The sequence below is a fragment of the Anas platyrhynchos genome, chromosome 4 (genome assembly GCF_047663525.1).
Source record: "Anas platyrhynchos isolate ZD024472 breed Pekin duck chromosome 4, IASCAAS_PekinDuck_T2T, whole genome shotgun sequence".
Taxonomy (NCBI): domain Eukaryota; kingdom Metazoa; phylum Chordata; class Aves; order Anseriformes; family Anatidae; genus Anas; species Anas platyrhynchos.
This window is the reverse complement of record NC_092590.1, coordinates 10895469-11183826: the sequence shown is the minus strand read 5'-3', so window position 1 is coordinate 11183826 and position 288358 is coordinate 10895469. Positions and strand designations below refer to the sequence as shown.

Below are 288358 nucleotides of genomic sequence, written 5' to 3'. Positions count from 1 at the left end.
AGATCTTAATTTGGAACAGACAGGAGAGGTCTTTTTTACCTTCTAGTCTAGCAGTCTGCTCAGGCAACTAACTGAACCTCACCTAAGTGAAGTGGTGCACACACAATATGTAACCAAGACATTTTGTCACTATTCATCTTCTCTTCAGTTTATTAATTCAGCTTTTTTTTAATACATTTGAGCATGCATGTGACTTCATTGATTTGAGAAATGGCTATGCCTTTTGATGTTTGTACATCAAATGACCTAACTGAGGCTTCTAGGTGCAAATATAATATAAAAATAAATAAATGAAAGTAAGAGCAGCCTACAAAATCAGTCAAAATCTTTACAAGCAAACAATTGATAAACAGAAGCCTTCCAGCTTAGGCATTCTTGCATACTTCATCATGTTATGCAATATCAGAAGGCTTGCAAAGATACTAGGTAAATTTGCAACTACAAAAGATAATTGGACTACATCAATTTACCCCCACTAAGGATGAGATTCAGTTCATCTAAAATACATAATTGATTAAATTACTGTATGAAACTGCCTGCAACACATATAGTAACTGAGTTCTTGGATACACCCTTCTGAATTAACCAAAAAAACCTGTTATACAAGACTTTTCTTGACATTCAGTTGTCTGTTCCTTCTTTTGTTTTCATCAGGTATTACTGCCACATTTTCTTGCCAGTAAATGTTAAGATCATTTACTAGGGTAATTGCTACTTTCTTACATATTGAAATGACTTCACGCTCAGCCCACAAAATTAACATTCCTATAAATTAGAAACTGGACCTCAGGAAATGAAGTTTGCCACAAAACAATGTTCTCAAACTTACTAATAGGGTAAGTGGAAATCTCCTGTATGGCAAGATTCACATTGTGAGTGTGTGTGTATGCATATGACAACTTTTGCACTTAATTAAGAGCTATATCAAGAGAGTTCCTCATGGAATTTGCCTTGTGGGTTTTCCACATCTTCTATTTTGTTATATATTGGCCAAACATATATTGACTACTGTTCGAAGCATGACACTGAGCTAAACAGGCTTGCCCAGATGTTATTATGTTCACACAGAGACTCAGGAGGAAGGCATTAGGTTTTCTATGATACGAATATAGGCAGAAAGTACATTTAATTCAAGTCAAAGGTAGGCCAAGAAAAAATAAAAAGTTTAATCATCAGTCATAACATCATGGGCTTTTATATACTAGTGTTGAAAAGATCTCAATGAGGTAGAATTCATTGGTATTTATCTTGGATGCTTTGAATCAGGATCATTACCACCAGTAACAATACATGGATTTAGAACTTTCAAGTTAATTAATATTTTGCTGAAGTTTTGCAATCAAAGCTTATTTTTTTTAACATCTATTTAGATGTTAAAAATAAAATATGAAGGTATTGTTGTTGTGGTTGAAGGGTATCACAGAATAATAGAATGGCTTTTGTTGGAAGGGACCTTAAAGATCACCTAGTTTCAATCCCCCTGCCATGGGCAGGGATGCCACCCACCAGATCAGGCTGCCCAAAGCCCCATCCAACCTGGCCTTGAACACCTCCAGGGATGGGTTTTTTCTGGACAGCCTGTTCCACTGCCTCATCACTCTCAGAGTAAAGAATTTCTTCCCAATATCTCATCTAAGCCTACCCTGGAGCATTTCTCCAAAAAAAAGTTTTGTTCAATCACCATAAAAATAATCTGAAAAAATGTCACTTACTCCAAGTGATAAAACCGTTGTATACTATCTGTTGATAACAATGCATGAAGTTCTTCCTGATCTTATCACTCTATTTATCTGCTGTTGAAGAGCAATAAATGTCAATGAATAGATGTCAGCTTAATTGCAGACTCCTGGTGCTGGAATTTCACTCCTTTAACCAAATTAATATTACTGAGTTCACCTGAAGTTGCATTTTTCACTATCGTTAGTCAAAGGATATGGAACCAAACTCTCTCAGACTGACTCCTTTGCAAAGGCCTTACACTTACACTGCAACACTTTTAGCTCTACTTCTCATCACTGCTTGTTAACTGTCTGTACTGGATCACTACTTTCTGTCCAGACGGTATTGTAAGAATAATCAAATGGTTTCCCAAGTAAATCACTTGCTCAGTGAATCACAAACATGTTTACTTTTTGGGCATAAAATAACACAGTTATTCATGTTTCTAGCTTTCTATTTATTATATAAAATAGCGACACCCTGTCTATTTAAAATCTAAACACAGGAAGAAACAATTAACTGCAGTTTATGCAGTTTTTACTTCAATCCAGTATCTGGGTGCTTTTTCTTGGAACTCTGAAGCAAATTTCATTTGCCTCAGTTATAGCGTAGTTTTGGATGAACCAAAGAAAGTGGTCTTTCTTTATGTTCTGAACACTATATAAATTTGATAATTAAGTTTCAATATATGTATGTATTAGTGTATGCATATACATGATTATACAAAATTATAGAGAGACAAAATTGTCAAGATAAAATGAGCTTTATCTCTTGTTTTCCATTTGTTGTGTTTTCTCAATTTCTTTCTTCATGGTAATAAAACATACAAATTATCCACAAACTAAGTCCAGAGTAAGTGTTGACTAGAGATGTACATGACTATGTCTCTCTGACATCTCCAAACTTAAGATTATGCAGGTTGGAGCTGCATGGGCCTTCTTCTGTGAATGATGCTAGCGCATGAAAGTAAGCATTCTAAATCTACAGAACCCATCGTTTTTTTATCAGTTAATGTTATCTAAGGATAAACATAAACCAAAACACATTAAACACCATATCTTAGTTAAACTACCTGATTTTCTTGTAACTTATTGTTCAATATGCTGCAATAAATATATGCACTATAATGCAAATCAAGAAATATCTTCCTGGTTAGCTTTAAAAGCCACAATAATAAGCCTGTGTTGATGGAAAACCTTTACAGAATTGTAAGATGCCTACCTGAGAAGGAATGCAAATTCTTATTGCCACATACAGAGTTCAAGCCTTTTTCCCCATTAAAAGTATCTTTAACATTTTATGAATCAGAGCTATCATGAGCTTTGCATTTAAATGTGTGTAAATGGCAATTAATAGCAGGCAACTGCTGAGTTTAAATTGATTACTGTGTCTCATTTTGTGATAGTCTCAAATTTATCTGTATAAGAACATAAGTTCTGTAAAAAATAAATTGACTTTCTAAACAGCAAGATGTGAGGAACTTAAGCAGCTGGATGCTATAGGCAAATGCCAAATTCTCAACGCTATAAATGTAGCAGCAGATTTTGATATTTTTCCCCCCATAAAGACTAGCATGTGTTTTAGAATAGGAACAGATTATTATTTTTCACTTCCTTTTCATGCACTGATGTTCAGAACAAAAGGTCCTTTAAAGATATAGAAAGCAAACTCATATCTTAGAGAAAGTATTATACAGAAACAAAAACATCACACCTAAGCATGAATATTTTCTAGTGGAATGTTTCTCTGCCCATGGCAGGGGGGTTGGATCTTTATGATCTTTAAGGTCCATTCCAACCCAAACCATTCTGTGATTCTATGAAGCATTTTGAAAAACATCAGAGGAGACCAGGGAACAAAAGTTGATCATTATTTTCCCTCATCATAGTTCTTCTGAAAAAGACACATTCCCCAGTTTCTACACCTACCAGTTTTAGAGTCACATAGGTGTTTCTCCTCAGTCTATTTATTTTAATGGAGTTTTTAGCTGCTCTTTCTTACTATCATCACTAACGAAATAAATAAAATACCTTTCATTGCTGCTTTCATTTGATTCTCTCCCAACTGAAACATACCATGATTAGTACTTGCCAGAAAAATGGTCTGCAATTAAGAAACACAGAAAAGGGTTCATAAAGAAGAAATTTTGCTTCTTGTTCCATGAAAATAGTCCAGATGTCTTGTAACTACTTGGGAGTTAGGAATATGAATCTTTCACTGCGTGGATCAAGATATAGTATGTAAGAGCAGTAACCAGCAGTTCCCAGTCAGCCCATGCCACCAGGACTTGTCTACTCTGCTTGGTATTAAAAAAAAAAGAAGACGTTTCAGCCCTAACAGTTGACACATCCATGCTCACTGACATGAGCATAAAACAAGATATATTAGGCTTGACATCAGGAGGGGGTTCTTCACAGAGAAAGTGGTTGCACACTGGAACAGGCTCCCCAGGGAAGTGGTCACTGCACCGAGCCTGACTGAATTTAAGAAGAGATTGGACTGTGCACTTAGTCACATGGTCTGAACTTTTGGGTAGACCTGTGCGGTGTCAAGAGTTGGACTTGATGATCCTTAAGGGTCCCTTCCAACTCAGGATATTCTATGATTCTATATTTTTTTAATGATGTCATTGCAAGTGATTTTTTTATCTATTTTTTTCATATACGCGGTTAGATTCTAGTTGTCTACATGTAAATTTAAGTTCTGCCTATTGTGATCCCTTCCCTTTGAACCCTCAATCTGGATTAAACATTTCATTTTACTTCCCTGATTTTAGATGCATGTAGCTCACATGAAGTCCTTCTTAGGTAGTTATACCGCATTCTAGAACAAGGTGTCACTTACCAAATCCAAAACTGCTACTATCACTGATTATTAATTATAACTTTATTGCTAACAATAAGATCCAATAACAAAGGAGAAACGCTAGCTGAAGAGTGGTTTCTTTATAATGAATAATAGGTGGCTGGAAAATATTCTAGTGAAATTTTATTTTCAAATACAATTCAATTCACCTTTAAAAATCCAGGAACGGTCCATCTTCTCACATTAAAAACTCAGAATACTTCAAGAATATTTAAACCAAAGTAAATAATCTCCACGGTCAAAAAATACATAAAGAAGGAATATTATAATGTCCAAGAACTACAAGATGCAGTAACAATAAAGGTACTAAAAGAACCCACCTTAATCATAAAACCAAACTTTCAAATATCAATCAATAAACACAAAATCTTTGATGACACACATACATCAGGAAGTAGAAAATCAGACTGTTTTCCTTCAACACCTTCAAAACTATCAAAACTGAGAAAGAACTCATACACACAAACAAAAGCTAAGGCTTATTTCTAGAACAGACGCCACCTCACTGAGCATGATATTCCTCTGCATTCATGAACTGATATCACAGTTTTCACACAAATTAAAAATTAAAGCAGGTATTTAAAAGAAAAAAAAATGCAAATATTATTAGAATGGCTACAAGTTGCAGCTGACCAAAACAAGCATTGGGAATTATTAAACTATCTCACATAGTTCTCAGCAAAAACCTGCAAAGGCAAGTATGTGGCACCACCATGAGAAAGTATTGCATTACATTATTACATTAATTTAAAAGAAAGACTTGCCCTTCCCTCACCAGCGGGGGCCAATGGTAATAGTTACAGAAGTTGACTAAGCTATCTTAAATGACTGTTTACACATTGCTCTTCTGTGGTGCAACTTCATGTGGTGAAGAAAACATAACTGAAGATCTATCTATCTATCTATCTATCTATCTATCTATCTATCTATCTATCTATCTATCTATCATTGTTAGTGTATTACACACAAGCGGTTTTGACAACCTGCTGGTACAAAATACTGTAACAGACTTGCTTAAAGTTTTATTGCAGTTTATTACTTATCTAGGAAACTTGTATTCGTTCGTCATTTTCTCACTTTGCTCAGGGGTGCAGTAATTCAGACATGCCTCAAAACCTGTTTATTCACCATTTCCCAAGATTGTATTGAAGTCGTAATTGGGCCAGCTTCCATACTTGCAGAAGGTACAACAGTATTTAATCCATCTGTAGTTTAAAAGCTTTCCAGTTCTTTATTTCTGTACTTCTGAAAATGTGTTCATTAATGGCATTCTACTTTTATCAGGAATAATCCATCCTTTTTTTTATACATACAAGAATGACTAGCCAGTAGAACGCCTTTGTATCATGTTATTTCTTAGGAATTTGTTGTCAAGCAACAAGAAGGTATGAAACTTATGACTTCAGTGCAGTGCCTATCAGCTGATATCCTTCAATTAATCATCATGACAGAGAATGTTTTATGTCACTAAACTTAACCTTTGAACAGCAGGTATGTATGAGAAGCACAAAACTGGCATTCATAGCTGGCCATCTACACAGCAGGTTAACTTTTTGTGGTCTGGACTATAAAGACAGCAAGGGGCTTTTGGGACACTGTTGATGCAATGTGTCAGTTACAACAGAGCATGAAGTATGCATGTTACTAAAAGGATATAGGAGCTAAAAAAAAAAAAAAAAAAAAAAGTTTAAATAATATTTTTATCCTTTGGTGTATAAAATCCAACTCTGATACAGAAAAAATAACATCTTCATCTCAGAAAGTTAACTTTTTAAAACCTATCTTAAATATCTTAAATGCAAATTAAAAATTAAAAAGGACCTTTGTTATTAATATTTCATAGAGATACTCAAATCCAGAGTTAGGTTGGTTTTTAAACCTCAATGCATGTAATTGCATTTTTGCAGTAGACCATCTCCAAAGATGCTACTGTAAGGAGGAATAAGAAATAAAGACAACTACACAACATAGAAAGTTGCTTTTTATCAAAACCAAACATAAATATAACACAAGCTGCTTACAGCACTGACCAAGAAAGGATATTCTTTGTGCAAGAAGCACCAAGTGCCTGTGAAAATATACGTGTTTTCTCTTAACAGGGTTAACACACACGATTTCCTGAAAGCAAACTGAGCATGATTTTTTCTAAAAATTAAGTTTGGAAAGAAGTAGTATCCAACTATAGTCATTGTAGCCACAACACATACACACAAAAAGATCTTCCTTTCCAGAAATATAATTTACTACAAAATGAAAAAAAAAAAAAAATGCAAAGCATTTAGAGGCTCACAGATCTCCATTGCCATATGGTATCACAGCATTAGATGAGCATAAAATAATAGCTACCTATTGTAAAGTTAATGGAGTAATTTATCTTTTAAAATGAATTTTTAAATCCCACGTGAAAACATGTAAAAATTTCGAGGAGCTAAATACCTTAGTAAGCAGAAAGCCTCAGTTGCATTTGGCTTTACTATTGTTCTAGTGGTTATACACCATGTGTTTTCAAAGCACTGTGGTCTTAACAAATTACCGGTATCATAAATGCCAGACAATGAAAATTTTTTATTATCTCTACCTAACAAAATTTTAAATCTTGAACAGCCAATTTAAATGGCATTGTAATTGGACTGCTTTGTTTGAAGCAGGCAGGAGGATAGCTATAATACAAAACAACAGTGGTAGAGTAGATAATGAAGTTGAACTGCAAAGCAATATACCAGGGACACTCTCCAAGGGATAAACATACCTGCCTTATGGAGTGCTTGCCCTCCTGAGTGGAAAGTGACTGTTAAGAATATAGGGGCACAGGGAAGGTTAGCCTACATAATTAATTCAACCTGAAGTGTGTGTGTCTTTTTGCTACAATACATATCTTTTTTCCCACAGAATCACAGGCGTGGGAAGCATAAACTACCTGCCTACGAATAATTATTCTTAGCTATTCTGCCCACTTTCATCTTGACAATCACCTTTCAAACATCAATATTTACCACTAAATTGGCTGGAGTTAAACAGTGAAAGTTACTACCTGTCACTTAGTAGGTGTACACAGAGTAAATAAAAGATATAAATAAAATATAAAGATAATTATAAAATAATTATTAGCAAAAAAAAAAAAGATAATTATAAGTAATACAATTAGCAGATACTTAGCAAAAACTTAATTCCATATATTTATTTTGAAATATGTGCATTATTATTGCTGTTTTTCAGTCCCATGCTCTTTTATAATCATAAACTTATTCTTATTTTCTAATCTATTATGTCAAAGTATTTTCTTCAAATTAAAAAAAAAATGTTGTGCAAATACACGAAACAGTCTAAGCAGTCAATTTAACACTAAGAAAACCCTTAAAGAGAAGCAAAATATGGAAAATCTGCCAATACAAAATGCAACCCTTTTTTTTTTTTTCACAGTGTAAGTGGCTTTTATGCAACCTAATCTGAAGGCAGAGCAGTCATGCAAAAGAGAGGAGAGGAGCTGAAGGTTTACAGTAGGTTTATGATCTGTAAGTTTAAAATTTTGGCCATCATCCTGCAATTACACAACAAAGTCATCCTGTAAGCCTTAGTTCTTCAACTAACTGGGATACGTGGTGTGCACTGCATATAGTATGGCCCCAAAGCGGTTGTACAATTCAGTATGAATGAGGCAATTCTGCCAATATACTGAAAATTATTTGGCCTTGAGATAGAAGACACCTAACTGCTTGTACAAGATATACTTGCAGAAAGAACAGAGCTAGAAGTAATCCAGTTACTAAATCACGCAAAAAGCTATAGATTTTCTATATTTCTTATCTTTAGTATTTTAGCTTTTCACATGCATTCACTTCTTGAAAACAGAATGAAGTTACACAGTTATTTATAACAATTTAAAAAAAAAAAAAACTCTCAGAGATTTTGCTAACATGAAAAAAGACTAATAACATTAAAAAGCCTCAGCCATTTTCAGAATTATATTTATTCCTATCTCCCACGGGCACATTCCGCACTTGGAATGGTTAAAATCTTACCATATTAGAACAGGAGAAACTTTCTGAGAAACACTGTTCAGACTCTATTTTGCCACAAGTAAGAAAGATGAGTTTCCAAAAGACAAAAAAAAAAAAAAAAATCAACAATATTTTACATTCTACCCACATTCTCCATCATTACTAGCACCACTCTTGCACTTCAATTCTTTCAGATTTAAATATGACCTAAAGACTTCTACTAAAACCATATAACTTCTTGTGTAATTTGTTTTTCATTCTTTACTTTCTTCCTGTCTTTCACAAAATCAAGTCCAAAATAATTCCTTACCTTCCTTTTGCTTCTATTTTCCAATTACATTTCATCCCTATCATCCTATCATTGTTGTTTTTGTTTTTTTTTTACTCCATTCTTCTACGGCTGATTCTTTTATTAAGTTATTCTATATGTCTAAAGTATTACCCACACCACAGACACTTCTTTTTTTCCTTTAAAACCCACTTGCCTCTTTGTCAGTCTTTGTATCGTTTCTTTTATCTCCTGAAACTCTTTCCATTTATCGCTTATCTATTCACAAAAGAAAGTTTAGTATGCTGCTTGCTTTACTTAAGCACTCTAAAATCAGATTTCTTCAAATTAAGTTCTGCATTTCCACGGACTTTAACTCTGCTAGTAATTCAGAGAGTATCCTCTGGAGCACTCCTGTTCCAGCTGCTGCTCAGTCCAAATCAGACTGTTAGCCCCATAAACTGACACCTAGAATGCTATTTTTTCCAGTAAATAAAAAATGTGTTGACAATATTTTCAAATATTGATTTGTTTTGTTATGTAACACACTGTCATAACTGAAATCATTTTGCTAGCTTTTCTAACTAAAGTAGCTCTAAGATAAAGTCAAACAAAACAATGAAAAGTAATAAGCTAAACAGCTTAATAAGCTAAACGACTCTTAACAGAGGATGCTCAGAAAGAGATTAAAAAGCTTCCGTATGTTTCTGAGCAGTTGGGATCCCTTTTTAATTATCCAGACTTCTAGATAGCTCTCCCTAGAAAGTTCTTAGTACTAAAGAAGTTTTACTAGGACTATGTACATGTTTGACAGAGATCGGTCTTACCATACCCCTCACAGTTATCTACCTCAGATGTTTATTTCACAATTTCCTGAAGACAGACTTCCAGCAGTGAGAGATGCAACACTTGAACACATGAAGATCAAGTTTTCAGTGCTAATGAATATATAAAATCATCAAAACAAGAACAGTTACATACCAATAACAGCATGCAAGAAAATTAATTTTAAGGCACAACACAAAGCAATTTTTGTTGTTCAGTTTATAGGGCCTTCTAAAAGTAAAGAGATAAGAAAACAGTTTTAAATGAGGTGTATCACCTTATAAATCACCTTTTAACTTCTACTATCTAAAACATATATGGAAATTCAGTACTGATTTCTGTTAATTTGTTTTTTCTTTCCTGTAAGTTTTAAAACATAAGGAAAGTAAAGAAGCGGGTATTTTTCATTTGTTTGTTTGTTTCCTGTTCTGTTTTACAGAAAAGGAATCACAGAGGATACTGTAAAAGATATGAGTGGCCTATTCCTTACCTCCCATAAAAGTAGTATCCATTACAGCATATGTATATAAATATATACATACACGTATATGTATGAAGTATATATATACATGTATATTTAAAAGGTATATGTAAAAAACAGAAGAATTAAATGCTTATCTTCAGTCTACTAATACATGTTCACATGTAGACTTGAACTACATTTTGATGGCATGTAAACAATAATATGTGTCCACTGAAACAAAAACAAACTAACTAACTAACAAAAATGCACTTTATGGATTAAAATGTTTCAACATTTCCTAAAAAATTCAGTTTATTATTCTATTTTCTTTAATCCAAGCAATTTTGATTAATCAATCTCGGTATACTTCAGGGTCATGAAAATTGAAAGATCAGGTAAAGGCCAGAATCAGCAGGGGGTCTCTTCTTCTCCAAAAGTAATATACCAGTGTACTTGCGGCCATAAAAGACTATATTTAATTAAGTCCTCTTCAGGAGTACTGCTCACTGCTAATAGCTTAATGGCAGTCTACCAGCAGTTTACATGATTACAGCTTAATAGCGGATTAAACCTGCCAACTTCAGCCTATTTTACAGTTCAGAAACTTTCTTCTTATCCATGGTAGATTTTAATAACTGGATTAATTTTTAGTTCACTGAAAGCATTGTGAAGAGACCTTTGTGACCTGCTCCAAAATAGGCACAGAGATAAAAGCATGCATGTTTCAACAGACATACATGTGATATATTAAAGGCATTCACCCGTTTATTCTTTCTGCAACTTACATCAGTTAAAAAATTGACTATAATTATTTAACTTGCCTTGTATGCTAGCAGATGCAAGTATGCCCATGACATATCAAGGAAAGATGTAATTCAGTTTCAGAAAAAAACACCAAAAAATTTTTTTTTGCAACTGATGAAACTGAGAAGTGGAGTATTGGCAAAGAATAACAAGCAGATTCTCAAAGCTTGTCATGCCCTTCAATGTGCTTCAACTTACAAGCAATCCTATTCATTTCAACAGTCTGTACACTCTATGAACTTAGTATTCTGTGTTGACGCAACAAAATTCATATGAAGAGTTAATCGTTTACTGGAGTACTTTCTTTAAACCAGAGAAATGAGCTCATTCTCACATTAAAAAAAAAAAAAAAAAAAAAAGTAAAAATAAAGAATTTTTAAAAAGCCATTCTTAATGTGACCTTCCTGGGAAAATATTTATTTAAACATTATCTAAAGAAGGGTTCAAGTTCACAAAAGCTTTTGTTCCACATCTCACATCTTTTCTCACACATACGTACACTATGTGGTCTAACAAAAGTAATTGGTCTAACAAAAATAATTTTCCCCTTCCTACAAATATGGCCTCTTATAGAAGCATAACTACTATAATGCAGATACTATTTGCTGAGTAGCCCTGCAGCATAAATCCCCACAGCTAGTAAAAGACTCATCCACATTTACGTTATGTGGCTGAAAAAGAGAAACACTCTTGTGTCATACTCAAAGGCTGTCAGCATAAAAAAGTTAAATATTATCTATTCATTATATTTGAAAGTATGTAATCACTTGATTTTTTTCTTCTTTTGAACAATACCATGAAGATCAATTTTGAAATAGTTATTATGCTAAATAAAAAGAATATTTAAAGAATATTTGAATATAACATAAAGCAATTTTGAATTATATTATTTTAATTAACTTTGGTATTATTTGCTCTACTGACCCTTCATAAGAACAGAAATAATTACAAATCTTTCATTAATTTTTTTGTATATGCATACTAACAATGACAGGGCAAAACAATGTTCTGAAATATTATTGCACCTTCTTTATCACAGAATAATGTAATAAAGATTAATTTATCAAGGAAGAGTACTGAAATGAATACTTAGTCTAAACAGTATCCATTAAATTGTTTTACTTATTTATACATGTATTTATTTTTTAAAGGTGATTTTATTCGAAAGTATGATTAGCTGCATCACTGAACTTAGTTATATTCATCTGATATACTGTGAGATGTCAGTAATACCAAAACAGTTATTCCACTACGTATGACCAGACATTTAATTTTTAAGTATCTGTTCAAATAAAATTATAAATACAAATAAGCTGTCTGTTAAAGGTTTGGGATACAAAAAAAAAAAAAAAAAGTACTAAAATTTGTCACCACTAGAAAACTCGATATTAATATTAATTAAAAGACAACACATAAAAAAGCTGTTTCTCATGGAGTAATGTTATAAATTTTCTCATTAATGAGGAAGTATACGGAAATTGTCATATTCAAAATCAGTCAAAAGAAAGTCAGTCTTTCAGTTGGTTGGCTGGCAAACAGGTATGACAGCTAGAAGTGAGAAAAAAATGCATGTCTATTGGTTTATTCAAAATATACATATTTTTTTAATGCCAAGGTGATCTTCATAGTTTCGAAATTATTTTGTTTCTCACTTCCACAGTAACTATCAAAATTTCAAATAAGGAAACTGTTCTATTACTGGAAAATTTTCACATAAAAAAATACACATTTTTCATGATTAGTGCTAAGTATTGACATTTTAAGAAAAAAATAATAATGATGCTACAGCTAACTACACTTGATATTGACTTGTGTTATCACAGCTATCTTTATTTTCTGACCAAATATTCCAGTACTGATATTTATTAGAATACTTGAAAAATAATAACCTGACAATAGCTGTCCAAGGTAGAGGTCGTTTCAGACAAATGGTAGCAAAGAGATTCAAAAACTTCCATTTCTCCAGGATGTCATACTCTGTCCTCCTACTTGTCTTTCTATTCCTTTTTGGAGAATACTAGTAGGCTCCAAGGGACCAGGACCAACGGCTCTGCTCATAAAGCCTTCCCTAGAGTCTTGAGAGTTTCCCATGACACCTACACATTCACAACTCATCCAAGTCTACTATGTTATTTCATTCAGATATATCAATGGCTTCTAATCATCCCTCTCAATGCACCCACTATGGCATTTTCATAATTGCTATCCATGACTACTTCCTCAAGAATGTTTACATTAAGCAGTTCCTGGTGAAATAAGTTAGTCAATGTTTTTAAAAGTATTACACCAACTAACTTGGTCCTAGTAATTTTGTAATATATATATTATTTTAACAATTTTGTAAAGTAGTGCACAATGCTTTGCAGTTGAATGACTGCACCAATTCTTTCTATCACTCAATCAGAATAAAATTATTTATGCATGCAATTAAGATACCCTGAGCAACTTCCTTTCAGAGCCTTTATTAGACAGAAGACTGTTTTATGCATCCTATTTCTAAAGCAAGACAGTGACACCATTGATGATCTACTAAAGTAAGATTTGTTGGTTTTCTAGGCAGCCCAGTAACACAGATACACTATCTTCCCCATTTGCCTATTATTTTAGACCATTATGATGTTATCAGGACTAGTACCAGGACTGGAGTGAAACCCCCTATTCACATAAAAACATTCCATTAAAAATAAATAAATAAATAAAAGTAATGAAATCTACGAGAACATTAAAACACCCAAAACAATTGTAATAATTTCATTCACAGAATATGCACAAGTGTCTGATACAGACACAACATTTGTTCCATGGGCTGTAATTCAATTCATTGAACATTGAACATCTGTAACATACAACTTGGATCTACCTTAGACCAAATTAGCCGTAAAAATACATTCTTTCTCCACTAATTATAAAGGTGTCTAGACTACTAACTTGTGCTTACACAACTGTGGTTACAAATTACAGTCACCTCTTCCTTCCATGTCATTTTCAAGAAAATCTGAAAACAAAAAGCTAGTAGTTGTCTGTTAGAAACTACAGCAAGTTTCCTTAACATCTTTGACAAGATAAGCAAGACTTTTTTCGGTATTTCTCTTTATCCTAGCTCTTCAGTGGACTAAGTTTTAAAAAAGTAGAACTGACAAAGATGCCTAATTTACTTAGAAATAAAAGTAGTAGTCTTTACTGGCACTTATTTTTTTCTATTGAGTTACAGGAAAGACAAAAAATTTTGATACCCTCTTGACAGTTCCAGGTAGCTCTTCGTTAATCAAAGGCAATGCTGTAAAAACCTCTGAGCCTTTCTCTTGCTAAAACTCTTAGTCTCAATACACAACTTCTTGAGATTTCAAAGATATAACAAAGTTGTCAGTCATTGCCCATAGGTAGGGAGAATGCAACTGTAATTTTCTAGTGATGGTAATGGTTCTTTAGATGAAAGAATCAAGCCCTTCATTCTTTTTAGTACTGTTTTGCTTCTATCATCCCGTATTAATTCCTAGGTAAATACAGAAAATGATTTTTTCTGGGATCATCTGGCCAGTGATATCCTCAAGGACATCTCTTTTTCATGTGTTCTGCAACATGTTATTCTCCCAAATATTGCATAGGCAACACAGAAAATCAACGCTGGATTTTCTTCGAGAGAAATTGTTTAGTTCTGCTGAGCCCCACAAACCTTTTTTCATTCAATAATTTGAAAACAATAGAGGAATTACTAGAATCTGGGAAGTTTTCTTACCAGAGCAGCTGTTGGGCTTTTTTCTGTTGTTGACAAGACAGATAATGGTTTCTGTTTTTGTAGTTTTTCGGTATTTTCTTTGACTTGAAAATTATAGAGCATACACAAATGTTCCGACATATAGAATAGCCTTTTACAAATAACTCATTTACAATTGCCTTTTATATTATAAATTCATGTGAACCCTGTTAACATTAGAACTAATAATCTAATCAATTTCAGTATATACTGCTAGTTTTACTGTTTCTATATATCAGACAAGTTTTACATTTTATTATAAAATGAAGAACACAGATTATACTAACAAAACGTTAAATACTAAAACTCTTGTAAAATTAAACAGCTATGGTTATTACAGAAACACCAAAAGCCATATTTCCCAACTTGCATATTTTATAGAGAACATTTTATGTAATAGTTGCAAAAAGTAAACGCCTATTACAAGAATCAGAAAAAGTCAAAAACAATGGACCACCTGTGTAAAACATACAAACTCCACATTTCCTTTTAACATTGGAGCTTCAGTCTTAAAATTAGATAATGTTAGATTAAACATACCATAATAACATCTTTGAATTTTTGTGAAAGAATACAGAAAACTTTGATTGTAGGCTATAAAATATGTCTATCACTTCTTTGCAGTTATATAAGATAAAAAAAATTTAAAACATGCATCCAGTCACTGCCACTTAATCTAAGATCAAAAACATACTTGATTTCAGACATCTAACTCAACGAAACATGTTAAGAATGTGTTTAAATCCCAACGACTTAAAATCCATTTTAGTTATTATAATGTGAGGAAAACAGTTGAACGTGCATGCACTGAGGTGTCAGTGTATCACCATTTTTCAGGAAAAGATGCAGGGAGGCACCTGGGCTGTATGCGCATTTAAATATCCGCAACTTTAGCTCCTATTCACATCTGACGCTGAAATGAACTTGGATGATTTCCTGAATCAGGTTGTTAATGCAACCTTAGCTGTCTGCCTTTAGATCCACATAACAGTAATATTGCAGGGCTTCCAGTGTCCAGTGTTGCACATATAGAATTTGTCCTAAGAACTGGTATGTAACTGTGGTGGTTTTACACAGGTGGGCAGCTGAGCTCCACCACAACTGCTCTCTCACTTCCCCACCTCAAAGGGAAAGGGGGAGAAAATACAGTGCAAAGGGCTCAGGGGTTGAGATAAGGATAGGAAGATCACTCAATCATTATCATCACAGGCAAAACAGACTCAGCACTGGGAGATTAGCGAAAACTGTTACCTATTACTAACAAGCTAGAGAAGAGAGAAACAAAGGAAAGAAACTAAAAACACCTTCCACCGTATCCACCATCTTCAACCTACTCACCCTGAACAGCAGTGGGGAATGGTGGAAAGATGGCTGCGGTCAGGCCATGATGCTTCACCTCTGCCTCTCCTTCACGGTCCCTCTCTGCCCCTGCTCCATGTGGGGTCCCTCCCACGGAATGCCATCCTTTCCGAACTGATCCTGTGTGGGCTGCCCACAGGCAGCAGCTCTTCAAGCACTGCTCCCACACGGCTCCGTCCCATGGGGTCCATCCCCCAGGAGCAAACTGCCCCAGCATGGGTCCCCCACAGGTGGGTGGCAGCTCCCCCCAGACCCCCTGCTCCTGCGTGGGCTCCTCTCCACAGGCTGCAGCTCCGGCCCGGGGCCTGCTCCTGCGGGGGCTCTCCATGGGCCGCAGCCTCCTCCAGGCCACATCCACCTGCTCCACCGGGGGCTCCTCCACCCATGGGGGGGCTGCAGCGTGGAGATCTGCTCCATGTGGGACCCATGGGCTGCAGGGGGACAGCCTGCTCCACCAGGGGCCTCTCCACAGGCCGCAGGGGAACTGCTGCTGCGTGCCCAGAGCACCTCCTGCCCTGACCTGGGGGGCTGCAGGGCTGCTTCTCACGCCTCACTCTCCCAACTGCTGTTGGCCAGATTTTTTTTCCCCCTTTCCTAAATCTGCTCTCCCAGAGGTGCAAACAACATTGCTTATTGGCTTGACTCTGGGCAGCAGCGGGTCCCTTTGGTGCCAGCTGAAACTGGCCCTTATCTAAAATGGGGCAGCTTCCGGATTCTTCTCGCAGAAGCCACCCCTGCAGACCCCGCTACCAAAACCTTGCCACGTAAACCCACTACAGTAACGTAGGAATTTGCTCCTAACCACCAAAAGAAATAGAGCACAGAAAGGACCCTAAGACCATGAGAGAGAAGTCTAAGCAATTGGGTAGATCCATTAAGACCACAAAATCAGAAGCTGTTTCTAAAACAACTGTGTTCTGTGATGGCAGCAGAGAAAGGAGAAGGTACTTGTCTGGATGCTTACTGAGCCACAGATATACAACTGTTGTGGGAAGAGGTGGAGTTTGTTTAGAATCATGTCTCTTTCCCAATTTACATCCTTCTGCTACTCACAACTTTCTTGCAACTTTGTTATCTTTTCTTACAAAAATACACATATAAAGATCTTAATCTTTATGAAGAATGAAATAAATAGTAACACTGAACTTGTCTCATGATAAATGCAATGAACAATGAGCTATTTTTTATAATACTGAATAAAGTTTCCAAGTATTGAACTTTTAAACGTTAACTACAGATATTTTTGTCTTTCCAAATGAAAACAGGCATCATCAATCTTTGCTAGAAATTGGTTTTAGTATATAGGCCGGGGAACATGAAGTATCTTTAGTTCCAACACTGATTATACAGGTGCCATATCTAAATATATCTACAATTAATTGCCAGGACAATATAAGTGAGCTGTTGAGTTTGGCTGATTAACACCTAAGGGAACTCTCTTATTTCTGTTTCTGCAATGCAGAAAAATCTATCCTAGCATTTAATCTAACTATCAAAACACATGCCTTTGCCTTTTATGAGGACTCTCAGATTGTCATGTATCAGGGAATAAATGGCAGAACACCATAACCATCTCACAATTGAGATAAGGCAGTAATTTTGTATTTTGATCCTTTTAAGTTCTTAGCTATATTTTATGTATGCATTTAAATAAAAATCAAGAAATGTATCTTTCCTTCTATAAAAAAATGCAAAGAAAAATGTACAAAAGAGGGAGAGGTCTATGGATGATTCTACAATTCTAAGTACATTTAAAAACTGATTGCATTGTGTGTGCTATCTAGCTGAATGAATAATTGCTCGTTTATATAATAACATAAACACAAAACTAAAGCAAAGACTTCGTAAACCCAAAAGTCTGGCATAAAATTACCAACCTTTTCATCAGACAATATGATTTACATTTTGCCATTGTACAGTTGAAAACACTGTAATTAATTATTTTCTACAAATGCAAGTGAGTATCACCTAGTGAAGTTCCTCTTTGAGTAGTTGTGGGGAAGTGTATGCCTATAAAATTGAAGGGAGTCTCCAGATGCATATTCTGGCTGCAAAATTACCTTTTATTGACCAAGAAAATCAGCAGTGATAACACTAGCAACTAGCCTTTTCTGCAAGACCAGTAAACCTTGCCTTTCTTCACCTTTCTCACTTAAACCTACTCTGTGAGAAAAACTGAATCGTGTTCACTATCTGTAGACACACTTCAAAAACCGCGGAAAGATTTTTCTTTGCCAAAATCTAAATGCATGATTTACTGTGGAGAGTCTGTAACAAAGACAGACAGAACAGGAGGTCATGGGATTTAATATCTATTTATTTATTATCTGTTATTTTTATGTTTATTTTTATTTGTTATTTTTGCTTTTATTTGTTATTTTTGTTTTTATTTATTTAATATCTATCTATTCTAAAGAGAACCAAAATGCAAATCATGAAACTATACTGTAAAGAGAAATAAACTTTGCTGCGGCTCTTTAACCAACTACAGAAGCAGAAGAAATTTAAAAAAAAACAAAACAAAAAAAAAAAAAAAAACAAAAAAAAACAAGTGGACTCTTTTAGCTGAAGTGAAAGGATTTCAGTTGTTCCATCTAGGGATACTGTTTTACACACACAAAAGTATGAAAGCCAGGAAAAAGTTGTGCTACAGCATCACTGAATTACACATCCAAGGGAAGAACTCATTCGAGTAACATCTTCATCTTGGGCTACATGTGTTTCCGTGCCTTGGGGTCAAAGCACATTCCTCACCCATACATTGATTCTTTATCCTGGTGAGACTGGGCACAAACCAACATCTCAGTCTGTGTGGATGGGAAAACGCAGTGTGAAAGTGAGCAATAATCAAGTTTTTAATGATCAGAGAATGAGAAGCCCTCAGACACAATGCAGCACAGCAGCACATGCTGCTCCCAGCAGCAGAGCATTTACTTATTAAGTGTAGCAAAAGAGAAGGGACAAAACATACTCCAACCTCCAGGTTTATTTTTTTAAAACAGTTACATCTTTGTAAAAAATAGGTCTTTATATTGGATGCTGAGATTAAAAATTGTGCTCCTTTTAAGGCTCTTATTGCTAAATAGCATTAACGTGTGTTTTGTAAATACATATGATTGCCTAAATTTTCAGAATTTATTAATTATCTGATTACTGTGATCTTTCTTTTTACCCTTCAAATTTGTGCACCTTCTATTCACCATTCCAAGATTTGGTTAGCATGTTAAATTTTACTTTTGTGTTCTATACTCAAATCAAATTAGATTTCAGTGTTCAAACTAGAATGATGAATGATTCCCTTAGAAGTTAGGGCAGAAGGACAAGCAACGTAACTTTATATATTTTAAAAATAATAGACTATTCATTAGTGAATGTGAGTATATGATAATCTATTTAGCCATGAGTTGGATTCAACATAAACATGGAGTCATGGTGATGGAGCTTTACAATTAGAATTAATTATGCTCTTAAATACTTCCTTTGATGATGACTTAGACAGAACCAGGTCCCAACATGTTTTAAGACTATATAAGACTTAGAGAAAGTAGTGAAACATATTTTAAAAGGATTATTATTTGGAAGTAGAGATAGGGAAGATGTGAATAAAAGCAAAAAGACTATACAATAAAAATTTGAGAAGGAAAGCTGAAGAGCCTCAGAACTTGTTATTCCAAAAACAGCTGGTAAACTCTCTAATTCACCACCTTTTTTTTTCCACTTCTTCTCTAGTATTTACATAATTTTCCCAAATCATAAAGTGTTCTTTTAATTTTAAATACAGACAAAAATAAATGTGGAACCATTGTGACAAAAATATTGTCTGCTTTTGACAAAAAAAAAAAAAAAAAAGTCAAAACTGATTGGTTTTGCCGTTAAGCTCATTTCAAAATAATAATAATAATTATTATTACTATTTTTCAAAAATATAATATTCATTTGGAAGAGTTACTACAATGTTCACAGTACTGAGGCTTTTAAAAAAAAAAAGGTAAACTTTGAGGAGCTGAAGATCCAAATGCTAAACGATGGGTGAGAATCTGCCAAGATTTGAACTGTATTATGTTAATTACTGTATAATACTGTATGTCACCACTGCTTTGATTGCTTTATGTCCTATTGATGGTACCCGAGTAGCAGTCACACAGATAATAACAAATGAATTTTGATAGAACTGGACAAGCACAGCGATGTGATGGAATCGGAACAGGCTTCAGCGTGTGACAATCCAACCCCACAGACCATCTCGTCTGCCCTGAAAGACCATTGTGACAGATGGAACCCAAAGTCAGTCACAGACTAAACAAACTCAGTGGAAATTTCATATACACATATGAAAAGTGGTGATTCATTGGAGAGTGTGGGACCAGAGCATGACATAAATGGTGTCATATTAATCTGAGGATGACATTGCAGTGTCATTCAGAAGGTATCTGTGCATATTCTCTGTTTCCAGCACAGGGCATTAATGAGTGGCAGATAAGATAGTAGGAGGATACATGTCATTTATCTAGGTGGCTTTGGCAACTGGCCCACGAGAACATTACTTCTACGTATGTCAAGAATTGTGAAAAGCAAGCTTCAATGAAACCAGTTGCAGATGACTGGCATGACACGAGGACAAAATAAAGAGAAGCAAATAAAAAAAAAAAAAAAAAAAAAAAAAAAAAAAAGCTACAGAGGGCATTAAGAAGTCTGTCCAAAGTGGTTGGTCACAACTGATGACCAAAAAGAATTGATGTGCCATCAAGTACCTTTGACTTTACATGATCATGTGCCAACCAATGCATTCTACCACTCACCCTTTCATTCACATACCACTAATAAACTGGTGTGAGACACAAACTTTCCAGTAAACTGAAAATACAACTTATTACTCATGTATTGACCTAAGTAAAATCATGGAAAGAACGCACCTTTAGTATTTTATGTTTATAGATAACTATAGTGGCTGTATTTTTGAGAAAGAGCTTTATTTAATACTACCCCTAAATACCAAAACAAGAAGAAACGCACCAACCATAGATTCCATTTATATTGCTTCTTCATTAGTCAGGAACACTATAAATGAAGTAAACCAAACATATTATTATAAATTAGTTTGCATAGATAAACATATGTTCAGATTTCCTAGAAACCTAAAATAATGTTGATGAGAACTGTATTTTCATCCCCTTGGCCAGAATCCAATATATATTTTCTCTAATTCTTATTTTCCTTTCAAATTAATTTCATGTTTACTGTATTTTCAATTACAAGATTAATTACTGGCGTCCTAGAATATCAGTCTTCCTTATATTAGGTTATTTGTCCTGAATGCCAGTATTTGGATTAATTGCAAACCTAGTGTATATACTAGCCTGCAGTCTTGAGCAAATCGAAGAGCAGTTTGACGAAATGGGATCTTTTTCATTCCTGATGTTTTGTTCAAGGACTTGAGAGCTGTGTGTGGTTCATTATATGTGCCAGGAGTTGGTGTGATTGATTTCACATGTACAAAACTCTAGTGAAGCACGAGGGGAAAAAAATATTCCAATGATAGCCTACAGCACATTCAGGAACTACAAAAGCAGAAAGTGCTTACATCAGTACAGTACTCTTTTTTTCTTTATGAATGTAATTTAGAAACTTGGCAGCTACCAGCTTGAATCTTTCTGGTCACATAGAAGTGATTTTCAACTGCGTATTAACGGCAAGCGTTGACACCACTTGTTTATACAGAATATTTTGTATGGATGCCCACAAACAGATTAGCCATACGACTAGCTGACGATATGCAAAATATTTATTCCATCAGCCCATGCATTAGTGATATAGCTACAGATATATTTTCAAAGCCTTGGCTACCTTTGAAATATTATGCCTTCTGTTTGCAGTTTTCATCATTGCTATTTCTATACATAGCGCATATTGTATACAATTGGCATAAATTGCAAATTTTTTTTTTATACTTTGGTACTTAAATACCACAAACCAACTAGTAGACATAAAATAAGGGGCGAAAGAATTGTAAATTAATTGTAAATACATTTTAGGGGAAAAGAATTTAGCTCGTGTGTGAGTGTGAGTTGTGCCATGCTAGTTGGCCTTGGCACATGAGAATAATCCTTTGTTATGCAACACAGTCCCCAGGCAGCTGAAATTATTGTGTTTACATAAATCCCACTAAAGGCCACTATACGACTACATGACTTTTTAAATCTTATTCAAAACACTTGAACTAATATTCCTCCATGGAATCACTCTCCAGTCACCAATGCAAACATCAAATTTAGCATTCAGCCCACCATCACTGAAAAAATAAATTAAAAAAAAAAAAAAAAAAAAAAAACAGATGTGCATCCTTGTTTTTAGGCTGTTTCATTTTATTCAGTCCTGCTTTTTTTTTTTCCCCCATGAATATTATTTTCAGAAAATTAATGTTTCTGAAGTATAAAGTAGAGGGGATGAAACCTTTAAAGCTGCTGAAGCTTAGAAGCTACAAGCTATTCAAAGCCTGTTTTCCACACAACTATCACACGGTTCTATAGAACATAAATAGAACATGGATTATTTTGGAATTTTAAAAGAAAAGAAAAAAAAAGTAAAAAGCATACAGTAAATTTTAGCTGACTATAAAGTGTGAAAAAGAAAAAAACTGCCTTGATAAACCCAACCAGTAACTTTCTGAACAGAAACTTTCTAAAAGTGTTTAAGAAAAGCCAGACATGCTTATTCAGCTATAATTTCAGAATACATTACATTATTAGTGAGTAAGAAGAAAAAAACAGAAAGATAATCTAATTGATAGAAACAAAATCAGGTTTTGTCCCAAAAACTGGGGCAGCTATCTTATGCTAATGAAGATGAATACAGATGGGAGAAAAATAGGCCTTTGGAGAAATAACAGGGAAAGAGAAATGAGAAGCAAAGATTTGTTCAAAACTATACTACATTATATGCGTATTGCCAGCTTGCATTTGCTGGGTATTTCATGATAATTTTAATAAATCATTTTTTACGTTTGGTCACAGAGTCATGAAAATGTCAGCTTGAATCACTAACAGCTGAAAGATGTAAATTAGCTTTTATATATATATATGTATGTATGTATGTATGTATGTATGTATGTAAACTACTTTTAAATATCGTATGTGTTTCAGAAAGGTAGTAAATACCTCAGTCACAATGAAGTCCAGCACCTGACCTATGTATGGTTCAGTGCAAACCTCCTTCTAATATAAGACAATACCCATTGTAAGTGTATACACTGTATATTTTAGTGTGGTTTACATGCTCAAAAAGGATTGCACTTATTTCTGTCACCATGCTTTTGGAGTACAAACCTATGTACTATCGTTATCTGAATTACGTCTATAACCACTGAAAGGCTTGTGAAATTCTCCATGCATCGCATGTGAAATAAAGCAAAATTCAAACTGGTTATTTATGTGAGAACTTTCAAGTATATACATAAACACAGACATTTGGATCCATAAGTACTTTTATGTCTGATGGACTTTCATACAGATCTCAACATCAACAGCTAGACTAAACAATGAAAAAACATACAGAGAAATTAAAAACAGTTATAGAACAGTACAATTATTATTTCTTCACAGTTATCTTACTGTTTTACTAGTCAGGTTATTATAATACTTCTGAATGAGGAAAGAAAAACACATATGGCTTTCTTGATATTTTGAAAGAAATGGAGCACATAAAAATTAATTTCTCTTCTGTATTATGTTTTCCTTCTTCCAAAACTGACTTTTCATATTATCCATATCCTTGAAAACCCTGAAAAAAATATACATAACTCATGTCGTGTAACTATCTACGTATTTATGGAAAGCAACAATTGCTTGATGTATGTATCAAGTTGAAGTTAAATTAAAATTGAATGCTTATGTCTTTTTCATTTTAAGATATAGATAAAATGAACTACTAACCAGTCACTGTGAGGGTTGGGATGGGGCAGTATATGGAGTATTGACCAAGTAAAATGCTCTGTTTTGTGATTTGACTCCCTTATTCAAACACTTTGCAGCAAACGTAAGATTTGATGAAAAGTCCTTTAGCTTCTTCACATTTTCTCCATAGTTCAAAGTACTCAGATAAGGTATCATGCTTCATAGTACAAACAAATATACTACCTGATCTTATGTGAACTGAGACAATATATTGGAAATTTTTGCTTATGCAAGATCTGTTTACATTAAAGACTTTCATGGATCTCTTTCATAGCTTTCATGGATCTGTTTTGTTTGGAGAAAACAAGGTCAGATCATGGTAATCCTCCAGAAGAGCACCACTTGTTTTGTTGGCATATAAATATAATAAGATAAATTAAAAATAACTCTCTATACTTGAACATAAGATAATTTTTCTAAACACCTCCACACAACTGAATAATATAAAATAACAAAGTGTTTCGTGAGGTTTCATGAAAGAAAAAAAAAAATGTGCAGTGCAGTTCAAATAATTTAATCCAAAATTATTCCACATTTAACAAGTACTGTCTGTCTTGCATGCTGACCAGTTACGGGCACATGCAGAGCTTGGTGTTGGTAGTATCCTAACTAGTTGAGTCTACAGAAGTGCTAGCATAACCATAGTGCTTCCTCTCATACAAAAAGCACAATAAATCATATTTAAGCAAACTTTAAAGAAAATGCTGCTTGTTTAAAACTTTAGGTATGGAACTTATTTCAAAATCAGCATTTTACTGAATTGCTAAGGCATTATATGCTCAATACCAGGAAGGACTGTATTAGAACATGACATTAGTGGCTTTGGTGAACTGTAATTAACAGTTGATTGTCTAATTCATACTGCATGCTTTCCATCTTACAGAGCTGAAAAGATTTTGCATTTGCAAAACTTCTTTATGCTACTGCAACATAAATTTACATTAGCCTGAGTTAACATATATTCTGCGTTTCAAAAAAAATATCTGTCCTACATACTCAAATCCAAGAATTTATTAAAATCAAACAGCTTTAGATCAAGCAAGCCTTGTACAGAGATCACGTGGCTAAAGAGAATAGAAAATCAACTTCTGAGTTGATCTGCAATAATAAAATGAAAAATATTGTCCTTAAAATGCTGTACCTGATACAATTTAAAAAAAAAATCATCCAAATCAGAAGTATTCAATAAATTCTATACAAACTGCAACTGTACACGTCATCATTTTTTATGTAAAAAATATTTAACCAAATATCTGTGCAGAGCTATTTTTTCTTTAGTGTGACTGTATCTCAACTGTTCTGAATTTGAATAGCAGCAAAAGAATGACATGAGATGTACATGTGCATTCCTGCCAGCCTAGCTCAATTTCCACTTACATCTGTTAAAAATTCACAGAGTTTACAACTGGCATTCAGAGTGATTTACAGCAATTCAAAAGAAAATATATTTTGAAGATATCTGAATCATATTGCAACTGAGAGCACTTCCTTTATAGTCATAATGCACCTGTTACTTAAAATACTTAACATAGGTGGGAGCTGGAACATTTTAACTCTTTAAGTTACACAGAGTCAGGTTAATAATGCACATGCAGCTTTTCTACTCCATCTGCAAACCTTGAGATCCATTAGGTTCTCATATTTATGAGACAGTATTTCATAAATTGTATTATTTACTTTACAATCGTTTACCTTTCCTTTAATTTGAAGGAAAACCAATTACTACTGTTTGAACATTACTACTATGGCAATGAAGAGAGACCAATACTTTACTTGTCAACTAAAGCTACGCAGTCCCAGGATGTGAAATGTTGTCCAGTCTCTGAGGTAAGAGAATTAACTTAGAAGGTGCAAGTGAAAAAACAAAACAAAACGTTTTTCTTCTTTGGAATTTCACAAGTTTACTAATTTTACAGACAGCATAGTCTGAATAACTGTGTCTAATATATCAATGTGTTTTACGACATGACCTCAGCCTGTTCAGGGAAAAAAAAAAAAAAAATCTATCAATTACTATTTCAGTAGATGATGAAACTCGGTGTTATAAATAAGAAGATATTGAGTGTAATAAAACCCTTATATATCAACTATATTTCTCTGTAACTTAAAAAGAACAGTGTGTTATCCTTCAGGACTCTGCATTTTTTACTAAGATTTTACTTTGTCTAGTAAGCTCTGCTTATATTAGTTTTTTTTTAAAGTACAGAAGACTGATTTATGCAGTTTATTCACTGCAATAGGCAGGAATGTTTTGTTCTGACGATCTCTGCCATGAAAAGATATGCTTACAATTAATGTTTGACAGCTTTTAAACACCATTATCCTATTTTCACCCTTTAATTAAACTGATATAATCACAATATGTCTTATTGAACCATTGAGATGAAACATAATACTTAGATTGTTTTATATTGTTAGCATCAAAATTTTCTAGACTAGAATGGGTGGCAAAATGTATCAGACAAAAAATTAGTTTGCTATCAGTTACAGATTTAGTGAGAGTTCAGAAACTGTTTTTGTTCTCTAAGACAGCAAAACATGACAGAACTGCAAGCATTTCTTACAAGATTTTAATGATTCAAATTAAAACTAAAAATAGAATCATAATCAACAGTGGAAAAACAAATTAGGCAAAAATAATAATGCTATCACTTGGAAGTCTTCTTTCTTCCAGAAAATGTTACTGTGCGTGTTGGATATATGAGAACACTGAACCAGTCCAACCATTAGTTATAATACAATATTTTTATTTTTGTATAGCAGAAGAATGCTTTATATATTTACAGTCTTTAATCTAAAAAACTTGAATGTCTCTATATGGATTATTGAAGTAAATTCTTAACAACTTGGCATATATTAGAAAGCAATTTCATCCATATTTTAATAAAGAAACAGGAACCCTGAACAGAACTGTTCACAAACTGATTTACAGGTAATCCAGAATACCTTTAATTCCTCCCCAAGAACAAAAGAAATACCTCAACAAAACACTGAGCTGAAGTGTTCCACAAATATATAAATGCTTGCTTCCTTTCAGTATAAATAACCCCAAGGACACATAGAAAGGTATTTAACAGCAGTGTTGTTATTTTACCACAGAAAAGGACATCCATTACAAGGAAATATGCATATGCAAAACCTTTATTTTGGCTTAAGTATGAGAAATATCATAAGATATTATAAGACCTAGCTTAAAGCTGAGATACCTGTTCCTTCCTTGGTGGATCTCTTCAAATATAGGAAAGCTCTAGATACTAGAATCACTTAATATTAACACAAAAGAAATTTGTTTATTTCTAATTTTCATAAGGGATTTGGTCAAAATGTGATCAGCAATGAAAAAGAAAAAAATAGGATCAGTAGCAACGGGATTTCAAAAGTAACAGAAGAGAATCGTAATTCCATGGGCACCTAGTTCCTTTAAGCAACCTTGAAAATATCAGCCTAATATTGTATCTCAGAGACCTACTAACTGGATTTCTTTAATAGCTACCAGTTGTGTTACAGGATTATAAAATCTCAAGGAGAAACTGATTTCACGAAGCAGCTTATTCCCTCCAATTTAACGGGGAATTTCTAAGTTTTCTTAATTATCCATGAGATCACCCATTAATGTCCACATAACACGTGGTTACCATTACAACATTCATACAGTACTGCTACCACAATTAAAATGAGACAGGGAAAGTTTTAGCCTGATCTTTTCCAGTGCAGATTTATCACAAAATTATTTTAGTTGGAACTTATACCTGCACTTTCATGCCTGTAACAAAGTGGTAACATTATTGATTTAAATCTTGTTTTCTACATGAATGTTGTACATTAAATTTTGCTAATAGCCAAACTCCCACCCACCCGCTCACTCATTTTCCCCACCCTTGAGTGGGACAACAGGGAGAAATTAGGATGGCACAAGATAAAGACAGTGTGATCACTAATCAATTACTATACTGGGCAAAACAGACTCAATATGGGGAAAAATTAATTTTTTGCCAATTAGAAAAAAAAAAAGTCAAAAAGTCATATCCTGAAAATACTCTTGTCATTGACAACACAAGCATTTGCTTGACTAAAAGCATGTTTAAATCCCATTGTGGGACCCCGGAAGTTGTCTGTCTGCAGCCACTGTATTTTAATATTTGAAACTCCATGTCTCATTAACTCCACCTGTTCCTGGCATTTCACCTATTTTGTAAGAAAAAAAAAAAAAAAAATGTACATCACAGTTACAGCATGGCTTCATTAATGTTACCTTGAAAGATTTACAAGCAGAAAAGTAAAAAGTCATCTTACTTTGAAGTATGTTAATTACATTAGATGTGTCCTGCCTTGTTTAGTCGTTGTGCTTTTGCTTTAGGATCTCCTAAACTGGTAAATTTTTTAATTGTTAAATATACATTGCTGAATACTCCACATGAGAATAAAAAAATTGGCCAGGTAACATTAATGAAAAAGAAAGAGGTTTTCCCATATGTGTTACTAATTTGTACTCCATTTTGATGGAGTACCTGATATTCAAGAAACACTCCAAATTTACCCAGCCAAAGCAGTCAGCAGGCTTTATGTCCGCAAGCCTCTGCAAGACAACCATTCCTTCTGAAAATATGTCCTGTGCTTCTTCCCCTCCCTCCTCCCTCATCTTCAGATTGTAGGAACACACCTTACACACACTTGTCATCAGTGATGCACAACTCAGTAGAGCAGAGGTATAATCTGGGAGCCTACAAACATTTATAACTTTTTTTTTTTTTTTTTTTAATGAAACTAATTACTTCAATTAAGCCTTCTACATTTGCCAAAGTTTAGAAACTTGCTGACCAAAGAACTGACTTCTGACTGCCTGTCTCGGACTTTTCAGTGCTTAAAAAGCCAGCCCTTGGACCAAGAAGGATACTTATAGGTGCCTCAGATGTGAAAATTTACCAATGAATAGGAGTTAAACATGCAGTGCTCCTACAAACAAATTGGAGAGCCTCGAGAGCTCCCCTAAGAAAAATTAAGACACAGGATTACGTCTGATTTATTATCACCCATGCTCACAAATTGCTCATTCATTTTCCTTTAGATAACCATTGATTAAAAAACAGCAACAGTTAGAATCCCAGAATACAGTTAATCAGGCAATTAGTAGAGTTAAGTCTAACCAAAATGCTTCGAAGAGCTAACATTCATCTATTCCTGAAGTTATCCAAAAAAGATCAAAAAAATCATTCTTTTAAAATGGTAATCCTATTTACTTCATTCTTACACAACTTAAAAACCAGGTGATAGTCTTTTGTCATTTCTTAAAAACAATATTTGATTTGTGGGCAGAAACTAAAAATGGAAAATTTCATCCAATCAACAAGTTACTGTAAAAGTCTTTAAAAAAAAAATTACATAAAACTCTTCATACAATTTTCAAGTTGTTGGTTTTTGTATTTTTTTTTTAGTCAGAATATATATGTTTTAAAAACCTAAGTAAAAAAAAATGTATATATATATTGAAATTGACACAATAAAATTTATTGTTTCAAGGTCTGACAGACAACTGAAAATTTTCACGATAATAATGCACTTATCAGTATAGAGTTCCCAAAATGCATCATTTTGAAAAAAAACTCTGAAGACGTACTGGACATTATTATAAATTTCACAGTGCTTTGTGAAAATTACTTTTCCCTAATATGTAAATAGTGCCTACAATGAAAATCATGGTCTACACTATGATGACATTCATTTAGCCATGTTGCTTCTGTTTGCTTGTACATCTCTACCATTTTGTTGCCCTTTAAAGCATTTTCTCTCCAACAAAGTGCATTACAGTGACAGAACTAGAAATTGAAATTATGCATGTTTCTGCTCTAAGAACTGCCAGATGTTAGTTTTGGTATTAATGACATTTACAATACTGTCAAACCTTTAATATTTTCTATACTAAGAAATGGAAATCAGCTCAAGACAGTGTCAGTGCCAGGCACAGCTGAGCTGTTGCTGAGAAGTGTATAAATGCAAATGAAGACAAAAGCAAACTACATTAAGCTTACTTCAAAAATCCTGTTGGAGCTTTGCTGATTACAAAAGCATTTTTAAAGGTCTAAAGTACTATCAAATCAGTTGTCCTTAAGTATTAACAAATATACTAAAGTAAAATCCTGATCCCCAAAATCACTTACACCCTGTGAATGACTATTTATACACGGCATCTATTTGTACTGGCTAAAATAAGATTCACTATTCACAGGATTAAGTTAAACTGCACAGCTGTAAGCATTTTTCCCCACATGCTCAAGCATACCTATAGAGGTTTGTACTCTGAAAGAGCAGAGGTTCAAAAAACCTTCAAACACAGTCACTTCTCAGCAACCTTTCGACACATTAAGTAATGGAACTTTTCCTACTGATTCAGTAAAGATCTGATAAAGAATTCAGACACCTGCATGAAGCCCAAGTTCCAGTGATTACTAAGCCACCGTATCTAACAATTTTTCAGGACCTTAAAAAGAGTAATTTAAATGTCAAACTTTACTCTCTTGATAGTAAGAATTTGTCATGCTTCTTCCATATTAATGCAAGTACAGCCAGTGCTAAATTAAAATACTTTTGGCTTCTAGAGCAGGAAGAGTCACAGTAGGAGACACCTAATTTCAGTCCAGCTAAATGCACTCTCTGATCACTAGATGGTATAATTTAGCTAGCTCTACTTAGATGGGGAGAAAGCAAGCTGCACTTAGTATAACAGAAAAGTGGCAAAAGCAGATAAATACCAATTTCCTATGTCACCTGTCCTGAAAAAACAAAAGTTCTGCCTATAATCCTCAGAGGGTCACTCTAGCAGTTGGTTAGTACCAACCCACATAATTTAAAGAAATGTTGGTCAAAATCTCTTTTCCTTCCAAGGGAGAGTAAAGATTTGGAAGTGACCAAAAAAAAAATCTACATTAGCATTAGCTCTCACAGATTTTTCTTGGCTTCCAATATTCAATTTTTTGAAATGCTCTGACAAATTATGATATAGCTGCAGGTATCAAGAGCTACTCCCATTTGGATTTCTTTACACAATAAACAGGCTCTCCTTGAGAAACAAGTATTACATCACTATTACTTGTTATCAATACAGCCCCATCAAATGAATTTAATCTCTAAAATGCTCAGCTAACTTGCATATTCTAATTAATATCATGCTGAAAATAGTTAATGACACTAAATTATAGCAATCTTTCTAAAAGGGTCAAATTTGTCGATCTGCATTTAAGCTATAAACACCAGGCATGAAAATGAATCGGTTTTGAAATAACACTAATTTTGAAAGGTCCTACTTAAGAAAATTATTTCCTTGCCTCTTTTTTTTTTTTTTTTTTAATGTTTAAAGTTTAATCAAACCATCCAGTAAAGGATTATAACAACTGATAGCACATTGAAGTGTTGTCTCTCTTCCTATCACTCTCAGCAGAACTGCTCATTTTTCTTCCCTCAAGAGTTTTGAGGGAGAAGACATTTCATCAGACAGTGTCCACAAGGATCTATACAGGTACATAACAGAGTATGGCTTTAAAACTATGTTAATATAAGAATGCTTCCTCACTTTTAAGAGATATTTTTATTAATCTGTAATTTTTATGCCATTCCATAAGTTATATGATACAGTGCTTCCCACAACATTATGTATTGTAATTCTTGAAACTTTATAATTTCACATTTTTTAAAGGTATAAAGCTAACCAAATTCAACAATATGCTTGTGAAGAAAACACTTTGTTATTTGTGTTTGGCTAAAATTTGGTCACGAACTGGATGGATTAGCCACTGTGTTTGCTGTCAGACAGAATACACTGCAGAGACAAATAAGGTCATAGGAGCTCCACAAAAAATGCCAAAGCTTTTTTATTCTGCACATACGTTTCTTTAAGATCCTACAGTCAAAATGTTGCACTTCAACACAGTGGGTTTGATGAAGAGGTGAGAAAAGAATTAATAAACTGCCAGGCCAATTCTGTGCTCAAAAAGATATAAAATAAAACAAACTTCAATATACTCGTATGAAGTTAATTTCCCTTGAAAGTCTAGCACATGGGTTTCTCAATCCAAAAGGAGATCTATGAAAATTCAAGTCACAGAAGATCATTTAGAAGCTTGCTTGAGAATAATTTGATTTTCTGAGTCTAACATACTGAATGAAAAAACAGTTTGAACCAAGAAAATATTATAAGCCAGAACATGAATTCCACATGATGATCTCATTAGGACAGTACAAACCATAGGTAACCTTGAGCACAGGAGATTGGACAGTGGGAGGAGATGGCCAAACAAGACCAGTCAGTATAATCACTGTTTGGAGCTATGATCCAGTCTACCAAACATCTTAAGAATACTTAATCTCAAACCTAAAGCATAAGGAAGGCAAACTGAAACAGATTGTCATTGTGCAGTTTCAGGTCACGTTCTGTCAGAAGGAATTAAACAGAAAAAAAGTTTTATGCAGATGTAAGAAAATTTTCAAGAAGCTGATAAAGCATTTTTCTTCATTTATAGAAAAGAAAGTCTGAATAAGATTGAATTTCAGCATGCTGCTGAAATCAGTGGTACAAACACTTGAAAAAATACCAACATCTGGAGAAAGCTTTTTCAAACACAACAAAAAAAGTATTAAAAATGGTATAAACAAGTAGTCTGTAGATAGGAGATACTGATACACAACAAATCAAACCTATAAACGTGACAGTAGCAGTTAATTTGAACATGCAAGTGCCATTATCACATTATGTCCTCCTATGAAAATCTCTGAATTTCTTTCATCATCATTTCATCAGGTTAAACTGCAGCAAACAGTATCTATATAACAACACCTTTTCCAGGAATTTTCAGGAACATACCTGCATAAGGTGACAAATACAAGCGTATGAGGTAAATAAAATTCATTAGACAACATGCTTTCAAACAACCACATCAGAAAATGACCAGTATCTACAATTGGAGAGGCAAAACGAAGTTAATCAATACATTATTCTTGGAATTTGTAATAATATTCATTACAGTTTTACTATTAAAACCAATGAGCTTCAGATCCTCTCCAGGGTCAATACCTTTATTTTGCTTTCAAATTCCCATATATAATTTTCAAATAATCGCTGCATATAGAGGTGAAATGTAACTTTAAAAAAAAATAAAATTAAATTAAAAAAGAGTCCTGTTGCTAATTCTACAGTGCACAGAAATGTTTCACAGATATAAACAACAATTAATAGAACTGTATCAAACAGTCTTTAAGAGTCCGCATTAGCAGTTGCCAAATACAAATATTGTGACAGAATATCGTGACAGAATATGTGATTTTTTTTTTATTTTATTTAACACTGAAAAGTAACTGTATTTGAACATGCCATTATGATGCCCCTAAAAATATTAATCATTCTATTATTTAAGTATGAATTATCATACTCCATTTTCAGGTGCTAAATTTAAAATCGCTCACGTTGTCAACACAATAGCAAAACACTGCCATTCTTTCTCTCAACACATCACAGAATAGAGTTGGTGGTTTTAATTAAATAGAGACATTTCAATAGCGTGTATCCATTTTCACATATTCATAGTTTATCAGCAGAATGATTACATGAAAGTGATTCATGTAATTTTGGTACACATCAAGAAAGCCTGGTATTGTTAAAAAAAAAAAAAAAAAAGATTTCTTTTTAATGAGGAGACCAAGGTTGAAAGAGGCACAAAGGATGGGTGCAAGAATAAAAAAGCGCAAGGCAGAGAACAGTACAGAGAACAGTGGAACAGAGAACAGTAGCAGTGAGAATGAACATGACTAGATTTCAAAGAAAGGTGGTATGTTTTATGTTGTGGAGAGGTTAAAAAAAGCTACAAGCAGCAGGATGATGCTAGAAAGGAACTGAATCACCTTCATTTCAGAACACCATAAAGAGGGTGTGTAAGAGATAATATGGAGCTCACACAGGATGAGGAACATTAAAAAAAAAAAAAAGAAAGAAAAAGAAAAAACTCTTCACTGAGTGAACGTTGCCTACTCGTCTATTCTGTATATCCTAAGGCAAGATCCTGAAGAAAACACAGTGTCATCATGTAATTAAAGATTGTGTCACAAACCATAGATACAACAAGGCCATATTAAGGTTACCTGGGCAATTTTAAATTGAAGCTTCCCAGATTATTCTAATGGCTTCTGTAAACAGCATAAATGCATGCACATATTCTGGATGGGTGCTGAATATGATCTTTAGTGCTGGATAATCTGAGATCATAAATACATAGAACGTGTTAGCATAGTATGCTATTTCTCAAAAACAGAGAGGATGAGTAAATTTTAGTATTTTCCTTAAGTCACAGCAGCAAGCCCCTTTTTTTCAAGAACAGCAGCAAAATATATCTCAATCAACAACAACAACAAGAGGAAAAAAACATAGCAGCAGCAAGATACTGCACTTTTCAGGAGACAAACTATTAATGCTCCCTTCCATGTGCCAAGCAGAATTAGCTGTCATAAATCATCTCTACTGCAAGTACAAAGCATGTATTTTGTTTGCTGTCCAATTCATCTGTTGTACACGCAACTTGAAAAGTTACAGTTTTATCACGCATGAGTGTATTACTTCTGACAACTTCACTAATAGCATTCTTCACTAAATACATAAGAACTTTTCTGATAACAAAATTGTTCCAGCTGTTACCAAAGCAGATGGCCACTATTTTTAATATAAACCGAATAGACTATTCTTACTTGAAATACAACCTTTCCAGCAGACAAGGTCATACCTTCCTAGCGAGAATGGTTTCTGTTCGTTACTGAAACAGGCACAAGCAAACAGTGATATTACAGAACTTTGAGCTCCAAAATACATTTGCCTTTACATTCTACTTCAAATGTCCCACCACATCAAACAAAATGTGTATCCACACAATCACACGGAATGAACATTCTCTTATAGAAATGAACGTTCACAAAAGTTTAGTATAAGAAATAGTTTATCCAGAAAAATGTAAAACATTTTCTCAGCACTAAAAAAAATAATAATTAAAAAAAAAAATCAAAAATCAATATCTGTTCCAGATTATGAAAAGAGAAACGATACACTTAAGATTTAAATTTTTCAAAGAACTAAGTGGATAACAGCTTACTTATTAGGAAAAGAAAAAAATATATATAATAATTACATTTAAATGAAGTGTATGCTTTTTCCAGTAATACAAATTCCATCCAAAAAAATACTGTTCCTGAAATTGATACAGTAATATCTCATCAGAAGATATTCATAATGAACTTTTCGGTTTTCAGTCAACTCTTTTGGGGATACAAAATAAGTTTACAGAAATGATTGTCCTAATTACCTGTGATATTAATATTATTACTTCTTGTAAGTGAAAATCCATTTATACTGGTATTTTTTTCCAAGGTATTGCTTTACTATTCCATGTTATCCACTGATATTTCAAACACCATTGAAAATAATGTTTGCAAAATTATTTTGAGTGTAATTTTAAAAAGAAAAGTCATGCCTAGCATGTAAGCTAATCAAGGCTCTACATGGCACTGAGTTAAATCCTCATCAGTGCTGCTAGTCTAAACTGTTCAGCCCTCATTCTAAAATGGCCCAGCAGAACTGGAAAGCTTTTCTTATAAAAATATCTCTTTTTGTGTGAGTGTTTAAATTCAACAATATAATTTTTATTTCGTATTCAGACAGATATAAAAATGTAAAAACCTTTATAATGAAAAGAATTACAGACTTAGGCAACAAGAAAAGCCAGGGAGAATAACATCCAGGCAATGGGAAATGTTGGTCTCTTAGTTTTGCTTTAAATAATAAAAGCTGGTACTTATATGACCCTCGCTGTCAGTAAAAAAAAAAATAAATATAGGATGGCAAAAGCAAGCAGGAATAACGCCTTGGGGTTTTTAAGGAATTCACCAACACCTTAAAGTGGAAAGGGGAGTCTTTCTTCACTGGTGAATGTAGTCCTTCCATTCTGGAGAATGTGGCAGGGGAGAAGCTGGTGCTTTTAGAATCAGGCTTTCTATCAGAAATTAGTTTGCTTCACATTTAAGTGTGCTGTACATTGAAATCAGTCATTAAATTAAATTTTTCCAAAAAAATAAAAATAAAAATAACTGAAGTGAAATATTGAAATATCAGTTATAACACTAATAACACAGAAAATACATGCTTAACTATATCAAAGTTTTGAAGGAAAGCAATCTGTTGTGATCATTGATCCATGGTGTTATATCGAAAACTGTTTTCAACCATGGTGGTAGAAGATTTGACTCCTGTTTAAATAGCAGTGCTGATGGCAATAAGGGAAGAAGTCTTTCACTTTCTTCTCCTGGCAACAGAATTATGAATGCATTTTATCTTCAGCCTTACTTCATAAAATTCTAAATTAAAAAAAAAAAAATGAGGATGGACACCTAGAGTTTGGATGCAAACACTGATTAACAGTTCAGTACTGCAATACGTTATACTTTGATATTTTTTAAGAAGTGGTCATAAATAATTCAAGTCTCTGTTTTAGCCGAGCTGGTATCAGACAGAATAAATAAAATACAACTGCTAAGTATAAATTAACTAATCCAAGGAAAGAGCCTAATGTTATTAGACTTGCTATAAATATTTTGGTCCATTTCTGTGAAGGAACTATGCATCCGTGTCCTGCACAGAACAACGACTTTGACCGTCCTCCAGGTACGCCCGGAGGGCAATGTAGGCTATAATGACCCATCTGTTCACTGCTGGCAAATAGTAAACTTCTAATGAAGACAGATGTGGGTCACCCTGTACAAGAAGGCTGCAGGGTGTTAATGAATCCACCTAATGGTCACTACCTGCCACTGTTGACTGATTGATGAGCAAAAGGGTTAAGCTTCAAAAGCAAAGACAAGTATTTCAGGTAACCATTAGTCTTACTCGTGTATCTCTGTCACACACACTGCCTAATACATAAATACATATATGCGCACACACATACACATGCCTTAATGTTGTCATGTTGTCTTCCCCAATTTAAAAAAAAGAAAAAAAAAAAAAAGAAAAAAAAAAAAAAAAGCTTTTCTTATTTTTCCTTTGAACAGCCTGAAAAATATGAAAAAAAGACCTTGTGAGAAATTTATTATCTTTATTGCCCAAAGAAATAGAAGTACCCAATATTCACAGCGATTTTAGACACAACCTCTGACACTAACAGGAAAACTAAAAATCTTAAAGGAAATAATTACCAGTTGCAAAACTCTACAAGTAATCACATTTCATAAAAAGTATCATCTGATAGCATAGGAAGGAACTTTTACAGTGAACTCCATTCACACAAGGATACAGGGTAATAGATTTTTGTTATAGTGATCACCACAGGAGTTAGAGAGGATTCAACTATTTCTGACAATTCCATATGAAGGCAATGGCACCACAAAAAAACAGCTATTTATGAACAAAGTATGGACATAAATCCAACCATTCATCAATTCAGATAGTAAGCAAGTGTCAAGAGATATTGCAATGTGAACACTAGAGAAGGAAGTCTCCCTAGACGAAAAGAATTAGATAGAGATATAGATATATGCCCTCTAGTGAAAAGTATTATGACTGAGTTACTGTGAGGTGAAACTTGCACAGAATGTTACCAGCTGCCAGGATTCACCAGGATTTTGTTAATAAACAGCTAAAATAATGTAAACTCACAGCGCTATGCATGTATGTTAAAAAGTAAAATATAAAGTTAATAGTAGAAAGAAGTATTTTTTATGTAACGACTTCTGAGAGGTGGAATTTTTTTACTTTTTTACTTTTATTTTCTGAATATGACAAAGAGAACCAACCAATTCAATTTTTGGTAACTCTACTGATAGAGATAGGCAACCCCAAAATACTAAGTGCTACAAATCACCCACAGGGAATTATTCTTTACCAGCCATACCAGGTGATGGTATATTAAAAACCAATCCTGTAGTAATAGCGTAGTGAATAGCACATTGCTTTAGTAGCAGGTTTCCTAAAAATGTGTGAAGACACCCTTACTAGAAGACAAATTTGTATCCCTTGCCGTGTTCATCTCTTGAATAACCCTGATTCAGCCCCATAATCTCATTCTCTACATTCCTAACTATAAAGCAAACACCAGGATCCCAGCACATTCAGTCTGCAAGCCTCAAAATATTCATACAGGGAGGTGGGGGACCATGGGGTGTGGATTTCAAGACAAAATGTATTTGAGGAGTAAACAGTATTATTACATCCTTTTTTTAAGGTTAATACACGGTGATTTTTGTCTTGACAGAAGTCAGGTTTTTTATCCAAATCACAACATAGCAAAAAGTCTCAACAAGTAAAAGATAACACTGAACTACTTGTAATTCTCAGTATTATCAGACAAACAACAGCCTTTTCAAGTTTTCAGTTGTAACACTATTTTTGAACACAATGGGATATAGTTGTTTTTAATCTTGTCTATGCATTAAGCCCACTTTTTCCATTCATATTGTAAAAATCCATACAAAACAAGTGAGTCAGCAGCACTCAAAAACTTTCCATTTGTATAGTTGGAGATTTCCTGTAAATATAAGGAAATTTATGCCTACTCGGTGAGAGTAAAAACTGCAGCTTTGCCTAATGTATGCCAAGAAAGTCTCTAGTGTAAGCTACCTTTTCAAACACATTTAAATTCACAGGTGATTTACTGTTGTTCCCAGAATTGAAATGATTAAGAAGCTTCAGTATTTTGCCTGAGGCAACAGAAGTTCTCTCTTCAAGATCCAGTAACTCCTATCTATATGATTCTTTTTGCCAGCAGCTATTAACATTACATCCAAGATGAAAGTTAATATATATGGTCTATTGATATATAACAGAGGGTTTTCACTGATTTATCCTGTGAGAACAAGCTAACAGCAAGGTTAAAAAAATGGGTGCAATGTGTACTAAACATAAGTGAAGTGCAGAAAATAGTAATTCTGTCATCACGGTTACATAATTAATACATAGATTAATCCATAATACATGGGTTATTCGCAATGTCACTGGCAAATAAAAGCTATCGGGATATAAAAACCCTCCTAGCCTATAAAGAGAAACTCAAGTGTTAATGTCATCAGTAATAGTGTATATACAGAACATTCTGAAAGGGACTGTGTTGTTTTTCAGTTAGCTCACTTGCCTGTTGAAGAATTGTAATATATTAATGAGAACGTGATTATCAGTGTATTCAATTTTTATCCGTAATATCAACTTTCCTTCAGGGGTGTCATCACAACTAAGAAAGGATCGTGTAGCTTTAAAACTTACAGTGCATGCAGAGAAATGTCATTTGGGCAGAATGTCATTTCCCTATATACGTATGCTTTGCTCATGCTTCATTCTGCTTACAGTTAAAACAGCTTCCTGAAAAGAAGAAGCAGTTGCATGCTTAAATAGCATAGCATAGACATTAAACAAGCACTTAAGGTCAGGACATCTTCAGAAAATTTGCTAGTAGTATTTACAGGTTTGGATTAACTTGTAAACTGATTTAAACATAAATGTGAGGTAAAAGTTGCAGATATTTTTTTGAGAAGAAGACTGGTTAAAAGGTACTATGTACAACGTCCAATATGTGCTACCCTCAAGTCATGTAGAAAAAGTTGTTGCACATTTCTTTTCCCAGAGATGTCCTTCTTCAGAGCCATAGGAATATATCAAACTACTCACTTGGGGCACAAATAGTAACATAGTACTACGTTTTTCGACCATCTTTTTTTGAGACAACAAATCAGTCATTTACCAGACTGGCAAAGGGTGCATCCCTAACACAGGGACAATAGTATTGTCTTACTTAGTATGGCAAGTGAATGTATTTTTAACTTCACAATGTCCTCAAACTCATAGGACTATGTATATGTTGCCAGTTCAATACATATAGATGCTTAAACACAATAAATAAATGGGAACTGAACTGACTACTTCACGTTTTTAATCACTTCCTATTAAGGCATTGGAGCTTAACAAATACACTCAGAATTTCCATTTATTTTCATTATTGGCAAAGTATATCCCTCCTCACGTGTAATGCTTTGTTCTAAAAATAACTAAATAAAATTTGTTCTACAGATATCTTCCAGAAATCTGAGTCAGGAAAAAAAAATAAAAAAAATCTTAAAAACCAGCAGTTTCTTTCCATTTCAAGGAATCGAACCTTTGATAACAACCCTCCATAAAGAAGCGCATTTACACAAATCTGCATTAGGCCAGAACTTTTCTCTTTTTCCTCATCTTGATTATAAATGGATTTAGAAATGGTACATTTCTTGTCTCTCTTCAGCAACCTTTTACACAGTTGAAGTTGATTACAGTAGTCTCCTTTTGTTCTTAAACTAATACAGCTCAATCACTCCTTCCATCTAGAAACAATCTCACATTAGTCTCGTTATTTTCCTCTAAACTATCTCTGATTGACTTGAAATGCGCTAACTGCGACACAGCACTCCAGATGAAGCCTGCTTTGTGTAGCACTGCCAGTAAGTACATACCTTGAGTTTCACATGTCTTTCAGGCAATACTTCTATGTGCACATACTAACAGCATGTGGCATTTATCTTTCTCACAACATTGCAAAATTCTTGACACAAATTCAGTACAGAGATGGTTGCTCTTTGGCATTCTTCTGGGTATTCAGACCAAAGCTACCTAAATGTCATGCGTATCAGTGCACAAAAAGTTGACAGCATTTATCCAAGTTGTGTTCATTTTTGTGGTCTGATTTTTAGGTGGTCCTGTGCAGACCTAGGAGTTGGACTCCATCCTTTCCAACCCAGGATATTGTATGGTTCTGTTCTATGATTCTTTACTAGCAGTTTTACCACATGAAATTTGCGTCTCTAGTTGCTTTTCCAAAATGATAAGAAAATGTCATTTTGCACTTGCTCATTTATTATAAGATGCATCTTTAAAAGTTTAACTTCCTTAGGATAAAGTGTCTTAGTTATACTATTATAGTTGGAAAAAAAATAGTTTTATGGACTTCTCACCACAAAATACTAATGCAGTAAATTTTAAGTATCCAGATCAATGCTTTGCATTTTTAGATGAACTACTTATCTTTTCTGATGTGATATCAGTCTGTTGCTTCCTTCCTAATTCCCAGTTTAAAAACAGCCTACAGATGTTTTTGAATTTATGAACTACTTAATTTATGAATTCCAAGGTCATAGTACTTCATTTTTAAGTACATATTTAATAATACAAAAAAATGACTATAAATATATTAGGTTCAGCAAACTATTTACATATTGATTTAAGTTCCTACAATAAATTTTTACAATAAAAATGTACATATCTTCTTTATTGCATATAGATTACTTTCTTGTAATGCAAAGAAATCAATCACAACTCATAAAAAGCCCAACTTAGTTATCTAATGAAATTTTATTTATGTTCTACTTATGTATTAGTACTTATTTTGATTTTGTATTACACTGCAATGAAACCTATCTTTGGGTATTAAAAGAAGCCAAACGGCATGGTGGTCAGCCTCTTCTCACAGGTAACCAGTGATAGGACTAGAGGGAATGGCCTCAAGTTGTGCCGGGGGAGGATTGGGTTGGAAATGAGGAGACATTTCTGCTCAGAAGGAGCAGTCAGGCGTTGGGACGGGTTGCCCAGGGAGGTGGTGGAGTCACCGTCCCTGGGGGCGTTTAAGGAAATGTTGGACATGGTGCTTAGGGACATGGATTAGTGGGTGACGTTGGTAGTAGGGTGATGGTTGGACCAGATGATCTTGGAAGTTTTTTAACAACCTTTATAATGCAATGATTATAAACCAGTTGTTTTTTTTTGTTTTTGTTTTTTCCCAGGACATGAGTCCAAGCAGGGAGAGATAAAACAAAGCAATAAAGTGAGTGGAAAGATGACTGTGTCAAGTTTCCTATAGTTTTTCTTTGGTTGGTTATTTTTATTAATGTTTCACTTTAAATACAAACAAAATTAAATTCATAAGTCCCTCCACTTTTTCAGAGATATTGGCTGCACTTTCAGCAAGATTTTACCTCTTGATAACTTCTTTTCTCCCCATTAGTTCAGTAGGACTTTGCATCTGCTTTGGCTAAAAGATCTAGCTCCTTAAAAAAAAAACTTTTTTTTTTTTCCCCATTAAAAAGCTGGGGCAGAGGAACTGTTCATGATGAGACAAGATTATCATAAAAACTTACAGTTGTTAGTAATCACCCTCTAAAATCAGGGACCAATCCTGCAAACCTCACTGACTCCATTTGTTTCTCATTCATGAAACTATTTATACAAATATATATAGTATATATATACGCTAACAAAACAAAACAAAAACAACAACAAAAAAAAGAGATGACAATATAAAAAAAAAATCCAGTAAAATGCATCATACAGACATTTTAACAAACTAAACATCCTAACCTCTGGAAATTCTGATTAAATTACAACTTTAAAGAAGTCCAAATATCTTCAGACATGAAAACTCTCAATAAGGTCATTTAGAAAATGTTTCTCTCTCCCAAAAGAGCCCCTGTGATAAACATGCAGTCACAGATGAACATTTTAATGTTTTTGATCCTAAATTAGAATGAACTGATGATTAAAAACAATGCAATTTGCAGCCCGGTGTTTAGAACAAAGAATAGACATGGTAACATTTGTAGGCATGTAATTCATCCTTCTGCTATAATTTTGAACCTATTAGTCAATTGTAACCAAATTTGACTGAGAGCTTGCAGATACGAAATTCTTACCAGCTTTGTGAAAAATATTACTTTGAATATCTTTTTTTCTTCTGATTTATAGGATGCACTGTAAGCTTAAGTCTTATCAGAAACCTGTGGATCCACAGGAAAATGTCATGAATGCCTTTGCAATAGAAAAAGCATAAATTAGCATCTAATCTTTCCTGGGCAGCTGCAAATCCAGTCCCAAAGCTCAGGGTTAAGTCTGGTTGTAAGAGTAAGGTTTCCAGTTACTGCATTCAATCCCAAAGCTCAGAGCAGAGTTCAGCTGACTGTTCACATGACTATTGCCCACCTACATCCTTTAACTGTAGTATTGTAGCTATAGACAGAAGATGTTTTTTGTTTGTTTGTTTGGTTGGTTTGGTTTGTTTTTTTACCTGGCCAGTTGTGCTTTTCACACTTGGAAATATCGATTTTTTTTTACAGTAATTACAACACATTGTTCATCAACTTAAATTACTGGAATGTATTTAATGCTTTAATTCTCATTTAGCTTTTATTTGAAAATACGAAGCAATATTCATTCAAATTTTTATTGAACCAGCTTGGAGGAAAAAAAAAAAAAAACTATGCCTCTACCTACATGCATAAACCAACTTATTTTTCCCTTCTCTTTCTGCCTAAAAAGACCAGTTTTCCCCTCCTTTCTGAATCCAAATTTTTCTTCATTACTTACGACATAGTAAGTGGCCCAAAGGGTTATGGTGAATGGGGCTGCGTCAGGCTGGCGGGCGGTCACCAGTGGGGTCCCTCAAGGCTCCATTTTAGGGCCGGTACTTTTCAATATTTTTATAAACGATCTGGATGTAGGAATAGAAGGCATTTTGAGCAAGTTTGCTGATGACACCAAACTTGGAGGAGTTGTGGACTCGAATGAGGGTGGAAAGGCCTTGCAGAGGGATCTGGATAGGTTGGAGAGCTGGGCGATCGCCAACCGCATGAAGTTCAATAAGAGCAAGTGCCGGGTCCTGCACCTGGGACGGGGAAACCCTGGCTGCACGTACAGACTGGGCGATGAGACGCTGGAGAGCAGCCTAGAAGAGAGGGATCTGGGGGTCGTGGTAGACAACAAGTTGAATATGAGCCGGCAGTGTGCCCTGGCAGCCAGGAGGGCCAACCGTGTCCTGGGGTGCATCAAGCACGGCATCGCTAGTAGGTCAAGGGAGGTGATTGTCCCGCTCTACTCTGCGCTGGTGCGGCCTCACCTCGAGTACTGTGTGCAGTTCTGGGCACCACAGTATAAAAAGGACATGAAACTGTTGGAGAGTGTCCAGAGGAGGGCTACGAAGATGGTGAAAGGCCTGGAGGGGAAGACGTACGAGGAACGGCTGAGGGCACTGGGCCTGTTCAGCCTGGAGAAGAGGAGGCTGAGGGGAGACCTCATCGCAGCCTACAACTTCCTCGTAAGGGGGTGTCGAGAGGCAGGAGACCTTTTCTCCATTAACACCAGCGACAGGACCCGCGGGAATGGAGTTAAGCTGAGGCAGGGGAAGTTTAGGCTGGACATCAGGAAGGGGTTCTTCACAGAGAGAGTGGTTGCACACTGGAACAGGCTCCCCAGGGAAGTGGTCACTGCACCGAGCCTGACTGAATTTAAGAAGAGATTGGACCGTGCACTTAGTTACATGGTCTGAACTTGGGTAGACCTGTGCGCTGTCAAGAGTTGGACTTGATGATCCTTAAGGGTCCCTTCCAACTCAGGATATTCTATGATTCTATGATTCTATAGTTTTCTTCATTGCTTACTACTAGGTCATCTCAACTCTTTTTACACCCTCCTGCATATGCCTTTATGTGATTGTTTCTGCCTTCCTCTTCTGTCAAAGGCAGCTTTACCTACCCAGGGAAGGCTGAAGTAGTTCATTAGGGCTAAAGGAATTAAAGAGCCAAGAAAGCATAATCCTATGTTATGACCCCTTAGCATGGCACACATATGATCATACACTATACGTAATAGCTATACGTAAGGTTTGAGTTCTTTGAACTTTAATAAAGCTTTTTACCTTGACAAAATGATTTATTTCCCTCTTTCTTTCAAGACTCTAGACATTTCTGTCTTTTGTCCTGGTAATGGCTGTCCATTGTTTATTAAAATTCCAGCAAGTTACCTCTAGTACTCACAACTTTGACAAAATTATGCTTGATGTTCTTATATTAATTCATATCTCAACTTGTTAGTATCTATCCCCTTTTACCATACCCTTTAATCTATCCTACTTACCATACTTTACAGAAACACTCAGGTAAAGTAGAAAAAATAAGAACACAAAATGACAAGAGTGTTTCTTCATATACAGTCTTCACCCACAAATACATGTTGCAAGAGACATGGAAAAGTCAGTCAAAAGAGAAAAGTGCAGCTGGATCTCATCGAGCATTTTTTTTTCTTTTAAAACAATCTCTAAAAATATAAGTACATAAGCAAACAAAAATAATATATATATATATTTAACTAAGGAAAAAGTATAGAAGCAATTACTTTAAATTTTATTGCTTAAGCTTTCTCTCTTCATGAATACCTAAAGGTTCCAAAATTCTGCCATGCAATATAAAACATCTGAAATATTCCAGTTATTCAGTTTGAAACATATTAAAACTGACCATTTTTACCAATGGTAAATTATTCTGAGTGTATTTTTATATATACTTACTGGATATTGATGAATTCTGAGAAAAATTGTGACTATGAATCATTCAGTTTTAACTCTGACATATGATTCCAAGTGTGTGAAAATACACTTCACAATCTTTACAAACAAAATATAAAAATCTTATGCTATGAGATCATTTTTAGGGGTTTTACAGTGAAATATGGTAGCAAAAAAAAAAAAAAAGGCACATGATTTCTGATTCTTAAATGTTTGGAGTTTTTAGTTTTGTTTTGTTTTGTTTGATTTTCAATATAAATGTAATGTTTTTTTCATCCTGCACAGAAAATCTTTACACCTGAAATGCAGATATAGATTAGTCTTTAAGTAGTATGAAAAAGCTGAAGTGGCATTACCTTCTTTTCTTCCTGTAATTCTATTACTTCATGATACCATGGGATGAGGAGGTCATATTTTTTTCTTGCCTTCTTTTTGATGTTGACGTTTTCATAATGCAGCACAGTCTCCCTTTAGAAAGTTAAAGGAAAGATTTATGAGCCTTCATTTTTAAATGCTTATCTAAACACACTTAGAGAAAGCCTATTCTCCTGTTACAAACAGCTGCTGTTTGCAATAACTAATGAAAGCCTAGATTACTTACTAATGGGAGGGGTCCCACAATATTGTACAATTAAGCTGTAAACCCAAAGAAGCAACACAAATCATGTTTCAATAATGGCAAAATCATGTAGTTGTTATCACAGGAGGACCCTAACAACCACTCAATGGAGAAAAAAATAAAAACCACACAGGAAATATGACACACCATTTTTGAGATATGTTACTGTACCATGTGTAAAACAAAGCCTCAAGTGAGTTATGAGACTCTAACTCTAATTATGAGAATTACCAATGAAATCAACTAGAATAGACCTATCTATATCACATACACTGAAAAAACATTGAAAGCTCTCTTGGTAGCAGCAACACTCTAAAGAGCTGTTTTATGATTTAGTTTTAGGAAAAAAGAAAAAAAAAGAAAAAAGAAAGAAAAAATACTTTAAGGAGATCACTTTAAATACACGAATAATTTTTATGAACATTTCAAATGGTCATAAAAAATGGTAAGTCTGGCCAAGACACTGGAAAGGATTTCAACTATGTCTACTGGGTCTGGCTGGGATGGAGTTAACTTTCCACTCTGTAGGCCATATAATGTTGTGGTAGAGTGCAGTTATAGCTAGAACAACATTGATATCACACCAGTGTTTATTGCCAAGCAGTGCTGGCCCAACACCAAGACTCTTCAAATTTCCTCAAAACCAGGAGGATGGGGACAGGCAAAAGACAGGGAGGGGACACTGCCAGGGCAGCTAATCTAAACTGATCACAGGGATATTCCATACCTTGCAGTGTTACACTCAACAATAAATGTGGGAAAGGAGAAGGAGAGAGGAAGACTCTCATTATGAAGACGTCTGGCCTCTCAGACAACTGCTATGCATATTTAGGCCCTGCTTCCCAGGATGTGGCCGAACATTGTTCGATGATGGGAAAAAGTGAGTAATTGTTTCCTCTCTATATTTACTGATGAGAGGTCTTTGCTTGTTTTTTCTTCTTTCTTTGCCCTTTAATTAATTATCTTTATCTTAACTCATGAACATTTTTCTTCCCCACCACACTTTCTTCTTCCTCTCTCCCTTTGAGGATAGGGAGTGAGAGAGTGGTTGTGATGTTGTTCAGCCATCCATCAGGGTGAAACCAACACAGCCCTTTTTGGTGCCCAATGTGGGGCTTGAAGGGTTGAGATAACAACAGATTAGACCAGAGTGCTTTAGAGGGAACTTACAATCATCATATTTATTTAACAGTTTCTGGTCACAATGTTGAATGGTTTGCTCTGAATATTGTTCTTTGTGATCCTGTTACATGTGATCCATGCCATGTTCTCTCTTTTGCTGTATATCACATCTGAGAGCTTGTTAATGGCTGCGTTTTTTTTTTGTTTGTTTGTGGATTTTTGTTTGTTTGTTTGTTTGTTTGTTTTTTCAGATTACTGTGCTGTAAAGCACTGGCCTTTAGCCTAATCTGATATTTGGGCCCTGCACTGCTATCATCTCCGTACTTCGGGAACCACCTCATGAAGAATATTAACAACTACGTTCCCTCTTTTTCTCCTCTGGAAGTCAATTGGTGGAGGATATCAGGAATGGTACCTATTCCTCCTTCCCCTAAGGACTGATTACGATAGCTTCTGAGTATTTTGAATGTCCTTGTGTAACAAACATACTCCTATTGATAGTCTCCAGAAGGTGTTTCTTGGTTTTCCTAAGGGCAGTGGATTTACGTGGCAAGGTTTTGGTACTGGGGGATGTGGTTGTGGCCTCCATAAGAAGAACCCAGAGGCTGCCCCATGTCAGACAAGGTCCACTTTCAACCAGCTCCAAAGGGACCTGCTGCTGGCCAGAGTCAAGCCAATAAGCAACGCTCTCTGGGAGAACATATTTAAGAAAGGGGGGAAAGATCTGCTTCCCCTGCACCACTAAGGGGAGGAGATGGGATAGGGTGGATAGGGGGAAGATGTTCTTGTTTTCTTTCCTTGTTTCTTACTTCTCTAGTTTGTTAGTAATAGGCAAAATCTTTTACTGATCTCCTTAGTCTGAGTCTGTTTTGCCCGTCACGATAATTGATAAGCGATCTCCTTGCCCTTATCTCAACCTTTCAGCCCTTTTGATCGTGTTTTCTCCCCCTTTACCTTTGAGGAAGGAAGTGACAGCGGTTGTGGTGGAGCTCAGCTGCCCACCTGAGTAAAACCACCACAGATACCACCCAGGAATGGGCCCCAAGGCAGCGTGGTGGTGGGTAGCAAGATGAGTGGGAGGTACCGGGCACTGTCTCCTGCAATGGTTTAGACTTCACCCCTGAACAAGTGCAGAATCCTAAAAACCTGACAGAATGTTTGAAAGACGTATATCCTGACCCTGGCAATGCCAGAGAGTGCTCGCTGCGCTGTGCTGGGGCCTGGCCTGCACCTACCAAATGGCAGTTAACATCATTCAGCACCCTCAGGGGGAGAAGAAGCTCTCTGAATCTTAAAACCAAATAACAGACACAGTAGTTAGACCAGAGGGCCAACTGTCAATGGCATTATCTGCTCCCATAGTCAAGAAAAAGCAATGGAAGCAGAAGTCAGCTCATTTAGTAAGGGAATAAGCTCCTCCTAAGAGCTCTGGAAGGGAAAACTGCAAGGGGCAGGCTGCTGTAAGGCAGGGCCATGACACAAACTGTGGCTTGCAGGCCACAGTTGGCTTTCACTTGGAGGACTATCCAGTACACCTGGAATCGACTGCCTTCATAGCTCCAATGAATTTATCCTTTTCCATTAGTAACACGGCTGTCAGAGTGCCCCTCCTAGAATCACAGAATCACAGAATTTCTAGGTTGGAAGAGACCTCAAGATCATCGAGTCCAACCTCTGACCTAACGCTAACAGTCCCCTCTAAACCATATCCCTAAGCTCTACATCTAAACGTCTTTTAAAGACCTCCAGGGATGGTGACTCCACCACTTCCCTGGGCAGCCTGTTCCAATGCCTCACAACCCTTTCAGTAAAGAAGTTCTTCCTAACATCCAACCTAAAACTCCCCTGGCGCAACTACTTGACTGTTCCCATGGGGCATGGCTTTGAAAAGCCAAGGGGCTCAGGAGAGCTGAGCTGGTTGATATTCAACAACACTCTCCTCAAAGTACATTCTAATGTGTGAAAAGGCTGCTATCAAGTGTGGCAAGAGACCAGCCTGGATGAACAGTCAAAAGCACAAGCACGTTACCCAAAGTCGATTATATTTTTTACAAGCCATCAAGTATAAAGTAAATTGACTTTCAGTAAAATAAACCTGTAAAAATGTGTTCATTGCTCTGAAACCACAGCAAAATTAATAACGGCAAGGATTAAGTTTCCAGTGAAACAAGCAAAAATGTCTGCATATGTGAAAGGAAATGTTAGTGAAGTATATGAGCCCAGGAGCAGCAAAGAATCCTAACTGCTGCAAAGAGAAAGGTTAAAATCATACATACAAATACATATATAAAAGCATAATTCATATAAATCTGAATGCCATAACAAACTAATTCTAGAGAACAAACAATGATTTGGAAATCAACAGCTAGAAAACAAAATAAAATATCCTGGCATATTTTTACTTAATGAGTCATATCATATTGCCCAGATGGGCATGAGGTTTAAAATCAGTGTTTTCCCATTATTCTTCTAAAATGTAATCCTTTATATCTCATGGCAAATTAAGTAACACTCTCATGTAAATGGGAACAACAACAAAAAAAAAAACAGTTGCGGTATTTTCCAATTTCTTGGCTACATTTTTGGCATATTTACAAAGCACAGTGAAAATATATAATAGCTACCAGAAAAAAAAAAAAAAAAAAAAAAAAAAAAAAAGTATAAACATTACTTACATGCTGTGGTGAATCTTATGTACGTGTATTTTGTTTGCTAGATATTCCATAATTATACTACAAACCACAGAGTAGTTTTATTTTATTACATTGCAAAGGCCTCCAAGCAGGTTTTCACCTCATTTCCTCAGTTGTATGATCTCCATCCCACTCAGTTTCACTGTTCTCTACAGATACCAATTCTGAAACTAACGATTCCCTACTAACATCAGTTTGTTTCACTAATGATATTGTGATGGGTAATGCCGAAGTTAGAAAACAACAGCCTCAGTTATCTGCTAGCAGAACTTTGAGGATTTACAACTCCACTGCAGTCCAGCAGGTAGGCAGCTTGTGATTCCAGAGAAGGTATTTCACTCTAGAAATCTTTTAAAATGCTTTTTCATTTATTCAAGTTAAATTTTTCATTTTAGTGTCAAAGCTGCTTCTTAAGACACAGGACACATCAAACAGAGAACAGGCCTGACTCCAAGAGATGCACTGAAAACTGCCATAAGAAAGTACTGATTAACAACTTAACTTCAAACTAATAATATGGAACAGAATGCATAAAAACGGCAAATATAACAAAATGTAGGTTATCATAGTCCACAACAAGCAGCTACAGTCCTCAAGACTATGACCCTGCTCAATGGGCCACTTATCTGTCCAATTACACTTCCTGCACACATCCACATGTTCATTTTCATGGTTGTCAAATGCACATAGTGTTATGTCCTATTCCAGATCTTATGATGGAAGTTAGACCAGAACCGACAGTTCTATTTAATATGATGTGTGTCAAAAATTTTGAAATTTTATGTTCTTATGTGTCATTTTCTTCTATTACATACATATGTCACACCCCTTTCTGGTTGTTTGTTTCCTTCTTGGTTTTAACCAAAGCTGGGGCCTAAATTGCTGGTTTCCACCATCAGTGCATTAATACAGCAGTCATGAGTTGTAAATGACTGAAACAAAGTTACTAAGCTGGATATAACACAGCTTTTTTGACTCTCAACGGGTTGTATACATGTTTAGTTTCACTTCATTACCACCTTTTCAGTTTCATACTCAACTCTATGTGAAATTCAATCTAGGCTAAAAGTCATTCTGCACTAGTTTTACACAAGTAAAAACACTAACTATAAACTATTGGAGTTTGTAGCAGATCTTACAGCATTTAGCACCAAATTCAATAGGTGGAGCACTTAAATCCACAAAGTTAAATCCAGTGTGAACCTTCACACAAAACATAAAAATACTTTTTTGATAAAAAGAAATAGCGAAACATCAGAGACTGCTGTTAAAGAATTACCTGGGGTATGCACGTTTCTTTGTAGAATCTGATTTTACTAGGATAGTACAATGGAAGATCCACAAAACATTTCACAGACGTAGAATTCTACTTCTTGACCAGTTGTATATGATCTCATCTATGCAAACTAACTCTCCCAGTTCAGTTATTACTTGCTCACAGAATCAAAACTGTGCTAAATAAACACCACACAAGAATGGAAGTAACGTGGCCTGTAGACTGAAGGTATTTAGAGATTCAAAAAGCAGAAAAGCAACTGGATCAGCAAATATGTTAGATATCTAAGATTTCAATCACTAATTGAAATCACCCAATCAACACAATTCACAGCAGTTTTTACATGATCTCTAAAAAAAATCTGTTCTCTCTGTGATCAATACATCATTACTCTCAGAATCACAAGCTAGGAATAACCTGTTCTTCCATTCAGCTTCTGCTTAGAGTGCACTATCTTTACAGTATTTTGAAAACGAGGCTCTGCCACCATTAAAATAATACAAATCCAGGTTAATCCTGCATATTTTTACAATTAATTCAATAATTTTAGCATCAACATCAGTCCTATCTCAGGGAAAATATATATATATATATGTATTTTTCCTTCATTTTGATTTTGCACAGGTAACCTCAGAATCATGAAAAAATTCAGTTAGTGTCTTCCTTATATTTTATTCCTTCTTCATAAATGTGTATCAGCTATACCTATATTAGCCTTTACTGGAAAGAAAAAAAGAAAGACAGAAAATAGAAGGTAGAAAGAAAGTTGGAAAGTAGCAAAAAGTAGAAAGGAAAACGAAAATATTTTCCTTGCTTGTACATTTCTGCCTCTAACATTTAAAGCACCTTCATATACCATTATTACAAAGGAAAGATGAGAGCTAAACTGAAATTTCTGAGTAAAAGGGTGACAGCACCATCAAGTGGCTTCGGTATGGCATTATTTACTACTGTTCTAGTGCATGATAGAACAAGCATTATTGTCCAGACATGTACAGAATTAAATTCTTAAAGTTGTTTTAAATAGTAATATATTGGATCCTATAGAAATCTGATTTATTTTGAAGTCTATAATAAGGATAAGCAGACTGAAATTGTATACAATTATTTTTGCAGAATTATCTGCATTTTATTATACTAAGAAAGGAATAGTATGATATATTAATGGAACAGACCCTTCTCACGGCAGGAAAAGTCTTGTATGTTCAAACCACACCAGTGGAGGTCTGTGTGAGTTGGATGGCCCTGATCGCCAGCATATCCTCTATGGTCCAGGAAAATGTTAAGCAGATAGCAGCCTCACATCAGTCAGACTTATTCTCTTTGGCAGCTAAAATTGTAAAGTGAACTCCAAATTGAATCCCATCCAGAGGGATGACAGCTGGGGAAAAAAAAAAAAAAAAAAAAAAAAAAAAAAAAAAAAAAAAAGTCAGTTTGTGGGTCTAAAGGAATGAGGTTAAATTACTAACAGCAAACTGTAGAAACTGTAGAAATATAAAGACCTGTTATGGAGAATAAAGTGTGCAGATTGTCATTTTACCATGAGATGATGTACACTTTTCCTTCTCTTTTCTGAGGGCAATACTTGACAAGTAAATGAACTCGTCAGAGAGCAAGAATACTATATTCAGAAACATATATTAAACATTTTATACCCCATGGCATCATACACTTTATCACAGAAACAAACTAATAGTATGCTATTAGAAGGGATCCATGCTTTGCAAATCCAAATGAAAAACAATTAAAAAGAAAATGACAAACATTATATCCTATTTACACAGGTGAAGTTTTCTTTGAGAGGTACCATTCTTACAGAACAGTGAGCCTGAATGAAACAAATTGCAAAATTATGAGCAACTTCAAATACCACTGCTGAGTGAACTCAAGATCAGGGATTTTCTGATTAAAAACTGAAATCGTGAACAAAGTGCTAGATGTGGTCTCTGCTTTTCAAATAAAAATATTTAATTCTAATCACTTGCTAGTACAAATGAACATGTATTTCCAAATCAATTTAATATGAGAGAAAACTTTACCACAGAACTACATTATCCAATCGTGTGATTGGCATTTCTAGCCACATTCGCACACTTATGGAAGAATGCTCAGCACAACTTTACCGTAAACCTGAAAACCAATTAAAAAAAATACATATATATTTTGTATAAAGAGATGAAAATATTTATATACCTAGATTTGAACACGTGATTAAGTACCTTCTTGAACTGAAATCTTTTAGTGCTACTTACTATTGCTAATGTCTATGTGTGGTGCACTACAGTGGTCTACTATTGAGTAATTTTGCCCACTACTATTCACCATAATCAAAAGTATCCAAGGCACCTCAATCTCAAGGTGCCTAGAGAGAAACTGCACAGCCCAGAACCTGTTTAATAATTTATTAGACACGATACGGAGACTGAGAACAGAGATTTAGGATTAAGAAAAATAGATTACAGTAATTAAATCATATGGTTTCTCAGTTATGGTGTATGCACGTCATGATGACTCCATTAAAGTCAATTTTTATGGCATATTAACTCAATTCTTGAAGGCAAAACAAAGGGAGTAGATTCTTGAAGATCTGATTGAGGAAAGATGGAGGTTTGATTTTTTTTATTTATTTTTTTTGTAATGGCCTGTAGTTGGCAGTACTATCAGCATATGGAACAATAACCAGAACAAGTGAACTATGAATGTATAAATCAGAACATTAAGCTTAAAATATTTTTAAGTAGTGATATTTACTTATTTCTAAAATGACTAAGGTTCTTTTTTATCCTTGAAGTCAGGTACAACTTCATATAAAAATGTGAGGAACAGGAACTAATGGCAGCTCCCAGCAGATAATGTGCACAAATTTAAAGTGTGATTATGTATGCCTCTTGATTAAAAAGACATGCAACATCAACTTTCAATAGGAGAAATGTTATAAAAACTAACAGAGAAATACAGAAACATTTTTAATGACATAAAAGAGTTCATTCCTGCAGGCATTTGTCCCAGATATTATTCTGGTTGCCTAAAATGTTCAAACTAGCCCACTGTAAATTACATCTAAATGCAAAGGTGTTTTGCATTATTATTGAACTATGACTTCTATATGTTCTAGAATATTCTAAATATTTTTAAGCTGTCTAAATGTAATTTTATTATTCATCCTTGTCTTAAAGAAGCATTCATGAAAAATCAACATCTTACTCTGTTCAATTATACTAGCATTTTTTTTACACATATGGTGAAATAAACTAGACAATGATAGAGTATAACTTGAGATACTGAAATTCAATGTCTAAATATTTATAAATGTATTTATATAAGTAGCTTACACCCAAGAGAAATGTGACAGTAATAAATTGCATTTGTAGTGATTAAAGCAACTCAATTTTAAAAGACGACCCAATTTAGTACACTTTTTCAAACTCAGAAATAATAAAAATGCCGTCATACATACACCCATATTTAAAATCTGCAGTAAAGATAATATAAATTGACTGTTACTTAACTTACTAACCTGTACATTATTCAGGTAAAGTATCCTATCTTTAATGGAATTAAAAAGCTTTTCAAAAACACTGACAAAGAGTGAAGAATAAATTGATGCACTCTTAATAACTCTAAATCACCTAGCTCTTTATACCAAGAAGTGTTGACAATACCAACTTCAAGGTCATTGTCAACTTGGTAAGTCATTAGCAAATAAAATATGGCTTAATTGGAGCAAACTCAGCAAGGAGCTGCATTATTTTAAGTGAACACTGCAATATAACTTGAAGAAGAATTACTAATTGCCACTCCCGTTGACAATGAAATGGATGAAGAAGGTGCTTTGTAACTTTTTTCTATGACTTTCCCGTAATTAAATATGGAAATAGATTCCGTGAAGAATTAAAAGTCCCTGAGAGCATTAATTCAGGCACTAATGGACTGCCTTCCAGTGTTACAGCACACAGGTAGTTCCCAGCGTGTTACCAACATTAGCTAATAGATCAGTGTCAGACACCAGCAGTCCTCTTGGTTTGAATACGCAATGCTGGAAAGCAGATTTAGGCTGATTACACACGCTGCTGTAAAAGGACATATTTCTCACATTCTGAAATACTACCTCAAACTTTATGCGCATTGATGAAAAAGCTTGGTTTAGCCCTGAGATCCAGTCGCCTGAAGATGTATCATGTACCCACAGCGCATATGAAGCCTTGCAGCCACCTCACTAATGTGTCGCGTAATTATCAATGGCTTGATCTTTAAACAATTCTTTAAATACAACACTCTTCAAAAAATAACCTCATTTTAATATTTTTTCATTTCTCCTAGCAAAAAAATGTCACAAACTCCATAACACAATTACACCACCGGGGGTTATAGCATTTAAACAAAGGGAGCTCCTCTCAGCATGGACCTCTTCCTACCACTGCTCTGTTCAAACACTCTTTCCTCTCTTTATGCCACCTCCTCCAGCTCTCCCTCCAAACCATACTTTACAGGCAAGCCAGCCTAAATCTGCAGGGCTCCCTAGGCCCCAGCCTGAAACACCAGCCACATATTTCATATTTACATATTTCTAAAGCAACTGCTAATCTATCAGAGAAACTGAAAATTAAAAGATTTTTCTTTTAACTAACTGTGTGATATTTAGAGTGCATATATTTAAATAGCTAAAATACTTGCATTATAAAATACATGGCGTTTTTTTGATCGAAGATGTTGCAGACCTGTATGTGTATCAGAGGGTCTGCTTCAGTACCATAATGCAGATCTGTTGCTCTGCCTTTGGCACTACATGTAGGCACCCATCTGCTAAAATACTTCAGTATCTAGTTAGTTTAAAATTTGCAAGCAGTCCTACTGCAGACAAACGTAACAGTTACACATTAATAGTTAAATACAATCTTAACTGCTCTGCTGGACTGAGACCTACATTTGTTTGACAGTCAAACTGTGCTTTGGGAATTCAAATTATCCAAAGTATGTGCCTAAAATAAGAAAAAAGCAACAACTTGAAGGACCTCAGACAAATGGATCAGGTTTGAAGGATCAGTGAAGGAGCTCTGACCTAGATGTAGTAATTATGTAAATATAAATAAAGATTCAGTTCAAACAATTGCTACATATACTCTCTCATTTCTCTAGGGAAAAGATGATGCTGTAGGAGCTGCTGCAATTGCTAAAAGACCACTCAAAATAGAGCATTATCTGCTAAAGAACTTAATTATTGTATTTGTTTTCCATGTTTCATGTCGTGCCATTATTTTTTAACTGTGAAAACTCATTAAATTATTAAAGTTTATGTACTGTATTATAAGTAATTTTATATTAAACAAACAAAAATGTGTTTCTAATGAGAAGGCGCTATCCAAAAAAAAAAAAAAAAAAAAAAAAGAGAGAGAGAGAGAGAGAGATGAAGAGATGACAGAATTGCTTTCACTGTATTTGAAGGCCCTTTCTCTCCTGAGGATCATAATGCTTTAGCTTTATACTGTTGGTGTGTAACCCTCATAGTTGGGAGCTGTTATTGCTGACATACCCACACACAAAGTATTAACAGATGCTATTGATCCTGTAATAATTATTAAGAGAAATGTACATCTGCAGCAGGTTTTCTCCTGTGAAGTTACCATGCAAACAAGTCCTTGGGACAAGTAAAAAAATGTCCCATTCTTAGGGATATAGAAGGGCGACAATACTCAGGCATAGTATCACAAGGGAATCAGAAAGTATTGCTTTGTTTGATATGTTTAGTAGAAAGAACTGATTCGTTGAACAAAAAGTTCAATATGGAAAAAGAATCATATATATATATCACATACAGTGATTCTTCTATATCTATTATATAATCACTATAATATTTTCCCCTGCAACCCTTAGTTATGATCACTTGGAAAGTGTGATCTGAAACTAGGACCAGTGTTTCTATGCTGCATCTATGTCTAAAATCTGACCAAAGCAGGGCAATGAACCTTGAGAAGCCAAAACAAATAAAAATAAGAAATCCTATAAGCAGAAACCAAGAAGAGCTACACAGGAAAAGGCACACACACAAACCAAAACCAAACAGGGCAATATGACGACAATTTAATAATCTATTAATAGTGGTTAGAGATATGGTAACAACTGGCACGATGATCTAAGGACTTAGAAATGTACTGAGCCAAACAAACATTTTGATCTTTAAACAGAAACTAATAATTTTGAAAGATGCCTCTTTCTCCATGAAAGTGTTCATTGTCTCCCTTAACAGATAGAAAAAAAGTTCCTTTTTGTCCTCAAAAAGTCACATTTTTCCAACAAATTCAAGATATAAATATAGTAGGCAAAGCCCTTAGAGAGCTTTATGATTTTGTGGCCCAACCATTTATGTAGAATAACTAACTCAGAAGTAGCCAGCCTTTCTAAAATACCATCAGTCAAACAAACAAAGTGAAAGCTGTCATGGTGAAAGACCTATCTCAGCCACCAGAACACCAGAGCTGACAAAAGGTGCCTGCTCTTCTTACACAGTTTCTTTAAGCTCCTTTGTATCAATATCTGGCAATATTTATGCCATAACAGTACTAGCTGGTATTTACAAAGGAATTTGCATCCATGCAGAACTCGCAATGCAAGCGCTCTGAAGTTCTTGTGCATTCATTCATACACACCAGAGCATGGAATATTATATTGCAGTTGTTGGAGTTTAACACAGTCAGCATTCTTTAAAACGCAACCATTCAAACACATCTTGATAAGCTGTCTTTTTACACCACCCAGTTAATATAGAATTCAGTGTTTCTGAATAAGTTACAGAAGAGCAATACAAATTTTGAATAAAACCTTCAGTTGCACAACCTACCATGTTTTTCTTGACATTTTGTCTCTCCCTTCCTAAGATAAAACTAAAATACTACCTAAAACATTCCAAATCTAGAAACTGAAAACTGACTTCAGATTGAAATTCAGACATTCCCAAGCAAACACCTTGTCGGTATACCATTTAATCTCCATTTGTATAACTACAATAATTACAGGTAACTTCACAGATTCATACACGATTACTTAAGAACTGCTCATTTTGCTTATTCAGTGTTTAGAAAACAGGATCCCTTAGATTGGTGCAACAGCATTCACAAAAATGAGATTCCTAACAAAAATACTGAATACTGAAGTGCTCGCATTAGGAACGGTTGCAAACTGGATCAACTACACGACTCTGCTGCCCCCTGATGTATGTCTTGGAAAAATATACAGGGCAAGAGTAACCAAAAAGAAGTGATTAATTATTCTCTTTTGTTTTGGTTAATTGTGAACTATAATTCACTCTATGCAATTAGAATTGCTGAAGCATCCCCTTTGTCATCAATGCTATATATAGCTGAAGTTGCTACTTCAGAATCATCTGTAATAAGGAACAATGAACATTAGCTATTTCAAGGAGGACAATATTCAAATAAAAGACGCCTTTAATTTACAGTTTGTTTGAGAAGATATAACAGAAACATTAAAGAACATTGTAATAAACATCGTTTATTACAATAATATAAAAAGTTACATCACATTGCAGAACAGAAGAGCTATAACCCATGATTTACAAAATTCGAATCCATCACATTTCAGACTGGTTTTAAAGTAGAACTGCTAATCCATATACATGTATATCATCTCAAAATAAAAAACTAAATATTTTTTTTTTTAAATAGCTTTGTAATGTTGATTTGATACCAGATTTATGGTCTTTCAGCTCTAAAAGTGATTTAACTGTCTGAAAATTTTTAAAAGCTTAGTTATTTGAATAAAGCAAGAAGCTGAGCTAGAATTAAAACTGCAAACAATTCAAAGACTTCAGTGTTAAAATGAAGTGGCAATCTACACACTTTGAAACAAGCATTTTTTGCCACAGACTGTGCTCTACATCTGCCAACTACACCAGAAGCAGGAGTCACTCAGTTAAATCCCAATTACCTTTTTGAAAAGAATAAAAACCAAGAATACACCACTATCCTGACCTACAATGATACTCTCTTAAAGACAAAAAAAAAAATATAAAAAAAATCAAGATTGTTGAGGACATAAACTTTATAATCAGGAAATTGAATGTTGCAGCCAAAAAACTATCGGCAATAACTACTCAATATGTAGACTGCTTTAGTGATGCTTTGGATTTGGAACTCAAAATAGGAGTTGCCAGACTTTACTGTAATGTCTGACACTTTGGAGAATTACAAATAAAACCACAACCTACTAAGATTCAAAAACACAGTAGAGCTAGCAAAACTAATTATTTTTTGAGTCCTTACTTTTCTAAAATAACAAAACTATGAGAAAATCAATTCAAAGAATTCAGGTATGTCTGTCATTCAACAGGTCTCACATATGGAAATTTTTAGATAAAATACTAGAACTTACGTGTTTTCTGCAAAAGTTCACCTGTGACATTAAAATAGAATTTCTGTTTTATATGTATAATACAGATACATACATACATATAGTTATGTGCTATTGGCCATGAACATCTCCAGGGATGGGGCATCTACAGCTTCTCTGGGCAACCTGTTCCAGTGCCTCACCACCCTCAGAGTAAAGAATTTCTTCCTAATATCTCATCTAAGCCTACCCTCTTTCAGTTTAAAACCATTCCCCCTTGCCCTATCGCTCCACTCCCTGACAAAGAGTCCCCCCATAGCTTTCCTGGAAGCCCCCTTTAGGTACTGGAAGACCTCTGTAAGGTCTCCCCGCAGGCATGGTCCCCCAAATACCTGGAATCTTGTGTTTTAGCCTTAATGTTTTCCTTTTATATTTAATCTCGTGAAAAAGTGAAGAGGGAAAGCAGCAATTTTGTGGTTTAATTACTTCTCACTTCTAATGTTCTAATAAAATGGATGGCTACCTCAAAAGCTTCAACTGCTATATGCAATTCACATGATCATGGAGGTCCATTCCCCCAGACTCAATTAACAGAGAAATGAATTTGCAATTCTTAGCTCTATTTGCAAATAAATTTAGCATGTACATTCTATCTCAATGGAATGCTTTATCAAAAAGGTGACTGTCTAATTAAGGGCTGCAAAAGCAACATACATTTACAGGGGAATAAGTCTGTTGTACAGACAGCTCCGTTGCTGTGATTTCCGATTTCAGTGTTTTACTCTCATTCATAAAGATAATTTTAATGTGGGAAGGATTTATTTTTGATGCATATTCCTAAATTATTTGGAAGGCAAACTGAAATCCCTGGAATTCTTTCCCATGGAATGATACAGGTTCTATATGAAACTGAAATTTCTCCAGAAATACCCTATATACAGCCAGCAACAGAGTGGGAACAGGTTGCTTTTTTGTTTTGTTTTTTAATTCTAAGAGAACGTATAGCAGGACAATCGTAATACAAAAGCCTCTATACTTCAGTATCTCAAACTAGAACCAATAGACTGTGTTTTTATAAATGACTAAGAACCTACAGCATTATTTATATATATATATTCTGGAGAATATTATTTATATATATATATTCTGGAGAATTTATACTGTTTTATAAAGCAGCTCCATGGTAATTCTTAAAACAAAGGGAGTAACTATTGTACGTCAGAAATATGTCATCATCTGCCAAGAAAATTAAGTAGGAAACAAGACTGAAGTATTTAACTTCCTCTTGTAAATGGGACCTAAGATATGAATCAAGAGGAAAGCCATAGAGAAATTCCAAACAATTTCGTCATTAGCGCTGCTACTGTGACTGTCAACCTTTCAAGATACTTGTTTTAAAAACATGCAGAAAATACATCTTTAATTGGTTTAAAGTTTCAGATACAGCTTATCAACATTATTTCACATCATAAAATATTATTTATGCAGTATTATGGCAGGTGTGATTGAAAATCGTGTAGCACAAAAGTAGATAGAAGTACATAGCATGCATCTCAGCTGAAACATGACAAAAGTCATTCTACAAAGCCAGTCATATGCCAATTTTTGTAGCATATTCTTCTCACCCCTACCCTTTCATAAAACACAGGTGATCCACAATGATCCACAATAATCAAATAGAAGTGCCAAAGTTAAAAGGATTATACATTTATATCACTAACTTCAGAATATCGGGTCTAACAGCAGAGCAAAGGTTCTCGTATGTAATTCCACTAATTGATGAGTTATTTAATCTCTTTCTATTGTAATTCAAGCTGGAGGAAGATTCAGGAAAAAGATGATAAATGAGGAAGAGCAGTGAAGAAACCTTATGATACTCTGCCCTATGACTGTCATATCATCATTCTAGTACAACACTGAATGCAACAGCATTATCACCTTTTCCCACCTGGGGAGGTATACAGCAGTCAGCCTGTCTTAAATGATTGTGCAGTAAGAAAAAAAAATAAAAGCCCTAAAAATAGGTGCACTTCATTATGTATTATGCAACTGTAATAAGAATTTTTGTCATTATCAGTTAGCCCCATGCTTTAGACAGTTCTAATTGTTTCTGTAGTCCCACCGATTTATATATTTCATAACTGTTGGCACTGATACCACTTCAGAGACATGCTATTCTCTTGTTCTGTAAAGTTTACCTGACATATTAAAGTCTAAAAAGCTGAATTTACATTTTTTCTTCTTGGCATATGAACTTAATCATACATCTAAATATGGATTCCATTTCACATTACAAGCATCACTCTTTTCTGGAGTAATAAGCACTGCCTCAGGCAAACAGCATCCCTGCTCAGCTTCCCGTAGTGAGAGACACTGTTTCCACACATTTAATTATCTTTGCTAACAGGAGAAGAGCCAGAAATTTTCCATGATGCCCAGAAGTACCCAAGAAAGCATTAGGAAGATCAGCCTTCTGCATTCCCCAGAGCACAGGGCTGCAACTGCAGCATTTCGCAATGCGAGGACAAAGGAATGGGGAAAACTTGAAGTACATCTCTTTCCACAGATATCACAAGATACGTGTCCAATTCTGATTTTTTTCCCCCACCTGATCCCTGCTTTGTGCTTCCTAGCTAACTACCAGCAGCCCCTGTGGCAGCAGGTTAACAGCACTGCCTCCCTCCAGCTGCGAGACCTCACGCAACTGCAGCCATGGCTGCTGCAGTTGTATAGGAAGGCACGCAAACACTTCTCTGCAGTCACTGCCACGTTTTGTTCCTGTGACATAAAAACCTACAAATGGCAACACTGGATGAAACCAAAAGTCCACGTTGCCACATATTACCATCTCCCTGGCTGATCTGCTGTTGGTCACTGCAGAAGCAGCATGTGGCAATATTTTTCCTAACACTGACTGCTGTATTTTATCAGCCGGCAGCTAAAGGAACTCCTACTGAACCACATTTAAGAGCTCTTTGGGATTCCTGCTTCCACCAGTTAGCCCAATTGTTGATCACATATCTATGTACCCTCTTGTTATGAACATCCCATTGGATACCCCAGTTTGTGCACTGGGAGGACTGGGGGAAGGAACTGATCAGCAGTCACTTCTTGTTCATCTTTCTTGTGAAGCTCAGCGCTACACAGACATAACTTTTCCAGGCTGAAGAATCCCAATAGCTTTAATGACTCCTTAAGACAATGTCTTTTCATATCTATGATCATCCTTGTTGACCTTCTTGGCATGTATTTTAGTTTTATAACACACTTTCAGAAGCTGGATAACCCAAACTTCAGGTAACAATCAAGCTGCAGGCAAACTGTGTCATTTCTGCAAAAGCACAATAAGGTTTTATGGTTTGTTCTCTATTCCTTTTCTAATAATTCCTAATAGTCTAGTTGCTTTTATTTTCTTCTGTCTGCTCATGTGCTTAGAGCAGGCATTTGTGTACAATGAAATCTTGTAATTTGAAGATCTCTCTCCTGCATGACTCAGTGCCTTTGGTTTTAATATGGAAAATTAAGATTGTTTTTTCCCAAGTACACTTACCTGCACTGAATCTCATCTGCCATTTTACCACTCTATCACACAGCATCATGAAATTTTTCTAGAGCTATAACTATTTCATTTTTACTACCTTGAATAAATTAGTAAAATGAGCAAACTTTAGCACCTTGCTCACTCTTCTCTTCAAGATCACTTATGGAGATATTAGATAGTACAGACCCTATCGCAAATTCCCATGAGATTCCTTTACTAAAACCTTGAAAAGTTGAAGTTCAATTTAAAAGAAAAAATACTCACTTGGTGAGTGACACTGGTTAAAGTCTTCCTGTACACTCCTGTCAAATATGTCAATCCAATCAAAATATTGCTTGTTTACTGGCCCTTTCAAATGCCTCTTTTAGGGCTGTAAGACATCCTTTGCAATTTTTACACTCTTTCCCATTTTATCATTCTTATCCACATGCCTACAGCTCTATCCTTTATTACATACCAAATTCATACCGAAGCCAGACATATTACACCTAGAGATCCCAGTGTTTCTGTTAAACCTCCTCAAAAGCAGAAGGTGTCATGTTTGCCACCAGCTGTTCTTTGAGTGCTAATGAAATTGTAAGCAATAGTTTGCACACCATAGTTAGTGATTTTATACATGAGCTTGATTAAAACTCCATCGTGAACACCATATTGCTTGGGAGACACGTGGTTACTCATCTTCTCTATTTCTTCTTCCAGTATTGCAATTTGAAATAAGATTCTCCGAAACTCATTCAGAGAGACTGTACCATGGGAACCTCCTCATGCCCCTCTCCAACCAACAAGGACAAGATTCAGTTTTCAGCTTTTCTTCTGTTTTCTTTGGATAATCCTTTCACACCTGTAAACAGATGTGTTTGCCCTGTAAATTCTCTGACAGACTTCCTACCTGTGATGGATTTGTACAGGAATTATTAGTTATTGTTTCTTTGAAAATTCATTCATTATATTAATTTTCACCTGGTCTGTTTTGTTTTTATATTAAATTTGTGAGCGAGAGGGTTTCATCTTACTCTCAGTAAATTGCTTTATCCGTTTTTGTTGTTTATTTTTATGTACATTGCTTTGTTTTAATTATTCTAGAATTCAGCTGGTAAGTGACAGGCATTTGCCCTATAACTCCAGCATAAATTTTGTTGAAAAGCTCAATGCTACTTGTACCATTTTCCCCATTTGGCTAAGCCTTTCTATTCCTTTTTCAAAAAGATTTATCACTCTATATAATTCCCCTTTTTGAAATTAAGTACAATAACCATTAACTTCTTGTTCCTTCTGTTCTTTCAGTGCTAGATTTAAATTTTTCATGGACACTCTCAGAATAGCTAGGCAGTAGTAATTTTCTGAAGCATGCTGCTCAGGTCAGAATGAGCTCTCTTTTGCAGTCCATAAATCTGTTGTTTACTTTATGTAGAGTGATGTGCCACTCAGCACACTGCCAGGCCTGGTGAGATCTCAGCCTAGAATACAGAAGATTAACCAAAACTTTCCCCATGATTCTGTTTTTTTCATCACAGCCTTTCTGATCTTCCTTCACATGTCTTCACCACCTTCATCAGTCTAGCACCATATATTTGCTCCTGAGGCATGTAATTTCAGGGCAGCTTATAAGAGCTATTGTTAAAATTAACTTAATTGCCTGATTTAGACCTGTGCAGTGTCAAGAGTTGGACTTGATGATCCTTAAGGGTCCCTTCCAACTCAGGATATTCTATGATTCTATGATTTGACTTTAATGGGACTCAGGGAGGGGGAGTTTGTTTGGGAATTTGATTTGTTTTACAAACTGCAATTAACACCAAATGTCCTGTTGTTCTAGAGAATTTGTATACTGACCGTGTCGAGCTGATTGGTTAATTTCCACTAATTTCTGATAATGTTTTCTCTCTTTGAAACCAAACCTTTCCCAACTTTCACATTTCTGACATCTATAAAAAAAAGAGCACAACTACTTAGTCCAGCTGCCCATTTGTTTCCTAAATGAGTTGTATTAACATCCATCCTATCTTTATTTGAGACTTTATAACAACCAAGAGGATATATCATGCCAAATTTTGTAGTCTTTCACATGGGTCAGCTGTGCCTCCAGGCTTAGCTTAAACAACAACAGTTGACAAAAACATCTACTAAACACACAGAAAAATGTCACTAAACTAGATTACAAGCTCTATGTTGTGTTATTATTTAAGAATAAATATATGTGTAAAATATAGTAGTAAAATCTGCAAATCTTGGGAAGGTCTCTACTTTTGTTCTCAACACACAAATCCACTTTTCTCTTTCAGAGACATCTATGTGGCAAAACAAATATATAGTTCTTATTTCTTCAGGAATGGTTCTCTTGTCAGTTCATTAAGCTAGGAAGATATTTTTTACCTACAGCAGAATCTAACTTGAAATAAGCAACAGAAGTGAAATGTTTAGGACAACTATTCTAAAAAGACTAAGGCAAAACTGAGCTTTCTAAACATCAGACAGCTCGCAGCTTCAGGGGCCACATTATTGCTACAGAAAAAAAAAATAGGTAAATCACTGATAAGACAAGTAAGATTAAATAACAGTCAATAGTCAAAAATCTTCTTTAATTTGCACAGTAAATGTTAAATCTCAGCTTGGTAACGAAAGAAATGGAGCATACCCAGGGGTGGAAATCAGAAAGAAACACACACACAGGTAAACAAACAAAAAACACCATTTTGAAACTTTGAAAAGCTAATTCGGGCATCATACTACTCCTTAGTAATGGAAACATTTGGTCATATAACACACACAAAAAGATGCTTACAAGCGTAACCAAAACAAAGTTTGAATGTAGGATGCTGTGACTGGCAGCTCTTCAACAACTATTCACAAACCTAGAGCTATATAAAGCTATCTGATATAAAACTATCTGATATAAAACCTTCAGGTCACTGGTAGCAGAGAATTAATTGAGTTTAAATGTAAATGATGCCATGATTATATCTATTCTGATTTCTTCTGTGGACACGGGAGAAGTCAACCATAAGAATCACTTGTTACAGTTGGAGGGGTGTTGTCTTTTTGTTTCTGCTGTTTGGATGTTGTTTGTTTTTTGTTGTTTGTTTGTTTGTTTGTTTGTTTTTGTCACTTTTGAAATTTTTTTGCTTGTGGTGTTTTAGTTTGTTTGGGGATTTTTGTTTGTTTCTAAACACAAAGCTTTCTGCTACAGGGAGCACTACAGGAACACCTACAGATGTAAAATTTCCTCACTGCAATATATATACTCTTATATTGACTACCAATACTCTTCAGTAGTTCAATTTTCATTTTCCAGTACATGTTTTTAGAGAAAGACCAATACAACACTTGGAACTTCATTTCCTTTTTCAGTCAGACCACTTAGTGAAGGAACCAATTTTCCCACAGTCTGGTTGTCTGGAATTTCCCTGTTTCTTCATTTAATTTACCATCTAGTCTATTCACATTTAAATTCAAGCACATCTTTCACCTAGTCTTCAACTCTCCTTCCCTATTGCTTACCTCTCAAATTGTTACGGAACTTAAATGCCATCTTAAACCAAAATTGTTATGCTCACATTGCCTAATAAATACAGTAAGTAGAAAGGGATGAACACATAAAAGCAAACAACAACAACAAAATTAATGTTGAATCTGTTTCACTGTGAAAGAAGCAATGCCTAACTGTAGATTTATTTTCAGCTGAGACCGTGTTGTGCTCAAATGTGTTGCTCTCCTCAGGGTCACTGGAGTAGTTTTCTATCTAGTCATCACTTTATTTCTAAGCTGTAGCAATGCTGAAGTCAAAAGAAAATAAGAATATCACATTGTTTTTCATGCTTCTGGTGATTTCTGATGTTTTCTTTAGTCAAACCAAAGTAAAAAGATAAACACTTTTTGAGTTGGTTTAAAGCAGAAAATTTTTCACCTAACCATAAATATGACTCTTCTGGGCTTAAATGCTTCTATTCCAATAAACTGTATTTTTAATGCTACCATTACAAAACAAAAACAAAGACAGAATTCTACAGTCCTGGAACAGCTTTTTAAGAAAACGGAGCTGAAAGGGTTTAGAAGAATACCTCAAGGCATCATATGCCCTAGTAGCTGCAGATGCAAGGACAGGGAAAAGACTGATTTTTACATAATATTTTATAAATATATATATATATAGCTCAAGGGCTAACAGAAATGAAACTTGACAAGGCCAAAAAGACAAATGTATGTGCTACCAATAGAAATACCAAGTCATTGAAAAGTTCAAGTCATCTTAAAGTTTAGTGAAGATAGAAAAATTGAACTGCCTTCATACTGTCACATCATTGACATGATGCTATGTGGCCTTAGTCCTCATAGCCACAGAAATAAAGAACTTACATGGAGAAATACAAGAATTAAAACATTACTGTGCGCTAACTTCGTTCTGGAATCCACGTTACTTGGCTACTGGCTGTGCTAGCGGTTCTGAAGTGATTTGTAGTCTTGGAAGAGGTGGGCAGGGGGGAAGACATGCACATTTTAGGTACAGTGCAGTGGTCTCTAAGCTAATGAACACCAGAAACAATCTTGTTGAAGAGTGAAGCACAGGTAAGCCCACACTGTGGAGAAACTGCCTAGCGCAGAGCTATGAACTGAGAGGGCACCTCTCAAAGCACCAGCTGAACGCTGTCTTCACAACAGCCCCCAATGGCCCCAAAGGCCCCGCTCATGCTGCCTGAGAAGAGCCGAGTAGGATCAGCCCGAAGCAGGTTGCCTGGCCCTTTACCTGGCCCTTTCCTGTGCCAGGGAGGCACAGTAAACCCGACCCAAACAGCACCCTGGCACTTTTGGGCTGTGTCGTTTGGTGTGTTTTAACAGGCCTTACCTGGCTCAGAGCCCCCTTTTGGGAGTCCAGAGTGGAAACTTTTGGGAGGCAGGTGGCAAGCCACAAAGCTTTCCTCCAGCAACCCTCAGAAGAGTCTGAACTAGCTGCCTGAATAATTATTGCTCATCATGGTAACTATTATTACCTCCTGAGCTGCTTCCATCTTTGTTTCCCAAATGTTGCTTGCATGGCTTCGTGCTCCCACAAGGTGGCTGAGCTCCATGGATCATCTCTAGCACCGCATCCATGCAGCACTAATTCTTGAACTGCTGGCAGCGAGGGGCTCGGCTGCCTGCTCTCTGAGCACAGCACCATGTTCAGACGTGCCTAATTTCTGTGTGGGCTCCAGCAGCAGTAGCTAGCTGGCTTGTTTCTTTGCACTAAGGTCCTCAGGAGAGAGTACAGGGGATTTCCCGAATAGGGATACCTCATCTTGGCATATCCACTAAAAGCATGAAGAAGTGTGGAAAGAACAAAGGAGCCCATTTTCTCCCTTGACAGGCATTCAGGTAAGAGGTATTTCAGGTGAGATATTGGCACACCCTCACTGGTGTAAACAGTGAACAGACAGAACAGTGACAGAACTCGTTATATGGTTTTCAACAATAGCCTTGTGGAAAAGATGTTAAAAAAGCAAATAACGATACAACCACACGAATATAAGTACTACAGCGGTAACTGTAGATGGCGTATTCCCCCAATTTTCTCAGGCTATATGCAGTACAATTGAACTCTGCCCATTTCACCATTGCGAACATGATGCAGCAGAAAGCTTTCCCCATTTTCAGTACTTTCACCAAGAAAAAATACTTACAAATGCTACCATCAGACTACTACAGCTCTGAAATTAAACATATGTATACAGTACTACCTGCTCACACAAAGAAATCATGTTTCTTCAACACACATTCCAGAATTACGTGCAAGAAAAATCATTTTAAAAGCTGCTGCAAGTAAAAATCAATAATGAAACTCTTTTGTCATAAATCATACTCTTTCTCTTTTGAGAAAGTATTCACCGTTTTAATTCAGGTTACGTCTGGAAAATGCTACTAGAGCTATCACCTAAGCAAAATCTTAAATTTGCATGACAAAGATCAGCATTCACTTGAATATGGGCCTCTGCTCAGGCCTGACAGTGATCCCAGTGGGCTGTGCCAATAACTGCACTCAATATACAGAGATCTCTGCTCCTCTAATCATTTCTGGAACAAACGTCAGAAAACAAGACCTGCAAGCTTTTGCTCCTCTCTTTTTTTGTTAGCGTCCCTGTGGACATAGTCAGAGATTCTTGACTGATGTTGGAAAGAAGCTGCTGTAGTGTAAAATCCTGCAAGGAAACAAGTAAAAATAGATGTGCTTTGCATCTCCAAAGAAAATTTAGAAGATCCACACAGGCCTCCCCACAAAAATACTAACACAACATGAAATTTGCAGAGAAGGTCTATAAAAATACTCCAATAGGAGAAATGATACATTTTGGGGTAGTTCACAACAGAAATCCCAAATTTAAAATGCAGAGGGAGGGGAAGAGAGAGATTAAGCACGAATGAAAGCTTCATAGTACTGCTTCATGAAGCTTCTAGGAATAAAAGAATAGTGTTAATTGATGTTTTAAAATAAAAATCCAAATATTCAAACATTGAATATTAAAATTAACAAAACATTGAATATATTTAAAAGGTAAAGATGCAGCCAAGGCATCAGGTGCTCTGATAAGGCTATGGTACTATTTCTGACTTCTGACACATACAAAATACTTTAGGCTCTGAAATTCATCTACGCTATGAATTACACTATACAGGAATGCTTGCTAGGGGCAACATAGCTCTGAGAAGACTATATTTTAATAAAATCATGGGAAGAGGACAAGGAAAATAGGCTTATTACAAAAGAAACAATGAAGTGGGAAGCTGAGAAAATGTTTTTAAATTACTCAGATGAAATAGTCCAGATTTCTAATCCTAGACCAGATGTCTTTTTGTTGGGAATATTCCCAAGTGATGATTCTCCTTACACAGTGTTTCCTTCTACATCCTGCTGCAAATTTTGCATGTTTCATTTTTCAAGCCTGTCGTGTGAAAATATGTAACCACAGTTTTCCACCAGTGTTGTTTCTGTGGCTGAGACATCACTCTGTTTCCATTATCATCTTCCAATCTGATGTGAGATTTGTGGTTTCATTTCCTTCTCCCGTTTCCAAATAGCTAGCCAGTCAGCAAGTTGTGATGCTGAAACTGCTGCTACCAATTGACATGGACATAGGTACATATAGAGTTTGTATGAAGAGGAGATGCCGGCCTGACCAAGGACACTTCTGATAAAAAGCCACATATTTATTCTTCCAGTTGTTTTCCCTAGTTTCAATACCATTCTCTAAATCTTCATGCATAATTTCTATTTATCACGATTTACATCTATTTCTGTAGCATCTAATAATCCAAATCCAGGATTAAATCCTCAGCGCAGTAAGTGCAGCATGCACACACAAATACAAAGACTTACACAGATAGAGAAATGCCTACACCATCAGCAGAATAATTTTTCCCATTAAAAATAAGCAAGTAGCATTGATAAATATTTTCCTAAATTGGCACTTCATACCGCCACAAAATGTTAGAAACAAGAAACAATTGCACAACATCCAAGACATACTGTCAGTTCAGAAAGGTAGCATGTTGCATTACTTAGTAAAGTTAAACATTAGATTTCTAAACAGTGGAGAACAGCCAAAGAAGTGGTCTTTTTTTTTCTTTCTTTTTTTTTTTTTCCCCTTTAAATAGAGAAGAAGATATAAATAAAAGTATTTTATCACATCAGTGATTCAGAAGAAGTTCCAAGCTTGCACTCCATGTAATATAAACACATTATGTATTACAGCTCTTCTCTCCAAAGGGTGATTATCACACAGAAATGCTTTGGAACTCTGAAGTTCTCTTTACTCTAATTTTTTAGTAGTTTCTGGCAACTACTCTCTCGATTTGCTATCACCCCAAATGTCTCTTGACAGGAGACAATTAAAATGAAGAATAACTGTCTCCTGCTACAAGACGTTTTCTAGTGGGGGGTTTGCTCCTTTGGAAGCAAATCCCATCAGCTATTGCAAGGAGCAGGACAGTGACCTCAATGAGCCCAATGGGCCATGGATATATTTTTCATAATTTGTAGGTTTAGGCTCTAGTTATATCTTCTGTGTTCAACCATGCCTGTGAAAAAGAATTGCAGGGCATTTTGCTGTTCTCTCATCACATCACCATTCTTTGAAAATAACAGTCTGAGACTCCTTTATAACACGTGGAATCTCAGATAAAAAGTATAGGATCTGGAGTTGTATTTAGTAGAAAAAATGTATTTAACTGTGTCTAAGACAATGGCAAATGGACATTTCTCAAAATAAAACTACTTAAACAGTATAATCTACATAGCTAGCTGAATTTAGTATGTTCTATCTTGTTTTCATTAGGAACTGGATAAATGAACACATACTCTTGATATAAATACGGCACCAGAGTAATCTCTCTGTAACATATTTTTCTTTGTTAATAAACTGGTGACATTTTTTCCACTTGGCAGCTGAGAAACTTCTTTTTTCAAGTTGAATTCTATAGTCTTACAACTCAGATAAAATTAATTTAAAAGGGTGTTTCTCAAATATCACCTAAAAATCATTCTAAAATATTCGAATTTATTTTTTTTCGGTATCTTAAAAACATAGCAATTCAAAAGTAAGATAAAACTATTAGAAAACACAACAATTCCCGTGTTCCATTGGGCACAATGAGGTTGAATAAAACCCATTGATTTATAGCACAAAGATTGCACAAATATAGTAATATTTAGTGGGGGGAAAAGGGTCAGTCTTGTCTCAGCTATAATACAAGTAGGTGAAAATGAGTGTGATGAAATCAAAGCGTAATTCCAAATTCATTGCTACAAATGAGGCCAGGATCTAGCATAAGCAGTTGCAAAGGACTGGTAACTGGATGCAAAGTAGTTTGTGATTCAAGTGCAGTCCAGGGAAGTAGTGAGAAGTGGTTTCCTTTTGCCACCTGTTCGGCAGCTTATGGGAACTGAGAGAGCAGTGTTCATACTCCAGCTGCCAGCAAACAGCTGTCCATCTCACAAAAAAAAAAAAAAAAAAAAAAAAAAAAAAAAAGTAGTATCACAAACTGACAGTGAGACAAATCGGCGGTTTTGCCCATTTTCTCCACGGGTCAAAGCCATGTGGCTACAGTTGGAGCATCACACCAGCCCAGAACTAATAAGCCTGGGGACCACAGTGGTACAGTCACATAACTTTTGTTGGCTTAAAGAGCAAGTTGACCCATGTCTGCCTATAAAATACTGTGTACATGTACCCAGAAAAATGACTGCTTTCTCTGTATTGTGCATAGGCCTTTCTTGCCCTTCAAAGCCCTTCACTACCTTCCATCAAGAAATCAGTAAAATATAGAGAGCGTTATGTTTAGTAACTCTTCTGCTAAACATTCACAAAATCCTGGATAACAAAATCTGTCTTCAGCTAAATCTTGAAGTTACAAATTCAGTGTTTTTTTTAAGTCCAGCAAAATGGGCCTTTTCCTAGTAAATTCTTACCATGACAGAAGTCTGAGAGAAAGACAGGAGGAAAAAGAAAAAGAAGAAAAAGAAGAACTCAAGCTTCCAGCTGTTCAGTGTTCTGTGTATGCAGTTGTATTGCTTCAATGCCACCCAAAATCCCACCCACATGCAGAGGCAAATTGGATTGCCAAGGCTGAGCTTGGATGCCAGATGAGCTTCTGATGCACTCACTGGCTACAGTTTGCTAGGCTGCAGCTTCCAGTCAGCCTCTGTATTCATCAACTCCCGATTTATGTAATCATTTACACCTTCTCTATAGATTGGTATCAGAGCAGAACTCGTGTTCGACATTCACATTGCCCGGGTGTAAACAATAACCTAGACCCTACAGCTGCAGAAAAACTAGCATCACCTCTATTGAAAGAAAAATGTGGATTTTGTCTCAGAACTGAAGCGAGCTGAATTCAATTCTGCTTACCAAGCCAGAGTCCCCTAACAAAAGGAAGCATCCTACCACCTGTTCCAACTGTTGCATCTCTAAGGTGCTTTGCACAAGAGCTTTGCCATCTTCCTTACCTGCTTGCTTGGTAACAGGTCAATTTGAAGGCACGGTGACCCACAAAGGCACTGTGAAAAGAATAGTGGGGCTGGAGAAATGTGCATTTTCTCAAATAACGTGTTATCTGAATGTACAGCACCACTCAAATTCGCACTTTGCTGGGTGTACATCCTGGGCAATTAGAGGGAGATTTGTTCTCATCCCTACATTTATTATTCTATTTTGGGAGCTGAAAGACTCATCCCTTCCTCCTTGCCTCCTCGGTGGCTTTGCGCAGCCTGTGGCCAGTTTCTATGGTAACTCTAAGGACAGGTGGAAATGAACCGGTGCCACGTGGAGCTGCACTTCCAGCAGGCAACAAGGGGTCAAGGTGAGAGGACTTCACGGACATATCCTCCTCAACGCTTTTAGAAGTTAGGTCAGGGATGAAGGGAAAAGAGATGGCCAAAAGTTAAATGCAAAGTGATTAAGAGAAGAAAAAGGAGAGAGAAATTTGAAAATTTGGAGCACAAAACTGAAAAACTAATCTCAGTAGTAAGGTGAAAGCTGTGAACTATCTCTGTGAATAGTGTGTGCCTCGGCAAAAATTGCTATTTGCTCGCCGCTCTACAAAGACGCATACATACTGAAATAGGAGAAGAAAGACTTGCACAGTTGGGTTTTTGTTAAGTTCTTGCCCTCTGCTTAGTGCTGGACGAGTTTTTGTTTAAAAACAGCACTGGTTATTAAACACAGAGGCTTTTACTAAAATCCCACTGCTAATACCCTTTGGGATATTTGATAGCATGCCAGCTGTATTATGAGCTCAGAGGCAAGCAATGCAGGCATTTTAAACACCAGGCACTATAGGCTCCAGAGCAGCATTCCCTAAGTTTATATATATATATATATATATATATATGTATATAAATATGCAAACTGCACTTTAAGAGACCTCTTTTGCTGTGGATGGGTCCCCTTCTCACCTCATTTATGCATGCTGGGCTCCTCTTTCCTATTTGAGAATGTGTGACATTTTTTAGTAATTAAAACCCTTAAGTAGAGGCAAAAGTTATATTAAAAACTGTTCTGTGTATTTTTAGGGAAAAGCAACGGGAAAGAAACAGCAAGCCAGCATAACACAACGTGGTACACAACTGCTCACTGTGGATTTGGGCCTGACAGACTCTTAACAGCTTTCACTTTGTTCCAGCTTACAGCCACACGCACATCTAAGGACAAAAGGATCTCTACTAGAGCTGGCAGGAAAGTGCACATAACACTGGGGTGAATCCAGTAGACAGGCGAAAAAAGGATCAATGACGTTGTTCCTCAGAGTTACAAGGTGTTGCACTTCCATCTCTTCTCTCCCCTGGCAAGTAAAATCTAAAGCCTCCTTTTGTTTATCAGCTTAGTTCAGCTCTTTCACAACCAAGCCACACTTCAGCATCAACAAATAGAGAAATAAAATTGTAACACAGTGGGTCTGACAGAATGCTTGCCAAGTACTACACTTTGCTATTTCACTCATATGAATTATAAACACACACAAATAGTAATACATGACCAACAGAAATAATAATAATAAATGAAACACACAATATATAGGTATTTAACTACGTTATACCCTCCTGTCCATCTCTGGAAATGTAAAGTCTTCAGGGAATGGATGATAATGTTACATTTGTGCAGTATCTGCAGCACTATGAAGCCTTGATCTTAGCCAAAGTCTATGTATGCTGCTAAAATACCTGCTTTGTAAACAGAAATAAAGACAGCAGTGACGCAGAATTTAGGATCTCTAACCTACATGCCTGGAGGCTGCTGATGAAAAGGGAAAAGAATTTCTCCTTTGTCTTAAACACTGATACACAGACAGCTAAAACATGAAGTCAGAGGAATGACTGATGACTCTGATCAGCACTTTCCAGAAGTAAATTTGTTCCCCAAATGCTAAGCAATATTGCACGTTTCTATTGTTACGCTTGGAAAATATATTACATAAATATTTCCTCTGACATGAAAATGAATTTTTATGAAGATTTTCAGAATTATTAGTTCTTTCTACAAAATACATGTTTTGCAGGGTGGCTGATTTAATGTTGTAAAAGCTTTTCAGGATTCTTCTGCTTTTTATTTAAATTTTAAATCATACCTATAGCTATTGGATTACTTTCATGCATTTAGTTTCCAGTAAAGTGTATGTATCCCTACAAATATTTTCACAAACCTATGCAAAGTAGTTCTCTTCATTATTTGGAGAAAAAATCAGTAATATACATAGATTTTAAAACATACATTCATGCTATGACTTTACTTCTTGCTTGTTTTCTCTGATTTCTGTTTGCCTTCTGTGTCTAGCATACCATACACAGCTGCAGCTGCCACTGGCCTGTTTCTGACTCCAATCTCTTCTTCTTGAATTAAGTTCCCCAGCCTCCCACGCATGCATTCATGGCACAGGACGCTGGGCAGACTTCTGAGTTTTTACACTACCTTACAATAAAGAAATTTGTCTGTCTCTTCCCTTTAGCCTTTAGGAAGGATGATTAGTACATGCATTATCTTGAACAAAGTCTGCTGTTGCTACCTCGCACTTGCTCCTGCATAATGTAGTTTCCTCCCCCGCCTAGCAATTCTAGTCCATAACTACTGAATCGGTCAAGTAATTAACGCTCTGCTTCGTTTGACCTTTTTCAAATCCTCTGGAAAGGGAAAAGCTAGTGTGTAAACTATGCATATCGTAACACAATTCATTAAATGTTACTGCTTGCTTTAAAACTGTAAAAGCCACCTGACAGGTATCCTTTGGGCTGTGTAAAATATTCATGTTAATGGTTTTATACAGAACTTGCACAGACAGTTCTGTTGCATGATCTCAAGTGCCCAAAGGCCATTTCAGCTTCAGCCTCGTACATGGTGAATCAGAGAACCCTCAAAACTTGCAGCACCTTCCAGTGCCCTCACATACGAAATCTCAAATCAGATGCAGTGCAGTGCACTGAGCATAGACCCAGCACTGCAACCAGGCTAATAAGCTCTTTTTAAACTCGGATTAATAGCACAGTCTGATGGTCACACACCTGATTTGCCCAGAAAGAGACAACAGGAGACCTGGCAAGGCTTAAAGCTGCAGCTGTTTGCCAAACTTTGCCAACTCTGCAGCACTCTTAGGTCTGTCTCAATGTTCCTACCTTCCATACCTGAATTAACCAAGTGTTTTTATTAGTGTTTTCTCCACTGCTCTCAGAAATGGACTGTAGGCTGCATAAAGATTACATTGTGGCATGCCATCGGCTGTAGAGCATACCATCAAAACAAACAGTGGTTAGCTGATTATCATCCTTTTATTTCCTCTGCTGGCTGGAGGAAAGTGCTAGAACGGCGACTTTTTGACTGCTTGGAATTAAACATTTGCAATTCAGAACCCCAGGAACAATGGAGAATTTAGCCAACAGAGCCTTAGATGCTGTTACAACATTTTGGATTCCTGGCAGCTAAATTTCCAACTATTTTGTAAGTTCCTCTACCAGTCCATGTGTTAAAGAATACGAACTGCCAGACTCTCCCAAGCAAAGCTCTCACATCGGTATTCACACAGGCAAAGCAGCCTCCTTTAGTATTCCTCCTTTGCAGTCAGTTTGTCTTCTGCTGGGGCTTTTCATCTTTAGCCTTAAATTCCAATGAACAAGGAATTGGCATGCTACCAGTCTACTCTAGAATGCCTCAAGGGCTTTTGCCTATGTAAGGAACAAATATCATCTCACACCTTTAACAGTTCAGATTAGATTTACTTTTTCTCTCTCTTTCTAGTGTTCAAGTGTCTCCTGGCCAGCTGAGATGGATGGCTAGTTCTAAGGTGCATATTACAGATTCGTTTAAGGTTTGGATGATGAGATTTCTTTCCTTATGGATAAATTCTGCAGCACACTCAGAGGTGGGTCACTTAAACTGCTGACTGAAATCCCTCTTTTTGTCCATTACAGTCAAATAATCATCACAAAGAGCTTTTTCCTCAAAGATAATATCATTTAAACTGAGACAATCCAATTTCTTCTCTCTGCCTTCTGCAGATTATGAATAGAGGGTAAAATAGGAGTAGGACGGAAGACTATCTTCTCTTACCTAAGTCCTTTGGATGTTCCAAAAATGCACCCAGAAAGCTGGCTCGTTTCTGAAATCTTTTTCTTTCTTTGTGAGCTACTTACTTAGCTCCTTCACTACCTACAGCATCTTATCTCAGCATTTTCCATGTTGGCCAGTAGTTTCCATGTCTCCTTTATTTCCTGGAAAACTTTCTGGGTCGTGATAGTCAGGTCACTGAGCACCTCATCAATCTATCTTGCTCTTACAGACCAAAAGCTCTGCACTTTGGCTTCTACATTTGCTCAGACACTTTTAACTGCATGGCAAACAGAGGTTTTATCTCCTTTGACAAGTCATCTCCCGATCCCTTCTGAGATATGTATAGCCCTCAAAGCAGAACATGGTTAGCAAGGTCCACTATCATTTAACTGTTAAATGCCTGTCTTCTGCCAGACATTAACATAGCACCAAAGCTGCAGGCTAACTGTGACGGCCCTTAGCAGGCCAAGATGGTAGCTCAAAATTACATCCACACCTTCTTTACCTGCCAATCGCCTCTCTTCTGGAAGAAGAGAAGTGTAGGAGCCATTTCGTGAGCTCTGCATTGTGCCTGCACTGTGATGCTGCTGTTACTATTAAGGCAGCTCTAGGGCTGTTTTGTACCTCTGGTCTGCCCCAAAGCAGTTATTCTCAATTGCAGAGCAGCATTTTTGTGTCAAATAAAGCTTGAAAGAAAAATAAATAAAATAAACCCTAACCTGACAGCATGCCTGAGATAGGAATGCAGATTGCACTAGTCCAAGGGCTAGTTCTTGTTCAGATCAGTTTGGATCAGTCCCACCAAATATTACACTGGAAGAGTCCCATCGAATTCTAGCTGCTCATGAGTCTTACAATACTACATTTTCTGTATTTTGTACAATTTCTACACCATTCAAAAACGGAGGACCTCACCTCACCAGTAATAATGTGTTGCTTCTACAATTGGCATGGACCATAGTTCCAAATCAACGTGTTTGTTAACAGGCATCTATACCCAACAAAGCAGATCAAGGACTATTTAGACATTACCAAACCAGCAAATGAAGCTTTAAACTAATATGTCTGTTTACAAACATATTAGAAACTGAAGAAAGCAATGAACTTTCACCTTTGTAAAGTAGTTAGTGCTTCGTACAAGCACATCCATCTCCATCTTAAAACAGTAACGTACCTCAACTCTTCAGAAGGCTGTTCCAGAAGCCTGTTTTTCTTTTAATTAAATGGGAAGGACAGAAGAAGCTAAATTAATGAACAGTCTATGTCCATGTGCAATCCCTGTTTTAATTCTGTTCCTCTTCCTCCTTGATTTTTTACCTCAATTCAGTATACTTATAGAGAACAAATGTGGTCTTTCAGCCTGCATTTCCAGGCTCCACAACAGGCCACAGTAGCGTTTTAAATTATGCTCTCCATCTTCCTGTACAGCAAATTTCTATGAGTTATTCTTAAACAAGGATAATCATACTATGTATAGATTACAAGTAAGATCTAACCAGTAAGATGTAAGATGCCTTACAACTTGAAATGTTATGTTGGGAACAGATCAGGAGAGCTGTGAGATGCTAATGAGGGTGCAGTATTAGGGATGTGAATGTTGACCACTTACTAGGGTATGAGGCTATGGATTAATGCACATGCCCTTCTTAGTTGAAATCTCTTAAACCCCACATTAAATTACTGCAAATTAAAAAAATAAATAAAATAAAATAAAATAAAATAAAATAAAATAAAATAAAATAAAATAAAATAAAATAAAATAAAATAAAATAAAATACTGATTACAGGCTAGGTTGCAAGAAGCACAACAGCCTGACCATATGTACTTTGTTCTTTTACTAACACAGCAAGAGTAAAAAGACTAGAAGTATTATTCTTTGCTACTTTCTGCCTTGTTTAGCCCTTTGAAGCTAATGGATCAGGTTAATGCAAGTCAACTAAGACAGAATTTCATGATGCATTTTGAAATCAAAATCATTTTTCCTTTTTTGTGCTTTTATTTGAAGTTGTTTTTTGATTTCTGGGTTGTTCACAGAGATTGTGCCACTTGCACCAAGGACCAACGGTGGCAAAAAATGCAGGTAGAATCCTCTTGTGTATGTGTTATGTTATGTTATGTTATATTATGCCAGGCCAATATCCAGTTCAAATGTTCTTAATGAAAATTAGTATTAGCATAAAATTTATATTAAACTAGTAAACAATAAACTGTACTTAACATTGACACAACTGAACTGTTAACAGATCCTCATCTTGCAACCGATGTTCATACCAAGAGAAATACTTGATTTCAGCAATTATCTTCCAAGTATTCTGGAAACAGGCTTCATTATCATTAGCACCAGAGTGCTTGGTAGCTTTTAGATCATTTTCCTTCTCATTTCTAGTTGTACTATTAAAAGCATTTCCTCAGTACTGAGGGCTGCAATTATACTCTGCCTGTGCCTTAAACCTCATACCCAGTCCATTTAGTTTCTCTGACAATCTCCCATGAGGCATAAGTCTATTTCCCTCACCAAGCTCATTAGTATCTACTCCCACTCCAGCAGGTAGATCTCAGACTTCGAAGGTCTTTTACTTGAAAGCCTATTTTAATGGCAACTGTATACAGAGAAAAGGATTGTTATGAAGAGAAGATTAAAGGAAATCAGTGGGTATCAACTTTTAAATAAGAGTAACAACATCTTTGCCAACAAAACCTTGCAGTGTAGATCTGACTTGAATGACCACTTGAACCAAAAATCCAGAAAGAAAAGTGGGTTTACATAACAAGATGCTAATGATATGGTTAAACAATATGCATTTTACTGACACACTGATATCTGCAAAAAGGTAGATCCTAATGGCAGGTATGCATGCTTGAAGTGTATCTTTCCCATAAAACTGCTTCCACACTAGAGTTTTTGTCATTGTGCCAATTTTATATTTTAAAAATATCTTTATCTACTAAAACAGAGTAACTATTCATAGCACTGTACGTTAGGATCTGCTATCCCTAACCCTAACCCTAAACCTAACCCTAACCCTAACCCTAAGGTATGGGAAAGATATGACTTAAATTAAGCCCCTGACCCTCTTTCCCTCATCAACTGAGTTTTTTTTTTTTTTCCTCCAAGAGTCGATCATGCTGTTATAGTTATTGTGTCTGTGCTCCAAAAAAGATAGTATTTCTTCTGAGAGATATATTTGCATCTCACTATATGCCCTTGATAACACTTAAGACCTTCATGAGTTTTCAAGAACAGGATAAAATTCTGTGTACATCTCAAAAGCGTGACATACCTTGCATTTTAAAAGCATTCATTAGGAGGTATAATACATACAGCTCTGTCTCTGAATGGTAAAGCATAAAAAAAATCTGACAGGGGAAGGGAAAATGTAGATGCGGATTATGGGAATGCTACCAATTCGTATAGGAAGAGAAATGACTCATCTTTTATGAAAAGTTATCTGAATGCACTTAGCCAATGCTAGTGCTTCATATCCGTCAGGCTTAGAGTATTTCTGGGAACCTAAAGAGCCTGACATTCCTGTCAGCTCCAACAATGTGTACTCTTAATTTAGATATGCATACATACATTTATGAAACATTGCTCCTGTCAAGTGATCTGGGGGCTCATCTGCAGAGGGAATCTATTCTGGAACACGCCAGGGCGTGAATGTAACCTGTCCACACAGGGAGTTGCACAGAACTGGTACTGTGTAGCTGTTTTATCCTGATTCCCCTTTACTCAAGGATGAAAAAAGAAAATAATCACTATTTTGCTGGCTTTTGTGAACTTGCAGTCTCGTTAATTACATGTCTCGTTAATGCCCAACTCTCAATTTTAAGACAATACTTTACAGGGTACATCAGGAAGGAATACAGCACTTACATAACAGCAAAGACAAAATTACTCTGATTAACTAAGCACTTGATAGATTTAAAACACTAAACAGAAGAAGTAAGAACTCTTAAATAGATATGTTAAATTGCTTTAAAAAGAAAAACACATGCTTACCTGTGGTATTAACTTAAAAAGGCACTTGCAGAAGTATGGAAATCAGCAAAACAGTTGTTGAAATCAAAGATTGTGGAGTTCTAGTAGGGATCACAGGCAAAAACTTTGCTGAAGATCTAAGAGAGTCACAAGCTGTGAGTATTTGAAAGGAGGTCATCCTTCAGACTGCTTGCAGACTAGCCTCCTAGACAGCTTCTGCAATCGTTTATTTTCAATATTCTGGGACATAAACGCAAGATTTTGCTTTTGCAATGTATGTATTTCTGGAACTATTTTGTTTTCACTAAGTTCTGAGATATAGAACGCGAAAAATAATAATTTGATAACCAGAACCTGAAGATCTGGACTTTCCTCCTCAGAAGGAAATTAAATAGAAATAGTGTATTGTGTACATCCCTCCTGATCTGGATACTTCTACCTGTGGTGCACAGTTACTCTAAAATAGAAGCAGACAGCATAAAATGCCCGGAATGCAGTCTGCCTGGTCTTTTTTCTTTGTGATTATTTTCTTGCACTGTCTGTGACGTGATGTAAATGACAGTCTCAGTTTCAATCTGGAATTTGACTGTGGAAAGCCCAAGCATGTCAAGTTAATTCTATTATACAGAACGTCTGCTCTACAGTTTGCAGAACTACGCTGACCGCTCTAGAATAACATCTTTGATGTGTGCCTTAGCATGGCAAATAACAACAGACACCCTTTGCAAGGGAATTGCATTCCCAAGACCACCAACAGCAGTAAGACTGACCAAATACATACAATAGAAACCACTTTGATGAGTTATAGAAGGCGAAATTGAGAACGATTAATACTGATCACCCTTGACATCTTAATAATTTAACTCTACACGATGCAGTCAAATAGCATAACTTCTCTAAAGATTGCAGTGGTTAAGAGTAATTTCTTTTCCTCAGACTTGCTCATGGCAATATTTTCTCGTATAGCCAACAAACTTAAGAGAAATTTAAATTTTTATGATGAAAAATGATCACACTTCTTACCGAGCAGTTTACAAAAATGAAACTACCATAACTCAACGACTGTGCCAAAGACTAGGAAGTAAAATTAATTATGCTTTTCAATAAAAACACAGAAGTTCAAAGGCATAGCAATCATATAACAAGAGAGCAGTTGTCCCATAATGCACATACCCACATACCTCATTACAAGGGCCCTGTCATTTAGGAATTACAAATCTCAGTTTAAAGCACTACTCATTACCGAGTTTAAGGGCTTCGCAACTGTGAGTAGAGTAAAATGTTACAGGAGAGACTGCAGTGGAGCAGCACAAGAAAAAGATGGCTGGAGACATGGAGGTGTTGACAAGGTTGATGGGAGAAATTTAATTTTGAATTGTATTTAATTGTATTTGGCCACTTATATTGACCTTAAAGCATACACTTTAAGTTTCCTCTTCCAACATTCAAAAAAAGATCAAGACACTATTGTAAAGCATCATAAATACTAATAAATGTGTTTTAGTAACATATTACTGTTTTGAAGATCAGCCACACAACTGTTGTACACTTCAGGCTGTATTTTCACATCCAGGCTTTTTAAGGGATTTATAATTTCATTTTCCTCTTACCCAAGTTTCCCTCCACCACCAAAACAAAAAGATGTAGCTTCTGTTTAACTAAAAGGTAATCTCACCAAGTTTATAATATAAAACATGATGAAAGCAAACAAAGAAGCAAACTCAACTCTGTTCTTGTCACAGCCTATCTGCTTGGATTATCTCCTTTGGTTTAATGGGAATTGTATCCTTTTGTACTGACATAATGGTGAAGAGCATGGCTAATTATCTTCTGGGTTTTCAGGACATCACCATAAAAATACTGCAAAATCAAGAATCAGTAACCACAAACCTGCAAGAGATTAGATTTGTTCATTCTCCTTCTAGACAAAGTAGAAATGAGTCAGTGTGTGCATTCCTGAGTCAACAGAAATACATGGAAAGTTACAATAGGATACAAGGACTCCACGAAGGGGTTACTTGAGCTCATTTCCAATATAGAAAAGGATCATTTTTCACATCACTAGCCAATTAAATGAGTTCAAGCAAACCTCTTATATCCTGGGGCAATGCAAATTCACAAGGAATAAAAAAAATAGCACTCAGTCTTAGAAATCCAAAGTAAGAGATCAAAGGAAAACACACAACAATACTGCAATGCAAATGAGGTTTTGCCTGGAAAATAAAAAGCTCTGAAAAAATGTCCACAACAGCAGAATTCCTAGAGCTCTGCGTTTTATAAACCCAGTTAGCAGGGCTTGACTCATCATCTTTTCAATACAGAAGCATGACCCTTAGAAAGAGATCTGTGCTATTGGAAAGGCAGTCTCAGCTCCCCAAAGTTTGATGCTTCAGAAATATTTAACTTCTGTTAAATGTTGTATTGATTTTTTTTTTGTTCATTTTGAAGTGATTATATCCTATCTACCCTGCAAACTTCCCATTAAAATAGGAAGCTTCGGGAACGGGAGAATTTTTCAGTCTGAGAATAAAGAACTGAACCCAAAAGCCTACAAGTGCAGAATCGCTTTACTTTAGACCCTCTGACAAGTATCATCTGTCTTAATAATGCTTCTAATTTGGTAGAGGAAGATATCATGGGAAAGTGGACCAAATATTGCAGTGAAACTCTGAGGCAGAAATTACAGTTGCTGAAGACTCCAGTTACTTCTGGTTTTTCCCTCTTGTAAAATTACCCACAAACTTTTTATTTTCAAGGTTTACAATCTATCAGGGTAATACGCTGTCAAGCACTGATCATTAACTTTTCCCTTCTGAACAGCCCATTCACTAGCCAGCGTTTGCTCTTACTTCCAGATATTTTATGTAGATAAGCCATTTGTAATGCTGCATTTCGATAGCATCAGATCCCACAGGCATCTGTGCATGAGCCCATATGGGGTCTGAGAGGCTCAGCTTAGACTTTGCTGTGCATTGATGCTGTCAGAACGTGCAGCTGCTCCGATTAAGGCGCTTCTCTCTGTTGTGCATGTAGTCCGGTGGGAGACACAGAGGTTTGCCTGCAGTTAGATAAGCACAAAAAGAAAAGGAAGAGGCTTCCCTGCAAAATACAAAGCCCTACAGAATCTCTCTGAAGATGATGAGACAGGAAAAACACAACAGGTACAGAAAAAAAGATGAATTTGTCCCTGTGTGTAATGATGCAGGCATAGATCTCTGATTAGACATCAACTTCAAGCAAGCCCTTTGCATGAGAGGAGTTACCAAATTTCAGACCTACATCTCTGTGACATTTGCAGGTATTCCACATATAGATTCACACACACTTCATAATGCATGTGAATTAAACTTCCAAGTCCAATGTTTTCATAAAATTAGCATGAATACACAGGTGTACCCATAGGCCCAGCTCCAGCTAATCCCCAAACTATTCTTGGCACATCACCAAGCAGCAGCAGCTATAATGAATGGCAACAGCAAAGCAAAGATAGCCTTATCTTTCTGGCAAGAGCTCTGAAAACTCCACAAGAAACTCATTATCACTAATGCAAACCCAATAAAGGAGGGAAATGTGCATTTGCTAAGCGGCACTCTCACGGGGGCATCTGTTCAGAGTAACATCCATAGGAGCTTATAAAACTTCCTATAATAAAAAACAAGCAGTAAAGATTCTTGCAGTACAAAGCAAGTGGGGAAGCAAACAGTCATTTTAAACCATCCTGGATCATGACTTTTTCTATATTGTTTTCTCCTGCTTATTTCCCCTTGAGGTCTGTTCATTTATTTATTAATTTGGTTTGTGAAGATAAAACCTTTTGGGGAACTATTAGTTGAGAATACCAGAGACTTTTTAACAAGTTTCAAATTATGTTTGTAAATTTAAAGCTTGGGTAGTTAGTAATTTCATGGACAAAAAGAAAAGTACTATGTTGTGCCTGACCTCAGAAAAATAAAAATTAATAATAATCAGCAATACAAAGCAATAATGAGGCTCCTTGAAACCTGTTCTTAAGTACCCCTGCAGTCCATGCCATCAGCACGTGCAAGAAGCGCAGCTGTGGTAGGCCCTGCAGTGAGGAGGTCAGGACTTCAAAGCCAAGCTTTTCAAAGGCCTCTCAGTTCCTTGCAGCCCTGCAGAAGACAGCAGTGCTTCTGTTCCAATTCCAGGGGTCCTTATAACTAAAAATACGAACATATGCATACCTACAGGGTGTCTCTGAATGCAGACTAACATTAAATGAGAGGTTTTTTTTTTAATGCAAAAAGTACCAACGGGCAAGCCATGGTATCCAGTGGGCAGAAGGCGGGTGTCAGGGCCGTGTCAGAGCCAGGAAAGGTGCAGTACGCTGCTCTGGAATACTGCCATTGAAATCAGAAATGTCTTTAAGGCTACAGAAAATGTACCTCTTAGAAAACTTCCATTTTAAAACTCCTTTATATGAGCTCTCTCTCCCAGCTTCAGTTTTTGCGCCCTGTGTCAATGGGCTGGATTTCCTCTTGCAGGCTGCAAGTCCTAATGCTGTGGCAGCCTTCCTCGCCACGCCAAAAACATTCAGATTGCACTCAGTCAGCACTGCAGGCCCTGAGTCCTGCCTTCCTGACTCTCCCCCAGGGGAAATTACTCCTAAGAGCAACTTCCATTGCCTGAAGATCAAGAAATGCAGCAATTATGTTCATCGTGATTGCCACCCCCCCTTGCACCACTATGGGTAAGATTTTCAGGCATGACAAATACCAACGAGGTCTTGCAGTTTGTCACAGTGCCTGACATGCTACATTCTTTTTAATTCATGTTTTATTTTCTTTGTGCTTTTGGTCACTAGCCCAGTAGACAGTGAAAATACAGAGATATTAATATATTTCTGCATTCCTAATCACGTCTGGTCTTCAATTCTTTGAATATGATCTCATCTTCTCCTGCTTTCTGATCTGATCTTCTCAGGCTTTAGCCTGCACACCCCCTGGTCTTCTAGCTTGGCAGCTTTTGCTACGTGTCAGAACACTGCTGCTGACCACAGATCCCTTCTCTTGCATGTGTTGAAAACATTAGATACTCTATTGCCTTGTTTTTTCTTGAAGCATCATATATAAGCTTTCTCTTGCTATCTAGAGCATAATAATCTTACTTATTTCTTTTTCTCAAATGTAATTTCCCAACACAAGTGTAATCTCTTCACAGTCCTACTGTCTTTCTTACTGCTTAGTCCCTTCCCAGTCCAGCTGCTGCTGGATCTTGTATCAAGCTGCTGTCTTACACCTGGACTCTTCATCCATCATATCTATACCATCTTCACAGCCCTTTCAAGTATTGTCTTAAATATTCTAGACTAAGCAACACATCTTCTCTTCCGTGATCAACAAGAATCCCAATGTCCTGTATTATTCTTCTGCCTGTTGTATTGAAATTGTAATCTTTCTCAGTGAAGATACAGGTCTCATATCCATGCCAAGGAGCTTAGCATCAATTGAACTTGCCCCCAAATGCAAGGTTTTTTTTTAATTTATTTTTTTGTAAAGACACTATTTTCATATTTCCAGTCCTACTGGGGAAAGCAGATATATATGGGTGGGCCTGAAGTATCCTTGTATATAAAGTCTGTTCCATGTAAAACCATCAATCAATCAAACAAACAAACAAACACAAAACAGGAGCAAACAGTAAGTAGTGTGGTACTTGTGTCAATGAGGTACAAAGTTGTTTTAATAGCATTTTATGCGAGGAAGGTAAAATTGAGCCACTTCTCAGATTTTGAACTCCTCTACTGCAGTTATTAGAGTGATTTACTTTTTTTGGGGGAAAGGGAACAACATTAAGGAAGGAGAAACTGCCACAAACATTTTGAGACATCCAGCCTTCTCTGAATGCAAAGCTCAAGAAATCTCACGAACCAAACATCTTGATGTAACTTATCAAATACACATAAATTTTACAGTTACACATATGCTGTTAATCACCTTCATAGCATAAGCTGCTATTCTACCCCAGCCTCCCGAGTGATATGGTAGAAGGAAATACATGGAAAAGAAGCTGGCAGAAGAGATCATACCAGGGCGCTACACCTATCTGAAAACTCAATTTTCTTATCAGATGCTTCAGATGCCTCAGACCTGCCCAACTGCAGCTTTCAGCTGTCAAAACCACAGCTGCTATTACAGGCTACAGTTCTTGCAGTGTCTCAAATACTGTATGAGTTTTGAGGACTTGCCTGGGAAACGTGACAACTCAAAAGATGATTTCCAGTCACCAGGATATACCTGCAGCTGCCTGCTTGCAAAGTAGGTTCTACCTCGGCCAGCCAGGATAACAGGGTGAGACTAACAACTTCTGTTGTGGAATACACTCAGAGAAATATGGGTTGCAACAGCTTGAGAGGAAAATAAGAGTGAATATATGTATACACACACACATACACACACATATATAGGTACATAGCTGCAGCAAAATGGTCCATTCAGCAGGAAAAGGAGGACTTCAATATACTTGAGAAAATGCCAAATTCTATAATACTGAAAACTAAAGTCTAAGATTCTGTCTCTGATATTTAGAGTCATTATTTCAGACCTGCAAATACAGAAAGACTCGTCCCATTCCATTCTTAATTTGTATTTTTAGGATACTCCAGAAATATATATGCATGTAGGCACGTATGTTTAAATATATTTAATATGTGTATGTCTCTCTCTATATATACACATACACAAATAAGTGAAGATATAGATTTGTTTTAATTTAGTGGAACTTCTATTTCTGAAATCCAGTGAAGCCCATAGCCAATTTTAAAGTTAAGGAATTATGAATGCATACATTAAAGAATTTCTGCTACCTTAAGATACAGCCTGAGTTCCTGCACTGAAGAACCTAAAATTAAATAAACCACAGAATTCAAATTTCATCTGCTTGAAATGAAGACAGGCTTTAAAAGGACACATTCCAGGCAGCTCCCTTCCCCATCTTAGTGTAATACTAGCATGTTGTGGACAACAATGTGGCAAGACACTGCCCTAGAAGCTGCAGATTCCTCTGAAGACCAGCACCTGCATAATATATTACTCAGTTACTTTCAGTCAGAATGAGTTCAGTTACCTGAGTATGGCAAAATTATGTCCTAACAATGATGAAGCAAATGGAGTCAAAGAGTTAAAGAGTACTCAGAGAGACCAAGCTTGCTGGATTGCAAGTCTGAAAGGATACAGAAAGATAGAAGGGAAAAAAAAAAAAAAAAAAAGGAAAAAAGGAAAGAAAAAGGCTGCTCTACACAGTTCTCTAATACCTATTTGAATTCTGAGAGTTTACTGACACTTGAAGCTAAGTAGAATTGAACCTAGCACTGAGAAATATACTCTGTGCTACAGCAAAGTGTTTTTTATTTTTTTTTCTCTGTTATTTTGCGTGAATATGTATAATGAACAATAGACCAATTCTTACCCATCAGTTGCTGGAACGCTGTCCTCATGCAAAGACAATCAGACAATTGCAGCACAAAGACATTTGCCTACAACATCAAGGAAATATAAAAGGTAGAATTTTAAATCAGGTAATTTTTGTTAGAATTCCCTAAAAAATCATTTTCATTGTATTGCAGTGTATTGTTCTATGCACCCCTCTAACAACTGATCACAGTGGCTTTACTTAGTTACAGCTCGACTCTCATAATTATTATTGCTTAGGTAGAATTCAAACAATCTCTGTTAGTATTATCCAGTCAGAATCTGTTGTTACAAATTAGAAGTTGCTTATGTGTCTTATTTTTATTTGAATCAAAGTAGATAGATTGATAAAAGCACAGAAATTAATAGAAGGTAATTGTCCCACTGGAGGAGTAACATTTGCGTAGTGACAAATTATAACATGTACCTATAAAATGCTTCATAACAATCAAATAAAAAACCCTGTAGCAAATTCTGCTATGGATGTGTGCACTTCACTGGGGTAAGTCAAAAACCATACGATTTACATAATAGAAGATACACTGAAGATAGACAATTAAAAATAAAGAGCAATGTCTAATTTATATGCTTATATATATAATATGCTTACAGAACAGATAGAGATCTCCATGGACAGAATCTCTGTGGTGAATATTTTAATGTCTTTCATTTTATGGCATTTAAATTGGCTGAAGAGGATTGAGCTTCTGCTCTCTACAGTTTAAGGGATATCAGGCAGAAAGCTGGTCCATCCTTTTATAGTTTCTTCTGCCATCACTCTCAACATAACACCAGAAGAGGCCACAAGATCACCTGTGTGTCACAGGCCACTAAATTTACCCTAGATTCTCCACAGATCAGTCTGACTTTACTCTCCTGAATGCTGAAGGGATTTAGTCAAATTCAGCTGTGTAACACCTCCAAGGAATGGGAACCACCAAGTTACCATGCCAGGGGGTTTCACACAGGTAGCTAAACTCCACCACACAGCTTCTCCTCAGGACAGTGGGAGAAAGTACTATGAAAAAAAAGCTCATGGGTTGAGATAAGGACAGGAAGATCAGTCACCAATTACCACCATGGGCAAAACAAACTCAGTATAGGGAGATTAATGTAATGCATTGCCTGTTGTTAACAGATTAGGGCAATGAGAAACTAAAAGCAGACTAAAACCACCTTCTCCCTATCCACCCTCTTCCACCTCCTCACCCTGAGCAGTGCAGAGGAACGGGGAATGGAAGCTGCAGTCAGTCCATGATGCTTCATCTCCACCGGTCCCTCACGGTCCCTCTCTGCCCCTGCTCCATGTGGGGACCCTCCCACGGGATGCCGTCCTTCCTGAACTGATCCTGTGTGGGCTTTCCACAGGCAGCAGCTCTTCAAGCACTGCTCCCACACAGCTCCGTCCCACGGGGTCCATCTGTCCATCCCCCAGGAGCAAACTGCTCCAGCACGGGTCCCCCACAGGTGGGCGGCAGCTCCCCCCAGACCCCCTGCTCCTGCGGGGGCTCCTCTCCACAGGCTGCAGCTCCGGCCCGGGGCCTGCTCCTGCGGGGGCTCTCCATGGGCCGCAGCCTCCTCCAGGCCACATCCACCTGCTCCACCGGGGGCTCCTCCACCCACGGGGGGGCTGCAGCGTGGAGATCTGCTCCATGGGGGACCCATGGGCTGCAGGGGGACAGCCTGCTCCACCAGGGGCCTCTCCCTGCACAGCCCGCAGGGGAACTGCTGCTGCCTGCCTGGAGCACCTCCTGCCCTGACCTTGGGGGCTGCAGGGCTGGTTCTCTCTGCATTTTCTCACTCCTCTCTCCCAGCTGCTGTTGCACAGGAGATTTTCCCTTTTTTGAATCTGCTCTCACAAAGGCCCAACCAGCATTGCTCACATGCTCAGCTCTGACCAGTGGTGGGTCCCTTTGGAGCCAGTGCTGGAACGGGCCCTCATCTGACACGGGGCTCTTCTCACAGAGATCACCCCTGCAGCCCCCCAGCTACCAAGCCCTTGCCACACAAACCCAATATACATACTCAGCTTGGCTGCATGGCTGGACACTGTTTGGGTGAGATTTACAGAAAGAATCCCATCTAGCCAAGGGAAAGATGAATATATCCAAGGCCCTTACCAATCTAACCTGGAAGCAAAGTATTTCCCAAGCTCAGATCTTGTGACTAGGTCATTCAAGATGACTTTAGACACACAAAACTATCCTGGGCAAGTTTTCCCTCCAGTTGATTTCCTGTCTCTTGTTGAGGGCTTCAAGAGAGTCATAAAATATAAAAAGTAGAAGTTAACAAAAATAACACAACAGCCTGGTTATATGTGATGGGAAGAATGAAGAGACTCTTTCCTGTGTAGGAAATCTGCAGTTTTGAAATGTAGGGTGATTCTATAGCTACGGTCTTTATGTGTTATGAACATACCAACCACTAACTGGCCTTTTTACTCTCCCAGAACCCAGGAAGAAAGAGGGAGACGTGAGCCATTCAGAAAGTCCCAGATTTCCTGGGACTTTCTTTTCAGGAAGAATTTCTGCAATATCTGAGCTTGTTGAACAATGTACTTGTATTCACGCTCATGGACAACACACACAGAATGAAGCTAAAGCCTTGCTTTTTGAATGATAGCTAAGCTGGGGTGCAACAAACAAACAAACAAAAAAATTACATTACACTTTCCCAGGTCAGTCATTCTGGTATTTAAATTTCACTCACAGCTAGAAAATTGCACCTTATGCCAAGGTTGGAGTTTTCTAATTTCAACTTCCAGCACTTAACAGAAAGACTTTATCATGCATACTTGTACACCGGACCTGGGAACATAAATGAGTTATCATAGGACAAGGTCAGGTGTTAGCTTCTGTATTAATAACTGTTCTTATCCCATGGAAAATGTGAGGCAGCTTGCTCTCAGGGACAGCAAATGTCTAGCAAACATCAAGCCACCCCTGGGAACACTCTTTCCCTGATCACATTTAGTTATTTTGTAATTTATCCTATTCGCGTATTTCAGGAAGACCTCAAGAAGTAGCTTGTCCTGGTTTTTTGCATGCATGTTCACAGACAGCCCTGCAACATCTCCACCTCTAGTTTTACAAGAACTTGAATTTCTCACAGTGCCAGGACTCACAGGGTTGGTTGCCTGTGCCCTAATAGCAAGCAGGGGCAAAGCACTACCCACACTTCTGCTTTCTTTGCCCTTCTTTTCTTAGGGAACAGTTTATGAAAGTCTATTCCTGTCAGATGATCCCAATTCCACTAAATTACAGTAATACCAACCATATCATATTTTCCTGTGTATTTGAGCATCCCTACATCCTCGTGTTGATCATGTAGGTTTCTAACATTAGTACAGAGTCAATTAAAATATATTTCTTACATGCACCTTTGTGCCAAATTAAATTAGATAATGTATGCGAGAATATTTTCAAGGAGTTGCTGTGTCAGGGGTGAGGAGATGTGCTGAGAATTTGAAACTGATGCAAGATATGGAGAAGAAAATTCGTGAAGTAGTAAGCATCAGAAAGTCACTTTGACCCAATTTTCCATTTTCTTGCAGAATGTCAGATTTAGTCAGTATCTAGGAGTGCACAGACATAGTTAGGTAACAACTTCATAATTTCTGCAGTCTACAACTCAGTTTTCACAGCTGCATTACAACTGCAGAAACAAGCGGTGTTCTCATCAGCTGTTCCAAAGGATGTTCTTTTTCCTTTCATTCTCTTGGCTGAAATTAAACATCCCCTGAAATCCACAGAACATGCTTGTATAGCTTTCTTCCTCATTTCTATTGCAAACCTCACTGGCAACTTAATACATTGCTTCTATTTCCCAGTTTTCCTCAAAAACTTGTTTTTTAATTAATTTTTTTCCTTGATGAATACACGAAGGATATCATCATCTCATTGTTTTTAATGAGACATTCTCACAGGCATCACTGCATCATACTTTACAATTGCTAATTCCTTTTTAGAAATACAGTGCACTGATTTTGTATATTGTCTTTTATAGCTATGGCACCTTAAAAGCCTGATGGCCTAAAGCTTTCCTGTGTATGCTCTTGGAGATGGAAATTCCTTTCCTAAAGACTCTTCTCCCTTCTGCAACATACCACAACTACATTCTCCTTTGTGTATGTACATGCATACAGAACTTGCACTCAACTGCAAGGCATGTTTTGATATGGATATTTTTTACAGTCCCTTCCTCATGTTATAAGCTTGTAGCTAACTGAGAGATTGACAAAAAGCAAGTCCTCAATTCCTTCAGAGTTTCCTTTCTCCACTAGAACTAAAACTCAGTCCAGAGTCCAAAAAGTCTCCCTAGCTTAGTGCATTTTGGGGGGGGGGAATCTGCTAAAACAGTTGTAAACAAATAAGTTTTGCAGTGCCAGGCCTCTTTATAGCAATTTTTTTCAAAAGTAGAACCCTTTGAAAGTCACTATACTCCACGCCCTCTCTTGGAGTAGGTAATACTCTTACCTATCTTGGTCTTGCAAGGATATTTTAATTAAGATTTGCAAGTACATTTGTGAAACTCATGAATTTTACAGAATGCGCTGATGTATCCCAGGTATCCAAGTAGGGGATAACATGGAATAATACGTGGAAAACTCTCCTCTATGATCCCTCATAGATGGATCAATAATTTCGATGCTTTTTTCTCATGACAAGCAAAAGAAACATTTAGGACACAGTTATAACGCCAAAGGAAAAGTTTTTGCAAACAGAAAGAAGTAATTAGGTAAAAATATAGGAGAAAGATAAATTTCAGGCTAGGTTTGAAAACAGATGAAGGCAGAAAAATGCAGGACTTAGACTCGTCTAGGAATTCCTATCTTTTGTTAGAGATTGAATTATGCAAACCCTACAAATAAAAATATATGCATTCTGTTTTGAATGAATTTTCTGCAATCTCAAGGCAATGAAAACTGTTTTATTTATGTAAGAATTGTAAAAACATACTCATTTTCAACATCAGCTGATAATAAAATTACAGATTTTCAGGGTCAAGATCTACATAGTGGGACTGTGGTTAACCCCACTGAAGTCAGCAGCAAAATTCCGCTGGAGTCCAAAGCAAAGATGTGGTGAATCACAAGGCTACACCAAAGTAAATGGACAAACCTCAACATGTTTTGTCTGTGCTCCCCAGTAGGACTGATGAATTACTCTGCCTGTCAAGTCACACTGCCCTTTTTTAGGCATAAAAACTGCTTGGACCTCTTCCAGAGAGGAAACCCCTGGAAGCTGCTGACTGCTGGTGTCACTTGTGAAGCCACTGCAGGGCTTGACTCATTTGCAACTTCTTTTTGCCTCGCTCATCTTTCTTGTGTCTGCTCTCCGTTTCCACACAACAAGCAAGACCTCCTGTCACTGTCTTTGCTCCCATGCTGTTCAACTGGACTTTAGTATTTACGCTGGTAAAGCTGTGAGTACATAAATATGGAAAGATCTGCAGAAAGTGAAAACGTTACAAGGCCTATTCGGTTAATTTTACCATTAACAAAAAGGTTCCCGGTGGAAGCGATATAACGAGAGGACTGTAAACGCAAATCGTCCCCACTTGCTCCCGTTACAAAGATTGAGTCTCCCAGGGCAGAAAGGAAGGGGGAAGGCAGTGATTCATTTGCTCTGTAGAAAAAAAAACCCTTCCACACACAAACAAACCACCTTGGGCAGAAGCCTTATAGCTGCGGCTGCAAAACTCCTAACGTGATTTCAAGAACTGGAACCTGCCCGCTGCTTTCCCTCCTCCAGAGGGACAGAGCCCACCTCAGAGATGCTCTGCCAGCCATCTCAGCCCTCCCTTGTGCCCAGGGTCTCCTCTAGGGCTCCAGCAGAGGGGCACACACCACAACACAGCACCACACAGCACCACACACACACCACAACACACCACGGCCCCGCTTCCTCCCGCAACCCCCTCAGCGGGGAGGGCCCGGGGCGGCCCCTACAGCCAGGGAGGCAGCCGCAGCCCCCTCACAGCTTGTCGACAGCCCCCGATCCTCCATGCCGCTAACAAAGGAGCCGAGGGGCGGCCACAACCGCAGCCCCCCCCTCCCTCCTCCCCATGCCCACCCACCCCCGGCGCCGCCCTCAGCTCCCTCCCTCCCCAGAGCGCGGCTGCCGGGGGCGCTGCCGCTGGCCCCACAGCGCCTCCTCCGCGCCTCCCCTTCCCTTCCTTTCCCTTCCCTTCCCCTCCCCTCCCCGGTGTCGGTGTCGGCGGCAGGGTGCCTCCGGGTAGGGCTGAGCGGGCGGGGTGTCTCCCTCCCTAGGCGGCCTTGCCCGGATGTGCTGCCCTGACTCATAGCAGCGCCGCACGCAGGCTCCGCGCACACACGGCTGCCCCAGCACCCGGAGCAGGGCGAGGAGGAGGAGGAGGAAAAAGAGGAGGAGGTGGAGGAGGAGGAGGAGGAGGAGGAAGGCTGCCGCCGCCATGGGTAAGCCCCCGCTGCCGCCCCTCCGCCCCCAGCGGCCGCTCGGGGCGACTTTGCTGCAACTTCCCCGCCGGGCTCCGGCCCCTGCGGTGCAAAGTTTTCCCCGGCTGCCGCCGCCCCCGAGCCCCCCAGCCCCACCGGGGGGAGGCTCGGGGTTATGTAAGGCAGCCCCGGGGCTGGGGGGGCAGGTGGGATAACGCGGGCAGGAGGTGATGATATCAGCCCCATGCGGGGTCTGCGGGAGGCATCGGGGTCTCTGTGTCCCCCCCCCCCTCTCCCCTGCTTGGGGAAGAGCACTGCTCATGCCTCCCGGTGCAGCCATGTTCCCTCTGCCTCTTTCTCTTTAATATTGGACTTTCACGCCGCTTCCCTGAAGCCCGTGTTGCGCCTGGGCAGCGTCTGGTTGCCTCCACAAGGAGCTCGCTGAATTTCTCCTCCCTTGCCCACCTGGCTCCCCTTCCACGCACCACGGCTCCTCCACCAGCAGCGAGACTCACCAGGAGCCTGGCCGCAGCGTAGGAGCCACGGGGGGCTAAGGAGAGACCCCCTTGGTGTCCCCCCAAGGGCCCGGCCACCTTGCTGAGTGGGCTCCGGGTCGCAGATCCTGCTTGTGGTGGTCCTGAGGGCACCACTTCACTAGCAGGGCGAGGGGGTGGCAGCCCCCAAATTGGGCTCGGGGGGTTGACAGCGGCACTTCCTGTGGCCCTTTGGTATCAGGGTTGGTTTCTTTTTGCTGCTCGCACGCGCCTGTCCCTCGTAGCTAGAAGTTTCCATGGAAGGAAGCAGTGGCAGGGCCTCGGTGGTTGCTGGTGGTGAAGTGGGGGTAAATAGTCGCTTGCCTCCCGTGCAGGAGCGGAGAACTTGTGGAGAACTGCTCAAAATGGAAGCTGTCAGGGTCAGGCGTAGGGAACAGCTACTGGGTTTCCTCAGAATAAGGTACAACAACATAGCAAAGTTGTCTTTATTTTCATGCAGGTTGAAAAGGCAAGGCACCAGGATTCAGTCTGAATATATATCCTGTCTGTGTTCACAAAGTACTGCTACTAAGCCCATCGTTCTGGGCAAAGTATAGATGTAACTAATCCTGTTTCGGCTTCCAAAAATAAAAACTTCAGGACATCAGCTAAAACCTGTTCAGAAAAGCTGATGCAGAACTAGTGCAGCTTGCCTTTTTAGATGAGACTACATTTCAGTTGCAAGCAAGTTTGTAAACGGCTTGAGGATCTGCTGCAGCTTGTGTATAAGTAAGAGTAATTGTAATGTTTTTCAGGAAGACTGAAATAATTTTCCTGGAGAATCTGTCATCACCTGTCCATAACTGACCAGAGAGATTACTTGTGAAAATATCGAGGAACCTTTTTTTTTTTCCCCCTACTTCTTCACATATCAGGGCCTGACAACATTGTCCTTAAAATCAAGGCAAACTCCGACAGCCTCTGCAGCAGCTCTTGTTGCTCCAAGGAGTGCATGGCAAAGGCTGAAATTGGTTTCACCTTGACTAGCAACTAATAATGACTTCCCCTGTTGAAGGTCTATGTTTAAGCTCACAATCAATGCAGTAGCTTCCCTTTTTCCTTGTACAGTATTTGTTTCATTGCATAGCAGCTGAAGATTTCTAGAATTAAATCAAGGCAGAGTATTTGCGGTGTTCAATTTGTTCTTCCTATAGCTCGTACATCATTCCATAAATCATGCTCAACAAACAAGCATTTGCAGCAGAGGGTGCAGTAGTGTTTTACAGTTAAACATGTTTTATTCTGTGCTTAGAAAGGCAGGTATGGTATTAGCTGATTTGTACACTAATGATATAAAGTAAGTATAGACTGAGTAAGTATATTTCAATTCCAGTCAAAAGATTTCTGCCATTAAAAATATTTATTGTGTATACATGGATCTGCATTACCTTTATTGTATAGAAATCTTTCTGCTGCCACTTTAGCTCCATGTGTCGATTCCTCTGGAGTTTCTTGTGGTAGCTCTTTCCTCCAAGAGGACAGTGGCTTCCTTTCATTAATATCAGTTCTTCCCCAAATTGTTACTTTTGTTGCTTGTATTTATGTTGTTGTTTTTTTTTTTTTAAAGTCATGTATAAGTACAGTTTAAACAATATTCATCTTTTGGCTTTGTGCATCAAGTTGCTTGAAGTACTCCTGGCAGTACAGCACTTTGAGTACTTGAGATGATGTGCGCCACCAGTAATTTACTTCTATTTTTATAAGGACAATTATAGGTTGTTACTTTTCAGTTACTGATGTAATGCTACAGTTTCCCAATGAATAGCCCCTTTCCTAGTCAATTTTCTTGTTTTGTTTTGTTTTCAGTCTTGAAAAACACAACTTTGTATACTCTTTTGCAAACATACTGTAGCAAGGGTAATGTTTACTGTAGCAAGGGTAAAGCACTGTTTTAGGGCAGTGGCTCATGGAGGTTATTGTAAGCAGGCTGCAGTTACTCCACAAACACAAATCAGTAAGATAAAATCAGGAATATGATTACGTGCTGACAATTCAACAGTAATCCATCGGCCCCAAAAGATGGAGAAACACCATGAGAGTTTGTATACAGAATACGAATCACAAGATCACTTTTAGAGCGTGTATCAGTTTGCCTGAAATGTAGATGTTATGGTCTGCAGTAGTGAAAGCTCATGAACAATATTCTTGCATTTTCAAAGCACTGTTTTTGTTAGCAGGAAATGGAAGGCAGCCTCTGTTCTGATGAGGCTTGATACCTACTTGGGTGCTCAGTTGGGCAACAAACTGTGAAAGCAACCTGCCAGTTACACAGAGACCGAGGAGATTCTTAGACTCTCTTTACAATACCTAGCAGTAATACCATCATGGCAAGATACAGGGGATACACAGGCTATAATGTAGATGGACTTGTTTAAGTACTGCCTATTTAGCTATGCTGTTGTCAGAACAAAGGTTTATATTACCCTTCTCCTCCCAAAATACTCAATTTTCTCTCCCAGTTTCCATACAGGTTTACCACATGCGGCTCTGTATTAAGCTTTGGGGTCAGCCTGGTGGCCATGAACTCCAAAGTGAACTGCTGATAAGGATATAACAGGCCATCCTGTCTTCAGGACATTGATTCATTAAGTAAAGGAGGCAGAAAGGCGTGAAGATTCAGGCATAGTTGTATGCAGGAAGATGGGCATAAGCCAACATGCTTTCTGTTTTAAAAAAAAAAAAAAAAAAGTCATCAGTAGCTTCAGACGTGAAAGGAATGAAAATCTTCCATCTTGAGAGCTCTTTTGGTACTTCTTTTCAAGAGGTGCAAATCAGCTTAACAGATTGCTTGGAAAAGTAATGTATTAATTGCACAAAAAGATCATTTTAAAGTTGTCGAAAGTTTTTGCTAAAACAATGAGATTTCTTGCAACACCAGCATATTAGTTCTACGCAGCAAGAATACACCAATTTAAGCCAATATAAAATGTATTACCATTTCCCAAAAGCAAGACTGATTTTAGCAAAAGACTTGACTTGAAAACACAAAGACAAGAGGGAACTGATTTTAGACTCTCTTCTGTTTCAGTAATGTTCCTCGATGCCAGAGAGGTTAGGTTAGTTCTGACTACCCTTCCTTAATGAATACTGTTCCTGTTTCTTGGCCAATATTTGTGGTCTTTCATTATTATATAAGACAGAAACCAACCAATTTTGTCTTCAGCTTTAGGTTAAGGGCTTCATTCAAAAGTATGTTTCCTAAGAACAGAATATCAGAGGTTGCTTCAGAAGTCTGTAAGGAACATCTGGCTTTCTGTAGAGTCAAAATAAAAGTGGGAAGAGAAAGGGCAAAAAAAAAAAAAAAAAGAGAACAGATGAAACCTGAAGGAAACAAAGCAGTGATAATGGAAATGAGAGAGCTACCAAGACAAGAGACAAGAATAGAAAAGAACAAAAGTCCCTTAAGGGAAAAGTGTGGAGGGTGAGAAATACTAGAAGCAGAGGAAAGACAAGGATAAGGAATGAATGAATGGAACAATAGAGAACGAAATAGCAAAAAGAAATTGGGAACTCTACTTCCCATCTTTGTGTCCTCCCCACCACCATCAATCTCCCAAGCTGAGAAAATAGCTAGGGTGTAAGTGATGTAAATAAAATCAGAGAATTCTTACCCTCTTTTCTTTTGTAATTCATTCTGGCTGCAGCTGACAGTCCTTGAGAAGACTCATTATAATTCTCAGCCTTCCTCAAGTAAAGCTGATCTATTTCTGGAAATTCTGAGGACTTCATTATTTATGAATATGTAAAAAAATAAATATGAGATTAACATAAGCTAACAGTTGTTCAATAAAGGGGAAAATAATGTCACCATTTGACAGGAGAGAAAGCTAAGTTCCATCTGTGGCATCTGTCAGTGAGGCTGGGAATGATCTCTTCCTAAGTCTGTTGCAGGATGCAGTTCATGTGTTGGGAACATTAAGGGTGACCCCGCTACTGAGATAAGAGAGAACCCACTTTCCACTCTTGGTTAGGCCACCTGGGTCTGCATGTTGAGGAAAAGAAGTATCCCCTCTGTCTTTATACTGTTGGAGGTGTTACATTTAAGATTGTAACTTGTTTCCAGATTAAAATTGCTTAGGAGCTACATATAAACTTCTGAAAGTTGAGTCTTAACAATGTTTAGGTGTATTCTTCAGCTACTGGAGAAATATTTTAATGACAGTTTGGATATTAATTAGATAAGGAGCTTTTCCTAGTAAGGCATTTTGTCCTCGCAGTGGAAGCTGCTACTTACAGTCTCCCAGGACCTCTTCTTGTTAAATATGGTCTAGAAACTTGTTTCTGTTTACAAATTTTAATATAATAGCAACCAGATGGAATCGGTTTTGGTAGGATAAAATGATGGTTAAAAACCACAGACTTCTGAGCATGAAACTTGCATTTAGTCCAAAAAAAATAGCTGATGTGTTTTAGAATTTCCATGTGCTCCAGATATGCCTAATCGAGTTTGTAAACTCTCTGAAACAAATGGCTTTGGTTCGAGGAGCTTCAAAGCCGTGCACCCAGCCTGGCGACGTGTGTTCAGCCCGAGTCACGCAGCTCTAGTTTAGGGAGCTTTGAAGTTGTGCAGAGACCCTGGTGATCTCATACGCTCTTAAGCCGTGGCTCAAGAAGATTACGAACTCGGCAGATATCCAGAAGAATTCGTCAAGTCTATAAACCAGATAACTGCTATTCACTTCTCTCCAGATAGAGGACGGAGTTAAGTGCAGGGTGCTTTGATACCTGCACATAAATACAGCATACCTGAAGTACTCACGTAAGGACGGCTCTTAGAAATGTCCCAGGCTCCAAGCAGTTTCCAATACATCTTTGCAAATTCTGATAAGAAGTGGCAGGGAATAAATGTATGTGTGTGTGTCTGTAGTAACTGGAATTCAAAACATGTATAAATTGAGAAAACGTGGATGTCTATATAAAGTTGTGTTAAAATTTGCAGCCTAAAATGAAAGCATTTCATGCTTTCTATCTCCATGTTAAACAAAAACCTCTTATAAAAATTACATTTACATATTTAAAAATCAGGGAAAATTTAAAAAATAAAAAATAAAAAAAAAATCCTGCTTTGCAAAGGAAATATTTCACATTATCCATTTCAATACTTAGTCCCAGTTTTCTCACACTTCACATCTCTTAACAAGCTTATGGCTTCCTAATCATGTATTACAGGAACATCCGAGGGAGAGGTCAGTTCTGAGCTTTTGTTAAATCACTGAACTCTTCTTTGTGTTAGCGATGGCTTGGTGAGATTCGTGGAAGATAAACCACAATTGTTGACATTCATCAGTTGGTTTCTGCTACTGATATTTGCCAGCCTGACAGGCACAATTATTTTGAAGAAATATGCAAAAAAAAAAAAAGGTAATTTTTATTTTATTTTTTTTATTGACATTTCCTACCAGTTGACTCAGATTTGGCAAGCCATGTTGGCCTCTGATTAAATCCAGCTAAGCAGGTGCTTAGATTCACTTGGTGAATAAGCAGCCTTTCTTTCAGGCTTAGCACCTCTGCTCTTGCAAATCTACTTGGGAGTAAGGCTGGACAGAGAGGAACATGGAAGTGATCGAAGAGAGGGATGGAGACTGGAGAAGACTGAGATTGAGGGAGGAGAGCAGCTAAACAGAATAGGATGTATGATGTGATGAGGATTGACCAGAATTTGGGAAGACTTGCCACTAATCCTGTGGGAATCAGGCCTTTGGGAGGCCTGGGGAGGTGACAGCTTGGTATCTCCTGGTAGCCTGGAACCTGCTTGTCTGCTGTCAGCCACCTCTGCATTTTTAATGGCCTTTCTGATACGCTAACATGGGAGCATCAGGACACACAACCAGTTAAAAAGCCCTCTCCTTATTGAATTCTTCACTTTTCAGTGATGTCTTTACCTCTAGAATACACCGGTCCAAACAGAACCCCACATATAACACCTAGCACTTTCTATCCTCTTTTTTTCCTTAATTGTATCCAGACTGGAAACTAAAATGGCATTGCACCGTCCAGGTTAATTCTGTGATAGCATTTCGTGGATGGAAGCTGAAAACTGGTGGCTTAACAATTCAACTTAAATGTAAAAAGACAAAATCCAAGCACCTGCAAGGCTTTGTGGTTTGCAGGTTAAGTGAAGCGTTTGGCTGGGGAGATGCACGTGGTGCTGAGCACGGCCTGCTGTCTGGCAGCTAGGAACTCCTCTCGAGAGCATGTTTAGAAACATTTCCTGTCTTTGATGCTGTACCAGTCTCATGACATGATAATCCCGTGACATTATTGGGACTATTTTAGCATTTCTAGCCTTAAAAGAGCCCTTACGAGTACATGTGACTTGCACTGTAGCACTCGCGTTCCCTTCTCTACCCTTGCTAGGTTCATTCCCATATCCCTTCTCTGCTGAGAAACCCAAGATGCTCTCAATTTGCAGCGCCCAGTGCCCTGCAGGCATAACTGAGTTCAGTACTGCCAAATAGCTGCTTGTGCTACATGAAGGCTTTGGAACGATTTCCGTAAATCAAAATGCTGTTTTATCTTGACAGCAGGAATAAAGCATGGGAAGAGAAAAGGGCTTTAAAACCAAAGCAGGATTGTACACATCTTTCTTATCCAAATCTTCCCTGTCCACAGAATGTTTAACTTACCCCTCCTGGGCCTCTGGAGGAGCTGACTGAAGTCAGGCTTTGAGCCGGGTGTGTATGGTAATAGCATGCACCACCTCTGACTCTTTTCCCTTCTGAACTTCACCGAGCAATTGAAGAGGAAACACAGGGAGTGAATACGACCATCGAGAAGAGTGGCAGCAGCAATGAAGTTTCGAGGCATTTCACGCTTGCTGCTGCCTCCCCCTGAAGTAACTAGTAGCCATCATTTTTCCTCCTTCCCCTCCTGTGCCTTCCATGCTTATGCACTGACCTGGTTTTAGGATCAGGATGTAGTTCTACCGAAAAAAAGAAAAAAGACAAACCACAGCAGAACATTGGCCTGTGAACACATTCCTTGTAAAAATGTCTGGTGTGATTAAATTCATTCAGAAGTACATTTAATAGGTTTTATACAAACACATTTGCTCTCATCGTGCCAAGCCTGTTGAGCAGTCCCCTTTGGTTGTGGATGTCTTCAGAGTTCAGGGGGTGTTATACAGACCTGCTGCTCCTGCCATATAGAATTAGGGGAAATGATGGAGATTGAGGGAAAGGTACAGAACATACATATAAGAGATGGCTGACAGGAACCAAGCAGGTTCAGTTTTGTTGTGTTTTTATTCATTTTTTTAAACCTCCACAATAAAAATTTTATCACCCGTGTATAGTAAGGTAGTGCTTCAGTTGAATCAGACACACTGATCAATAAATTTACGTGCAGCAGTGCCCAAAATACACTGTGTACTTCCCAGGCAAAAAACATACTTCTCTATCCAATGCTACAGTGTCCTTATTTTCTTCATGTCTTTTCTATTTTCCCTAAGAATCCTTCCCACTCTCTTCCACAGCCATCCTATTCCTTCAGAGTTCTTTGCCCAGCTCCCTATTTCATTGCCCAGTTTTCTGTAACATCTTCCTCCTCTCTACCTCCTCCAGCTGTCTGTTCTTTTCCATCTTTCCTCCCGTCTCCCACTCTCTCTCCTCTTCTGGTTCTGTCTTTATTAATTATCTGTCAGCTTCTTCCATCCTCTGCCCTTTCTGCTGTCTTTGTTAGAGAAGGAATTGAAAAACTGGTATTCCACTTTCTAAGTTTCAAAAGCGTTTTCCTTTAATTAGCTATCAGCTAGTTAAAACCAGTTTAAAATCATGTTTTAGTTGTGCCTGATGTACAGTAAGCAAGTCTATGTGAAAGAATGTATCTCGCAGGAAAGAAACCATCCATAATTGGGCCTTACTCATGTAAACTCTATTTATACAGCATTCTTGTACCCACACAAAGCCCACACCGAGTACCACTGAAATCACTGGGATCCTGCTTTTCTGACTCAGCAATAGTAGGGTTCAAGCTGCATAGTTTGGGTGAAACTGCAAAATGGCATGGGTCACCCCATCCTTTCGACACTTAGAAACACTGGCTTTCCAGTCTATGCAGTTGAGGGAATGGAAATGCTAGAGACTGGGCTGATTTTGACTATCGGAAGCACTGTTATAATGTCTTTTATTGATAGATGGTGATATTGATAGACTGTACCAGCATATAGCATGTGAAGGAACTTGTCAAACGAAGAAAGACGTATTCCAGGTTGATGAAAATGATCTGTTGAACTCAATTTTTTCTTAAAAATTGATGGAATGCTATGGTTTATAGTAATATGTTATTTCAAAGAAGAAACCAATTTAACATGGAGATCATATTATTAGAACATCATCCTGTAAAAGCAATAGTAAGCACAGTGTCATAAGCTATTAATATCCATACAGTTCTGTCTTGTAGCAGCATGGGGAAAAAGAAAAAATATGGTTTCTGAAGTCTGTTTCAGAAATTCATTTTGCAGCCATCAGATAATGCCTTTTGATGCTTTCTGATATTCCCAGAAAATGTTAGGAATCCCTCTCTGCAAGGCTGCTACACGTTATGCTTCTGATGACACATATTAGTGTGTGGACACTTACTGCTCCAAGGGCAAGAATGGTGGAGGGAAACAGGAACCAATTCAATGCACTTCTTCAGAATGCATCATCATCCCAGAAATGATCCAAAGTGCTTGTTTATCTTTATGAAGGCTGTAACTTCTCCTTTTATGAGGAGGGTGAAGGCATCACAGTTTCTTTTTTTGGCTGTGGAGAACAAGGTAGAATTTAAGTCTTCTCATACAGTCTCTGGAAGAGTTCTCTTGTGAACATAAAATTCAAGTTCTGTACATGTACCTAGTTCAAAACAGATGGCTGGAGGGAAAAATGCCCTAGATAATACAGCACTTTATGTTAGCAAGGGGTGGACTGTTTTACTTTTTTTTCTTTTTTCTTTCTTTTTTTTTTTTTTTTTTAATAAATTGATATTGTGTAGGTTTTCGGATAAAAAGCACCAGATGTGGGCTGCTGGATTACTTTTAGCATGCTTAGCCCTTCAAATTCTGAACAGTTCACAGTACTCGGGGCTCACAACAAACAAGGTGTCAGTCAGAAGCCAGCATACTTCAGCAACTATTTAAACTGCTTGCTTTTCTAAAATCAGAAATAAATGGTCATCAACAAAACAGAATTTTTGGCTGTACATAAAGAACTTGCTGACTTTTTCTGAAAGCTGATTAATAGGCACATTTTACAAAATGACAATACTTGGCAGGTTGCTTGAAAAACTGGCTCTTCTTTTTGACCCTTTTTATGCCTTTAAAATAAATAGATCAGTCTATTAATATTTTTTCCATTACTGGAAATATGTTTCTTACAGTCAGAAATATGCTGAGAAGCCTGATGCACATTAAGTTTAGACTATATTTGAGGGTGCGGAGATGTAGCTTTTCGATATCAAAGAGTAGATATCAGAATTGAAAGTTCAGGAATTGTTGCAAACTCCTGGTATTTCCCTTCTTACCTTCTCCCCAGACTCACGTTCTTCTTGCAAAAGCAGCCATGCTGTCATGTTTTGGTCAACAATTCGGAGTGAAAATATAGCAGCAATTTTCATTTTAACACTCAAGTCAAGTTAGACTTGCAGAGAACATTCAGGATAGGTTTTTGCTGGCTGCTGTGGTTGTTTTATTTCTATAGCAGTAAAGCATTCTGTACTTAGGCTTTGATCACAGAGCATGTGTTGGACTTCAGTGTTCATTTCTAACACCTTAAGGGTGCAAGTGCAAATTTAGAAGCCAAATTCTGCTTGTTTACATGAGCACAGTATTATTCCACTCTGCGCTTGTGGAACTAATTTGTCCCCAGAAGTCAGCATATCATCTGAATCTTTTCATTAGAGACGTTTCTGCTGCTTCATCTAATACAATCCAAGGGTAATGTAAAACCATCAGACAAGAAAGTCTGCTTGCTCTGACGTGAAAGGTCTGCAGGCTCAACACGGAGTTTATAAAAAGGCATTAATTCAATGGAAGAAAAGTTGTTGTTTTTTTTTCAGTGCTGAGACATGACATCTTTAACTGTGATACAGCAAACTCTATCAAATGACAGCTTGAAGTGCGTGTTGATTTAAATGATGCTGGATTGCAGTGCTTCAGCTGACCTGGTTGCAGAGCATTTAGAAAAGGTAATCTGTTGAAACCAGCTTTGCTGCTGAAGCCCCTGTGTAGTCAGATTATGGCCTGAGTTCCCCATTGCCCTGCATTGTGCATAAAGTGACTGCAAATTTGATTGAAGATGGTAATTGGGCCCAAATTGTAGCTTTTATGTTCTGCCCGGGCATAAATGACCATAGGATAATGAGCAATAAAATGATAGGTAATAAAATGATGCCCATGGTGCCTTCATATCTGAGATGACTTGAAGAAGTCTTGTTTTTAAACACTCATCCTGCTTTAGTAGAGTTACTGGTTTTAAGATCTGCATACGGTTTTGAGGGCTGCAGTGACTCACAACTGTAGAAGCCAAAAAAAGCTGCAGATGTTCGGTGTGCTGGAGAATTTGCGGCACCAGGGAATTAGTGGTTGTATTCTCCAAAGACTACAGCCACTCCGGTGTATCGTGGTGTCAGACTCTGGTCTGAGGAAATCTGACTTTTCATGCATTAGAGAGAAAAGGTAGATGTGCTAGTCACAGGTGACCAACGGTGACTGAAAAGATAACAGTATTGAGCTCTATCACTGAAAAAGTCCTCTTCAGAGGGATTTATAAACATTAATTCATCAAAATAGCCTTTTAAATGAGAGATTAAAGACAATACTGCGTTCAATTAAAGGAAAAGTGAAACATGGAAGTAAAACCAAATTCAAATTTAGCACCTTCCACCTAATCCATTTCTTTAAAAAAGTGAAAGCAAGCAAAAGAGTAGATTGTAAAAAAGGATTTCTTCCTCTCTACTGCTATTCGGATGCAGATTTACAAGTGAATGGACGGCGGAAGGCTGCTATTGACTCAGACAAGGAAAGAGGAAATAAGTGAAACCTGGGTAATTGTTTTCTACCTTAAACTCTGAAATGTGAAAGTAAACAAGCAGCCTAGCAAATGAAAGGCGGGGTGTGCAAAAGAGATATTGATTCACTATTTCTGAAGACATTTGCTCCTAAAACATGGTTTTCTAATGTGGTGGTGCACCATTATGAGATGTATCAAGGTACAAAAGTTGTCAGAAAGACAAGTAGAATAAAAGCAGCATTTTCAGGCTTGAAGGCCTGTGTGCAGTCTGCAGCTCCTTAATTACCTCAAAACATAAGGTTTCTGGTCATTTTGATATTTATTTCATTATCTACATATCACCTCCTAACAATTAATAGGCTGCAAAGTTCCTATCAGCTTGTTTTAATAGAGTTAATGTATTTTTGTAGTTCGACTAGAAAATAATTTACAAAATTCCAACTGTGGTAATCATGTTCCATTTGTGTCATGCATGCTGTCATCTCACAAATTTTGTCATTTTTAAAAAAATCAGAAATCACATTTTCATTTTTTTTTCTCTTAAGATCTAGAAATCATAATCTTTGCCAAGTATTTAAATCTTGCTACGATAAGCAAGCCTAATTCCAGCTCTTTTTGTTTGCTTTCACAACTGAAGACTACAGTGAAAAGGAGTCCACTTTCTCTGTTCATCAATGGTACGCTCAGATCCTTCTGGAATAAAATGAAGGATTTACCAAATCAAGATCATTTTGCCTCCTAGTTAATAAGTTTCTTTGTCTGAGTAGTAAGACCTAACTTCCATGGTATTTTGCAGTCCTACCGTCTGTCTTATTTGCAGGAACTCTGTTCACAGTTAAAAAAAAAAAAATACACATACTGCTGAGTAAAGCAAGACAAGAATCTCAGAATAAAATCAACAATATGTTAGTAAGAGAAATGAAACAATTTTATACATACACAGGAGTCCTCTCTTATCCACGATGGAGGATTTTCCATCTCGAGCCCAGAATTGTAGAGCTAAAAGTTGTATATCTGTTTGGAAAGGAGGGGAAAAAAAAGATCTGTTACCTAAGAGTTCAGGCAGCAGGAATAGTCAGATCAGGATTTTTCCAATCTGTGCTCTGCTGATTTTTAACGAGACCAAGCAGTACATTTCTGTCACACAGCAAGACAGACTTAACCTATAATAAGGATGTCCTACTTGGAAGCACTGTTACAGTATACTTGGAAGCCTGTAGTAGAAACAGTGAAGGTGTTTGAGCTGCAATTTGAATAGATTCACGAACTCATAGGAGGAAACAAGAGCTGTCATCTGGAAGGATTTTGAAGCAGTACAGTTGCCAGCACTAGAAACAGGTCATCTGCATCTTTGTCTAGGTGCATCTTGAGGCCTCCGTGGTCTTTGTAACTTCTCTTTAGGCAGCTGCACTATTCAGTAGCCCCTTAACCTCCTCTTTGCCACACCGAGGAAGTCCAGGTCATGTCCTCTGGGCACAGGCTCTTCTTGGGAGCACTGTCCTAGACTTTCTCTGGTTTCTCAGTATCACTGTTGACCTGGGACACCCAGATCTGGAGAAAGCTCTGGGACATGGAGATCTTCACCAGGCATCAAGTAGAACCTTGGTCTGCTGGCCACACTCCTAAAATAGCCTAAAATAAATATATATATATTTACTTATTTTATTTTTGCATTAACAGTGTGCTAGTGACTGACTCATGTTTTTCTTGGCTTTCACTGTAACCCCCTGGGTCTTTTCAGCTGGGCTGTTCCTCAGCCCGTCAGATCCCCGCCTGTACTGATGCTTGGGGTTGTTCTGCCTTAGCTGCAGAACTCGGTGCTTATGAACTTCAGGAGACTTCTCCTTATCCAATCCCCAAGTTTCTGAAGGGGGCTGTGGAGTGCTACATGATGTGCCAGCTGATCAGCCAAATTTAGCATCGTCTGCAAAATGTTACAGCTGTTCAAATGCGTATCTACCTTCACACTATACTGGTTTCAAACAAAAAACCCACATGCAAAATCTGCAGTTTGACCAATCCATATAGAGCTGTGCAAACGCGCATTTGATTTCTTGATACTAAGTAAAGCAATGATAAACGCTTCATATCTGTGGCTCTAGGATAACTAAAAAATGATTGCGTACTTGAACAAATGTCTGGGAGTTTGTTAGGCCAGCATCTGCAGTTGCACGCGAACTTGTATTATTGGTAATCATTTAATTCAAGCGAGTAGAGGATGGCAAACCTTAATTTGTAGACACCCAATAGACTTAATTCTGCAGAGTTACGCTGATGATGAAATATGGATTCTCAGCTGTAGTCTAAATGAAATTCCAGGAGGAATTTCTGAGGAGAAGTGTAGAGAAGACTGACTCGCAGGAGCAATTCTTGGGAAACCGTTGGGTCTGTTAGCATCTACCACTGCTTTTATCCCTCTACAGCACTGATAGTGTAGACCTGAACATAGGACAATCAGAGCTTCTGCTCAGCTGTTTGAGAGAATAATTCCTTTTGGCAGTGGCATCTAATCCATCTGTAATGGGACGTAACTGCACTGTTTCAGGGGATTATCGTGGTGCATTCTACTCATGGGCAAGACAAGCTTCAGTATAAAAGGGTGGCAGTGCACAGATGTGCTTTCCCTAGGACAGTGTGGATTTTGTGGTGCTGGTAGAGTTTGTTAGTCCGCTCTTTCTGGGCCTTCATGTAATCTTCTGCTTGGAGCAGTCAAGCTGAGATTACAGCTGGAAAGTGCTGACAGAGAATAGGGGAGTGCTTGGTCTGAGAAGGCCAAATGAGACATAGAAGGAGCTGTGCATGCCATGTTGTCTGCAACATTTAGAGGGGATTTAAAATTACCAGCAACTACCAAACTACTGCTCATTGTGCCTGAGTGCATATTTAAGTGTGAAAGGAGGAAAGAGAAAGAAGAGTCACTTTATCTTGTGCTTATAGCTGAAAGATTAGCAATTTTCCTGATAAATATTGCTGTAAGGATCAACTGCTGGCTGTATTAATTAATATTACCTCAATAACTTTCTATATGAGGCTTTTGAGTGTTAATAAAATGGAGAGAAAGGATATTAAAACTGATAATACTTAATTTTTTTATTATTATATGCAGCTTCTGGAAGTAAATGGAATACAGCGAGCAACAAAGCTGCGCTGATTTATGCCTGCCGATACAGACGCATCCTGGCCTTTTCCTCTCATTTCATTAAGACCTCAGCATGTGAACGGTAGTTAAAATGACAGCAGCAGCTTTTGGCATGTGTATAATCCACACATTTACTCCATGAACTGGGTCTAAGCTTTCCTCCCATAATGTGACGACTTCTGAACTACTCTTTTTCTCTCCACTTTCCTTTTTTTTTTTTTCCTACTTTCAAAGGAACAATAATAATTAACCAAAAGAAAAATCAGAGAAACATAACTGGAAATCTTAATAGGAGAATAGGAGAGATACTTCCCTCAGCTGTGGTCTCTCTGTTCCAGCAGTGGCTGGCATCTGTGGGGGTTATATGTGCTGACCAAGAGGAATTTCCTCAGCACAAGCACTGTAAGCATATGCTGGAGAGAAGTCTGTGCTGCTCCTTAATCTTGCTGCAAGATGCCTACGGGAGGAGGGGCTAGGGCACATTGTTGGAGGTTTTCAGACAATTGACTGACTTGCAAAGGTTCTTAAGTGTCTCTTGACTGTGGAGCAGTCCATAAATAACTCCTCAGTGCACTGAGTTATGCTAAAGACTGCACCAATCCCAGTGGCACGCAGGGGCTGGTCAGGAAATCACCTCTGCCTCTCAGTCTTGCTGGGTTTTGACTTCTGTTCTCTGCATCTCTGCCTTCTGAAGTAGCACAGCATCTCTCAGCCCTAGTGGCAGAAGGGTTGGCAGTCGATCAGTAGCTCGGTCGGTGTTGGGTGGTTAAGGCCAATCCAACAGCACAGCTGCATCTAGCAGGGGTGCAGCGCTCTGAGGCAGTCTTTGAAAGTGGCATAAAATAAATAAGAGGGATATTTGGAAACACTGCAGTAGTTTTTCTGTAGGCTTGTGGTTAGGGATGGACTGCACTACGCATATCCTCTGGATTTTAGGTGTTGGTTCCCTTTGTGGCATTCAGAGATCTGAGGCAGGTGCTTTGCCTCTCTAAGCAGTGCCTGCGGAGTTCAGAGCAGGATCAACTACCAAGCTCAGCGGGAAGCCACCCATAATTAACATGCATGCTATTTTCTGTTCAGCACAATTTCCTCCTTAAGCCAAGGGCACGGAATTATTTCTGATAGGTAGGTGCCTGCACCCTTTCTATGAAAACCTGAGCCTTTGTTACTCCTCCTTTTCAAATGTGAAGGGAGGATTCACCTTCCTTGGGATCTTGGGATGGGCTGCCAACCTCGGGAGTCTTTTGGTTTACACATTTACACAGGGAAGAGTAGTTCAGTCCTTTTCTTTTGAGCTTGAAGCTCAACCATGAAAGAAACAGAGCCTTGGTATGCTTCTGGGAAATTGTGTTTAAATCACTTCAGGCATGAGGGATTGAACACAGTTTATTTTGGTGTTTTGGTCAATGTGTAAAAGGTGCTTCTATTTTTTGGCCATCAGCTTTCTGTTGACCACTAGTGCTTTTCCCGTGGCTTCCTGTGCTGCCCGTGTGCCCAGGCACTTTCTAGGAAAGGCCGAGAGGACTCAGTCCCTCGGAGATCCCCATCAGGGGATTCGGTTACTGAGCTGCCTGAGGGCTGTGGGTTTGGGCTGAAGCCAACCACACGTGCAACTCCAAAGGGAACAAAGGTTAAATTTCTCCAGAATTTGGTGACAGATGAATGGGACCATCGGAGGTTCGCTTCCTAGAGCCATCTCTGCATAAAACTGATTTTTGTTTTTTCCCTGTCAGGACTGTGGTTTAAGGGTCAGTCAAGATCTGCTTGGTCATCAAAAGAATAAATATCTTTGGAGGTATACTGGATGTTCTTGATTTGGAGGTGCTAACGTCGATAGCTTTGCAAAAAGAGCTTTGCATCCCTTGTGAAACGTATCCCAAGGACTTGTCTGTCCTTTCCATCTCCTTCAGGCTCAGCCCTTCCTTCCCAAGGCCTGCAGATCGCACGCTCCCTTCAGGTGCTGTCAGTGTGACTCTTCGCATGGTCTGAGGGATGGTTATCAAGCACTGAGAGCAAAGCACTCCTCCACTTCTCTGCAATACACTCAGGTCTTGCTTGTGGGGGAAACAAATGACTTGCAATTTAACAAAGTGGCATTTTGCAGTGGCATCTTTTGTCTTTTAAGAATATATTTATCTGGGGAAAAACTCAGTGGCCTTTTCTTATTCAGCCTCCTATAAATACATGTGTTTTTGGAGCGTTTCACTTATTTTTGGGCTGTTGTCTGACCACAGCTGATTGCAGACTGGGAAATGAATAGCCTAATTGAGAGTCATGAGATTTAAGACATAAAATAGCGATTTCTTTCAGATATTTTTGTCCTGATTTGCACTGTCAGATTGTCTTGCTCTGAAACCGTATTTTCAGTGGATACATATTGCATCTTCTTACTCATTCAAATATTCATCAGAATGGTTTGAAGTAATACTTGAGGCCAATAACATTTGGATGATGATTTACCCAGCTGTGCATACGTGCTGTAATGTGCTGCCTCCGATACAATAGTGTCATGTTTACTGCTCTGTCACTGTTGTATAATTTTTACTAAGTAAAGCTCCTAAATGTCGTGCAAAGGTTAATGATCACTTACAACTACAGTAATCATGCAGAATACTAGTGGGTTTTGTGGAAATATTTCTTTTAAATGGGGCTATGTTAAGCATTTTGTGCACCATTTAAATTTTGCCTTCTCATTAGACTGCAGGTTTGTGTCAGCAGCAACATGAAAACCCAGTTGAATCCTTTTCCTCTGGAGAGCATCTGAGCTGATCCTATCAGTGCAGTGTTTTTACTGATGCTGTCATTCCTATCCATTCCTAAGTGAGAACAAATAACGTTATTAATAGATAAATATTTATCACTAGAGGGATTAACCACAGATGTCTACAGATCTCAGTAGCACCAGGTTTAAGGCAATACATGATACCTTTAAAAACAAACTCTGGAGTACGTTTTGCCCCTAAAAGCTTCCAGATGAATGATATCAAAACCTAAGAATTGTAAACATTAGATAAACTGCTAATTTGAAGGACTTGCAGCAGCAGACAATCTCACCAGCCAAGACCCAGTGCTTTTCAGGACTTGCTTTCCTTTGTATCCTTCACTGACATTAGAAAATATTTAAATCCTTTTTCTCCCAGGCATGAGGAAGCTGTCACAATTTATCAACCCTTCTGTGGCTAAAGGAAATTTTTGAATCACAGGGTTTAACAATGGTGGTTTCACAAGGAAAGGTTATTCTTGTGTCCCTTTCTTTCTTGGGACAAAAATGTTTTACCAAGAGTAACGTGGTAGGAAAATACATGCAGATAAGCGGTTACCACCACATGAAACAGAAGTTGTAAATAAAGGCTTTTAGAGTCACCTATTAGTCACCTATCTCTTTCTAACAAACCTTCCCAGAAAGCAGAACAATAGAACAGATTGAAGGTCATTTCTATTATGATTTTGTTTGCCCGTATTCATCAAATGCAGTGTATTTTCAGTGCTGAAAGCTTTCATACATAGTTTGTAATTATCATGTAACTTGTTATTAAAAATAGTGATTTTTTGGTAAATTTGGGGAAAAAATAAGTAGAAACAAATGAAAAGCAAATGAAGAACATTCTCTGGAGAGCAGTATAAGCCACAATTAGGACTTAAATCTAAGGAATATGTGCCTTTTTTGACATCTTTGTAAAGTCCCTTAATCTGACAAGATGCAGAGGCTGCAACTCAGCCTTCTACTGAGATAGAAAACCGGGAGAACTCTGCATGTTTCAGTAAGAAGTAAAAAAAAAAACAAAATAGCACAGGGACAACTGCAGTAGATCAGTTGGTTTTCGGAAAGTGAAATTTGCAGGAGTGTGGCTGCATAAGGAAATTATCATCTTACTGTCGTTTTAGTTTGGAACATTTAAACTAATTTCATTTATGACATTCTTTATTTGTTTTAGGCTTTATTTTACCAGTGATATATATCTATCTATTATATTTATGTGCCTGTATAAAATGTAAAAGAATAGAATATAATGAGGCCTTTATAATTTTGTCAGGGTAAATACTTACTCTCTTCATTGAGGTTTTGTTGAAGTGCAAGCCCAGGGTCTTTCAATGTCTAGTGTTAGGTTCTGCTTCAGGCATCAGAGAGGTTTCTCACAGAGCTAACATGCAAAGGGAATTGTATCAGCACAGGATACCACAATAGCAACTGCCAGGGAGAAACTCAGATCAATAACTGGAGCAGGGAGAAATGCTTGGCTGGAATGCTCTGATCTGCCTTGAATTTAAAGCCAGCTGCTTGAAAATCCATCAGGCAAAACAAAGCTTGGAAAATGGCTAGGAAATACAACTCTGTGTTTTAAGAGTTTTTAAAGGACTTAACCATTTAGGGCAGCGCTCAGGATCCAGGCTTCCTTCTAGAATGCTGTGCATTTGCAGGCAAGTACAACAATTTATGTCCCATAATCACATGCAAAAAGACAGTAACAAAACAAAGAAAAGTCATTAATGGATAAAAATCAAAGATTTTAGACCAGGAATACCAAAGCAGGTTACATTAATTGTTCATTTTCAGTGACAACTTCATCTTAAGTTGCCAAGGTATCTTTAAAAATGTAGCACCAAGTGAGTAATTATGGAATATGTAGAACCATCATTATGTCCTGTCAGGAGGTATTTTATAGCCTTTTCTTAAAGCCTCAGAGCTTTTCCTAGATCAGTCACTCTTTTTGCACTTCTTGGGCCTGTTTTATTTTCTTTAGCTCTATGGATCCTAACCATATATCTTACAGCTCTGTAGAAGACTAATTAAGAGTCTAATTAGAAGACTAATAAAGTCTAATATGGCCAAGAGTTGAAAAGAACGTCAAGGTGAAGATCTTCTCCAAATCCTTTCCAAAACTATGTTTTTTTAATTGGTCACAAATTAATGAAAACGACAATAAAAATAGTTGATACTTTTACAGTCTTATTCCCTTTCATATCATGTTGCACTTTAGGATCTCCAACTGTTTATGCATTTGTGGAGGACAACAAAAATACTCTAGGAAGAAGGAAGTTCCTTACCTGTAAGTAGTGACAGAATCAGGCCCTTATCCGTTGCCTTATCCTACAGAGATTGAAGATATAAATTAATCCCATTGATTTAAAGAGTTTATGCTTGATTCAGTTAAAAGGTGTTAAAGGCTAGGAGTGAGGAAGGAAAGTTACTCAATCACGACTTACACCTGAAATAGCTTTTTTGTCTCACTTCGTACTTCTCACATCCCAGACCAGTGATCTTCTAGCTGAGGGTCTGATGGAGCACTGCATGTTGTTTTACCTGTCTTTTGACTCAATATAACGCAGAAGTGGATTGCCTAAATTACATCTGCCACTCCTGCAACGTGTTGAATCCTTGAAAATTTAGCTATTACTGTGATTATTTTACAGTGCTGTGTATTTGTGATGTACACAACCTCATCAGATAGACTCGGAGCATTGCATGAAAAAGCAGATTGTTAGGGACCTTGTAGGCTAAGCCAGGCTAACTTTGATGCTAGATCATGTGGCTTCTGTTTATTTGCCCTTTTTTCTTTTGGCAAGCCAATTTTGTTTTTCCAAGGTAAATTTTAATGCAGGTTACAATGCAGAATATCTTTTCACTATTAAATATACATATTTTAGCACAACGATTAAGTAATAAATCTATAACTGGTTTTGGCACTGAAAGATACGTACTTAATACATGAGTGTAGGACCCGTCTGTTGCTGAAATCTCTCTCTCACCATTCAGAGTGGTTCTTGAGATGTTTCCCCCATGAAGATATTTGTCACAGGACATTTCTTTAATTTGCTGCGTACTGGAATATGATTTCACGCTACGTACTCCCATGCTCCTGGCCTTGAGGAGGCTGAGCAGAGTCTTGCTATGGTTGCATTTTTAGAACAACCGTGCACCAGGTCTTCACTTCTGATTTGCCTAAGAAGGAAATCAGAGCAGCAGTAGACTGAACAATCCTAAATGTTAGAAAAAAATTACATAAAACCAAGCAACAACCCAAAGCAGGAACTCCGCAGTTTACTTTCAAGGGTAGTTTCAAGTTTACATGCAAGTAAACTTGTTACAACCTAGCCATCTGTACACTATTAGGTGCGTATCTGACAAAAAAAAAAAAAAAGGAGGGAATAAATAAAAAAGCTGTCAAATGACTCTTGAACGTTTGAACGGCTCAAAGGCTCTTTGTGTGGTAATGTTGGCACAGCTCCTAAGTGACCAGATGGAATTTTGTTAACACTCAACAGGACAAGGGCTGAGATTTTCTTTCTTAGCTTACTATATTTGAAAAGCTTGCATAAAATGTGTCAGAAAGCTTAATATTTTTTCCTAGTATGCAGAAATACACATATACTTTCCCTTAATGCAGATATGTTGGTTGACAGCTTCAGAGGCTATCTGTAAGGTGGGTAAGAAAAGAGATGCGAGAGGCTTTTGTAATTTCTAAAGCTGATGCCAATTAAAAGGTAGGAAACTTAAAAAGAAAATGCATAAATTGTTCCTGTTATAATTTTGGCAGTGTTTGATAATTTAAATATTACAACTTGTTAGTGAACTTTGAAAAGGTGTTTTTATTTACACAGTGATTGTGTTAAAACCAGAATTTAGAAACAAGATTTTTTAATAAACAGGCAAAGTTTATATTTTTGTAAGAGATAACAAAAATATATAAATATTAAAAAAAAAAACATTGGTTTCTCACATCAGGTACGATATCAGGTAGTGATGTCATATTTCTATTTAAAGACTCTGCTGAATATAGAAAACCACGTGAATGTCTGTGAATCCCCCTATTCTCCCATCATCATGGCTTCATTGTCAGAAAGAAATTCCAGCAAACTGAAAGTCTCCATGGTCTCTGGTAAATCACAGGATGACTTTCAAACCAGACAGCTTAAGAAGCAAGAAACAAAATCTCTAATGCGTGGTGGACTCATCATTTGCCTTTTAAGTGCTTCGTTTCCATTTTCAATGCTTTCAGGGAATCCATGATAGCCAGAAACGTGCTGTGTTACAGATTACTGTTTCATAACATCTGACTTTTTACAGTATCTGAGGCTTCAGGAGGAACACTAATGCGACATACAATTAGAGTTAGCCATACTAATTTTGAGCCTGAGTATCTTATTCAGGCAGAATTCTCTCTGTGACCAGGGAAAGATGAGCCTGGGGGCTTTGCAGAGACTCAGATCCTGTATTTGTTCAATAACTCAAACTGATAACATAAATACAGTTATGACAGATATGGTACTGTGTGCTTATATTGTCTGATTTATGTATACCCACTTGCACAGTGTAGGCCAAAGACTAGATCTAGGGCTCGTTGAGGTCCAAAAGAGTTTTTAGCTTCTTCAGTACTGGAACTTTGTATCCTCCACCTTGTACTGCTTGAGTTTCATTTACTTATTTATGTATATATTTTTATTGAAGCCTAAGTTCTGTGTATAACTTAAATGTCGGAGAAGCCCAGTATCATTTAGTAAGCAGTATTTTGTACAAAACTTGGAAAACGTATAGAGAATTGGGAGCCCCATTAAATTATTATTTTTTTTTTAAAAAAAAAGGACAGTTTGTTCTAGTATGTCAGGGAAATAATTTAAAGGAAAATTCAAAAACATTTTTTGGAAAGTGTTTTCCTCTATTTTTGATGTGATTAGTAGCATTTGCCATCTCTAGTCAGTTAACTGGAGTCATATTAGGATCAAAACTTTTAGAGTAGGTGCAAGCAGAAAAGGTTATGTGCAGTCGCATAGGTGCAATAGCACCCGAAAGGAAAGATCAAGCTGAGTAATGAATAAGATTTAAATACTCAGTTTCTAGACAGTACTATTTTTGTAGATGACTTTTATTCTATCACCTGTTCTCTCTTCTTGCTATCTTGACTTGACAAAGTCTCTCTTGGTTGCTAGATTAAAAACGCTTCAAGCAGAAAGCGTCTTGTGCAGCAGGAGAGGAGACAAACAAAATAAACCAACAATTATGTAAACATGAGTGGAAAGAAGAACCAGTAAAGAGAAGCTGGCCTTTCTGCGTGTGTGCATGTGCATGCATGTACATGTCAGCTTTCCTTTTCTGTGTGACTGTTTATTTCTATGTAATGTATCATAGGGAATGATGACGTTGATTATTATTTGGGTTACACTTTATTTGCAGGATTGTTTCAGTCATTTGCAATATGGCTGAACTTGACTCTTCAGGAAGAGCTTTTTAAATTTTCTCTGTTTCAGTTTGCTCATCACTCAAGTGGTATATTGATTCCATCTTCCCTTATAAATACTCTCTGAAAACAAGAACATTAATATCTTTGAAGCACTGTGACATAATGTAATGATGCTAACTTTGTAATTGCTAATGAGGAAGGAAGTAATCTTTTAGAGAAGGATTTTTGAGTAGTGTTTGGCTAGATTCACATGAGGGAGGATACACCAAGACATTAAATTGTTGTTCTTTGACAGAACATTTATCCTAAAAGAGATACTGCAAAAAACAATATTCATCATGTGTACATCTTGGTATGGAAAAGAAATATGGCAAAAAATATTCATGCATACATCTTGGTATGATATTGTATTGTATGTCATATGGCAAATATTTTCCAGGGTCAAATGTTCATGGGGTGATTGTATTTTGGAACTTTTTTTGTTTTTAATATTTCTTTGCAACCTAATAATTTTTTTGTTTGCAGTAGTGTATATATACACTATATAAGGCTTTGTGTATACACATCTATAAGATGAAGGAATTATGGAAATCTTATGGACTGTATGAATTTTTTGCACGGCTATCTGTTTTATTTATTTTGGGGATTGCACTAGTAATGGTAGCATTTGTTTAAATCTAACCGACGCTTAAGGATATTGTGACAAGTATGATTATAACTGTGCCCACATAACAGAACCTGAAAATGGCAAATTATGAGCAAAACTGGGGGGAAAAAAAAATGAGATTGGTGTAAAAAGTCATTTTTGGGTTACTTAATACCCAATATATATATATGTTATTTATTTGTTTGTTTATTTTCTTTCAAACCTGAGTGGTGAAAAATGTATTTTGAGATGCTGAAGTTGATATTCTCAGGTATATGAGACTGAGAGCAATGCCTTTGGAGAAATACCAGCTGACACGTGATAATATTGTGACAATTGACAACGTGGGAATTGCATCATTTCAGCTGTTCTTGGGAGCTGGTGTGGGAGGCCACAAACACAGCAATTCATTGCCATAGTTGGGCTAAAAAGTCAGAATCGAGCTGCTAACAGAAACAGGCCTTTTGTGAACTAAGTGGGCAGACAAGAACTAAATAAACTCCTAAGATGCTACAAGTTATTCTTTTGACTGTCTAGCATCTCTTAAAAAAAAAAAAAATGTTATTGCTGACAGTAGCTGAAGTGTTCAAGGACATTTCTATTATGGAAGGACACAGGGCAGGTGCCCTGCCCTGCTTTTGCCTGGTTCTCCAAATGGGAAAAGTACTGCAATGAATTTTGATTTTCCTCTGGATTCAAAATTCTGATGCTGCTTTCCAGAAACACAAGTGCGCTGAGGAGAGAAATCACTTAAAGATTGTCTTTAAAAAAGCTTTTTAAAAAGGGAGAAAGAGCTCCAATTCAAGGGTGTCTGAAGAAATGAACTGTGATACACATGAATTTATGAAACTAACATATTTATAAAAAGAGTCATATGAAAGTATGAGAATTAAGCCTGAGGACGTAGAGGAAAACCAGATATTAAATTTTATGTGTAATTTTGACTGATCTAGATAAAGCACATCACTTAGGATAAAGCAAGCATCTTACCTGTTTTATTACCACTTTTATAACAGAGCATTGAATCAATTCACTAAAGGGATTCAGTTTTGCTTGTAGATGATGATGTGTGTTTCTTGCTTACTAAGGATCCAGTGAGAATTTAAAAGGCTTTTGTCTAGCAAAGGTCCTAATTAGTATTTTACGTTCTTGCCCTGCATGTCTCCTGGGTTTTGGTTGTGTGGCTCAGTGAATATCAGGCACCTGGAAACAACAAACTATATGAAAATAAAATGTGCAGTTATTTGTCAATTAAACTTATTTTTTTTTAAAGATCAGTAGCCATACTGTATATTGTTTTATGTTCTAGTAATAAAGTACCAGAAAAGATCTTTCCATAAACTGGGAACCATGTCTTTGCTAGTTGAAATAATTTTTTCTAACATCAGCTGACTTTTAAATGAAATTTTAGTACAGATTCTCTGTATCAAGCAATGTATTTCTTTTTTATTCATGAAAAGATTTATTTCATCCTTCTTTTAGACAATGTTTTAAACATGACCTTTAAGGGTTTTCATGTTTTATACCCCCTGCAAACCAGTAAAAATTGTTATGTAGATTTCATGGAATTTTGATCAGTTTCTTTGGACCTTAAGATAACTCCAAATCTTTAGTATTTCATTTTGAAGTATAGAAATACCCAAATCTGTATCACATTTTCCTTCGGAAGGGACAATAATCTTCCAAGATCCTGCAAAATCTTCTGAAATGTCATTCTTGTTGTCTTGCCTTTGCAACTCAGGACTAAGTAATAAGGAAAGGATTGCTAACATGTAGAAACCAATTACAGCAGCTACAGATCAATGTACCTTGCAGTAGTGTAAATATGTTTAAAAGATATGAGATTGTATTAATTACAAGGGTTAATGCTTTTAATTCTACTTAGGTGCAAAGGCGTATGTTTCTTGCATCTTTTCAGGCATTTTACTGAGGGAGTTCAGGGGTGAATAACAAAACAAAATGCCCTTTTTGAATAAAACTGCAGCAAAGTGAATAATCTGCATTGGTAAGAAACTTGAAGTGAACTGGTTACTAGATGGTGCTGGTTTTGAATACAAACTAAGTAGTTGTTAGTGTGTATAGGCTGACCTCATAATTACCAAAAATAATTAGGTAGATTACTGCTCAGGTGGCAATGAGCCATAGTGTGTCAGTATTTTCAGGTAATAAAAATGAGGCTCTTTGAGAGATTGAGGTGTCAGAAGAACAGATGCTGAAGCAAATGGATAAATGAAAGAGTAACAAGTCTCTAAGACCAGATGGTATATATCTAAGATTCAGAAAGTGTTTAAGAATGAAGCAGTTGAACTGTTGTCAAAAATAGGCAATCTCATTAAAATTAGCTACTATGCTGGAAAAGTAGAGCAAGTATACCTAAGTTAAAAACAGGTTGCAGCAGGAGCCCTGAAATTAATGATCTATCAGTATTTCCTTAGAAGTAGTAAAATTGGTTGAAAGAAACCTTAACCCACCTCTGTGAACAGGGTAAGGCAGAGGCAAACAAGGAGGATTTCTGTTTTAAACAAACAAAAGTTTCTCCTGGATTAGGAGGTGGATTCATGGATTTAACTGCTAACCTGCTTTAGGGACAGGGTCAGCCTCAGGACCCGTTCAGCACCACAGATAACAGAGGAATTACCTTACTGGCTACGGTAAAAGAAGTCTTTTCCAGGATGCTGGGTCCAAACAAACAGCCCAATAACATCCAAGCACATCTGGGAGATCTGTTTGGCCATCTTCTTTTCTTGGTGAACTAGAGCACCGAGGTACAATGTGACCACGTGAATGCCATGTACCCCCCCTGTAGCCCTATGGGTCATACTGAAAGCTGGGGCACCCAATTTGTCCTATTTCTGACAGTGAGTGCCCAGGGGCATACGTCTGGGAAAACACTGGGCAGGGCAGAGACAGGATGGGGCAAGTGCAGAGTGGTATTCTCCCAGTTTATCGTAATCTGCAGGTTAGGAACTTCCTACTCTAGAAGTCTAGTGCATATTTTAGTATTAATAGCCATGGGTGGGTTTTAGTTTCCTCATAAAATTTTTCTCATTGAATAAATTAAGTGAATCTGTTTACAGTTCCAGTTTGACAGTTTAAATACAACTGGGGTGAAAATATACTTTCTTTTCTAAGTTTGTTACTTGATGATTTCATTTTGATATTGTAGTTGTTGCGTTAGGAGAAGTAGTAAATAGTAGCTTTCTTCTCATTGATTTAGGGCTATTCTTTATTCCATATATCTCAATCATTTTTACCCTCAGTTATTGTTTTTTCAAGGCTAAGAGTTCTCGCCTGTTTAATTTCTTGAGGCATTTCTTACCTTTGTTCAGCCATGTCTGTGCCTTTTCTAGTTCTTCAGGGTGTCATTTTCAACATGGGGTGCCTAGAGCTGCATCCAGTATTCAAGGTGTGGGACCAAAGAGGAACCCTGTGCTAGGTTGTCACTTGGAAAGGTTACACACCAAGAGCACCAGTGCAGCCAAAAGCATCTTGCTAAAAAGATGCTAAGTGAAAAGAGATGCCTGCAGATATAACCAGCATGGCTACAGCATCTATGTCTCAACTTTCCAAGACATGTTTCGCTGTGCCTGGATATCCATCTCTGATTTTGCAGGCTGAACAATGTCTGCAGAATGTATGTCTGTAGTTCCTGATCGTTCTGGTTCAGTACATCCTATTTATTTTGAATTCCTTGTCTGTCAAGTTGCATGTATAATCCAATAGTACCTGTGCTCACAACAGAATACTGACTGTCAATCAAAAGATAGAGGAAATGTTAATGATATGTTCAAGGAGGATTTTTTCTTTTCTTTTTAAATCTCTATACTGGGTAAGATCACAAAATCCAGAAAAATAGACTGTGCAGACAAAAGCTATCCATCTAAATACTCTTCGGAAACATTTTAAATATTTTTTCTTTAATGTCAGTCTTAAGATTATTTTTTTTGTGTGTACCTTGACTTTCTCTGTGGTTTGGATGAAGATGCTGTGAACTCAATGTAAGATTAGCAAGTTGGCTCTTGTACACAAAAGCTGCATCCCCGGACATACTACTGGCTACCCTGTAAAACTGTTTGTAGCATATCCAGCATTCCTGTGGCCCTGACCCAAAGCAAGGCTGATCAACTACCAGATTTTTATGAGATGAAGGAACAGTACTTTTGTATAAAACAAATTAGTGATTGAAAATGAGTCACTGAAAAGCTCTCGGAAACAGAATGGAATATTAAAGCATTTACTTACATTAGTCATCTTCTATTTTTCTCTGTAAAAAAGCCTGTGCAAAAGGTAGTAGTAATAATGTGTTGCCACCAAAAGTAACGCGTTACTACAGGATTTAATCCACCCCATTTTTGTGAGTGAGTGTGCAGGAGTAATTTTCAGGGGAAGTCAAAATGCAACAGGAGATGGAATGGGCCAGACAGTTGGGTCTGACAGCCCTTGCCAGACTCCACATCCTGACTTACCAGTTTGTATTGTTAGGATATCAAGTGTAAAGGCTGTGGGGTTCAGGATTTTCTGCCCTAATTATTCTGAAAGCAGTCCTTTAAGCCAGGTGTAACTATGAGTGACTCCCTGTGCTTGGGATAGACAAAATGGTTCATCCTACTGTTAAAATGCTGATTTGATGCCTCACAAACTCACGACATGATACCAGGTTGCTGAGCAACTGTGTCATATGTATCACTATTAGCCTTATTTTTGCCTTTACCATCCTGTCCTGGTCCCCTTAAATCTTCCCAGCTAATGTAAGCTTTCACGTGACCTCACGTATTGACAAAATCTACTTATTCACATTGCCTTGTCACGCAGCCAAAAAGATTCCTTACATTGGTTTTATCCCACGGGTTTTTATCTCTGAGAATATGATCAGCCTGTGCAGTAACAAGCCTACTGGAAACAGATTCTACAGAAACAGAGGAAGAGATGGAAAAGTAAGCAAGAGATGATCACAAGAAAACAACGGGGGTTTTGTACGTGGAAGAAAAGCATCTGCAGCTTCCGCCCTAAATGACAGGTTCAGTGCAACTGTGAAACTGCAGAAATCGGGAAGCCTTGTGTAATTATATGGTAGGAACCCACTGGACCACTGCAGTCTTTTCACTCTGAATATCCCTGTCATTGTCATCTCAAACTGTAAGGTTTGTTCTTTTCAGAACAGCAAAAGAAGGAAAAAAAGGAACAAAACCTATGAATTTGTTTAAGATATATTTGCATATATCTGATACTTCCTGATTTCAAAGATAAATATGTCTCTTGAGGTTTTAACCCTGTTTAGAATGGAGAAAGCCCTGGCTTTGACAGAAAGAGACAAAATGAGCACGTAATATGTTTCCTAAAGGTGCTTTTTCCCTCTGTCCCTGTGGCCTTCTGACTTTGTGGCTAGAGGTCTAGTGTTCCTGCGGTACTCCTGCACGTGTTTTCTTTTACACAGGCTGAGGGATGGGATATGTGTCAAGATGCAATAAGTCTGGAATTATAGGCTTGAGAGAAAATCAAATATTATCATAATTTGTTTTAAGAACACATTTTATGCATATAGTTTCTAATTTAATTTCCGTGTATTGTATTTTTAAATTACTTACAGTATTTAATCATATCTGATGAATGGCAATTTCCCATTTTAAAGGTAACGTGGCATACCACTGCCACAAGCACTGGCTAACTTTTGATGTCTCAAGCTAAAAGTCTGTGTATGTCAGTGAGATGTGTACATGCTCAGTACCATGAAAAGTTGAAGGGTTGAAATATTTAGTCAGTCACGTTTGAAGATTTTGCCCAAAATACATCATGGTGCGCATCATAGGTGACTGTGGAGTATTAAAATGGTAGACTTCCCCCAGAAAAAGTAAGCAGAAGGCAGCCAGGAGGGAGTAGGAATAAAAGATGGGGGAGACCTTCCCAGTGCCTCCTGCAGGTTCTGATGTGGCAAGGAGTGGAAGAAATTACAAACATTTGAGATAGAGCACTCATCTCTTTGTCCAGTCACATACAATTAAAGTGGGAGTTTGTTATTTATCAGGCGTATATGTAAGGTAGAAGAGAAACAAGGCCTGGGTGAGGTCTCTGATAACAGAAGCCTTTCTCCATAGTCTACAAAATCTGGTGTGAAGGTGAATTTCTTACCTACGCTTTTTCTTCCACAGACACTGGGAACCCTTGCCTTTTTGATACCTATCTCTCTCATAGTCCTCTTGCTATAAACAGCTGCTGCAGTTTCAAAGCTACATGTGTTAGCATGCAGGGAGATGAGATGAGGTACCTGTGTGATGGAAGAGAGGTAGTGCCACAGTAGACGAAAACTGAAGAGAGAGAGAGATGAGAGGGGGTGGTGGGTGAAGAAAAAGGAAGAGGAGGTGAAGCACGGTGTTAGTTTTGCAGTGGTTGGTCATTGAGTACCCTGCAGCGGTGTAACCTGACAAATTCCACTCACATTTAGGGGTGATGGGGCTCCTGCCTGTAGCCTAGCTAAGGCCGCATGTGTATTAGTCAGTAAAGAAACCAACTGCCTGATAAACAATTTAATACCTAAAGACTGAGAACTTAAAAAAATGAAGCACCGTACTTTTATCTGCATGGGAACTTGGGCTACAAAAGGATAGGTGAATCAAAAATGGAAATGGGATGAAAGCCCCAGCTTTGGCTGAGAAGCGAAGCAGCTCCAGGAGTGCGATTCTGCTGCCTCCATGGCACACCTCCTGCGCCTCAAAGGCAAAGAAAGGCAGCATAAGGGAAGCTCTTTCCTCCTTCCCTTTGCACCATCCCGTATGTGGGCAAGTGAGGAGGAGGCAAAGTGCAGCAGCCGCCAGCTTGCTTCTGAAGGGGGCTTCCTACGTCGGTGCGAAGCTCTGAGGCGGCGCTGGCTGCCTTTCAGGCCCAGAAGATGCCAGCGCTGTGTGGCGGAGGGACCGTACCTACGGTTCGGTAGGGCTGGGGTGAAGGCTTTCTGATTAGTCACCGGGGAATGGTAGGCGGCTAGACACTATTTAACATTATTTGTTTTGAGTAACAATTCCTGCTCACTGACAGAGTTGGCATGGAAACCGAATCAGCACTCGTTTTTAAAAGGGTAGTCCATTCAGAGGGAGGTTAGTCATCAGCGGGCAGGCCGAAGAGACCTGGGCTGCAGCTGCTAACACACTTATATTTTGTCCTCGAATAAGCAGAGTACTCAAAATGGTAGCAGGGATACTGCCCTAACGTGTATGAGGATAAATGGGAGTCTGTTGAGAATTGTATTACATGGTTTGAATTGATTTGTTTATTTTTTTATTTTTTCCTAAAGAGGGAAGAGTTATTGAATTACCCTGAAATTCAGAAGGCTCTGATTTCTAGAAGACGCCTTGTTTTCCCAGATCAGCTGAATTTAAACAGTTAACACAGTTCATATAAACCGTGGTGCTTGTAACAATGTGGTGGAAAATGGCATAGTCCTTAAAAGGCTCTAAGCTTAGCACTAGGGCTTTGTGAATGCCTCGTTGAGATGGAATCCTATATAGCACACACAAAATGGCATTTTCAATTACTTTCCCATTGTTGATGAAAAAAATCAAGATGTGCTTATTTCCATCATATTTTTGCCACGCACAAGGATAGAAGCAAAGATCCTGCTGCTGGTTTTCTGAACCAGCTAGACTGAGGCAATATTGATGGCTAAATTGCCATTCAGCAGCATTTCATAAAGTGCCTGCTGGCATCCTGTTCTCAGATGCAGAATGATAAATGTATGTATAAATTTGAAAAGTTTAATTTCATGCATAACCTTTGACTCCTGGCTTTTTATATACTCAGAAATATAAACTATAGACCATTCATTCCTTCTTCATTGACACAGGATTTTGTTTACTTTACAGTAACTATTTACATTCAGTGCTGTTACCAAATTGCAAAGGACACTGATTTCTCTTCTCTTTGTGTTTACCAAGCAGATAATCTAAGTGATGCCCTGAAAAAGCTGAAGATAACAACCACTGACAGCACGGCAGATAGCTTGGAGGGATGCTTGGACTGTCTGCTTCAAGCTCTGGCACAAAACAGTAAGTTCTATGGACCTATCAAATTTTAAATCATATCATGAGATCAGTGAATAAAAAGGGAGATAATAAATTATGTCTGAAAGACTCACTCAAGCAATGGGCTGCTAGATTGATTGCTCTGGATTTTGTTGTGTTTTTTTTTTTTTTAACCCACGTATGTGTGACATTCAGGTGGCAATGAAGACAGTAGTAGGTAAATTCCTGATGTTTGTAACAGCTGTAGTCCAGTCCTTTTTCCAATATTATGACATGGCACAAGAACTTTGAAAATTGAAGATTTCTTCACACAAAAAACAAAGATGGACAAATGAGCCTGATGGGACAGGGAGAGGGATATGGGAGCTGCTTGCTAATTCTGGTTAAAAGAGCATGGTTTCCTATCCATAATGTATTTTTCCTCATATTTCCAATTTACATTTCTTAGAAAAGTAGTTTTAATTAGCAGAAGTGGGCCTGCTATCCCAAGATAGTCCAAATTTAACAACTAGTATGATAGCAAGAATAACTTAAGAATGGAACAAGAAGAGTTTTGTTTGTTTGTTGTTTTTTGTTTGTTTACTGAAAACTGTGGAATGTGTGTCCCTACTCTTAGCAGGCAGAAAGGTATGGTAAATGAAGATGATGAGACTTTTCCAGGTTTAACTTTCTTAGCACTTCACATGGTGGCAGAAGAAAAATCTGTGTACAATTTCAGGTCAAAAAACTTGTCAGAATAGATATAAGTCATAATTACACTTCCTTTTTTAAAAAATAAAATGATGGTCCTTTGTAAATATCTGTACTCTCAAAAGTATATGCTATCAATAAGTCTTGTTTCTTCCCCATGATGTTATTCTACAAATCACATCATTTTGGTTTCTTTGGTGTAAAATGAGGTTTTTCACAATAGGATATAAGTTCCATCCATATCACATCAAAGATGTCATGTGGATAGTAACAGTCTTTGCATTGAATGGTAGTGGTGTGGGGTTTTTTGTTTCATTTTAATTATTTTGCAAGGAGATGTCAGCCAGGAAATAATAAACTCTGTTTTTTAGATCAACTCATTTTTTGACGATGAATCATTTTTATAACAGGTTTATTTATTAGGTGTATCCAATTCTTTAATCCAATTTTCAGTTGGCTTTGGTATTTCCAATATTTTAAAGTCTAATGCTTAAACTTAAGCAATAAAAAGAAGACAGTATGAATAATGACGATGCACTTAGTGCTTAGTATAAATAGCAGAGTTTATCATTTTGCCTGTGAAGGTTGCATAGCTATGTCACAGCACAAGTTTGGCAGATGCGAAGTAATTTTGACTAATGCACAGCAAGCATACCAGTGCTTCCTTGCAACCAGATGACTCTCTTCCGTTGCAGTCTGGGGCTTTACTCTTCTTTCCAAAATCCTTTTGTCTTCTGATCTTGTGGCTGCCAAATCAGATAAACAGATTAGGATTTTGACCTATCTTTTCTTGGGTAGTTTTACAGAATTTAGCTCTAATCCCTGCCTGGTTTACCATGTTTTTTACATGTAAGTCAGTAATATGAATATAACCCTGATGAACTGCCATGCGATACGGATCTGTACGTTTTTTCAGTTGCCTAAGATAGACGTAGATTTGGATCACTTCACTTAAAGAATACTGAGCTAGATTCACAAGAAGCAATAAGGGTTCTTAAATACAAATACCTTAAAGCATACTTTGCTTCCCCTAGTACACTTTGTCTTTTCTTCTTTCCATTAGCCAGTGAAGATGGTGACTCTTTTTTTGCTATTGCTTGGTATCTGTTTTCTCGCATGATATTTTCTGTGCCTTGTCATCTTCCTTTCATCACATTTTTCTCTGCCTAGAAGATAATCATTTTATCCACCACCTATTCATTCTCCTCACAATGATTTTATACACATAGTGACATTGCTTACCAATTCCCAGGTTAGCCAAGTATCAACTCTAAGTGGAGGTAAGGACAATTAATTTCCAGTGGATATAGAGATCTTCCTCCACTAAAATTCTTAAGTGGGCTGCCCTCATTGAAGGTGCAGTTTCAAGTTTTTTTTCAAGGTTGACCAAAAAAACAGAAAAATTTTTAATAATGATCACTCATTGATGACTGGCGTGAACTTTTCATCAAAAAGTTTAAGTAGAAAAGCACTATTGTCCTTTTTTAAATTGCTCAGGCCACCTTGAATATATATATCTGAAAGACAATTTAGATGACATCCTTCAAAACTGCATCCTTAGAGAACACGGCAATCTTTTTCTTTTGGCAGAATAGAAAAGGAAGAATTAAGTGCCCCACCTAGAACTTTGGTAAATTGCTGTAGGATATTTCCAAGCTTACTGGAAAGAACAAACCAAGCAGGAAGTTGTCCTCCAAAACGGAGAATAAGGTTCCAGCTTTGGGTAATTAAACTGACCTTTCCATTTCTAGGTAATTAATTTTCCGGTTTGACAGTATCCCAAAGGAGAGGATGTATTTTGTGATAAAGATTACTACCCTACAGCTACAAAGTAGAGGAGATTAGGTGCCAACATGCTTATACCTCTGCCTGTGTTCTGTGGAAAAGAGAGTCAGCTTTCTTAGTGATCAACTATGCATCCAAAATTTGCTTCTGATACCTTTGAACTAGGGAAGAAATTCTTTGCTAGTCCAAAAAGCGGGTATGAAAAGGCTTGTTTTACAGAAACTATCAAAGTAAAGACTTTAAAGAAAGTATGTTTGATGATAATCCAATTTAGGGGGAGGGAAGAGCCAAAATGGCAAAAGCATTTTGTCTAAAATAACTCACTAAAAATTAGATGAGTTAGATAGGACAGTTTTTTCAACATCTTGTTAGTAAATTAGGAGCCTATAAATCAGTTTCTTTTCAAGTAAATTAGACAGTTTGATACCAAAGTTTTACTGAATTTCCAGAAAAAAAAAAAAAAGGCTTTAGTTCCCAAGATAGTCTGATGATTTTGAAAAAAAAAATTCAGAAAGAACACAGGCTTCTCTTTTGGCATAAATTTGTAAGAACAGCAGCGCATTCAGAAGACTTCAGAGATTATTAGGTAAATTGCATGTAATGGATTGGTTCAAGAAGTAGTTATATTATATAATTGTCTTTCTAAACACTGCAGTCTGTGGGATATAATTGAGCTACCGATACAGTGTGATAGTCGTTCTTCCCTTGACCAAGCAGCCAGTGTATGTCCTTTCTCGTAGTTCTTATCCATCTAGTTAACTTCTTAATATGGATTTATTTATTTATTTATTTGGTACGGTGGGTACTGTATGTACAGATTACATATATGATAATATCATATAGATGTGTTACAAACTATACCTCTGTGTATTAACACATCTCTCTCTTCTCTCTCAATATATGTATATCAAGCAAACAACATTTGGGGCTAAATGATCACAAATGTTTTACCATTAACAAGAAGTCAATCATTTCACAGAAATGACATAATTTATATTGGTAGATAGGAGCAGTAACACGTAACCCGTAAACAAAGCAAGACAACATGACAGAATGGTTTAAGAGATGATTCCATACCCTTCAGAGAACATAGTTTAAACTGTTTAGAGTCAAAGAGACGTTTTGTCAAATGTGATTTTTTTTCATGAAATATTTTTTTAATACTTTAAATCAGTTTATTTTTTTTTTAATAACTTGATTTGCTCGAAATGAGTTGAAACAGGAGAACCAGTGAGCTACAGTGCAAAGGCATACTGTTAGCAAATTTCTGCCAGATAAGTCATGTTTGGGTACCTTAAGAATAACCTATTATTAAAGCTAGTAGTCTAACCTTTCGTGACTAAATATATATATCTATATACACATACATCTATATGTAAGATAAGGGAATTTACCAGGACTGCTCTGAAGACTGTTCATACTGTACAGGCTGTCCCCAGAGTGCATGGAGTGATGCCACAATGATTGATTCATAGCTAGTCTCTTCTTTTGCAGGTAGAATTAAATAATGTCTAGGTAGATAATGTGGAATATGTTTTACATGGGAAAGTTTTATTAGTTATGTTTTCATATAACATTAAAACAGCAATGTTTCCACTGGAGATCCTTCAAAGAAAGGTAAAAGCTGAGTAATAATAATTAGTAGTCAGATTGTTTATACTAAATTATAGGCTAATTGTAACAGAAATAGTTTTAATAAAATTTCTCAAATAATGATTCTACTTTCCCTTAATATATTCCCATGTGTATGATAATATTAATGAAATTTGCATTCTGATTATAGTTCAGTAAGTCATCATATTAGAGTAAGAACAGAAAAATAATCCATGCAAGGAGTTTATTTTAATAAAATTTTATAGGTCTGTGATTTCATTGGGAGTTCACAGTGGTATCTTAAGTCAGATAACTTATAGTTACATTCACTGAGACTTAGAAATGTAAATATTATTTTAACTTACATAAAATTTACGGTATTTTTAATACACTAATGGAACCCACTCCCATGTACCATCAGCCAAAAACCACAGTTAAACCCTGTGTTAGTACAACATTGTGTTTTTAACAAAGGAAATAAAAATGTATCGTTCCCACAAGTTCAGTGTAGACATGCTGCATCTACACGGGAATTTTTCTACACAAAGAACTATTACACTGCTTTTAATTGCTAGCTGCATGCATGCAGCATATGTTGTGGTTGTTGCAGAAACATAAGGTAATTTCCTTAGTCTCCAACAGTACAGTGACAGGTTTGGTTCCGTTTACTTTGCATGCAATCTTTTAACTTTTTCTTATGTTAAAATGTTACAAATTACTTTCTTCCAATATTATATGACATGCCATATAGAAAGGGATGGTGAAATTGAGATGAATGTTGTAGCTCTAATTGCTTTTTATGTCATCTGTTGTTTGTCCTTTTTCTTTTTTTTTTTTTTTTTTTTAACAATCCTTTTGCCAACCCATCACTTGTTTGATAATTGTAGTGCCCTGGAACATGATACCCCTTGTCTAGCCTTATGAGCTATTCTGCCATTTGTCACACCAACCAAATTAAGGCATATGCATACACACGTACTATACTACACAAGGGTGAGTCGGATAATAATTTCTGATAACTGCCCGTAAATATTTAGCAGTCAAATTGAAATCTTTTTAGCTACCATTTGTCTAGGGAGACAGCAGTAAAGCCTTCCACATCTGAGACCTGGGCCTGAAAATTCTGCACAGATGGTTTCTTCAGGAGACATTGTTTGGAGAGACATTTATTCCTATTTATGCAGATATTTTAGTTCTTATGTGTCACCAGCGCTTGTGGCTGGGGCCAGTCATATATGGACTATCTAGAGGCACTGGATAAAACGGAGGGCTATAGGCTCAGAGAGGTAGCAATGACAGGGGAATAAGAGATAAGCACATGTTAGAAATGCTTTACAATAGGAAAACACACCTTATTTCGTGAAATTCCTTCAGCATTCCCAATGAAGTCAACTGGCATAGCCAGGGATTTTGCACCCATTCTGCCCACCGTATTTCTGAAAGCAAAACACAAGTGCTTGATCTCCTTCCACCCAGCAGCGTTCGTAATTTCTAAACAGCTGAACTTTCTGTATTTTAGATCTCTGAAGGCAGGCTGTGGTGCATGATACATAAGCAGTGTCAGCAGCAGAGAAATAGAGTCAGTCAGACATGCACTGAATGAATTACTGGCTTCTACCAAATCAGGAGGTGAAATTCATATATCCCATGTGTTATCTTTTAAAAACTATACATTAAACAAGTGGCTCCATTGTCTGTCCTGTACAATTTAGATGTATAGACATGGTTTGGTGTGTTACTGTCAGGAAAGAATTTTGCTGACCTGTAAGCAGATAGTTTACAGTAATATGAAGTGCAGAATTATCATAATAATTGGAAAAGACCAAAAAAAATAAAAAGAGGAATTAGTTTGTCAGAGCATTTGATTCTGGGGTTCTGCAGCTTTTTGTTTCAATTCAGTTTAAAAACAATGCTAAGATTAACAGTGCATTGCAAAATGTAATTTCATTTTGTGTGTAATATGTTAAAATTCCTTCCATTATAATTTGAAAACGTTTAACAAACAGGGGTTGTTTTCTTCCCCCTTCCCACCCCCACCCCAAATAGGCTAGAGTAATAAACAGTTTGCCTTCTAGCTGCTTTATAATAAAGTCTGTAAAGAAAAAAATGAATTAAAGTCTGTAAAGAAAAAAATGAATTAAAGTCTGCAGAAAAAATCCACAGGAGGAAATGAAAGCAAAGAGAGCTCTGGTAGGTGAGTCTGAATGCGTTTCTCTCAGAGAAACATTGTCGTGTCATCTCCCTGTGTTCACTGTGAAGCGGGGAGCAAGTTCCCTTCCCCGGGGCTTCAGACTGCCCTCTGACACCACAGAAATATCACATACTTGTCTGAAGCCCAGAGCCATCTGCCTACGCGTCTTGGCCATAATATTAAAAGCTTCATATTTGGTGTGATATTTTTGCTAAATTGCTGTCGTATTTAGCAACTTTGGAATCAAAGGGTATTTTGCATGTTTGTTATTTTGTTTTAATTGCAATTACAGAAGGACATTCTCTGAAAAGTCATTCTTCCCCTACATACAAGTGGAACTGAAGATGCAAGGGAGGCATATTTGCTTGCCTGACTGACAGAAACTCTCAGTGCAGATACTGTAGAAAAATGACATCTAATGACACCATCTCTAGTGGCATCATTAGACTTGGTGTATTACTGAATATTATTACTTTTTGAATAACAAAAAGCAGCTGAATATTACTACATGCTCACGTTATTTTCTATTTTGGAACCAAGAACTGTGTTATGAAAAAGAAAACAGTTATTTGGTTTCAAGAGTTTTGTTTTAAGAGCACAATGTTACGTGTTTTATTGTTGTCGTAATTCAGAGGATGTAGTAATTGGAACTTAAATTGTTTTATGCAGAAGAATATCTGTCAGACAGTGGATACATCTTCATCCATTTATGATTTTATTGGGTCAAATATTTTTAATTTAGGCCTTAATCAATGACAGCCTAAACTAACAAAAAAACGTGATAGCTGAATTGCAGCTAGGAATCTAGTTTTTTATACATAAAACCTAGGAAAGGTAAAGGTAAACCTAGGAAACATTACATGCTGGACAAGAGTATTTTGACAGATTATAAACTTAGATTTCTGAGAAGTAGCAGATGCTCTTTTCTCATATCCAAAAAGATATATGACTATATACTACCAGATTTTGGGAATGGTAGGTTAATCGGATAGGGAAGTACAATAGAAAACAATATTGGCCATCACTGTATACATGTGTTATTATATAGTGATTTATACCTATGAAGTGCTGTCTCATAAATGTTACGTCTATCAAAAAATAGTTATCCTAAGATCCTCAAATAGAGGTCCACAAGAAAGGACTGCCTGGAAAAAGAAAACTGGGAGGAAATATTGGTTTTCTTTTAAACCACAGGCCTTCTGGGACAATTATTGCAGTAACAACAGAAAAATGAAAATGTTATTGCTAGTCCAGACATGCTGCATTTCAGATACAAGAGGTTATAGCAGACATAAATAACCCAGATTTGACAGATGAGGAATCTGAAAATCGGCTGAGAACATTATTTTTGGCTCTGATATTCTTTCTCAGCGTAAGAGGCTGAAAATGCCCACTAATCCCAGCCTTCAGCACCTGGCTCTGAAAAATGCCTGGCGTGTGACTGAAGTGCAAAGGGAAGCACATGCATTTCCAGCCATTTTTTACACATGCTGCTTGAGAGGCTGCTTCTGAGTTTGCACATTGGTGTGTAAAAAAAATGCTGAAGCAACATTATGCCAATAAAGATGTGTTTAAGTGAGAGGGCAGAGCCCCATTTTTGAAAAAGGGGTTAGAAATTTTGGAAAGCAGTTACAGTTTAATGAAGAAGGTTTAAAATAACACATTTTACCTTAAAGATGTGACTGGCTAAGATGCACAATTTTCTTTTTATTGAGTTATGCTGATCACTGATAAGGAACTATCAAATGACACAGGAAAATTTTAGCTTCATGTCTGAAACTGCAAATTTCAGCGTTATTCTAAGGCTTCTTTGGTATGTCATTTTTTTCTGCCTTTTTTTTCCCCTCCAACATATTTTAGCTATATACTGTAAGCCTTATTTTCATTTGTATATACTCGCTGTGTCGCATCAGAGAAAATAACATGATGTTACAAACTTCCTGAGCAAATGCTAGCAGGTCTTTTCCATCACTTCCTGCTGTTTCAGCTTTCTGGTGCTGAGATCGTGAGCTCAGCCTTCCTACCTAAAGCTTCTGTTCAGGTTTTCTCTTGAAAGTCACCAGTGGGTTTTCTGAAACCCCTTGGATCCCATTTGATGGCATCACAGAGGAGGATGCGTTGGCATCTGCTAAAGAAAATGGTGGATTTCAGCAGAAAGAACTGATTTCTCACTTCCTTCATCAGAGATGAAACTCACCATCCTATGCCCTGAATCTTCTGTAGACACTTGCTTTCAAAGGCATCTAGTTTCCTGTCTTTAATGTTTTGGTGGATTTCCAGTTCTCACAACCATATGTTAACACAGAGGTTATATCTGAGTTGGAAATTCTTGATTTTGTTCTGTTCTTTATAACTGTGACTTCCATATGCTGTCGAATTTAGCTTGTACTCATACTCTTCCTATAATTGACGTTACTTTTTCTGATCCTTACTGGCCATAGAACAATTCAGAACAATTCTTGTACTGGAGGAAAAAAATCACAGACGATTCAGAGACAATTTTTTTTGGTAATTGCTAAATTCAGTAAATTTCAGAGAATTCAGTAAATTCTCACCTAAGAAATATCAGCTTAACTGAATTTTTTCAAATGCATTGCCACTGCTGATGCCTTTGATTTATGGAAAAAAAAAAAAATCTGTTTACCTACCTTTTTTTCTATTATCTTTTTATACATTTATGGCAGCTCAACATCCATGCACTTAATTGCAGAGTCAAGTAAGTGTCTCTATGCTTAACTTTTAGCACATCAGAATGCCATGCTATTTCAGAGAAATGTTGTGCAGTACATACAGTATTAAGCAGTGGTCATTTCATGTTTTGTTTCTGTGATTGTCTCACACATTACTATGAAAGTGAAAGACTGGTTACCCCCCCAACCCAAACATAGAAAAAAATAATCTGTAGAACCCTTTGTCCTAGCAGTGTTATTCTAAGACACAAAAATTACCTGAAATTACATTCATTCGTTCCCATTGATAGGTATTTTAAGCTGACCTTTTCTGAAGTATAGAGAAAAATCTCTGCATTTCAGATGTTGCTCAGTCAAACTTTACCATAAACAACACCAAACTAACCTTTTGCAGTTTTGAAGTCAAATTTAAGCAGAATAAGAGTAAAATGAGATGTCTCACTTCAGGTACACAGTGACCGAGTAACAATGCTTTCATAATTGTGAACTTTTCCCCAGCATTTTAGCCTAAAACAAAATAATAACCATCTGCAGGCCCTATTCTGACACTCACGTGTAGGATTAGCTTTTGGCTACTGTCGCTTCACATAAATAAAAAAGAGCACTCAGCACCCCCACAGATTTAATGCTCATTACTGATGAGTGAGCTGCAACAACACAAGCCTGTGGACAAGCACAGCAAGACAGCGTAGTGCAAGCAATGCTACCAATTAATCAGTGGCCTATTAATAAGTAGTGGAGTCAAGTTGAACGTTAAATTTCCTTGCTCTCTAACTTCTCTTTGGTCTTTATCATTGCCCTTTCTTCTTAGCAGCAGTCTCCTTTCCAGGTGGATTTCTGAGCCTTCTGAGGTCTGCCCTCCGTATTCCTAGCATCTGTCAACCATGAGTGATCTTGGAGCCACCCACGGGTGCCTGTTGTGTCTGAGCACAGCAGCCCTGCCTGCCTGTTAGTCCTGGTGTCTGACACTGTCCTAGCCTGAACACTCAAACGGGCAGTGGTAACTTACGAAAAGGAAATATGCAGATGAAAGCTAGAATGCCCTCCTCCAAAAAGGCAAGAACAAACCCATATTATTGCTAATTGTCTGCTGCAATCCCTAGTTGTCTGCTGAGATGATGGTATTCTTCAGGAAGATGATGCCCTTGGCCCGTGACAAAGATTTTACTACTTCGTTGTTCCTGCTTTGTCTTGGAAACTGCTAAAATACTAAGAGTAGCACTGAGCTACCTGTAGCACCTTCAGCAACTCCTGTTCTGTACGTATTGGAGACACAAAGTGGTGCCTATTTAGCAGCTGCTAAGTCTTGATCCAGCATCTTTGGATTCAGTGGTGCAGGGATAATTCATTTAATCTGTCTACTCAAACTAAGAGAGAGAGAGGGAATAGAAACGGAAAAGTTGAGACTAAGAGGATGAGTAACAAGGAATAAAGTAGTATGCATTTTTTAAATGAAGGAAAGAAATGGGAGAAGGGTAGGACAGATTTAAAGATATTAATTTTGAAAGAAAACCAACAAACTAAATGTACCTAGGTACCTAGGCAGTGATGGATGCCATATCTTCTTAATTCCCATCACCTTCTGCAACAGCTGCTCACACTCAAAATCTCTTATTGTTTTACCTCAGTTACTGAAGCATGAATATCTAGAGTAAAATTAGTAAAAGGAATATAAAGAAAGGTCCTGATTCTGCCAATATTTCCGTATATCCATACCTTGAAGGACATAAATTCACACCTGTTCTTAGTCCCACTGAGTTCAAGAACTATACTTGTATAAGGTTATGTAGATGTTCAGATCTAAAACGTGTGTAGCCTCTTCTTGCAATTCCTTTGTTATGTGTCACCATCAATGTTGATTTCTGCGTGACAGTTGGTGTCAAGGAAAGCATTCTTTCTTCAAAGGTGTATTTCCAGTTTATTTCTTCAGCACACCATCTTTGCTATCCTATAAACCTGGTCTTCTTGATGGGGATTATAATGTAATGAAATGTAAAGCAAAAGGCATAACACAAGCATTTAGCATTTACAGTTGAATTATATTTTACATCTAGATTAGCAGAAGTTAATGTAACTTTTAACATAATTTGGAGTATCTGGCATGACAGAAGTAATTTTGATTGGCTTGTAAGTATAAAATCCAAGTCTTAACGCTCACATAGGTGGTGATAGTGGATTTCAGAGGAAGAAATTTTTGACAGGAACATTTTCATAAATGGAATGAGTTTTGAAGAGAAAATGAAAGTAGTACTTAAAACCCCGAGGAAGGTGTTACATTCTGCTGCCAGGGAAGGCTTAGGGAGGATGGAAACCATCTTAGTACAGATGCTGTTTCTACTGGCTAAAACATTCCTTTGCTATACCTTACACTGTGCTATTCCTTTATAAAAACTTACACCACATCCCTCAGAAAGTGACATTACCAAGAAAATGCACGTTAACTATTTTTCTTTCGCCAGTACAGTTACATCAGCAATAGGGTTTTGTTGGCAAGAAACTGTTAAACTGAAAAGACCACATCTTAGCCCAGCGTGCTCACACAAGCAAGAATTTCTGCTCTGCCTCGGATGCAGATAATCTCTTGTAGCAGAGGTACGAATCTAATTGGGCCAGCTCAGCCAATTAAGCTCATTACAGTCCATTAGGTTTACTTGAGAAGGCTGGTAGTCAAATGCCTTTCTGGAAGTTGGGGATTCTGATGGATATTCTGTAAGAAGGAGTTTTGTCTCATATACTGTGTTATAAAGCATTCCTTCCTTTTGCTACAGATGCTTGCTGCATCTTAGCTCATGAAACTGCTGCATTTTTGTGGCACTGTATACACATGATGCAGAAATGTTTCATCATAAGTGCTGTATATTATATATTATTACAGTATACCTATTTAATTGGAACATACTAAATCAAGGTGACTGCTTTTTATTGGACTATCTCCCAGTAAACTGGCCTAGCCTAATGATACTGGGTAGTAATCACTGCTGCCTAGTGGGGTTATATTTTACATAAATTCTTCTTAATAGTGATATATTTAGTTAGTGCCAAATACTTAAATGATGTTTATCCAAGTGTTAAATTCCAAGGACTATTTGTTGAATATACAATGTGCCAAATAAAGATTAAGTATGATATGTTCCTTCTTCTCAGGAGGCCTCTGTGAACAGTAGTTCCAGATAACAGAATATAAAAATTTCTTTTTAGATTTTATGTTTGAAATGCAATACAGAAGCAGAAGAAAAGGCCTGTTCTTAAAAAAAATAAATAAATAAACAAACAAAATACACAAAATAAACAACAGTATAGAGAGCTTGTAATTCTCAATTTTAGGTCTGAAATTTCATAGCTCTGGCCTAATCCCTTATGACTTACAAACATAATCTTTTTTAGATTAGGTTTTCCCTTAAAATGCTTTGGCAGCAAATCATTTTAGAAATATCAATTGCTAAGAAAATATATTTTGTATGTAGACACAGTCTCTCAGATAGCACTGGGCAGAATTTTACAATAGGCATTTGAGCTTGCTTGAGAGCACTCTTAAGAGATGGCTTACAAGGAATATGAAACATTTCCTGAATATAGAATATGCAACTTTCAAATCTGATTGTATTTTTAAATTAAAACATGTAACACAGATTGAAAAACTAAAACGTGAGGATACTTAAGGTTGTACCTAAGGTCCTGTAATAAATCCAGTTGGTACAAGCAATGGCGGAGGCAAATTAAAACACAAGCTGAGTATAAAACATGAAGGTGCTCGTGGATGACATTTGTACTTAGAGGCCAGACAACGAACTAGGCAGCTCAGGCACTAATTATCAAACTCTTTAAGCAACCGAGCTACCAAAGTGGTTGCCTCCTGCAGAGGGTCAGTCAGAAAGGTGGACGGGGGGACGAGCAGCTCATATAAATCCACCAAACTAAGTGTCAGGGCACTAACTAGGTCCAGCTCAGGAAAACAGACTCCTAGCCGCCTACCCTTAATATTCTGCTTTGTGCTGCAAAGCACCCATGGAAGTATCCATGTGTATGTTTCTTTCCAGAACACAAAGCTGGCATGTGTGTTTATTAAATTTCTTCACTGGTACCTGCAACAGGCTATTCAAGTCCTGAGTCCCATCCTGCAATTCACTTTTATTCTTTGGATACAGCTTTTGGAGAATTTAATCAGTGGGAATCATGCAGCTAGCTGGTTGGTGAATCTGTCTCTCCATCTGTCCTTCCTTCCTTGTTAGAGCTGAGATTTTAATTACAAACATCTGTGCACTATCTCTGCTTCTTCATTAAAAAATAGGAGCTGAAGTTGCCCTGTTGCTGCTGGCAGTGACAGAACAGAGCAAATATCATGCTGAAAACCTTCACACAGCTAAGGGAGAATCTTCCCTCCCTCCTAGGGGTCTAGTTTGAAGGATACGTGAGCAAGCAGATTATATTTGTGGGGAATCCCCTATGTGGGGAGGAGTGTGCCAACAGAAGATGTATTTATACATTTCATTCTCTCTCTTTTCTTTTTCTGTAAAAACAAATCTTGGTAATGGGAACGATCTTTTTGGCTAAGGTATGTTAAACAAAAGCCTCCTTTCTCTGTGGTGTATGTCTTGTTGCATGAGATCACATTATTTGTTTTACTGAGGTTCTTTACAACCCACTATTTGTGTTCTTTCAGTCAGACTAAAATCTCCATTTTGTGGTTTGGAAAAAAAACAGCAGTAGGATGCAGAGAGACAGACAGTGCTTCTTGCGAGAGGCAGTGTAGGGTATGCGATGCGAGCATCAGTACTTACTCGGTACATGAACTTTTTTTTTGCTGTGGTAGATAAGAGAATGCGCCAGTTAGAAAGATATCCCTTGCTCCCTTCGTTCTCTTCCCTTCTGTCTTTTGAGGGAACAGATGGAAGGTTCCTTTCATGATATACGTGGTTCATCATTATTTATTCATGTGTTCATCCTCCTCTTTCTGATGAGTACATGTGGGAGGGACGTTGTAAAGCCAAGGTAATTTTCTGCAGTGGTTTCTGGAGGTTTATAAAACATCTTTGCAGCTAGAAATACATACATTTTTCAAAAGACTAACATGGTTGGCTTAATAAAGAGGGCGCTCGTGGAGCTGCTTATTTACAATTCTGTGGTGTGCCTCATTTCTCATGTAAAGCTCCACAACAAGGGAATTATTGCAGTGCTAGCCTTTGCTAATATTGGATTATTTTAAACTCTTTTTTCTTCTGGAATAAGAAATTGCTTGCACCAACAAAATATCTAATAGTGTAACTTAAGCTCCTTGCTCAAAGAGAGCAGGAACTGTGCACCAGTATTTTTCTTCTGCTAGCAAGTAGTGGCAATTCTGACAGCTATGCCTTTCCCTTCCCTTTCCACTCCCTGCCTTCTCTTTCACTTGAAGATGGAGGAAATGATGCAGAGATGAGAAAAGAGTGAGATAGAGAGGAGTAAAATCTAACAGGAAATAGAGCTGAGAGGGGAGAGACAATTTAATTTGAGACACTCATTGGATTTTTTCCTGTAATGATTTCTGCCACTTAATTAAGCAGTCTGATAGCCCCGGTGCTGAGCTCTCCAGCTCTGATCTATGGCATTAAAGAATTGCCTGCCCACACCCGTTATTATTCTGACTTCAGGCACAGCAAAAACCATGAAAAAGCGAGGATATTGACATTTTAATCACCCTGCTATGACATTAATAAGATTTTGGAACTATGTGATCTAACATATTCTTCATCTTGATATCTGGTGATATAAAGAGACATCTAAAGCTGCAGGTTTGACCTTAGGGCTTTCCCCTCCCTCATTTGTGCTGCCGTGGCACAGCACCGTATTGTATTGTGTGCAAAGGGGCTGTTTCTGAAGCAGCGTTATCACAGTCCTGCAGTTTCTTTCCTTCATGATAAGGGCAGTCGGTTCTCTATGGGGGGGTTAGCGCGCGCAGGCTCAAAATCGGGCTTTAAAAGAAAGCATCTGAAATCTGGGCATGCACTTAGAGCAAAATGGTTTTGGGGTGTGGCACCCTGATATCTGGCTGCCTTGATTGCCAGGTTTCCTTAAGGCACAGATTGAACGGATGTGAAATTTAATGTGGTTATGCTAAAGGGATTAAAATGGTGAGCATAAGGCAACTTGCTAACACATGATTAACGTTGACTATAATTCCTGTTTTCTCCGTTATAGAAAGCATGAGGAGATTACATGGTGGAAGTTTTGTCCAGATCTTTCTTGCTCCTATAGGCACATTTGGTTTGCATGCCTCAACTGCAATTGACAATACATCGAAACAATCAAAAGATGACAGTTGAATTAAAATAAAAGTAATAAAAGAATAAAAGTAGTATGCAGCAGGTACACATCCTTAGCAAAGACTCCCTCTTTCTTGCATACACACACGAACAGGACTTCTCCAGCCTATGAAGAGAACAAGCGAAGGGAATAATTGAGGGTTGCCTGTGCTGAAACCATTTCTAATGTTCTGCAGAGGAAGTGCAGGGTTTAGGGAGACCTGGAGTAGACAAGCTGGAGCACCCCCTGGCATTTAACTCACTCGGGGTAGAGCAGAGGTAAGGGTGTCCCTTGCCAATGATGGGAGATGTATGCTCGCTGCTGGCAAATTCATCAGTTTTCCCTCTTTCGTAACTACCAAAATTTTGTTGGTGGTGCTCAGCCTGGGTAACAAGAACCAGTGGGATGCTGTTTTTTTTGAAGGCGAAAATATATGCTGGTGTGGCTCCTGTGGTGCTTAAGATTAAAAAAGTCAATGTTCCGTTTTCATCCGTGTGATATCAGCTAGCTGAGATCCCAGTTTCCAACAGGTGTATTAAGCACAGTGTTTCTATTGATACTCACTTGCTTATCACAGTAAAATAAATCAGAGCATATCTGCTACATAAAACTGGCCTGGAGAAGCGTTTAATTTTATTTTCCCACTGCTTGCAGGATATATTTTGTCCTGTTTATGTGATTTATTCTTTGCACAGTAATAAGTCCATCAAACTACAGATCATAAAAATAAGACTGGATACTGTATATCTTAGCAGCATGGCAGGAAAAAATGCATTCATGTCTCCTGCCTACTAATTCTGGTTAACATCCTACAGGTTCACAAATACCTGCATGTCCAGTGTTGAATTCTGTGCTCTTGTTTTTGAACTTAAGAGAGGAGAATCTCTTCTTTAGTAGACACCTAAGAAAAGTCTGGACCAGTCTCTGGTCCTGTCATGATTTTTTCTGGATTCAAACTTCTCTTTCATCCTTACATACGTACAAAGTATGTGCTGTAAGTCAGAACTTGCAAAAGCTTGTGAATAAGTAGAAAGCTCCTTTACGTTGCATCTTCAGAGAGAAGTTCTGAAGGAATGTAAAAAATCACAATTAATTGGGCTGCAAACAGCTTAATAATAATTAGCATGTTCATTATGCTTATATCGAAATTAATCTTCATTTCATACCTAATCTGTTTGTAATCAGATGTCATCACTGTATTGCAGATGAGTAGTCGCAGCCAAAGACTGGCCTCCTAAGATAACACGAGAAATACAGAAACACACGACTGCAATCCAGACTAGTTGTTTTCTCCCTCGAATCCCTGTTTTGTCACCTAGACCTCACTGGCTCCCGGCCAGTGAAGCGTGTACACACCATATGTGAGCCACAAAGCCAACGGGAGTGACCTCTACCAGGCTTGTGGGGCTGCTGCTCAGGGTCAGCTCGGGCAGCTGTCCCCAGCGCTTGGGGCACGGGTCGGCTTGGAGCTGCCACGAGTCCAAAAGGCAACTGCAGCCCCGAGAGTAGGCAAGGGGAGGAGAGGAGGAGGGTGAGGAAAGAGGAGGCAGTGTGCCCAGTGAGATGTTGTTAGCTATTCACAGGTGAAGCTCAGCTAAAAAATGGTTGCAAATTGCTACTCTAGAAGATTACCTGGTTGTGGTGCACAAAACAAAACAAAAGAAAAAAGGATTTACTTGTCTAGGGGGAAAGCACAGAATGTTTTATTGGAAAAAAAAAAAAAAGACCAAAAAAACAAACAACAAACAAACTATTGGATTAGTTTAAGGCCCCTGCTTTGCTGTTTAAGAGCATCCGTCCCTCACTTTACTCCCTGATTTGAAAGGTTCTGTATAAAAGCAGACCCATTGATTACTGCTGTTGCTGCCCAGTCTGACTGTCTTGTTAGCTCCTGAGAGCACCACAGTAAGGGTGCTTTTGAGAAGCTGCAGAAAGCAGTGCTGTGAGGTCAGCCTTCTCAACGCTGAAATGCCTGACAGCCAGCTACAGGAAGAGTCTGCATCGGTTTCTTGCTGTTACTGGCAAGCTCTAGCATTGTTTTTTTTAATTTTATTTTAACTTGCACTTACCTTAAAGCTTTTATTTTAAGTGGTGTGAGGGGTTTTGTGCATGTTTTATGCATATCACACTTGTATTCAGCTCAAACATGCTGTTATTGGAAAGCATTAGCGAAATACATTTAGCATCTAGTACCTTTGTTTAATTGCAGTTCATGCTCACGTTCAGTGTTCATTTTCGGGTTGTACAGAGCATTAGGCCAGCAGTGCTGGGTGGGGCCTTATTACGGAGCAGCTGCACAATTCCTGCAGTGTAACAGGCAGAAAGAGGAAAAGCTCTGTCCTGAAATCTTCGATCTCTATTACAAGGACTCTTATTTTTCCCTTTCTTTCTACTGGGGCTATACTGGAGCTACTGTAGGTTAGCAGAGTAACATAGAAGATAAGCAAGCTGAGCATAAGAGGAGTCTAGACTAGAATCTCTTTAGCTCTCCCCCTTCTCCAGTTTCTGACTCCTGTGCTGCATTATACTCTGCCCTCAGGTGTTAGGATTTCCCCATCATTCTTTGAATGTTTGCCACAACTAGTCACTTCAGAGCACCGTTCCTGGATTTTTTACACAGTACTTTAGGCTGCTGCGTATCACTCCATAGCCTTTAGTCTTTCTGCCAGTCTCTACAGTAGTTGCTCTATGTATGCACGAGTATGTGTGCATATTTATTTATTTAACACACAGCCACCCTGTAAAGATTGATTGATTCTGAATGGCAAATTGTAAAGATGTATGAGCACATCATGTGAAACAAACACGAAGTAGCTGTCTGCTTCTTATATGGGAAAACAATCACTTTGAGTATTACCTTTGAGAAGATTTACCTTTCCTTTCTTTCTTCTTTCCTTCCCCCATACAAGCTGATGCACAAGTCATTTTTGTGTGATGTGTTTTTCAGATACGGAGACGAGCGAAAAAATCCAGAAAAGCGGAGTGCTTCAGGTGTTCGCGAGTCTGTTGACGCCACAATCTTCCTGCACAGCAAAAGTAGCTAACATCATAGCAGAAGTAGCCAGAAATGGTGAGGTTTTCTACAAGAACTTTTCTGCTGGAACATCTTCAGTTTTTCACCTCACTTGTCAGTATGTTTTACTTCATTTATGTTTTCATTTTGTAGATTAGACATCTTTTTCATATCTCTCCTTTTCACTCTTTTTGTTTTTGTTGTGTCAAATTTTATTTCTCTACTTTTCAGTACAATTAAAACAGCATTTGGCTGCTGGAATGTTTTCAGTCCTGACTTTGATGCTATTTAGTTGTCAAGACAATCACTAGTGTATATTATCGGACAGAAGTAGCATGCCATTAGCTTTAAGAAATGCATATGGAAAAAAAAAGGTGTGCATCATTACATTACTATGTCACACATAGTTATAACAGATGTATGTACAAATGTGGTTAAGGGGTAGCAGATAGTTGCTTTGGTCTGAGATTGGTGATAATATTATTATAATTATGTGGCCATTGACACCACACCAAAAACAGTAATTCCCACCTGAAGAGCACTGGAAGTGTTAGAATAAGAGCACAAGATCCCAAATGAGAATCAGTGGTCCATTTTCATATGTATTATAAGCATGCAGTCATATAATGTGGAAGATAATCTAAAACTGCTTATTTTTTCTTTAGAAATAATTATCTTAGAGCTCACCCAGTACCCTGCATACCTTAAGCACACAAGAATGGCCTAATTTTTGCAGGCAGGAGATATGGGCAAACCCTGCAAGGAGGGCAGAGGAGGTTTGTGGCTGACTTTCCTCACTCCTTGACTTGCTGCTCTACCAGCCAAAGAAGCACTGATAGCGTTTCGTACTTTCCTTCCCTGGGGGCCAGGCAGAGAAAAGAAGGATGCCCCTTACCTGCTGTGCACAAGCAGTACTGGCAGCTGAATCTGTCTCCCTGTGTAAATTCTCATGCTGGTGTCTCTTCAGAGAAGGGCCTACATTACTGCTGATTGTTTCCACATTCCTTTCCCACCTTTTCCACGGAATCACAATACTACAGCTTCCTACTGATAGCCTCTCTGTAACCTCTTCCACCATTTCTCTGATTTTGAGTCAATGATATATATATATACATACACGAATGTTCAGAAGCATTACCAAGATAAGAAGATACGCTTTGTTAGTTTATAAGGTTTTAGATAAATAACCTGTAAAAATGTAAACACGGAAATTTAAACTTAGGAATGTTTCAGAATGATGGAGATTCGTGCAGCCCTGTCACATGTTCTTCCATACTTAATAAATGCATAAGTATATTTAGACTATTCCAGTTGACTGTGCATCCTCAAGTTCTTTTAATCCTCTCTTCTAAAGTAGGAGCTAGGAATAAAAGCAATGTTCACAGTAGTTTCACTGATTACGATGCATTGTTTCCTGAAAGATTCTCTATAGAGCATTTTAGCCAGTATCTTTCACTCTGAATTAATAAATGAAACCTCTGAATAGTTTTTAATTTTTCCCTTCTCCCTGCCAGGTTTTAAATTGCTGTTATGAGCACGCTCTTCAGAACAGCTGGCATTTTACCTGGTTCATCATGCAAAATAGCTTTTGTCTTTTTCTTGGAGTTAATTAGTAGGCACAACTAGAACCTCTGGCAGCTAAGGTTAATGTGAAAGTATTCAGAAGTGTTTCAAGGTGCCTACCACTTTCAGGACTGAGATGAGCTGGGTGTTCCTCTTTGGGTTCTATCTCTGTTGAAATAGTTGCTTAAGCAGCATAGTAGGGAACACCTCGTTTGAATTCTATGATTTTCTTTATCCTCTTACATAAGAATGCAACTGTTTCATGTTTATATTGCATCTTTTTTCAACAAGCTTCAGGGCACTTTTTAGAAATTTGCATTATTGACATCATACAGATAGTAGGCATTAAACACAGGCAACTGAAATTATTTCCCTGTGGTCTTGCCATGCAGCTCTGGCAGAGCTGGGAGTAATGCCTCTGGCTCTGAATCCGGACTTTACCAGATATTTCATTTCTTTATCATATTTCATTTCTTCCTTTTCATCACTTTGTGCCCTTACTCAATTTCACCTCTCCAGCTCACATGACTCTTCCTTCTCCTAATACTATATGTTAGTCTCTTGTATCTTAAAAATCCAAACAGACAAAAAACACTTGAGTCACTCTAGTCTCACCAGCTACAGCCATTTCTCTTCCAGCTATGGGCCTACTGAAGGCTCAGATGCATTTGCTACCTGGAGTTTCTCTCCTCACCTTTTAAATCCTCTTCTGAGGTCTTCAGTCTCTTCTTCTTTGCTAGATTTAGGAATGAGAAAAACATCTTTGCAGTCTATAATACCACAACACAATTAAATGTCTCTGTTGAAATCTTGTCCTCCAGTCGTTTATGGTACTCTGTCCTTCAGTGCTTCTCCTAACTTTTTAAGTGATTCTTCAGTGTTTTCTTCAAAGGATCTGCTTCATTTCCCCTCCAGGTTAGTGGAAACCTTCTGAATGTCTCTGTTATTGGTTACTTTCCTTTTCTGCTATTTCTTCTGTGCAAATATAGTTACAGTTACCACATTTTTGTTGCTGTCTAACACATCAGTTTTGCTATGTATGGCACCACTTCTTTTACTTCTTATCCTTACATGACCTTGATAAATACAGGCTTGCTCAGCATATTGCCTAATTTTTTTAATTTTTTTTTTTTTGCTGAATGGGAGGCTGAAAGCTTCTGTTCGCTCCACATAAGAGGGTGTGTGGAAAAAAGGTTTCTTACCCTTTCTCACCACATGAGCAAGACCCCAAACATACAACAGCACAGACTGAGACCTCTACCTCTAGAACAAGTTACCATTTCCTCTCACAGACCAAGAGTTAAAAACAAAAACAAAAACAAAAACAAAATCTGATCTCTGATGGTGCCCCGTAGTAAACTATCAAGTTCATACTACTGGTGTCTCGGTGGATGCCCCTGTAAACTTCCTTTGTGAGATGAACAGCGCAGTGCCTAACTACAGATCCTCCTGGAGAACAGTGCTTCATCTCTCTGGCACCAGGATAATTCTCTCCCTATGACTTGCAGAGATGTAAGAGAAATACTTTGGTTCCCTATCACCAAGGGACATAGCAGGAAAAAAGGACAGAAAGGTAGAGAGTTTCCCAGTGGATGGGACCTCTAACTTTCCTCCCATGGTGGGGATCAGTTAGACTGTGGAAAGGCACAGGGCTCACATAATCCCTCTCGTACTTCTTGTTCCTTACCTTCCAAATAAAGACCCCGTTACTTGGCTTTGTTTACTTCTATTTTATTTTTTTTCTAAAGCAAAAGCTTTTTAGGAGTTCTAATTATGGAAAGAGAAGGTTAAAAAGTGCTGCTTATTTGGGGAGTATGAGTACCAGTTTTAAGTCATCTCTTGTGTAATTCAGTAGTTTAATTTATGTTTGTTCAAGTGGAGAAAAAGATTGTGAATTCGCTTGTTCTTTTCAGCATTTTTTACGATTCTGAAAACATGCTCAGTCTGATCTCTGTTAAATTAGTTTCCACGGAAGTCAATTAAATACTCTTAATTCCTTCTAAATTAACAAGTAATGGGAAGAACATAAGCCCAAATCCTGACCTTGGGCTTGTTCTCTAAAAACCTGCATGCAAACTTACATTGTTTGTCCATGCATACGTTTATTCTTACAAAAGGCCCAGTTGCAATGCCAGTGTAACTAGAATGGAGGAAACTGAAAATAGCAGGCTTTCTTTAACAGGCTTTTCCTTTTTTTGCAGAATTTATGCGGAACCCATGTGTGGATGCTGGGTTGATCCCTCCTTTGGTGCAGCTGTTAAACTGCAAAGACCAGGAAGTATTGCTTCAAACAGGACGTGCCCTGGGCAATATATGCTACGATAGCCGTAAGTGTTGAAATATGCCATCTTTTGTAGACACACTTGTAGGAGGGAAGGGAATGTTTTGGTATTTGTACATTGTGTACTGGGAGTTATTTTCCACTTTTCTTGACTTTTATTTGCCACACGCAGCTATTCTGATTGCATGGACACTTGTGCATCACACTTGCATTATGCTTTTGTGACAGAAAGAACAAAAAAACCTGTTAAAATATCGTAGTACAATTGGACATAATATTAGAAGAGATTTGTGGGCTTCAGTGGTTTGTTTTGTCTTTTTTTAAACATAATGAACTATTTTTTTTTAAAGACAAGGTGCTACATATACAGTGTCCTGAATGGCTAATTATTCTCTAATAGAGTCAAAGGGGAGTAATTAGAAGGGAGTATTTATATCTTAACCAGACTCAAAGATGTGCAGAGATACATATGTGGGTGAGAGGGATGCCTAAACTATGTTGCTGATTCTAAAAATTCTGAAGTGGCCAATCAATTGCACCAAGATTACATACTGATATTTTTGATAGTCCAGATTTCGGGTTGGTTACTTTTTAGGGTTTTTTTTGGCCACAATAAATATTGCAGTGTCAGGCATTAGCAAATTTAAATGCACCTGTGACTCCATGTCTTTATATTCATATGAAGCAATTAGAAGCCTATGGATGTCTGCAGATGGGAAATGAACTGAAATTGCATAAGGACTTTAGTATCTTCAGACTTAGTGTCTTATTTCATATGGCATGAGATTTTCTTTGGGGTATATTTTGCCTTTACTAAAAGTTTTTACTATTGTGAATTACTGTCTGTTTTAAAAAATAAATTTTTAGTAGGCTGTTCCTTAATACATTTTTCAAGCTAGTTTGGAAATTTGCATTTTATGTTGTTTTAAATTACTTTGTCTTTGACCTCAGGGATGTTAATCAGATTTTTTATGCTGGCATTTCCATTTACAGACAGCTACTGCTTGAGGATGATAATGTTTAATTCTTTCATTTAGGGTTTTATTTAAGGTGACCAATCAACTGAACACCTGCTTCCCTATGGAAACTTCAAGACGAAGCTGTTGAGCTTTCCCTAACAATTTACTTACTAAATTTTATTTCAGGGTCATATATGATGTAAACCTCAGTCCCAGGTGGCACTGGTTTATTTCATATTAGTAAAACCTACATAACTCTTCATACCATTCCTGTTCAACCCACATGTTTCATGAAATACAATAAAGCCACGTGAATACTGGTTTCGAAGAAACAGGTATTGGGGACTGCTGATGCTGGCTTTTACAGTGCAGGATTTACACAGTAGGGGAAAGCTGTACCTGTGATGCTCTTTGCTGTACTTGTGAAAGCCTCGTTATGCTCTTCCATGGAACAAAACAGATGCTGTTAAAATCTACAGTGCACAGTGATGTGTTCTGTATGCCATGTGTTGCTGTGCTCCTGCAGGAGGACAGTTGCTACCTTCCCTGTGTATTTAAATGAGAACAATGATTAAAGTGTAATAAGACATCACAAAAATCAAGACTAGCATCCTAGATTTAAGTGGAAGAGGCTATTTGCAGTGCTTATTTATTACATCCACCCCATTTTGCTTTGTTTTGTTTGTTATCTTAAAGAGTAATGATTCTGTAGTTAACCTATCCTGGGATCTGATAGAAGATGAATACTTTCAATGTGTTTATTATTATAAAATTGAGTTTATTCTCATTTATGACTTATTTACTTATATTGAAATGATTTTTCCATAACAAAGAGCTTTAAAGGATAACAAAGACGAGGTGTAGAGGACAGTATTTCTAATCACAGACATTGTTATGTACAGATAGGCTTTTTCTTCTCAACTGAGTCAAAAGCATGTGTTACCCCTCTGATAAATAGGGCTCTCATAGAAACGTGGAATACTTCAGGAACTCTATTCTACAATATACACGACTGATTTTTCATGTCTACCGCCCTACAACTTCTACAATGCGTGCAGTAATGAAGAAGGCCCTTAGGTCCTAAATCAGTGTTAGGCTGAAATTCTGAAATCAAGCCCACATAGAATAGCTCATAGGAGCATTCCTGTGTATTGAAGGCCCCAGTTATCTTGTATTTCATCCAAGCAAGCATGTCATTTTGTTCAGTGACACTTTTTGTGAAAAGGAGCTAATCAGGTCTTTATTTTAGAGGAAAGTGTGCACAGAGCAGGATGGAAGCTGTGGGCTATTTTTCCTATGGGGACCCAAAAAAGTGCCCTTCCAGAGAAGGACAATTCCCTGATACTTTTCTCTTGATAAAATGGAAATGGCACTGGTTTCTCAGAGTTCACAGATGCCTGAGTTTCTTCATGAAGGCAAGGCCACTTCCACATAACCACATAAGGGACAACTCCTGCAATGTTCCTGCTGCAGAAAAGGTAATTCACTGCTAAATCCTAGTGCTAGAAGAGGTTTAGTATGCTTCCACAAAGAAAAAGGGGAATTAGGCACATGCTGACCAGAGACCTTACTGAATAGATGCACCTCCTCACAGAAAATGTGAAATGGAAACCTGTTGACTTATTGACAGATTCTCTTCTCCGTTAAATCTGAGGTATGTGTGGACAGTGTTAGCCCCCTAAAATTATACTGAATAAACTGTTTGAGCAGGGAAGAAAACACAGGTAATTAAATGCATTTTGTAAACAGTTAAAGAGGGAAAATAGGTCACATTTATTCCAAGCAGTCTTGAGAGCGCACTTTTTAAGCCATTAATGTTGTGAAGAGATCTGCTTTATGTGAGCCTCTGAACACCAAGAATACGGGAAAACATAATTACAAAGCAGAGTAGAAGGAAGCTTTGTTAGTACTGGTGAGGCGTCTAGTCTCCCAGCCTTTCTCCTATATGCAGAGATAAAAGAAACAATTGAGGCAGCCAGAAAGATTTTAAGTCAGGAACAATCACAGTATGCAAACTGTTCAGTGCTGTCCTACGATTTAAGAACAGATACATCACTGTGTGTTCCTGTACAGCCTGTAAGTGCTCTGCCTGCTTTATCTAATAATGCCACATACACCTCGTCCCCCAAATTTCAGTCATAACAGAAAGTTCCAAGCAAAGAAACAGAGATGTGATCTCTCTGTTCTCCATCCTGCTTTCTCTCACACTTTATCTACATGATGTACCGAACGCAGGCACTTGTACTTCTGTATCCCCAGACAGCGGATTCCATAGTGTTGCTCAGGAACAGAATTATGCCTGAACTACATTACTAGGTGCAAAGAGCCTAGCCCACTCATTCCTTCTAACCACCAGTTACTTTTTTTTGCATACAAGCAAAGCTGAATTCTTAGATAATGTCCAGTCAGCCCATAAGACCCAGCTTTCTAGTCAGTTTGCCACTCTTTCCCCATGAAATAAATCATAGCTACCTTTCTACTTTTCTCCTTTCCAAAACCCCACGCCATTTTCACTAGTGCTGCTTCTTCAATAAGTTTGTTCATTTGGGGCTGTTACAGGTGTACAGGTGTTACAGATTCATAGGGCATACCTCCAAAAGTCTTCTGAGTTCCCCCTGCATCTCGGTTCCACATGCAGCGTTCAGACCTCATCCTTATTGTTTGGGAAAGGTTGTTTAACATAGCATGGTTCTTGCTACAAAAAGCAGCGTCGTAACTCAGAGCATAATGGTTAATTCAGCTGCAGATAAAGCCTAAAAGTGATTTGCTACCATCAGCTCTGGCGGTTAGGATATTAAGATAAAGAACAGCATTTCCCAATTGCAGCTTGTGATCACTTTGTGAGCAGCCTGATGGCTAAAACACGCATCAGCTCTGCTGGCTTCTTTCCCACAAATCTAGGAAAACTCTGTTGACTTGACTTGTGTGGCAGGTTGAGTGCTTGGGGAAAGGGAGACAGCCCACAGTTTGGGAATTAGGATTGCCTTCTTGCAATATCCACAGGAGAAACAAAAGCCTGGCTCTGTAGCCTACTTTTATATACCACACACCAGTGCGGTTTTTGTAGATGATAAATCAGGCCAACCAGATGCATTCTAGTCAAGAATGTTCATGCTACATTAAAACAGCATTATTTCCTTTGCAGATGATAACCCCACAATATTTTATTATTAAGTTTGTGATACGCGTGCTATCTCAATCTCAGTGATCTTTCCACAGATAGTTACTACACGCTTCAGTTCTGAATTTACTGGTGGACGAACCATTTTCCTGTGTTCTTATTCAACGTTAAGCACACTGTAGAAGCTACTGTAATCATACTATAAAAGCAATAATTATAAGAGGAGGTAAAAAGCTGAGATATTTAGAGCCTGATTCATGCAGACCAAAGGGAGACATTCAGACTGACTTCAGCTGACACTGGATTAAGCTCTTACCCACTATGCAATAACTCCTCCTTGCTGTTCAAAGCATTCAAATATTCTGAAAGCTTTCAAAGTGAAATAAGCTCTCCATATACCTTAAAAGGGAAATGGAAAATTTCCCATTCTGCCCTTCCAAAAAATTCATATTAATGGTAGAGCTTAGAGACCTCTTCAGGGAATCTCAGAGCAATTACTGTTTGTGCCCATTCAGACCTTTGTTTCTCCATGAAACCTCCAGCATGAGTTCATGTTCTCACCAATCATACTTCATGATATAAACAGCTATGGAATTGGAAAGAAACTAAAAATGCCAACTTGTTCTGTAAAGCTGACAGCTGCTTATCTTCCTTTTCTGCAGGAAATTTACTGGATCCTTTTCTCATTTCCCAAGCCATACATTTCTTTGTTATCTACCCGGTCTTACTGTATTGATGGCAAGACTCCTTGATGTATTTCACCTGTATGGCCTTTCACATAGATCCATATCTGTCTTGGTCTCACCGTTAACACCAAACCATGAACATTATACCACCTGAGTTAAAAAGAACTTATATGTACAATAAATTCTGTATACTCAGCTGCCCATCTTATAAGGATGTACAGAGCTCTTTCAGAAGGAAGACTATGTGCAAAAAATAAGAAACTACTTAATTATAGGGTTACATATATCTTTCAGGAGACAAAAATAATTTCAGGATCCAAAGCAGCTGAAAACCAGTCACTTAACAATTAAACATACTGGAAACAAATCAAATTCATTTTTCTTCAGAAAATGGCATAACCTTTCTCCGTACCATATGGAAAAACAGCAGAATCCTAGAACACAACTGGTGTTGATAGTGGCACAGTACTGGCTAATCATTTTATGAAGGTCACCCTGATTCATGCAGCCAGGCAGCATCATAGCACAAATCTTTCACTTTTCTTTGTACTAGATCCTACCAAATGCAAATACCAGCTACTTTGCTGGTCATGAAATTAAGACCAGAGGCTTTAACTCGTTGCTTGAAAACTGATTGTTTAGAGCAGCTTACAGAGATTTAAAACTCTGCTTTTCATTGCACAGCAATACTGTGTTGCCTCTAGATCTGTCCTCTGTAAGGCATGTCTGAGTCTTGGAAAACTACACCATTTTTAAGTTCAGAGTACACAATAATGCAATATTTTTTCCAAGCCTCAGCAGTACAAGCGTTGCATCAGCTAAAAACTAAGTATACCATATGCATGCCAACACCTATTTTCACAGTAATATTTGGTACTTATCAGTGATTAATCATGAATGTTCTTAGGAAGCCATTAAACAATATCATTCTGATTTACATATCTTATGGCTGGCCAAAATGGAATCAGAATGAGAGAATCTTCCTAGACCATTGGAAAGAGCTGTTTGAGAGGTGATAAGAAAAACATGAATTCTCATTCTCAGACTATTACTCTTTCCAAATTTATGTTCTATATTTATTCAGTATTTGACCCTACTAAAACAAGTAACAAAATTCTCACGAGTTAAGCCAAAATACAACAACAGTCCACATGGGAAAAAAAAAATACAGTAGATTTTTTCCAATTCCTTACCTTTACCTCCCTCCAGCAGTTTATTCACCAACTGTGAAGTTTGTCTATTACTCATACTCCAACAAGCTCAGAGGCACCAAAAAAAAAAGGATAGAAGGTGTTTCCATAGCAAGTACTGCAGAAAACAGTTTATTAGTTGAGTGTCTAGATATGGCCAAAGAGTCTAGTTTATTCTATGTTAGAAAAGTAGGCATTATTTGACCAGAAATATCAACTGTCACTAAATTAGCAATAGTAGAAAACATCAGCTGAATTACCATGGGAAACAGAAGAAAGGATGTATTAGCATCTTTGCTAAGTGTTGTGTATTTGTAATTGGGAAGTAAGAGTTTGTTTGCTTGTTTTTGCTAAGCTTACAAACGTCATTCTTCTCCTTTTAACATCGTGTTTTAATTCAGTAAGTAGAAAGAAAGAAAGTAGAAAGACCAATAGAAAGTTGGTCTTTGAGCCCCCTTGGTACTGAGACTGCTGACCATCTGCATAGCTGTCCAGCCAGCCGAATGGCCTGAGGAATCAGGGTGGGTGCCTTAATTGGCCTGTCTACAGCAGCATTCACGTCTCTGAAAAAGATTCAGTTCCCTGAGACAGTGTCCGGCTGATTTGTCAAAGACACCTTGACACCTGGCCTCTTAGTGCGGGCTGTTCCGCGGTCGTAGCGCGTTGCTGCTTGCCCTCAAGTCAAATCAGGGGGCTGCCTTCTGCTAAGGAGGTAAATGATTTCCTAAACCAAAACTGTAATGGCCTTTCCCAAGTCTCATCCCTTGAGACACAAGCATCTCCCGCTGGTAAGCTCCTCGTGCAGGCAGTCCTCAGACAGTCACCAGCCCACACGCTGCTTCTTGAAGCTGCTTCAGAAGGCCAGAAGCTGCTCCCTGGGGCTTCGTGCTGTGGGGCAAGGATCACACTGGCCTCACACCCAAGACTCCCTCCCAGCCTTTCCCAGTTTCCACTTGTTACTTCTCTGAGTAATTCTCTTACTTCCCAGGGCTTAGTAGGATCTGCAAATACGCTTTGTGGTGTGGGATTTTTTTGTTTGGTTTCGCTTTTTGCCTCTTGGGCTTCTCCCAACCTATTCCAAATCCCCGTGGGCCACACGCTTTCTGAGCCTGCTTCTCTAGCTGCTTTGTGGGAGAACCAGAGCTCCTTCAAGCTTCAGCTCTCAGTACTGCTCCTTGCACAATGCCAGACCAAGCACCTTGCCAAGCTCCTTTCAGCAGCACCCAGCAGAAGGCCTCTGCCTTGCACCAGCCTGCGACCAAGAACACCCTTGTTCTTGGGCAAATGAAGCTGAGAGACATCATTGCATCCAAGGCCCTGGAGTAAAAAATCTAAATTAATTGATGCATGCAGATTTATTCTGTTAATATCATGAGATGCTATAAATCCCTACCTACCGGTGTAGAAAAACTGCCTGATGCGTTATTGTATAATTGGATTCCATGATTTATTTCATGCTGTATGAAACAAAAAGCATAGGTTGGCTTCAGTTCTGACTTATGTTCTCATAATCCTAGAAAAAATTGTTTGGCTGCAATGAAATGACTCTGAAGTTGCACAGAGTTATAAAATCAGCTGAGGAATCTGCTGTAAGCTGTACATGTGGAAAGGAAGGCAGAGGGAAGTGCTGCATTCAGCACTCAGGGCTTTTGTCTGTCTTTTGCATATCTACTAGAACTTTTTCATACTGTTTGGTTTCTTTCTGTCTTTTTTTTTAATAGAATTTACTCGTAGAAATTACTACACCTCAAAATCTCATTGGGACTCAGGACAAATTGCTTGCCAATACTGTGACTAGTAGTATTTTATGTCTTGTTGCTGAAAAAAAATTGTTTCTTCTGTTACATCAAAATCTCAGGCTCACTAGCAGAATTTGACTGGAAGAGAAGTATTGAAAAGTCTTGAACAATAAATTCATCACCATTCTTTTGTCTGAAATCAGAAACACATGATTTTTCTTGTATCTATCTGACAGAAGAGGAATATGAAAATCAAGCTTTTTTTTTTTTTTTTTTTTTTTTTTAATTAAATCAAGGATTTGAACTGGCTTGCATTTGGTCGTTGCACCAGTGGAACATTAGGGACATTGTGTTATTGGCACATTTACCTGTCCCTTCAAACGCTCAGCCACACTCCTGACCCTGTAGACAAAAGAAATCCTGTGATATTCCACAGGAAAGCTGAAGGCTTGTTAGTATTGATATCCTATGGTCCATTCATTTAACGTATTATAAGGAGTCTTCTAAAAGTACTGCTAGATCTCCATATGGATACAAAATTTTAAAAACTTATTTGCTGGAATAAACTAGTTGAGTAAGTGCTATTGAGCACCTGGCAGTTCATTTTTAGTAGATTTTTCATCCATCATCTGTCAGTGCATTGCCCAAACTGAACCAGGTTTTCAAAGCTGTGTGTCAGGTAGCAGCCTCCAGGCCTGTATACTGCTGCTTCAGTTTTCATTACCCAGCAAATATGCTGGAAACAGTTATACCCAGAAAGACCAATGCTATTTTCAGTCCTTGAAGACACGATATTAAAAGACAGCTTTCTGTTTGCATTTCTAGTTTACTCTTAAGCTATTTTAGCAATCAATTCTGAGACAATACCCTCAGTGAAGCTGGAGTTAGGGCCTTTGTTAACTATCCTAGTTAACACAAGTGATAATGTTTTTTTCCTAACATCTACGTAGAAAATGGGGTTTGCATTAGGTAAGGCTTTGCCCCTAAAATTTAACAGTTTTGTTCTGATAATTTCTTCTATTTTCTTATTGAAAAGGAAAAAAGAGCAAGAGCATGGAAGCAGGACCTCTCTTCCTTTGGAGTTCTACTCCTGCTGCTTTTTCCCCATATGTAGTCACAATATTCTGAGTGTCACATCATAACTTCCTCTGCAGCTGCTAGTTTGATGTCACAGAAGATTATGACTTCAGGTGAAAGACTAAGCACCAGGAACAGATGTACAGTAAGAAAAGACACACAAATAGGCCCTAATTAAAAAATAAAATAATAAAAAAAAAAAAAGTAGAAGAAGAAATTAAAAAATAGAGCATGTAGAACTCTTTTTTTCCCCTTCCTTGGGCTACTGCAAATTAATTTATCTTAAAAAAAAAAAAAATATATGTATATATATATATATATAAAATATATATTCTCCATAAAATACTGGTCCAGTCTAAGCAATATTTTGGTCACAAAGATTGGAACCAAATGCAATAAAGGTGAAGCACTTCAGTGCAAATAGCAGTATAAAATTTAAATAATTTGATCATTACACCCAATTGCAGAGGAAAATAATTTTAAAATTAATGCTTAAAATAAAAGTAATATTTTCCGTGTCACCCCAAAGCTACTCTCCAGGGAGCTTGGTTTATGCAGATCAGGGACCTTTATCTAACACATGGTGCTTTCCCTCACCAAGTTGCACCGCTTAACCCAGTGCAACTATTTATGCCAATAAACTTTTGGAGCACATGAACTGGAGAAGAGAGGATTCAGGTTTCCAGTTGCAAGACGAAACCAAAACATTTCAGAAAACAAATCCTAAAATTTAAAGCCCAAAAGATGATTTTTAAGAAATGCTGTCAAATAGTTTTCTAGCTGATTATCTGAGATATAGGTGTATTTTTGAAGCCTACATTTACAGTGAATATTATAATAGCTTGCTAATTTGTGATTTTTGGTACTTTTAAAAAGTTAAATCTATTTTCTGTGTTTCGAGTCTGCAAAACAATATAAGAGAAATGCCATTATATTTGAAATACTATTGTGAATCATAAATTTTGGATTTCAGAATGGAGATATGGTAACAAAGATTGGGAAATAACTGTTTGGAAAGTAATGGCACTGTGGCCATTCATGATGTAAAGGTGTAAGAGGCAAAGGTAATATGGAGTACTCATATCTTACCTTATTTTGTGAGGAAAAAAATGAACAAGCTTTCACACAACCTTTCAGTACATAACGACACCAAACATAATTTTCTGTGCTTTTACTTAATTTAATAAATTTAATATTAAAATAGGCCAATACAAAAGCAGCAAGCTATTTAGGGTTTAGATAAAAGAGCATTTAGATGAGCTATTTGCAAAAATATTTTCTGATGTCTGTCTGTATTATGGCAGAGGCCTTTGCCTGATGTCACTGTATTTACAGAAATAATTGCCTCAGAGTAGTGACAAACATCAAAGTACCGGTGTGTGTATTTTAGAAATAACTAATTAGCTGTATATAGCTCATGGTTTACATGTTTTCATGTTTTAAGCTGTAGGTTTGTTTATGGTGTGTTTTTTGTTTTTTTTTTTCCTGTTATCTTTTAGTATCCAGTAGTTAGTTTTAAGGTTTAGTAAACCAGGGAAGAAAGCTCAAGGGAAAATGATGCAAACACATCTTGGGAAAAGCAAATTGAAGCTATTCAAAATTCATGACATTATAGTTCTGGGAGTACAAGTTCAGACTCTCAAACTGCATCTGAATTGCTGCAGCTCTGTCAGATACCTGAAAGCATGGTAATGCATAGGAAAACAATTTCTAACATAACGTTTTATTTTAGTTACGCATATTGATCATACCGTATCTGTATGGCAACATCTCTTCATATTTTTCTTAAGGGTCTTTCATTCTTGGAGCAAAAACATATACTTGAATGAAGAACAGACAAATCGCATGAGCAGAGGGTGGGCACAGAAGATAAACATACTTTGCAGTGTGCAAACAAAGACATGAGCAGATTGAAGAAATGGCTGCACCAGCTCCTCTCACCTTGGAAAAGTTTGTAGTATTTTTTTTTGCAGTAAATGAAGGGAGAACTCCTAAAGGCCCTAATTTATATCAGGTACCCCACTGACAAACAGTCCCAGCCTGGAGGAGAGCCAAGCATGGGTCCTGAAGAAACCAAACACCAGTGAGGAAAGGTTGAGATTCTTTAGAAAAATAGGCTTTAGGCTGCCACATCTTCCTGGGTGATATTCAAGAGGAACAGGTGGGCAAGACTCTTTCTCCTGCCCCTATGGCTGAGTTTTAAAGATTCCCCTAGTGACACATTAAAAATAATTTGCTCTTTGGCTGGGGCATCCCTTAGATCACTTGTAACTGGGCTGTGGCAAAATTTGACAAGAGTGTGCATGTGAGCAATCACAGTCATTTGATAATCCGTACTAAAACCCATTTTTGCATAAAACTGAGCAACTAAGGATGAGAAAAAAAAAGACTATTAATTCTTAGAGATAGGGTTGGACTAAATAACACTGGGGAAATAATAACTTATTCAATAATAAATCTCACTATACATTTCTTTGTAGGAAAAAACATCCCTCTGGTCGCCTGGCTTGTTGTCATTCTGGCATCTTTAAATGGCATCATGCGTACTTAAAAAAAATAATACAACAGCATTGCCCTTTGTGAGCTGTAGAGAAACATTTTTAAGCAGAAATGTGAATGCTTATTAACTGTTCAAACGTTGATCTCATAGGAATAGCAAATGTTTATTTTAAAAGGTCACAGGAAAAAAAAAAAACAACTTCAACACAGCTTCTGGGAGGCTGGAAGCACTTTAAGTGTGGTTGTTCATAGAGCTGCTGAACTGCAAGGTAATAGTTGGACTGAGAACAAGACACAGCAACATGCTGTGGTCTTGTTTTGACTGTAAATGATTTGGAACTCGGTGAGTATTCTTGTGTGCAAAATCTGTTTCTTAGCGACAGAGCAGGGAGAAGCGAGTCCGTAATAAGTGCGTGTAGCACTCTGAATCAGAAATACACTTTTTGCTTGGGGATGCAATGGGGTGTCGTAGCCTGAGCGTGGAGTGGGTGGTCAGGACCTTCAGAACCTTCCTCCTACACCTGGTGCAGGATTCTTTGGGGCCCTGCACTAACGAGCTGAGTTAATCCTCTTGGGCACATGAAGGCAGCACCAGGAGGTCCTAATTATAGTGCCAGCCCAGGTCTGCTCTTCACCCAGCTGCCTTGGGCAAAAAAGCAACTACACAGGGTGAGCTCTAACATGGGAAAGAGGTACAGCAACAAACTCAAAAAAGGTCTCTCTCCTACTTTAATCTATCAGCTTATGCAGTCCTGTCAAAGACTGGCACTTACATCCTGCCACCTACCTGGGAGGAATCCTGAAGTTCATTTTATCCTAATTTTTGAGTACTCTATACAAACAGACTGTTTCTTGGAGTGAGATTTGTTGCTGAATCTTTCCTCCCTAGTTTTGCTGTTGGTACAGTAGAAGCTGATTATCTACCTAATAAAAATATTTTGTGGGTAAAAGTGTCATACGCCAGAAGTGAGAGAGTACCATGTACTTAAAACATAGCAGTTCTTGATCTACACCTTCTTTGACAAACCAGAGAGAGAATGGAAGTAGAAGGATGTGTGAGTTCAGATCTTCAGTTGTTCTAAGGTATTACCACACAATTATTTTCAGTGGAGTTGTGCCAATTTCCACCCAGGTAAGGAACTTGGCTTGTAACTGTTCTTTTTTTGTGTGTTTTTATTTATTTATTTATTTATAACCTTTGTTTCCAAACCCTTTGCATTATTTGTTGTTTACATATTTTATATGCAGTTCCATACCAAGACATGGAAACTAGCTCAACACCTGATTCTTATCTCAAGCTTAATTTTATCATGGTTTTAGTTTGTTGACTTTAATTCCATTATAATAATAAGAGTCTATTTAATCCAGAATCGGTGATTCTCTTTTGTTTTGACTCACAAAAGAAGTGAGTCAAATATAAAATTGTGTAATTGTAGAACTCTCGTAATGAAAAAAAAAGGTCTACATAAAGAAACATAAAACAGTACGCTGGAGTATTAAAGGAAAGTTTATTTTTTCTCTACTGATCTGATAAACATAAGTGCTTAATCTGAACAATTGTATTGTCTTACTATATTATGCTGTAGAGTTTTATTTCATTTTAGCATTATGCCTAAGTTTATCACTGCATCAAGGATGAGAGAGGTTTATTTTTTTCATGTTTCTCCCTTTTCCACACTCCATCCTTGACACAGAAGTTCTTACCTTGAATTTAATAGAATCATAGAATAGCTTGGGTTGGAAGGGACCTTAAAGATCGAAGTTCCAATTTGTTTGGCCATAAATAGATTCCAGTGTCTAATTTCTCAAACTGAAATATACATACCTGGAGTGAATCACATTCCTCTAATGTCCTGAGCAGGTCAGAGGTGGAGACAGTCATGGCAATGACATTTTGCCTCTTCTGCTTGTCTAATTTCACGGTTGTTCAGCAAAATGCTTGTGACTGTGGTAATATAATAGTTAAGATCCACCAAGAATTTCCCTTCCAGCTCCACTCAGCAAATTATCTGAAGTCCCTGCATATACCCCTTTATACACACTATAGTTATCTCTCTCTCCCTAACTCAAGGGGTGTAAGAGGTATATGTATTGACGAGAATTGGAAGATTTAGAAACTTATTTTTACAGAGCTCTGGAACGCTTCTTAGTGGAAGATTGTATCATAAATGAGGGTAACCTTGGTTTTCATACTGAATGTGTTGTAGAATTAGGAAACCTCAGTATCTCAACCCCCAAGCATGATGGGGAGAGAAGAGCATGATAAGAGTGCTGAATACCAAAGGAAAGAGGAGATCTGTTGTTGGGCCGTTAAGAAATGGAGGGGAGGGTGTTGGTTTTTGTTGTTTGTTTGTTTGTTTTTTCCCCTCTAACTTTGCCTTTAGTGATATTTTTTTTTTCCACTTAAGATCTTGTTTTCATCCAGATTTTTGAGTTGGTTCCAATTGTAACTCACTTGGAAAGCTCTCCTTTTGGAAGCCGTGCAATTAAGGTTATTGACTGTTGTCTATTGCTGACTGCCTGCTGGGAAAGGAAGCGGTATTGTTGATTACTGTAATAAAGGCCAATTTTTCCTTTATTCATACACTGATAAATCAAATTGGATTTGTTGTACAGAGTTCCATACAGAGATTATGGTGTGTTATTTATGAAACCTCAGAACACTGTAGTCTGTTGCTGATGCAAAGTGAATTTTTCTTTTAACCGTACAAAAAGGATCTGATCATGGTATTAAATTCCAGGTATAGAAGTACGAAGAACATTCTGTGTGGCAGACTGAGTGCATGAACACAGTTTGTCACTGAGAACTAGTACCTCTGGTCTGCTTTGTCCGTTTTTTTCCCCATTTCCCATTGCTCATGGTGTACGCCCAAATATTCTCTATATTTTGATTTCTCAATCTGCATAACAGTAAGAGCAATTTACCTGACCCATAAAGCCATAAGGATGTATGGACTAGGCATTGCAAAATGCTCAGCGCCTTCCTCTGCGTAATCCAATGTGAATCAGAATATTATTTATCAGCTTCAGGGGCTCTGCCTCAGACTAAACTTCTTTACAAAGGTATTAGTGCCAAGTGGTTAATCCATTTTGTTGTAGATGTTTTCACTTTCCTAGCTCTGTTGCACTAAAAGCTGGCCCTTGAGCATCTCTACAGATGAATTCGACAGCACTGGAGAAATTATTTCACTGTTTAAAGAACTTGCTTTGTATAATTACTGTCATGTTTGGGACTCTATGGTGGGTTTTGGTTTCATTTTTTTTTAATGTAACTCTTTGTTTTACAGATGAGGGCAGGAACGCAGTTGACCATGCAGGTGGTGCACATATTGTAGTAGACCATATAAGGTCACTGTGCAATAAGACAGATCCAGCCAGTGAGAAGCTCTTGACTGTCTTTTGTGGCATGCTGATGAACTATAGCAATGAGAATGGTAAACAACACCAAAAACTTGCTTTATGTCTACCAGGAGAACAACCCCATCAAAAGAGGGGGAAAAAAAAGATAAACGTTAAACTGTAGGTTTATGTTGTGGAAACTAACACTAAGTTATTTAAAAAGATCAAGTAACTCCATTCACATATACAATTTTCCATTTCAGTAAAGTCATGTTCCAAAAATACTGTCTTCCTGAGGCAAATCCATATAGCAAATCACATAAAGATTTAAAGTCAACATTTAGAATTTACTTGTGTCTGAAAGCAATACAGATTTGTAGAAGTAAACTAGATGGTTACATTAAGTCCTCTTTTTCATTTAGTATCAAGTGACCCTATAATACTGATTTGTCCCAGGCATTCTTTTGTTGAAATTTGGAGTAAATACGCTAAACAGTTCATTTTTCTCCGTGAGAAATGTATACAAAACTATGTTACTTTCATCTAATATAAATGGGGAATAATTTATGTTTATGTCCAACAGTGTTCTGTGCCTACAAACTGTAAGTGGATGTTCTTTATCACATTAAGTGGAGGTGTTTAGGGCCTGGGACAAAAATGCAAGACGGTAGCTTAAGTGAGAAATCCTTGACCACTGAGGCTAAGAAAACACTGTTCTACAGTACTTGTACAAATGTACTGCTATTTTAGTACCTAGCTTGCTTCTGCACGCAAGTGTGGTAATATGCCAAGGCACATTTTATAGCATTCACATAGTTCCAGGTTTTTCTAAATTGGAATTTCTGAGAAAATGGGGAGAAATGTAGAAAGCTGAATAGAGGCTGTTCTCCCAACTTGAAATGGCACAGATTGCAAATGTAGTTAGCTAATCACATTGTTTCTTCGATCATGCCCATTTCCTAATTTGTAGTCTTTTATCTTAGGAAGAAATAGCTTCTGTATTAGCTACTTACCATTGTAACTTATCAGTTCCTGTGATAAATCCTGTGATCACTTTCCAAACCTGTGTCTTCCAAACTCTTCTGCTTTTGAGGAAGGTCCTTAGGTTTAATTTTTTTTTTTTTGACCTTTATAAATTTTTTAATCTACTTTGCCATCTCTTCTGGTATAGCTTGTGTGTTTTCTGCGCCATCTCTCCAGAGCTCTCAGCTCCTAGTGTTACTTTTCTGCCTCCAAATATCACTGCTGTATATGTCTCATTTCTTTCTCTTGTTCTTGCATTCTTTTTCTCTCCTCTTTTCCTAGTACTATCCAGGAATACTTGTTTACAGTACTTCTGCCTTCTTCACCAAATAACAACTTTCTAGCTCCTTTATTTCATATGGTTTTCAGGAACTTTTTTGCTTGATGTCTGTGTGTCACATTTTTTCTGAATTTTATAGAATTAACTCCATATTTTCTGTATTTGTTAAATTTTTTGGAGCAAATAGATTTTCCCACCTATAAGCTGCCACAATCCTCTGCATTAAGACTAATAAGCATCCAGTATATTTGGTAGCACAAGACAGACCAGTCCCAAAGAGCTGTATAGAGATGCTGCATCAATTTTGCTTCAGTGGCCAAGCTCCTAGCAAATCTTCCCTAGATAAACTAAAGATAAATCTCCAAGATAACAGTTGAACTGTTAAAAACATTGAGTAAATGAATTATCCCATCTAGTAAGATAGCTTATTCTGATGCAATCAATAAAGCAGTTCTATAGATCAGTGTCAACTAGGAGGATTCACTAGCTGCTCTCTACTCTGCTAAATGCCATCTTCTCACCTCACACGAACTAACAAACTGATGCAATGCTCGCAGGATCTACTGAAGTGGTGTCAGAAGTGAGAAACAATCCCAGCTCCTGATTCTGGCTGCAGACCACTGCTCTGTCCCACCACCACGTCAGGGAGGAGTGCTGGGGATTTTCCAAATCCTCACCTTCGGTCCATGTACCTGGTGGTCTCTGTAAAGGACCTTTCTGTAGGCACCCAGTACCCATGGCTATGTGGTCCTGTAGTTCTGCTGTGGCCAGTGAGTCTGCCCACCAGCTGTGGCAACCACTGAATTAAAGTCTGAATTAAACAAACAAACAAGCAAAAAGATAGAGTTTTAAGAAGAAAACTCAGGAGCACGTGCGTGGTGAGACAGGTAGTTGGCCTGCCTGGCCAGATTTGTTTTAAGAGCCATAGGTACAGCTGTAGCACGGTTGTGAACTGCTCTGAAAATACTACCTGCAAACCATATTATGTGTTCAGTACGACAGTCTGTGTCAAATGTAAGCCCGAGAAAAGCGCTTACTTCCACGTATCGCAGCATCAGGTGGATCATATGCTGAGTAAATGCAGTTCTCTACTGACCTGTTAAAGAAGCAAACTCAGGTTGCCCTGACAGTGAATTGTATGCACAGATTATCAAATACTGTTTTCAGGATTTACGTGCAAAAACTCAATTCCATGTTACTTACAAAGAAGATAAACACTGTATTGGTTTTATTGAGAGATGAGAAGTATGAGATTGCATCCTAGAGCCCCAGATTGCTTTGCCTGTAGTTATGGAAACAAATTGGGCAAAAATAAAAAAGAATACTGGAAGCATGAGAAGGAAGTGTTTCAGTCTTTGAAACAGCACTTCTACCTTCTGTTTTATTGTTTCTCTAATCTTTCCCTGCTTAGCATGCTATGAAACAAAGTTGCAGGTGGGGACTTTGAAGATTCCTTTACTGCTTTTAATGACTCACACTCTTTCAAGTTGCACTAGCTATCCCCATAAGGATGATTACAGTGTATTTGGTTTAGTTGTGTTTAATTATCTGTGAACACCCTAATATTTTCTAATTCTTAGCATTTTATGAGCAAAGGGCATATAAATTGTTTATTTGATTCTAAACAGCTCACTATTCTCAGTCTACTAATTGCCCTCTTTTTCAAGTAGTGACTACTTTATTTTTAATAGCTATAAACTACTTTTTTTTTTTTTTTTTAACATTAGAGACTCATTCTAGAGTGCTTCGTGTTTTTGAATTAGCACAGGGCATTTACCACACGTGAATTTTACAAAAATGGCAACTAAAGCACAGCTACAGGTAGTATTTTCTTTTCCTAACCAGAGCAAATTAGCATTCCTGTATCTTGTGCTAGTTCTGGACGCTCAGCTTGCAATTGTAACTCCATTCATAACGTTGTTGTCTAAGCTTTAAAACTGAGATTTCCTTTGTAAGGTTCTTGTGCCATCTGCTCATGTTCTGGAATTATTTTTGCCTGCTGTCTCTCAATCCTTTTGCTTCCCTGATATCTTATCATTTCATTAGGTGCTACAATGTTAACAGAACAAACTTGGCTTTAGCATCTCTTCCTGTTCTTTTAAGCTTTTAAAAAAAAAAAAAAAAAGTGTTGATTTTTAATTGCATTGCTAGAAATCAGAGGGATATTTTATGGGATGCATCCCTTTGTCTTCAGTCTAGGATTATCTTGACCCTGTCTGTCTTAATCGTATTTTAATGCCTGTTTTCAGTCAGACTCAAATAGCTCATCCCTGCTTTCCATTATTAGTTCATAAAATGCCAAGTTGCAGGTATGGCTAGGAATGAGACAAGCGTGTTTGCGAACGTCTTTGCTTGTGGCATAATTTCTGTAAAGAAGCAAGTCTTGACAAAAGCCTGTAGCAACTATTTCTTTGTCAAGCCATGCAAACTTTCTTTAGGGAACAGAGCAACTGTGCTTTAAAACAGCTGTTTTGGCACCCTTTGATGTGATCAGTGTGTTGTTATACTTCTCCCATTCTGAAGACATATTGGTACGTACAGTCTCTATGTAGCTACGAATCTGCTGAAGAGCAAGAGACAAAGCAGGCTTGGATAAAGAGTGAAAAACTAATAACTAATAAAACTAATAATCACATGCAAATAGTCACGTAAAAGAGCTAGTGACATGAGTAGTTATTCTGCAGATCTCATAATCCTGTGACCTAAGACTATTTGCAAGTTAATGGGATCAGTCTGTAAGGTAGCTAATTGTCTCTCTTGAGACTTACAAAACAAATCACAAAAGCATTTTTAAATGGATGGAAGAACTAGGTCAATTGGATTCTTAGGTAGTCAAGTTGTAGATCAGAAGTCAACTGGACACAGTATGCATGTATATGTATTTACGTATGAATATATAAAGAAAAAGTCTGTTTATAGATTACTTTCTCATCTCATTTCATATTAAACTTTAGTCTGTCAAAGTTGTCTTTTTTCATTCAGTGCCTTTGTAAAATGTAAAATTACGATGTTAAATCATACAACTGCCAAGCTTTTCTTATCCTCACAAAACTCTTAGTGACTGGAATGAGTGTTGGGGACTGTCTTGTATTGTTTACCATCTGCAGAAGCTACACAAGGACTGAAAGGGAGATTTATGGTACCATGATCATGGTCTAATAGCAGTATTTCAACGTTTCCTTCTAAGACTTACCTTTGCTAATTTTCATGCTTGCCGTGGTTTTTGTTTCATTTACATCACAGCTAAAAATGTTTAGCATGCTTTCAAGTCCTAAATATACTTAAATGCAAAGTAACATAAAGCATGTAAAAGCAGATAAAAAGTATGTTTGTTTTTTCTTAATGATAGTGAGGTATGTTATATGATGATTTAACATAGATGTGGGGGTCACAAGCAGTTGTGTTTTTTGTTTTTTTTTTTAGGGTATGAATTTATGTCACCAATTTGTAGAAAACATTAGTGATATAATCACTGTTACTGATAAAACACAAAATGACTAGCTGTTTTCTAAAATTCTGTCCAAAATCAAACAGCCTAAATCAGCATTTTGAATTCAAATGCCCCCAGTAAAGTTCTCAATTTGGGATATTCTCCTCAGATCTTACTCTTTGGAGTTTCCATGTGTGTCACCGAAGGACATGGAGCCATTGAAATTCAAGTTTTAGGTAGGTAATTATTTGTGCTGGCGCATGTATTGATTGCCTTTTATCTACCTGTATATGCATCTGTGCAGCATCACTATCAGTGCTTTTCAGCCCCGAGAGAACACGGAGGCGTCTAACTAGTGCAACATTTGATAGCAGCATAAAATTTGAGAGTTTCTTTTCTAGTTTTAAGTCAGAAATTCAGCAGAGGCATTCGGTTTTTCATGCTTCCCATTCAGTATGCACCAAGTTCTGCTTAGGAAGCTGGTAGGAATGTTGTTTCATCCTGAGACGTGATGTTGCTGGGCCTCGTGGTTTCATTTAGCCCTGCATCAGGCAACTTCTTGTAGGATGGATTCATATTTCCCCCGAGACTGTCTCCTGCTCTAATAGGACCCCAGCACTTCATGCAGTGAAGGGTTGACATTACGCAGTTATTCCAGGTTACCCAGGCCGTGCTCTTTCACAGGAGAGCCTGAGAGCTGCTGCTGGTCCCTGTTCTGCAGGCTGAACCATTCCAATGTTTTTCATTTCTCCAAACTAAAAAGTGCTGCAGGTCTCTGTACCGGTGAGAAGCCTATTGCTTTTCTCCCCAAACTTCATGCTGAACTCATTTACCTCAGGGCATCACATAGGGGCAAAATTCAGATGAGAGAATCTTTTTGTTAAAGATGTCTACAATTTCCCCCTAGCATCACTTTCCTTTTTTTTTTTTTTTTTTTTCTTTAAGCAATATGAAAGAAAATATTTCATCAGGAAAATGCAGTTTTGCAAGTTTACCCTTTAATAGAATTTGCTCTTGCATTTAATAGAGAAAGAGCCTCCTATTGGTGATAATGACAGATATAAAAAACAAATTCAGAATTTGTACGGGAAGCCCAGGCTTAATTATGGCAAATAGCTGCTGGCGGCCTTACATTTTTGAAGGTTTTGCCTCCTGTGCAGCTTTGTGACTCACAGGGTTGTCCTATCTTTGTCAGAGGAGAAAATACGTCCTGCTTACTGCAGCTAAGGCATCGATACAGTGCCTGGATTTTCCCTTGCTGATGATTCTTTATATCCCATTCCTGCACTAGGCCGTTCCTGTGCTCAGGTACACTCCTACACCAGGGAAATAACTCTGGTATGGAGTCAGATGCAACATCTGACTTTTAAACCAGTGCAATTACTCTTTTTTGGTATATTTTCTTCTTCCTTTTTTCCTGTTAGGGATTTCTAGAGTCCCTTAAAGCAATGCACTCTTGAACAATATATCCTTCCATTTAGCTCTTAAGATTCCTTTTTTTCTTTCAGGGTTGGATATAGTTTCCCTTTTTCCACTCATCTTTTCCTCCAGACTTTTTGTATCTATTGTGTTAAGAGAAAGACAGCAGAAAAAAGCACTGCTCGAAGTACAGAGTTTGTGTTTCTGGTGTCAGATTGCTTTGCCAAGTGGAGCCCATAGAGATTACTCAAAGAGATTCTCTCTTTGTCCATTAGAGTTGGATGAAGTGATTTTAGAGTGACTAAAGGCATAGTCTAGTAACAAAACAACTTCTTTCCACATAATTTTCTATGGCATTTGTGGTTTGTGTCTTTGTTCTCCTACTCTCCATGACTACCAATTTTCCTTCAGCATTTTTAAGTGTCTGCAGGGGACAATCACAAATCAAGGAGAAAAACAGATTATTTACCAGTAACTTGAGTTCTCCTACACAATCATTTTCTCCAAAGAACCATTCCAGCTCCCCACCCTCGCCCCCCCCCCAAGTTTCTCTATTAAGACGTAGATGTTTCAGTTTGGGACGAAGTAGGAGGGCATTGTAGTGACTCACACGTCTGCTGGAGGTAAAATGGCATTCAATGCATGCGCTAGTGCAATTTGTACTTACCTGAAATTTGACAACTTCAACAGCTCTTTGATGTCTGAGATGGTGTTCTCATAAATCTCTCTAAAGACCATGAATCTGTGGAAGAGGTAATACCCCCAGCCCACCCTCCCACCCCCCCAAAAAAAGGAAAATTCAGTTACTGGTAAGTAATACAGTTTTATTAAAGACATCAAGCCATAAGGATTCCTGTTCATTCCCAATAACCTGTAATAACTGCAACATTTACTCATTTAGTGCATCAAATTGATGATTATTCAAAAAGCATTTTTACTAAATATAAATGAACTAAACGTTCCAAAATCTTTTCATAATTTTAATTACATGAAAATTTGAAATGCATTCGCCAGAATCTTGAAGGCAAAGAGGTTTCTGAGAGCATGAGATGATACTAAATCCTCTAGACTTCAGTTGTAAGATATTTTTATCTCCCTATAAAAATTGCAATTTCTATGGCTCTGATTCCACAGATGTTAAAAACTTCAACTGATTTCAGCTGCTCAGAATGAATTCCTTAAATAATAATAATAATAATAATAATAATTCCCCCTGTAGGGCTTGATCCAAAGCTAAATGAAGTAATAGAATTCTTTTGAATTCACTGGGCTTTGGATCCTTATCTTTTGAGTCTATAACATTTAAACGTAGCTAAAGTGCTTAGAAATAAAGGAAGAAAGATGCTTAGGAAAATTACTTAACATCTGGTGTGTTCATGTCTGCTTCATTCTATTCAACTGTGAAACAATGTTTTTCTTCTTTGCTATGTTATAGGTAAAATGTGTAAGAGAAAATATGGTTATAAATACTCCTTTAAAACAATCATGTTTCTGCCTAACTATCAAAGCACCTTTCTATTTGCAGACATCTAGGAGCAATAACTTTCTTACTTGTAAATACTATAAACTTTCATCCTATGCAAGAAATTATCAGAATGGCTTCTAAGGACTTTTCTTAAACCTTCCATTTTTTTTGTCTTTATTAAACTTTCTTTTTTCTCAAGCTCCTCATAATCTACATTGTGACTTCCTGTGTTTATAAAACTTTTCATGTTTATTTCAGTACCAGTTTATATTCATTCTACTTTTAATTTTCCAGTTTTGATCTTTAAGAGATAACAGTATATAGAACCACGCTCTCAGATAAATAAGTTTTTCACTGATGTAGTTTTGTTTGATTTCAGTCAGCTAGTCTCAGTCAGCTAAGAACCAAACCCAACATATATTAGGAACCACAAAAGGACCCGTAGCTGCATAATTCACAAAACCTAACCACCAGAGCAGGAGGGAATATTTCTGGGAAGGTGTCCCATTGCCTGGGGAAGGGGGAATTCTGAGTCCATATCCCATGTCTGGACCAGATCCTAGTGTAGAGGAGACAGCCATTTTAATGCTGCTTAGGCTAGAAGTTGCTTTGTGTGAAAAATGCTTTTTTGATTTAAAGAATACTACTACAAACAGAAATACTAACTCATTGTTATACTTTCTTTTTATGTAGATACCCTGCAGTCGCAGCTAATCAATATGGGTGTTATTCCTACGTTAGTGAAATTGTTGGGTATTCATTGCCAAAATGCAGCTCTGACAGAGATGTGCCTTGTTGCTTTTGGCAATTTAGCAGAACTTGGTAAGTCCGCAATATTAATCTCAAATTTCCATCCAATTTTCTTAAAGTTAAATATTAAGAATAACAAAAGTCTTGCACTGGTGCTTCTTCCATTCCTTCTGATACATTCAAAATTTAAAGCGAGCAATTTCTGCTTATCTCTAAAACCCATAGTTGTCTCTTTCCTTCAATAACTTAAATTTATTTGGGTACTTAGTACACCTTATGTTTTATGTTAATGTTCTTCAATGCAACTGGGCACATTTTAAATCACCAACAGTATTTCCTGAGCAGTATTTCCTACTTACAGTGAATTATTTATTAATAATATAAATAATATATCCTGGTGCAGCTCCGCAACATTGTATCAGGATTAAATTGGGCTCATGGAAATCACTGAATGAAACTGAGACAGGCACAATTTGTAAATCTGCCTGTACAATATTCTTTTAGGTGTTGCCTTTTAACATGTAGTAGACTAAATACTTGCATATATAAATCATGAACAGTGCCAAGCTAGAGATGATATTTTTAAAAAGTTTACTTACAACTTCATTTAAATTGAAGTTTGTGATCATGCTTTGATCCAGAGCCTTTGCAATTGTATTGATTTACATTGGTAAATGAAAACTAAGTGTTTCTAACTAACCAGCAGGTTATTAGGTCCTGCGTTTTATCAGCTGTGTTTTAAATCAGTGTTGTTCTTTTGCTAACCTATTTTGTAGAATTCTAGTCCTCTTATTTTTTATTTATTTACTTATTTACTCTGGAGCGTAATAATATAGCAGTGATCATCATCATCCTGAATTTCAAAGGACATTCAGCAATTCAAAATGTGAAAAATGTATCTTTGAGTTAGTACTATTTGGAGGCCTGGAATTATTTAAAGCGACGTATGTTCATAGTTTTCAAGGCCAGAGGGAATATTATGTCCTCATCTACGCTAGTCTGATCACACACATAATACCTTTATTCACAGGAGGCAAGTTTGCATAATAAACAACAACAGAAAGACTCATCATAATAGCACTAAAGAAATGAGTAGATCAGAGATCTTCAGGATAGACACTGTGTCTGTCTGTCTGCACAGGAGAAAGTGTAATACAACTCATTTACTGGAAGTCCATACGGATATTAAATACAATAAATGGTATCTTTGCTGAGAATGCCATTTCCTTTCCCTGTTTGGGAAGAGCCAGCACTGCCCAGCTGAGCAAAAAGAGCCATGAAGCTCAACGGCAGCCACTTCCCTTCCTGCTCCTGGGTGGTGAAAAATAATACTTGTTCTATGAGATTGGCACAAAATTAATTCAGCTTGTAATACTTTAATCTCCCTTAAGCAAAAGCTTAGTCGATCACATTGTAACTGTAATATTTTATTTTTGCCTTATAACTTCAGGGAGTTTTATTGTTAGGTTGTCATCTTTCATCACTTAGAAAAGACAACTGCAATGCACAGATCCCTTGAGAAACATTAAATGAAAGTTATTCTGTGTCAAAGCAGGGCAAAAACCCAACAGAGAGTAGTAGCTGTGCTTTTATAAATACTGGAAAGGTCAAAAATCCACTTAGAATATGCTACACGACCTTACATATAGAGAGAGAAAACAACAATGGGATGTATGGAAAAGGGGCTGGGTCAGTCTGCAGTTCCTGCTTGTTCCCAGTCCTTGGTCAATTCTACATTAAAATAATCCCTAACGATCCATTAGAGCAGTAGCAAAGGTGCTGGAAGGTTTTTTAACTACAGATGGTCCTCAGGAGGTGGCAACTGGAGAACGCAGAACACCAGCCCTACCATCTGCATCCCCTGTAAAACTGCCAGGGAAGAAGAATAAGATGCAGGTGATGGAGGAGGAGATGCTTTTGTTGAATCCACGATGTGTGAAGAACCATTATCTGCTGGCTAACCTCCTCCTAGCAAGCTAGCCTGTCTGCAAAGCTGCCCTGTGTGATCTGCGCAGTATGAAACAGCCATGCACAGATCTCAAAGGAAAAGTCACCATTGCAAAACCGTGTAAAAATTAAAGCTTTCAGTATGACTCTTCATCTCTCCCATGAAAAATGCGGTACATAGTCTGTGATTCTTCCTGTTAAGCTGAGGGTAATCAAAGACTTAATATCTATTTTCATAACGTTACTGTTTCTATAGCTACCTTTACATTCTCTGGGGCAGAAACAGCCCCAACAGCCTTGATCATAAATATAGATATTTTTTTAACAGTCTTAATCATAATTAAGTCAGTACATTTGTTTAGAAGCATTAGACATTTTTCTTTTCATTTAGTGACAAGCGCGAGTCTATTGTTCTTGTCTGTGAAGAGCACTATTAATCATCTTACTGAATAAACATGGTAACAGAGAGAAAATAGTTCTACTTTTTGATTTGTTTACTTGATACGGTTTTGGTTTTTTTTCTTCACAGAGTCAAGTAAAGAGCAGTTTGCCTACACAAACATTGCTGAAGAGCTTGTGAAACTGTTCAAGAAACAAATAGAGCATGATAAAAAAGAGATGATCTTTGAAGTTCTGGCTCCCCTGGCAGAAAACGGTGAGAATTTTAATTTTAATCTTACAGTATTTATTCTGCTATAAAGGAAAGGATAGTTTTGTTTGTTTTCAGGACTAAAGGCAGAGTAACTGGCTGCTTTGTTCAGAAGTTTGCATGGTTGATCCTTGTGATGACAGTTTCAGATGAAGCGAATGTCAATTGTCTGAGCACATGACGGGGGCCTACAAGTTGTTGATGCTGATTCCACCTCTGATTCACTTTCTGTATGATTATGTTATGTTTGATTTCCCCGTAACAGCAGTGGGAATATTAAAAGCAGCTTTTTTAGAGGATTTCACAGTATTTTCTAGACAAATGTGAATATCAAAGATGCCCATAAGAGCTTTGATATAATTTTCTAATGATAGATGCTAGAAAATGCATAGTAACTATCACACCTCTGCTTCATATTAATGTACAATAATAAGGAAGCACTATCTTGTAGAACTGTTAAGTGTTATGCTCGCCTTCAGCACCATATTCTTCTCCTATGTTTTGAGTACAGTCCATTTGATTGAAAAGTTACATTTTAGACTCAATGGAGCTTATTATTGGTAGTTACTTCTCTAAAGTAGCCAGCAGATTTATCTGTGAAATGAGGAGAACTCCATTTTCCCCTCAAAGCTCACAAGAGGCTGTTGTAGTTCTGTAATCCCTGAGGAACAGGAAGAGCACCACGATCGGCTGGAGTGTTCATAGCCCATTACAGCACCAATAAGTCAGCCACTACATCAGTTCCTGGGATCTCAGAACCACCAACAGTTTCATGTCCTATGGAAGGATTTTTACAAGGGGCAAGCTAATTGCAGAGCTAAGACCAGGACACTCTCTGCTTACTATTCATTGAGAGATCATTTAAATTTAATTTGGGGGTTTGGTGGAATATATTACTATTAGCCCCAGGAGACCTAGGTCCATTGTCTGGTTTGAGCAGTGAATGACAGGGATGTGTGCAGGATCATCCCTGCAGGATGTTCCTCCAGAAGGACTTCTGTGTGGTTTGTATAATCTACCATCTGCCCTTAAGGGAAACTAAAAAATGAGTTAACCTGTGGAGCTAGTTCTGGCCTGAAGTGGGAAGCAGCTCAGTATGAAGACAGCACAGTATTTGATGGCTCTATACTTTGTTTTCATCACCTCAACGTTAAAATTTGTTTAAATGGAATAAATCTTGGAATGGTAGATTCTGAAGATTTAAGTCTCATCCTACTCTTTTCAACATCTATCTGTTTTACATAGTATAAATCAAGATAAATCTTGACTTCAATTTAAAGAAGTGGTAATGTCTATTCTCAGCAGTTATTTTGTCTTTTATTGTAAATGATATGTGAAACAGGATTCCTCTCTTCAGTTCTAAAAATGTGCATTTTGCCAAAATCTCTTCATTTATTATATAATAACTAGCATGCAGCTCTAAAATTGTTCCATCCTTGGAGACTGATGCAGAATCGGGTCCAACATTGTGTGAGTTTCACATATCTCGGTTCAAATGCTTAATTTTTCTCTGCGTTTTACAGTCACAGTAAACTTTGATGGGTTTACTGCTGCTGAACATAACTCAGCCACTGGCACGTTACAAGGTAGTCAGCTGAACTCTGTCACCGTGCATTCAAGGCATGTTTAAAGGGAGTGAGTTCACTGTGCTGGTACCGTTTAGGTGCTTTTCACTGTAGATCATTGGCAATAGGCCAGCAGGCAAAAACATCTAAATGAACAATTTGCAGAATGGATTTGGGGGGAGTTGCCTTGTTTGTTTGGTGGGGGAGGTATTTTAGTTCGTTTTGTTCTGTTTTTAAGGACCCTGGTGCAGCAATTTATCTTTCAAATCACAGCGACCTGATGTTCCGCAACTTTTTAAGGGCCTCAGTGCAAAAGTATCTATTTAATAAAAATCCCAATTGAATATTTTGTGTTCCCTAACAAAGTTCATGAGAAGGCCAGCTGCTTTGAGAGGAACCATTTCGGTCAGGCAAAAAGCCTGGCAACAGCAGTAAATGGAGAGAATCAGACACATCCTTCACTGGAGGTGCGACACCTCCTCACCCAATTGTCGCTTGTTGAAAAAAAAAAAAAAATGCATCCACGGCTTTGGCCTTAAAATGTTTTTAAACTTGGGCTAAACTCCTTGCTGTTAAAAACTATCTCATGCAAAAAAAAACCTATGCACTATCCATTTGTTTGGACATTTCTGCAGAGCTTCTTTTGTCTAAAGTCGATATGAAAAAACTACCAGAATCGCTTTCATGCAACAAAAAGAGGTGACACAGCATCAGGCAACCTGCCATCCCCTCTTAACAGAAAAGGAAATTAGGCATGTAAAAGAGGAGATGCCCAGCTCTGGTCGCAGGGGGAAAAAAGGTGTTAAAAATTGTGTTGCAGAGACAGAAAATGTTGCTTTCGAATCCTATTTCAGCACCTGAATAACACGTTCATCACCTTCTCTGTTGAGCCTTATTGCTAATAACTAAGCAATGAGTTTGCTGTATCAGTGTTCAGGTTTTCTCCAATCACAACAAATTCCTCTCCCAGCCCAGCCTGCTGGATTTGGCCTTACTGTACTCCTCCTGCAGCCTTTTCAACAAAGGCCGAAACCTTGGCTCAGCTGAAAGAAATAGGTGATTAATTGCTCTGAAATTTCATCAAAAAGTTTTGTATTTGATATTTGCGTGTCTGTGGGAAGTCAGGAGTTCTTCTGTGGATGAAATAGGAGGTGAGACGTTAGGTTTGTTCTGCAGCACACTCCAAAGTCTTCGGAGATCCCAAACGCAGCACAGCCCTTATGAGCATGCTGTGTAAGGACTGAGATGCCAGATGTTTTCTGCAGATAAATTTGCTCATTTTTGAGAACAGAAGAGCAGCCCCCACTGCTTCACAGTGTGTAGACGTGGTCTAAAGGCAGTCCAGAGCTGGGGGAGCACCTGGTAGATGAGCAGTGATGGAAGTTGACCCTGAGAACCTACAATAATTAAGTTGCACTGACGAGCTGTCAGTGAAACACTTGGCATTGTTACGTGTTTGCTGTCCTGCATGCAGGTACAATAGATGTGTTTAAACTCGTAATGTTGACTCCTCCTCTCCATGCTGTTCTTTAGATGTCATTAAGCTGCAACTGGTTGAAGCAGGCTTGGTGGAGTGCTTGCTTGAGATTGTCCAGAAGACTGTGGATAGTGACAAAGAGGATGATGTTGCAGAGCTTAAAACAGCTTCAGATCTTATGGTTTTATTATTGCTTGGAGGTAAGTACCGTGTAAGTACAGTTTACCTTTTGCAAAGCGACAGCAGACACCTGTATGCCATTTGGCTGCTGAAGTTTACTATTATTAAACTATTTTTTAAATAACCTAAAGGACCTGCCATTTGACATGGAGTAGGTCAGATTTTGTCTCCCATCTGATTGCAGGACTGAATAAATTGTAGTGAAGCCAGCAGAACTTGACACATAAAAATAGAAGAATTTTCCCTAACATTTTTTTGGCTTGCTGACAAAGCTTTGGCTTTTTATTCCAGATGAATCCATGCAAAAGTTATTTGAAGGAGGAAAAGGCAGCGTGTTCCAAAGAGTGCTTTCATGGATTCCTTCCAATAGCCATCAGCTACAGCTTGCAGGAGCATTGGCTATTGCAAATTTTGCCAGAAATGGTAAGACTATGCTATAGTATCTTACATGTATTTATTTGTGCCTTTCTGTCATGCTACATCTGTACAGAAAAAGTGTGTGCAGTGTTAAAGCTGGTATGAAGCTATACAGCACCATTGGTAGTTTTATACTTTAAAATCCTGGAAAGTGTTAAGGCTGCTTTAAAAATAATAATAATAAAATAAACCTTTTATGTTTGTGATAGGTGTATAGATTTCTGTCTTCTTCAGTTTCTCATATCACTGTTCTAAATTTGTCATGAGCACTGTAGCCCCCCATTGACGACGGTGGTCAAATTCTCCAGCAATAAAATGTAGAAAGGAGCAGGGAAGTGACACTTCTGTTCTTAAAAAAATCAAATAAAAATCTTAGTAATACTCTTTCACTCACAAGTGACATTGTCTCATCTTGCACAGACGGAAACTGCATCCATATGGTGGATAATGGCATAGTTCAGAAGCTGATGGATCTGCTAGACAGACATGTCGAGGACGGAAACGTAACTGTGCAGCACGCAGCCCTGAGTGCGCTCAGAAACCTGGCGATTCCTGGTAAGCCTCCCTTTGCATTGCTAATTGCACCAATGTGAAATTCTGCTCTCTCCATGCAAGCCCCAGGGGCTGAGGGTGAGAGCACTGACTGACATTTCTGGAGGAGGTCAGCCTGCTGCTTTCCATTCAGGCCCATAACTGCTTTTGTAGTTTTTGCACAGCAGCTGCAGCCAGCAGTTTTAAATAAATCAACGACCCACAAGCCATCCTTTGGCCACTCTGAACCCACGGTATCACCCCTGACCATGGAAAGGGCAGCTTTGTGGCAGGCAGGGAGCTGAGACCTCAGATAGGATTTCTCAAACCTGTCCATGCAGAGCTCTGCATTTTTTTCATTTGGGGTTCTCTTCCACAGCTGAGGGTCCCCAGCAGACAGCAGTGCCCAAATTGCTGAAGCACTGCATCTCCCTGTAACTCCTAGAACTTTGACGGTTCAGAAGTTAGAGCTGGAGCTGAGCTGTTGGAATAGCCAACCTGTTCCAGTTGGTTACTGTTTGTAGGCAATGAACTGAATGCTAATTGTGTCATTTTAATAACTCCACTTGTGTAAGTTTTGATTACCCAAATGTAAAAGACAGAGTACCTGCACATAAAAACAAAACAAGCCTATAATAATTATATATGCTTTCTAGTACAAGGCCACAAAATAAGCCTTTTATCCATTTAACCTCATTTTACTATTTTCAGTCTTCACAAAGAGTAATTTTCTAAAAATGATTGTGCGTACATACTAAAACCATGCAGCTTTAGTGGCATGCCACTTGCTTATATTTCTTGGGCAGTTCTGTTAACTTCCATTGTTTGGAAAGCTTCCCTGTAGCCTATGCTCAGGGATGTCAGCCAGAGACCTAAACAAGATTTAATGGATATTGTTACAGAAAAATGAGCAAGGAATAATTGGCCCCGTGATGAACTGTTTGTTAAACACTACTTTGAATATGAAATAAGTATTTTTTTCTAAGTACAGTATTGTACCCATGGAAGTGGAGAACTTAAGACTAGTGGAAGGGATGAAGGACAGTTTGGGGAGGCCTTGCCAGGACTCCAGACATGTCAGGCCACAGTGTTTTTTGTGTAAAGTATTGGAACTGGGTATGAGGTTGCTCTGCTAATTGGATGCTTTGGTTTCTTTCTCTATGAGAAACACAAGAGTGTTGTTGGGAATCAGAGATGTTTCCCCATATTTTGGGGCACAGGTAAGCTCTAGCCTGGGCTTCTGCTTGGTGCATTTTGTGGAGGACTCCTTTCCTAGCCAAGGTGGAGAAGTCTAGCCTTCAGTTCATGGTCAGGGTGAACACTGGAGATTAGGCGTGCATGCTGGGACAAAGCACTGCACTTCATACCTGCATCTTAGCAACCCCAACATTTTTCTAAAACACAGCATTGTCAGCACACGCTGTCTGTGTTCACAAGCTATTTTTCAAATGGTGTCTTAAAAATTGCATCAAGACTGTCTTGGAAATAAATTGCACCTTCCAGAAATGTTCTTGAGATCCTTCCTGTTCTTTATTCATGCAGTTGTAAATAAGGCTAAGATGCTATCAGCTGGCGTTGCAGAAGCAGTATTGAAATTTCTCAGATCGGAGATGCCCCCTGTTCAATTCAAGCTGCTGGGAACATTAAGAATGTTAATAGATGCACAAGGTAAAAATAAGCTGTTCTCTATGTTAAGTAATTCTCTTTGGTTCAGTCTATGATATAATGCTAAGAGAGAAGGGAAGCAGAGGGGGGGTTTTATTGTTTGTTTTTTTTTGTTGCTGTTGTTCTTTTTAATTTTAAGCCTGAAACCTTAGAATAAACCTAATACATATGCAAAGGGAGAGAAAAATGTGGGTTGACTTTTTTTTCAGCACTCCTAAATTGACTACTCGGGACCCTCAGAATAGGTGTCAAATGCTTGTTTACTTTTGTACTTCAGAACTCTCCTACACTGTCACATTATGAGTATGCGTTGAGGCGTGGGAGTTTGAAGCTACCACTCCAGCTTTGCTGTTCACTTGCTGCATTTTCTAGCTGTACCTAGCTTCTTGGAGCACGCTAATGCGCTTGCTAATTGATAAGCTGCAATTTCAAAAGGAGCAAGAAGCTTTCAGTTCTGCGTCTTGTTCTGTACCTAAGATCTGTATTTATGAAATTAGACAGCTAAAAAAAAAAAGTTATTAATGAGATAATTAGCCAAGTATTTATTTTTGACCTAGTAGAGCAGATTTTTTTCAAAAGCTCCCTTGTAGTTCTAGCATAGCTATTAGATGTGAAGTAGAAATTCATTGAAGAAACTTATGCAACTTTAACATCTTGTGGTTTAACCCGGTCAGCAGCTAAGCACCATGCAGCCATTCGCTCACCCTCCCTCCTCCCTCTCTGGGATGGGGGAGAGAAACAGGACAGTGAAGCCTGTGAGTTGAGATAAAGACAGTTTATTAAGACAGGAAAATAATAATAATGATAGTACAACTAATAATATGTACAAAACAAGTGATGCATAATGCAATTGCCCAGCCTAACTCCGAGCAGCCGGCCCCCTACCCCGGCTAGCCACCCCTATATATTGTTCAGCATGACCCCAGATGGTGTGGGATACCCCTATGGCCAGTTTCGATCATGGTCCTGGGTCTGTCCCCTCACAGCTCCTGCATTTTTTTTTTTTGGTTATGAGTGTTTTTGGTATTTTATTTCCATTTTGGCTTTACTTGCTTCTATGCAACCTAGACTTTTCACACTGTTAGCTCAAGCTGGCAAAGTTCTCCTTCAACTCCTTCTAGTTAGTGACTTTCAGCTTATTTTTCTAACACTTGCTTTAAAAAAATGACAACTTTTCTGTTGTGTTGTTGGCTCCGGCAACGTGTAGCAGAAGCAGCTGAACAGCTGGGAAAAAATGCAAAGCTGGTGGAACGGTTGGTGGAGTGGTGCGAAGCCAAGGATCACGCAGGAGTGATGGGAGAGTCGAACAGACTACTGTCTGCACTTATACGACACAGCAAATCAAAAGTAAGTGGCGAAAATTTCAGCTTTTAAGCACAAAGAGTTACCTCTGCACTTCATATCATTAGTAGCCAAGGCCTCTGGTACACAATCTTTCTAGAAAGCCAGGTTGCTTTCACAGAATCACAGACCTGTAGGGGTTGGAAGGGACCTCAAAATATCATTGGGTCCAACCCCCCTGCCAAATCAGGTTCCTCAGAGCAGGCTGCCCAGGTAGGCGTCCAGACAGACCTTTATTCATATGTTACATCCTCTCTGCCTCCAGGACCTGCCAGTCAGACTCGAGCATCAGGTTTACACAGTCACTGGAACTATGTAGGTAAAAAACATAGAAACAAAGCAGAACAGTCAGAGTTGCAGGCCAATTAAAGAATGTAGTTAGGGTGAATTTGGCTCAGTCTCGACCCGTTTGAATTTGCGTTGTAGCCTGTAGAAGTTCAGCATGCCATATTTTCTACTTTATGATGATATATGTAAGGAGTCATTGCATTCAATTGTTGTTATCTTTTTATATAGATAGTTATTAAATAGGCATTCACAGAATGACTATTAGAAGAAAATGTAGAGCTGAGAAGGTGGGTTTATTTTTTGGTGTTTTTTTAATGCTTTTACTGCCCTCTAGGTTTGGTTATGGGTACAACTGGTTCTTCACTGCACGCTAATTTGAGTTCATTTTTTTATTTAAAAGTATTTCAGCTAGTATTTAGAAAGGCAGTGGTAGTTTAGGAACCTTAGGTCCCATTTTAAAAAATGGAGTCGGTATTAGTCTGTTAAACCACACTGGTATTGAACCTGGATGCTGTCATCTCTTACCTGCTTGGTACTGCCTTTTGGAGGGTGATATTCACCTATAAAATCATTAAAATTTTCATGTCAGGGCATATAGCCAAAATTCTCCACCAACTCAAGCAGAAATTAGCAGTTCCCAGAGTATTCCAGGAAGTCTCAAAACCTCTTTGGATTTCTACCAGAAAAATCACAAATAGGAAGAAGCATCACTGCAAGTAAGGAAAAGTATAAATATATATGTATATATATTTTTATATACACATAGATTTTATATATATGTATGTCTATCTATACACATAGACTTGTATATATTATGTCATTCAGAAAAAATAATTTTTTTAAGTGTTAAATTCATGAGTCGTTCAGCTGTGACTTGCACCACAAGCATCCTCAATATGATAACTAAATGGATTTCAGTTTTCAAGGTTATGATCATATTGTGTCTGGTTCCCTGCACAAAGAACGTTGCTGCATAGTCTGTGCAAGCACTGGCATGTAAGTCATTCTAAACACATGTAACAGTTGATGAGTTTTGGCTTGTGGTTGGTGTTTAGAGGGGATGTATCCTTTGAATGGAAATTCAACACTTTCTTTAAAAATTTAAACTAGATTCTTATTCCAAGAAATAACTATTTAATTATTAGTTATTATTAATAATAATCATAAATATTATTTTACATTTATATGATTTATATAATATTTAATGACAAACATAATAGAAATAAATAATAAACATGAGTATATAATTTATATGAATATTCTATACAATTTTAAAATGAATATTAGATATTATATTAGTTATTATTAGTTGTAACTATTATAACTTTGCACCCTCAGAACAAATAAATAGTTAAAAAAAATTATTTAGACTGTTGCCCTTTAGCATGCAAAGTTACCTGACTTTCAGTCAGTATTTTGCAAGTATTTTTGCTGTGAAAAATACATATTTCACATATAACTGTGAAAACTTAAATTAGGTGCGAACTAACTTTTTAATGATAATGTACAGGTAAATCAAAGACCTCAAACACCATAAACGGTTAACTGGAATGGTTTGACAGGTCCATCTTATAATTAGAGTAATTATATATAATTTGTAGGCTTACGTACATGTACATTTACATATAAAGTTCTTCAATGTGCATATAACCAATAAGCAGCCTTACCTGGAGATAACACAGCATCGGTGACAACTTTGTTATTTAATAGTTTGTGTGCAATGCAGAATCTTTTTTTTTTTTTTTAATTTCTGTGCTATTTCTTTCAGGATGTCATTAGGACCATTGTACAGAGCGGTGGCATCAAGCATTTAGTAACCATGGCGACCAGTGAACATGTAATAATGCAAAACGAAGCTCTCGTTGCGCTGGCACTAATAGCAGCTTTAGAGTTAGGTGAGTATCCCAGAGGTTAACTCCGCCTGCGTTCTTCTGAGCCTGGGCCCATGAGAATTGCACAGGGGCAGTCGTGCGAGCGTCTCTTGCAATGTGGAGCAGGCTGCTTCTTCCACCAGCTGCTTCTTCCACCAGCCTTTCGGCAGCACGGAAATACATGGCAAGTCATGCACTGACAAACAGGAAATGAGGTTAAGCAGAAAACTGGAGTTTGCTCGTGATACAGTTCCTATTCTATTATTCTGGTAGGTAAACACAATCTAGAACACCCTCTAACAGATTTCAGATTTGGGGTAAAACCCCAAAGGCTAACTATTTTAGAGTGGAGACTGTATGACCTAGGTCTGCGTGCACTGGGATGGTTAATCCCCTTTTGAGAGAGCTTATCAAAGTAAAGCTTTCACTTGCCTAGTCTGTGAGAGCAGAATAATACATACGGAGGTGGATGATGCCACCAAATGTCTTTATTATTATTAAATTCCACAGAAATAGATGCAAGAGTTGCCATATGAAGGCAGAGATAAGTACATGTCTTAACCTGCCTTTGTAATACTTTAGCTTACCAAACAAAGAAAGGGAAATGCCCACTGGGGGCTTTATTTATCCTGTTTGCTTGTTAACTAAGATGATGATGATCTGAACAAGCAACATTTACGTGTTTTTGTTCTTGATTTCACCTCTTGTCATTGTGCACTAGCAGAATGCTACTTTCAACTTCCCAATCGCTGCCAATGCATCGGGGAATTGTTTTGTTTTAATTGAAAGGAAAAATGCTTGTAATTATATGACACTTCTAACCCTTGTCTTACTCTCAGACATTTATAGGTTCTGAGGCTGAATTCAGTACATTAATGTTTCTTAGAAAACTACAGAGGAAATAACTCATATTCTGATTTTGCAAAGCTTTTCATGGTCTTAATGGATCTCTCTCTACCATGGAGTCAAGAATTACACTGCCTGTATTTAAGTTAAACAAAGTTTTCAAAAGCAATTCAGGCAGTGTAAGTCTTGAAAGCTTAAATATTGCAGGTGTTGGCTTAAACAGCTAGAAAGCCAGGCAGATTTTCCATCAGCTCACTGCACATTTAAGATTGGATTTTATTATTAAACTGTGTAATTGTCCTTTCAAGCAGTTAAGCTATTTTGCATTTTTATAGCAAGAGCTGTGATTCCTATCAGCACACCATCTGATACGTGCTTCAGTTTTATGCCAGTGAGCTAGGTACCACAGCACCAATTCCACTACAGTGGGAGATCCATGTTTCAGTAAGTGGCTAAAACACTGAAGTATCAAACCAAGCGGCACTTCCAGGTTTACAGGTTTTCACTTTGTATTTCAGTCACTGCTGAAAAGGACCTTGAAAACGCTCAGCTCGTTCAGATTCTACACAGACTGCTCTCAGATGACAGGAGTGCTCCAGAAATAAAATACAACTCCATGGTGCTGATCTGTGCCCTTATAGGATCTGGTGAGTATTCAGGACAGGACGCTTTTCTAAGAGATTTTTATCATAAAATTTTTGTGGTCTGAACTTGGACCACGTGCAAATGCACTCAGTCTTTGTTTCCGTTCACAAGGAATGTACGCAGAATAGTTTGATTTACTGTGACACTTTAGTGTCAAGAAAAAGGCTATTAACTCAGTTTGGGATATTAACTGCCAAAATTGGATTCAGGCTTCTGCAGTTTGCAGATAACTCCTGAAAGCTTGAGCTATCTACAAGTTTTACAAGAGAAAAACAAAAACCACCTTTAACTGTACAGTGTCAGGCTCTCTGTGCAAACATGCAGATAAGAAGAACTTAATTCTTACCTTTAGCTGTAAGCTCCCTGTAATCGATGGGTGATGGCTGGTTTTTGGGTTTTGGTTTTCTTTCTTCAAGTAAAATTAGGTGGAAGAGAAGTTTCCAAGGCACCTCCTTTAAATTCCTACAATAACAGTAGAAAGTTAAAAAAGAAAAAAAAAAGAAAGGAATACTTACAGGGACACAAGTGAGCACTTCGTACAGCACATAGGCTGGCATCCTGCTCACTGACCTTGCTAGGAAGAGTCCTTCCCTTGGCAGCCTTCACATGCTCTGAGAACAACTGTTTGTGGTTATTTTGAAAGATGAGCAGGCTGTGCTCTAACACGTGCCAGGGCTGGACGCTAAACTCTCTTCTTTCTGAGGTAACCCTCTGGCAATGGTCAGATTGCTTTGAGGATAGTGAAGAAGCAGGCTATGGCTTGCAATTGCAACTTCACACCTCTGCATGGACAAAGAGGGAGGGGAGAAATGGAGCAAAGTATCATGAAGAAGCTTGATCCCCAGCTGAGGATTCAAGAAGTGGACAAGTTTCTTTCACTCAGTCCTTCAAAAAGTATTTACTCTATGGAAGGAGACCAAATTTCATGTGAGAAAAAAATCAGAAATTTACAAACACCTAAGGGACAAGGAATTGCATTAAGTGCAGAAAGGTAGGAAGTCAGTAAATGTTCAGTACCCATCTCTGCACATGGCTTGATGAGTGTGAAACAGCTGAAGATTTGCCAGAGATGAGTTCACAGCAATTCAGCTGAATTGATTAAAAAGTTATAGCTACATGCATGCTGTCTGTAACCAAAGCTGCTTTTCCTATATAGAGTTCACCACGCCAGCTGCAGGGCTGGTGAACCCATATGTTCATGGTTGCCCGTGCATCCATGCTAGTGACTGCTGTATTACTGACATTTTAAAGGAACTAATACATGTTTTTTAGAGCAATACATACATCTCACTGTACAAAAAAGGGTGCTCAAAGCTTGCTAACGAGCCTCAGCTCCCACTAAGCATTTGCTTTAATGCTAAGACACAGCATTTAGGTTTTACTCACGGCCCTCTTACCTTAAGCCATTTTGTGCTTGGAGTCGTCCATCCATTTTAGAGCAGAAGCCCTTCTGCAGAGGTTCCCTCAGCCTCATTGCAGTGCTCTTGTGATGCTCCCATTGCTTCCAAGTAAAAACATCATCCTCAGAAATTCTGCTCGACACTTGCATTTTCACTTCTCTGAGTCTTGTCACCTGCAAGATGGACAGCATTACTTAAGGTCACATAACCATCTCTATTTCACTAGAGTAAGGAGTGGTCTTCCCTTATTTTTTTTCAGAGTGAGTTATCCAGCTGGCAGAGCTCAGCCAGCACAGTACAAGTTTTACATAGACAAGAGGCATCTTAGCATTCTCCCAGAGAGCAGACAGCACGTCACTGCAATACACAGCTGTGAAGTTAGGGCTCAGCACTTGGCTGACCCAGTGGCCAGCCTCCCTTCTTGATGAACAGACCTATGTAACAACAGCCAGTACATAAAAACAATACCTGAGCAACCCTGGTATTAGCTTTTAACCCCCCACACACACCTGATTTTTAACCAGGGGAGGCAGGCAGTGCAATCACAAAGTTTGCTCTCCATGCATGAGAAAATATGAAATACATTTCTTCCAGCCCTGCTGCCTCTAACATTTCTGCCACCATCTCTGCACAATGAGTATTTATGTTTACAAGTTCCCATGTTCTACTGTAAACAGAGCCATAGTTCCACAACAGCTAGAGAGTGGTTGTCTTGGTTTTAATTATTGGGAAGTTTAATTCTCCAGGGCCTGCTGTTACTATCCTTCATTACAGGGTATCTGGCATCATATTTAACTTGATACTACCAACAGCTGTGCTTTAGCAGTAAATACACATGTATAAAAGGGATTCTTTTGCCATCTGGAAGTTGATGTTGCAACTGAAAGAATGGCTGGAAAGAGGGAATAATGAAGACAACAAAAAATGGAAACATGTAACCTAAGGAATAAGCAAAAGCAGAGCATTCCTAGCTAGCCGTCACGTCTGTGTGAGGGTCCCAGCAATCTGGATTCTGAGCACAACCGATCAGCCACAGTAAGTCACAGCAAGCTCCTGAGAGGTAGTTCAGTAACATCTGCTTAAAGACGATGCTATCTTACAAGTAGAAAGAGGAAGGAAAGCACTTACACGGCATAAGCACCCCGAGAGCTTTGCTGACACTACCCTCTGTAACCCAGTTCCCAGGCGCACGGCCGTGCGAGAGCTCCTAGCTCCCACACAGCAGGGGATAAACTGAAAGAAAACTGCAAACTTGTGAACAAGAAAGTTGGCAGGGAAAACAAATGGACAAAGCGTGCTTTTCTGTCCAGAGGAAAAGCAGTAAATATGCATAGCTGATCTGAAACAGATGGTTGGGATTCCTCCCGGGAAGCTCAGGGATGAGGCCCCAGCAGCACCTGGGAAACAAAAAATACCTGTAGGTGTTTGCTGCCGAGTGAGAGTTCACCAGAATGGACTAAGCAGGGCATGAACCACCACCAGCTGCTTTGGCTATTAACCATGGGATGCTTGAACACAGGGCTCCAGGTAAACGCTCCGCATTGTATTTTTTTGTGAATTGCACTGTCTGGGTTGTTTCCGACCTCCTCACACTCCCCCACAAGCAACCAGAGCTGATTTACTACAGGTGAGCTATGCAGCGAACCCTCCGGGCAAGCTCATTCACTCCATCAGACCAGTTTAAGCAATAAAGGAGAAAAATACTCCATTAGAAAACAAGCACTTCCTAAGCATCTCTTTTGGAGGACTTACCAGGTGGATCTTTGTGACTGCCAGGCAGCAGCTTCAGCCTTCACCTCTACCTGAAGTCCGTGGCACCTGGGCATGCCCTAGGCCCAGGGAGTTCTCTCCATCCTCAAAAGCAAATCAGAACAGTAAATGCAAAGCCTGTGAGTACACACACCTGTGTGCATATGCGTGTACACCAGGGACTCCCTAAGTGCCTCACACCCACCCAGCTTTGCTGTTCTCTTGCCCGTCTCATACCAAGCACCATTTCTTTTACTCTTTCTTTTTTCCAGAACCTCTCCAAAAGGAAGTGCAGAGCATGGCATTTCTAGAAGTCGTATCAAAACTCCGCAGCCATGAGAACAAAACTGTTGCCCAGCAGGCCTCGCTAACAGAGCAGAGACTTGCTGTAGAAAGCTGAGGAAGGTCTCTTGTTTTCAGTGCATCCCATCACAGATTCCACCTTCTGTCCTTCGTCCTGCTGCCGCTCCTGCTATGTTTTCCACTGTATCACTCGTGCATGCGTGTAATGTTCCCACACAAATTGATGAACTGCTGTAGGTACCCGTCCAAAAAAAAGGTTTCTAAAAATTCATAGGTGGTGTTAACATGAACCTGTCTCCACCCGTAACTGTTCTACTCGTATTCTTGTTGCTTGGGCCACATAGTAGAATGTGCATGTTGTAGTCCTATGATGATGTAAAAGTGGTACTACATGACGACTCTCTCCTCACAGCCCCTAACCGCGTAACAATGTACTACTAAATTAGGGACAATACAAGATGCAGCAAGTCCAGGCTAGTGTGCTGACTGTAGGATTAAGAAGTAAATCTAGCTCCATTTTTGGTGCTCTGGAGACGCAGGTTTGGATGCAATGTACTGCTGCTCATTCACTGGTCTTGCCTATTAATGTCAAACTCGTGGTACCTAGAGGTAACAAATAAAAATTTCAGTGCTCTCACTTTATCCTGTGGTTTGTCCTTTTCCGTATTCACCCAGAGAAGCTGTGGCCACACCAGTAGGCGCTGGTGAGGAGCCCTTCTCATTCCTGGCTCTGGCCCCTGCTCAATCACTGCCTTTCAGCTCCAAGAATACAAAGGAAACAATTCCAGCCACTTCCACTGCATACACTGCTGTGCACAGAGGCACTGTGTGGTTTAACACCTGGGGGTTTTCACAGGAGCACACTATGCAGTCCTTATCCCATAAAGCCACGTGGGTACGAGTACTGCTAGGTTTGCTTCGGGCTGGGTGTTTTTCTGTTGCAGTGTTTTGTTTTTGCAGATGGATTTTTAAAGGCCTATCTTGCAGCAGCTTCTCAAGAGAACCCCATTAATAAGTGAGAAACGCAGCGTGCAAGTCTTCCTTTTCTCCTCTCCTAGGTAAAGGAGTTGGGGAATTGCCGGTTTAAGCACCTTACCTCACAGCTGCTCCTCTGTAGGACTTGTGGCGACGGCAGCGAGCGGACCAGCAGACAGCTGTTTGGCAAAACAGGGAGCGGTGGGGATAGCAGTTTCCAGCAAGCCTCCACATGCTATTTGTGACTGTATGATACCATTGCCATCTTGATGATGCCTTGAGTGATTGCACAAAGATCGTATGATCTGTAACACTGTGAAGAGAATTCAGTTCTCCCAGTGCTAAAGTGGCAGCCTCAGGAGTCTCAGGCTCTTTGTTACTCAGCCCAAGGGAAACCTAGAGGCCAAGCTATCCATGTGATCCCATGCCACATGGTTGCAAAACACTGCTTTCGACCTTTCCAAATTCACTTCCCAGCTCCGTGAAACCACTGGCTATCCCATACTGCGATGGGAAGATGCCATTCATGACAGGAAAGGAATTACGTACAGAAGCTAAGTATGAAAAGAAGCTGGACACTTCCTTCATATAGTCAATATAAGATCTGAGACCATACCAAAAACCCCAAACCTAGCAGATGCTACAGGAGTATTCACACAACAGATCCACATCCATTTAAACTAGTGCCAGGAACTAAGTGGCAACACAGTAAAGTTGGAAAAATAGTAATAATAAAAAAGCCTGCCAGCAACTGTACACAGCCTCTTATTTAAAAATATAAAATGCAAAACACCACCAACCTGTAGACACAGGCCAGGATCCCATGACACAAGGCTCTCAATAACACAGACCCTCTGCACTTGTGAATGTAGCCCACACACTTACAACCACTGTTCACAACAGACCCACGTGAGACCCAAGTTTCTGTATTTATTACAGAAATAATTTTCCTTGATTTCAATGAATTCCAAAATACCAGTTATCAATGGCTTACCTGGTTCTAGAAAGAGACTCTTCATGCCTTTTGACACCCGTATAAACTGCAAATACACAAGCAGGCCGTAAGAAAGCTGTGACGACTCCCATTCACCTGCTTTTCTAACTGGAGCTCAGGTTAAGCATCAAACCTATATTTGTCACTGAATTTTTATTAGGGATACCTAATATGACCATTATGACAGCAAGCATAAAGGCCGACAGGCCTTTAATTTTCAGATGGTTTCCCCGGGCAGAATATCAAGGCATTTAAACTTCTAGATGGAACTTGTGCTACGTCTATATACCGAAGGAAAGTCTGCACAAAGATGGTTTTATGTCATGGCAGAAGGTAAATGAAGAGACTGTCTGTCCACACAAATGCATGCTCTAGCCTGCAGGTCATTTCGATGTAGCTGGTAAATCATTTATCCTCTTAGCCTCTTTTAGTCAGACAAACAGGATCTGAGGACATTATCACCGTGTGCATTTCACTACTCACTTGACTGAAGTCAACTGAATGGAAACTGCTGATGACAGTTCGGCTGTTTACTAGATAGATTACAACTAAGCAGTTTGAAATCTGCTGCTCAGATTATTTTTATGGCAACAATGCCAGACTTTTCACTTGCCTATTGCTGCAGCAAGCCAAGCTCAAACAGCCCACAGCTGCCACGCTGTGTAGGGCCAGCAGTGCCCGGCTGGCACGCTCCACTCCTCTGCACCTGCAGGGCTCCCATGAGACCCAGCAGCACGGAAAACCAAGAGCACACGCAAGAGTTTACATTTCACAATGTAGAAATAGAGGGAAAAGTCTCTCTTTGTATGAGTCACAAACTCCAACAAAATAGGTTTTGGATCCAAAGGATCAATGGTCAAATGAGACCACGAGACCCAGTAAGGGTCACTTGTTTCAAAGGTCCCAGAAATGGTAACTAGTCACGTCAGGAAACAACATACAAGTTCACACAGAATACAGGCAGCTACTCCTCATCTCCCCTTCACCGCAGTTTTTTATATACGAACACCACACCTATCGCATGTTAACAAAATTTAGGCAATGTCCTGGACTTTGCTTCTTTTTGGTTGACTTCTCCAAGCACCCCTCGCCCTGGTCTCCACATTTGCATTCTTACTTTGCCAGAAGTCATTTCCATAAGTGAAGATTTATGTACATGCCTGAGATACACAAAAGGTATTTGACTTCAGTTTGGGTATAAAGATGTACTTTCAAATCAGTCACAGTGGTGCTTTGCAGACAAAGCAGTAGGTACAGATGGGGATGAACGGTTAATACGGGGCAGACGTCAGGCTGAGGGGCAAAATTAGCTGCAAATCTGAAATTTGTTTCCACGGGGAAAACAAGGCAGGCTCATAAGAGACAAGACAGTATCATTCAAATCTGCTGCTTTTTCTATTCCTCCTCAAGATTTGCATACTCACCCGACTGGCAATACTTCGACAGCGGTTAAAAACACAGCAAGGCCAGGCCTCTGCCCACAACAGCACGAGGAAGGAGCATTTGCAGGGGGGCAGCATGTAGCTTGTCACAGCCAGAAGCTATCGAAGCTATCAAAGGAGCGATGACTGCGATCGCTCGGCCCAATTCCCCCTGACCGCCTGCTCACACCAGATCAATGAAAGACAAACAGCTTGCTGGCCCGTTTGCTCAGAAATTTCTGTTTCTCAGTGAAACCTCCTGATCAAGCCAGGTGCTACAAGTGCTGCTCAAAGGCAAACTTTGCACCGTGGGAAGAAAAGTGATAACCACGGTGGGTGAAATCAAACCAGGGCACCGACCTCCCAAGAGCATTTGAAAACTCCTTGCAAGAGGTTCTGCCAATTGTTTTTCAAAGCGTCCAATGCCAACTATGCTTACTATTTACTGCAAAATAATGCAGATTGATGAAATACTGTATTTTAGAGATACTAAACTGGATTAGCTTGCCCTATGGTTTTGGAAATACTAAAAAACGGCTTCCTCCTCCTCTGTCTAAACAAGCACAAGACATCATTACACATTTTTACCTGTGAAAAACAAAAAGTCAGCTCTCAGTATTTCTGTTTAAGGACATGTTACGCTCTAAAAGTTAAATTCCCACCTCCCCTTATAAAAGTTTAATTAAATTGTGACAAATAGTCACAATTTGCTGCTCCCTGCAAAGAACACGCCGGGGTCACTAAAATGATTACAGCGAGAGCTCCAACAGCTGTACTAACCAGCAGCCACAGCAGCTTGAGGAACACCGGCAACCTGTCAGAAACAAACAGAGCACATTTGTTAGCCAGACTTCAACAACAGCTGACAGCAGACGTGGGATTTTCTCACATGTGGACGTGCTGTTGACGTATTAGCTTATTACTCATTTAAAGGCAGCCGCTGGCAGCATGAAAACGTGCTTTGTGGCTACCTTAGAACACAGCTCCCACATTGCATATGTGAGACTTGGGGATTTATTTCCCGTTAGTTTTTGGGAGGGAAGAGGGTGGCTTCTTCCAGGAGTTTTACCTGAACGTATCTTTGTATCTTCAATGTTGAGTGCCACATCAAGAGTACACATTCACAGCATCATATTTCACGGAATTTTATTTATAAAATTGTAATTATCTAACAAATTGCATATAAAATGATTTACTTCAAGTAAATACAGAATACTGCACAACTATTAAAACTATCGTATTGTCCATCATAAGTGTATTAAAACATTCCTAAAAAATGCATCTATTAAAAAACAAAAACCCAAGAACACAAGTAGCATGATCAAGACCACTTTCAATAGCTTAAAATGAATTACCAGGAAGTTGCAACAACCTCCCAAGTATACTCCAGTTACATCCATTGAGATCAGCATGTGATACAATACCACAGTCTAATGCTAAAGATGACAAGTAATACATATGCACCTGATCTATGCTTTTCTCCTAGACTGAAGATAACCAGTCTGAAATCAGATAACTAAAGCTCGAGTCAAACTCTACTGGGCATGCAGTTCTGTTATAGCAATACTTTCAATCGGTAAGTGTAGTTGGCTTTTACAATCAATTTTACAACCGATAAAAAAGGAACACAAGAGAATACATTCGTATAAAAAGGAATGATACACAAAGGGTAAATATCAACACCTTATGCCCTGGGGTGAACCAAGCAGAGAGACACAGCTGGAACCGATCTGGAACATCCTTATCAGAGATGGGTCCGAGTCCCAAAGCCCAAACCCCAGTCTCCCCAGAGCTCAAGGTATCAGCAGGTCTGTCCCTGCTAGGTGCACAGTGTGAACATGAACATACGTACAGATGGAGCTTTTTGTCACCAGATTTGCATTGCCAAACACAACAGACAGCTAGCCGTGCTGCATGGCTGAGCACCTGCCTGACGCACGCTAGGAGTCACAACCCTTATTTTTATCCTGCGTGTTAAGGGAGAACGATTATTGGTTCTGCAAGTGGCAAAAATCAGTAGGTAGTGGATCAAACAAGGTAGATTTGTTCTGTTTGCATTAGACAGTTTTATGACCAATTACAGATATCCCAAAAGGTTTCAGAGGGGGAGAAAAAGATAAAATAGGAGAGAGGAACTGGAACCTTCACCAGTGTCTGACACACGCCGAGATCCCACCTGTGGCCACCACCACACGCCCAGATGGCACTCGTGGAGCAGGAGAGGGAGTTATGAACTTCTCTTGCAACTAAGATTGTTAAAATCAGGATGGATTTTACCAAGGGCATCTCTACAAAACGCAGATTAACGTCCAGGACAGAAGCAGTTCGTATAGCACCGTGCTTTAGTCCTTTTAGTGATGCTGACCTCCCAGAACTGGCAAGGGGGTGCTGGCTCTGCCCCTCCAGTTCCCAGTCTGATGCTCCCAGTTCCAAACAGCAGAGGAAAATAAGAAAAGACAAAAAAAGAAAAGCCAAGGGAGGTTTGCTAGGGGTTGTACCTTCCCCAGGGCCTGCTGCAAGGCGGCTCGGAGGCACTAGGTGGCACTCCGGGGCCAGGTGAACGAGGCCTGGTGGCCCCTGGCTCCCACCGCCCAGGTTTGGTGGGTGGGCGCCGTGCTGGCCGGGATGAAAAAAGCAGTCATGTGCAAGAATCATTTCACCTGCATGCTACTATTTACATTTCCAAGACTATTTACACACCAGGACTACGATGAACACCTCTCTCTCTCCGGGGAGAGAAGGCTTCCAGGACAGAGCACACTTGAGCAACGCCTCCACAGCCTCAAACTCTAAGGGGCACTACCAAAAGTATGGGTTTTGAAGCAAAAAGATCTCAACTGCTACAGAAACAGACACACGCACACTCAGACAAATCAAACATTTGTCCATTAAGCTATATATAAAAAAAAAGAAGCAGCAAACAAAGGCTTGTGAGTACGGAGAGCATTTAGAAAGCAGCAGAGGAGGAACAAGGACCGGGATGCCCTCTGACAGGAAAATGGCTTTAAAACTGGGGCTGAAGGGATCAGACCTCCCGCCAGCGACACTGCCATCACGGACAGACTGCCCAGCAAAGGGGTTTCGTGCTCCACAAAGGGCCACAAGCCTGGCAACAAATTTCTGAACAACCACCGCACGGTAAGGATGGTGACGCTGACCTCCACCACATCGGGCAAGCTAGAAATTGCCAGAAAGCCATACTGCCTACCGTACCTTATTGCTCTGGAAAATAAGCCCGTGTAGCCAGCGGTTGTGCTCTAGTTGTGCTCACCTGAACGTTTTGCAAGGTTTTCTGGAAGAAAGCTTGATCGGTTTTGGTAGGCTCTGACAATTACAGATGGATTTCCAAGGCCTCCCGCAAGCTTTCCGAACTGGACGCCTAAGCTGTAAGTAGATCGGGCATTGTCAGGACATCTTACCCGATCCGTAGACAAAAATGTGGCATTTAAATGTGCAACATAGGCAGCTAATCCTGAACATTCAGTATGCATCCATCAAGCAACTGCAAAAATGAGAAAAAATAAGACCATCTCTCAGGAGTTATGGGGGGGAGGGTGTCAGCATCTGCAGCAATAAAGACAAGGTCTAGAAAAATACCTTATTTAGTGGTTTTTATTAAGAACAGTCACTCTGGGACTCAGCAGAAATGCTGCACATCTGCGTGTACACATGCAAGCAGTGAGAACAAGACTTGCTCACCTCAGATCGTTTTTACCTTCCTATCAGCCTGACACTGCCAAGGGCACGCCGAGCAGACCGGACCTCGGAGGAGAGCGTGACAAGTCAGAAGGCCAATACAGTACAACTGCAGAAATTCAAGTAGAGGAATGGAAGTTGTCTTCAGAAGCTCACAGCAGCAACAGCAGTACTCAAGATCAGTGGCAACAAGGAATGTTTCTGTAATGCAGATTTTTTTTTTTTCTTTTCTCCACAGCGAAGTGCTGGGTCACAACCAAGGCTCTTGGGTGGAGGAGTTACTTCCTGAACCACGTTTCCCTGATTTCTCCCCGCACCATTTCATTACAGTGCAGCAACCTAAGTGCTGATGACCTGTCTGTCCTGCTGCTATCAGGCAAAATGGTGTGTCCCTTTGGGGGAAATGAACACCAGTAACTCCTCAAGATGAGGAGCGCTAAGAAAAACGTAACACTGCGGTGAGGTGGAACCAACTTTATTAAGGACAGTGAATTATAATTGCTTTCAAAGGCTTTTAAAAATGCTCTGAGTCACGGCTGGCCTTTAACAGCAGATACCATAGGATATGGAGGCTGCCTGATTCAGAGCCAGTCAGTGGGAGTTAACCAGAAGAGGATGAGGTAATACTCAAAGACAGGAGGGCAACAGGACTATCTGTGGCATCTGTGGAACAGTGTGCCCACCTTTGGACAGGGATAAAACACAGCCAACTAAAGCACAGAAAGGCAAAATGTGCAAGGGTACATATACTCACACGTTTAAGAGTCATGGGGCCAGAAAGGACCTCAACAGGTCATCAGACCAGACTCCTATCCATCCCCCACAACAGGGAAGCTTTGAAAACAACGCATTCATCTCTTCTACTTCACGTACTCGTTAGGAAACTCATCTCAAAGATGCTAAGCTCTTACAGTGAGGTCCTACACACCACCCTTGGTCGCTGTTTTAACAAAGCAGGAGCCAAAAGCTCATCGCTTTTAGGACCAGTTCTGCATATACTGAGAAGGGTCATATAACAAGCTAAATTTATACAAAGTGCAATGAAACTACCCAAGCCATGGTTAGGTTCGGAAATTAACTACTATTTGTGAAGAACAATGAATCAAACTGGATGGAGTCTGATCTAATTCTTCTGCTATTTGTGCTTTATTCCAAATTCTACTCTTTTTTCGACTCAAAAGAGTCTGTGTCTTGGCTGATCCTAATATACACTTCGATTTTAAAACTTTTATTCCATTGCTTCAAGAAAGCTTTTTGTTGCATTTAGAGCAACAAATGGAGACATCTCTATAGCAAGGACTTGTTTTCTCAAGGTATAGATTTACTTCTGGCAAAAGGTTTTCTGTCCAACTTCCAAGGGAATGGGATATGATCTTTCCATAATCACATGCATTTACCAATAAATAAGTTTGGGTTAGACTGTATTAAAACATATGCACAGATTTAAAGCACTGGAGTGTCACAGGTACTTACTCCACAGCTCATGCAAGAAAAAAGAATTGAAGGAAAAAAAAGAAAAAGAGAGAAAGACCAAAGCCTCAGATAGGAACAGACCAAGGAATTATCTTAAAAGAAGTTTTGCACAAGTATTTCAAAGCACTAATATTAGTGAGATCCCTAAATACATTAGGTTACACTAAATTCCAGAGAAACAAAAAATTTAGCCATATCAGATACATATGCTTTGATTTAAGTTAATATATAATTCATTCTTTGAATAATATTATTCACTTGGACCCAACATCCACACTGCTTTCATACATTTATACAGTTATATCCCATTCTTGCCTTAAGAAACTGATGTCCTAAAGTATGGCAGCAACCAAAGGATCTACAACCTTTGTTCGTCAAATATAAAACTCCTTTCCTTTCATACAAGGGTGTAGAAAGGAAAAAAGATGTTGATAAAATTAGACAGTTCTCCCTGTGAGCTTGCCGATTCCAACATCAAAGTACAACAGGGAAATGGTTGTAAGCTTGTGTAAAAAAAAAAAAAAATCCTTAGTTTTAAAAACATTTTCATATACTGTACAATAGATGCATAGAAAGTTGCTTCCTGCTTGATGGGTTTAGGCCTGTAGCTATGTTTAGCTGTGAAAACAAGAAGATTGCTCCTTTACAGAGTGGTGAGGAGAGAGACCATCTTGGGAATATTTGGCAGCTATCGTAGAGCTCATGACATGAAGAATAAACAGCATATCCACAGACTACAATGATGCAACTCTGTCCCACTGAATACACCAATTTTTAAAAAGTGTCCACTTGTTACTCAGGATCAAGAATACAGTAGAGATTCACGGCTCAACAGCTTTCAAACTGGTGGTTTAAAACAAAAAAATTGTCAGTGAGCAGCAGATTTTAAAGAGCCCACTCTTCTCTCCCCCACCCCAAAGAAACACGAGTTCACTGCAACATCAGGAACTTAGGCTTGAGACTATGTGGGAGAGAAGGCTTCCCTGTCACCCATGTCCATACAGCTTGGTGTCGGAGCGACACACTGGAGGTTTCAGAGGGTTTCGGTTGTCCAGTGTCTTGTTGTGGTTACTTCAGCAGTTTTACCAGCTGGCTCTGACAGCCTCAATGTCACTAACCAAATTCTGGGCTAAGCATATCCCAAATATCTGGAAGAGACAACAGTTCATTCATTTGGAGCACTGGATAACTCTTTTCACATAGGCAAACTCCTTAGGTTATACAGAACTTTGATATGAAAAGAAGAAATCAAGTTAGACATCAACAGCGTTGGCAGAGGAAAGCATCAAAAAACTCCTGTAAACCTAGTATGGTATTTATAGTGTCACTGGGTTCCAGGAAATTGAGTAGTTCTAGATTTGCTTTGTAAAAGCAACTGTAAAGGCTTTCCACCACTCTTTTAAGCACCATCAGAACCTGTAGGTCTGTAGAGGTTTAAAAATCTCTGCCCAATCTTTAAAACAGCGTTAATTTTGACCCGTGAACAGTTGAAAAGAAAAACAAATCCATCTCTACTGATAAAAATGAAACACCCTTTAACACAAAAAAGCCTCATGCATTTAATGCACCTCACTAAAAATCTACAGACTTTATATTTTTAAGTGAAACTCATGCTGCATTTCCATTTCTCATATACAGTCCCATCCCCAGCCCCTGTATGATTTATCTCACTGCTGTTCTTCCATGCAATTCATTGCAGCAAACGTGATATTTACCTGCAGTAATGCTATCCCTATGAATATGCCAGCAACTATGGTAAGATTGTCCTGCAACCATTTCTCAAACTGAGGGACGCAGCCTTTAGTGTAGATAACAATCTGCTGATCAACTTCCTGCCAAGGAGAAGGAAGAAAACAGGGGTCATTATATTCAATTAGCCCATCAATAGAATAAGCTGCTCTTGCAAGAAGGATTCAGATCTTTAGGATAACACGTTTTAAAAAAAAAAAATGCTTACTGGTTTTTGCCTTGCGTCGTAGCCACACTGAGTATTAATAACATCTTCCTAGGAGAGAGAGACAGAGGAGAAGCCAATGAGTGAAATGTCTCCAAAACCTCCCGTCCCACTTCTCCAGAGCTGGTTCTGTATGTAGTAAGACAATCACCCTATTTCAGTCACCATACTACTTTTGAAAACCACTTTCCCTCTTCCATTTAGTGCTGTTCATTATTCACAACAAACAAAAGCACATAATCAAAAATTATTTTCATCCCTCAGAGCTTCACACTTGGAAAACCAGCCCTCCACCTGGATAGAGTCCACATTCCAAATGCAAGCATTCAGAAGTCAAAGTAAAGGGATTAGGAAGCACCTATTTTAAGCAAAACAACTTGCCACTGAAAAGGTTTTGTCTGTACTGAAAATACACCAAGACTACAGTTAATTTTTTTTAGGGTTCAGTCTGTCTGGCATGAAGAGGTGAGAAGGGACAGCTCAGTTTGCAGAAGCTGCAGGCTCTTATAGGGAATGTCTGCAGAAATACATACAGTACCTAGTTCCTTTCCAGAAACTATTGAGGAAAAAGACAATATGGGGTAATGTTTTCCTACTGCTCATTCTTTCTTATGGGAGCTTGATACCACTGGGGAGGGAGATTATTCCTACTGCCTCTGCTTTAGCACTCCCCAAGCGCAGCAAATAAAACAGGCTAGGACAGACTTTTTCTAGTGAACAAGTACTACTTAGCAGAAGCTGAAGTTTACTCTGTATATACAGTTATTTTGAGGCAATAAAATGAAGCAACTACTTTCAATGTCAGCTCCAATGGCAGCAAAATATTAAGTTACTGGATCATATCATCATAATGAGCAGAAGGACCTACTCAAGGAAGTCAGAAAATCAGCCAGTCTTAGCTTTTTCCATATGGCTGCTATTTAAAATCTATGTCTCTCCTGGCTGTGTTTCTCACTTCCCCCAATTTGATTAAATTGTGATGTTCAGTACACCTAGATATCTTCTCCTATCAGCAGCTAAGCTCCTCTGCGTCTTTTCCCACTTTGCAGAAGTACATCAACAGGTTGCCCAAGCTGGATTCCCTCAGTGGATCTCTAAGATTTGAGTAATTTTTATCTTTTAATGAGGTGACTGCTTCTATTCCGGGGCTTAGAAAAGCACAGAGCCACGTGCTTCAAGCATGTAAAAGCAGGTAAGATTACAACAGAGGGATTCTAAGCTTTCTTTTTTTTTGTGCTGAATGCCTACTTGTTTTATTACCAATGTCTTTTGTCTTTAACCTCAGGATTGGTTACCTGAAAGAAAGCATGAAGAAAGAAATGGAAATAAGCCAACTTTTCTAGGCCTTGCCTGCAGGAAAATTCAGAACCTTTCAACTCATTAAACTACAAAGCAAACTAAAGGAGTCTAAATTGGTTTAGCTTAAACTTTTTGCTTCCTTTTTTAAGCCGAACTAAATGCTAAAACAAAGTTCTGCTCAAGAAAGCATCCACATGATTTTTTGTGTCAGTCCAACACTGCACTGTAATTTCTAAAAGGGACGAATCTGCTTTCCTGTGGAGTGAACCTGCACATATCACTGCCTTTGAACCTTCCACAGATTAGTTTCATTTATATCCATTACATGCAGGAGTTTAATATGGACGGGGTCTTTATTTTGAAGGCAACTAAGTGTGCTGCTTCCATACAATGAATAAGAATGAGGCTTATCTTTAATTTTCTGGTTACTGCATCACCCCCTAAGAAAAAACATAGCGAAAGGGAGAGGGAACTTTAGCATGGACTGTGTATTTATAGGATTACCTTGTAGTGCTGTCACTGGCTTGGTTTTATAACAACTATATTTTTAAAACTGGGTTGTGATGACCTCTCAATGTGGGTAGGCAGACAGGCAAACACAGGGGGGAAATCCTAAGCATAATGTAAGGCTTGAGCCTAACATACTTTCCATTTCATTTTAAGACTTTCTTAAAGACATGACAATATTTGTGAGGAAGATTCAAACTAGTGTGAAGACACGTTCCCTGCAGAGGAAGCAGAATGCAGCTTGTGCAAATGGAGAGGAGGAGGAGGAGGGCAGCAGTAGTGACTGGATGCCAGAGCTGCAATTGCGCTGCATTCGCAAGGCAGGAAGCACCTGAGCTGCCTGCTGGCAATTCGCCTGATCCTAGTCAGTGCTCCGGATCAGACATTCAAGGAACGAGAAGTCACTCCAGGTAGAGAAAAAGCCAGAGCTGAGCTACCAGATAATACAAGCACTCACAGGCTGCTTTTTTTAAACTCTATGAAAGTCAAATGTATGCAGTGTTAGCCACGTAACAGTCTCAGTGCACACACCCATCCCTGTTCCAAGCTTTTCACTGTCAGTGAACTGCTTCCCTGAGCTCCCGATCATGTCTGTACTAGTAACATATGGCTCCAGCATTTTCTGCTTGATGATCCAGAACTATTTAAAAAGGATGTGAAAATTTACCAGAAAAGCCGCTCCCTCAAACAACTTCTGACCTTTCAAGTCTGATCTCAGGTGACTGTAGGACAAGCAGTAATTTTAAAGGGAGAAAAAGAGTAAAAATATTTCTATGATCATCTCAAGATCATAATGAAAACATATTCCAGTTCTTCAGAGCACAGGCTGTCATTTATCATTGCACCTAAAGCAAACCAGGCCAACCTGACTGCAGCCTCTGGACACTCCATTAAATAATGAGTAATACCTGCTTCAGAGTGCCTTAGAGTTTCTGTTCTTTAAGGCAGCAAATGAAATATCCTGATGATACTCAGTTGAAAGCTCATATCCTTCAACTTATTATGGGCTTCTGCTTTTTATATGTGCTAAAATTGATATGTATGTTCAGCCAAGCTCGTGGTTCTCTCATTCTAATGAAAAGCAGCAAACATGAAAAGCGTACAATGAAGGCTCAAGTTAGATCAGGATTTTTGCTGACTGCAGAAAATTAACAGTTAGTCTGAGCTTCACGTATGGGACAAAAAAAAAAAAAAAAGAGTGGTGGGAAAGTTAAGATCATGCATGACTTCTAGAAAACTCGTACAGTGCTTAAAATTGGAACAGCAGCCCCATTCTACCCTCTTGACTGACTTACAGCAGGATCCTTAGTGCAGCAAGAGAATGGCACACCACAGCGCTCGCGACTTGCATTGGAATCTGTGCAATTGAAGTAAATATTAAGGTTCCAGTCATCAGCTCCAAAAGCCCCACAGCACTGCCACTAGAAGAAAAGAAAGGAAAGCGTCTTGACTTTCAGTATAAACAAGTTTCAGCATTAATAATTATCGTTGTCAGTTTTCCTCTAGTTTTCTATAAAGAATCAGAGATTCCTTCTTGTTTCATCAGAGCTGTCTTTTTTTTACAGACCATTTCCAACCTTTAAGTTGTTCCAAAATTACCATGGGGTTAAAGTTGTGTTCATACCCTGCAGTGCTGGTCTTTGGGGAGAAAAGCATGGAACAAGCTGATAAGCCTAAAAGCTCCCAGTTGCAGAGTCCTACAAGCTCAGGCCCAGGGACAGCACAGCCACAAGTGTGACGTTCTGCCCAGTCTGATGGGCCCTGGGTTCTCAGCAAAACCAGTCAGCACCAAGTGCTCCATTTGAAGGAGGAACCTTCATCAGGCCATCTACGAGACAGCACGAATTCAGTGTTTGCTGCACATCACAGATTATGCAAGTAACACCTTGTTGTGGTTTAACCCAGCAGGAAGCTAAACACCACGCAGCCGTTCACTTACTGAAGGTAAGCAGAATCCTTCAAAAAGTGTAAATACCCCAAATGGCAGACTTAGTCTTTTGTGAAACATGCTGAACATGCAAAGAAGGGACCGGAGATCAGTGGAGCACTGACAGTTTACAGCACTCAGGAATCTAGCGCATTTAACCCATCTATGCCAGGTAAATAATAATAAAAATAGTTAATAAATCAAGCTAACTGCACTTTCAAGCGTTGGAACGGAAATTCTCTCTCTGTGGATGTAACACAGGTCCCTCTAACACCAGAAGCATCTTGTCTTCATCTTATCTCTACTAGCTGAAAAAGTGGCTTGCTCTCCAGACTCATGCAGTTCCCGACTTAAGTGTCAGGACTGCTAATCCCGTTAGGAGAGCAGGTTTTATCTAGTGCCAGCTTGCTACAAAATTGGATTGCAGCCTTTTGGTTGCACACGCATGTAGCAGTGCTTTCAGATTGTGTTGTCCTCTGACCTTCTCCAAACCAGAAAATATTCAAACCAGCGCAAGGATCCACATCCTGTTACTCGGTCCCTTTCCCCCCAGGGGATATAAAAGCAAATGAAACATCGAATAAATTTATTTGCAGAATAGATAAAAATCAGAGACACGACGATTTCAACCAACACTTAACCGTGTAGCTACACGGGGCCAAATTCAGAGTGAAGTTCATAAGCACATTCCAGAAGTACTGGAGTGAGAACGTATTGGCAAAACCACCTGCACAAACATGTGCATCTCTGGCCTCACTCTTCCTTCCCCCCCAGGTGCAGGTGGGGCATCATTTAGAGATTTCTTGCCAGAACTTTGAGTTTCCCACTTCATTAGGCTACCTGCATTAAGTCTTGGTAAAGAGAAAGAACCTTGTAGGTTCACTCAGGTCAGCCAAACACCTCTGCCACTCCGCAGTGTGATGTGTGGCACCTCTCATGTTGCTAAAACACCACTGCCATCATCCCAGAGCTGAATGCATGTCACCTGCCACAACACCTAAAATAGCTTTTTAGATACATACAGAATATGCTCCAACAACCTGAACACAAGACTGATGGTAGCTACTCCATCTGACACACTGACTCTGAAAAGCTTCATGAGTAAGTCAGCCCAACTCTCCAACTTAATAGTTTTCAACCAAAACCAACAAACAAGCCACTTCTCACAGGTGCTGTGGGTATGTACAGGTTCTGTAAAGATAACAAGGATTATATATGCTAGAATATTTCTGTTGTTTCTTGAAAAGACCAAACAGATGGGAAGTAAAAAAAAAGAGAGAGAGAACGTATTTATTTAAAGCAAGCAAGAAAAAATAAACATAGTCCAACTTACATATTCCTGCGTAAAGTCTATGAGGTTTTGCAAATCAATGTCATCTCGGTATGCTCTGATGTTGTTGTTTATAAAGAAATAAAGCTGGTCCTTGATCCAGTCTTTGAAAACAAACGCTAGAACACCAGCAGTGAGCTCCAAGAAGAAAATAATTCCAAGAAACACAGAAAACTATGAAGAAAAAGAAAGAGGTTTGAATTATTTTGCCTTCTGGCCAAAAATTTATTTTTCAAGGCTCCCAATTATATCTGGTGGTAGGGCTTTGTTTCAGTGCAAGCTCAAGCTATTCCGGCACACAATACACTTTAAATTTAAAATACACCATTTTTAATTAGAGCTGTAGTACAGGACTCTTAATTCTATTCTAGCAAATAATAAAAATGCCAATGAATTCAAACTTTGGCACCCAGAGCAGGACATTTCACTGGAATTTCCAAAGAGGCCCAAGGGAGTTCACTGTAAATTTCAACAGAGATGGCCACCTGCCAGGGCTCTCTGAAAACTCATCTTAAATTTCTGTGTAGGCACTCCCATTTTCAAAGGCAAAGAACAAACAATAAAGCCAATGAAATGCTTTCTGAGTGACTTTTTCCTTAGACTTCCTCACTGGTAAAGCTTTGCCTAAGCGGGTAAAGCAAAAAAAAAAAATAAATAAAAAAAAAAATTGGTAACAGCAGAAATTAATTAATGATTAAGTCAGAGAGGAATGTCTATGGAATGACTCACATCCACATTAAAACCAAATGAGGCTGTGATGATTAATGCAAATGCAATGGATGCCAAAGGCATTACTAATGATCTGCCACTTTCTCTAAGCATCTCCACTGAGCCCACAGTGTTTTAAACAGACAGGGGTCCTCATCTACTGGAAGTCCATCTCTTTTGCAACTGCCTCTTTAAGTTTCTTTTTAATATGCTCTCTGTGTTTGTTCAGATGCATTTTTAATTTCTCCATCAGCTGCCGTATAGGAAGCTATTTCTGGTACAGCAGATGGGTTCATTTTAGGCAAGCTGAGAGAAGCAAGGCAGAAGAAAAAAAAAAATGTTACAATAGCTTTTCTTTCCTTTTTTTTTTTTTTTTTTTTTTTTTTAAAGCAAGAGCAAACTAGAACTATCCCAAGCTGCTTTAAAAATGCCTCAAGAATCGTAACTGTCAACCGCCTCCTCCTGCAATACAATGAGTTTGTGGGAGCCAAATCAGGCACTTGAAGGCAGCTGTTTCACTGGAACCCTTTTTGTGTATATCAGCAGTTAATGGCTATGAAAACACAGACTCAAGGTTCACCATGCAGATTCCTAGCTGAAATTTCTCTTGTAGCAGCAGGAAGGCAAAATGTTAGGCTATGTCCACACGAAAAGCTGTAGTTCAGAGAGCAGTACTCTCATCAGGAGCACATCCCGCCCCCCAAAAGGCATTTTAAGGCCTTTACACAGCTAAGCAGGAATACAGAAGGTGACTTACGCCATGTAACCAGTGAGTGCCACAGTTGCAAAGGCTACTTACAAACTTGAGAAGGAAGGTGTTTTCTCGCAAAGCTCCAATGCATCCTGCAAATCCCAAAATGAACATAACTCCTCCTACCACGAGGAAGAGCCAAACTGGATCAAAGCCTCCCAGGTCGGTGATGGAGGAGATGTTGGACAGCACTCCCTGGGAAAGAAACAATGCCAAGGTATAACAGATGTCTTCAAACTTTCTGTTGTACAAATTCGGCTTGCATTTCTCCTTTTTAAAAAGGGAGAGGCATACAGCAAATAAATGTCCTTCAGTACAACAAGAAAACACAATAAGATCTTTGCATCCAATGAAGAGATGAAAAGGGCGAGTAAGTAGAGTATTTCTGAATCAACACCTGGAATGGAAAACAAAACGTGCTTCTAGAGTCTTCTGCAAAAAGCCCACAGGGCATTTTGCTGCATCTGTAGCCAGAAGAATTAGTCTGCCAGAAAGTAAGAATAGACATTCGAATAAAATTTACCTCAATTTTATTACCCATGGGGAGGTATCATATACGTTGTTTATGTAAGCACACAGTTATAAATGTTCTGATAGAAAAATCAGTCAACAGCAAGCACATCTTGAATTTAGCATTTAGGCTCACTACATGCAAGTGACAGAAATTAGAAGTGAGCTCCTAGGTTAACTGCAGCATTTTGCAGCAACAGATTTTGACAAGCTCGATTAAAACTTCAGTCATCTACACATCAAAAAGTCACGATATAAGTATGGCTACTGACTAATCAGTTAGCTGGAAGAAAAACTGAAATTAGTGTTAAGTCTCTTAGAAGGACAGAAGGCAGTTCAAGGACTTGTCTTAGGAGGCGGTTTGCACTAGCTTAGGTCATACCTATCATATGGTAGATTACATATGCTGTATTTTAGATATGACAGTCAGCACGGTCTGCTTGTAATGCCATTGCCTCCTCAGAAATGGAGCTTGGGTTGCGACGCCAGTAGTCCCAAGGAACTATTTTATTTTTCTGAACACATTTTAACCAGAGTTTGGCTGATGTTGAACAGATGGGTCACGTCAAGGAGCAAACACAAAGTTTTCCTTATTCCAGTGAGCTTGCACAGGAACAGTTACAATTTCCCAAAGCTTTTTGGCAGCAAAAAAGCTGAAGTATCACTATTTCTTCATTCAACTCCCTGGTGCCATAGGTCGATGCAAAGCACGCTGCTGTAGTGGACGTTTCTCCATGTATTCTCTCAGAGAAGCCTGAGCCCACGCTGAGTGCTTTGGACTACTTTTCTCTCTGTTAACTCCTGAATGAGCTGTGGTTTGAAAAGCAACAACACAAACCTTCTCCTCTACAGCTCTGTATCTGCAGATTTATTCTCAAGTACTTCATCCTTTTTCTTGTTCCTGTCCGTACTCCCTTTGCTTCTTTGAAAGGCTCCCACAACAGCTATAGTTCTGAAGGATGTTATCATAGCATCATTTCCAAAAGTCATTAGTAACATTGTTAACAGCTAACAACTGTGGCTTTGGATCTGTGATATTTTTTTTATACTCAATTTGGACCACCCATAGCATGTAAATAGTGATATACCCGCTATCTCTAATACAGCACTCCACAGTCTGCAACCACGTCCGTAATTGCCCACGCAAAACTGACAGTGAGTAAATAGCAAATGAAGGCTGTCTCTTTTTTATTTTATTTCTGAAGATCATGATAGACTGGAAAAAAATAGGCACCTGCATTTCTCCCATGCACACAGCAAGGACCCGTGGAAAAGGCTGGCACGCTAGAAGAAAAAAATAGAGCACAGCCTAACCCCACGTTACAAACAACAAACCACAACATCAGCGATGTCCTCTCCCTCCTCCTACAGGTAGCTGCTGCCCGACAGAGGGACACAAAACGAATCGCATTCATGCTTTACTCCAACCTTATATCACAGAATCACAGAATTTCTAGGTTGGAAGAGACTATGTAGTATTAGTCTTGTTTTCATTCATTATATAGACCAAAACAGACAAAAGGCATAACTAACACAATGCTGCTCAGAGGCAGTGTGCAAACAGACCCGTTGGCATGGCCCCTTTTCTAAGCAGCTAGTGATGAGGTGGTACAAGCGAGGCTGAACTCAACTTTTATCAGTCATTAACACTAAATCAACTCGTGCAGAAGTCTTCCACTACCGTTGCTTCATTACATATGCCACAGAAAAGAAATCAAAGGCATAACTTCCTGGTGAAGAATAACAAACATTAAGCAGTATAAGCTAACGCACAAACCTCCAAAAAAGGCACAGCCTTGGACATATGCAAGTCAGGAGACACAAGCTCTGCCCCAGGGAAAAGGTCTGCTGTAATGACTTCTAACCAAGTTTCAAAGTCCTCTCTCTGTTTTCTCTTTTTGCATAAGATGAGAAGAAATTATGCCTTAAGCAAAAACTACTACTCATTTCTTTCAACGTTAGCTCATTTTGTGAATTAATGCACTATAATGTAGCAGAATGTGAAAACAGCCACTGGAGAAAGGATGTTGCCTTTGTATTGCAATTATTGTACTCCAAAAAATCCAGAAGGACGAGCAGTCATTTAAGCCTCTCTTCGTCAGATACTTTGTCTTGCTTAAAAACCAGCAAATTAGTACGTCCAATCAAGTTCTTTCCATATGAAAGTAGAATTCAAATGCAAGATGAAATCCAAGCGAAATTCAGCTCACACTTGGAGACACTGCCCTTAGAGAATCTAGTCCTGATATAAGGAAGTGTTAGTAAGAAGAAATAGACCAAATTTGTATTGTCACGCTCAATGATGACAAAATTTAGCAAACCAGTTGTATTTATATTCCCTTTCTGATCGTGCCCTTTCCCACCTTACTTGATCTTCTACCACTGCCAGGCTCTTGCCACCCTGGCGTGCCACAAGCAGGCAGCCCCCTGGCAAAAGTCACTCATCACGTCTGTGGTCTCCTCCCAGCTCTGACTCCTCAGGATGCTCTCATCTGACAAGCACCGAAGGAGAACAATGTGAGCTTTATCTGCTGTTGTTTGCTGTCCTTGGAGAGCACCTTTATGTGCATCTTTTGCTAGTCTGCATATGGCAATCATCAGCCTAGCCTGGATAAACCCCAAGTAATACATCCTGACAGCACAAAGCGTACACCGCGTAATTCTCGTTTGTACTGTGTGCTCTCTGCATACGAATTCTAAGTTATCAGTATTCTGGAGAGACACCTCAGGATATACAGTCTTCAGAGAGGCTTTGGCAATAAAACAATAGCTAGCAGCAGGAATGACAAACACAGATAATGCTCTGTGGTTACAGCTAGACATGCACAGAGGTAGTCTGATAGAAGATTGCTGCTTACTGCTGAAATACAGTTCAGTCATCTTCCAGATTTGCTTTTTTTTTCTGGACACTTACACGTAAGCTCTCCAAGGAGAAACAGCAGTGCAATACTTTAAAGAAAAGCGTATTTTGCTCTGAGCAGCAGGGCAACGACTGAGGAACATTATTTCATTTTATACTGCTAAACTGAACTGGATGTATGCTCCTACAGGCGCATGCTCTTCCTACCCACTGCAGGTTCCTGTAATGCCTTTTACCACAGTATTCAGGCTTTTGCTGTTGTTGTGGCTGACTTCTGGGCAAAGTTTGGCAGAGATGCACAGTGATCTGGTAGTGGCCAATTCTGTCTTTATCCCATCTTTAGCCTACCGGTCATTCATGTAACCAGCTCATCTCTTACAGGGATGCAATTCCTGAACAGACTGCCCGTAAATCCTTTAAAGTTGGGCTTTCTACACATACAAAGGATTTTTCTCAGCAACACTACTGCAGTAGTCCAATCTTTACTGCTAAATAGTTGCACTTACTCCTGATATAAATGAAGGAAATCTTTTTTCTTAAACCTATATTCATAATTCAGAGGTATGGTCATTTTTCTGGGCACTTTCTTGGTAGTTTAGACACAAGCATTATCTTTATATGGTTACTTTCCTTCTCACAATGGCATCAATCCAGGGCTCTGCTGTAGCCCCACAAGGGGAACCAGCAGGACATGTCCCCTGGCTGATCTCCAGCTCATCTGCTTGCTCTGTTCCCCCAGCCTCAATTGCCTGCTGTACACTCGAGCACCTGGATTTTTATTTAACTTTTTCATCTGCCACAAGTCAAAAATTTGTTTGGGGTTGTGAAGGGACAAAATCATCATCCGCAACTGAGCTAAAATCGGTGATGATGAAGTTACAAATAAAGTTCCTTTACTTGTGAAGTGGATTTGGTTGCAGTCACTAGGATAGCACGAGACAGGAGAGCAACAGAAAAGACCAATCTCACACTCCTGCCACACACCAACTCAGGAGAAAAGCCAAATGAAACAGCAGGACCTGCTCCTTTCCCAGCAAAGGAGTGGCAGGAGCAGCAGTGGTGGTGCCTTCTGCCACACCAACAAACACCAGCTGGCCGAGCCAGGCCTCTTGGAAGATCTTGCAAAACTGCAGTCACCTTCCTCAGGTGACTTCTTCCCATGTCCACAGATCTACATTAGCATTTTAGGTGAGCTCCTTTAAAGGGTCTCCCCACGAGCTATGCTTCAGTTCACATCAGGTAACAGTCTCAGAGCACACAAACTAGGTTACTTACAAAGGAAGACGTGCCCCTGGAATATATAATCCACGTTCTCCGCCAACAACAGGCATTCAGCCCATGGGATTGCACTAGAGATGGACTGAAGAAAACAGCAGCACACGGCTTCGAGCAGAAGCACTACAGACAGCAGCAGCTCTGGAAAGCTGACCCAGTAATGAAAATTCGAGATATCTGGAGTCAGAGACAACTTAGGAGAATAATTGTTGTAGGGAACAAAGAGGTGATAACACTGTGAAAGTACACTTCGGCCCACCAGGGTGAATGTGAAAGAACAGGACTCAACAGTCCCCATGAAAAACAACAACACAGCAGGCTATTAAAAAGGAGAAGCCAACACAAGGAGGATGAAAGAAATCGCAGGAAACAACAACAAAAAAAATAAGACAGGAAAAAAAAAAGCCACTAAACATTTCTGCTGCAGAATTCTACTTCTGGGGTAAAAAATAAAATGGTCAGAAGAAAGATTCAGCAATATGAGACCTTCAGAAACATTTCTTCTCTGCAGGCCAAGGATTAACCTTCCCACAAGCTTGTCTGCAGGACTTAGAAACACTGGCAAACAGGAACATACGAGAGTGATGGGAAATAAAAGTATTTCCAAATGTATTATTTTAAAATGGAAAAATGTCTACTTTCCTAGTCATAAAATTCATGCCGTTCCTCCATGCTGCGCATCTGAATGAGTGTGAGGAACAGAACAATAGCCATTGAAACATGCCAAATTAATTCCACTCCAGAATTTTGTCTTTGCGAGAGAGAAACGAGGTGGGGGATGTTTACAAAACTTATTTCCTTGATTTTTGTTGGTTTTGCATTTCCACAGCAAACAGTAACAGCAGCAGAACTTTATTTTCCAAGCTCCTAATGAAGGAGAATTAACCGCCTTGTCAGGGCAAGGCAGAGTTCAATAGGCAAATGACTGGCATAAACACATTAGAGATACAGATTTTTGCCTTTTTCAAGATTAATGGTTACAAGATCTTGGAACATTAGTAAACAATTTAAGGGCCTCTTTAGATAATGCATCTTTAGGTACTGAAATTTAAATTAAAGGCAACAGAGAGTATTAATATACCCTTCTGTCCTTCCCAGTCATGTAAAAACCACAGAAGCAAGAAACATGCTTTGAGTACCCTCCAGCTTGTGAGGACCCACAGGACATGAACAGTGTTTTGCTGTCAGCAACTGTTTTTTTTTTAGAAGAGCTAAATAATGGACATGCATGAGCAACAACCACGGAGCGACTGCTGTATCACTCCCTCTTGACGTTTGCCCCTTACTGAGACAGTAAAGAGCAGCAAGAATTCCTTCTTGAAAAAAGAAAAAAAAAAAAAAAAAAAAAAAAACACTGTAGTTTTAATTTCAGGGCAAGGGGGAGGCAGATTTGGCCTGACAATGGCTGTTTCTATGTAGGGAGTTTAGCCTGTCCTAGAACACCAAAGCCAGTCTCAATGACATGTAAAAGTCCAGCTTAAACCTTGAAATCCAGATCTGGAGCTCCTGCTCACCAAGAAAACTGTGCAGGCACACAGAAGTACCATACTGGTGCTCCAAATCACACAGCCTGCCTTCTGAGTTGGAGTATTTTCTAGTTATGCTTATTTAATCACGAAAAGCCTTCAAACCATATTTTTGCACGTGATCAGCCTCCTCCACTTCTCCCTCCTCATTTCAGACAACTTTATATGGGAACTAAGTCTGACAAATTCTGCAAGGATCTGTATGTTTTTTCCCCACCTTAGCATCTCTACCTTTACAACCTGCTGCCTAGTGCAGACCCCTAAACTTTTCTCCTAAAAGCTCCCACTCCACAGATGGTCCCGTAAGGTGTCAGAAGACAGATGAGCAATTCATAGTTCATTCTCACTGCACTTGCATATAACTCTGCTGCAGGTAGGAGAACCTGGAAGTTTGTTTTCCCAAGTACCTACTGGCATCATACCATGAACACTCTCAATGAGCCTTAAGACCACATTATTTAACATAATACAACCAAGGGGGGAAGTAGACATTTTGTACAATGTTAATTGATTTTTAAAAAGTCACCAGAAAAAAAAAATGCTTAAAGTGCTTTAAAAAAAAGTCAGTGAAACTTTTTTCCACCTGCTACTGAGTAAATGTAGCTTAAGTTGCTCGGGCTTACCACAAGCTCTTTAGTACACACTCTTTCTGTGCTAACAATATTCGTGCTACTAGTTGGGTGTGGGGGGGAAATAAAACCAGCTGCTGTGGATTACTTTTGTTTTTTCAATGGTGCAAGCCCAACTGCAGCGTGCCTGAAAACACTGTGAGACTGTGAGCTATATAGTGCATCCATGTATAGATAGCTTTATTCATGCCCCGAGTTTATTGCCCCCCCCAGCTCTCTGCCAGGTTCATGACTCAGAATGCTAATTGCCCAGTTTTTGTTTAGGCCTGGCCGCCTGGCTGTCAGGCCAATTCTGCTGCCTGGTTGACAAATGAGCTCTTTCGCCTCCCTGCAAAGGAAGGTCACGAGACTGTACAGTGTATTTTTTTTTCTTTTTTCTTTCTTTTTTCTTTAAAACAAAGTTTAAAGGGGGGAATTCAAGCCAACCTAGCTAAGAGAAACCAGCCACCATATCCACAGATCTACCACAAACCGTTCTTACCCAGCAGCAAACAGGACTTCTGTAAAACGTGGCCTACTTCATTACATCCTGCATTTTTAACATGGCCTTGTACACGATCTTTCTATCCTAAAAAAGATTCTTTGACACAGCAAAAGTATATGCAACTTGATGGCCAGGATATGGAGCAATACAGCTGGATATAAAGCCAGATGACTCACGACAGAAATAACATCCTCTCCACCATCGTACCAGCTCTAAGTGTAGAAGCCCTTCTGAAGACCCAATCCTGAAGATCCCTTGCTGAGATCTCCCTGAGCCTCCTCTTCTCCAGGCACAGCAGTCCCAGCTCTATCAGCTCCAGTTTCTTCGTTATCTTCATGACCCTCTGCTGGTCTCTCTCACGGTGGGGAGCCCAGAAGAGGACCCAGCTCTCCAGGTGTGGCCTCACCAGCACTGAGCAGAGGGCAGCAATTGTTTGCCTAACGTGGGCCAGGATGCCAGCAGCTAGCTCACGGTCAACCAGGAGCCCACCAGGATCTATAGGTCCTTTTCTGCAAAGCTGATTCACTGTCTTACAGTAGGCCATGACAGCAGACCAGAATGGCCAAGAGGCACACAGCAAGAACAACTCCACAGGGGCAGTAACTGCTCTGCCCCCCTGCAGCTCCATGAGGCCTACGGCTACCTGGCACTCGGCCCTGCAGCTTTTGGCCTGGCCGTGTACTGTCCCCCAGAGAGCTGCATGAAGAAAAGGTCCCGAATTGGCTTGCCACAGGGCCATGCTTCCATAATTCCTGCTACAAAAAAAAAAAAAAATCAAGCCTCTCTATGCTCACGAGCATTGCAGTTCTTCTGTACCTATACCGCATTTTGATTGATGAGACCACAAACTGAAGCAGTACACACTAAGCACCACAGGGCAGCAGTTGGGGAGAGATGATGCTCATTTTCAAGGAAAGACCTTTGCTTTAGAGCAAGAAACAGCATTTTATTTATTCATTTATACATGAAAACCTACCGCATATGGAGCCTGAGCTGATGCCTATTAAACTGCAATAGGTTTTATTTGCTTGTCTTAAAAACAACATGACATTTCTTCCCTCTTGCAGGATCTGACTACTGAGTGTTTAAGATGGCACGATAACAGATGTCCAGATCTCAAGTAAAAACATGAGCTTTGGCTTCTGGTTATTAACAATTATGAACCCAAAGCATTTTTACTTGGAAGTGGAGGCGTTTTCGCATACAGAAGATATGTAAAACCTAACAAGCCATCTTTCTGCTCAAACAACCTCAAGCTGTAGGGGTGGTGTATTTTAGACTACACAAACTAGACTATAGCTCATTTCTCTTTACATGCTCATTTATTCTAAACAGGAATCATTTGTGTTACCACTGGAACGATATAAAAACATCAAAAACTTGCCTGGGAAGCCACTCTGAAACAAAGTACTTCTCTGAGGCTTAAACATCAGCATCATAAGCTCTGTGAGTATGCTCAGAGAATTAAATTAAACATGTTTTTACATTTTGCTGAGTGACAGCACTCTTTTTCCAAGCCTATTCAAGCCATCCAACATGAGCATCATATAGTAGGTAAATACACATGTATACACATACAAACACATTATATATACAAACACAAACTTGCATATATGGGTGTATACAGTGCAAGTTAGTTAATACCCTATTACTAGCCCTGAGGAATACTATTTGTAATTATCAGTAACCAAGGCACATTCACAGAGCAATTAGATTTTAAGTCAATAACTCACTTCTGAATCAGCAAAATTTGTCCTGCGTTTAAGTGGCAAAACTCCAATGTTTCCAATGTGTTGTTTTGTTCTGCTGCAAGCACCAGTTATGCCTGAAGTGAACATCACTTTGGAACTTACTTTGTTTTCCATCAGAAAAGAAAAACATTATGTAACTAAATATCATAGTACCATTGCTATCAACCATGTCTCATTATTTTCAACTTGGCTTTTTAAACGAAGAAGAAAAGGAAACTCCTGGCTTTAATTTCAGCTGATATATTATGGCCAAGCTCTTCATTCAGTAACCCAGTACATACTGACTTGTTTTGTATATTACGCTTTGATATTTTATCTTCTTCCCAAGTTCTGCAGCAAGCAAGGTAAAAATTAGGCTCTGGTTCACAAGTGGGTTCTCTCTCCCCACCCTTATTTCCCCTTCTTCTCATTTCCAAGTTGATTTTACAGCCTCGAAACAGAAAGCCAGTGGACAACTTCATTTGCACAAGGAAAACCAATTGTTTTGTCTCAGGTTTGGTTTTCTGTTCCTTAAGAGGAGCAGCAGCTAGCCTGCTACGTTCAGCAACGAGGCTGGAGAGGCTCGCTTTCAAGAAGCTGCCCCCTGAGAGGCGCAGGCTCCCTCTCCCTTCCCGGGGCCACGTGCAGCAGGGCCGTGCTGCCAACACCGCCTTCAGCAGAGTGATCCAGCGCCTGTGCTGCCGCTGGAGCGTGCATGGGTTGCAATGGTTATTTTATGTGCAAGTGTCAGCCATGATTCCTTGCCAAAGCGTTCTCAGGAAAAATGCCAAGGATCTTCCTTTAGGTGAGCCAAGCCAAGGTTTTATTTGACAGAGAAGCTTGATTTTGTTTCAGGAGAAACTGTGTGGACACACAAAACGTGCAGCATACTGCTATTCCAGTATTTCACCAGAAAAAAATAAGGTGAGTCTGATGCCACATTCAACTTACCTTTTCATTCCATGCCCACAATCCAATGCCAAGAAATGCTATGCCAAGGAACTAAAGAGAAAAATAAAAATAAAAAAATATCAGAATAGGAACTACAAATTTATAGATTTATTTATTTAAACATTCATATTACCTCATCCTTTATGTTGGAAAATCAATTTTATCAGGACTTTGGGAGCTTAGCAAGAGTTTTAAAATATGCATACAGTGTGTTTTTTTTTAATTTATTTTACAACTCAACCAGTAACTGAGGGGACTTTCAAGGTTGCACAGCTCATTCAGGGATGTTCTACATACAAATAGTAGATACAATAAATGTCACTTTCACAGCATCACTCAAATAAGGCTTCTTGGCTTGTCAGACTGCCCCAAGGCAAACTTCACAAGCAAGCAACACGTTATTTTGCTGTTGTATTATCCACCACACGCACAGAACAACAGTCCTCACACCTCTCACAGACCACTCACTAAGAGAAGGGGATTAAAAGAGAGCCTCAATATACTTTTACTATCTGTTTTAGCAATATTATCCAGAGACATAGAAAGATGTTTAAACATAATATAACAGGGTTTAGGGAAGGGGGAGGTGAGGGGATTGACTTTACAGGTCTGAAAGAGTAAGAATTTTTAAAAACTAAAGCCAACATTTACTAACCCTTTTCATACTGAATGTTTCTGTATTTCATAAAGGAATGCATAAAAGACCGTCCTTTCTCCACCAAGGGATTCAAAAGTAGCAAACTCAGAGAAGAAAATGCCTTCCAACAATGAGGGAAAGGGGCGCAGTATCTAGGTTTGCTACGTCCCCGTATTCTCCAGTCCACTAAATAATTTAAGTGTATCCTTGCCCTCCACATACTACAGGATTTCCATACAAAATCCACACAAAGCATCTGTGAAACAAGCAGAAAAGGCAGACTCCACCTCTTGACACCACCACTGTATATTTGGCGTGATACGGTACCAATCATACAAAGTACTGAAAAAAACATATACTGGGAGGCTAAGCACATCTCTAAACATCCACCTGTCCAACTTTAATCCCTGGTTTTTAAAACCGAAGTGCTAGCTAAAAAGAAAATTACACACACTCTAATTTCAGGGCATGTAATTGAATGGTGCTTGAACATCAAACTTGTTTTTCCTTGTGGTTTCTGGACAACGCAGCGTACAGATTTACTTTGGCACGTAGCACGTTTTCTCTTAAGATCTGCATAAACAGCTAAGTATCCTAACGATTTTTCTTTGTAAAACAGGACAGAAATGTTTTTCTGTTTAGAAGTGGGAGGAGGCAGGAATATCAACTTTAAAAGCTTTCCCAGAAGTGATTTCACCAGCTTCAAAGTAAGATTCCTTCTTTGTTATCTACGCTAACTTTAAGTGGCAGTTCTAGCTTCCATACCACAGGAATTTCCATACAGCATAACTCAGCATCAAGGGGATTACATCCTCACTGCAATACTCTGAAGTCCCCCAATACCCCTCATATCTCTGTGATATCTCCTGCAAGCGTGCTCTGCCTGCCCAGCACTGCTACACACCGCCAGCTCACCCAGAAGCACATCTATGCTAACTGGAGCGACGCTCTCCTTTTTGACTCGAAGAGTCACGATGGCAAATTTAAACAATACTACAAGGCAGCAAGGGATCTGTCACAAGCTTGGCTGTATTAAAGACAAGGAGAATTGAAAATGTTCTTGAATAGAAAAACAGGTCAAGGAAGTCTGCAATTTCAGCAGCCTTAATTGTCTATAAAATATAAAAAATGGATTAGAAAGTACAGTCTCCTGCGGTACACCACGTGAGCAGGAAAAGGTTATCTTACCTGCATCAGGACTGTTCTTTCTCTGTGGTCGCACAGCTTGCCAGAAGTGTGTATAATCCTTCTGACTGGGCTTCTTATTTGAAACTTGACAAGACTAAGCTGCACAAGTTTCCAAATCACTTTCAGACAAATGCAGTTAAGTTCTCTCTCTTTTTTTTTTTTTTTTTTTTGCCATATCAAGCTCCTTTCCTTCTCTCTTACACAGCCAAAAGTAGCAAGGATGAAGGAACGGGAGTGGGGTAAAAGAAAAGTTATTTAAAAAAAAAATCCATAAATGCATTTGGAAGCAGAGAATTTTTACTTCTAGAGAGACACAAAGCACTATGTTTTGCAAGGAGCTTAACATAGTTTTGAACTGAGTGAGCATAGAAAAATAAAAAAGAATTTGATCAGTGCACACATACGTAACTTAACAGCCATACACATCAGCTGCAAGTCTGTCTCAGATCTACCAGCTTTATTAAATTCAATCCAGTTGAGTGTTCTTATTCTTCAGCAGCTGTTGAGAGATACAGGGATAAGGTATTACCTCACAGGTTGCTGAAGGTAACTTATAGTAGACTATATGGGTCTCAAGCCAGACTGATCTCGTTACTCAATCTGTAAACTGAGAGGAGAATGTACAATGCTAAGCTGAAGCACCTAAAAAAACTGAGATTGTCAAGCTTCTGGCAAGCCTGTTAACAAAACCCAGGAAATTGATTCTCTTGAAAACTCTCCAAGAGGACTCACAGATTTACTTGCTGCTCTGTCCTCTTCATATTCCAAAACAGAAATCTCTGTCCAGTTGCCTTTTGAGCAGCTGGTGAAAAAGGAACAATGGTCAAGACCCATTAGGAGAAGAAAAGGGTTGGGATGGGAACATGAAACGGGATGCTGTACAAGTCAAACACTTCCTGGCATCCAGAATACAGGGTTATATAAATTAATTGAGGATCCACAGCTAACAAAGAGTGACTTTGACATAGCTTCTGGCTCAGAGAGTTTTCAAACCATCGATTAGCAGGAGAAAATAAGCAGGAAGAGATCACTGTACTGATGCTTTGTTGCTTGAATGCCTCCTTCCCTAACCAAACTCTACTTGCACCATTTAAACCAAGATACTGAGCTAGGCATGCTGCCGACCTAACCCCCTAGGATCGCTCCCAAGCAATGCCCACCCCTGCACAACCAGCCTGCTGTAGGGTGAAGCTCCGAGGAATGCTCTTGGTAATCCCATCTGGCACGAGAGAGATGTTCACCAGGAGACCTCTCCCCAGGATTAACTCCGGCATCTCTTGACAATTAGGAAAAACTTTTGTGTAGCCTAAGAGAAGCAGAAAGTGCTTAGCAAAAATGCAGGGGGATTTTTGCTGTTAGAAGCAGAGGCAAAGCAGGATGTATATCCTGCTTATCTTGTAATCCTTCTGCAGATGGCTCCGAGAAGGTCTTATTCTGCTTGCCTGCAACCAGAAGGAAAACTTCCTCGCATCCTAAGCACGTGAGGAGAGGATGACAAGTATCCACATCTTCTCAGTTAAGTCTGGAAAATTTCATTCACATCCTTTAAATTATTCCAATGAGTAATAAAAAGGTGGAAGTTGGCCTCGTTATCTACTAAACAATATATACAGACAAAGATGGCCTCAATTCTCCACAGACATCCAGTAAGACCATTTCGCCTGCCTGTAAATGGTCACCGGATCTGGGACAGAGCTTGTAAAACCTTGATTTTTTTTTTTATAAACAGCAATTTGCAAGAGAACATTAAAATATTCCTCCAGAGTATTACAGCGTTACAAAAAACTTGCACAATAGTACTTTTTGAGCCATAGGCTTTCAGTCTGTAAACATCAAATAAATGTGTTTAGATTCCTCTTCTATAAGGAGCGTGGGTATTTAAGAGCAGAAAGTGTAGCAATACTTGTGCTGTTGCCCTACTTACAGAGTTTATGTGCAGTTTTCAGAAGTGGATTGATGGATAAGTGTTTCAAGATGCATATATCTTATTCCCAGTCTTGCCTGCATGGAAGTAAATGACTCTTAGTTGCTAGGGATACAGAACGGCATTTCATCTAAAGGATGCTGAGGTAAATAGCAATGTAAATACTCGATACCATTTTAGAGGGAGATGAGCTTAAGCAGAGCCATCAGGCAGTGCCTCGTATAGCGAACGTTTCATTGCAGCTGACATTCTTAAGTAACCTGGCACCGGGTTTCAACCAAAAGCCCGACAGCTGCAGACCGAGCAGCAAAAAGGTCTGTTACTCTGCCATGTGCATAAACCAGCGTAGGTCTGTGTGTGAACGTGTTGGTGAAGAGTTGAGCAGGGAAGCGCTACGGCACAGCTGCCTGAGATTTCCCTTCCCCACCTCATTACACACGCACTAGCAGGAACACGTCAAACTTGTGAAAGTTCAGAACCAGAACTTCCTCACAATAGTGTTTTTTATTATTATTATTATGTTTTTAAGCCCCGTGTTGAGGCAGCACGTAGACCTGCCAGCTGCCCCAAGAGCTGCGTGCAGCATTAGTGAGAAAACTCAGGGTCCTACAGCCGGTTCGGAGACTCTTCCCTGCAGGATCCTGCAGCAACCCACACAGCAGGACCTCCTCCTGCATGGCTCAAGCCAGCACAGTGAGGGAAAGCAGGGTGCACCGTCTTACTGACAAACACAGCAGTGATCGGGACAACACGGAGAGTAATAATTCAAATCCTGAAACATAAGCAGGGAAGCACAGGGCTTCTGAGCCCTGCACGTATATACAAGCAGCACTGACAAGTTCCTAAACAGCTCTAAAACCCCACTGAACCCCTTTTTTCCTCTTCTCCAGTTCCAGCAACGTTTCCATTCCCAACACGAACAGGTACAGCATCTCATTTCCAGGTGGCTAAACACACACCGTGACTATGGGAAAGGCAAACTGCTCAAAACGTACGTACACGCTGACATATTTATGGTAATGCTTACAAAGAACGTGCTCACCTAAAGCCCATTTCTTGTTTGCTTTGAGACATTACCAGCAAGAAAACTCAATGTACTACAGCTGGTGAATGAAGATGCTGCGTAGGTGACTAATTACCATTTTGGTTCAAAGCGGCGTTCGGATATAGACTGAACATAGATTAAAAGACGTCAAATTCCTTTCTATGTTCAGCTTTTAAAAATACATTAAACTACATTTCACAGATTACTGTCCCTGTGATACCTGTTTCCTCCCAACGCATACATGGAGAAGAGACAAATCCCAGTTTTCACACATTTTTTGCTCAGCTGTATCGGAGACATAACTGATTTTATACAATCCCCCAAAGTAGAAAACCAGACCTGAGAACACGGAGAGAAAAGCTGTCTGCTCCATCTCGCACAACTCTTACCACGATGCTTTCTAATGACGAATTAAGCTTGTAGAGACCCCACTTTTCAGTGCAAGGTACTGGAACTGTTAATGTATTTATTATTTGCACCAGTATGGGGCTTTCCGTTTTGTTTGTTTTAAAAGTAAGCCAGATATACTTCACCCTCCCAAATGCGCAGACATTTGCTATTATTTTTCTTATTGCCTTCTCCAGTTCTTTAATTGCAAAAGCAAGACATCTGCTTTGTGTTACAGTTGCTCTATGTATTTATTTTATTGCTTTCTGGTGGTGCAATTGTAAGTACTGCCAATCAGCTTGGAGCAAGAGTCCCTAAAGACTCAAGTCCCTCTCCTCTTGTCCACAGAAATTGATATACTGGAAAACAGAAAAAAAAAAAAAAAAAGGAGGATGAATTAGACTCAATTTCCCCCGCTCCAACTTTTGGAATAACAACTCCCCTCAAGCCTAGATAAACTAAACTTAACTCTTTCCAAGTTGCAGCGAGACTCTCCAAACTCAGGTCCTACATGGGAAGACTGAGAAACTGCTGCGTGCACCTTGCCACGGGCCTCTTCCCTGGCTTCGCTTCCAAGCTATCTTCCAATATCCAGGAACAATTATGATGAGCAGATACACGAGGGGCTGTGAAGTTCTTTATGGTTTTGAACCCTGTAGCCCATGCACTGGAGGGACACAGCCAACGGGTAGTGTTTTTAGCCACTGTCAACCCTCAACATTTACCTTTACACTCAACATTTCCCATTACACTGTAACTGCCCAGAATTAGAAATTACTGATTAGATATTAAGCATGGTTGTGTAGGCCTCCCAGGGCAGCTTTTGGAGGCACAGATGGTCTGTGGACCAGGGCTATGAAAGATTCTGTTCCAGACGAGAAGGTAACCTACCCTGGCAGTTTCTCTTGTAGGGACCTGCTTCTTCCTAAATCTAGAAGCTACCACCATGTGCCCTTGATGTATTTGGTTATTCATCAATTTAAGTCAAATTTTTACTTTATGTCAAAATTAAAGGGTTTTTTTTAGATACTTTTCTACTACAAGATAGCTTTCTATCTTCCACTGAAGGTAAAATTTGCAGAAGTAGACATCAATCTGTCATTTCTGCAATAACATGACTTGGCAGGGGGTAGAGCAAACAAACTTGTGCTTCCAAATTCTTTTCAAACAGAAGCACGGAGGAACAAACAGGAGGCACCAAATGGTCGCAGCGCTGTTTACCTGCAGGTTTTATTCCTCGGCAAAAGTTCCACCGTTTGGCAGTGCACAAAAGCAGCCGTAAAACAGCTTGCGTGGCTAACTGAAACAGGCTGCTGACCCTTTGTCTTGTTTCCAGACAGCATCAAAAGCACCTCTATTATTCATCGTTCTCCACAGAGGAATCGGGGGCTTGACTAAACATGTAGGGAAAATGCTCTTGGCTTCTGCAAGGTGCCCCTTCAAATCAGGGCTGCTTAACGCAATGCGGCGCTCTGGGGAGGTTCTGCTCCTGGCACCCGTGCTGGACTTGTTTTGGGGACTTGTTTTGGGGACTATGCAGTGCTATCACGGCCATTTCATTTCATTTGGAGGCATTACGTTTGTTTGAATAAATGTGTTGAAGAAACAGAACCATGTTGTAAGGTTTCCAACTTACTGTGAAAGGATCTGTTCTCATACGGTACCAACCCAACCAACAGCATGAGCAGTATCTTCTAGGTCATACAAAAGGTTCATATGTTAAGTACCATCTTTCATTCCTGATTTCATTGTCACTTTGAACTACGTTATTTCCACAAACTCTGATTCCTGATGACTGCATTGCCTTTGCCTCCTGTAAGACCTTCCAGCTTGCACAAATGCTAATAGCCAATTCCTCCTGTTGAGGCATAGCAGGAGGGAAAAAAAAAAAATAAAAGCATTACAAAATCTCTTTGAGGGATGTGGAAACGTAGCTGTAGTACGTACAGATGGCTCGCTAGGAGCAAAGCTATAAAAAGGGAGCGATGCTGCCTTACAAAGACCCTACTGCTGCAGAGCTGTGCTCCTGCGGTCAGTCCTTGCCCACCGCTCCTCCACGGTGGAGGCGGCGTGCAGAGCGCACGAGCCCACCAGACAAGCTCATTTTCACCCTTACCTGTAAGAGCAAAGCTGCTGCTTGTTTGATCCCAGCTTTACCTGCACAGTCATTAGTGAGGAGGACAGTGGAAATGGTTGGAAATGGAGCACAGACGGGAAACGGATTTCCTTGCTTCCTGCTCAGCCCCAGAAGGATTTCCAGGCAGAAGGTGTATCAGAGCACAAAGCGGCTTCTTAATAGGAAAAAAGAATCCTGGGCAAGTTTTCATGCTTGTTTGGACACTGCTTTAACAGAAAACATCCTGTTTTTAGCATTGGGTGCCACAGAAAATCAGTTTCCCATGGAACATTTGTCCTACGCAGAATCTCAAGTGGGACCTCTGCAACCCACGGGGTCCCAATGCAAGCCTTCCAGGCAAAAGCTGCTGTGCTCAGCTCATTTGGGTCAAAGTTAATACGACTCTGGGGAACTCTGCCTTTAAGAGTCCCACGAGACCTTGTTGAACAGTGCTGCTTTGGGCACACGGCATGACAATGACGTGTTAGGGCACAAACTGAATAAAAACAGCAGACCTCTGTCAGAGTTAGGGGCTCCAAAGGCCTCCTGAGTGCCCCAACAGCAGACTCCTTGCCCCTAATATTCATAGAAGGAGCAAAGGATGTACCTCAGCTGTTAACCAGAGACAATTAATTCCAGCTAAAAACACCAGCATAAAGAAGGCAGGGATAAAAGGTAGGGCTGGGATAAAAACTTGAGCACAAATGGAGAACACGTGCAGCATTACACGGCTAACCCGGAGCTCAACACCTCCCTGCCTGCTCTGCAATTTGAAGCCAAGCAGGCTGAGAAAATAAACATTTTGCAGCACAATAGCACCAGCCTAACACTGCAGAGAAAAAAAAAAAACAGCTTAGGATCTTAAAAACGTTACTGCAGCTTTACCCAAAGGCAACGATTTTGGTTTTACTGTCCAGCCAGTAACCGTGACAAACGCACAGGCAGCAGGAGAGGAGACAACCTGAAAGGCAGCAGCGTGCTTTCCCAGAAAGGGATTTGGAGAGGAAACCACTCTTAACATAGCTCCTCCAGCTTTCTGCCCTGCTTTTGTTTAAGAGCACATATATTTGGAAGCCACTTCCAAACTCTCAAGAAGTAAACGCAAAGAACAAAAATGTCACTGAGCAAGGAAAAGCAACATCAAACAACTTTTTCCTGTGCCTTTTAAAAAACAACTCAATTTGTGTCTTGACTAATATGCCCAAGAAAACGCAGAACAGTCCGCTTGCTTCCTCTTCCATTTCAGGCGTTTCTCTCCCATTTCAAAACCCTTCAGAATGGGAAGTTTCCCCCTTAGTCTGTATCCTAGTTCATCCACTACGAAGTAAAAAGTCTTTCAGAACATAAATTATTTTCCTTTTTGTTTTGGTTTAGTTTTTGTTCAGTTGTTTTTTCCGCTCACATTTTTAGATACTCCTTCACTTGAACCGAAACATCAGGAGACAGGAAGAGACCTTCAAATTTGGTCCTTCCCTGCGGCACAAACATTGCAATTAATCTGCGTTGGGCTACACAGAGGAAGAGCAAGAGGAAAAAAGGTCTTGGGCGACGCACAACTGGTGACAAACTGTCAGCAAGAACCCTTCCCCAGCACCTCGTGTCCTCCTCGTAGCGAAGAAAGGTGACCACAAACAAACTGGAGCAGTAGGAGGGCCGAGCATATGGGCCGTGCAGATGGAAGGGAGTTTAACTCTCCACACACAGTGTCGTATGCTGCAGAAGTCAGAAAATATCTGCTCTAAGCTGAAAACTTGTTCACTGGAGGGATGACAGAAAACAGCCATGGGATTCTGAGCATCTGTCTGCAAGCTAGCGAGGTGATGGGATGTGAAAAACGGCAAAACAAGATTTTATGATATTTAAAAAAAAACATCCTCAGAAAAAAATATAATTGCTTTTTATAAATTTTCCTCATTGTCCTAACTCTACATAGGTCTAAAGTGGCCAGCACCACTGAAAGCGTCTGGTGTGGCTGCAGTCCACCAAATACCTGCAGGCTCCTCTTTCAAATGTCACATCGACGCTGGCACCGGCAGCGTCCAGCTCTTCAGGTTACCGTGTGCCTTACAGCTCCTGTAGGAGACCCCGCTGTGCCCCGTCAGCACGCAGAAATGAACCCGGGCTCTCGAGACATATGGACATGGGCCCATGACAATTAGGATGCAGCTGGACCTGATTGTGTAAAACTGCGGGTTTGTTAATTGTGCAATAACCTACACACTGCTAAGGAGACATCCCAGAGAGCCTACATTTAAATGCAAACACACAAAAGCTCACAAGATAACCCCACTCTCTCTCTTTCACTTGTCTGTTTTTAAATTAGGCAGCATGTCCTCATCAGCCCCCTGTGCGACTGTTCCACTTGGGTGCCCCCCACTCCTCTAACCCCAGCTCTCCTGGTGCTGGCAGCTCTTCTCTTTTCCAAATTTGACTTTTTCACTCTGATTGAACCTAGTCGGAATCTGTGTGTCATTTAGACGTACCTCCATCCATATCTCACATCGATCCCATGACACCTGGCAAGGAAAGCACTGACCCATGTCCAGGCAGGGAGCACGGAAGGGGCCCAGGGGATTGCAGCTGTGGTTTTGGCCCCGACTCGCTCTCCTGGCTGCACTCGCGTGGCCTCTGCTTGATTTCGGTCACCGCCAAATAGGAACAAGCAAGTGCAGGGTGCAGCCTGACCCTCTACCCTGACGCACCAAATCGTGCTACTGTACTCCACAGCAGCCGCCCTGGGGGCACCGAAAAGGGAAGAAAGGAGAGCAGTGTGCGTGAGGACAGAGACGTCACCGATGGCTTTTGGCCCTGCCGCCAGTTCATGCAGTAATTAGCGCTAACAACTCTTGCCTCGGAGCAGAAGGGGAAATGAGTTGTGTGTGTAAGGGATGCGCCCCAAATTCAGGAGTGGGGTTCTTCCCCTGGACTGAACTGTAGTCGATCCGTATGATGTTTGTATAACGATGCAGGACAAGGGATCCGCGGCCTAGCTTTCCTCACCAGCAGTTCAGTCTCTCGCTGCCTCGCTCCTACTCGTGCCTCTCCTGCACAGCCCCAGGCAAGCCGAGCATCCCCCGGGATGCACCAGGGGGGCACTTTGAAGCCCCGTTTGGTGAAGCGAGCCCCCTGCGCTCCCCCACCGCTGTCTGTGCACAAACAGAGAGCTCATGACCAGACGCGAGGCCATGTGGAGGCTGGAGCTGTGAAAGCAGCAGCAGAAGGAGCAAGCCCACACTCTGCAACGCTTCCAGTGACTAAGAGAGATTGGGTTTGGCTGCTGGCTGGGCCAACTGTCTGTTCCCGTACGACACCGCATCAACCTAGAGGTAGACAACATAACCAAAGATGTTTGGAAAAAAATAGATTCTTTTTTTGGATGTTGGAAAAAGTGTGGAAGAAATCTGGCTTCGTTAGTTCTCCAGGCAAAGTGCATACAACGATCACATTAAACTAAGGCATTATCCTCCAGGTTTTCCCTTCTGACTGTAATTGCAGCTGGGAAGTGCTAGAAGCTTTTAAAAAACCTCCCCCAGTTACTGCTGAAGTCCCGGGTACCCGGCTTAGAAGAACTTACTTATTAACACAAACGTAGTTAAAGTGGGAAGTGGAAACAAACACACAGTGGTAAACCAGTAAGTTGTTCTTTGTTCTGAAGCCACCCATTTGTATCACAGGCTCAGTAAGCTAAAAATAGAGCAGCAGGATCTGAAGCCACCTGCTGCATCTCCTCTTTAAAAATATTTTCTTCAGAAAGCCAAATTTTGATCGGAACATTTACCACCCTTCCCAGATCTTCTGCTTTGCCACTTTACACTACAAGCAATCAGTTTTGCAGCTTAAAGGGTTTCACCTCCCAGAATAGCTACCTATATTTCTGCATTCTTTCACAGAATGCAGTAGTCCAATTTTCTTTAAATGGTTACCTCCTTGCAAAACTAAGGCATCTTGCAGGTCTCACCTTTCCTGGAGGAGAAAACAAACAAAAAAAAAAAAAAAACCAACAACAACAACAAAAATAATTACATTTAGAGAGTTCACTCTTTTCATCAGCTTAAGGATTTCCTCGATTCTCACCTCCCAGTAAATATAAAATAATTGGATCCGGTTTGAGTCCTAAGAATATACTCATATATAAAAGACATTGATTTCCTTCTACACACAACTTCACCAATCAATGTAACAACAACTTAAGCAGGGGCCCTGGTAATCTGCCTGCTTCTGTCATGTGAATCAGCAGTAACTGTGGGAAAAAAACAAAACAAAACAAAACAAAACACCAAGGACCCCAAGCTCCCAGATAGCTTGTTCTATGCATTGGAACAAACAGTAAAGAAAATGTATTTTGACTAATTCACCACACTGCTATGCAAGTTTTCCGTAAGTCAGGGCTGAAAGCACTGGGAGTTTGTGCCAGGATAACACGACAGCAGCTCTGTGGGTCAATCTCACCTGACAGAAACAATACAATTAAGAGCTCAGCTTAAGCTCGGGGATAGACTTTCTACTTAATTCACTCTTCCAGATCCCGTCACCAAGGACTTCCCGGGTACCCAGCCACTCCGCTGTCCCAGAATTACACAGGAATAGCAATAATACAGGCAACAAACCTACCACATGTGTACACATTCATATATACACGCACTTAAAAATCTGTACAGTATTCTCCCGTACAGTCTTGTAAGTTAATGCACAATATTAGTAAATACAAAAATGGGAAAAAAAAACAAATGGCATGTTTTTGTTATCATATTTTTTTTTTCATATTGACCAGAATATTTTTCTGGCTCCAAAAGAGAAAATATAATCAGGAACTATATAAAAAAATCCTGTACCTTGGACTTGCATTTTCCCTCCCTTCCCTTTTTTCCTTTTTCTTTAAAGGGTGTTTTTGTAGGTCTGACTCCTTTCTAATATTTATACTGCAGTTAAACTCAAATTGGTTTGTTTTCCTGTGCTCAGTGAACTTGAAAATTGCCCATCTGAAGAAGTCCCCTTGGCACTACAGTAAGCAACTGCTATTCTTAGCACACTCTCACCACCCGGAGCATGGAAAGCTGCACGATAAGCATCCAGGTAGAGTTCTCGCTACCTCATTTCAGAGTGGAAGCGAACGCGACGCCCTGTCACAGCACGCAAAATGAAATTCAAGTTAACACCGAAAAAGATCTGGTTTTAAAACGGAGGTGGTCTGTGGCCAACAAGTGACCTCTGAAATGCCAGGAACCAGGGCCTGCTCCTCAAGAAACGATGGGCTTCCACTTCTCCACACCTCTGGTGAGACCCCAGCACAGAGGCTCCCAGCTGCTGTAGTCCTTCTTATCAATTAGAAATTATAAAATCTTTTTTTAAAGTATCCTGATGTCACAATTTCAGATTTTAGGTTTTTTGTTGTTTGTTATTTTTTACCCTGGATTAGAAACTGCAAACTGTCATGTTATCAAGCTTGATAACTTAACCAGTAGTTCCTCATCTATCCCTCCCACACCTTTAAAAACAGGCACTGAGGAAGTCCTTCTATATAAATTTTCCCATCGTAGAAAGACAGCTATTTTTAATATCTTTAACTTAACAACGCTACTGCTATTTGTTTTGCATAGGAAAAAAAAAATCCTGAAGTAAAATTCTTCCACCCCGAGATCCAACACCTTCTCCAAAAAAAAAGAAGTGCCAAAAATGTTCATACACAAGCAACCTCGTGTCCTCCATCACCTCACCATTTAGGCAGCAGCAAGTTTTGCCAGAAGCATGTGAACTAGCTCAAAGCCAGCGATGTTTTAATCAAGACAAATTATCCCTGATCCACTTCTCAGAGACCACTCTTTGAACAAGCGCCGTCAATGGAGCTGAGTTTATCTGTGCTGCGTGACATTTCCTCACAATTGCTCAAATCCATCCCACGAAATGCAGGCTGCAACCTGGACAGTCATTAATAAGGATCAGGAAATGTCCAATGAATTCGTAAGGGGAATTCTTCGTTTTGAATTACTGCTGAGTGAATAGAGTACATTGTTACAGCAAATTACCAAAAAAAATAACACTCATTTCAGTGAAATTGCATAGTGTGGCTTTCTAATCCCACAGTGTCTACAAAAAGGGATTAGGAGCAATAGATTGGTGCCATTATAGCAAAAAATAAAAAATAAACAGATGATGGTAATCTGATCTTTTAATATATTTTAGAAGTCAGAAAAAAGGCCTCAGAGGTGTACTATTTTTTTCCATAGAAGTCACTAAAACGTTTAATACTTAATACACATTTCATTACATATCACTGCTTTATTCTACTGCTGAAATGATTAACTCTGACAAGCCCTCTTATGAAGTTACTGCTACAGTTCTGGTAAAATTGACATGGAAGAAAAACACTATAAGACAAGGAGCGCAGTATCTAATCAATTTATGCTTGGCTGAATGAAGAACAGAACTAAAAATAAAGCTCTTTCATATTCCCACGTTCCATTTAGCTTTCGGGATGCTTTACGAAATATTCAGAAGTATTATCTTTTGGTATTAATTGGTAACCCTTTTCGTTATTAAAATTCTGCCTGCTAAATCCCGCTAACTGGGGATTAGGCCAAAAAATTGTAAACATATTTCCCTTCAAAATAAGAGTAGCGCATGCAACTCAACGCTTGGAACAACTTTAAATGATATGAGCAAAAACAAGCCTCCACCTATGACTAATTTATTTTTTCTGTAGATCCTAAGAAGAGAATTGAGCACAAACAAGCACCGGCGGTTCTGTTGGTCGCGTTTCCTTTTTATGGTCACCCACATGCATCAAGGACCGAGGCTGCAGTTTCTTCGGAGAGTTGCTGTTTCCAAACACATTTTAATTTTCACTGTGGTATGAAACACAGGAGATGGCAGCTGCGAGGACAAGGTGCTGCTGCTGAAGCTGCAGGGGAAATGCAGTAAGTAGGTGCAAGGCCTCGTATTCTTTGCCCAAAGCCCTCCACCTGCAGCCTTTGGAAGATGAAATCATCAAAAAGAGGATTTCAACATACTGCAAGAGTGCAAAAGTGAATACTGGCAGCAGTGCAATGCTACAGTTGCTGATAAAAAGCTTTGGGCCTCGAGTACAAGGTACTGTTCTCTTCACCTTTCACTGACCTTAAAATGAAAACAAACTGCAAAAGTACGTAAGCCTTTTTCTCTTTTAGAGGCAGTAACCTGGATCAGGAACTTTTATTAGCATTCCCTAAGGTCCTGAACTTCCACAGCCCCACCAGACGGCTTGCTACGTCGTGTCAATAATCTGCTGATTAAAGGTCGCTGCTAAGTCCCACAGACGCGATGGGCCGTGACAGCTCAACCACCCGCTTATTACAACCCGGTGCAAGACACTTCCACAAATCAACATTTTCTCAATCCGAACTAATGCAAATTTCCGAAAAAGTTCAGAAACAAGACCAGGAGCCCTGAAGATATAGATTATATGAATAGGTGAAAGAATGGAGCCAACAGCACCACCGCAAAGAAGTCAACGAGAGGCACGGCCTTCGGCGCATGTGTGGCACGCTGAGGACCGGCAGTGCCTGGGAAGCAGTTTCTCCGGCTGCCTTTTGTCGGCCAAACAGCCTGAACCCTTGGGACAAGGCCCGTCTCAAAGCTGATGGCCAGGCACAATGCTAGCTCGACTGGAGAGGCAAAAAAAAAAAGGAGTTTCTCAGGCCCGGCAAGGGCAAAGTGTTAATGAAAGGCTGGTTTCTTATTGTTCCCTTCAGCGAGACGGGGTTGGGGCTTTACAACAGATTATTGCTGGTTCACTTCCACTAACATTTTTAATACCGAACTTAGGAGAAAAAGAAAACAGCACGTGAAAAAGCGTTTTGCAAAGTTTTCATTTTAGCAGCCCTGCTAACACCCGTGTGTTTTAAGCCACACGCCGTTTGACAGATTTTAAGAAGTCTACAAGACAATCCTGGAGCAAGACTAAGGGAGATAAATGCCTTGAACAGAGTGGCACCACTGTCACGTGAGGACAAGATTTAGGGGAAAAAATAAAGGAGACGAGAAATGCAGGGGCCCATCTTTTCTAGTGGCCTGCTCTAAATGCTGCCAGAAAAATAAACCTAACAGCAGCCTTATCAACCACTCACACCTGGCAAATTTTCATCAGCATCAGGACATTAAAGACTGTTTTGATATCTTTTAGTCACAGCAGACAGCTATAGTTTAAAAGATGTAATTACCTTGTCTGACAAAGCCAGACACGTCTTTTTCTTCATAAAAGCCTGAGACTCAAAGGACAGAGAACAGAAAAAAAAAATAAAGCAAAGAACATAAAAAGCAGGATAGAAGGGTTCACGTGACTCGTGCTGTCTAGCTCCTTTTCTCCTCACCTGTCCTAATTAAAGAGCATTTGGGAACAGCACAGCAAAGCCCAGTAATGCCACCAAGGACCCCACGAAAGCAAGGGCACTAAGCCTGTTTGCCCCAGGCTGCACGCCCCTGCCTTTGCCCAAGTAATCTGAAGTGCTGACTAGACTGAGAAATGATTCCTGTGCTGTTTTAAGCCGTCATCAGGTATCAGAAATAAAAATCAGGATCTCCAGCCTGATAGGAGCTGAGATTGCAGACAGGCCCCGGACAAGATGCTAGCAAAAACACTAAAACAAAAGAATTTACACACACACACACAAATTATGCAGATATCCTTGTTAGCATTTCCCCCTACAGCTGTACTAGCTAATCGTTATCTTTCCAGTTCTCCACTTACTCCTCTGGTTTGCACGTCCACCTAGCTCTGAGGAATGGATAAGTCCCACCACGGAACAAGGCTTGGGACAGCCCTTCTGGGACAGCAGCTTTCTTCCACTTCATTTCCACTGCAGATCGCCTTCACTGCATCAGATTATTTCAAACAAAGAAAAAACCTAAAACACACAGACTTGTTTCCACAAGCCTTCCAGCATCAGCTAGCTCTTACCTGCTCCTCCAGAGCCACGGCAGTAGCATGCAATGACCATCCCAGGCCCTGTTGCCTCCAATGCTCCCTGAGATCATTAGCAATGAAGACTGCAAGACATAGCTAACAAGAGTTTTCCATACAAATTTACCAACCTTAAGCAGCTTCTACTAACTTCTTTTCATTTTAGCCAAATATTTGCTGTGCAGTCCCAACAGTTACTGTATTTAAAGGACTATTTCAATGTAAAATGTTCTTGATCTAAATTTCAGATTTCTTTTATCTTGAGGGCTGGCTGTGATTTTGTTGTTGTTGCTTGGATAGGTTTCAACTTAAGAAAACAAATAATTACCACTTACAAAGAAAGGGATTTGTAAAAGTTTTACTTTTCCTTCCAAAGCATTGACTCAGTTCATTCAGAGACTTCCTCTTCCTATTGATTGTTAGCAATCGCAAAACAACAAAGAAAATTTTGCATCAAAATCGGCAGGGTAGCTAGACGAATATTGGATACGCGAAGAAACACTCAATAAATTTGAAAAGCTTGGAAATTTCAGAAGGCAGTATCTCCTTAAATATCCCACCACTGTCCCTGCTACCACCCCAAGTCCTTTAAGACGTTTTTGGGCATCACTAGTTAAAGAAAATGAGAAAGAAAGGGATTTTAAACTGCTGCTTTTCAGCTTACACAGAATCGAAATGTAGGTTCCTGGTGACCAGTTCTGTCATGTTTGCCCTGCACTAAGGCAAACTTCTGCCAAGTCTTGCTCCACTTGAAAGAACCAATAGAACAACTATTTATTCAGATGCTTATCAAATTTTCCAAAATCAATAATGGCTCTGAAACAAATCAAATAATGAATAATAGCTTCCTTTCCTCCTTTCTGAGAAGGGCAAACATAACAGGCAAAAAAAAATAAAATCTGACAGCTGTCTTTGTAGCCTTTACACAATGAAAACTGATGGATTTGTTAGGCAGAGTTATTCTCCACATTTCACACACCCAGCCTGAATTTCTATCGTGCACTTCAGGTGTACTTACCAGACACCCACTGCATTTTGATCAAAAAGTTTCCCTGAGGACACAGACACTGTGCAGCTGTGCAATGTGCAGTTGAAAATATTTTGATTAATATCAACACACAAAGTCAAAATCCTATTCTTACGGCAATATCCACCCACAAGTTCTCTCGTACCTGTTCCGGGCCCCATTATTTCCAGCAAGACTAGTCTTGAGCGTTTTGCAGGAATTTCAATTAACGCTCCCTTATTCCCAAGTTTGGTGGAAGGCTGGTTTTAGTCAATCTGCTAGGACAGCAGGAATGAGGAGAAAAAGCCAGTTGCTAGTAACGTGAGTAATTATCAAACCTTCGCTGCCAAAACGGAGTGATGTGACAAGGGTGTTTCTAGGGGCCTCTCCTACGTCCAGAACTATTCAACATTTTTGTTAACAACCAGGATGAAGGAAAATGGCGCATTCATCAAGTTTTCTTACGGCAGCTACAACGAGACTTCAAGTTTATTTTAAACAGAGTACAGAGACCTTGACAGAATGAAATAATCCAGTCAGGGGAGACGGTGCACAAGGAGCTACTTGAAAGCAGAGGTGGGCAAGTGGAGCGCAGCGAATGACTGAGCACACAGCAGCTCCTCAAAAAATCATCTAACAACAGGATTACTCAAATGGCTGATGCTTGTTAAGGTTCATTGCAAGTAAATTCTGCCCGGACTTCAAGGTCCCAAACACGTACCTAGTATTTACGCATTATTCAGGAGGATCCCCCGGTTCCTGGAGTTTTCTTGCTGTAGCAAATCACTGCTGAAGTCTGGGACACAATAACTGCGTGCCCCTCAAACCTGCCATCACACACAGCTTCTTTACTGAGAGGATATCATTTCATAACAATTTAAAAAAAGTTTTAAAAGACCCGTGGTAAACTGCAAGCTGAATGTGTCAACAAGGAAAAGCTCTCACTGGAAACACAAGCTTTACATACGAGTTTATAAATGAAGCAAAATAGCCTGCAAGAGAGTGTAATCCTTAAGCTATATTTAGTCTCTGTAAGGCTTAGCTGGGTGTTACATCTAGTTTTAGGCACTTAACTTGTCCAGAGACATAGAATCATTCAGAGCATCTAAGAAAGCAAAGAAACGACTGCTGGCCTAAAAAAAAAAGAAGTGATGACTTAGGATCTTTATTGAAAAACACAACGGAGAGAAAACTGGTAACAGCCTGCAACAGTTGTGGAAAGAGGGAATAACCGAGGTCTGTGTTCACCACAAAAGCTGCAGAAAGCAGAAATTTAATCAAGGAGGATTCAGTCACTTCAAGCCCAGCTTTCTAAGAGGAGGACAAGAAAACATTTCAGCTCCTCTGCTGGGTCCCTGTCCCGTTGCTTTCCTGCCGTCACACTCAGTCCCAGGCACCCCCTAGACATCAACAGGGACAGGCTTCCTCACAGCCTCCTCTGGATGCTGGCATGCTTGTGGAGACCCTTCCTCTTGGCCTTATAGCCTTAGCTGGTTTTCTCTTCAGCTATACTTTGGCTCTCTTGGCAGTATTCTGGTGCCCAAATGATGTGCTTCTATGCGCTGTCTCAGCTGTCCTTGACCCTATTTCTTCCGTGCTCTCTTTTTGTGTTTCAGCTCACTAAAACTCCTTGCTTAGCTGTGCGTCCCTTCCCCTGATATGCTTAGCCCTCCAGCACAGAGGGATGATTTGTTCCTGGCCCTTCAGTAAGCTTTCTTTAAAGACCTCATTCTGACCAGAAAAACTGTTTGTTAACAAGTATCAACAAAAGAACAACAGGAATTGATATGGCTTCAAAACCTTTGCTACATTTTACAGGACAGTTACAAGATAGGGTTAAAAATTCTTTGAGGGCAAGTACTGAAAAAAAAACCCTTGTAAATAAGTTATAACTGGAGTTACTATAGAGCAACTTACAAGCTGTCATTGTCATTATTTTGCCATCCCTCACCCCATCTCCCACGCCTCCAGTGAATAGACATTCTTCGCTTTTGAGCTGAAAGCCCTCGTAGCAAGAACAAGCTGCATGTATTGAAAGGTTTTGTGACTGAGACAAAACAGTGCAAACTGGAGAGACTTGTGTAAGACCCCAGGTTTAGCAGCACACACTGAGGATAATAAACCTTTACACATCGAGACTTTCAGCATTATTCTTTAAGGCCGGATTTCGTTGCTCACTCTAAGAGACCTAAACTGTTTTTTTTGTTGTTGTTGTTTTGTTTTTACTGTGCTGTAAATGATCATTTTGAGAAATGTGACGATCCTACTTGTGTCCCCAGGATGGCAAGGGTGGCAGCTGGCTCCTGACGATGTGGCTGTCTCTGTCCCCAGGCCATGACAGAGGGCAGATCCACGTAAGAATCACATTTGTCGAAGGCTTGAAATCGCTGAATGGATTTTCATGGTGTGTAAATCACATCCCTGCCACCCATAAGCTTCTTCTCACAAACCTTGTGCCTTCCACGTAATGGTGGTCTGGAGTAAAAGAAATATGAATGCAGCTTGCCTTGTAGTAGCAGGGATTTATTTTATTTGAAAGAACCGACTCCTGCTGTAAAGAGACAAACTGCACCAACTGGAGAAATCTGAGAGAACGTGCTACTGCAAAATGCCAGCAACTGTCGCATTCATCACCATAAAATCAGCATTGTAAACTGTAACCTTCTTCAGCCATTCCCCAAAAATGAACAACAGAATGCAGTCTGAGGGGTTTGGTGTTTTTTTTTTTATAAGGTACACATAAGATACACAAATACTACTGTCAAATTTTATTTGCAACATGTCACTGCTTCATACCATAATTCCTTTTTTTCCTCCCACTTCCATTAGGAAAGTTACATTACAGAAAGCCACATTGAAATTACCAGAAAGAAATAAAAGATAACTTGCAATTATGACAGATGCCTGCCACAGTTACATCTATAACATCATGTTCAGGATTTTTCCCTCACTTGAATGAAGACAATTTACAAAGAAAAAAAGAAAAAACATTCCACAGACTGGCCTAGAACAAAGCAAAGCAGTTTGGGGAAAAAAAAAAAAAAAAAACAAGAATAAGCAGCACTAAGGGATTTCTGTGATTTAATGCCATTTATATACAGAAATAGAAGTAAAAAATAAACATAAAGATACTTGCATTATTCAACCGTGGGTTATTCCACCATTAATGAGAATATGCAACAAAACCCTGAACAGTGCAGGTAAAAATAGCACTTTCCAGACAGGACTGAAAGCTGAAGAGCCTTGTAAGAGGAACAAAGTGGCATCTTCCCAGAATATTCACTACCAACTTTGGCTTTACCTGACTCACATTCTTCACACAAAAGACAAATTGTTCTCCATCTACACAACAGGAATGTTGCCGAGGCTTCCTGCCGATGGAGAAAAAGATCAGTGCCCTGTTCCTCCAGCTCACCACCACCCAGCTCCTTCTGACTGACAAGGAGCAATGGCACCAGAAGCCCTCACAGCCTTTTCTCAGGTCTCGGTAGTAGAGAACAAAAACTCTTCAAAACACAGACCTGCAAACTCTTGAGGTTGTTTTACAGGCTTCATTGTAATTACGTTTTTCCACAAAGCTCTAGCTACTATTAACTTGTTATTCATTGCTTAAGGCTCTCAGCTTTGCTTGGCTCAATGGTTTTCATAGGCATAGAAAAGATAAAAATTGTCTGTCCAAAATTCTCAGTCTTAGCTGAAATGAAGACCCTCAAAACCAAGCCTCCTATCTTGGAGCCTTTGTTTTTTTCAAAGTTTGCTCTGGCAATGCCAAAATCATCTTGCTGTGACTGTATTTTCTCTCTCCATCTTCTTTGCGAGCTGATAAGAATCCCGAGATAGGAATTCCTGAGATAAGAAAGTGATCTAAGATCAATCTTCTTTTGAGCATGGAGAGCACATCTTAGGAAGGGCAGACAAATAATTGCCAGCAAGGCAAAAGGCAGACAAATAATTCCAGAAGGAATGCCTGCCTCAGCACCATAAAGCTCTTTATAGGATATATGCAGTAAGTAGTTAATAAGCATGTACCAGTAAGTGTACCATGCTAAGCACGGAAGGAAGGTGTGCAGTTTCCCCTTTGGGCTGAAAGGTCATTTACACGCAAGCTGTAACAGCAGAGAGCTCATGCCAAGAAGCCCTGGAAGAGATTCCTGGCTGGTCGATCTCTAGCCATCCTGGTGCACTCTCGGGTCTTGCAGCCGTGCCCATAAACTGCCTTGGAAGAGCAGCAATAATTTCTGCTGATCAGGTGTCCTGCTCCCAACTACTGATCTTTCAGAGCAAGCAGCACACGTTAAAGCACCTAACACAGACACAAAACAGATAAATAACCCAATAGTGATTCACAAATTCTTTAAAGAACCGAAACAAATGTTCCAGCTGCTCCCAAAAGCAAGTCAACAAGTATTTATGTAGGCTCACAAATAGAGACTGTGTGCCTCTGCGACATGATTTATGAAGGTGCTGTACTTAAGGAACTTACAGAATGACCAACTGATCAAATACAGAACAAAATACATCTCATTCCTAAGTGGGCTTCATATAAGAAGTGCACACAAAAAAATCTACTCTGAGATTTTATTGCAAGATTTGTGTAGCCATTTCTACAAGCACCAGCCAGAGTCCCCATATAAAAGAGAGACAGGACTGAAAACACTGGAATTGCTGTTTTTTAATAGGCTATAATTTATTAGAAGATCAAGAGCAGCTCTCCATTATAAAGGGAACGTAGTCATCTGTACCACTGGTTTAGAAACGTTGATTTTGATCACCTTGGAATATCAATGGACAGAGGTTCAGTAACAACCATCCACCCTGCCAATTAATGGGAGGGGAAAAAAAGGTGAAAACCCCACAGCACACAGGTTTCAATCCCTTAGTACATATATTAAACACCCACTACCAGCCACCTTGGGAGACCCCGTCTCACCTCAGTGAGCCAACACATGCCACTGAGCACTGGGGGCAAGGACAGAAGCCATGGGGCTGATGACCAGAGAATTGGAGGCGCATCATGAGACACACTACAACTGCATGACTGAGAGCTCTGAACCAGGAAGGACCTCTGTAGCAATCAGCTCGCACTTTGAGGGCTTCAAATAATAAGCTGGGCAACTCCATTAAAAGGAGTTATGGTGTCTTACACATGGAAGCAAAGACAACGCCCTACCACTACTTTAGGGGTTGCTGACACTGCTGATTCGCAGGGATTCTACAGGTGACAGACAGGCTGTGTACACTGCCAGAGAAAGTCTGTTAGAAATGAGCTAAAATTCACATTGATAATGGAAAAAAAGCAAAAAAATAAAATAAAATTTAAAGCAAAAACATCCTTGACCTGGAAAGATGTTTTTATATTCTGTAAGGGTCTGAGCAACTTTGCAAAGAAAAGGTTTCTGTTCCAGAACAAGAAATCAACAGGTTTCTTTGACAGACAACCATGCAAGTTATCACCACAGAGTAATCAAGAGCCCAGCTGCCTGGAAGCTTGTTTGGTATGCGAGAGATTCCCTTCTGCTTAAGTCCTCGATTTGTCTGAGCCAGGGGCTGAATCTGATCCGAAACATGGAAATTCATGGAAATGCACCAGGTTACCAGCCAAGCAAAAACATTCCACGCTGAAACAGACAACAGGCCATTTAGAGGAATCATTTCCCCTAAAGATTTTAAAAAATAAAAAATAAAAAAAGCCAATTTGTTGAAGTCTGCCTCCTAAAAAGTGCATTTTATTTTTAATTTTTTATTAATAGCCTCTCAGTGAATTCATTCTTCTTAGAAAGGGAAGTATTCCTGTCTTTATTATTACTGGAATGCTTTAATTCAGCAACTTACAAAGGCGAGGATCTGGACAGATACAGGCCTGGCGAGCAGAAGCCTTTGATGTGCTTCCAGCTGACTGCTCAAGAGGATTTGTTTAGGGCTCCCGCTGCTGTAAAACAGCATGAAAGAAGGTTACTCTGTCCAGAGGGTCACACGAGGGACTCTTAAGACAATCTCGTTTTCAGAGAGCACCGACCTGGCTAACACAGGCTCCCTCTATTATTTTTCAGCCCTGAGCTGCTCTTGCCACGAGGAACTTTCTTGTAATTCTCACACGAGTAAAACTGTCAAGGGCCAGACTGACTCATCGACCAAGGAGGATAAAAATGTGGTGTCCCGGAGGAACACAGCCTTAGTACTTCTCCGGCTGGGAAACTGTAGTGGCATTTGCTGAAGTACTTCTGCTGCTGTATTTCCTATAATTACTCCTTCAAGCCCTAATCTGTTTGGATTGGGATAGGTCCATGGCTAGCAAGGAAGCTATCAATGCTTCCTTTGGGGAAAGCCGGGACGCAGCTTCACACAAAGAGGCCTTTAAATGAGAATCGCACTTTGCGGACAAATTGGCCAGTGCTCAGTATATGCTATTCTTGGGTAGGCTCCCTGAAAATATTATGTTAGCAGAACTCTGTCCCTTACCTCTTTAACATCTCCTTAATCTGTGTCAACCTACTTACTGTGACCTGTAGCTGAATCCCTGCCCTGAGTATCACCTTAGCTACTCAAGGAGAAACCAGCACGAGCACGCAACAGGTCAGAAAATACCTCTCTGCTGCTTCCCTCGAAGACCACGCCAGTCAAGGAGCAACCTGTGGCTTGTTTCTAGCTGTTTTTGGACATGGAAAGCAGATGGGTCATGAGCTACTGGGTACCGAAAGGTTTATTAGCCTTAGAGAGGGAAGAAAATGTACTGTTTTTTCTAAAACCGCCCCTGGAAATCCTCATCAAAAGGCAGCTATGCTTGTGGGCAAGCGTTTCATCTTGATGCTGGATCAGTCAGGGCCGCTGGTGGTTCAAAGTCTGCTACACCAATGCCTCAGAAGCAGTTGTCCAGTTCGTTCCCCATCCTAGAAACTCTACCCCAGAAATCTGAACAACTTCCCCATCCACTCCAGAGTAATGCAAGAAGCAGCCAAGATAACAGCTGAACAAATGAGGGTAACATTTTGGATGAAAGCCAGCGGTTCCCAGAAAACAGATCTTAATTCTGTACTCCCTTCTCCCAGTGCAGGCTCCAGAACAACAAGCAGTAAGCAATTTCTTCGGGGAACGTTAATCCTTCCAGACAGAGATTGGGACGACTGGAAAAAAAAAAAAAGAAAAAAAGGGAAAAAAAAAACAAACCACATAGGAGGCAAAGAAAAGAGTTAGGTGTAATGGAGAGGTGGCATTTTCAGCTTTATTTCACTGATGGGACAAACATCAGCTGTGCCTTTCGTCGAGCACAAGGGAAGACTGGGGAGATAGCAAAGAAGTGAAAAAATAACCTAGGCTAGAGAACAATTTCAGTCAAGAGTTTATGCAAGGCCAAACTAGATCCCTACCCTATTTATGAAACAGACGAAGACTTAAATGACTGGCTACTCATGAGTAATTATCACAGCTATTATAAAAAGATTTGTTCATAGAATTCTGGCTGTTATATAATTATCCTATGGGTCACCATCTGTCTTTAGATCTTCATAAAACTAAGCATATGTTGTTTTCACCAACTGCTGTAGTAGATTCACATTCTCATCCTGCTAACGTGCGGCAACGTGCAAAGCCTGTTCGGATCCCGGGGAATCTGTTAGCTGAGGCGGGCTGGCCCTCCTTCCAAGTGCTGATGGAAGCAGCAATGATCTCAGAAACTGGACAACCAAAGGAATCAGAGTTCATTTTTAAAACTGTGCAGAATGACCCTTCCTTAAAATGACGGCTAGCAATTAAAATCACTGCCAAAAATAAAAGAATCTCAATTAAAATTGAATACACTGCTGGCTGCACACAGCACTTGATTCCTTAGCATATGTTAGAGGCTGATGACAAATCCCCCAAATATAAGCCTCATATAGAAAAACGTCTGCGTGCCTTTAAACAAAGATGAGCCACGCTGCACTCCAGAGTTATATAAATGAGAAGCAACAGTTACTCGATTCCAGCACTGTAACCTTTAGGCAAGAATTAAAAAATGCATCTTAAAGAGAGCCGCATGCACTAACTAGCTCTGGGGAAAACCATCTTCACGAGCCGTCAGCTTCGTGTCCGAGTGCTTGGTTTGTGCAGCCACATGCATGATTCATGAGTGCTTCCAGAAGCAGCATTGCATTCGGCTGGGAAGGACAGCACCCAGCGTGCTTTTGTTCTGCAGGAACAAAAGGAAATTACGAGTGCACAACCCAAGGACAGAAGAGGAGCTGCCTGGGCGCTCGGGTGGGCGGGCAGTGCCACCTCTGAACGCTTCTGCTACCGGCACCAGGTGGCATAGGACCGAGACCACTCAGACCACCGGGTCTTGCTGCTTTTAATGAGGAACTGGCTTGCAGAGAGCTGCAGAGCTGCTCCAGCCCTCCGGCTGCACAGATGGGATCCTTCAGCAGCCCAGGTACATCAGTCTGGGCTCTGCGCTGGGATGCTCAGCCCCACCAGACCTCTTATTCTGACAGCACTGGAAGAGACCGGCTGATCCGTCTGCTGTCAGGAAATCCACCCTGTTCAGAGCCGCTTATGACAAGTCTCCGTCAATTCCTTCTCTCTTCCCAGACCCAAGGAAGCGTGCAATTGCTTTGCAATTCACTACTCCAGGAGTGAGGAGGAAGGTGGGATTAGAGGAGTATCTCTTTCAAACCTCTCCAATTTGCAGCGCCCTTTCGTCAGAGCTCTTCAATACCTACAGGCCAAGTAATCAAGTAGGGTTTCGCCAGCCCAACTATTTTTCAAGCACGTTTGCTAGTAATGTGAACCTTCCCCACATCCATTCCTTTCAGGAACCGCACCTTTTCTAAGGTATTTCACCTAACTTCCCTTTTCCTTCTTAACCCAAATGAGAACCACAGCAGCAGACACCACTCAGAGCAACAGCCATCTCTACCCAGCACGTAATGTGCAACCCAACACCATTCACAGAAGTTTCTCAGATAACGAGCAATCGGCTGTGGCAACCTGCAAGTTTTTCAGGTCACATTCCTTGAAGGCTTCGTTCCCAGGTACAGTTGCACTGACTTGCCATAAAGCAAAGCATCTGCAACAGAAACTGTTTTGTGAGGAAGGGGATTCAGGAAAGCCTATTCCTCTGCCTGCCTTTTCCCTTCGACTCTTAAACCATTACCCTACGACTTGTTACCCATTCTTCAGATCACCTCTTGGCTGGCACCTTGCATTAGATTCCCGAATTTCAGATGTAGTAATTTCCGTGCTGCTTAGCTGTTTTCCTGCTTCATCACACTGCCTCCTACAACAGGACTTTCTTGTCAAAGTACATCCTGATAGCCCACTCTACACTGCATCCGCATCTATTATGGTACTGTAAGGGCCATAAAACTGCCAGCACGCTTCCTTACGCTGTGTACAAGTTGGACTCTGACTCTGGATTCACCCTTCATACCAATCCCATAACCATACTGCAAATACAGAAGAAAGCTGCCTTTCCAAAATAAGATGGTTTACAACTACGTGGTTTCTATCAAGGAACTCTCCCCTAAGAAGTCATTGCTATAACTTTATAAAAAGTACAAAATGTATTTTAGCAAGGCTTTGTCTAACCTGGGGTAAGGCACTCTGCTGTAGGATTTTTTTAATCAAGAACAGACCTACATCTAATACACACTTTAAAAATCAATCTTCAGTGCTGATACATACACTCCAGCTTGATCAATAAGCAAAGGACTGGAGCACAGCAACATTTCCAACGCATGAATAAAATCAACTCAAGTAAATGAATGCCAGGAAACATTACTTAGACTCACCAACAAATCCATTGTTAGGAAAGGATTCTTTCGTTGTCATTAGTTTCTATTAATGTATTTTGATTAGCACACCCGTTTGCTGATCTTCATATTGCTGCGCTTCCCTACAGAGGACTCAAAGAGGGTAGAAAATTTCTTTGAAACAAAACCAAAGGAAAAATTTCACCTTTGAATCTCAGCTCTTGCAGAAGGTTTTAAAAGCATTCACCTAAATTTACTATTATGCTGCCATGTGAAACAGGCCTTCAGTAGTCTCCCACTATAAAGCAACGTTCAGCAGACTCAAAAGTACAGCTTCCAGGAGCAAACATTATGATAAGAAGGTCTCACTCCACCTGATTAAAGCAATTTCTGCACTAGAAGAACAAGAGTACCAGCCTGTCCACATGCAAGGCACCACTTCTCTTCCCCCAGAAGCTCTGCTACCTGAATACAAACTCGTTCAGAGGTACGAAGGACCTTCCTGCCCTCTTTCTGTATACATGCATTAGTCACTGTGCAACCAAGGCAAAAGAAAGAAAAATCAAGTACTGATGCAAGCCTAAAAAAAAAATAATCCCCAGAAATTTCAGGTCAAAGTAACCCAACCCACACATCTTGCTCTGCAGGTCACTCGCTCACCTCTCCTCATTATTTCTAAGGTACACAGTAAAAACGCAGGTCATATCTGAAAAAGCTCAGAGCTGGTTGCAAAACAATGCTGAAGCGCGGAGATTTACACAGTATGGAGAACTGCTGATCTACTAAAACGAAGCAGGCAACAAAATGAAAGCTCGTTGTATAATTACACTAATATACGGCAATTTACTTGAGAGGAAGATGGATTATGCAGTCCCGCAGCAAGCAGCTTCCATTAAATGTAGGCCGGGGGAACAGCTGAGGACACGCAGGAGCTACAGCTCAGGTAGCTAAAAAGCAGCTGAAGCAAAACAGATCGAGCACTCCCATTAAAAACCACAGTCTTCAATAGACTTGTCAGACATCCACCAATTATCACATCTGCTTGCAAAAGAAGCCTTTTTTTTTTTTTTTTTTTTAAAGTTTTTAGCATTCCAAATTCCCTGCACCACTGCATGCAGCTTGCAAGCAGAAAACCCTGACAACAAGACAGAGCAGTGCCACTGCACTCCTCCCCAGCTGATCTTCATTTTCCTTTCAAAGGTTACACGTGGGCACCTACCCATGCCCTCTCTGTGCAGGGTTTAGTCTGTGGTTATGCAAATAATTGTTCGGCAGCAGCAGATCTTAAGCCTCAGATCTTCCTTCTGTTGCTCATTCCTGCCCCACCCTGGGACAGAGGCTGCCTCTTCCTCAAAGCAGGGGCACACCTTTTGTCAACTGCTCTCTGAACTGGAACCATGAACTATGTTTTGTTTTTAAAGGAAATGAAAGAAATGCAAGCCAAAAGCTTTATGTATCTGTTTGCAACCTATACCGTTTCACCATTTCAGTTTAGAGAGCTGCCAAGCAAACACTCATGTCAGTACAATTAACAGTGTCACCTACCAGCAGATGGTGAATGAGCACAGCAAAGACAGGGACAATAATTTCTACCAGATCGGCCACCAGGACAGCCAGTCGCTTCGCATTACGCCCAGCTGAAACTCACCGAGATTTTCCTGAAGTCAAGAGGCTCCTCAAAACAGGCTGAGGATCATTAAAAGGGGCCTGGTTTTCTATTTTACACTACAAGGAGTTACCGACTGCAGTTCCAGGATCCCCTGAAGCACCACGAAACACAGCATCGCTGCGTGAAGACTTGCAAGTAAAGAGCCCTAATGACCAAGTATTTCCGAATAACGCAGCAGACGTGTCATCCACACCTCGTTGCTTTCTTGCCTGGCTGTTCAGGGACTCAAACATACTTGACAGCGATCCAGATGCACACGCAGCACTTGGCGTAGCTCGAGTTTTGACCAGCAGATTATGGTCTGCAGTGTTGAGGGCAACAAAGCATCAGCACCCTTGGGAGGAGCTCTCTGGTATGCAGGGCCACGTGCAATTCACCCTGTGCCACCAGAGCCCACCAACGCCACAGCTGTTGTGAGAGTAAGTTCCCCTACCATCAGTGCCAGTTCACTTCAACCTGCCAAGCCCACAGCCTGACACTCTGCCCTTTTAGCAGCCCAGCAGTTTCATTTCCTCAGGGTACCTGGTTTCACACAGGCTGTTTCAGCAGTGGTAAGAAGTGCCTGCAGATTTCAGAAGCTCCCCGTGCTTCTGCTACAAAACCTTCTCCCACGTTTCCTGACGTCCAGCTCACTTTCTCCACGGTCCCCAAGGAGCAGGCGAGGGATACAGCTCACAGAAACAGCCTCCAGAAGTTCATTTTGGTTTTGCTAATAAAGCTGCAGTAGGTAACTAACAAAGGGAGCGGGGAGCAAACAGAAACCATGCTGTGATATAACCACCAGGGTGTGATGGCATTTGGAGCGACTGCTTCTTTATGCACAGATCTGCCCCTTCCTACTCAGAGATGTAGCCCAGATCTTCAAAGTGGAACAACTCTAAAATAGAAAACAAGTATTTGGATAGTTTCCTACGCTCACGTTATTGGATTTATGATGAAAAGCATGCTAAAACTAGATTCAATTGCAGCTTTCATACAAGCGTGAAGTGCCCCAATGCTGCAGAGCTGCCCTGAGATTTACGCAGCGCCGTGGAAGAGCGCAGATGACTAACACACAAAGCAACAACTCCTCTGCAGGTTTGACTTTTATAGAAGAATTGATTCAAATAACAATAAGCAGATGCTCTCACGTAACGTAATGAACTCTTCAGGTGTTTCCTTGCATATTTCCCACCACGGCACAGGTCTCACTCTAAGTGCCACTTTGGGTTGTTCCACAGCGGAGTGCCTGGGCTTTGCATCCACGTACACAATCGAATGCTGCTTTACACAAGCACCTCAAATAAACTAAACTATGGAGTTTTTATACTCGCATACAAACGCTCTGAGAGCAGCAGTGGATGTGCACTGCATGTACTATTAATAAAAGAAAAGCCACATCGAGTAAATGAAATCAAGAAATAAAGCCTTGAAGATCCAACAGATGGGCATGTTAATGTGCAGACAGAAGTGACAGCCTATTTACAATTGTCACGGTCTCCTTCCATCTCCTCTGGTCATTTTTGAGAAGACAGACAATAGAAGCGAGCACGGGATTTGAGGCAGGGAAGGGCATTAAGCATTTTAAAAGAAAATGTCTCGCACCAGTGTTAACTAAAGTACCTATGGGACAGAGACTCTCATTGTTCGTGTGGCATGCTGCAGAGTTTGCCACGGTCACTGCTCAAAGGCTTTAACTTATCCTGGCTGGAACAGCAGGACACACACGCCTGGCCTCTCCATTTTCGCTGGTTTAGTCGATGCACCCACGAGCAGTCAAGGCACAGAGCTCTCCCCAGTACTCTCCAACAACCCCTAGGGAACAGCAAGCTCATCAGCAGCTTCTCATGACTGTTTATTCGCTCGTTTGCTGAGTATTTACCATGCAAAGGGACAGTTCAGCAACAGCTAACTGGCTTGGGTCATATCATCTCGTTTTGTTTTGCTATTTAAAAGAGTTCTGACAAACAGATCTGCTTTTTCTCTCTCTCTCTTCAGTCCTTTAGGCTGAAAAACTCCTTTGGATGTCATGACTGTGTGAGAACCAGGAACTTCTTAACGTTGTGTTGAAACCTAGAGTTGTTTGTCTAGCTGTTGAGAAAGCTTTATTTGATGTGCATGGCATCAGCCAACAACATCACAAGTTCCACTGGCACACAGCTCTCACAAGAGGTCAACATCACATCGAGTGCAGCTGCTTTTACAAAAACCTGGATCAGCCACTTCAAGGAATTCCAAAAATAACACTTGTGTCTTCAAATTTGTTTTCAATTCGACCACGTTTGCTGGTACCCTGTGAAGAGGTGCAATGGCATAAGACAGCCTATCCATACGGTGTCTCAATAACATCTCAACACAGAAAAGTTCACATGTGAAAGAGCTCAAAGACTTGAAATCCCTTTTATTGCTAGCATTCAGCCATCTTTTTGGTCAAGAAGTAGACACAGGTACTCACGAACCGCAGTTGATGGTGGTGTTGAGCATCCAGAGCAATGTGGGTAACCTATTTTCTTTCCATGAGGTAAAACCACTTGATAAAGCAACATGACCACGTGGGGAGCTCACCACAACACATCTGCAAAACTTACCACACGGAACCCAACCCCACCCCTTGCTCCCCCATGAAGAGTTTTTGCTTCAGAGAAATCCTCATTTCCTTCACAAAAGATGTTCTGTCATAGGAAACTTCCAAAACTGCTCACTTTGAACATCTTGGCCTTGTAAGGCACCACGGCGATGACCATACCGCCGCTTCCCCAAAACTAAATAGGAAAACTTGGGAATAAGATTTAGGAATGTGCTTAAGTGTCTGGAGTGAAAGACAGAAGTGGTCAGAATGTCACCAGGGCACAGGAACAGGGACTCGGGTCGCACATACTGCCAACAGCGACCTTCCCCCAGCTGTGAGCGTGCTCGCTCAGAGCAGGGCTGAGCTCTGTGGTTCACCACTTTTTAACTCTGCAACTGCAATCGCCAGTCATAGATGAGGCAGCAGCTACAGAAGGGCAAATCCCCCTCTTGGCAGGGCTCAGAGGAGCTCTCCCCAGGCTCTTGGTGATCTACCAAGCCTTGCCACGGCCAGGTAGATGCAGCTCCACACCGGGATGCATTCGGCTGGGTCTTTGTTCTGCCACCCCACTTCTCTTTCCCTTCGCCCCCAGTCCTTGCACAGTCTTACTACACAGCCCGGTTATTTCAGAACTTTATGTTTTTATCTTAAAATCTTCCATAAGATTGTCAAAGTCTTATATATGCTTTCAGTTCATTTTATTATCAAAAAGGTGTTTAGACTTTTGGAAGATATAACCCCTGGGGAAGGCAGTGAGCGCGCTACTACCACTCAGCAGCAGTATGTGTACAGCTGACAAATCTGGTTCAAGAATTAGCTCTGCTGGATTCCAACCCCAAAAGCAATAACAAAACAAGCTCCATTCCCTACCACATCCCCTTATGCTCGTCTTTCTAAGAGGCTCCGCTACCATAAATACCATTTCCAGAACTCCACCCACACCCCAAATTCTGCATTTCTGTTGCCATTCCGGGTAATTCAAAATAAGCACTTGTATGAATATGCATCAGCACGGCACTTGGTGAGGACGACTGAGACAAACAATTACTAGTTACTCAATCTGTTTCTCTGGTATGCCTTGACCAGGAGCAGACATACTAGTTTCGCTAGGGAAGCTATTACGACACAGATACCACTACCGAAGAAAATATAAATACATCAGGGTGTAGCACAGCAGTGCGAAACGCACCCTTGTGCTATTCTGGTCAATAAATGTTTAGGAAAACTCCAGCTCTTTCCCCTTTAAAGCCTTCCACCCACAGAAGAACAATGCTTCAGACAGGCAGCAGCCTCCATACAATAGCTGTTCTCTACTATACCAGGGCATTTGTTTCCTAGGAAACAAGGAAAAAAAAAAGGACAAAAAGTATCTTGTATGTTAAATGTGCAAATAAAGTAGGACACACCAGTCATATTTCGCTCAATGAAGCGCAGAATTCACAACTCCTATTTTGGAGCACAGGATTAGTTTTCCCATAACCGCTCAAAACTAAGCTTTATTTTTCCACGGGCATCCCTAAGCACACTGCTTTTTAGGAATAAATGCAAGACTAGCAAGGAAGAGCTTCAGTTACAGCATGCAAATATGTGTTGATTTAATGCAAAGAAAAAAATTCAATTGTATTCTAACCAGACAGACCCACAACGCCTACCAAACTCCGAGCAAAGCATTGCCAACTGCGAGTCACGCCAGAGCAAAACCTGCTGTTCCAGGCCAAAACCTTACCAAACACTAGGCAGGCTTCCACTCTGATCAATTTATGGCCTGCAGGAGAGCTCCAGGCAGAGTAACTGGTTTCTTAACACGCAGACCAAGCCAAGCCTCACTGCAAGAGGATGTTGAGGAAACAGAACAGAGAGAACGACCCTTTTGAACAATGCTTTTCAGTGTCCTGAAGGTAATGCATAAGCGGTTGTTTCCCAGGTTTCCTTGAGAAATGGACAGGGTCCAGGGAAGGGTGAGCAGGTCAGGCTCAGAGAAAAAAAACACTGGTGTGCCCTTTTCTTTCTTAAAAAGAAAAGAAAAAAAAATTCCAAATCCCCTTGACTTCAAGGGAATTCTTATTTCAGAGAAGAAAACCAAGCTGCTCAAGAACAAACACAAGCGAGGGTTTTTTTAATAATTCACTCTTCATTATTACACTTGGAATGACACTACAAGAGTACGCTTAGGTCAGAAAGCGAAGCACATTTATTTATTATTTATAACACCTGCACTAGTACCCACAGGCAACACAGGCTAGTACCACTAACCAAAATAAAACATCAGGAAAAATCAAAATCTCACAGTAGGCCTGCCTGAAAGCATAGCAATCTCCTTGCACAATACACAATGAACAAAGCATCCTATGTTGGGGAAGGCCCATGCCAGCAAGTCTAAAAACTGTGAGCTGGATCATACCAGTATCATTTTACAGAATAATGAATTCTATGCTACAGTTATGCACTCCCTCTCCGACACTGAGCTACTGCTAACAGAGTCTCTCCAGCTCGTATTAGACAGCAAGCTGTAACAAAAGCGCTCCGGTCACAACTGAGGGCAGAATTAATACAGCCAGGAAAAGAAAGCTGCTTGTATTGCACCTACAGCCTTTGCAGATCGTAGTGTGACAGTGGGCAAGTGCAGGCCACCACGTACTTCAGGTATTGATTCTGCTCTCGATTTTCTAGCCTGCAAAAGAGACGTAGCATGAACATCAAAGGTTGGTGCCCTCACGACCTCCTGACATCTGTTTTGTTAGATACGGCGTTACATAGAAAGAGGATGCAGATTTGCTGCTGCTCTTCCTCACCTTCAAAAGATAACACAAACAAAGGTATGTCAAAAGTTCAGGGCAATGTTATTTATTTGATCAGCCAGGGAAGGACAGGAAGAACCTTTATACAAAAGCCAATCTTCTGAACCTTCCCGAAAGTCCAGCAAAACTGGTTCACAAAAACGCATTCGAGGATGATACAATTCCAGAACCAAAAAAGAAGTGAGCAGCATCAGCTGACAGGAATGCTACAATTCCTACAACTAAATTCATGACTCCTCAGCAACCTTTTTGGGTGTCTCACCACCCATAAGGCTTTTTCTATCACAATATTCATCAGATTTATACTTGGACTAAGTGACTCAACCCAAAAGCTCGCTGACAAGTTCACCTCAGGGACGTGGCACGGTTCATAGCAGCTGGGGCAGGGTTATATCAGGAAAGAGCTACGAGGGACTACAGACATACCCTGCCTCTGCTCCTCAGCAAGGATGCTGCATGGACACTTCCTCTACCACTCATCCTGCTCTACGTGACACAGAGATGCAGGATGTCAGCTTGCACGACTATTTATCTGGCACCAGCAAACAGCACTAAGTGTCCTGAAGAAAAAAAAATGAAAACATTTACATGGTGCTTGTTTTCATATAACTGTTTACTTGCACAATGTTGTCCTCTCGCCTCTCTGCCAAGGTAACTCTCGGTAGCCTGATCAGCATGATAAAAGGAGCAGCATCAGCAAGCCCCAATCCTGCTCCTTCCCTCTCCAAAGCTACATACAAAATCAATTGTTAAAAGAAGAAAAAAAAGAAAATGAAATCTTAATGCCACACAAATGTGGATAAAAAAGGTTCTAAGCTTCGCGTTTTATTTTTAGGCTTTCACAATGCAGTGTATTATTAAGGATGACAAAATGGAATAACCTATGTATTCATTCAGGAGAGTTATTTGAATTACCGGCATTTGTTCATTGCTTCCAGATTAGGAGAAATAGACACGAGGAAACAGTCACAGCTTGATCCTGAAGTCACTAGCTCCATGGCAGCCCTCCCTGCCTAACCTCACAGCAGGGCAGTTCCACTCTGACCACTGGTTACTGATAAAAAAAATAATAATAATTTACCAGAAGACGTGCAAGAGCATTTCATTTGAGCACAGCCAAAGACTCAAGAAGGTACTGGGAAGGATTTTTTCTTCACCCCCCTCCTCCACTTACCATTATTATTAATTACACAGCTTACCCAATGGACTAGGTGTAGAAAAAAGGAGCATTTTTCTCATGTCTTGAGAAACTATTCATCTCAGAGCCAAGTTTAAAAAAAACAGGACTTTCTGACCCCCTACCATCACTAGCACCGCATATGACAACTAAATAAAGAAATGTAGATGCTAAAGCTCTTTTTGCATGCACCTGAGCACTGCAGACACCTGCATTAGGCATCACTGAAGATGTTCCTGCTACACAAACACACGGGGGGGGATGGAAACCAAGCCCCAAGAAGCAGCTACCCCATCAGCAGGCTGCCTGGCATGGCCACTGTTTGATTAAGCAGCAAGGAAGCAGTTAAGAGTGCTCAGCAGTTGATTCCAGAGGTATTTTGTTCAAAGACATTAAAATAAATCTGATTATGAAGGTACTAATGGCATTTGGTTCCTGTTAAGTCAAATTGGTAGGCAGAACAGCAATTTCCAAATCTTACCACGTGCTTACCCAGCTTCCACAACTACTGCGATACCATTAAAGGAAAAAATTAAAAACCGGGGAAGTTTTCAAAGAGCTCTTGCATGATTGAGAAGCCTATGATTAACACTCAGCATGGATTCAGTGTGCTGTGCATGAGAAATTCTTATCAGCTTCCATCAGTCTGAAGTCCCTTTTGATAGCAGTCATGGCTTATGCTACTTTTGAAAGTTTTACCTAGTTCTTTTTCCTCTAACCTAAATGGAGGACTCTTTCTGCAGGGCACAAAGGCAGTGCCACTGACTTTAAGTCAGGCTTTCTAAGCACTACGAGTCTATCTTTGTCCAGCTAAGGCCTAAATAACTATTTAGGAATAATAATTTGATGGCCAACGCTTCGCTTCATTAAAGAGTGTTCAGGAAAGTGTTGTCATCGAGTTATTCCCTTCATGTATCACCCACAAGAAATTGTCCTGACACACAGAAATACCAAACCAAAGATCACCTGGCATGGCAAGGGTACACAGGGCAAGAACACTTCTAAAAAGAAGCCGACCTGCTGCCAATAACCCACACGCAGGTTGGTCAGGATGTCTACAGAGTCAGTTTTGTGACCTTCCAACATTATATGAACACTCTAAGACCAAGCTTTAAGCAAATACAACCCTATCAGCCAAACCACTCGGCTCACTGCTGAGCCTTTGGTTACGTGCACACATCAGTGATCCAATGGCTCTGCTGTTTCGGATGCTCTGTGCGCCCCCCTGGGAAGAAGGGGACAGAAATTTGCCCTCTATCTTCAGCAGCCAAAAAAAAAAAAAAAAAGGAAAAAAAGCTCCTCTTTCTCCAGGCATTATAAAAAAAGAATGAAGATTTGAGCTTCTGAAACCCACGTTGATAATTCTTTTCTCTAGGAACTGCTCAGTCACTCAAGTACATAAACCATCTGGAGGGACTGGATTGCTGCACCTATTCAGCCCAGCGCTAGAAGACAGTGACGGATACAAATGCAGAGGAAATTCTCGAGGAAAAAAAAAAAAAAGAAAGTCAAGTGAAGATGATGTAGAAGGTCTGATTTGCCATTGCAGTGTCAGCCAAGAGTGGCCACAGGAGACCTTTGTATTTTAATTTATGCTCTCTCAGCCAGGCTGAGGAGCAGCAGCTGCTGCAGAGAGCGGCAGAGAAGGCATGGCTGTCAGCAGAGCAGACACGAGGGCAGTCCTTATGCCCGCTGCCCTGCGGAGAGAAGAAAGATAGCAGGAAAAGATTTCCCCAGCAGGGACCCCTCACTGCAAAAACAGACTCTGGCTGGCAAGAGCAAAAGCCGTCCTCTTCGGCGTGCCTCAGCAGTGCCGGTGTGGAGCAGAAGTGGAAAAACAGAACCAGGAGAAAATAATAAATGTATATATAACATCCTAAAGCATACTGCTTACACTGGATTTTGTTAATGCTACTCAGATCCACATATCCTAGCAATTGCAACTTTGGGATTACACCTCGTCTCGAGTATTAAATCCAGCTTGCAGCATGGGTTTGTTTCTCATCCACCAGAACCTATCGTATTGGAGAGCCAGGTGCGATGCACAACACAGCTACACACCAAGCTCCAACGGAGGGATTGGAGAGGGAGGAAAAAGAAATCCAATTTAAAAAAAAACCCACAGCCTGCCAGCCAAACTAAACAATGTGCTTTTAAACACTAAGCCTTAACGTGTTTTGTTCCATTGTCCAAGTTTTCATTGAAGTACTTCAAAAACAGGCCTCCATGCAGCAAATAAAATGGATTCCTGGATGAACACCTACCGAATTGTTTTCTCAGGCTTATACTTTTAAGTAAAGACTTCCTATAGGAACAGGAATTTAGATTACAAAGTTGTTTAGCTGGAAATCCAGTTCCCACTGGGATCAGACCACAGACCTGGGAACAAGGACTTAACAACGGTGCTCAGCAGCACTCATTATTCCTCAGGAAAACAAAAAGTCTTAGAACTCTGCAAGCTTATTTATTTTTTCCAAGGCTAGTAAGCTAGCTTAAATCTGAAGTTCATCTTTTGCCTCTTCAGTCAGCTGTTAAGGCAACAAGAGGATGAAAAGGGACAGAACTGGGGGCAACTGCAGTCCTACATTAAAAACTGCCAGGGGAAAAACTGTTTATTACCAAGGTATGAGAGCAGGTACTGCCTACCTCGCTGTTAAACATGGCCTGGGCTGAAAATGGTTAATTCCTAACAACTGGAGCTGTGTAAAGATCCAACTAGGTCACCATCTGGGGACTTACCGCCCTTCTTCCCGGCAGCAGGCTTTTTGGTCTGAGACATCCAGCTGCAGTTGCCTTGGATTGGTACACTTACTTGGCTTTACACGCCTCCAACATTTGTAATTCGACCATCTGAACTACTGAAAAGGAAAGCATCCAAAATTCTTCTCTCAGCGGTATTGCGCGGATAAGGCAGGGCTGGGAGAAAAGGTGTTTCAAGTTACATTTTTCAGATGCAAGATTTCCACTGCCGTTTCGAAGCAGCTAGGCAGAGGAACGGGCAAGTTAATAGACTCCAAACTGCAGAATGCTTTATGACACGCTTGTTGGAGCTCCACCTCTCCCAAAAGTCAGCCAAAATTAGTAGGGAAAAGGTACAAATAATAACTGGATGTCACGTATTTCAGAAAGTGAAGAAATTCAAGGCGCAACTAGACAAATTCACAAATTAAAGTCAATCTAGGGATACCAAATACAAGCATCCTAGCTCTGTCTGTGAAAGGCTGAGGATTCGCAGCGTATTCCTAGGAATTATCACTGTTTACCAGCCTTGTTCTAACGCTTTTCACCAAGCTTCTACCACTGGCCACTCTTCAGAAGATATTTACCTAAAGGGACATTTTGCCTGTTCCAGCACCATCACTGGAAAGTTCTCTCAGTCACATTTTAAAAAAAGGTTCATTGAGGGATGTCTTGATAACGTCACCTTGGTTTAGTTCCTTTTTGCATCAGGAAATTAATTGTACCTTAATTGTAAGTGTAGAGCACGGTGAGGGAAAAAGGGGAGCTTGACTAGGACTCTTCACAGCAGATCCCACGTAGAAGCTTCAAACCAACTGCTCTACCTAGCCCCAAGCAGATTTTCATTAATTAACTTCATTGATTAATAACTGTAACTATATCTGAATGTAGATGTTTCCTTTCTTCTATATATTCTGACTGAAGTAGCACAAGCTTGAAAATTTCACAGCAATCTTTAATAAAGCACACAAAATGACTCCCAGTACTCACTTGGAAACTTCAGCTATTACTTCCTCCGCTCAGTTTCTTTATTGATGATGAGAGGCTGCTATGAACATTTCACAAACAGCACTTTCATAACCTCACCCTGTTCTCATTTTGAACACCGAGAAGTCATTCTGAAATTTCATAACAGCTTACAGACACCATGAAGCCTAAACTGCCAGCATTATCTCAGGTTAAATCAGAAAGACGAATTTGTATTAGACACTTGTACATTCACCCAAAAGCTCCAGGGAGAAAGAAAACCACTTCAGTAAAGTGCACTGGAAATGCCATTGCGGGCAAACTCATACTGGGTCATACCAGGTATCTGGATCTCTATTAACAGCTTAGTTTCCAGACCAGTAACTTCTGCAGTAACCGTAGCTTTTCAGATCTCAACATACCTTTCTCTGCTGAGGCTTTCCTAACTCAGCCTGGGGCCGATCAAAGGTGTTATCCTTAAATTCAGGCTTCACGGTTCAATACCTTGAGAACAACAGGGAAATGGCAACGTATCTCCAGCCTTAGGAGCTAATCAGGGTGAACTGTTTTCAAGGAACAACACGTTGTATATCAAGGAGTGTAGCAGCAGGACAAGGGGTAATGGTTTTCAACTGAAAGAGGGTAGATTTATTAGATATTAAGAATAAATTCTTTACTCTGAAGGTGGTGAGGCCCTGGCACAGGCTACCCAGAGAAGCTGTGGGTGCCCCAACTCTGGAGGTGCTCAAGGCCAGGCTGGATGGGGCTTTGGGCAATTTGGGCTGGTGGGAGGTGTCCCTGCCTGGAGGGTCTTCAAGGTCCCTTCCAACCCCAACCATTCTGTGATTGTTCAGTTTATCACACCTATTTCTCAGAGGTTGGGCTGTCCGCAGAAATGACCGATTATACTCAAATTGCAGGGTCAGTGTTTAACATGAACAGCGCTCACGTAAAACCACACAGCTATAACTCAAGGCAGTTAAACCAGTTGGTGGTTTCAGCAGCAAAATGGCTTAGTGAGTCCCCGAGGCCCCATCCCCACCTGAGCGGGCACATTTTCCTCCTGTCTCACTCTTCGCCAGCCCCTCAGCTGCTTTATGAAGCCGTATCTTACTCTGCACTCTCACACCAACTCCTTAAGCTGTTTTTGCTGGCAAAGGCACCATCTCAAGCCGCCCTCTCCAACAAAAACGTAAAACCTCCAAATTACCTTTGAATTGCACGGGACCCCAGCTGGAAATTAAATATTCAGAAAGATGCCTTTTCATCATGTCTTTCTCACCGTTCAGAACACAGGTCATTAATATTTACATACTTGGTACACTTTTTTTTTTTTTTAAGTTGTCAACGTACACGAAGTTTACAGAAATCCAGACCACACAATTCATCTGCAAAGAAACACTTTTTTCATTTTTTCAATTCCTTATGGTTAAAAATTTTCCAGCAGCTTATTTAATGGAGTCGTCAGTGCACTGCTTTATTGTTTCTTTGCACTCCAGAGAGAGGAGCGGGATCCTTTCCCCCAGGGAACTCCCTTGCTCCTAGCCTAGTCAAAAGGCAAGGCTCAGCACATCTCCTCCAAAACCTTGGAGCAATTTGGGGATCTGCAGGTTAATGTTACATTTGAGGATGCCTGACACCAGCAGATTAAGGATTCAGTGCAGCAGCTAAAAGAAGTTCTTGATCTCCCTTGGTGGTACGATCAGTTTAAAAGGAGGGAATGTTAATCTTGCCCTATTTTTTTTTTTTTAAGCTATCAATAAGAATCAGCTTTATATTTCTTTAAAGTCTTTCTCAAATGCAAGTTGAAAGGCTGGCTTTCCTTTTGTTTTTCTACTTTTTTTTTTTAAAGCATTGAAACTATTGGTGTTAGCACAGACCAACTACCTACTCATACTGTGCTGCCACAAACAACTGGACAACCTAACAGTAGCAGTTTAATTCATTATTGACCAAGTCCTACATTTGGGTAGGCTGTTTTTTCCCTTTCCCAATCAATCACCTAAAGCATAAACAAAACTAGGCTGAGGTGCTCAGTTTCCATTCAACTATAAACTGGTTTTCAGCCGTGATTTATACACACGGCTACTTTTATGCTTTGTTTACAGAAATTCTTTTATCTGCCACGCCGGCTCACTCGGTAAGACACCATTAGCAGTAATGGCACATATTTCACGCAGAAGCCATTACCTTTAGCCTAAGATGTTGTTAAAGTTCAGAAGCCATTAATAAAACGTGGTGATTTCTTCTGTGGCTAATGGCAGACCACATAAGTAGTGGTACTTAACAGATGGGTGTGAGTAGCTCTGCTGGCCACGCTTACCATGAAGCTGCTGCTATTCCATGCATGCCTGGCAAAAGCAGGACTCGGTGCACAATGCCATACTTTGAATTGCTACTTATAGAAAATAGTCATGACCAGCTTGCTGTCTAGACCGATAGGCAGATCACAGCCTGCAGAAACCAGCGCCGAGTGATGGTTGGGCACGTGTGAGGCTCTTTCATGCGAGCACCTCACTGCTTTAGAAGTGGAGAACACAATCACTATCTGCTGCAGATGCCTGCTTCAGCAGCTAAATTCCCTCAGTGCTACAAGTGGCTCACGTGTGGCTCTTGTTATTGGGGGGAAGCTTTCATTTAGAAGGTCAAAGCAGTCAGAAGGGATACTTTGAGACACAAGCAGCAGAAACAATGGCTGATAGGCTCCACTGTTCCCCACAGGGTTTTTGGGTTAGAGCAGCGTCTTACCCATTTTGCCAGCTCTTAGCTCCTTAAGCAGACTGAAGTAATGGCTCCAGCTCTTTTGACAGTCTTTTCAGCGTTTTGTTCGGGGACCTCTTTGGGCTTTCCCATCTCCCCCTTTCTCCTTCCCCCTCTTTCTTCATCTCCTCCTCCTCTCTCTCTTTTTCTTTCTTTCGCAGCCGTTGCATGAAAACCAAGGGTCTCATTATGCAGCCGCCACCAAGTGACTCCTATTGAAGTCCACAGGAACCGCTCTTACGCTGCAGCCTGTAACAAGGCCCCAAGTATTTACAGTGCTGAAAGCCTTTGTGCTCTACACCCTAAGTGGATGAAGGCAAGCTATGCAGGGGGCTCATTCAAAATTAATACTACATCAGGAAGTGGATGAGGGAAAGGGAAGGCACTTAATAATTGATCCACAGTTTGTTTGCTGTGAATTCTGAAATGTCTTTATGCACATGTTTGTTTTGGTTTGCCTCTTTGTGTGTGTGTGTTTTTTTTTTCCCTCCAAGCTAGAGAGTTTTTAAACTAGAAGAAAGTCCCATTAACAAAACAGAGGGAAATAATGCGAGAGAGCTCCCTAAGCAGCACTGTGAGACCAGGAACCGCAGAAAAATAGCTACCCAGAAGGCAACACAGAGACGGAATAGAGAACAAGACAGGTTTTACTCAGAATATGACTACCTCATGACTTCTGGAAGATATTCCCCAAGTTAAATACCCCTTGCTTTATGAACAAGAGCTGCTCTTTCTGTAAAAAGTGATGGGTTTCTCCTCTCCACCATTTACACAGACATCCAAGCCCAGCCTTCCAGCATATAAACACCTTCAAACTCCTGAAACCCCGAGTCTCAGCTTACTTGCAGAAAAAAGTTGACACCACAGCTGCACCAAAATTGCTCTGCCCTGCTCAATAAACATAGTCTGCAGCCATTTTAAGGACAGGGTATGTTGCCAGATTGGTACACGGCAGCCTTCAGTAATAAATGAAAATCTGACCCTCATACTCCAAGAAGATCTAAATAAATACTATTACACACCACTCACTAAAGCTGACAGGTCTCTATAGATATCAAAAAGCCACACCAACTCTCAAAATACTTTTAAAAAAAACTAACAGAAAAGCTGGTGCTGTTTGTTACTTCTCCTTGCCCCTTTCCTGTGCATTGCTGGCTGGACCAAGTGGCAGAGCCAGCAAGTTGTGCCCATACAAAGGCCTCTCAGAGCGGCGCAGTGACCGTGCAGGGGCTTCTGTGGACTAACAGAGCCCAGAACCCAGCAGGGCTTTCAGATCCAGAAGGGAGTAAGAACAGGCACAGGCAGGTAGCCAGCCACAAAAAGGCTACCTTGGGGAATGCAACAGAGAGAACAGCCTCTGACGGCAAGCTGGAGGAGAGCAGAAGCTGAAAGGAGGACAAAAATAGCAAAGATCAGGTATTCAGAAGAGGCTTAGTGATTTATACTGGCATTAATCAGCTGCTATCAATAAGCAAACTGCAAGCGGTGGCAGAGTTGAGTATATCATCACTGTCATTTACTAGGCATGACGTTTAAAATACCTAGGAAATACTGGATGGTAAGTATACTGGAAACCCCACCTACCCACGAAGTTCTGGGACAGGGAAAGTCAGAGGCAAAAGCTACAGTGGCTACAGCAAACTACATAAAAATGTAACTGGTTTATATCCTGAAGTCAAACACGCTAGTTACTAGCATAGAAAAAGAAAACTTGTGTCATAAAGTCTTCATTCAGATATAACTATGAAGCTCTAGACTACCCAGGCAAGGCTGTTACCTACCTTCAAAACAACAGGACATACTGGAAGAGAATTGAGACTGCTTACACAGAAAAGAAAGCAGTGTTTTAAAGCATGCTCAGCCCTGCACAGCTGAAGCAGAAACACCTCTGATGACCATGCTTAGCTCCCAGCAGCAGAAGAGCAGTGCTAAAAGGCCTTCTTTCCCTGTACCAGCAGTTAGATGGGTTTCCAGACCCTCCATGTCCTGCCTTCAGGCACATAGGTCAATAAACTTCTGCTTGCAAGCCAAGATTCCCCCTACCTTTTTTTCCCTCCCTATATGTAGATACATAAACAGTGTTATTCTCCCTCTCCATTTATATAAAGTATGTGTGCATATGTATATATCCATCCTGCCACTTGCTCACTACATGGAGATGCGTTCCCTACCACCAAATGCTTACCGACCTTTGTTTGCAATGAAGCCATCAAAAAGGACCTTTGGAAATGGATCATCATGATTAACACTCCCTGCTCTTCAGAGAGCAGATCATTTGCCACCCCGTCCAGGAGCCCACTCCAGTGAAGTGCCTTATTACAGAGCGGCATGGTGTTTGGAATAACATTTATGGGAAGGGAAAGAAACCAGAGAAGTCTACGATGGGGCTGTGCACTTAAACTGAAGTTCAGATTAAGTTCACATTACAACAAACTTGGTAGATCCTCGCTGCCTCTTTCTTTATCCAACATCAACAAGCAATTAGGAGAAAAGAGTTAACAACAATAAATCTTAGTGGTAGAGAAGCTCAAGGCGTGCTGGACAAGCACCCCAGGCATTGCGTATGCCTGCATAACAGTTGTCACTGGACTGAGCTAATTATTAACAAAGCATCATGCCCAATGCCTCTGTGCATTCCAGTCCAAAACCACTTAACTTAGAGCTGAGGCAGGCCCTGCTTGCACAATCACTTTAAATTGATCTGTACAGGCGAAGGAGGAGATGAGATCTTCCCATACCTCATTCTTGCAGCCAAACAGCCAGCAGGAGCTGACCCAGGTGAGAGAAGCTCTCAGTCGTGCCCCAGCTCTCACTCCAGCAGGATTTTTAAGGCAGGACACCAAAACCAGTCAGGAGGCCACTGCTATACCCATGGCAAGCAGTGGCCCTGCAATGGACATGGGCCCTCTTGGGCATTACAGGATGAAAAGGGATGGAGTCAGACTGCAACACTGAAACAGGCTGCCCAGAGAAGCTGTGGATGCCCCATCCCTGGAGGTGTCCAAGGCAAGGCTGGATGGGGCTTTGGGCAGCCTGCTCTGGTGGGAGATGTTCCTGCCTGTGGTAGGGGGATGGACCTGGATGTGCTTTAAGTCCCTTCCAACCCAAACCATCCTGCAGTTAGGAAAACAGATAGACACACACACACCTGAACACCCACAGAAAGGAAAAGAAACAAGAGGATGTGATACCAAGCAATACTGATAAAGAATGGATCTCAACTTATTAATCGTAATTATACATATTTTATATACACACACAGGGAAAATGGAACCCTTCTGGTTTTATATCTCAGTGACAAAATAAATAAAATCCCAAAGCCCTGTTCTGTGCACCCTCCGAGAGGAAAACCTGCTCCCTGTGCATGTGTACACAGCGCAGAGGTGCCCGACAGGGAGAACCTGTGCTGCTGGCTCCGAGGGAACAGCAGGGAGCGGGTGGGCCTGCCAGGAGACACCCCACACCCCACAGGGTGCTGCTGCACCTCTGCTCGGGGCACCAGAGCTCGCCCGAGCCCCTGCCCTGCTGGCACTGACAGACAGAGCCCTGCTGGAAAATGCTGTTCCGCATCAGGGAAGATTTGCGCCCAAATCGAAGTAAATTAAAGCTGGACTCTCATCAGGAGCGAGCCACAGGAATGCTAGGAAGAGCCCTGCGGGCTGAATTCATACAAGCACCCTTGTGGTATCACACTCATTGCGGTGCAAACTACCAGGCCTGTCATGGTGTATGTACGGGTTTTAACTCCTTAAGACTGGAGCCAGCAAAACAAGTATGGGATCGAGTGCAGATGGCACCAAGCTGAGTGGGGCAGCCGATACAGCAGGAAGGGATGGCATCCAGAGGGACCTGGACAAGGTTGAGAAGTGGGCCCACATGAACCTAGAGAGGCTCAACAAAGCACTGCAACAAAAAAAAAGTTGCTGTGATCCTTTGATTTTTGTGCAGGCAGTTTTGCTGTTGAGAAAGCCAGACGGCAACGGGAACAGAATAGGTATACAAAGTGTTTTCATAATATCTATTTGCCTTGTTGCAAAGAAAAAGAATAAAAGTCCTCCATCACCACACATCAGGAACTTGGCTTGAAATGATTTTCAATATTATTTGATGTAATGGAGCCTTCACTGGGAGCAGAGGGATTTTCAAGGCTGGGAAGAGGCATATTGATTTTTCCCAGTTCTGTGGGAAATTGACAGTTCATTCATAAGATCCTCTGTGTGTGCCGAAATGCTTATTCTAAATGCTGTCCAGAGGAAAGCGACTGGGAAGTTGAAACATCAGCTGAAGGTGGAGATGGATGTGTATGAAGATAAATACTGCTACTGCCATTTGCCTCATTTGTTTTACACAGCTAACGGAGTGGGATCGGGATGTTTTTAGCATCTCCACAAGCCGGGCCATCTGGAGGTTATATGAGATCACACTGAGTCAGAGTTTGGTAACAAATCAAGCACCCTCGCCTGCAGACCCCAATGTGTCAGTGACATTTTTAAATGCGAGCGTAAAGGGGAGGGTGGAACTGCTGTACAGCTCTGTGTGCCTTACCCAGGGCACACAGCCCACAGGGACATCCACCCAAACCGACCCTTCTACCTGTACAAAGTCCTGCTGAAATCAGTGGAAATCAACATCCGCAACGAGCCAAGAGAGAGGGTATTTTTTGGCACGAGCAGCAGCAGAATCACAAGAAATGGGATGTTTTCCAAGCTCACACAACAGCACAATGGAAAAGAAATAAATTAGGTTTCAAGCCAGTAAAGAACAATCTATGTTTTCCTGAATTTTGCGCTGTAAAGCTGGACTTGCACACAATTCAGTACATTGGTTAAAAAAAATAAAAATAAAAACACAACCTTTTGAGGTTTAATTCTTTCTTTTTTGCCTTGCAACAATATTTTCTAAGTTTTAATCAGGGAAAAAAGGCTGGAAAATGGTGCAAGACTCCAAAGTCACATGAAAGGCTGGCTAATCAAAAAGCCACGTATTTAGAAGAGTTAAAGCAAATTCCCTTTACTGGCAGGCGCTCCAGTGGTTAACACTGATGGTCACTTCTGGGTGCTCACTAACAGAGCTGTGCAGCTCCTCGCTCCTGCAAACACCAGTGGAAAAATTGCAGCCCTGTTGACAGGCTACTAGCCATGCATTCAAGAAACACGCTGCATATTTTGGGCAATGCAAAGTACGAAAGCTGATTCTGTCCTGTAGCATCGTAGTTCAAGACTGGAAGTCGCCACCTGGCAGAATTAGGTCATGAGATTTCTTTGGGACAAAAATATTTTCTCACCTCCCCTCTTCACTGAAAGCACCACGTAATACTGTAAATGCTCACAGCAAATCTTCACAGGTTCCTGCCCTTGGTTAATGGAGTATGAACTGCTGAGGAACCTGTACCAAGCATGTAACGACACAACAGATTCTCGCTCCAAATTTATAAGCTGCAATGGCCTTAGTGTCAAAAGCATTTTATAATTCTTTATCTGCAAAAAAGTCCATTCGTAGCAAGGGGGCTTGAGAGAAAGTACCCTGAAGTGCTGTTTCACCTCAAGTTTCTAATCCCCCCACTAATCACTATTTCATCTTCCAGAGTTTAACGGATAAATAAAATAAAGTTTGAGAAAAAGTACTTTGGGATTACTGTAATCTATGGAACCAAGTCCGAGAGCGTTTAAGAAAAGATTATGTACTTTGAAACTCCTCTCCACTGGAGAGGACAGGAATAAAATTGTCAGACACTTCTCTTCTGCTTCCTGCATAGGGAAAAGAAAAAATCCATTTGAAAATTACCCCTACGTCTATTGCACTACCTGATGTGTTATTTTATTTATTTATTTCGTCTATTTTTCCAAAAACGCGTTCTCCTTTTTGGGAGGGGGACACAAAACCCATTTTCTTCCACAGCATAGCTGGTACTTGCTTTTCCCTGTGTGCCTTTGCATGATAGGGAGTAGCCGAGCATGTACTTACTTATGATAAATATACTAGTAAGAGTCTACCACAAAAAGGCCATCTTATTGAATTGAGGTAGCATATTTACTTTCCAATTCAGTCTTAATGGAACATGGGTCTACTGCCTTTAGAAGGAAAACACTATCATCATGCAACGCAAAGACCTGACCAGGACCAATGACACCAGATATTTGTATACACCAATATTGATAAGCTCTTTCACTCGCTGCCCATACACAGGATGCTGTTCACACGCATCAGCTTTCCTCTGATTGGGACACTGAAGATTCAAAATGTATTCTTGATACTCCAAGACAGCTGTGCTACCAGGTGAAGCTCATTGGGATGTGCTGATCGAGGTGGGAAATTGGCAAATACATTTACTAAATTCATCTTTTTAGTGCAAGTATGTCAGCTGCACTTGATGGTTCCAATAAGGTAAATTTGAAAGCTCATTGAAATCAAAGACTAGAAGTTGACCACAAGATCAAATGCTGCAGAATGCATTTGAAGATTGCTTGGAACAAGTCTTGCACGGATTTTTTTTTAACCAAGGAGGCAAGGGAAAGTTACAAAACCAAAACTTCCTTAATGGACATCTGAAAACCAGCAAGCATGAGAAAATGATCTTCTGTCCCTTCGAAAATGAACTATGAGCATTGTACAGAATTTAATAAACAGTCTATTTGTTGTCCCTCAAAGGTCAGTGTCCTTCTCCAACACTTCTCACATAACCTTATTCCATTTCCTTTTTGCTGTCTCCTTGTAATTCAGAAGACTATTTAGACTCCCATATGGATACCATCAAAACCAGCAGATGCCAAGCAACTTAAAGCACAAATTATGACTCGTAATATGCTGGCGCATCATAATCACAGCATATCTCATGACTTAGAGTGAATCATCAGATAAAGCATAGGTTGCTGTCTGAGGTGTCAGTGCTTTCTGTACATCCTTCCTATTAGGCTAGGGCCAGCGGACCCCAGTTGACATTGAGATTCCATGTTGAAAACTACATACATTTTTTTTTATTTTTTTTTTAAATCAAGCACAGTAAAACATAGATAGGAATTTAAAATACTTCTCAGAACTAGAAATCAGCTTAGAAGTGCCTTGCAGAAGGGTAAGAAGGGGAAACGGTCGCTGCCTTTCAGGAAGCAAGGTGACCTACTTTCGCTTTTTGCATGATACCTTTGACATCGTTCTACATGGATGCCTAAATAGGGAGCGGGGAGGGGAGCTGGTATTGTTTGCTTGCTTGCTTTAACCACATGAAACTGTTTTCTGTTACCTAGAGATATTCAGAATAGACTACGGTTCACCTAGACAAAGACATAAAGGCTCACAGAAAAGCACTGACTGTTCCACCAGCTTGGAAAGGCAGCGAACGTCATGTGGTGCTTTCATGCAGGCATTATGCTGGTCAAGGTGAGGTGCAGGCACGTGCCCTAATGTACAACCAAAGGAGAATGACATCTGAGCAGCAAGAAGGGAAGCACAACATTGAATTCTGACTTTCCATTTAGATATCTTTGTGTCTATTTGGTCTCAGTTCCTAAATATGACTTTGGTAAGCGCCAAGCGGGCACTTCCACAAGAGCACTGCGATCTCAAAGTTCTCCAAACAAGCACTTTCTGCCTATTTACCAACATCAATGCTGGATATCAAAGAAGGAATTAAGCCTACAAGTATACCTAGAATATTAATTATGCATAAACTCCGAGGATAACGTCCTCTTCTGAAACGCAGAGACAAGAACACGCTGCCTGGGGTGGGGCAAGACTAAGAGCATATCTCCTTACGAGCATAATGTCACCCTCAGTCACAACTAAAGATACGGAGTGTGACTTCCCAAACTCATTAATCTAACAATTCAGTGGTGGTTTTTTAAGCAAAGGAACAACAGACTAGCACAACACCAAAAAAGCTGAGAAAAAGACCCGATAATTTATTTTGCCTATATTTGACAGCATATAAAGCCTCCAACATTTTTTTGTAATATCTCCAGTTTAAGTAGCGCGTACAATCATTCCCCACATAATTTCAGCAGATCTATAAAATTCCTCTATTCAAGGCACTGACAATTTTCTTGTCAAAACCATTAGTCTTCCAACTCGCTTGTCTTTATTTTTAGTCCATTGTTTTATGATGCACAATAGAGGGTATTTTCCATTTGTTTACATTAAAAATTTAAAGGTTGTGTTAAAACCAGCATTTAAGAAAGCTTGAGAAGTTTTAACAAAGGTGTTCTACGTATCTAAATGCCTGAAAGATCTCTGAAGGGTGTCACGGGCATGTCACGACGACCTCTTTATCATTTCAATCTATTTATAATGACTACATTAGCGGCTATTTTTGATTATCGCTGTCTGTGAACAGCTAACCAGGCCTCCAATTTTCATTTACAGATTTTTCTGGCCCAGCTTCGTGGGAGAATATCGAGCACTTTGCTATTAATTCAGTAAAAACTTTAAACCTGCAGGCAAGGGCGACAGGCTGAGGTCTTTGGATTACCGCTCTGGCGGCATGGAGCCACGCAGCCCAGCGAGACCTCCTTTAACCCATTCCCTCACACAAGATGAGGGCTTGCCACCACGCAGAAGCTACATCCACAAAGTGCCACTTCCACCATCCGCACCTTAGCCTTCAGAGAATAAGTGGAACAAAATTAAAGGGTAGGGAGCTTCTTACGGGCTGACAGCGCCTGAAGGAGCAAGATAACAACGCATTTATGTGCATTTTCCCTCCGTTAGTCCAAGGACGTGCCACACCAGCGTTCCTCACACGGCTCTGCTCCCTGCTGTAAAACATCTGTGTTCACAGCAGTGTGCGCCCATGGGAATCAAAACAGAAAGACAGACGAGCAAAAGAGACCCATGACAAACTGAACCGCTAAAACTTGATCAAATAATAAAAGCAGCTACTGTAGGGTCAGGATAGTGCTTTGGAAGGAGTCGTCACCGCAGGCTTGTTTCTTAGGCCAAGTGCACTTTGACATACAGGCACGCAACCCCAGTCAATTTCACTCTACCAATGTACCTTCTTGGTTAAGGAAAGGCATTTCACTGTAAAAGCGTGATTAATATCAAAAGTCCCGTTCTTCCAAAACATCCTCTCCAGGCGCCTTTACTTTCCAGGAACACAGACAAAACGTTAGCTACAAGCACTTCTCCACCAAGCACCTTCCTCTGTTCTCACCACAGCGGCGACCACAAGCTTAGCGTTAGCAAGGAGGCTCCTCTCCTCCATTACTCCTCACCTTCATCTTGAAGAAGGTGGTGGTAGGGGGTGAGCCAAGACACCTTTATGGTCCAAAAAAGACAATGTGTGAAGTATGTGCCCATCTCACTTTCAGAGTTCCTTCGGAACATATTTACCCTACGTGGGTTTGTGCACGTTTGCCATCGCTAAATGGAGCATCTCATGAGAAGCTTTCACCCAACTTTGCTACTCCATGCAGCGCTCCTGTGCAAACACTTCACCCCTCAGCACAAAATTCTGAATAACACACCTCCAAACCCGACTGCTTGCACATCCGGACCCAGCTGCTCCTCTTTCAAGCCCGTCACACCGAGAAGATGCTAGAAATACCACCGTACCCCCGTGACGCTTCACCACACGGCTCGGTGCCCAGCGCCGGCACAGCACCACGAGCCTTGGTGCCAGCAGAGGACCGAGCACCGTGGCCAGGAGCCCCACTGACACCCCAACCGTGGGCACAGAGCGATCGGATCCGTGCACGGCCCCGGCGTTGTGTAACCCTTCCCCTGTTTGTTGGGAGAACTTGAGCCACGATTTATTTTTCCCCACTAACACATCACCATGCAGACACACAGCTCGATCCCCGCTCCAGGCCCATGCGTTTGGCTGAGCCCTCCCCCACCACAAACCGGTCTAAATGGGGAGGAGGGGGAGATGAAAAATCAAATTATTATCGTTTTAAGGATGAAAAGCTCTTGGCACCCACAACAAAAGCAATTAGGAGGGTCGGCGGGGCAGGGGAGCAAGCAGCCCCGGCAGGCGCAGGAATGCAGCGGCCGCACTTGGCAGGGGAAGGGAAGGGAAAAGAGGAGGGAAAAGGGAAAAAAAGGGGAAAAAAGGGGAAAAGGAGGGGGACACCCCATCCCCAGCCCCGTCCTCGAGGCCAAATGTCACGATGTGTCAGGACACGTCCCCCCAGGAGGAGGAGGAGGAGGAGGAGGAGGAGGAGGGAGAGGAGCCCGGCCGCTTACCCAGAAAATGACATTGAAGCCGAAGATGAAATATTTGATGCAACAACTGACTTCAGGCCCCTTGTAGTGCTTCCCGGACATCCTCTGGGCTCATGAAGACACTTTGCTGGCGGCCAGGGAGGGGGAGAGAACCAGAAGAAGGGGAGGGGGCGAAAAAATTAGAATGAAAAAAATTAAAAAAATAATAACAAAAATGAAAAAATAAAAATGAAAAAATAAAAATTAAAATTTTAAAAAAATAAAATTAAAAAAAAAAATAGATAAGGGGAAGGAGAGAGGGCTCAGCGCCGGCTGCGCGCCGCGGGGAGATGCGGCAGGAGCAGCGCGGCGGCTGGGCTCCGACTCGCCGGGCGCCGGGGATGGCCGGCGAGCAGCTCCCTCCTCCTCCCTCTCCTTCTCCTCCTCCTCCTCCTCCTCCTCTCCCGCATGGAGGAGGAGGCCCCGGCGGGGAGCAAAGGGGGGAAGCCGCCGGGAGGCGCCCGGGCAGAGGCGCGGGGGGCTCGGCGCTGCCCTCCCGCAGCCGCCGCCCGCCGCCCTCCCGTTCGCCGCCCCCGCAGCGCTCAACGGCCGCCGCGCGGCCCCGCCCCGCGCCATTTTGAGGGGGCTGGAGAACGGGGCTGGGGGGGGGGGGACCGCGAGGGGGCGGATTCCCGGGCGTGATTGACAGCCCGCTCCGCCAATCAGGCCTCGCGGAGGCCCCGCTGGCTGCCCCGGGGTGCGTGGCCCCGAGGGGGCTGCGAGGGGTGGGGGGGGCGGCTCTGAAATGGCGGCCGGGGGTGGGGGGGGAGCTGAGGGGTTTTGTTAAAAGTGCGGGTTTTTTTCGCTTCGTACAGCCCCGATATGCCTCCCCCGGCAAAATGGGCACTGAATTCATGTTTAACGTATTTATATTTAACACATTCCTACTTAACATACTCAACGTATTTACATTTAACACGTTTACATTTAACACGTTTATATTTAATGTAACCACCGCAGCCTCGTGTCGCTTAGATGCGTTCATGCGCTTCGTGCGATTCAGAGCACACCCAGTCCGGTGTTAGCCACCTAACATGTAACATTAGCCACTGAACAATGCTTTTTTTGGCTGAAGGGTATCGTCGCTTCAGCGCTGCCAGCCTTCAGCTTCCTGGCCCTGCGATAAGTGCGATGCTTTTACTTGAAAAGATGGAAGGCTTCTTTGTAATGACGAATTAGGTCTCCCGCCTCGATGAGGCTGCAAGACAACGTGCTTCAGAAGTAGGATATTGTGAGAAGGGCGGGAGGCAGGCTTCGGTTCAGCATCACCTCGAGCTGGTTTGGGGGCCTTGGGCATGGGTCTTTAAGAGAGAAGGGAGAAGAGAAGAGAAGAGAAGAGAAGAGAAGAGAAGAGAAGAGAAGAGAAGAGAAGAGAAGAGAAGAGAAGAGAAGAGAAGAGAAGAGAAGAGAAGAGAAGAGAAGAGAAGAGAAGAGAAGAGAAGAGAAGAGAAGAGAAGAGAAGAGAAGAGAAGAGAAGAGAAGAGAAGAGAAGAGAAGAGAAGAGAAGAGAAGAGAAGAGAAGAGAAGAGAAGAGAAGAGAAGAAGCATTCACTGAAATAGATCGATGAAATAGATCCATGAAAACAAGCCATGTGTTAAATGGTAAATGAGAAATTAACGCGACACATACCTATACATTTTAACTGTGATGGGATAGGTTACCTTATGATCAATAACCCTGTGTATCTTGTTATTGTTAACTTTGTGTCTTTGCAAGACCACTCCTGGGAAGAGAGCAGGAAAGGATGGATAATCAGTAATACATAGGTTCTGTACCAAGGAATAAAAGCCTATCACCATGTACAGTATGGTAATAGAATATTATATTGAGGTGCTGTTTTTACAAGTGATTTCAAATATTGGTGACAACCTGTACAAACATTGATAATGCTGCTGTCACAACACCCTGCTAACACCACATGTTGGCACCCTTTAGCATTTTAATGCTTCACAGGCAACAGGAAAATATTGCGGAATAATATTTATTACAATAAATTCAATAACAATCTCTGATGGTTTACCTGTCAAACCATTCACTCCTGATCAACAGCTTAAAAAGAAATGCAACCTACGTCAATTATAGCATCGCATTACATGCCTTCATTTGCATTTTCAATCGAGAATAGTATCATCATTGCCAAGTGTCATTTCAAAGTCAAAAGCTTTTCATATTTTCTCACCATCTGATCAGATTAAGAAGAATTTAGGACTTCTAGTGTTAATGGTTAGACTGCACACTTCAAGAGGGTATTGAACACAGAGCCCTGGTCTTTTTAATTCACTTTGTGTGTACGGTTCCTGTGCAGCCTCAGAAATGAGCAACCAGACAGCAAAGGCAGCAGAACAGCTTTGATGTAGGTAATTGATCTTTCAGAGTGCCAGCTGGAACAGAGTCCTCTGCACCTGCAGCAGCCTCTCTGGTTTACAAACACATTTTGTCTCCTGTCCTAAACAAACAGGAATAAAAAATAAATAAATAAATAAAAATCCGTTGGCTTTGTGCCATCACTTGTGGATCACTTCTTACATGCTTTGGCGACCTGCGTCTGGAAACTGAGCAGGACTGGCTGTGACAGCACTTTAAATTCGGTGTTAGTTACTAGACAACACTGAGTTCCAGCGTGATGTCTTGGTGCAAAAGCCGGAGGCAATACTATGCAGGAGTGAGGAGATAATATTACCTTTCCCTGCAGCGGGATGAGACAGTCATTCAAATTCCGTTACTTTATAATCCATCTGCCTAGTCACTGGAGTGCTAAGGGAGAGTGTTTCAGGGACAAAGCCATGCTTCTAGTAGCCCAATGCTTCACAACACTAGGCAACGTTTTGATTCACTGCTTGCTCCGGAAAAAAAGTCCTATCTGAATGATTAAATCTACTTCCAGTCTCTAAGATCTAAGCATCAACAGACTTCTGACCAAAGGCTGACCAAGTCTGATGCTAGCAAGTGCAGGAAGTTTGATATATCCATATCTTAAAAGGGGTGTATTTGCAGACTCCGAAATTCTTGCTTCACACCGAGTAAAGAGCTCTCATCCCAATCCCTCAATTCAGTCATTTCTTAGATCCAGCACCTCTGTCTTTGTGTCAGCCCCTGGGTTTTGATCTATGAGTTCTTATACGTTTTCCAGGGAAAAAGAAATGCAAGTCAGAGTGACTTGAGATGAAAAATGGCTAAGCAGTGTATTGAAGATGGTGGTTCTGTGAGTTATCACATTACTAATCTCACCACGTGCCACATTTAGTGAGATAAAGAGTTGTGGTCTAAGAAAAGCTCAATGTCTGTGTCTCTAAGTCTAGTTATTTCCCGGACACTTCATTTTGGTTAAAATTCGTACAATAGCAATATTTTTCCATTGGGAAGCCATAGAGCTTTCTGACATACAAGATTTATGGAGTCAGAGGTATTACCTACCACAGGATACTTTTCCATCTAGTTACCCTACTAGCTTGCAATGCCTTTTGTGTTCATTTGGTACTCTTGCAAGCATGAAACCCCCTTGTTTTCTGCTTAGGAAATGAGTGTCCTCTAACAAGTGAGTGTTTTTTAGGAATAAACGTAGTTTTGAGATAAGCATTTCATAGGACTGTACTCAGGTGTTGACACAAGTTGTGTTGGCTTCAGTGGATTTACATGCCCAGTCCCAGCTGTGAACCTGACTTCAGCTTCCCACAAGAATAACACAGATCTGTTTCAACTCATTCACAAGTGCAAGTACAAACTAATTAGCATTCTGGATAACACTGTTTAGTGGCTTTCTGGTGAGCACTGAGTTGCTTTTTCTGCCCGAAACTTAGCCTGTGAGTACTGAATAATATCCTCTCGCACCACCAACCCAGTGCCATTAGAATTTGATAACACCAGCATTGTTGGTAGGATGAGTCACAAAGCATTAAGCATGCCTATACATCTACAAAGAGAGAGGCCAGAATCTGGGTGCACCGAGTAGTAAACAATAACCACTTGCATTACGTCTCATTTTACTTCCTCAAGACTACGTGTAGCTGAGCCTTAATTGTCTTTGTTCAAATGCTGTACTTTTGGTGTAAGGATCTATTACCTCTTTTGTTCTTACAGTAAAAGTGCCTGGATAAAGAAACCACAACTTCTATTCACTGCAGTTCCCACCAGGATTTGGCAGGTTTTCGAAGAAAGATGATCGGAGCCACTAACTAGGATGCAAATTACTTAAAGAGAACCACCAAGGATCAGCAATAACAGTCACAAGAGCTACTCAGCCAAGCCCTACTGCTTGCCTCCTGCAAGTTGGTTTGCTCAAGATGAGCCCAGACAAGTCTGGCAGCACTCTGAGCAGGTAGACACGAAGACACAGCCTCAGAAGTTCCTTTGGATGTGCAAAATGAGATACGCAGACCATTAGTGCCAGAAATACCACTTTCAAACACTAAGGAATAAGGCACCCTGCTATCGCTTTCTCGCAAGAAAAAGCAATGGGTGGGGGGAGGTTCTATTTTTTGCTTTGGTTTGTTGCTTTTTTTTTTTTTTTTTTGTGCCAGGCACCTCGAGGCAGGAGCTGCTACCTCTGCTGCTTGCGAGAGGAAGAGGTGTGAGCGGTGGCAGGCTTCCGCCCTCACGCTTTGTGGTCGAAGGCAGCACCATTGTGCTGCTCGGGGCAAGCACCCTGAAGCGCTGATCTGATCCTGTCATGCAGCACCTCAGCAAGCCCCTGTTCTGGAGGTTTTCACAGAGAGCTTTCTCAGTAATTCCCCTGACTTGTCTGTACACCGTTGAGGCAGGAACAGTCTGATGTACCTGGTCCACAGCTCGCTAACACGCGGTGACTGCAGATGTGGTTGCAAGCACCAGCCTTTTATATCCAAACAGGCTCCAAAGAGCATTAACTATCACATACTTCTTACCATTTTGTACACAGGATGGTGACAGGACTTAATGAGGTAAAAACATATACTCCATTCTACAAAAGAGACTCACGTTTGCAGTCCCAAATTAGTGGCGACTACAATTCACATGTGGGCAGTCCCCTCCCCTTTCACTCCTGGTGCCACGGGGCCACTGTAGCTAATAGGGATGTAAATTTAGACTCCAGTAACATATCCTTTCAACTTTGTATTGCTAAAAGCACTGGACAAACTCTGCAGATCTGGAAGCGGTTCAGTTCCCAAACAGAGACATTTGTGTGTGTGTATCTGAAGGTGCTAGTGCCATTCTTTTGGATATTCTGATCCCACAAGAAACTGGTGTTTATCCCATGGTGGAGTACTGTACCATTTCCTTAGGTTAAGGTCCATTAGGTTTTCCAAGGCCCTCTGAATTGCTCCCAGCCATTCTTCATCAAATAGCAGAGGACACCCTCGCTTCACAGCTCAGAGGTTTAACATATGGTGTTTACTCCGTAACAGCACTCAGGAGAGTGAGGATTTCCTCTGAGTGTGTTTTTAATGGTGATAACATTTTCTGTAAATCCACCATTTCAAGTAATCTTTGTGTGTATTTCTCTTCAAGGGTTCCCTTTACTCCGCCGTAAGCCAGCTGAGCTTCCCCATCCCTCTTCCCGTGTGGATCTTTTTCTTACCTGGGAGCCTGGGATCAGAGCTGTCCAGACGAGCAATCCCTCAGGACCCAGCCCAGCATCCCCTTGCAGGCAGATCTGTGAACCCATCAGAAGGTGAGGGAGGGGGAGCAGGAGGTAGGATGAGGGACCACAAATCTGGTTGTCGAAGGCTTTAAATGCAAGTTGCACTCAGAGAGGTGGGAGGGGAGGATAGCAGAGCAGTTCACCCCAGAGCCCAGCTTTTAGAAAAGATTTCAGCTTTGGGCTGGCCTGTACTTGAGCTAAAACTTGTTGAAGTAGATGCTTTGTTGCCTCGGTCAGGAATTCAGCCCTCAGTGCAGGCAGAGCCTTAAATCATCTCACTGAGAAAGGAGTGGGAAAAGCCGACTACAGAACAAGCTCTTATTTTGAATTCAAGCAATGCTTTTCCCATTGTTTCCTGATTCAAATGGCTGTAGAGATGCTGTATTATGAAAGGCCTCTGTGTCACTGCGGAGCCAGAGCCTTCACGGCAGAGAACAGACCCAAAACCCCCAGGAAATAAGGTGCCGGAGTGAGTCAGCCTCTGGCAGGGACACGTTTCTTCATCCCAGCTATGGCAGTAGCAGTGGCAAAAGAGCTGCCACCCTTGCTGCAGTCCCTGCCTGTCAGAAAACACGACAGAGCATATCCATGGCCTCTAAATGTTTGCTGGGAAGGTACAGGAGTACTGCAAGTGATCTGATAATCCCAAAGGAAGGTGGCTGGTATGTTTAACGTGATTTCTTCACGATTTTGTGTCCAGTTTTTCTTCCACAGCTTCTCTGTTCACATCTGACAACAGTTACCACATAGCAGGTTCAAAGACACCGCAGTTTCCTGTACCTTTAGCATGAGCACTTCTGAGTTCTCAGACATAACACGAAGACACCTGCCACCGCAAATGTCACACTTTTCATAGCACCAGCTGGGCAAGGTGGGTCCAGACTTGGTTTGTGGGCTATTCTCAATTGCAAAGTTACAATTCATAAATAACCTGCACACATGACTCCTCAGACACCTTTAAAATGAAGATGCTTCAGGAACATACAGAATTCACTCATTTACAAGTCCAGTAAGTGGAAATGTCCATGCCTGTTTTTTTAACTCCCTCCTGTTACATTGACAAAGCCAGAAACCATCCTGTGGAGGAGAACAGAGGCGCCACCAATACTCTTGTCAGGTTGTACAATTGCTTTTGAAGTCTTATTTTTCAGAGGCTTGTAGTTTTCTGCATGCTTCAGTGCCTGTGTTACACTGAGAGTTGGGATGGGTGGAGTTCATTTTAATTTCCTGCTTCTCTCTACTGCACTAATTATACCATCAGCTTTTTTTTTTTTTTTTTTTTTTTTTTTTGCTGTCATAGTCCTTTAAGAAAATTACACTGCGAGCGACTGACACCTGAGCCAATATTTGGAGAAAGAGAAGAAATCCTACCCCAGGCGTACTTCTGTTTCCATTGCTACCTTACTATTTCATGTGCCACTCACCTTTCAGCTCATCTTCGGCATATCCTCAGCCTCTCACGTAACTGCTAGAGTGCCCTGCGATTTCCAGGCTTGCTGTGTTAGATTATACTGCCTTAGAGGCAGGGACTGCGTGGCTCCTTGCTCCAGCAAATGGTCAGCAAAAAATGCTAGTGTTGTGACAGCAAAACAACCGAAGTAATCTTAGTTTTAAAACGTGCTTCTCCATTGTTTTGACCTCAAGGATACAGATATATCTACAAACACAGAATGTGGACCCAGTAAATACAAAGAATGGATCTGAAAATGAAAAAAAAAAAAGAGACTAAGGGGAAAAAAAAAAAAAAAAAAAAAAAGAAGTAACATCTTCAAGAAACAGATGCATAATTTATCTTTCTTTCTTTATCTGCCTTTCCGGCAGAGAACATCTGCCTGTTGAGGTAGGCCTGCTCATCAGTGCAGTGTGTCAGTCTGCTGTCACCAGGGAAGCTGATTTTTTTTTTTCTGTTACCCAGAAGTATAACTTTTTGGAAGAGACTGTCTGTGAGCAAAATAATTTTTATTTGGACAAGGAAAGCTAATTTGGGATAGAAATGGCCCTCCTGAGCAAAATCAGAGTGACCATAAATGCCAAATTTCTAAAAGTTTTGCAATTTGTACCTTATCAGATTCACCAGAGCAAGCTATGTGGCTGCTATGCCATGGCTTTTCGGGACTTTATTGTGCTCTATCCCAGTCTGAGGGATGAACCAACGAATGTGTGAAACTCCCGCATGCACCTCTGAAATAAAGAGACTCAATTAAAGTTGTTTTACATCTGCAATGGAAGGCAGAAAGAACTGCAAAAGGGAGCTTTTTCTTTTTACTTTCCGTCTTGTGAAACATTCATCGCTTTCTCAGAAATTAGCACAGCTCTTTCGGTATGTTTGAAAAAAAAAATAAAAATGAACTATTCATCATAAAATTAAATTTGCTAAAAGCATAAGCTGTTTAAACATGTTGAGTTATAAAGGGGGTGGGCAGAGAGTTTACAAGAAGTCCATTGTTCTGCCCTAAGCATTGTCAGTCTGAGAAAACAGAGCTGGACAAAGAGGAGGTCCAGCCATCTAGTGGTAAATTGCATTGATGTGCAGCATGCTGAAGTCTGCCTGCCATGGGGAAGCTCACAGATGTGTTCTGTAGGGGAAGAAAGAGACATTTTACCTAACTCTTCCCAAATTTTAATGCTGCAGGACTCTGCTGGAGTAGGATGTCTTGGTAACAAGCTCAAGTGCATAGGAGCCAGCAGCTAAGTTAGGAGAAATGCTGGTAGAAGTAACCGGGTGTATTGGGTTTATGTGGCAAACACAAGGCCAGGTTTTGCTCGACTGAGACAAGCAAAACCCCAAAAGTCTGCAGCCAATGTTATCTTTTTCACCCCTAGGGTGACAGACACCAGAAATAGCTTACAGTGATTATTCAGATGGGTAGTTTTTGTTTTGTTTGTGGTTTTTGTGTGTGTATGTGTGTGTTTTTGTGTGTTTGTTTGTTTTGTTTTGTTTTTAGAATATATCTGTGTCCTTGGGAGCTTGGACTTGTTGCCCGTGCAGCCGTACCAGAAAACGGGGGCAGTTTGCTGTAGACCCTTAGCAGAGAACAACATTTCTAGAGGATGTGCCCAACAGAATGGTGCAATGCTCGCGGGTCCCACTTCACCCAGGGGAAAGAGTTGTAAGCCAAATTGGTTGTCATGACTGAAACAAGGAGGATGCAACCAAACAGCTACACAGAGGAAGCCGTATGCTTAGTTCAAGTTAGGATAAAACAGTTACCTACCAAATGCATCGAGCGTGAACGGTTTCATATTTTCAATATGGTTACAAACTTGTAGAAGCAGCTTAGTCTTGGCAAGGCCTGAAGAAACATCAGAGCAGTTAAACATAAAGGGAAGTAAAACATCCAAGGGAAGAGTTGCCAGAGTTCCCATTTCAAAAATCTCCGTGCTTAGAAGCCCACGTCCACTTGAAAGCAGTGGGATGCAAGTTCTGGGGGGCCTCATATGAAATTTGCTTGGCATCTGGTGGGACAACCTGAGCATCCTGACCATGAAATGGCCATCACTTTTGATGTCAACTGAACTTCAGCAAAAGCATAAAGCCGGGTATCTGTTTACCCAGCTCCAGATGCAAGCGCTTTACTTACCACAGCCGAGATTAAAGATACTGCCTCCCTACGTAGTAACAAGCAATTGATTTCCATCTATATTTGTCAACCCATGGAGTAACAGAGCATGGCATTACATTCCCTGTTGCTACATCTTCCCCCGAGCTATTCTGACTGCTGCTGAATTCTTTTGAAATATCAAGTTTTGTCCAAAGCACATCCCGTTCCTGGCTTTCATACCCTTGAAGCTGCAGTGCAATTTGTACTCGGCCGCAAAACACGGCCGAAGTCCAGTCATGGCTATGCCCAGCAGAGCCAGGTAAACACGCAATAATTCTGTGCAACTGGCTACTTTCTGCCATGATTGAGAACTTTTGTAACTGAAAGCGAGGTTTCATTGCGAGCAGTTGCTGCAGCGTTAACTAATTTCAGGGTACACGGTTGTTCTTTATCAGAAAACACAGCACTGGAGAGAGCGTGGAGGACAATGCTTCCCTTGAGGCAGAGGATATCCGAAGTCAGCTCAGGCAGTGCAACTTGCTGACAGCCACTCGCATGGAAAAAGAAATACAGCTGTTTCCTACCAGGGTGGTATCAGCTACTACATCTCAGACTCTCACTTCTCTTTGCGTCATGTTTCTATTACCTGCAGCGGACAGCTGAAAAAGCAAGGGAGAACAACACATCTGGCCGCTACTTCGGAGTGCTATTTGCCATTGATTCTCCCACCAGAAACTGGCAAGTCGATAGGGATGCAGATTCATCATGAAGATTTTGCCGGTTCTGTCCTAGGAGCGTTTGGCCACAGAGAGGCTGAATCTTCCAATAGGCAAATTATGCTCATCTTGCATGCAGTCTTAACCAAACGTGATCCTTCCCCTGACTAACAGCAGAAATAAACCGTGCCCCTTGGTGGGACAGCTGCTTCGTGCCATCAGGCTTTGCCCCTTTCTTTCCACCGATGGATCTCACCTGATATTTGCCTTGAATCCTACTCCACAGCCCTTTCAGAGCTGTCCAAAGCTGTGGATGTTACAAGGAAGAGAAGGAGCAGAAAAGCTGTGCTTTGTACCTCTGTTTTACCCTCTGGGAGGCTGAGACAACAAGCAGGCTTTAGTGGACTTTCTTACAGCACCCCAGTAAATCAGAGGCCAGGTTTGAAGAGCCCAGAGGCCTGAAGGTGCTGCCTGTTCCTGGCCGCAGCACTCAGTACGAGAACAGGATGCTAGATTTGAGCGTCCTGCTTCAAAACCTCTGCTATTTCATTTTTCCAAGTGAGAAGGGGCTTGTTTTGAGGAATAGTACCCAAATCTGCATCCCTTTGTCTTATATTTAGGATATTCACTGGATATGGGGCTGTCTGCACTCGGGGCACCACTGTCGTGCTTCCTCTGTAGGTTGCTAGCTGCGCTCTCCAAACACTGTGGTTATTTTTGAAGCAGCTCCTTCAAGCAGATGTCCTCATATGTATCTCTTCCCCTCTACGTAAATAACAGTTTGCCTCATGCTCCTGCCATCCTTCTGATCTAAAAAAAAGGAGGGGGGAAGAAGAGTATCCCTTCCCACTGGTGATTTCTCTTGCAGATTTGGTGGCACTCCCCTGTTGCCTTCACGTCCTTCTGTAGCTAGCTACAAAGGCTTTTTCTTACCATCCTTCTTTCCCTTCCCAGGTTCTTCCCTCTTTAGCCCCTTTCCAGCTCTCTTCCCTTCTCCTTCTGTTGACTTTTGGAAGCAGTGCTAACACCAGGAGTCTCGCAGAAACTTCCTCTCAACTAATATTACCAAGGACAGATCCACAAACAACAGAGTTTGTCCTCCTCACATCATAGTGAGCAGTACCACTGCTTGCCAGCTGCGAGTGTCTGTTTTGGGCATTACTTACCCTTCCCTGGGAAGGAATCCTTCTTCTTACTCACTTTCTCCTTCATTTTTTTAGTCCTTCATTTTTTTTTGTTCCCAAATAAGTCGATTCAGTGTCTGCAAAATGGATGAGAAGCACGGATGCTGCCACATTCCTGCAAACCTGATAGAACCGAGCCGGTAACACCAGCAAGAGCCATCCAATCACATCGCTGGAAAGAGCTGAACCAAACCTCTCTCATTAAAAAAGTCTGGGACACCACTGCCAGCTCTCAGAGGATGGGCTCTGCTCTTCCACAGAGCAGCAAGCCCCGACTTGGGCTTGTGGTTTCCAAAGAAAACTCAGAGAGCTGCCTCAGCCCCAGGATTATGTAACTTCTGAACGTCTATTTTTAGGTGTTGAAGCCAGGGGAATCAGCCAAACAATCAATCAGCGCAGCCATCCCGATGATTAAAATATGTGCTGACTCAAAGGAGAACACATGAAATCAAATATCCTTGAGGACATTTAGCCTAAATGTTGTTCTGTGGCGTCTTTTACGCGCTCAGGGACTGGTTCTGCTAGCCTGGCCCACAGAGTATCCTCGTGGGTTTGAAGAGGACAGGTCAATAAGGCACTTTTTGTGAGCAGAGGAAACACGCACAAGGCAGCAGAGGTGGTGGCAGAGTAATTGCACAGGCCTCAGGACTTTGATTCCCTATACGAAATCCCAGCCCTGAGCAGATCAATAGGGGTTGGTGATTTTGGCTGGGGGTGGAGAGATTTTACCACACGGCTCAATGGGCAACACTCCCACCAAAACACAAACCAAAACCCATCCGCTGGAACAAGAGAAGAATATTTTCCTCTGTAGCCAAGGCCCTACACACAGACACCCATGACACCGCTGGAAGCTCAAACAAGAGAGTGTAATCTGTAAAATGAGACATCTCAGAGACAGCCCTGCTGGTTGTAATAGCATTCCTGAACGGTTAGCACGGTCACAGACAAGGAAAGCGGGATGCCAAGCAAGGTTTCAACAATTGCTAAAGCAGCTCAGTCATCTTTGCTTCTGAACAAATATAGCCTAAGTGGCAGAAGCACGATCAGACTGTCCATTTCCATTCCTCGTCTTGCCGGATGTCTCTGGAAGCAATGTCCTGCGGTCTCGGATAGCAGCAGGAGATCAGCTGCTGGTGGCACCGGGAATATAAACAGACTGTAATACAGGGAGAGGGTTTAAATCAGACTAGCGAGGCTTGGACTGTTTCTTTTTTCTTTTTGCTTTTATCTTCTGTTTTTGTTTTGTTTTTAACCCACGTACTCTCTCTTAGCAGCTGTGCTCCCCCTAATGCTAGAAGAGGAAAACAGCCTTCTTTTATTCAAGGCTGTCTAAGAGGAGATTCAAAGATGCTTCCCACACAGACAGCCTTTCCACACCCTGTGGAGGGTTTCAGCCTCACGTTACAGCTCCCAGCATGGCTCGGCCAACAGCAGAAGCTGGGAACGCAAGCCTTGCCTGCTGGGCACAGCTCTGTGCTCCCCCGTGAACTATTACACAGCTGCTGTCTTAGCACGGAAAACATGTCTCTGTTGTGATTTCAGGAGGTCGTTGGCCCAGCCACTCAACAACGGAAAAGGGAAAATTTTAACTGCTGCCCTGCCAAAAACAAAAACTAAAAAAAAAAAAAAAAAAGAAAAAGAAAGAAAAAAAAGGAAAGCAAACCACAAAACAACCTAACACAAACCTGGAGACATTACACTATAGGGTTCCAGCTACTGGGCCTGTTAGAAAACAAACAGCCCCCTGGATGAACAGGCTCCAGTGAGAGGCAGGGGATCAGGTCACGTAAAACAAGCAAGTTTCTTCTCCATCACCCTGTAAGATAAGGGTGGGAGCAGGTTGAGGGTGGCAGGTGGTGGCGCAGGACTCCTGCTGCTGCTGGCCCTCTCCCCATCCCCACCAGGAGGACACCTCTCACCTTCCTCCATCCCACAGCAGCCCAGCTTTCTCCTCTCACCATCCTGGCAGCCAGAAAAAATCATGGGCAGACAAGACACCATGCCCCCGGCAATGGAAAGAGCTTGCTGCAGGTCACCTCTCTCCTCACCCTGGCGCACAAGTCACGCTACCTCCTCCAGGCACCTTCTGAGCTCTGCTGCACCAGCTGAGGGAAGAAAAAAATAGGGTCATTTTAGTTAATTTTAAGCCAGTGAAAGCTGATTATTGGTTAGCAAGCCTAATCCACGCCCGCTGTCTAAATACAAAAGGAAAAGTGCATGTTTTCCTTTATATAACAGAGAAAAACAGAATAGGAGGAAAATCTCTTTGGGAATCATGAATCAGAGGAGTTGATGAGAGCTGTTCAGTTTGATCCTTTTTCTTCCAAACTATCATTGCAGCCAGGAGCTGAAAATGCAGCTGCGCTAAAGCTCTCAGCAAAGTGTGGTCAGCTGTGTGCTATCAACAATCTCGCCCCACAGGCTAGCCCACTTGCACATTGGGAAAAATAAATAAATAAATAAATAAAGATATCCCTGCACGTCAGAAGCAGTAAATTTCAAAACCAGCAGAAATTTAGATGCTCACAACATCAGGGAACAAAGGTGCAGCGATACATGTCATGCTGACTGGATCAAGCCATTGGCAACAGGCGTACTTTGACACCAAATCCTCTTTCTTCACGTTTAGGTGTATTAACTGTTTGAGTGAGGGCTTCCTCCCACATATCTATTTTCTCTCTCCATTAAGGCATGGCTTTCTGCCACACAGGGAGCAAAATATGCTCACCTTCTTTGTCAGGTCACAGAACAGCTCCAGCCGCTCTTGAAGCCGAGCAGTCTCCCTGCTGCTGCTGCCACTTGAGTCTCACATGGGCTGATTCAAAGGCAGCAGACTTCAAAGCCATGTCAAGCAAAACTGATCCATCCCTCCTGTGAAAAGCACATAGGAAAAGGCAAAGGCGGGCAAGGACAGTCTGCAGATCTTCTAAAATCATTTGGCATGAGAGTGGAGCTGGACTGAAATGAAAGCAGTGCAAGGAGGCTGGCCAGGCTGCCTGCATCCCCTGCAGACAGGGGACCGAGGAAGGTTGCAGCCTCATCTGTGACTGTAACCTGTCTTGGCACTCTGACAACAAAGCCAAAGAAAAAAGAGTAACACTTGCACTCCAATTCCCTTTCTTTTTCTGCAGATGGCAAACCCTCAAATTTTCACACTGCTTTTATGCCCCCCCATGTGTCATCATAGCAAATATTTGCAGGACATGCAGTGATTCTGTTTGACCTCCTTCTGAGCTGTCTCCTCCTTAGACGCAGCTTCTCCCTTCAGCTTTTTGCTTTGTAGTCTTTGCTTTTCAATTTGTGCTGTTTCCTGGGAGGATATAGGTGTTTCCCTCCATACCTCGCTGCGGTGGTGAAGCCCACCAGGTTAAGCCTAAAGCCACATCTCTATTGCACTCGTACTGAGGCCATGCATCCTTGCTCTTCTTAAGGTTTTCATCATAGACACATACCAGATATACTTGGCCCATATGTACAAGGCTGAATGGCAGTCTTAAAATACTTGAATTCCTTTGAATTTGAGCTACGATTAAAATTTTAACTAGGGTGAGTGCTAGCAAAATGGCACCCGCACTGCCTTGTAGGTCTATATAGTCCCTAAGTGAAAAAGCTTATGTTAATCTTGGGAGTCTTAAAACCAGTTTCCGAAACAGATGGAATAGAGTTAATGGAACCAGCAGCTCCATGGGTCAACTGCACTCAGTCCTGATGCCTCATGCTGGGGGTGGACTCCTACAGGCAAGACTTCTATGAGTAACTCTTTGATAAGTATCACCCAGACTGTCTGGAAGGAGCTCGATATCATTTAGTTTGTTGCAAAGAGACCAGGAGCATTTCTTGCAGGCTTTCAAACCAAAGCAGTCGTTCTAATGAGAAAGAAATCATGAGCATGTGCCCGGACATCTGAAGCTTCATGACATGCAGAGACAGAGAAACTACTGTAAATGGACACCATCATCAGTAGCAGGATCTTGTAAATGTTCCTAAGTTTGTAAGTGCTTTGCTTTAGGAGTATTTGAAGAACTGTGCCAGAGGGGTATGAGTCTGCCACTGGGAGCCTTGCTCCCCCACAGCTATCAGCATCTACTCACCCTCAGTGCAGCTGCCTTGTTATCAGCAAATCCCACAAAACTCCTTGCAGAGCAGCAGGCTGGTCAGGTTATCTGGCTGCCTTAAAGCTGTCTCTTTCTGACAAATACCACAAATTCTGGTCTAGCAAGGGGAGACTTGCAACAGTAAAACAAGTAATAGCACCCAGCAGTAGATAAAGCCAGAGTCAGAGCCAATGAATACATCCAAGGGGAAGCCTGGCAGTGTCAGGCAGCCAGGTAAGTTTGAAACCAAGATTTCCACAAAATGATAATGACTGACAGAAGCTGCAGATCAGATCCCTCATCCAAGGCATGTCCCCGGGCTGGCAGGATCACAAGCACTGTACAAGCAGGAGGCCTGGGCCTTGTCTCTGGTTGTGAGAAAAGGCGTAGCCTGAGCCTACATCGACTAAGGCAAGGTAACTACTGCTGGGTAGGTGAGAGCAAGCCAGCCGTAGTTTTAGCAAGAGCTAACAGGATGAAGCAACACAGGTTGGCATCAGGAAGTGCATAGTTCAGTGTGACTCACACTAAAATGCAAACCGCTCTGTCCGTGATAGGATGTGAACTATCACGCACTAATAACACATCTTTTTTTTTTCCCAACCAAGCACGTATCCATAAAGTCAGAGAGCAGGAAGCACATCCTTCCCCTCTTAGGTAAACCCATCTAAAGATGCGGAACATACAACACTGTGTCATTTCTTCCATGAGGCCACTTCCTAAGACACTTTATCTGAAGCAGACACTAAGCGCAGCCTATGCATTACACCTCGGTCCCTAACACAAGTACAGTTGCTTCAATTAAATCTGAGGACTGAATTGTGTGTCTATACATCTTAGATTCCTTGCCCTGTGCTTTTATTCACAGGAAAATAGGTTATAGCTGGGATTTTCTGTTAATTTGAGCTTGTCTTCGCACACTTATTCAGCCACCTGCTGAGGCGATCAGCTCCAGGGCAGCAGAGAGAGGGATCGAGGCTTTTTCTGGCTTTTTTTCTGGCTTATTATCCTGCAACAGGCAGAAAGCTCTTTCTAGAAAGCCTGTGGTGACCCAGGCTGAGTGCCCGCTCAAAAATGTGGCAGCTCAGGTCTCTGCCATCTGAGGGAGACAGAGACACCGTGTGTGAGGTGCAAGTAGAGCTCGAGGTGTGAGGTGGCAGAGCTTGAGGATGAGGTGGAGAGGTTAAGGGCTATCAGGGAGTGTGAGCAGGAGATAGACTGGTGGAGCAACTCCCTGCCAGGCCTGAAAGAAAGGCACAAGGGTGAGACACCCCAAATACCCGCCCTGAGGCTTAAGCAGCTAGCAGAGCCTCCACAAGAAATATATCACCCCCTACTGCCTTTGCTGAGTGAACCCTCAGCAAGTTTGCGGATGACACCAAGCTGAGCTGTGCAGTCGATACACTAGAGGGAAGGGATGCCACCCAGGGGGACCTGGACAGGCTGGAGAAGTGGGCCCATGAGAAACTAATGAGGTCAACAAGGCCAAGTGCAAGGTATTGCTGGGGCAATCCCAGGTATTTATATAGTCTGGGCAAAGAAGTACTTGAGAGCAGCCCTTGTGGAGAAGGACTTGGGGGTCCTGATGGACAAGAAGTATGTGTTGATAGTGATAGGACAACAGGGAATGGTTTTAAACTAACACGGGAGATTTAGGTTAGAAATTAGGAGAGAATTCTTCACTCAGAGGATGGTGAGGCACTGGAACAGGATGCCCAGAGAGGTTGTGGATGCCCCATCCCTGGAGGCAACCCTGTCCAGAGCAGGGGTGTTGAAACTAAATGATCTTTAAGGTCCTTTTCAAGGTCCCATTCTATGATTCTATGATTATTGAAAGATTTGTATCCCCTTGCCCCACGAATGTAAAATAAATTGTATTAAAAAGCTATTATGTCGAATGTCTGATATTTTTGTAAGTACAAGAAAAGTTTTTGTTAATAAATCACAGTAAGGAGATGTGTGAAAGCTGGTTTTATAGAGACAAGAAGACCAACATTCATTAAGTTTCTCTTACAAGTAGAACTTGTGCACAAATAAAGCACAATTGTTTTAGACATATTTCTATCTTTGACAAAACCTTTGCTAGTATTTCTATCTTCAACTAAATTCAACAGGGAAAGATTTAAATTTTATTTCAGTAGACAACGTGATACATCTAGATCTCATAAGACATTTCTTTGGCAGAGAAAAAATCCTACAAATAAATAAAACAAATAAATAAATAAAACAAATAATCCTACATGGGGGAATTGTAGCAATTACAGCAGGGTCAGGCTTTCTCCTCCTTTGCTGACACCAGCCTTTTCAAACATGAAAACTATGCACCTGAAATTCATGCTCTGTAACAGAAAAAATATCTATGAGGACTGCTTTTTTTTTTTTATTTAATTTTTTGTGTCCATATCCACATTTATCATTAACAACAGTTCCTTCCATTTTACAGGCTCTACCATGAATTTATTTATTCTAGAACAAAACGAAATGAACAAAACCCTTCCTCTCACGTAGCGCCATTTTCTCCTCTTGTGAATCCGATCTTTTGCGAGATTTCCAGCTTTGCCATTCTGTCATCCAGGATAGACGAAATCTCAATTTGTCATGTAAAGAGTAAGCAGAAAAGAAAAGTTACGATATCCTCAACCACCACTCTCACTTCAGCCTTCCTTCATACGGAAGAAAGTAGTCAAAAATAGGATTCAGCTGAAGGCGTTTATTCATTTGATGGTCAGCATCACAATAAAGGCTACTGTAGCTACCTTAGGCACCTCTGAAAGGCTTTTTTTTTTTTTTAATATATATTATTATTTATTTATTTATTATTATATTTAATGGAGGAGGGAGCCTGAGCTCTGGAAGAAGGCAGCATGAGGGAAGAGGCCTGTGCTCCCCTGGGGGACCAGCCCCACGGGAATGCTCCTCAGGCTTCCAGGCCAGGTGAAGGTGGCCTGCACCTGAGGTCCTGCTGCTGGGTGGGTGCAGCTCAGGGCTGTGGATGCCATGGAGGAAGGGGAACGTCCTCAGCTCCCTCACCGTGCCGGGGGAAGATGAGCTGAGACGTGAGTCATCTCTTTCCTCATACCTCTTGTTTGACAACAGAGTTGAGCCGGCCAACGCTGACTTTCCCTGGCAAAACGCCTGGCGTGAAGAAATAAGGCTGGCTTTGTTTACGGCTGTTTCATTTGTTAGGTCACAAGGTTGCTGAAGTAATCGGGAACCAGTGGCGGCTGCGGGAAAATAGCTACCACAACAGGGCACAGGCACAGGAGGGATGGTTCCTTTGCAAATATGCGGTGTATTTCATTTGCCATTTGAATTTATTTTTAATCAAAAGGGGACTGACACAGGCAGAGGAGTGAAGGATCACACTACAGATCTTTAATTTCTTAAGCTGTTTTGTCATTAACCACTGTTGGAAATGGGAAATGGCTTAGGTCAATATTTTAACCAAGCCAGCAGATAGGAGGACATCCTTACTGTCAGCCCCAAGCTTAAAATAAGCATGGCCAAGAGCACAGTATGAGCCACGGGGAGGCAAACAGCAGCACTCCCAGCTCCCAAGTGAGCCAGAAAAGCAATTTTCTGCATGGAATGCTCTAAGTAATAAAGTATCATTTTTGTAGCTCCACTAGCAGTAATGAAAACCCTGCCTGTGAAGGTTGTGTCTTTTTTTTTTTTCTTTCTTTTTTTTTTTTTTTAATCTGATGTCTCCAAAGAACAAACAGGCCCTGGACTTCACCACATGGGGAAAACTAAAGCTTATTCTCTTTTTAGTGACATTTTAGCCTGTGGAACATGAATTTAATGAGAAGACTCCTGTCAGCTGGCTCCCGTGTTGCATTTACACATAATTCATTTTTTTCCTACTAATGCCGCAATTAATAGATAATGATTAACCACGTGAACAGAGATATCACAGCTTTGTCCTTCGGGACTGAAGGGAGACCAACAGCCCCATCAAACCGAGGGCTGTACTGGTGCAGGCACTGCCGTGGCCGAGGAGTTGCCTTTCTAATCACGCCGCCTGCAGAGAGGTGCCGTATCTGTGGCAGTTCCTGCTGCTTTCGGTGGCAGCAAGGCACAAGAACATTTTCCGCAACAGTTATTTTCCCCTTGCACATAGATAAAAGGGAACAAGCCGGCTAAAGGGCTCGGTGCAAACGCCACCTCGTGCCCCCGCAGCTGAAGCCTATTGATTTTTCCAAACCTTGCTTAAGTGCCTCTCGCTGAGGCGGCTACAAACAGCTGTACGGGAGAGCACCAGGAAGGTTTTTTGTGCTCCTGCACACGTGGCAGATGGGACGAGGCAAGGTGCTGCTGGCTTGCACCTCGCCTTGCCCGCGCTTTTCAGCACAGCTCCCCTTGGGACCTGCTGCTTCTTGCACATGGAGGCCCAGCTGCTCAGCTTCCCAGGGCAAACCCGACACGATCGGAGCACCGGTGGGCCTCTCACACTCCTTGCTGTGTGACCACGTCCCCTCAGCTCTGCTCTTCATGCAGGGAAAGGAGGATGCCCAAAAGGCAGGGGTGGTGCTGGAGCCCAGGAAGGAGCCAACCACTTTTCTGCATGGGTGAAAACCAGAGCTAAGAACAAAGCGAATGAAACTTGAAGCCACAGGGCAGAAAATACTGGGAAAGAGCTCTTGGTGTTCGCTGGTATTTGCCAATAAATAAAGTACGAGATCACAAACTCAATTTAACTCTCTGTAAGATACCCCAGGGAAGGAGGGAAGACTGAGTGAACTGTAAGGCTCGTTCCACCTTTACCACACCTGACTCCAGGCTCAGCATCTGCTCAAGGGAATGCTTCAGCCCAGCTCCCTTCCACGTGTCCCCACCGCCACCACTGGTACTCATTTCCTTGCTGGCATTGACGCCGGGACCGTGCCTGCCTGCTGAGCCCTCTGGCACAGAGCCTCCAGCTTCGTGAGTCACCCGCCCCCGAATGCCATCAGGAGGCATGGAACAGCTCACACGCGCTCCGCTGCCGGGCTGCTCTGAAATTTCACCTCCACAAAAGTTGAAATTTCGCCTCCATGAAAGGGCTGCTGGATGCTCGCAGCCCAGCGGCTGCGTTTCAAGCGAGCAAAAGTCCACCTGATGAGAAACCACAGGGTAAAGGCGGCCGGGGAAGCTCGGCTGGAGCACACTGCTCAGAGCTCATGCTGCACATATCGCACATCAAACAGCTCTTTAGGACAAAACCTACGGATTTTAATAGTCTTTTAGGTTATCTCCTAGATCCAGCAAGGGCTGTTCCGCTGCCCCAGCAGCCCAGGCATGGCTGAGTCATAGTTTCTCTGCCCTGTGGCGTGCCCTCATGAGCCTCTGCTCCTTCTTTCTCTGCTGCTGGCCTCTCCTCCCTTTCTCCTGCGCAGAGCTGAAAAGCTGCTGTCACGACATGCCTTCTCCATGCTGTCACTGCTCAGCTTTGGAAACCCCCCTAAGTACGTGCACTAAGCCCCTATGAATCTCCTTTCTCTTCTTTCCAAGCAAACGTACTAACCTCAGAGCCAAGCCCAGCTGCACCCAGCCCAGCCTAGAAGCTGGTGCCTTGACCATAAACCGGTCAAACATTTTTAACACTCAGCATTGAGCTCAGCAAAGCTGGGGAAGTCCTGAGTCTTTGCACGTTATAAAGCGTGGAAAGAAAAGGCCCCTCTGAATTGACACAAGACGGGGAAGAGGCCATGCATTTATTTTTTTTTTAAGGTAGAAAAGTGCCAAATAAAACCAAAATGAGTAAATTCCCAGGGTAACAAAGGTGAAAGATGAGACAAATCCATATGATCCGAGGAGGTGACCTTCATCAATCTTAACAAATGTTAGTTTGAGGATATGGGGCTACTTATGAGGGTAGGTTTCTGTAAGTATTGCAGGTGTATGCACGGACTCTAGAAGAGGAAAAAACCTTGAACTGTTCAAAAGTATTTAAAAAGAAGGAACACCACTTCCTTGCAACTAAGTGTTAGACTTAAGTTACTTCCCAGCTAAACCTGCAGGTGCTTGAATCCCACTTTGAGTTTTTACTTCCCAGGATACCTTTAAACAACCCTCATGGTCTAAGGAACCCTTAGTTCTGGCCTCATCCCCCACTCCTCTGCCCCT

General features: G+C 39.9%; 2 protein-coding genes and 2 long non-coding RNA genes across 12 annotated transcripts; 2 read left to right on the top strand and 2 right to left on the bottom strand.

Moving 5' to 3' along the window:
• The first annotated feature begins 67387 nt into the window (after window positions 1-67387).
• Window positions 67388-74925, top strand: LOC140002324 (uncharacterized). Its single transcript, XR_011808684.1, has 3 exons — window positions 67388-67526; window positions 68189-68312; window positions 74005-74925. It is a non-coding gene; the product is annotated as an uncharacterized lncRNA (long non-coding RNA).
• A 19610-nt stretch (window positions 74926-94535) lies between these two features.
• RAP1GDS1 (Rap1 GTPase-GDP dissociation stimulator 1) lies at window positions 94536-189478 on the top strand. 8 transcript variants are annotated; one of them, XM_038178944.2, is made up of 15 exons: window positions 94536-94869; window positions 126257-126367; window positions 144519-144641; window positions 148349-148474; window positions 162987-163133; window positions 171349-171477; window positions 173882-174007; window positions 177100-177243; window positions 177515-177646; window positions 178061-178195; window positions 179714-179839; window positions 181044-181183; window positions 183234-183360; window positions 184701-184829; window positions 189338-189478. In XM_038178944.2, the coding sequence occupies exons 1-15, from the start codon at window positions 94866-94868 to the stop codon at window positions 189364-189366; spliced, it is 1728 nt and encodes a 575-aa protein (XP_038034872.1). In that variant the 5' UTR covers window positions 94536-94865; the 3' UTR covers window positions 189367-189478. The 8 variants fall into 8 exon arrangements, with proteins under 8 accessions (XP_038034872.1, XP_038034870.1, XP_038034871.1 ...); XM_038178942.2 differs by lacking the exon at window positions 189338-189478 and adding an exon at window positions 188249-188921 and having other exon boundaries at window positions 94537-94869; XM_038178943.2 differs by lacking the exon at window positions 189338-189478 and adding an exon at window positions 188249-188921 and having other exon boundaries at window positions 94538-94869; window positions 126260-126367.
• Window positions 189479-192798: 3320 nt separating this feature from the next.
• Window positions 192799-267659, bottom strand: TSPAN5 (tetraspanin 5). Its single transcript, XM_027457262.3, has 8 exons — window positions 267079-267659; window positions 215280-215330; window positions 205363-205509; window positions 203859-204029; window positions 201894-202019; window positions 198796-198843; window positions 198554-198670; window positions 192799-197986 (listed from the first exon to the last, which is right to left on the bottom strand). Exons 1-8 carry the CDS (start codon window positions 267157-267159, stop codon window positions 197921-197923), a joined length of 807 nt encoding a protein of 268 aa, XP_027313063.2. The 5' UTR covers window positions 267160-267659; the 3' UTR covers window positions 192799-197920.
• A 7924-nt stretch (window positions 267660-275583) lies between these two features.
• LOC106018581 (uncharacterized) lies at window positions 275584-280969 on the bottom strand. 2 transcript variants are annotated; one of them, XR_005265680.2, is made up of 4 exons: window positions 280888-280969; window positions 280079-280264; window positions 279845-279975; window positions 275584-279315 (listed from the first exon to the last, which is right to left on the bottom strand). It is a non-coding gene; the product is annotated as an uncharacterized lncRNA (long non-coding RNA). The 2 variants fall into 2 exon arrangements; XR_002404244.4 differs by lacking the exon at window positions 280888-280969 and having other exon boundaries at window positions 280079-280449.
• Between the last annotated feature and the right edge of the window lie 7389 nt (window positions 280970-288358).

Bases quoted from the DNA above. Each gene is read 5' to 3' on its own strand.
- RAP1GDS1 (XM_038178942.2), top strand. The intron at 181,184-183,233 runs GTAAGTGGCGAA...TATTTCTTTCAG, and splicing joins TACGACACAGCAAATCAAAA to GATGTCATTAGGACCATTGT. The intron at 184,830-188,248 runs GTGAGTATTCAG...TCTTTTTTCCAG, and splicing joins CTGTGCCCTTATAGGATCTG to AACCTCTCCAAAAGGAAGTG.
- TSPAN5 (XM_027457262.3), bottom strand. From the start codon at position 267,159: ATGTCCGGGAAGCACTACAAGGGGCCTGAAGTCAGTTGTTGCATCAAA. The intron at 205,510-215,279 runs GTAAGTTGAATG...TTTCTTTCCCAG, and splicing joins TGTGGGCATGGAATGAAAAG to GGAGTGCTGTCCAACATCTC. The intron at 198,671-198,795 runs GTAAGCATTTTT...TCTCCTTGGCAG, and splicing joins ACGACGCAAGGCAAAAACCA to GAAGTTGATCAGCAGATTGT.